Below are 288,358 nucleotides of genomic sequence, written 5' to 3'. Positions count from 1 at the left end.
CCTGAATATATTCAGGAAAAAAGGCATACGCCCTTTTTGGCCAAGTGCATCATTGTGGACGTTCTGCCTCTTTTCCTATGCTTTAAATGCAATTCCAGTCTACCTTCTGAAATCGGTTGCCTGCAATTCTGCCCCACTTTCAAGTCCTCTTGGCAGCCTTACTTCAGTATATTTTTGGACGATAGCTGTCATTTATAACTCTGCAGGTTTGTGAATTACAGTGTCCCTGAGCTCCTTTCTTCAACTCGCTTTCTTGTGAGCTCGCCGCAACACAGCAGGATTGCTTCAGGCCCTAATCTGGTTCCGGCACGGCACGCTGAGCCTTTGGTTAATTCCTCTTCCTGGTGGGAAATGAGAGGTAAATTTCCCCGTCCAGACACCTCCAGTTACTCTCTCATTGGTTCTCCCTATTCCTGTTCATCTTTCGCAGAAATTGCAAACTGAGCCAAACAGGAGGTTAAAGGCACTGACTCTCCAAGTCGGGAGAGTGTTAGTAAAGCATCTGGAATGTTGCACCCGAGTACCAGGGGATGAAAACTGAGACATATTTGAACACGTCTCCCGATCACATGGTTGATCATACTCTGGGTTCCACATGCATGTTTTAGCTGAAGGAAGAATCCCTTAAACCTGGAGAGTTGAGACCCGTGGAATGGGTACCATGCAATATGACTTCAAAGGGTCTTCATTTGCTCACCGAACCTCTCCAATCCTATCACTGCTGCGTTTATGTCCCTGTACACACGCTTGATTCTCTTTCGGAGACATAGCAATCCATAGGTTTTAAGATACTTACTAGTCAGGTACATTCTTAGGCATTTAATATGGGGTGTTTAGTCCATTTCATTGAGCAAGGAGTAGCTCTTGTCTATTCCATATTTGGCTTAAGGAACATTATCTGTGCTCATTTCAATCTCTGGTTTTATGCAGCACCCCAACTCACCTTTCCCCTTAAGCAAGCATAAGTTGGTTTTCTACATTTGAGACCCTGTTCTGTTTTGTAATCCAGTTCCTGTGTAGCCAAGTTTACATTCCGTGTATTAGTGATGTCTTATGATGTTTCTATTTCTGTGTGACTTATTTCAGTTAGAATCATCATACCTGAATCCACTGATTATGCTGCTACGGGCCTGATGACATAGATTTCATTGCTGAGTGATATTGCATTGTACGTAAGTACCACAACTTCTTTATCTATTTTTCACTTTCTGCGATATTGAACTTGTACTGTAAACGAGGTTCTTGTAAACAGAGCCGTCCCAAACATTTGGGTGGCTGTGTCTTTTTGATTTTAATTTCCCTAAGCTATAGGACCATAAGTGGAAGTGCCCTAGGCTCTGTTGCTTTGTTTTTTAGATGTTTCAGGAAACACCATACACTTCTCCCGAGTGGCTGTTGGCAATTTACATCCTGCCCATCAGCATAACAAGGCTCCCAGTTCTCCATGGCCTGTCCTGCCTTTCTGGATTTTACACTTTTTTCAGATGGCCCTTTTGACCGGGGGGAAGTGAGACTTCATTGTAGTGCAGATTTCCTTTGCAAGCTTGCTTGGTTGGCCAAAAAGAGCGTATGCGTTTTTTCCTGAATATATTTAGGAAAAAACGCATACGCTCTTTTTGGCCAAGTATATCATTGTGGACGTTCTGCTTCTTTTCCTATGCTTTCAATGCAATTCCAGTCTACCTCCTGAAATCGGTTGCCTGCAATTCTGCCCCGCTTTCAAGTCCTCTTGGCAGCCTTACTTCAGTATATTTTTGGACGATAGCTGTCATTTATAACTCTGCAGGTTTGTGAATTACAGTGCCCCTGAGCTCCTTTCTTCAACTCGCTTTCTTGTGAGCTGGCCGCAACAGCGCAAGATTGTTTCAGGCCCTAATCTGGTTCCGGCACGGCACGCTGAGCCTTTGGTTAATTCCTCTTCCTAGTGGGAAATGAGAGTTAAATTTGCCCGTCCAGACACCTCCAGCTAGTCTCTCATTGGTTCTCCCTATTTCTGTTCATCTTCCGCAGAAATTGCAAACTGGGCCAAACAGGAGGTTAAAGGCACTGACTCTCCAAGTCGGGAGAGTGTTAGTAAAGCGTCTGGAAGGTTGCACCCGAGTACCAGGCATCGAAAACTGAGGCATATTTGGACACGTCTCCCGATCACACGGTTGATCATACTCTGGGTTCCACATGCATGTTTTAGCTGAAGGAAGAATCCCTTAAACGTGGAGAGTTGAGACCCGTGGAATGGGTACCATGCAATATGACTTCAAAGGGTCTTCATTTGCTCACCGAACCTCTCCAATCCTATCACTGCTGCTTTTATGCCCCTGTACACACGCTTGATTCTCTTCCAGAGACATAGCAATCTATAGGTTTTAAGACACTTACTAGTCAGGTACATTCCTAGGCATTTAATATGGGGTGTTGAGTCCATTTCGTTGAGCAAGGAGTAGCTCTTGTCTATTCCATATTTGGCTTAAGGAACATTATCTGTGCTCATTTCAATCTCTGGTTTTATGCAACACCCCAACTCACCTTTCCCCTTAAGCAAGCATGTTGGTTTTCTAAATTTGAGACCCTCTTCTGTTTTGTAATCCAGTTCCTGTGTAGCCAAGTTTACATTCCGTGTATTAGTGATATATTATGATGTTTCTTTTTCTGTGTGACTTATTTCAGTTAGAATCATCATACCTGAATCCACTCATTATGCTGCTATGGGCCTGATGACATAGATTTCATTGCTGAGTGATATTGCATTGTACATAAGTACCACAACTTCTTTATCCAGTTTTCACTTTCTGCGATATTGAACTTGTACCGTAAACGAGGTTCTTGTAAACAGAGCTGTTCCAAACATTGAGGTGGCTGTGTCTTTTTGATTTTAATTTCCCTAAGGTATAGGACCATAAGTGGAAGTGCCCTAGGCTCTGTTTTTTTTTTTTTTTCGTTTTTTCAGTAAACACCATACACTTCTCCCGAGTGGCTGTTGGCAATTTACATCCCACCCAACAGCATAACAAGGCTCCCAGTTCTCCATGGCCTGTCCTGCCTTTCTGGATTTTACACTTTTTTCAGATGGCCCTTTTGACCAGGGGGAAGTGAGACTTCATTGTAGTGCAGATTTCCTTTGCAAGCTTGCTTGGTTGGCCAAAAAAGGCATATGCGTTTTTTCCTGAATATATTCAGGAAAAAACGCATACGCCCTTTTTGGCCAAGTGCATCATTGTCGACGTTCTGCCTCTTTTCCGATGATTTAAGTGCAATTCCAGTCTACCTCCTGAAATCGGTTTCCTGCAGTTCTGCCCTGCTTTCAAGTCCTCTTGGCAGCCTTACTTCAGTATATTTTTGGACGATAGCTGTCATTTATAACTCTGCAGGTTTGTGAATTACAGTGCCCCAGAGCTCCTTTCTTTAACTCGCTTTCTTTTGAGTGGCCGCAACACCGCAGGATTGCTTCAGGCCCTAATCTGGTTCCGGCACGGAACGCTGAGCCCTTGGTTAATTCCACTTCCTGGTGGGAAATGAGAGTTAAATTTGATGGTCCAGTAACCTTCAGCTAGTCTCTCATTGGTTCTCCCTATTCCTGTCCATTTTCCGCAGAAATTGCAAACTGGGCCAAACAGGAGGTTAAAGGCACTGAGTCTCCAAGTCGGGAGAGTGTTAGTAAAGCGTCTGGAATGTTGCACCCGAGTACCAGGGGACGAAAAGTGAGACATATTGGAACACGTCTCCCGATCACACGGTATATCACACTCTGGGTTAAACATGCATGTTTTAGCTGAAGGAAGAATCCCTTAAACCTGAAGAGTTGAGACCCGTGGAATGGGTACCATGCAATATGACTTCAAAGGGTCTTCATTTGCTCACCGAACCTCTCCAATCCTATCACTGCTGCCTTTATGCCCCTGTAAACATGCTTGTTTCTCTTTCGGTGACACAGCAATCCATAGGTTTTAAGATACTTACTAGTCAGGTACATTCTTAGGCGTTTAATATGGGGTGTTGAGTCCATTTCGTTTAGCAAGAAGTAGCTCTTGTCCATTACATATTTGGCTTAAGGAACATTATCTCTGCTCATTTCAATCTCTGGTTTTATGCAACACCCCAACTCACCTTTCCCCTTAAGCAAGCATAAGTTGGTTTTCTACATTGGAGACCCTCTTCTGATTTGTAATCCAGTTCCTGTGTAGCCAAGTTTACATTCCGTGTATTAGTGATATCTTATGATGTTTCTTTTTCTGTGTGACTTATTTCAGTTAGAATCATCATACCTGAATCCACTCATTATGCTGCTATGGGCCTGATGACGTAGATTACATTGCTGAGTGATATTGCATTGTACGTAAGTACCACAACTTCTTTATCCATTTTTCACTTTCTGCGATATTTAACTTGTACCGTAAAGGAGGTTTTTGTAAACAGAGCCGTCCCAAACTTTGGGGTTGCTGTGTTTTTTTTATTTTAATTTCCCTAAGCTATAGGACCATAAGTGGAAGTGCCCTAGGCTCTGTTGCTTTGTTTTTTAGATGTTTCAGGAAACACCATACACTTCTCCCTAGTGGCTGTTGGCAATTTACATCCCGCCCATCAGCATAACAAGGCTCCCAGTTCTCCATGGCCTGTCCTGCCTTTCTGGATTTTACACTTTTTTCAGATGTCCCTGTTGACCGGGGGATGTGAGACTTCATTGTAGTGCAGATTTCCTTTGCAAACTTGCTTGGTTGGCCAAAAAGGGCGTATGCGTTTTTTCCTGAATATATTCAGGAAAAAACGGATACGCCGTTTTTGGCCAAGTGCATCATTGTCGACGTTCTGCTTCTTTTCCTATGCTTTAAATGCAATTCCAGTCTACCTCCTGAAATCGGTTTCCTGCAATTCTGCCCCGCTTTCAAGTCCTCTTGGCAGCCTTACTTCAGTATATTTTTGGACGATAGCTGTCATTTATAACTCTGCAGGTTTGTGAATTACAGTGCCCCTGAGCTCCTTTCTTCAACTCGCTTTCTTGTGAGCTCGCCGCAACACAGCAGGATTGCTTCAGGCCCTAATCTGGTTCCGGCACGGCACGCTGAGCCTTTGGTTAATTCCTCTTCCTGGTGGGAAATGAGAGGTAAATTTCCCCGTCCAGACACCTCCAGTTACTCTCTCATTGGTTCTCCCTATTCCTGTTCATCTTTCGCAGAAATTGCAAACTGAGCCAAACAGGAGGTTAAAGGCACTGACTCTCCAAGTCGGGAGAGTGTTAGTAAAGCATCTGGAATGTTGCACCCGAGTACCAGGGGATGAAAACTGAGACATATTTGAACACGTCTCCCGATCACATGGTTGATCATACTCTGGGTTCCACATGCATGTTTTAGCTGAAGGAAGAATCCCTTAAACCTGGAGAGTTGAGACCCGTGGAATGGGTACCATGCAATATGACTTCAAAGGGTCTTCATTTGCTCACCGAACCTCTCCAATCCTATCACTGCTGCGTTTATGTCCCTGTACACACGCTTGATTCTCTTTCGGAGACATAGCAATCCATAGGTTTTAAGATACTTACTAGTCAGGTACATTCTTAGGCATTTAATATGGGGTGTTTAGTCCATTTCATTGAGCAAGGAGTAGCTCTTGTCTATTCCATATTTGGCTTAAGGAACATTATCTGTGCTCATTTCAATCTCTGGTTTTATGCAGCACCCCAACTCACCTTTCCCCTTAAGCAAGCATAAGTTGGTTTTCTACATTTGAGACCCTGTTCTGTTTTGTAATCCAGTTCCTGTGTAGCCAAGTTTACATTCCGTGTATTAGTGATGTCTTATGATGTTTCTATTTCTGTGTGACTTATTTCAGTTAGAATCATCATACCTGAATCCACTGATTATGCTGCTACGGGCCTGATGACATAGATTTCATTGCTGAGTGATATTGCATTGTACGTAAGTACCACAACTTCTTTATCTATTTTTCACTTTCTGCGATATTGAACTTGTACTGTAAACGAGGTTCTTGTAAACAGAGCCGTCCCAAACATTTGGGTGGCTGTGTCTTTTTGATTTTAATTTCCCTAAGCTATAGGACCATAAGTGGAAGTGCCCTAGGCTCTGTTGCTTTGTTTTTTAGATGTTTCAGGAAACACCATACACTTCTCCCGAGTGGCTGTTGGCAATTTACATCCTGCCCATCAGCATAACAAGGCTCCCAGTTCTCCATGGCCTGTCCTGCCTTTCTGGATTTTACACTTTTTTCAGATGGCCCTTTTGACCGGGGGGAAGTGAGACTTCATTGTAGTGCAGATTTCCTTTGCAAGCTTGCTTGGTTGGCCAAAAAGAGCGTATGCGTTTTTTCCTGAATATATTTAGGAAAAAACGCATACGCTCTTTTTGGCCAAGTATATCATTGTGGACGTTCTGCTTCTTTTCCTATGCTTTCAATGCAATTCCAGTCTACCTCCTGAAATCGGTTGCCTGCAATTCTGCCCCGCTTTCAAGTCCTCTTGGCAGCCTTACTTCAGTATATTTTTGGACGATAGCTGTCATTTATAACTCTGCAGGTTTGTGAATTACAGTGCCCCTGAGCTCCTTTCTTCAACTCGCTTTCTTGTGAGCTGGCCGCAACAGCGCAAGATTGTTTCAGGCCCTAATCTGGTTCCGGCACGGCACGCTGAGCCTTTGGTTAATTCCTCTTCCTAGTGGGAAATGAGAGTTAAATTTGCCCGTCCAGACACCTCCAGCTAGTCTCTCATTGGTTCTCCCTATTTCTGTTCATCTTCCGCAGAAATTGCAAACTGGGCCAAACAGGAGGTTAAAGGCACTGACTCTCCAAGTCGGGAGAGTGTTAGTAAAGCGTCTGGAAGGTTGCACCCGAGTACCAGGCATCGAAAACTGAGGCATATTTGGACACGTCTCCCGATCACACGGTTGATCATACTCTGGGTTCCACATGCATGTTTTAGCTGAAGGAAGAATCCCTTAAACGTGGAGAGTTGAGACCCGTGGAATGGGTACCATGCAATATGACTTCAAAGGGTCTTCATTTGCTCACCGAACCTCTCCAATCCTATCACTGCTGCTTTTATGCCCCTGTACACACGCTTGATTCTCTTCCAGAGACATAGCAATCTATAGGTTTTAAGACACTTACTAGTCAGGTACATTCCTAGGCATTTAATATGGGGTGTTGAGTCCATTTCGTTGAGCAAGGAGTAGCTCTTGTCTATTCCATATTTGGCTTAAGGAACATTATCTGTGCTCATTTCAATCTCTGGTTTTATGCAACACCCCAACTCACCTTTCCCCTTAAGCAAGCATGTTGGTTTTCTAAATTTGAGACCCTCTTCTGTTTTGTAATCCAGTTCCTGTGTAGCCAAGTTTACATTCCGTGTATTAGTGATATATTATGATGTTTCTTTTTCTGTGTGACTTATTTCAGTTAGAATCATCATACCTGAATCCACTCATTATGCTGCTATGGGCCTGATGACATAGATTTCATTGCTGAGTGATATTGCATTGTACATAAGTACCACAACTTCTTTATCCAGTTTTCACTTTCTGCGATATTGAACTTGTACCGTAAACGAGGTTCTTGTAAACAGAGCTGTTCCAAACATTGAGGTGGCTGTGTCTTTTTGATTTTAATTTCCCTAAGGTATAGGACCATAAGTGGAAGTGCCCTAGGCTCTGTTTTTTTTTTTTTTTCGTTTTTTCAGTAAACACCATACACTTCTCCCGAGTGGCTGTTGGCAATTTACATCCCACCCAACAGCATAACAAGGCTCCCAGTTCTCCATGGCCTGTCCTGCCTTTCTGGATTTTACACTTTTTTCAGATGGCCCTTTTGACCAGGGGGAAGTGAGACTTCATTGTAGTGCAGATTTCCTTTGCAAGCTTGCTTGGTTGGCCAAAAAAGGCATATGCGTTTTTTCCTGAATATATTCAGGAAAAAACGCATACGCCCTTTTTGGCCAAGTGCATCATTGTCGACGTTCTGCCTCTTTTCCGATGATTTAAGTGCAATTCCAGTCTACCTCCTGAAATCGGTTTCCTGCAGTTCTGCCCTGCTTTCAAGTCCTCTTGGCAGCCTTACTTCAGTATATTTTTGGACGATAGCTGTCATTTATAACTCTGCAGGTTTGTGAATTACAGTGCCCCAGAGCTCCTTTCTTTAACTCGCTTTCTTTTGAGTGGCCGCAACACCGCAGGATTGCTTCAGGCCCTAATCTGGTTCCGGCACGGAACGCTGAGCCCTTGGTTAATTCCACTTCCTGGTGGGAAATGAGAGTTAAATTTGATGGTCCAGTAACCTTCAGCTAGTCTCTCATTGGTTCTCCCTATTCCTGTCCATTTTCCGCAGAAATTGCAAACTGGGCCAAACAGGAGGTTAAAGGCACTGAGTCTCCAAGTCGGGAGAGTGTTAGTAAAGCGTCTGGAATGTTGCACCCGAGTACCAGGGGACGAAAAGTGAGACATATTGGAACACGTCTCCCGATCACACGGTATATCACACTCTGGGTTAAACATGCATGTTTTAGCTGAAGGAAGAATCCCTTAAACCTGAAGAGTTGAGACCCGTGGAATGGGTACCATGCAATATGACTTCAAAGGGTCTTCATTTGCTCACCGAACCTCTCCAATCCTATCACTGCTGCCTTTATGCCCCTGTAAACATGCTTGTTTCTCTTTCGGTGACACAGCAATCCATAGGTTTTAAGATACTTACTAGTCAGGTACATTCTTAGGCGTTTAATATGGGGTGTTGAGTCCATTTCGTTTAGCAAGAAGTAGCTCTTGTCCATTACATATTTGGCTTAAGGAACATTATCTCTGCTCATTTCAATCTCTGGTTTTATGCAACACCCCAACTCACCTTTCCCCTTAAGCAAGCATAAGTTGGTTTTCTACATTGGAGACCCTCTTCTGATTTGTAATCCAGTTCCTGTGTAGCCAAGTTTACATTCCGTGTATTAGTGATATCTTATGATGTTTCTTTTTCTGTGTGACTTATTTCAGTTAGAATCATCATACCTGAATCCACTCATTATGCTGCTATGGGCCTGATGACGTAGATTACATTGCTGAGTGATATTGCATTGTACGTAAGTACCACAACTTCTTTATCTATTTTTCACTTTCTGCGATATTGAACTTGTACTGTAAACGAGGTTCTTGTAAACAGAGCCGTCCCAAACATTTGGGTGGCTGTGTCTTTTTGATTTTAATTTCCCTAAGCTATAGGACCATAAGTGGAAGTGCCCTAGGCTCTGTTGCTTTGTTTTTTAGATGTTTCAGGAAACACCATACACTTCTCCCGAGTGGCTGTTGGCAATTTACATCCTGCCCATCAGCATAACAAGGCTCCCAGTTCTCCATGGCCTGTCCTGCCTTTCTGGATTTTACACTTTTTTCAGATGGCCCTTTTGACCGGGGGGAAGTGAGACTTCATTGTAGTGCAGATTTCCTTTGCAAGCTTGCTTGGTTGGCCAAAAAGAGCGTATGCGTTTTTTCCTGAATATATTTAGGAAAAAACGCATACGCTCTTTTTGGCCAAGTATATCATTGTGGACGTTCTGCTTCTTTTCCTATGCTTTCAATGCAATTCCAGTCTACCTCCTGAAATCGGTTGCCTGCAATTCTGCCCCGCTTTCAAGTCCTCTTGGCAGCCTTACTTCAGTATATTTTTGGACGATAGCTGTCATTTATAACTCTGCAGGTTTGTGAATTACAGTGCCCCTGAGCTCCTTTCTTCAACTCGCTTTCTTGTGAGCTGGCCGCAACAGCGCAAGATTGTTTCAGGCCCTAATCTGGTTCCGGCACGGCACGCTGAGCCTTTGGTTAATTCCTCTTCCTAGTGGGAAATGAGAGTTAAATTTGCCCGTCCAGACACCTCCAGCTAGTCTCTCATTGGTTCTCCCTATTTCTGTTCATCTTCCGCAGAAATTGCAAACTGGGCCAAACAGGAGGTTAAAGGCACTGACTCTCCAAGTCGGGAGAGTGTTAGTAAAGCGTCTGGAAGGTTGCACCCGAGTACCAGGCATCGAAAACTGAGGCATATTTGGACACGTCTCCCGATCACACGGTTGATCATACTCTGGGTTCCACATGCATGTTTTAGCTGAAGGAAGAATCCCTTAAACGTGGAGAGTTGAGACCCGTGGAATGGGTACCATGCAATATGACTTCAAAGGGTCTTCATTTGCTCACCGAACCTCTCCAATCCTATCACTGCTGCTTTTATGCCCCTGTACACACGCTTGATTCTCTTCCAGAGACATAGCAATCTATAGGTTTTAAGACACTTACTAGTCAGGTACATTCCTAGGCATTTAATATGGGGTGTTGAGTCCATTTCGTTGAGCAAGGAGTAGCTCTTGTCTATTCCATATTTGGCTTAAGGAACATTATCTGTGCTCATTTCAATCTCTGGTTTTATGCAACACCCCAACTCACCTTTCCCCTTAAGCAAGCATGTTGGTTTTCTAAATTTGAGACCCTCTTCTGTTTTGTAATCCAGTTCCTGTGTAGCCAAGTTTACATTCCGTGTATTAGTGATATATTATGATGTTTCTTTTTCTGTGTGACTTATTTCAGTTAGAATCATCATACCTGAATCCACTCATTATGCTGCTATGGGCCTGATGACATAGATTTCATTGCTGAGTGATATTGCATTGTACATAAGTACCACAACTTCTTTATCCAGTTTTCACTTTCTGCGATATTGAACTTGTACCGTAAACGAGGTTCTTGTAAACAGAGCTGTTCCAAACATTGAGGTGGCTGTGTCTTTTTGATTTTAATTTCCCTAAGGTATAGGACCATAAGTGGAAGTGCCCTAGGCTCTGTTTTTTTTTTTTTTTCGTTTTTTCAGTAAACACCATACACTTCTCCCGAGTGGCTGTTGGCAATTTACATCCCACCCAACAGCATAACAAGGCTCCCAGTTCTCCATGGCCTGTCCTGCCTTTCTGGATTTTACACTTTTTTCAGATGGCCCTTTTGACCAGGGGGAAGTGAGACTTCATTGTAGTGCAGATTTCCTTTGCAAGCTTGCTTGGTTGGCCAAAAAAGGCATATGCGTTTTTTCCTGAATATATTCAGGAAAAAACGCATACGCCCTTTTTGGCCAAGTGCATCATTGTCGACGTTCTGCCTCTTTTCCGATGATTTAAGTGCAATTCCAGTCTACCTCCTGAAATCGGTTTCCTGCAGTTCTGCCCTGCTTTCAAGTCCTCTTGGCAGCCTTACTTCAGTATATTTTTGGACGATAGCTGTCATTTATAACTCTGCAGGTTTGTGAATTACAGTGCCCCAGAGCTCCTTTCTTTAACTCGCTTTCTTTTGAGTGGCCGCAACACCGCAGGATTGCTTCAGGCCCTAATCTGGTTCCGGCACGGAACGCTGAGCCCTTGGTTAATTCCACTTCCTGGTGGGAAATGAGAGTTAAATTTGATGGTCCAGTAACCTTCAGCTAGTCTCTCATTGGTTCTCCCTATTCCTGTCCATTTTCCGCAGAAATTGCAAACTGGGCCAAACAGGAGGTTAAAGGCACTGAGTCTCCAAGTCGGGAGAGTGTTAGTAAAGCGTCTGGAATGTTGCACCCGAGTACCAGGGGACGAAAAGTGAGACATATTGGAACACGTCTCCCGATCACACGGTATATCACACTCTGGGTTAAACATGCATGTTTTAGCTGAAGGAAGAATCCCTTAAACCTGAAGAGTTGAGACCCGTGGAATGGGTACCATGCAATATGACTTCAAAGGGTCTTCATTTGCTCACCGAACCTCTCCAATCCTATCACTGCTGCCTTTATGCCCCTGTAAACATGCTTGTTTCTCTTTCGGTGACACAGCAATCCATAGGTTTTAAGATACTTACTAGTCAGGTACATTCTTAGGCGTTTAATATGGGGTGTTGAGTCCATTTCGTTTAGCAAGAAGTAGCTCTTGTCCATTACATATTTGGCTTAAGGAACATTATCTCTGCTCATTTCAATCTCTGGTTTTATGCAACACCCCAACTCACCTTTCCCCTTAAGCAAGCATAAGTTGGTTTTCTACATTGGAGACCCTCTTCTGATTTGTAATCCAGTTCCTGTGTAGCCAAGTTTACATTCCGTGTATTAGTGATATCTTATGATGTTTCTTTTTCTGTGTGACTTATTTCAGTTAGAATCATCATACCTGAATCCACTCATTATGCTGCTATGGGCCTGATGACGTAGATTACATTGCTGAGTGATATTGCATTGTACGTAAGTACCACAACTTCTTTATCCATTTTTCACTTTCTGCGATATTTAACTTGTACCGTAAACGAGGTTTTTGTAAACAGAGCCGTCCCAAACTTTGGGGTTGCTGTGTTTTTTTTATTTTAATTTCCCTAAGCTATAGGACCATAAGTGGAAGTGCCCTAGGCTCTGTTGCTTTGTTTTTTAGATGTTTCAGGAAACACCATACACTTCTCCCTAGTGGCTGTTGGCAATTTACATCCCGCCCATCAGCATAACAAGGCTCCCAGTTCTCCATGGCCTGTCCTGCCTTTCTGGATTTTACACTTTTTTCAGATGTCCCTGTTGACCGGGGGATGTGAGACTTCATTGTAGTGCAGATTTCCTTTGCAAACTTGCTTGGTTGGCCAAAAAGGGCGTATGCGTTTTTTCCTGAATATATTCAGGAAAAAACGGATACGCCGTTTTTGGCCAAGTGCATCATTGTCGACGTTCTGCTTCTTTTCCTATGCTTTAAATGCAATTCCAGTCTACCTCCTGAAATCGGTTTCCTGCAATTCTGCCCCGCTTTCAAGTCCTCTTGGCAGCCTTACTTCAGTATATTTTTGGACGATAGCTGTCATTTATAACTCTGCAGGTTTGTGAATTACAGTGCCCCTGAGCTCCTTTCTTCAACTCGCTCTCTTGTGAGCTGGCTGCAACACCGCAGGATTGCTTCAGTGACTAAAATGGTTTGGCACGGCACGCTGAGCCTTTGGTTATTTCCTCTTCCTGGTGAGAAATGAGAGTTAAATTTGCCCGTCCAGACACCTGCAGCTAGTCTCTCATTGGTTCTCCCTATTCCTGTTCATCTTCCGCAGAAATTGCAAACTGGGCCAAACAGAAGGTTAAAGACTATGACTCTCCAAGTCGGGAGAGTGTTAGTAAAGCATCTGGAATGTTGCACCCGAGCACCAGTGGACGAGAACTGAGACATATTGGAACACGTCTCCCGATCACAAGGTTGATCATACTCTGGGTTCCACATGCATGTTTTAGCTCAAGGAAGAATCCCTTAAACCTGGACAGTTGAGACCCGTGGAATGGGTACCATGCAATATGACTTCAAAGGGTCTTCATTTGCTCACCGAACCTCTCCAATCCTATCACTGCTGCGTTTATGTCCCTGTACACACGCTTGATTCTCTTTCGGAGACATAGCGATCCATAGGTTTTAAGATACTTACTAGTCAGGTACATTCTTAGGCATTTAATATGGGGTGTTGAGTCCATTTCGTTGAGCAAGGAGTAGCTCTTGTCCATTACATATTTGGCTTAAGGAACATTATCTGTGCTCATTTCAATCTCTGGTTTTATGCAGCACCCCAACTCACCTTTCCCCTTAAGCAAGCATAAGTTGGTTTTCTGCATTTGAGACCCTCTTTTGTTTTGTAATCCAGTTCCTGTGTAGCCAAGTTTACATTCCGTGTATTAGTGATATCTTATGATGTTTCTTTTTCTGTGTGACTTATTTCAGTTAGAATCATCATACCTGAATCCACTCATTATGCTGCTATGGGCCTGATGACATAGATTTCATTGCTGAGTGATATTGCATTGTACGTAAGTACCACAACTTCTTTATCCATTTTTCACTTTCTGCGATATTGAACTTGTACCGTAAAGGAGGTTCTTGTAAACAGAGCCGTCCCAAACATTGGGGTGGCTGTGTCTTTTTGATTTTAATTTCCCTAAGCTATAGGACCATAAGTGGAAGTGCCCTAGGCTCTGTTGCTTTGTTTTTTAGATGTTTCAGGAAACACCATACACTTCTCCCCAGTGGCTGTTGGCAATTTACATCCCGTCCATCAGCATAACTAGGCTCCCAGTTCTCCATGGCCTGTCCTGCCTTTCTGGATTTTACACTTTTTTCAGATGGCCCTTTTGACCGGGGGGAAGTGAGACTTCATTGTAGTGCAGATTTCCTTTGCAAGCTTGCTTGGTTGGCCAAAAAGTGCGTATGCGTTTTTTCCTGAATATATTCAGGAAAAAACGCATACGCCCTTTTTGGTCAAGTGCATCATTGTCGACGTTCCGCCTCTTTTTCTATGCTTTCAATGCAATTCCAGTCTACCTCCTGAAATCGGTTTCCTGCAATTCTGCCCCGCTTTCAAGTCCTCTTGGCAGCCTTACTTCAGTATATTTTTGGACGATAGCTCTCATTTATACCTCTGCAGGTTTGTGAATTAGAGTGCCCCTGAGCTCCGTTCTTCAAATCGCTTTCTTGTGAGCTGGCCGCAACACCGCATGAGTGCTTCAGGCCCTAATCTGGTTCCGGCACGGCACGTTGAGCCTTTGGTTAATTCCTCTTCCTGGTGGGAAATGAGAGTTAAATTTGCCCGTCCAGACACCTCCAGCTAGTCTCTCATTGGTTCTCCCTATTCCTGTTCATCTTCCACAGAAATTGCAAACTGGGCCAAACAGGAAGTTAAAGGCACTGACTCTCCAAGTCGGGAGAGTGTTAGTAAAGCGTCTGGAATGTTGCACCCGAGTACCAGGGGACGAAAAGTGAGACATATTGGAACACGTCTCCCGATCACACGGTTGATCACACTCTGGGTTAAACATGCATGTTTTAGCTGAAGGAAGAATCCCTTAAACCTGAAGAGTTGAGACCCGTGGAATGGGTACCATGCAACATGACTTCAAAGGGTCTTCATTTGCTCACCGAACCTCTCCAATCCTATCACTGCTGCCTTTATGCCCCTGTACACACGCTTGTTTCTCTTTCGGTGACACAGCAATCCATAGGTTTTAAAATACTTACTAGTCAGGTACATTCTTAGGCGTTTAATATGGGGTGTTGAGTCCATTTCGTTGAGCAAGGAGTAGCTCTTGTCCATTACATATTTGGCTTAAGGAACATTATCTCTGCTCATTTTAATCTCTGGTTTTATGCAACACCCCAACTCACCTTTCCCCTTAAGCAAGCATAAGTTGGTTTTCTACATTGGAGACCCTCTTCTGTTTTGTAATCCAGTTCCTGTGTAGCCAAGTTTACATTCCGTGTATTAGTGATATCTTATGATGTTTCTTTTTCTGTGTGACTTATTTCAGTTAGAATCATCATACCTGAATCCACTCATTATGCTGCTACGGGCCTGATGACATAGATTTCATTGCTGAGTGATATTGCATTGTACGTAAGTACCACAACTTCTTTATCCATTTTTCACTTTCTGCGATATTGAACTTGTACCGTAAACGAGGTTCTTGTAAACAGAGCCGTCCCAAACATTTGGGTGGCTGTGTCTTTTTGATTTTAATTTCCCTAAGCTATAGGACCATAAGTGGAAGTGCCCTAGGCTCTGTTGCTTTGTTTTTTAGATGTTTCAGGAAACACCATACACTTCTCCCGAGTGGCTGTTGGCAATTTACATCCTGCCCATCAGCATAACAAGGCTCCCAGTTCTCCATGGCCTGTCCTGCCTTTCTGGATTTTACACTTTTTTCAGATGGCCCTTTTGACCTGGGGAAAGTGAGACTTCATTGTAGTGCAGATTTCCTTTGCAAGCTTGCTTGGTTGGCCAAAAAGGGCGTATTCGTTTTTTCCTGAATATATTCAGGAAAAAACGCATACGCCCTTTTTGGCCAAGTGCATCATTGTTGACGTTCTGCCTCTTTTCCTATGCTTTAAATGCAATTCCAGTCTACCTTCTGAAATCGGTTGCCTGCAATTCTGCCCCGCTTTCAAGTCCTCTTGGCAGCCTTACTTCAGTATATTTTTGGACGATAGCTGTCATTTATAACTCTGCAGGTTTGTGAATTACAGTGTCCCTGAGCTCCTTTCTTCAACTCGCTTTCTTGTGAGCTGGCCGCAACACAGCAGGATTGCTTCAGGCCCTAATCTGGTTCCGGCACGGCACGCTGAGCCTTTGGTTAATTCCTCTTCCTGGTGGGAAATGAGAGGTAAATTTCCCCGTCCAGACACCTCCAGTTACTCTCTCATTGGTTCTCCCTATTCCTGTTCATCTTTCGCAGAAATTGCAAACTGGGCCAAACAGGAGGTTAAAGGCACTGACTCTCCAAGTCGGGAGAGTGTTAGTAAAGCATCTGGAATGTTGCACCCGAGTACCAGGGGATGAAAACTGAGACATATTTGAACACGTCTCCCGATCACATGGTTGATCATACTCTGGGTTCCACATGCATGTTTTAGCTGAAGGAAGAATCCCTTAAACCTGGAGAGTTGAGACCCGTGGAATGGGTACCATGCAATATGACTTCAAAGGGTCTTCATTTGCTCACCGAACCTCTCCAATCCTATCACTGCTGCGTTTATGTCCCTGTACACACGCTTGATTCTCTTTCGGAGACATAGCAATCCATAGGTTTTAAGATACTTACTTGTCAGGTACATGCTTAGGCGTTTAATATGGGGTGTTGAGTCCATTTCGTTGAGCAAGGAGTAGCTCTTGTCTATTCCATATTTGGCTTAAGGAACTTTATCTGTGCTCATTTCAATCTCTGGTTTTATGCAGCACCCCAACTCACCTTTCCCCTTAAGCAAGCATGTTGGTTTTCTAAATTTGAGACCCTCTTCTATTTTGTAATCTACTTCCTGTGTAGCCAAGTTTACATTCCGTGTATTAGTGATATCTTATGATGTTTGTTTTCCTGTGTGACTTAGTTAGAATCATCATACCTGAATCCACTCATTATGCTGCTACGGGCCTGATGACATAGATTTCATTGCTGAGTGATATTGCATTGTACGTAAGTACCACAACTTCTTTATCCATTTTTCACTTTCTGCGATATTGAACTTGTACCGTAAACGAGGTTCTTGTAAACAGAGCTGTCCCAAACTTTGGGGTGGCTGTGTCTTTTGATTTTAATTTCCCTAAGCTATAGGACCATAAGTGGAAGTGTCCTAGGCTCTGTTGCTTTGTTTTTTAGATGTTTCAGGAAACACCATACACTTCTCCCGAGTGGCTGTTGGCAATTTACATCCCGCCCATCAGCATAACAAGTCTCCCAGTTCTCCATGGCCTGTCCTGCCTTTCTGGATTTTACACTTTTTTCAGATGGCCCTTTTGACCGGGGGGAAGTGAGACTTCATTGTAGTGCAGATTTCCTTTCCAAGCTTGCTTGGTTGGCCAAAAAGGGCGTATGCGTTTTTTCCTGAATATATTCAGGAAAAAACGCATACACCCTTTTTAGCCAAGTGCATCATTGTCGACGTTCTGCCTCTTTTCCTATGCTTTAAATGCAATTCCAGTCTACCTCCTGAAATCGGTTTCCTGCAATTCTGCCCCACTTTCAAGTCCTCTTGGCAGCCTTACTTCAGTACATTTTTGGACGATAGCTGTCATTTATAACTCTGCAGGTTTGTGAATTACAGTGCCCCTTAGCTCCTTTCTTCAACTCTCTTTCTTGTGAGCTGGCCGCAACACCGCAGGATTGCTTCAGGCCCTAATCTGGTTCCGGCACGGCACGCTGAGCCTTGGTTAATTCCTCTTCCTGTTGGGAAATTAGAGTTAAATTTGCCCGTCCAGACACCTCCAGCTAGTCTCTCATTGGTTCTCCCTATTCCTGTTCATCTTCCGCAGAAATTGCAAACTGGGCCAAACAGGAGGTTAAAGGCACTGACTCTCCAAGTCGGGAGAGTGTTAGTTAAGCATCTGGAATGTTGCACCCGAGTACCAGGGGACGAAAACTGAGACATATTTGAACACGTCTCCCGATCACACGGTTGATCATACTCTGGGTTCCACATGCATGTTTTAGCTGAAGGAAGAATCCCTTAAACCTTGAGAGTTGAGACCCGTGGAATGGGTACCATGCAATATGACTTCAAAGGGTATTCATTTGCTCACCGAACCTCTCCAATCCTATCACTGCTGCGTTTTTTCCCCGTACACACGCTTGATTCTCTTTTGGAGACATAGCAATCCATAGTTTTTAAGATACTTATTAGTCAGGTACATTCTTAGGCGTTTAATATGGGGTGTTGAGTCCATTTCGTTGAGCTAGGAGTAGCTCTTGTCTATTCCATATTTGGCTTAAGGAACTTTATCTGTGCTCATTTCATTCTCTGGTTTTATGCAGCACCCCAACTCACCTTTCCCTTTAAGCCAGCATAAGTTGGTTTTCTAAATTTGAGACCCTCTTCTGTTTTGTAATACAGTTCCTGTGTAGCCAAGTTTACATTCCCTGTATTAGTGATATCTTATGATGTTACTTTTTCTGTGTGACTTATTTCAGTTAGAATCATCATACCTGAATCCACTCATTATGCTGCTACGGGCCTGATGACATAGATTTCATTGCTGAGTGATATTGTATTGTATGTAAGTACCACGACTTCTTTATCCATTTTTCACTTTCTGCGATATTGAACTTTTCCTGTAAACGAGGTTCTTGTAAACAGAGCCGTCCCAAACTTTGGGGTGGCTGTGTCTTTTTTTTTTTTTTAACATCTTTATTGGGGTATAATTGCTTTACAATGGTGTGTTAGTTTCTGCTTTATAACAAAGTGAATCAGTCATACATAAACATATGTTCCCATATGTCTTCCCTGTTGCGTCTCCCTCCCTCCCACCCTCCCTATCCCACCCCTCCAGGCTGTCACAAAGCACCGAGCCAATATCCCTGTGCCATGTGCCTGCTTCCCACTAGCTATCTACCTTACTGCCTTTGTTAGTGTGTATATGCCCATGACTCTCTCTCGCCCTGTCACAGCTCACCCTTCCCCCTCCCCATAACCTCAAGTCCATTCTCTAAGAGGTCTGTGTCTTTATTCCTGCTTTACCCCTAGGTTCTTAATGACATTTTTTTCTTAAATTCCATATATATGTGTTAGCATACGGTATTTGTCTTTTTCTTTCTGACTTACTTCACTCTGTATGACAGACTCTAGGTCTATCCACCTCATCACAAATAGCTCAATTTCGTTTCTTTTTATGGCTGAGTAATATTCCATTGTATATATGTGCCACATCTTCTTTATCCATTCATCCGATGACGGGCACTTAGGTTGTTTCCATCTCCGGGCTATTGTAAATAGAGCTGCAATGAACATTTTGGTACATGACTCTTTTTGAATTTTGGTTTTCTCAGGGTATATGCCCAGTAGTGGGATTGCTGTGTCATATGGTAGTTCTATTTGTAGTTTTTTAAGGAACCTCCATACTGTTCTCCATAGTGGCTGAACCAATTCACATTCCCACCAGCAGTGCAAGAGTGTTCCCTTTTCTCCACACCCTCTCCAGCATTTATTTTTTCTAGATTTTTTCATGATGGCCATTCTGACTGGTGTGAGATGATATCTCATTGTAGTTTTGATTTGCATTTCTCTAATGATTAATGATGTTGAGCATTCTTTCATGTGTTTGTTGGCAGTCTGTATATCTTCTTTGGAGAAATGTCTATTTAGGTCTTTTGCCCATTTTTGGATTGGGTTGTTTGTTTTCTTGTTATTGAGCTGCATGAGCTGCTTGTAAATTTTGGAGATTAATCCTTTGTCGGTTGCTTCATTTGCAAATATTTTCTCCCATTCTGAGGGTTGTCTTTTGGTCTTGTTTATGGTTTCCTTTGCTGTGCAAAAGCTTTGAAGTTTCATTAGGTCTCATTTGTTTATTTTTGTTTTTATTTCCATTACTCTAGGAGGTGGGTCAGAAAGGATCTTGCTTTGATTTATGTCATAGAGTGTTCTGTCTATGTTTTCCTCTAAGAGTTTTACAGTGTCTGGCCTTACATTTAGGTCTTTAATCCATTTTGAGCTTATTTTTGTGTATGGTGTTAGGGAGTGATCTAATCTCATACTTTTACATGTACCTGTCCAGTTTTCCCAGCACCACTTATTGAAGAGGCTGTCCTTTCTCCATTGTACATTACTGCCACCTTTATCAAAGATAAGGTGTCCATATGTGCATGGGTTTATCTCTGGGCTTTCTATCCTGTTCCATTGATCTATCTTTCTGTTTTTGTGCCAGTACCATACCGTCTTGATGACTGTAGCTTTGTAGTATAGTCTGAAGTCAGGGAGCCTGATTCCTCCAGTTCCTTCTTTCGTTCTCAAGATTGCTTTGGCTATTCGGGGTCTTTTGTGTTTCCATACAAATTGTGAAATTTTTTGTTCTAGTTCTGTGAAAAATGCCAGTGGTAGTTTGATAGGGATTGCATTGAATCTATAGATTGCTTTGGGTAGTAGAGTCATTTTCACAATGTTGATTCTTCCAATCCAAGAACATGGTATATCTCTCCATCTATTTATATCATCTTTAATTTCTTTCATCAGTGTCTTATAATTTTCTGCATACAGGTCTTTTGTCTCCTTAGGTAGGTTTATTCCTAGATATTTTATTCTTTTTGTTGCAATGGTAAATGGGAGTGTTTTCTTGATTTCACTTTCAGATTTTTCATCATTAGTATATAGGAATGCCAGAGATTTCTGTGCATTAATTTTGTATCCTGCCACTTTACCAAATTCATTGATTAGCTCTAGTAGTTTTCTGGTAGCATCTTTAGGGTTCTCTATGTATAGGATCATGTCATCTGCAAACAGTGACAGCTTTACTTCTTCTTTTCCAATTTGGATTCCTTTTATTTCCTTTTCTTCTCTGATTGCTGTGGCTAAAACTTCCAAAACAATGTTGAATAATAGTGGTGAGAGTGGGCAACCTTGTCTTGTTCCTGATCTTAGTGGAAATGCTTTCAGTTTTTCACCATTGAGGATGATGTTTGCTGTGGGCTTGTCATATATGGCCTTTATTATGTTGAGGAAAGTTCCCTCTATGCCTACTTTCTGCAGGGATTTTATCATAAATGGGTGTTGAATTTTGTCAAAAGCTTTCTCTGCATCTATTGAGATGATCATATGGTTTTTCTCCTTCAATTTGTTAATATGGTTTATCACATTGATAGATTTGCGTATATTGAAGAATCCTTGCATTCCTGGAATAAACCCCACTTGATCATGGTGTATGATCCTTTTAATGTGCTGTTGGATTCTGTTTGCTAGTATTTTGTTGAGGATTTTTGCATCTATGTTCATCAGTGATATTGGCCTGTAGTTTTCTTTCTTTGTGACATCCTTGTCTGGTTTTGGTATCAAGGTGATGGTGGCCTCGTAGAAGGAGTTAGGGAGTGGTCCTCCCTCTGCTATATTTTGGAAGAGTTTGAGAAGGATAGGTGTTAGCTCTTCTCTAAATGTTTGATAGAATTCGCCTGTGAAGCCATCTGGTCCTGGGCTTTTCTTTGTTGGAAGATTTTTAATCACAGTTTCAATTTCAGTGCTTGTGATTGGTCTGTTCATATTTTCTATTTCTTCCTGATTCAGTCTTGGCAGGTTGTGCATTTCTAAGAATTTGTCCATTTCTTCCAGATTGTCCATTTTATTGGCATAGAGTTGCTTGTAGTAATCTCTCATGATCTCTTTTATCTCTGCAGTGTCAGTTGTTACCTCTCCTTTTTCATTTCTAATTCTATTGATTTGAGTCTTCTCCCTTTTTTTCTTGATGAGTCTGGCTAGTGGTTTGTCTATTTTGTTTATCTTCTCAAAGAACCAGCTTTTAGTTTTATTGATCTTTGCTATTGTTTCCTTCATTTCTTTTTCATTTATTTCTGATCTGATTTTTATGATTTCTTTCCTTCTGCTAGCTTTGGGGTTTTTTGGTTCTTCTTTCTCTAATTGCTTGAGGTGCAAGGTTAGGTTGTTTATTTGAGATGTTTCCTGCTTCTTAAGGTGGGCTTGTATTGCTATAAACTTCCCCCTTAGAACTGCTTTTGCTGCATCCCACAGGTTTTGGGTCGTTGTGTCTCCATTGTCATTTGTTTCTAGGTATTTTTTGATTTCCTCTTTGATTTCTTCAGTGATCTCTTCATTATTAAGTAGTGTATTGTTTAGCCTCCATGTGTTTGTATTTTTTACAGATCTTTTCCTGTAATTGATATCTAGTCTCATGGCGTTGTGGTCAGAAAAGATACTTGATACAATTTCAATTTTCTTAAATTTACCAAGGCTTGATTTGTGACCTAAGATATGATCTATCCTGGAGAATGTTCCATGAGCACTTGAGAAAAATGTGTATTCTGTTGTTTTTGGATGGAGTGTCCTATAAATATCAATTAAGTCCATCTTGTTTAATGTATCATTTAAAGCTTGTGTTTCCTTATTTATTTTCATTTTGGATGATCTGTCCATGGGTGAAAGTGGGGTGTTTAAGTCCCCTACTATGAATGTGTTACTGTCGATTTCCCCTTTTATGGCTGTTAGTATTTGCCTTATGTATTGAGGTGCTCCTATGTTGGGTGCATAAATATTTACAATTGTTATATCTTCTTCTTGGATCGATCCCTTGATCATTATGTAGTGTCCTTCTTTGTCTCTTTTAATAGTCCTTATTTTAAAGTCTATTTTGTCTGATATGAGAATTGCTACTCCAGCTTTCTTTTGGTTTCCATTTGCATGGAATATCTTTTTCCATCCCCTTACTTTCAGTCTGTATGTGTCTCTAGGTCTGAAGTGGGTCTCTTGTAGACAGCATATATAAGGGTCTTGTTTTTGTATCCATTCAGCTAATCTGTGTCTTTTGGTGGGAGCATTTAGTCCATTTACATTTAAGGTAATTATCGATATGTATGTTCCTATTCCCATTTTCTAAATTGTTTTGGGTTCGTTATTATAGGTCTTTTCCTTCTCTTGTGTTTCTTGCCTAGAGAAGATCCTTTAGCATTTGTTGTAAAGCTGGTTTGGTGGTGCTGAACTCTCTCAGCTTTTGCTTGTCTGTAAAGGTTTTAATTTCTCCATCAAATCTGAATGAGATCCTTGCTGGGTAGAGTAGTCTTGGCTGCAGGTTTTTCTCCTTCATCACTTTCAGTATGTCCTGCCACTCCCTTCTGGCTTGTAGGGTTTCTGCTGAGAGATCAGCTGTTAACCTTATGGGGATTCCCTTATGTGTTATTTGTTGTTTTTCCCTTGCTGCTTTTAATATGCTTTCTTTGTATTTAATTTTTGACAGTTTGATTAATATGTGTCTTGGCGTATTTCTCCTTGTATTTATCTTGTATGGGACTCTCTGTGCTTCCTGGACTTGATTAACTATTTCCTTTCCTATATTAGGGAAGTTTTCAACTATAATCTCTTCAAATATTTTCTCAGTCCCTTTCTTTTTCTCTTCTTCTTCTGGAACCCCTATAATTCGAATGTTGGTGCATTTAATGTTGTCCCAGAGGTCTCTGAGACTGTCCTCAGTTCTTTTCATTCTTTTTTCTTTATTCTGCTCTGCTGTAGTTATTTCCACTATTTTATCTTCCAGGTCACTTATCCGTTCTTCTGCCTCAGTTACTCTGCTATTGATCCCATCTAGAGTACTTTTAATTTCATTTATTGTGTTGTTCATCGTTGCTTGTTTCATCTTTAGTTCTTCTAGGTCCTTGTTAACTGATTCTTGCATTTTGTCCAATCTATTGTCCATTCTATCTCCAAGATTTCGGATCAACCTTACTATCATTATTCTGAATTCTCTTTCAGGTAGACTGCCTATTTCCTCTTCATTTGTTAGGTCTGGTGCATTTTTATCTTGCTCCTTTATCTGCTGTGTGTTTTTCTGTCTTCTCATTTTGCTTATCTTACTGTGGGGTCTCCTTTTTGCAGGCTGCAGGTTTGTAGTTCCTCCTGTTTTTGATGTCTGTCTCCAGTGGCTAAGGTTGGTTCAGTGGGTTGTGTAGGCTTCCTGGTGGAGGGGACTAGTGCCTGTGTTGTGGTGGATGAGGCTGGATCTTGTCTCTCTAGTGGGCAGGTTCACGTCTGGTGGTGTGTTTGGGGGTGTCTGTGGCCTTATTATGATTTTAGGCAGCCTCTCTGCTAATGGGTGGTGTTGTGTTCCTGTTTTGCTAGTTGTTTGGCATAGGTTTTCCAGCACTGTGGCTTGCTGGTCGTTGAGTGAAGCTGGGTGCTGGTGTTAAGATGGAGGTCTCTGGGAGATTTTCACCATTTCATATTATGTGGAGCTGAGAGGTCTCTTGTTGATCAGTGTCCTGAAGTTGGCTGTCCTACCTCAGAGGCAGAGCCCTGCCTCCTGGCTGGAGCACCAAAAGCTTTTCATCCACAGGCTCAGGATAAAAGGGAGAAAAAGTAGAGGGAATTAGTAGAAGTATGAGGAAAGAAAGAAGGAAAGGAGGGTAGGAAGGAAGGAAGAAAGAAAGAAAGAAGCAAAGAAGGAAAGAAGGCAAGAAGGAAAGAAAGGAGGGAGGGAGGGAGGGAGGGAGGAAGGAAGGAGGGAAAGAAGGAAAAAAGAAAGAAAGAAGATACAGTAAAAATAAAATAAAGTATAATAAAGTTATTGAATTAAAAAATTCTTATTTAGAAAAAAAAAGGGACGGAAAGAACCTTAGGACAAATGTTGGAAGCAAAGCTATACAGACAAAATCTTACACAGAAGCATACACATACACCCTCACTAAAAGAGGTAAATGGGGAAAAATCCTAAATCTTGCTGTCAGAGACCACCTCCTCAATTTGGGATGATTCATTGTCTAAAGGAGGGAAGGAAGGACGGAAAGAAAGAAAGAAAGAACGAAGGTAAAGTATAATAAGGTTATTAAAATTAATTATTAAGAAAAAAAAAATTAAAAAAAAAACATGGACGGATAGAACCCTAGGACAAATGGTGGAAGCAAGACTATACAGACAAGCTCTCACATAGAAACATACACATACACATTCACAAAAAGAGGAAAGGGGAAAAAAATCATAGATCTTGCTCCTAAAGTCCACTTCCTTAATTTGGGATGATTGGTTGTCTATTCAGGTATTCCACAGATGCAGGGTACATCAAGTTGATTGTGGAGCTTTAATCCGCTGCTTCTGAGGCTGCTGGGAGAGATTTCCCTTTCTCTTCTTTGTTCTCACAGCTCCCAGGGCTAAGCTTTGGATTTGGCCCTGCCACTGCGTGTAGATCGCTGGAGGGCGTCTGTTTTTTGCTCAGACAGGATGGGGTTAAAAGAGCCGCTGACTGGGGGCTCTGGTGCACTCAGGCCGGCGGGGACGGAGGGGCACAGAGTGCGGGGCGGGCCTGCGGTGGCAAAGGCCAGCGTGACTTTGCACCAGCCTGAGGCGCGCTGTGCGCTCTCCCGGGGAAGTTGTCCCTGGATCCCGGGAACCCGGCAGTGGCGGGCTGCACAGGCTCCGCGGAAGAGGGGTGTGGAGAGTGACCTGTGCTCGCACACAGGCCCCTCGGTGGCGGCAGCAGCAGCCTTAACGTCTCCCGCCCGCCTCTGGGGTCCGCGCTTTTAGCCGCGGCTCGCGCCCGTCTCTGGATTCCGCGCTTTCAGCCGCGGCTCGCGCCCGTCTCTGGATTCCGCGCTTTCAGCTGCGGCTCGCGCCCGTCTCTGGATTCCGCGCTTTCAGCCGCGGCTCGCGCCCGTCTCTGGATTCCGCGCTTTCAGCCGCGGCTCGCGCCCGTCTCTGGATTCCGCGCTTTCAGCCGCGGCTCGCGCCCGTCTCTGGGGTCCACGCTTTCAGCCGCGGCTCGCACCCGTCTCTGGGGTTCGCGCTTTTAGCCGCGGCTCGCGCCCGTCTCTGGAGTTCCTTTAAGCAGCGTTCTTAAACCCCTCTCCTCACGCCCCAGGAAACAAAGAGGGAAGGAAAATTCTCCTGCCTCTTCTGCAGGTGCAGGCTTTTCCCCGGACTCCCTCCCGGCTAGCTGTGGTGCACTAACCCCTTCAGGCTATGTTCAAGCCGCCAACACCAGTCCTCTCCCTGCGCTCCGGCCTCAGCTCGCAGCTCCGCCCACCCCGGCGGGTGAGCAGACAAGCCTCTTGGGCTGGTGAGTGCCGGTCGGCACCGATCCTCTGTGCGGGAATCTCCCCGCTTTGCCCTCCGCACCCGTTGCTGTGCACTCCTCCGCGGCTTCGAAGCTCCCCCCTCCACCTCCCGCAGTCTCCGCCCGCGAAGGGGCTTCCTAGAGTGTGGAAACTTTTCCTCCTTCACAGCTCCCTCCCACTGGTGCAGGTGCCGTCCCTATTCTTTTGTCTCTGTTTTTTCTTTTGCCCTACCCAGGTACGTGGGGAGTTTCTTGCCTTTTGGGAGGTCTGAGGTCTTCTGCCAGCCTTCAGTAGGTGTTCTGTAGGAGTTGTTCCACGTGTAGATGTATTTCTGGTGTATCTGTGGGGAGGAAGGTGATCTCCGCGTCTTACACTTCCGCCATCTTCCGCCTTCTCTGGCTGTGTCTTTTTGACTTTAATTTCCCTAAGCTATAGGACTATATGTGGAAGTGCCCTAGGCTCTGTTGCTTTGTTTCTTAGATGTTTCAGGAAACACCATACACTTCTCCTGAGTGGCTGTTGGCAATTTACATCCCACCCATCAGCATAACAAGGCTCCCAGTTCTCCATGGCCTGTACTGCCTTTCTGGATTTTACACTTTTTTCAGATGGCCCTTTTGACCAGGGAGAAGTGAGACTTCATTGTAGTGCAGATTTCGTTTGCAAGCTTGCTTGGTTGGCCAAAAAGGGCGTATGCGTTTTTTCCTGAATATATTCAGGAAAAAACGCATACGCCCTTTTTGGCCAAGTGCATCATTTTGGACGATCTACCTCTTTTCCTATGCTTTAAATGCAATTTCAGTTTACCTCCTGAAATCGGTTTCCTGTAATTCTGCCCCGCTTTCAAGTCCTCTTGGCAGCCTTACTTCAGTATATTTTTGGACGATAGCTGTCATTTATAACTCTGCAGGTTTGTGAATTACAGTGCCCCTGGGCTCCTTTCTTCAACTCGCTTTCTTGTGAGCTGGACGCAACACCGCAGGATTGCTTCAGGCCCTAATCTGGTTCCGGCACGGCACGCTGAGCCTTTGGTTAATTCCTCTTCCTGGTGGGAAATGAGAGTTAAATTTGCCCCTCCAGACACCTACAGCTAGTCTCTCATTGGTTCTCCCTATTCCTGTTCATCTTCCGCAGAAATTGCAAACTGGGCCAAACAGGAGGTTAAAGGCACTGACTCTCCAAGTCGGGAGAGTGTTAGTAAAGCGTCTGGAATGTTGCACCCGAGTACCAGGGGATGAAAACTGAGACATATATGAACACGTCTCCCGATCACACGGTTGATCATACTCTGGGTTCCACATGCATGTTTTAGCTGAAGGAAGAATCCCTTAAACCTGGAGAGTTGAGACCCGTGGAATGGGTACCATGCAATATGACTTCAAAGGGTCTTCATTTGCTCACCGAACCTCTCCAATCCTATCACTGCTGCGTTTATGCCCCTGTACACACGCTTGATTCTCTTTTGGAGACATAGCAATCCATAGGTTTTAACATAATTACTAGTCAGGTACATTCTTAGGCGTTTAATATGGGGTGTTGAGTCCATTTCGTTGAGCAAGGAGTAGCTCTTGTCTATTCCATATTTGGCTTAAGGAACTTTATCTGTGCTCATTTCAATCTCTGGTTTTATGCAGCACCCCAACTCACCTTTCCCCTTAAGCAAGCATAAGTTGGTTTTCTACATTTGAGACCCTGTTCTGTTTTGTAATCCAGTTCCTGTGTAGCCAAGTTTACATTCCGTGTATTAGTGATGTCTTATGATGTTTCTATTTCTGTGTGACTTATTTCAGTTAGAATCATCATACCTGAATCCACTGATTATGCTGCTACGGGCCTGATGACATAGATTTCATTGCTGAGTGATATTGCATTGTACGTAAGTACCACAACTTCTTTATCCATTTTTCACTTTCTGCGATATTGAACTTGTACCGTAAACGTGGTTCTTGCCAACAGAGCCGTCCCAAACTTTGGGGTGGCTGTGTCTTTTTGATTTTAATTTCCCTAAGCTATAGGACCATAAGTGGAAGTGCCCTAGGCTCTGTTGCTTTGTTTTTTAGATGTTTCAGGAAACACCATACACTTCTCCCGAGTGGCTGTTGGCAATTTACATCCTGCCCATCAGCATAACAAGGCTCCCAGTTCTCCATGGCCTGTCCTGCCTTTCTGGATTTTACACTTTTTTCAGATGGCCCTTTTGACCAGGGGGAAGTGAGACTTCATTGTAGTGCAGATTTCCTTTGCAAGCTTGCTTGGTTGGCCAAAAAGGGCGTATGCGTGTTTTCCTGAATATATTCAGGAAAACACGCATACGCCCTTTTTGGCCAAGTGCATCATTGTCGACGTTCTGCCTCTTTTCCTATGCTTTAAATGCAATTCCAGTCTACCTCCTGAAATCGGTATCCTGCAATTCTGCCCCGCTTTCAATTCCTCTTGGCAGCCTTACTTCAGAATATTTTTGGACGATAGCTGTCATTTATAACTCTGCAGGTTTGTGAATTACAGTGCCCTTGAGCTCCTTTCTTCAACTCGCTTTCTTGTGAGCTGGCTGCAAAACCGCAAGATTGCTTCAGGCCCTAATCTGGTTCTGGCATGGCACGCTGAGCCTTTGGTTAATTCCTCTTCCTGGTGGGAAATGAGAGTTAAATTTGCCCGTCCACAAACCTCCAGCTAGTCTCTCATTGGTTCTCCCTATTCCTGTTCATCTTCCGCAGAAATTGCAAACTGGGCCAAACAGGAGGTTAAAGGCACTGACTCTCCAAGTCGGGAGAGTGTTAGTAAAACATCTGGAATGTTGCACCCGAGTACCAGGGGACGAAAACTGAGACATATTTGAACACATCTCCCGATCACACGGTTGATCATACTCTGGGTTCCACATGCATGTTTTAGCTGCAGGAAGAATCCCTTAAACCTGGAGAGTTGAGACCCGTGGAATGGGTACCATGCAATATGACTTCAAAGGGTCTTCATTTGCTCACCGAACCTCTCCAATCCTATCACTGCTGCGTTTATGCCCCTGTACGCACGCTTGATTCTCTTTCGGAGACATAGTAATCCATAGGTTTTAAGATAATTACTAGTCAGGTACATTCTTAGGCGTTTAATATGGGGTGTTGAGTCCATTTCATTGAGCAAGGAGTAGCTCTTGTCTATTCCATATTTGGCTTAAGGAACTTTATCTGTGCTCATTTCAATCTCTGGTTTTATGCAGCACCCCAACTCACCTTTCCCCTTAAGCAAGCATAAGTTGGTTTTCTACATTTGAGACCCTGTTCTGTTTTGTAATCCAGTTCCTGTGTAGCCAAGTTTACATTCCGTGTATTAGTGATGTCTTATGATGTTTCTATTTCTGTGTGACTTATTTCAGTTAGAATCATCATACCTGAATCCACTGATTATGCTGCTACGGGCCTGATGACATAGATTTCATTGCTGAGTGATATTGCATTGTACGTAAGTACCACAACTTCTTTATCCATTTTTCACTTTCTGCGATATTGAACTTGTACTGTAAACGAGGTTCTTGTAAACAGAGCCGTCCCAAACATTTGGGTGGCTGTGTCTTTTTGATTTTAATTTCCCTAAGCTATAGGACCATAAGTGGAAGTGCCCTAGGCTCTGTTGCTTTGTTTTTTAGATGTTTCAGGAAACACCATACACTTCTCCCGAGTGGCTGTTGGCAATTTACATCCTGCCCATCAGCATAACAAGGCTCCCAGTTCTCCATGGCCTGTCCTGCCTTTCTGGATTTTACACTTTTTTCAGATGGCCCTTTTGACTGGGGGGAAGTGAGACTTCATTGTAGTGCAGATTTCCTTTGTAAACTTGCTTGGTTGGCCAAAAAGGGCGTATTCGTTTTCTCCTGAATATATTCAGGAGAAAACGCATACGCCCTTTTTGGCCAAGTGCATCATTGTCGACGTTCTGCCTCTTTTCCTATGCTTTAAATGCAATTCCAGTCTACCTCCTGAAATCGGTATCCTGCAATTCTGCCCCGCTTTCAAGTCCTCTTGGCAGCCTTACTTCAGTATATTTTTGGACGATAGCTGTCATTTATAACTCTGCAGGTTTGTGAATTACAGTGCCCCTGAGCTCCTTTCTTCAACTCGCTTTCTTGTGAGCTGGCCGCAACACCGCAGGATTGCTTCAGGCCCTAATCTGGTTCCGGCACGGCACGCTGAGCGTTTGGTTAATTCCTCTTCCTGGTGGGAAATGAGAGTTAAATTTGCCCGTCCACACACCTCCAGCTAGTCTCTCATTGGTTCTCCCTATTCCTGTTCATCTTCCGCAGAAATTGCAAACTGGGCCAAACAGGAGGTTAAAGGCACTGACTCTCCAAGTCGGGAGAGTGTTAGTAAAGCATCTGGAATGTTGCACCCGAGTACCAGGGGACGAAAACTGAGACATATTTGAACACATCTCCCGATCACACGGTTGATCATACTCTGGGTTCCACATGCATGTTTTAGCTGAAGGAAGAATCCCTTAAACCTGGAGAGTTGAGACCCGTGGAATGGGTACCATGCAATATGACTTCAAAGGGTTTTCATTTGCTCACCGAACCTCTCCAATCCTATCACTGCTGCGTTTATGCCCCTGTACACACTCTTGATTCTCTTTCGGAGACATAGCAATCCATAGGTTTTAAGATAATTACTAGTCAGGTACATTCTTAGGCGTTTAATATGGGGTGTTGAGTCCATTTCATTGAGCAAGGAGTAGCTCTTGTCTATTCCTTATTTGGCTTAAGGAACTTTATCTGTGCTCGTTTCAGTCTCTGGTTTTATGCAGCACCCCAACTTACCTTTCCCCTTAAACAAGCATAAGTTGGTTTTCTACATTTGAGACCCTGTTCTGTTTTGTAATCCAGTTCCTGTGTAGCCAAGTTTACATTCCGTATATTAGTGATGTCTTATGATGTTTCTATTTCTGTGTGACTTATTTCAGTTAGAATCATCATACCTGAATCCACTCATTATGCTGCTATGGGCCTGATGACATAGATTTCATTGCTGAGTGATATTTCATTGTACATAAGTACCACAACTTCTTTATCCATTTTTCACTTTCTGCGATATTGAACTTGTACTGTAAACGAGGTTCTTGTAAACAGAGCCGTCCCAAACTTTGGGGTGGCTGTGTCTTTTTGATTTTAATTTCCCTAAGCTATAGGACCATAAGTGGAAGTGCCCTAGGCTCTCTTGCTTTGTTTTTTAGATGTTTCAGGATACACCATAGACTTCTCCTGAGTGGCTGTTGGCAATTTACATCCCGCCCATCAGCATAACAAGGCTCCCAGGTCTCCATGGCCTGTCCTGCCTTTCTGGATTTTACACTTTATTCAGATGTCCCTTTTGACCGGGGGGAAGTGAGACTTCATTGTAGTGCAGATTTCCTTTGCAAGCTTGCTTGGTTGGCCAAAAAGAGCGTATGCGTTTTTTCCTGAATATATTTAGGAAAAAACGCATACGCTCTTTTTGGCCAAGTACATCATTGTGGACGTTCTGCTTCTTTTCCTATGCTTTCAATGCAATTCCAGTCTACCTCCTGAAATCGGTTGCCTGCAATTCTGCCCCGCTTTCAAGTCCTCTTGGCAGCCTTACTTCAGTATATTTTTGGACGATAGCTGTCATTTATAACTCTGCAGGTTTGTGAATTACAGTGCCCCTGAGGTCCTTTCTTCAACTCGCTTTCTTGTGAGCTGGCCGCAACACCGCAGGATTGCTTCTGGCCCTAATCTGGTTCCGGCATGGCATGCTGAGCCTTTGGTTAATTCCTCATCCTGGTGGGAAATGAGAGGTAAATTTGCCCGTCCAGACACCTCCACCTAGTCTCTCATTAGTTCTCCCTATTCGTGTTCATCTTCCGCAGAAATTGCAAACTGGGCCAAACAGGAGGTTAAAGGCACTGACTCTCCAAGTCGGGAGAGTATTAGTTAAGCATCTGGAATGTTGCACCCGAGTACCAGGGGACGAAAACTGAGGCATATTTGGACACGTCTCCCGATCACACGGTTGATCATACTCTGGGTTCCACATGCATGTTTTAGCTGAAGGAAGAATCCCTTAAACCTGGAGAGTTGAGACCCGTGGAATGGGTACCATGCAATATGACTTCAAAGGGTCTTCATTTGCTCACCGAACCTCTCCAATCCTATCACTGCTGCGTTTATGCCCCTGTACACACGCTTGATTCTGTTTCAGAGACATAGCAATCCATAGGTTTTAAGATACTTACTAGTCAGGTACATTCTTAGGCGTTTAATATGGGGTGTTGAGTCCATTTCGTTGAGCAAGGAGTAGCTCTTGTCTATTCTATATTTGGCTTAAGGAACTTTATCTGTGCTCATTTCAATCTCTGGTTTTATGCAGCACCCCAACTCACCTTTCCCCTTAAGCCAGCATAAGTTGGTTTTCTACATTTGAGACCCTGTTCTGTTTTGTAATCCAGTTCCTGTGTAGCCAAGTTTACATTCCGTGTATTAGTGATATCTTAAGATTTTTTTTTCTGTGTGACTTATTTTAGTTAGAATCATCATACCTGAATCCACTCTTTATGCTGCTACATGCCTGATGACATAGATTTCATTGCTGAGTGATATTGCATTGTACGTATGTACCACAACTTCTTTATCCATTTTTCACTTTCTGCGATATTGAACTTGTACCGTAAACGTGGTTCTTGCCAACAGAGCCGTCCCAAACTTTGGGGTGGCTGTGTCTTTTTGATTTTAATTTCCCTAAGCTATAGGACCATAAGTGGAAGTGCCCTAGGCTCTCTTGCTTTGTTTTTTAGATGTTTCAGGAAACACCATACACTTCTCCCGAGTGGCTGTTGGCAATTTACATCCCGCCCATCAGCATAACAAGGCTCCCAGTTCTCCATGGCCTTTCCTGCCTTTCTGGATTTTACACTTTTTTCAGATGGCCCTTTTGACCGGGGGGAAGTGAGACTTCATTGTAGTGCAGATTTCCTTTGCAAGCTTGCTTGGTTGGCCAAAAAGGGCGTATGCGTGTTTTCCTGAATATATTCAGGAAAAAACGCATACGCCCTTTTTGGCCAAGTGCATCATTGTCGACGTTCTGCCTCTTTTCCTATGCTTAAAATGTAATTCCAGTCTACCTCCTGAAATCGGTTTCCTTTAATTCTGCCCCGCTTTCAAGTCCTCTTGGCAGCCTTACTTCAGTATATTTTTGGACGATAGCTGTCATTTATAACTCTGCAGGTTTGTGAATTACAGTGCCCCTGAGCTCCTTTCTTCAACTCGCTTTCTTGTGAGCTGGCCGCAACACCGCAGGATTGCTTCAGGCCCTAATCTGTTTCCGGCACGGCACGCTGAGCCTTTGGTTAATTCCTCTTCCTGGTGGGAAATGAGAGTTAAATTTGCCCGTCCAGACACCTCCAGCTAGTCTCTCATTGGTTCTCCCTATTCCTGTTCATCTTCCGCAGAAATTGCAAACTGGGCCAAACAAGAGGTTAAAGGCACTGACTCTCAAAGTCGGGAGAGCGTTAGTAAAGTGTCTGGAATGTTGCACCCGAGTACCAGGGGTCGAAAACTGAGACATATTTGAACACATCTCCCGATCACACGGTTGATCATACTCTGGGTTCCACATGCATGTTTTAGCTGAAGGAAGAATCCCTTAAACCTGGAGAGTTGAGACCCGTGGAAGGGGTACCATGCAATATGACTTCAAAGGGTCTTCATTTGCTCACCGAACCTCTCCAATCCTATCACTGCTGCCTTTTTGCCCCTGTACACACGCTTGATTATCTTTCGGAGACATAGCAATCCATAGGTTTTAAGATACTTACTTGTCAGATACATGCTTAGGCGTTTAATATGGGGTGTTGAGTCCATTTCGTTGAGCAAGGAGTAGCTCTTGTCTATTCCATATTTGGCTTAAGGAACTTTATCTGTGCTCATTTCAATCTCTGGTTTTATGCAGCACCCCAACTCACCTTTCCCCTTAAGCAAGCATGTTGGTTTTCTAAATTTGAGACCCTCTTCTATTTTGTAATCTAGTTCCTGTGTAGCCAAGTTTACATTCCGTGTATTAGTGATATCTTATGATGTTTCTTTTCCTGTGTGACTTAGTTAGAATCATCATACCTGAATCCACTCATTATGCTGCTACGGGCCTGATGACATAGATTTCATTGCTGAGTGATATTGCATTGTACGTAAGTACCACAACTTCTTTATCCATTTTTCACTTTCTGCGATATTGAACTTGTACCGTAAACGAGGTTCTTGTAAACAGAGCTGTCCCAAACTTTGGGGTGGCTGTGTCTTTTGATTTTAATTTCCCTAAGCTATAGGACCATAAGTGGAAGTGTCCTAGGCTCTGTTGCTTTGTTTTTTAGATGTTTCAGGAAACACCATACACTTCTCCCGAGTGGCTGTTGGCAATTTACATCCCGCCCATCAGCATAACAAGTCTCCCAGTTCTCCATGGCCTGTCCTGCCTTTCTGGATTTTACACTTTTTTCAGATGGCCCTTTTGACCGGGGGGAAGTGAGACTTCATTGTAGTGCAGATTTCCTTTCCAAGCTTGCTTGGTTGGCCAAAAAGGGCGTATGCGTTTTTTCCTGAATATATTCAGGAAAAAACGCATACGCCCTTTTTAGCCAAGTGCATCATTGTCGACGTTCTGCCTCTTTTCCTATGCTTTAAATGCAATTCCAGTCTACCTCCTGAAATCGGTTTCCTGCAATTCTGCCCCACTTTCAAGTCCTCTTGGCAGCCTTACTTCAGTACATTTTTGGACGATAGCTGTCATTTATAACTCTGCAGGTTTGTGAATTACAGTGCCCCTGAGCTCCTTTCTTCAACTCTCTTTCTTGTGAGCTGGCCGCAACACCGCAGGATTGCTTCAGGCCCTAATCTGGTTGCGGCACGGCACGCTGAGCCTTGGTTAATTCCTCTTCCTGTTGGGAAATTAGAGTTAAATTTGCCCGTCCAGACACCTCCAGCTAGTCTCTCATTGGTTCTCCCTATTCCTGTTCATCTTCCGCAGAATTTGCAAACTGGGCCAAACAGGAGGTTAAAGGCACTGACTCTCCAAGTCGGGAGAGTGTTAGTTAAGCATCTGGAATGTTGCACCCGAGTACCAGGGGACGAAAACTGAGACATATTTGAACACGTCTCCCGATCACACGGTTGATCATACTCTGGGTTCCACATGCATGTTTTAGCTGAAGGAAGAATCCCTTAAACCTGGAGAGTTGAGACCCGTGGAATGGGTACCATGCAATATGACTTCAAAGGGTCTTCATTTGCTCACCGAACCTCTCCAATCCTATCACTGCTGCGTTTATGCCCCTGTACACACGCTTGATTCTCTTTCGGAGACATAGCAATCCATAGGTTTTAAGATACTTACTAGTCAGGTACATTCTTAGGCGTTTAATATGGGCTGTTGAGTCCATTTCGTTGAGCAAGAAGTAGCTCTTGTCTATTCCATATTTGGCTTAAGGAACTTTATCTGTGCTCGTTTCAGTCTCTGGTTTTATGCAGCACCCCAACTCACCTTTCCCCTTAAGCAAGCATAAGTTGGTTTTCTACATTTGAGACCCTGTTCTGTTTTGTAATCCAGTTCCTGTGTAGCCAAGTTTACATTCCGTGTATTAGTGATGTCTTATGATGTTTCTATTTCTGTGTGACTTATTTCAGTTAGAATCATCATACCTGAGTCCACTCATTATGCTGCTACGGGCCTGATGACATAGATTTCATTGCTGAGTGATATTGCATTGTACGTAAGTACCACAACTTCTTTATCCATTTTTCACTTTCTGCGATATTGAACTTGTACCGTAAACGAGGTTCTTGTAAACAGAGCCGTCCCAAACATTTGGGTGGCTGTGTCTTTTTGATTTTAATTTCCCTAAGCTATAGGACCATAAGTGGAAGTGCCCTAGGCTCTGTTGCTTTGTTTTTTAGATGTTTCAGGAAACACCATACACTTCTCCCGAGTGGCTGTTGGCAATTTACATCCCGCCCATCAGCATAACAAGGCTCCCAGTTCTCCATGGCCTGTCCTGCCTTTCTGGATTTTACACTTTTCTCAGATGGCCCTTTTGACTGGGGGGAAGTGAGACTTCATTGTAGTGCAGATTTCCTTTGCAAGGTTGCTTGGTTGGCCAAAAAGGGCGTATGCGTTTTTTCCTGAATATATTCAGGAAAAAACGCATACGCCCTTTTTGGCCAAGTGCATCATTGTTGACGTTCTGCCTCTTTTCCTATGCTTTAAATGCAATTCCAGTCTACCTTCTGAAATCGGTTGCCTGCAATTCTGCCCCGCTTTCAAGTCCTCTTGGCAGCCTTACTTCAGTATATTTTTGGACGATAGCTGTCATTTATAACTCTGCAGGTTTGTGAATTACAGTGTCCCTGAGCTCCTTTCTTCAACTCGCTTTCTTGTGAGCTGGCCGCAACACAGCAGGATTGCTTCAGGCCCTAATCTGGTTCCGGCACGGCACGCTGAGCCTTTGGTTAATTCCTCTTCCTGGTGGGAAATGAGAGGTAAATTTCCCCGTCCAGACACCTCCAGTTACTCTCTCATTGGTTCTCCCTATTCCTGTTCATCTTTCGCAGAAATTGCAAACTGAGCCAAACAGGAGGTTAAAGGCACTGACTCTCCAAGTCGGGAGAGTGTTAGTAAAGCATCTGGAATGTTGCACCCGAGTACCAGGGGACGAAAACTGAGACATATTTGAACACGTCTCCCGATCACACGGTTGATCATACTCTGGGTTCCACATGCATGTTTTAGCTGAAGGAAGAATCCCTTAAACCTGGAGAGTTGAGACCCGTGGAATGGGTACCATGCAATATGACTTCAAAGGGTCTTCATTTGCTCACCGAACCTCTCCAATCCTATCACTGCTGCGTTTATGTCCCTGTACACACGCTTGATTCTCTTTCGGAGACATAGCAATCCATAGGTTTTAAGATACTTACTAGTCAGGTACATTCTTAGGCATTTAATATGGGGTGTTTAGTCCATTTCATTGAGCAAGGAGTAGCTCTTGTCTATTCCATATTTGGCTTAAGGAACTTTATCTGTGCTCATTTCAATCTCTGGTTTTATGCAGCACCCCAACTCACCTTTCCCCTTAAGCAAGCATAAGTTGGTTTTCTACATTTGAGACCCTGTTCTGTTTTGTAATCCAGTTCCTGTGTAGCCAAGTTTACATTCCGTGTATTAGTGATGTCTTATGATGTTTCTATTTCTGTGTGACTTATTTCAGTTAGAATCATCATACCTGAATCCACTGATTATGCTGCTACGGGCCTGATGACATAGATTTCATTGCTGAGTGATATTGCATTGTACGTAAGTACCACAACTTCTTTATCCATTTTTCACTTTCTGCGATATTGAACTTGTACTGTAAACGAGGTTCTTGTAAACAGAGCCGTCCCAAACATTTGGGTGGCTGTGTCTTTTTGATTTTAATTTTCCTAAGCTATAGGACCATAAGTGGAAGTGCCCTAGGCTCTGTTGCTTTCTTTTTTAGATGTTTCAGGAAACACCATACACTTCTCCCCTGTGGCTGTTGGCAATTTACATCCTGCCCATCAGCATAACAAGGCTCCCAGTTCTCCATGGCCTGTCCTGCCTTTCTGGATTTTACACTTTTTTCAGATGGCCCTTTTGACCGGGGGGAAGTGAGACTTCATTGTAGTGCAGATTTCCTTTGTAAACTTGCTTGGTTGGCCAAAAAGGGCGTATTGGTTTTCTCCTGAATATATTCAGGAGAAAACGCATACGCCCTTTTTGGCCAAGTGCATCATTGTCGACGTTCTGCCTCTTTTCCTATGCTTTAAATGCAATTCCAGTCTACCTCCTGAAATCGGTATCCTGCAATTCTGCCCCGCTTTCAAGTCCTCTTGGCAGCCTTACTTCAGTATATTTTTGGACGATAGCTGTCATTTATAACTCTGCAGGTTTGTGAATTACAGTGCCCCTGAGCTCCTTTCTTCAACTCGCTTTCTTGTGAGCTGGCCGTAACACCGCAGGATTGCTTCAGGCCCTAATCTGGTTCCGGCACGACACGCTGAGCGTTTGGTTAATTCCTCTTCCTGGTGGGAAATGAGAGTTAAATTTGCCCGTCCACACACCTCCAGCTAGTCTCTCATTGGTTCTCCCTATTCCTGTTCATCTTCCGCAGAAATTGCAAACTGGGCCAAACAGGAGGTTAAAGGCACTGACTCTCCAAGTCAGGAGAGTGTTAGTAAAGCATCTGGAATGTTGCACCCGAGTACCAGGGGACGAAAACTGAGACATATTTGAACACGTCTCCCGATCACACGGTTGATCATACTCTGGGTTCCACATGCATGTTTTAGCTGAAGGAAGAATCCCTTAAACCTGGAGAGTTGAGACCCGTGGAATGGGTACCATGCAATATGACTTCAAAGGGTCTTCATTTGCTCACCGAACCTCTCCAATCCTATCACTGCTGCGTTTATGCCCCTGTACACACGCTTGATTCTCTTTCGGAGACATAGCAATCCATAGGTTTTAAGATAATTACTAGTCAGGTACATTCTTAGGCGTTTAATATGGGGTGTTGAGTCCATTTCATTGAGCAAGGAGTAGCTCTTGTCTATTCCTTATTTGGCTTAAGGAACTTTATCTGTGCTCGTTTCAGTCTCTGGTTTTATGCAGCACCCCAACTCACCTTTCCCCTTAAACAAGCATAAGTTGGTTTTCTACATTTGAGACCCTGTTCTGTTTTGTAATCCAGTTCCTGTGTAGCCAAGTTTACATTCCGTATATTAGTGATGTCTTATGATGTTTCTATTTCTGTGTGACTTATTTCAGTTAGAATCATCATACCTGAATCCACTCATTATGCTGCTATGGGCCTGATGACATATATTTCATTGCTGAGTGATATTTCATTGTACATAAGTACCACAACTTCTTTATCCATTTTTCACTTTCTGCGATATTGAACTTGTACTGTAAACGAGGTTCTTGTAAACAGAGCCGTCCCAAACTTTGGGGTGGCTGTGTCTTTTTGATTTTAATTTCCCTAAGCTATAGGACCATAAGTGGAAGTGCCCTAGGCTCTCTTGCTTTGTTTTTTAGATGTTTCAGGATACACCATAGACTTCTCCTGAGTGGTTGTTGGCAATTTACATCCCGCCCATCAGCATAACAAGGCTCCCAGTTCTCCATGGCCTGTCCTGCCTTTCTGGATTTTACACTTTATTCAGATGGCCCTTTTGACCGGGGGGAAGTGAGACTTCATTGTAGTGCAGATTTCCTTTGCAAGCTTGCTTGGTTGGCCAAAAAGAGCGTATGCGTTTTTTCCTGAATATATTTAGGAAAAAACGCATACGCTCTTTTTGGCCAAGTACATCATTGTGGACGTTCTGCTTCTTTTCCTATGCTTTCAATGCAATTCCAGTCTACCTCCTGAAATCGGTTGCCTGCAATTCTGCTCCGCTTTCAAGTCCTCTTGGCAGCCTTACTTCAGTATATTTTTGGACGATAGCTGTCATTTATAACTCTGCAGGTTTGTGAATTACAGTGCCCCTGAGGTCCTTTCTTCAACTCGCTTTCTTGTGAGCTGGCCGCAACACCGCAGGATTGCTTCAGGCCCTAATCTGGTTCCGGCACGGCATGCTGAGCCTTTGGTTAATTCCTCATCCTGGTGGGAAATGAGAGGTAAATTTGCCCGTCCAGACACCTCCACCTAGTCTCTCATTAGTTCTCCCTATTCCTGTTCATCTTCCGCAGAAATTGCAAACTGGGCCAAACAGGAGGTTAAAGGCACTGACTCTCCAAGTCGGGAGAGTATTAGTTAAGCATCTGGAATGTTGCACCCGAGTACCAGGGGACGAAAACTGAGACATATTTGAACACGTCTCCCGATCACACGGTTGATCATACTCTGGGTTCCACATGCATGTTTTAGCTGAAGGAAGAATCCCTTAAACCTGGAGAGTTGAGACCTGTGGAATGGGTACCATGCAATATGACTTCAAAGGGTCTTCATTTGCTCACCGAACCTCTCCAATCCTATCACTGCTGCGTTTATGCCCCTGTACACACGCTTGATTCTCTTTCAGAGACATAGCAATCCATAGGTTTTAAGATACTTACTAGTCAGGTACATTCTTAGGCGTTTAATATGGGGTGTTGAGTCCATTTCGTTGAGCAAGGAGTAGCTCTTGTCTATTCCATATTTGGCTTAAGGAACTTTATCTGTGCTCATTTCAATCTCTGGTTTTATGCAGCACCCCAACTCACCTTTCCCCTTAAGCCAGCATAAGTTGGTTTTCTACATTTGAGACCCTGTTCTGTTTTGTAATCCAGTTCCTGTGTAGCCAAGTTTACATTCCGTGTATTAGTGATATCTTAAGATTTTTTTTTCTGTGTGACTTATTTTAGTTAGAAGCATCATACCTGAATCCACTCTTTATGCTGCTACGTGCCTGATGACATAGATTTCATTGCTGAGTGATATTGCATTGTACGTATGTACCACAACTTCTTTATCCATTTTTCACTTTCTGCGATATTGAACTTGTACCGTAAACGTGGTTCTTGCCAACAGAGCCGTCCCAAACTTTGGGGTGGCTGTGTCTTTTTGATTTTAATTTCCCTAAGCTATAGGACCATAAGTGGAAGTGCCCTAGGCTCTGTTGCTTTGTTTTTTAGATGTTTCAGGAAACACCATACACTTCTCCCGAGTGGCTGTTGGCAATTTACATCCCGCCCATCAGCATAACAAGGCTCCCAGTTCTCCATGGCCTGTCCTGCCTTTCTGGATTTTACACTTTTTTCAGATGGCCCTTTTGACCGGGGGGAAGTGAGACTTCATTGTAGTGCAGATTTCCTTTGCAAGCTTGCTTGGTTGGCCAAAAAGGGCGTATGCGTGTTTTCCTGAATATATTCAGGAAAAAACGCATACGCCCTTTTTGGCCAAGTGCATCATTTTCGACGTTCTGCCTCTTTTCCTATGCTTAAAATGTAATTCCAGTCTACCTCCTGAAATCGGTTTCCTGTAATTCTGCCCCGCTTTCAAGTCCTCTTGGCAGCCTTACTTCAGTATATTTTTGGACGATAGCTGTCATTTATAACTCTGCAGGTTTGTGAATTACAGTGCCCCTGAGCTCCTTTCTTCAACTCGCTTTCTTGTGAGCTGGCCGCAACACCGCAGGATTGCTTCAGGCCCTAATCTGTTTCCGGCACGGCACGCTGAGCCTTTGGTTAATTCCTCTTCCTGGTGGGAAATGAGAGTTAAATTTGCCCGTCCAGACACCTCCAGCTAGTCTCTCATTGGTTCTCCCTATTCCTGTTCATCTTCCGCAGACATTGCAAACTGGGCCAAACAAGAGGTTAAAGGCACTGACTCTCAAAGTCGGGAGAGCGTTAGTAAAGTGTCTGGAATGTTGCACCCGAGTACCAGGGGTCGAAAACTGAGACATATTTGAACACATCTCCCGATCACACGGTTGATCATACTCTGGGTTCCACATGCATGTTTTAGCTGAAGGAAGAATCCCTTAAACCTGGAGAGTTGAGACCCGTGGAAGGGGTACCATGCAATATGACTTCAAAGGGTCTTCATTTGCTCACCGAACCTCTCCAATCCTATCACTGCTGCCTTTTTGCCCCTGTACACACGCTTGATTATCTTTCGGAGACATAGCAATACATAGGTTTTAAGATACTTACTTGTCAGATACATGCTTAGGCGTTTAATATGGGGTGTTGAGTCCATTTCGTTGAGCAAGGAGTAGCTCTTGTCTATTCCATATTTGGCTTAAGGAACTTTATCTGTGCTCATTTCAATCTCTGGTTTTATGCAGCACCCCAACTCACCTTTCCCCTTAAGCAAGCATGTTGGTTTTCTAAATTTGAGACCCTCTTCTATTTTGTAATCTAGTTCCTGTGTAGCCAAGTTTACATTCCGTGTATTAGTGATGTCTTATGATGTTTCTATTTCTGTGTGACTTATTTCAGTTAGAATCATCATACCTGAGTCCACTCATTATGCTGCTACGGGCCTGATGACATAGATTTCATTGCTGAGTGATATTGCATTGTACGTAAGTACCACAACTTCTTTATCCATTTTTCACTTTCTGCGATATTGAACTTGTACCGTAAACGAGGTTCTTGTAAACAGAGCCGTCCCAAACATTTGGGTGGCTGTGTCTTTTTGATTTTAATTTCCCTAAGCTATAGGACCATAAGTGGAAGTGCCCTAGGCTCTGTTGCTTTGTTTTTTAGATGTTTCAGGAAACACCATACACTTCTCCCGAGTGGCTGTTGGCAATTTACATCCCGCCCATCAGCATAACAAGGCTCCCAGTTCTCCATGGCCTGTCCTGCCTTTCTGGATTTTACACTTTTTTCAGATGGCCCTTTTGACTGGGGGGAAGTGAGACTTCATTGTAGTGCAGATTTCCTTTGCAAGCTTGCTTGGTTGGCCAAAAAGGGCGTATGCGTTTTTTCCTGAATATATTCAGGAAAAAACGCATACGCCCTTTTTGGCCAAGTGCATCATTGTTGACGTTCTGCCTCTTTTCCTATGCTTTAAATGCAATTCCAGTCTACCTTCTGAAATCGGTTGCCTGCAATTCTGCCCCGCTTTCAAGTCCTCTTGGCAGCCTTACTTCAGTATATTTTTGGACGATAGCTGTCATTTATAACTCTGCAGGTTTGTGAATTACAGTGTCCCTGAGCTCCTTTCTTCAACTCGCTTTCTTGTGAGCTGGCCGCAACACAGCAGGATTGCTTCAGGCCCTAATCTGGTTCCGGCACGGCACGCTGAGCCTTTGGTTAATTCCTCTTCCTGGTGGGAAATGAGAGGTAAATTTCCCCGTCCAGACACCTCCAGTTACTCTCTCATTGGTTCTCCCTATTCCTGTTCATCTTTCGCAGAAATTGCAAACTGAGCCAAACAGGAGGTTAAAGGCACTGACTCTCCAAGTCGGGAGAGTGTTAGTAAAGCATCTGGAATGTTGCACCCGAGTACCAGGGGATGAAAACTGAGACATATTTGAACACGTCTCCCGATCACACGGTTGATCATACTCTGGGTTCCACATGCATGTTTTAGCTGAAGGAAGAATCCCTTAAACCTGGAGAGTTGAGACCCGTGGAATGGGTACCATGCAATATGACTTCAAAGGGTCTTCATTTGCTCACCGAACCTCTCCAATCCTATCACTGCTGCGTTTATGTCCCTGTACACACGCTTGATTCTCTTTCGGAGACATAGCAATCCATAGGTTTTAAGATACTTACTAGTCAGGTACATTCTTAGGCATTTAATATGGGGTGTTTAGTCCATTTCATTGAGCAAGGAGTAGCTCTTGTCTATTCCATATTTGGCTTAAGGAACTTTATCTGTGCTCATTTCAATCTCTGGTTTTATGCAGCACCCCAACTCACCTTTCCCCTTAAGCAAGCATAAGTTGGTTTTCTACATTTGAGACCCTGTTCTGTTTTGTAATCCAGTTCCTGTGTAGCCAAGTTTACATTCCGTGTATTAGTGATGTCTTATGATGTTTCTATTTCTGTGTGACTTATTTCAGTTAGAATCATCATACCTGAATCCACTGATTATGCTGCTACGGGCCTGATGACATAGATTTCATTGCTGAGTGATATTGCATTGTACGTAAGTACCACAACTTCTTTATCCATTTTTCACTTTCTGCGATATTGAACTTGTACTGTAAACGAGGTTCTTGTAAACAGAGCCGTCCCAAACATTTGGGTGGCTGTGTCTTTTCGATTTTAATTTCCCTAAGCTATAGGACCATAAGTGGAAGTGCCCTAGGCTCTGTTGCTTTGTTTTTTAGATGTTTCAGGATACACCATAGACTTCTCCTGAGTGGCTGTTGGCAATTTACATCCCGCCCATCAGCATAACAAGGCTCCCAGTTCTCCATGGCCTGTCCTGCCTTTCTGGATTTTACACTTTATTCAGATGGCCCTTTTGACCGGGGGGAAGTGAGACTTCATTGTAGTGCAGATTTCCTTTGCAAGCTTGCTTGGTTGGCCAAAAAGAGCGTATGCGTTTTTTCCTGAATATATTTAGGAAAAAACGCATACGCTCTTTTAGGCCAAGTACATCATTGTGGACGTTCTGCTTCTTTTCCTATGCTTTCAATGCAATTCCAGTCTACCTCCTGAAATCGGTTGCCTGCAATTCTGCCCCGCTTTCAAGTCCTCTTGGCAGCCTTACTTCAGTATATTTTTGGACGATAGCTGTCATTTATAACTCTGCAGGTTTGTGAATTACAGTGCCCCTGAGGTCCTTTCTTCAACTCGCTTTCTTGTGAGCTGGCCGCAACACCGCAGGATTGCTTCAGGCCCTAATCTGGTTCCGGCACGGCATGCTGAGCCTTTGGTTAATTCCTCATCCTGGTGGGAAATGAGAGGTAAATTTGCCCGTCCAGACACCTCCACCTAGTCTCTCATTAGTTCTCCCTATTCCTGTTCATCTTCCGCAGAAATTGCAAACTGGGCCAAACAGGAGGTTAAAGGCACTGACTCTCCAAGTCGGGAGAGTATTAGTTAAGCATCTGGAATGTTGCACCCGAGTACCAGGGGACGAAAACTGAGACATATTTGAACACGTCTCCCGATCACACGGTTGATCATACTCTGGGTTCCACATGCATGTTTTAGCTGAAGGAAGAATCCCTTAAACCTGGAGAGTTGAGACCTGTGGAATGGGTACCATGCAATATGACTTCAAAGGGTCTTCATTTGCTCACCGAACCTCTCCAATCCTATCACTGCTGCGTTTATGCCCCTGTACACACGCTTGATTCTCTTTCAGAGACATAGCAATCCATAGGTTTTAAGATACTTACTAGTCAGGTACATTCTTAGGCGTTTAATATGGGGTGTTGAGTCCATTTCGTTGAGCAAGGAGTAGCTCTTGTCTATTCCATATTTGGCTTAAGGAACTTTATCTGTGCTCATTTCAATCTCTGGTTTTATGCAGCACCCCAACTCACCTTTCCCCTTAAGCCAGCATAAGTTGGTTTTCTTCATTTGAGACCCTGTTCTGTTTTGTAATCCAGTTCCTGTGTAGCCAAGTTTACATTCCGTGTATTAGTGATATCTTAAGATTTTTTTTTCTGTGTGACTTATTTTAGTTAGAATCATCATACCTGAATCCACTCTTTATGCTGCTACGTGCCTGATGACATAGATTTCATTGCAGAGTGATATTGCCTTGTACGTATGTACCACAACTTCTTTATCCATTTTTCACTTTCTGCGATATTGAACTTGTACCGTAAACGTGGTTCTTGCCAACAGAGCCGTCCCAAACTTTGGGGTGGCTGTGTCTTTTTGATTTTAATTTCCCTAAGCTATAGGACCATAAGTGGAAGTGCCCTAGGCTCTGTTGCTTTGTTTTTTAGATGTTTCAGGAAACACCATACACTTCTCCCGAGTGGCTGTTGGCAATTTACATCCCGCCCATCAGCATAACAAGGCTCCCAGTTCTCCATGGCCTGTCCTGCCTTTCTGGATTTTACACTTTTTTCAGATGGCCCTTTTGACCGGGGGGAAGTGAGACTTCATTGTAGTGCAGATTTCCTTTGCAAGCTTGCTTGGTTGGCCAAAAAGGGCGTATGCGTGTTTTCCTGAATATATTCAGGAAAAAACGCATACGCCCTTTTTGGCCAAGTGCATCATTTTCGACGTTCTGCCTCTTTTCCTATGCTTAAAATGTAATTCCAGTCTACCTCCTGAAATCGGTTTCCTGTAATTCTGCCCCGCTTTCAAGTCCTCTTGGCAGCCTTACTTCAGTATATTTTTGGACGATAGCTGTCATTTATAACTCTGCAGGTTTGTGAATTACAGTGCCCCTGAGCTCCTTTCTTCAACTCGCTTTCTTGTGAGCTGGCCGCAACACCGCAGGATTGCTTCAGGCCCTAATCTCTTTCCGGCACGGCACGCTGAGCCTTTGGTTAATTCCTCTTCCTGGTGGGAAATGAGAGTTAAATTTGCCCGTCCAGACACCTCCAGCTAGTCTCTCATTGGTTCTCCCTATTCCTGTTCATCTTCCGCAGAAATTGCAAACTGGGCCAAACAAGAGGTTAAAGGCACTGACTCTCAAAGTCGGGAGAGCGTTAGTAAAGTGTCTGGAATGTTGCACCCGAGTACCAGGGGTCGAAAACTGAGACATTTTTGAACACATCTCCCGATCACAAGGTTGATCATACTCTGGGTTCCACATGCATGTTTTAGCTGAAGGAAGAATCCCTTAAACCTGGAGAGTTGAGACCCGTGGAAGGGGTACCATGCAATATGACTTCAAAGGGTCTTCATTTGCTCACCGAACCTCTCCAATCCTATCACTGCTGCCTTTTTGCCCCTGTACACACGCTTGATTATCTTTCGGAGACATAGCAATACATAGGTTTTAAGATACTTACTTGTCAGATACATGCTTAGGCGTTTAATATGGGGTGTTGAGTCCATTTCGTTGAGCAAGGAGTAGCTCTTGTCTATTCCATATTTGGCTTAAGGAACTTTATCTGTGCTCATTTCAATCTCTGGTTTTATGCAGCACCCCAACTCACCTTTCCCCTTAAGCAAGCATGTTGGTTTTCTAAATTTGAGACCCTCTTCTATTTTGTAATCTAGTTCCTGTGTAGCCAAGTTTACATTCCGTGTATTAGTGATATCTTATGATGTTTCTTTTCCTGTGTGACTTAGTTAGAATCATCATACCTGAATCCACTCATTATGCTGCTACTGGCCTGATGACATAGATTTCATTGCTGAGTGATATTGCATTGTACGTAAGTACCACAACTTCTTTATCCATTTTTCACTTTCTGCGATATTGAACTTGTACCGTAAACGTGGTTCTTGTAAACAGAGCTGTCCCAAACTTTGGGGTGGCTGTGTCTTTTGATTTTAATTTCCCTAAGCTATAGGACCATAAGTGGAAGTGTCCTAGGCTCTGTTGCTTTGTTTTTTAGATGTTTCAGGAAACACCATACACTTCTCCCGAGTGGCTGTTGGCAATTTACATCCCGCCCATCAGCATAACAAGTCTCCCAGTTCTCCATGGCCTGTCCTGCCTTTCTGGATTTTACACTTTTTTCAGATGGCCCTTTTGACCGGGGGGAAGTGAGACTTCATTGTAGTGCAGATTTCCTTTCCAAGCTTGCTTGGTTGGCCAAAAAGGGCGTATGCGTTTTTTCCTGAATATATTCAGGAAAAAACGCATACACCCTTTTTAGCCAAGTGCATCATTGTCGACGTTCTGCCTCTTTTCCTATGCTTTAAATGCAATTCCAGTCTACCTCCTGAAATCGGTTTCCTGCAATTCTGCCCCACTTTCAAGTCCTCTTGGCAGCCTTACTTCAGTACATTTTTGGACGATAGCTGTCATTTATAACTCTGCAGGTTTGTGAATTACAGTGCCCCTGAGCTCCTTTCTTCAACTCGCTTTCTTGTGAGCTGGCCGCAACACCGCAGGATTGCTTCAGGCCCTAATCTGGTTGCGGCACGGCACGCTGAGCCTTGGTTAATTCCTCTTCCTGTTGGGAAATAAGAGTTAAATTTGCCCGTCCAGACACCTCCAGCTAGTCTCTCATTGGTTCTCCCTATTCCTGTTCATCTTCCGCAGAAATTGCAAACTGGGCCAAACAGGAGGTTAAAGGCACTGACTCTCCAAGTCGGGAGAGTGTTAGTTAAGCATCTGGAATGTTGCACCCGAGTACCAGGGGACGAAAACTGAGACATATTTGAACACGTCTCCCGATCACACGGTTGATCATACTCTGGGTTCCACATGCATGTTTTAGCTGAAGGAAGAATCCCTTAAACCTGGAGAGTTGAGACCCGTGGAATGGGTACCATGCAATATGACTTCAAAGGGTCTTCATTTGCTCACCGAACTTCTCCAATCCTATCACTGCTGCGTTTATGCCCGTGTACACACGCTTGATTCTCTTTCAGAGAGATAGCAATCCATAGGTTTTAAGATACTTACTAGTCAGGTACATTCTTATGCGTTTAATATGGGGTGTTGAGTCCATTTCGTTGAGCAAGGAGTAGCTCTTGTCTATTCCATATTTGGCTTAAGGAACTTTATCTGTGCTTATTTCAATCTCTGGTTTTATGCAGCACCCCAACTCACCTTTCCCCTTAAGCAAGCATAAGTTTGTTTTCTAAATTTGAGACCCTCTTCTGTTTTGTAATCCAGTTCCTGTGTAGCCAAGTTTACATTCCGTGTATTAGTGATATCTTATGATGTTTCTTTTTCTGTGTGACTTAGTTAGAATCATCATACCTGAATCCACTCATTATGCTGCTATGGGCCTGATGACATAGATTTCATTGCTGAGTGATATTGCATTGTACGTAAGTACCACAACTTCTTTATCCATTTTTCACTTTCTGCGATATTGAACTTGTACCGTAAACGTGGTTCTTGTCAACAGAGACGTCCCAAACATTGGGGTGGCTGTGTCTTTTTGATTCTAATTTCCCTAAGCTATAGGACCATAAGTGGAAGTGCCCTAGGCTCTGTTGCTTTGTTTTTTAGATGTTTCAGGAAACACCATACACTTCTCCCGAGTGGCTGTTGGCAACTTACATCCCGCCCATCAGCATAACAAGGCTCCCAGTTCTCCATGGCCTGTCCTGCCTTTCTGGATATTACACTTTTTTCAGATGACCCTTTTGACCGGGGGGAAGTGAGAGTTCATTGTAGTGCAGATTTCCTTTGCAAGCTTGCTTGGTTGGCCAAAAAGTGCGTATGCGTTTTTTCCTGAATATATTCAGCAAAAAACGCATACGCCCTTTTTGGCCAAGTGCATCATTGTCGACGTTCTGCCTCTTTTCCTATGCTTTAAATGCAATTCCAGTCTACCTCCTGAAATTGGTTTCCTACAATTCTGCCCCGCTTTCAAGTCCTCTTGGCAGCCTTACTTCAGTATATTTTTGGACGATAGCTGTCATTTATAACTCTGCAGGTTTGTGAATTACAGTGCCCCTGAGCTCCTTTCTTCAACTCGCTTTCTTGTGAGCTGGCTGCAACACCGCAGGATTACTTCAGGCCCTAATCTGGTTCCGAAACGGCACGCTGAGCCTTTGGTTAATTCCTCTTCCTGGTGGGAAATGAGAGTTAAATTTGCCCGTCCAGACACCTCCAGCTAGTCTCTCATTGGTTCTCCCTATTCCTGTTCATCTTCCGCAGAAATTGCAAACTGGGCCAAACAGGAGGTTAAAGGCACTGACTCTCCAAGTCAGGAGAGCGTTAGTAAAGCGTCTGGAATGTTGCACCCGATTACCAGTGGTCAAAACCTGAGACATATTTGAACACGTCTCCCGATCACACCGTTGATCATACTCTGGGTTCCACATGCATGTTTTAGCTGAAGGAAGAATCCGTTAACCCTGGAGAGTTGAGACCCGTGGAATGGGTACCATGCAATATGACTTCAAAGCGTCTTCATTTGCTCACCGAACTTCTCCAATCCTATCACTGCTGCGTTTATGACCCTGTACACACGCTTGATTCTCTTTCGGAGTCATAGCAAACCATAGGTTTTAAGATACTTACTAGTCAGGTACATTCTTAGGCGTTTAATATGGGGTGTTGAGTCCACTTCGTTGAGCAAGGAGTAGCTCTTGTCTATTCCATATTTGGCTTAAGGATCTTTATCTGTGCTCATTTCAATCTCTGGTTTTATGCAGCACCCCAGCTCACCTTTCCCCTTAAGGAAGCATATGTTATTTTTCTACATTTGAGACCCTCTTCTGTTTTGTAATCCAGTTCCTGTGTAGCCAAGTTTACATTCCGTGTATTAGTGATAACTTATGATGTTTCTTTTTCTGTGTGATTTATTTCAGTTAGAATCTTCATACCTGAGTCCACTCATTATGCTGCTACGGGCCTGATGACATAGATTTCATTGCTGAGTGATATTGCATTGTACGTAAGTACAACAACTTCTTTATCCATTTTTCACTTTCTGCAATATTGAACTTGTACCGTAAACGAGGTTCTTGTAAACAGAGCCGTCCCAAACTTTGGGGTGGCTGTGTCTTTTTGATTTTAATTTCCCTAAGCTACAGGACCATAAGTGGAAGTGTCCTAGGCTCTGTTGCTTTGTATTTTAGATGTTTCAGGAAACACCATACACTTCTCCCGAGTGGCTGTTGGCAATTTACATCCCAGCCATCAGCATAACAAGGCTCCCAGTTCTCCATGGCCTGTCGTGCCTTTCTGGATTTTACACTTTTTTCAGATGGCCCTTTTGACCGGGGGGAAGTGAGACTTCATTGTAGTGCAGATTTCCTTTGCAAGCTTGCTTGGTTGTCCAAAAAGGGCGTATGCGTTTTTTCCTGAATATATTCAGGAAAAAACGCATACGCCCTTTTTGGCCAAGTGCATCATTGTCGACGTTCTGCCTCTTTTCCTATGCTTTAAATGCAATTCCAGTCTACCTCCTGAAATCGGTTTCCTGCAATTCTGCCCCACTTTCAAGTCCTCTTGTCAGCCTTACTTCAGTATATTTTTCGACGATAGCTGTCATTTATAACTCTGCATGTTTGTGAATTACAGTGCCCCTGAGCTCCTTTCTTCAACTCGCTTTCTTGTGAGCTGGCCGCAACACCGCAGCCTTGCTTCAGGCCCTAATCTGCTTCCGGCACGGCACGCTGAGCCTTTGGTTAATTCCTCTTCCTGGTGGGAAATGAGAGTTAAATTTGCCCGTCCAGACACCTCCAGCTAGTCTCTCATTGGTTCTCCCTATTCCTGTTCATCTTCCGCAGAATTTGCAAACTGGGCCAAAGAGGAGGTTAAAGGCACTGACTCTCCAAGTTGGGCGAGTGGTTGTAACGCGTCTGGAATGTTGCACCCGAGTACCAGTGGACGAAAACTGAGACATATTTGAACACGTCTCTCGATCACACGGTTGATCATACTCTGGGTCCAACATGCATGTTTCAGCTGAAGGAAGAATCCCTTAAAGCTGGAGAGTTGAGACCCGTGGAATGGGTACCATGCAATATGACTTCAAAGGGTCTTCATTTGCTCACCGAACCTCTCCAATCCTATCACTCCTGCGTTTATGCCCTGTACTCACGCTTGATTCTCTTTCAGAGACATAGCAATCCATAGGTTTTAAGATACTTACTAGTCAGGTCCATTCTTAGGCGTTTAATATGGGGTGTTGAGTCCATTTCGTTGAGCAAGGAGTAGCTCTTGTCTATTCCATATTTGGCTTAAGGAACTTTATCTGTGCTCATTTCAATCTCTGGTTTTATGCAGCACCCCAACTCACCTTTCCCCTTAAGCAAGCATAAGTTGGTTTTCTCAATTTGAGACCCTGTTCTGTTTTGTAATCCAGTTCCTGTGTAGCCAAGTTTACATTCCGTGTATTAGTGATATCTTCTGATGTTTCTTTTTCTGTGTGACTTATTTCAGTTAGAATCATCATACCTGAATCCACTCTATGCTGCTACGGGCCTGATGACATAGATTTCATTGCTGAGTGATATTGCATTGTACGTAAGTACCACAACTTCTTTATCCATTTTTCACTTTCTGTGATATTGAACTTGTACCATAAATGAGGTTCTTGTAAACAGAGCCGTCCCAAATTTTGGGTGGCTGTGTCTTTTTGATTTTAATTTCCCTAAGCTATAGGACCATAAGTGGAAGTGCCCTAGGCTCTGTTGCTTTGTTTTTTAGATGTTTCAGGAAACACCATACACTTCTCCCGAGTGGCTGTTGGCAATTTACATCCCGCCCATCAGCATAACAAGGCTCCCAGTTCTCCATGGCCTGTCCTGCCTTTCTGGATTTTACACTTTTTTCAGATGGCCCTTTTGACTGGGGGGATGTGAGACTTCATTGTAGTGCAGATTTCCTTTGCAAGCTTGCTTGGTTGGCCAAAAAGTGCGTATGCGTTTTTTCCAGAATATATTCAGGAAAAAACGCATACGCCCTTTTTGGCCAAGTGCATCATTGTCGACGTTCTGCCTCTTTTCCTATGGTTTAAATGCAATTCCAGTCTACCTCCTGAAATCGGTTTCCTGCAATTCTGCCCCGCTTTCAAGTCCTCTTGGCAGCCTTACTTCAGTATATTTTTGGACGATAGCTGTCATTTATAACTCTGCAGGTTTGTGAATTACAGTGCCCCTGAGCTCCTTTCTTCAACTCGCTTTCTTGTGAGCTGGCCGCAACACCGCAGGATTGTTTCAGGCCCTAATCTGGTTCCCGCAAGGCACGCTGAGCCTTTGGTTAATTCCTCTTCCTGATGGGAAGTGAGAGTTAAATTTGCCCGTCCAGACACCTCCAGCTAGTCTCTCATTGGTTCTCCCTATTCTTGTTCATCTTCCGCAGAAATTGCAAACTGGGCCAAACAGGAGGTTAAAGGCACTGACTCTCCAAGTCGGGCGAGTGGTAGTAAAGCGTCTGGAAGGTTGCACCCGAGTACCAGCGGACGAAAACTGAGACATATTTGAACACGTCTCCCGATCACACGGTTGATCATACTCTGGGTTCCACATGCATGTTTCAGCTGAAGGAAGAATCCCTTAAAGCTGGAGAGTTGAGACCCGTGGAATGGGTACCATGCAATATGACTTCAAAGGGTCTTCATTTGCTCACTGAACCCTTCCAATCCTATCACTGCTGCGTTTATGCCCCTGTACTCACGCTTGAATCTCTTTCAGAGACATAGCAATCCATAGGTTTTAAGATACTTACTAGCCAGGTAGATTATTAGGCGTTTAATATGGGGTTTTGAGTCCATTTCGTTGAGCAAGCAGTAGCTCTTGTCTATTCCATATTTGGCTTAAGGAACTTTATCTGTGCTCATTTCAATCTCTGGTTTTATGCAGCACCCCAACTCACCTTTCCCCTTAAGCAAGCATAAGTTGGTTTTCTGAATTTGAGACCCTGTTCTGTTTTGTAATCCAGTTACTGTGTAGCCAAGTTTACATTCCGTGTATTAGTGATATCTTATGATGTTTCTTTTTCTGTGTGACTTATTTCAGTTAGAATCATCATACCTGAATCCACTCATTATGCTGCTACGGGCCTGATGACATAGATTTCATTGCTGAGGGATATTGCATTATACGTAAGTACCACAACTTCTTTATCCATTTTTCACTTTCTGCGATGTTGAATTTGTACCGTAAACGAGGTTCTTGTAAACAGAGCCGTCCCAAATTTTGGGTGGCTGTGTCTTTTTGATTTTAATTTCCCTAAGCTATAGGACCATAAGTGGAAGTGCCCTAGGCTCTGTTGCTTTGTTTTTTAGATGTTTCAGGAAACACCATACACTTCTCCCGAGTGGCTGTTGGCAATTTACATCCCGCCCATCAGCATAACAAGGCTCCCAGTTCTCCATGGCCTGTCCTGCCTTTCTGGATTTTACACTTTTTTCACATGGCCCTTTTGACCGGGGGGAAGTGAGACTTCATTGTAGTGCAGATTTCCTTTGCAAGCTTGCTTGGTTGGCCAAAAAGGGCGTATGCGTTTTTCCCTGAATATATTCAGGAAAAAACGCATATGCCCTTTTTGGCCAAGTGCATCATTGTCGACATTCTGCCTCTTTTCCTATGCTTTAAATGCAATTCCAGTCTACCTCCTGAAATCGGTTTCCTGCAATTCTGCTCCGCTTTCAAGTCCTCTTGGCAGCCTTACTTCAGTATATTTTTGGACGATAGCTGTCATTTATAACTCTGCAGGTTTGTGAATTACAGTGCCCCTGAGCTCCTTTCTTCAACTCGCTTTCTTGTGAGCTGGCCGCAACACCGCAGGATTGCTTCAGGCCCTAATCTGGTTCCGGCACGGCACGCTGAGCCTTTGGTTAATTCCTCTTCCTGGTGGGAAATGAGAGTTAAATTTGCCCGTCCAGACACCTCCAGCTAGTCTCTCATTGGTCCTCCCTATCCCTGTACATCTTCCGCAGAAATTGCAAACTGGGCCAAACAGGAGGTTAAAGGCACTGACTCTCCAAGTCGTGCGAGTGGTAGTAAAGCGTCTGGAAGGTTGCACCCTAGTACCAGCGGACGAAAACTGAGACATATTGGAACACGTCTCCCAATCACACGGTTGATCATACTCTGGGTTCCACATGCATGTTTCAGCTGAAGGAAGAATCCCTTAAAGCTGGAGAGTTGAGACCCGTGGAATGGGTACCATGCAATATGACTTCAAAGGGTCTTCATTTGCTCACTGAACCTCTCCAATCCTATCACTGGTGCGTTTATGCCCCTGTACTCACGCTTGAATCTCTTTCACAGACATAGCAATCCATAGGTTTTAAGATACTTACTAGCCAGGTAGATTATTAGGCGTTTAATATGGGGTGTTGAGTCCATTTCGTTGAGCAAGGAGTAGCTCTTGTCTATTCCATATTTGGCTTAAGGAACTTTATCTGTGCTCATTTCAATCTCTGGTTTTATGCAGCACCCCAACTCACCTTTCCCCTTAAGCAAGCATAAGTTGGTTTTCTCAATTTGAGACCCTGTTCTGTTTTGTAATCCAGTTCCTGTGTAGCCAAGTTTACATTCCGTGTATTAGTGATATCTTATGATGTTTCTTTTTCTGTGTGACTTATTTCAGTTAGAATCATCATACCTGAATCCACTCTATGCTGCTACGGGCCTGATGACATAGATTTCATTGCTGAGTGATATTGCATTGTACGTAAGTACCACAACTTCTTTATCCATTTTTCAATTTCTGTGATATTGAACTTGTACCGTGAACGAGGTTCTTGTAAACAGAGCCGTCCCAAACTTTGGGGTGGCTGTGTCTTTTTGATTTTAATTTCCCTAAGCTATAGGACCATAAGTGGAAGTGCCCTAGGCTCTGTTGCTTTGTTTTTTAGATGTTTCAGGAAACACCATACACTTCTCCCTAGTGGCTGTTGGCAATTTACATCCCGCCCATCAGCATAACAAGGCTCCCAGTTCTCCATGGCCTGTCCTGCCTTTCTGGATTTTACACTTTTTTCACATGGCCCTTTTGACTGGGGGGAAGTGAGACTTCATTGTAGTGCAGATTTCCTTTGCAAGCTTGCTTGGTTGGCCAAAAAGGGCGTATGCTTTTTTTCCAGAATATATTCAGGAAAAGACGCATACGCCCTTTTTGGCCAAGGGCATCATTGTCGACGTTCTGCCTCTTTTCCTATGCTTTAAATGCAATTCCAGTCTACCTACTGAAATCGGTTTCCTGCAATTCTGCCCCACTTTCAAGTCCTCTTGGCAGCCTTACTTCAGTATATTTTTGGATGATAGCTGTCATTTATAACTCTGCAGGTTGTGAATTACAGTGCCCCTGAGCTCCTTTCTTCAACTCGCTTTCTTGTGAGCTGGCCGCAACACCGCAGGATTGCTTCAGGCCCTAATCTGGTTCCGGCACGGCACGCTGAGCCTTTGGTTAATTCCTCTTCCTGGTGGGAAATGAGAGTTAAACTTGCCCGTCCAGACACCTCCAGCTAGTCTCTCATTGGTCCTCCCTATTCCTGTTCATCTTCCGCAGAAATTGCAAACTGGGCCAAACAGGAGGTTAAAGGCACTGACTCTCCATGTCGGGAGAGTGTTAGTAAAGCGTCTGGAATGTTGCACCCGAGTACCAGGGGACGTGAACTGAGACATATTTCAACACGTCTCCCGATCACACGGTTGATCATACTCTGGGTTGCACATGCATGTTTTAGCTGAAGGAAGAATCACTTAAACCTGGAGAGTTGAGACCCGTGGAATGGGTACCATGCAATATGTCTTCAAAGGGTCTTCATTTGCTCACCGAACCTCTCCAATCCTATCACTCCTGCGTTTATGCCCCTGTACTCACGCTTGATTCTCTTTCACAGACATAGCAATCCATAGGTTTTAAGATACTTACTAGTCAGATACATTCTTAGGCGTTTAATATGGGGTGTTGAGCCCATTTCGTTGAGCAAGGAGTAGCTCTTGTCTATTCCATATTTGGCTTAAGGAACTTTATCTGTGCTCATTTCAATCTCTGGTTTTATGCAGCACCCCAGCTCACCTTTCCCCTTAAGCAAGCATAAGTGGGTTTTCTAAATTTGAGACCCTGTTCTGTTTTGTAATTCAGTTCCTGTGTAGCCAAGTTTACATTCCGTGTATTAGTGTTATCTTATCATGTTTCTTTTTCTGTGTATTTCAGTAGAATCATCATACCTGAATCCACTCATTATGCTGCTACAGGCCTGATGACATAGATTTCATTGCTGAGTGATATTGCATTGTATGTAAGTACCACAACTTCTTTATCCATTTTTCACTTTCTGCGAAATTGAACTTGTACCGTAAATGAGGTTCTTGTATACAGAGCCGTCCCGAACTTTGGGGTTGCTGTGTCTTTTTGATTTTAATTTCCCTAAGCTATAGGACCATAAGCGGAAGTGCCCTAGGCTCTGTTGCTTTGTTTTTTATATGTTTCAGGAAACACCATACACTTCTCCCAAGTGGCTGTTGGCAATTTACATCCCGCCCATCAGCATAACAAGGCTCCCAGTTCTCCATGGCCTGTCCTGCCTTTCTGGATTTTACACGTTGTTCAGATGGCCCTTTTGACCGGTGGGAAGTGAGACTTCACTGTAGTGCAGATTTCCTTTGCAAGCTTGCTTGGTTGGCCAAAAAGGGCGTATGCGGTTTTTCCTGAATATATTCAGGAAAAAACGCATACGCCCTTTTTGGCCAAGTGCATCATTGTGGACGTTCTGCCTCTTTTCCTATGCTTTAAATGCAATTCCAGTCTACCTCCTGAAATCGGTTTCCTGCAATTCTGGCCCGCTTTCAAGTCCTCTTGGCAGCCTTACTTCAGTATATTTTTGGACGATAGCTGTCATTTATAACTCTACATGGTTGTGAATTACAGTGCCCCTGAGCTCCTTTCTTCAACTCGCTTTCTTGTGAGCTGGCCGCAACACCGCAGGATTGCTTCAGGCCCTAATCTGGTTCCGGCACGGCACGCTGAGCCTTTGGTTAATTCCTCTTCCTGGTGGGAAATGAGAGTTAAATTTGCCCATCCAGACACCTCCAGCCAGTCTCTCATTGGTTCTCCCTATTCCTGTTCATCTTCCACAGAAATTGCAAACTGGGCCAAACAGGAGGTTAAAGGCACTGACTCTCCAAGTCGGGAGAGTGTTAGTAAAGCGTCTGGAATGTTGCACCCGAGTACCAGGAGACAAGAACTGAGACATATTGGAACACGTCTCCCGATCACACGGTTGATCATACTCTGGGTTCCACATGCATGCTTTAGCTGAAGGAAGAATCCCTTAAACGTGGAGAGTTGAGACCCGTGGAATGGGTACCATGCAATATGACTTCAAAGGGTCTTCATTTGCTCACCGAACCTCTCCAATCCTATCACTGCTGCGTTTATGCCCTTGTACACACGCTTGATTCTCTTTTGGAGACATAGCAATCCATAGGTTTTAAGATACTTACTAGTCAGGTACATTCTTAGGCTTTTAATATGGGGTGTTGAGTCCATTTCGTTGAGCAAGGAGTAGCTCTTGTCTATTACATATTTGGCTTAAGGAACTTTATCTGTGCTCATTTCAATCTCTGGTTTTATGCAGCACCCCAACTCACCTTTCCCCTTAAGCAAGCATAAGTTGGTTTTGTAAATTTGAGACCCTGTTCTGTTTTGTAATCCAGTTCCTGTGTAGCCAAGTTTACATTCCGTGTATTAATGATATCTTATGATGTTTCTTTTTCTTGTGACTTATTTCAGTTATAATCATCATACCTGAATCCACTCATTATGCTGCTACGGGCCTGATGACATAGATTTCATTGCTGAGAGATATTGCATTGTACGTAAGTACCAAAACTTCTTTATCCATTTTTCACTATCTGCGATATTGAACTTGCCCCGTAAACGAGGTTCTTGTAAACAGAGCCGTCCCAAAATTTGGGGTGGCTGTGTCTTTTTGATTTTAATTTCCCTAAGCTATAGGACTATAAGTGGAAGTGCCCTAGGCTCTGTTGCTTTGTTTTTTAGATGTTTCTGGAAACACCATACACTTCTCCCGAGTGTCTGTTGGCAATTTACATCCCGCCCATCAGCATAACAAGGCTCCCAGTTCTCCATGGCCTGTCCTGCCTTTCTGGATTTTACACTTTTTTCACATGGCCCTTTTGACCGGGGGGATGTGACACTTCATGGTAGTGCAGATTTCCTTTGCAAGCTTGCTTGGTTGGCCAAAAAGTGCGTATGCGTTTTTTCCTGAATATATTCAGGAAAAAACGCATATGCCCTTTTTGGCCAAGTGCATCATTGTCGACGTTCTGCCTCTTTTCCTATGCTTTAAATGCAATTCCAGTCTACCTCCTGAAATCGGTTTCCTGCAATTCTGCCCCGCTTTCAAGTCTTCTTGGCAGCCTTACTTCAGTATATTTTTGGACGATAGCTGTCATTTATAACTCTGCAGGTTTGTGAATTACAGTGCCCCTGAGCTCCTTTCTTCAACTCGCTTTCTTGTGAGCTGGCCGCAACACCGCAGGATTGCTTCAGGCCCTAATCTGGTTCTGGCACGGCACGCTGAGCCTTTGGTTAATTCCTCTTCCTGATGGGAAATGAGAGTTAAATTTTCCCGTCCAGAAACCTCCAGCTAGTGTCTCTTTGGTCCTCCCTATTCCTGTTCATCTACCACAGAAATTGCAAACTGGGCCAATCAGGAGGTTAAAGGCACTGACTCTCCAAGTCGGGAGAGTGTTAGTAAAGCGTCTGGAAGGTTGCACCCGAGTACCAGGGGACGAAAACTGAGACATATTTGAACACGTCTCCCGATCACACGGTTGATCATACTCTGGGTTCCACATGCATGTTTCAGCTGAAGGAAGAATCCCTTAAAGCTGGAGAGTTGAGACCCGTGGAATGGGTACCATGCAATATGACTTCAAAGGGTCTTCATTTGCTCACTGAACCCTTCCAATCCTATCACTGCTGCGTTTATGCCCCTGTACTCACGCTTGAATCTCTTTCAGAGACATAGCAATCCATAGGTTTTAAGATACTTACTAGCCAGGTAGATTATTAGGCGTTTAATATGGGGTTTTGAGTCCATTTCGTTGAGCAAGCAGTAGCTCTTGTCTATTCCATATTTGGCTTAAGGAACTTTATCTGTGCTCATTTCAATCTCTGGTTTTATGCAGCACCCCAACTCACCTTTCCCCTTAAGCAAGCATAAGTTGGTTTTCTGAATTTGAGACCCTGTTCTGTTTTGTAATCCAGTTACTGTGTAGCCAAGTTTACATCCCGTGTATTAGTGATATCTTATGATGTTTCTTTTTCTGTGTGACTTATTTCAGTTAGAATCATCATACCTGAATCCACTCATTATGCTGCTACGGGCCTGATGACATAGATGTCATTGCTGAGGGATATTGCATTGTACGTAAGTACCACAACTTCTTTATCCATTTTTCACTTTCTGTGATATTGAACTTGTACCATAAATGAGGTTCTTGTAAACAGAGCCGTCCCAAATTTTGGGTGGCTGTGTCTTTTTGATTTTAATTTCCCTAAGCTATAGGACCATAAGTGGAAGTGCCCTAGGCTCTGTTGCTTTGTTTTTTAGATGTTTCCGGAAACACCATACACTTCTCCCGAGTGGCTGTTGGCAATTTACATCCCGCCCATCAGCATAACAAGGCTCCCAGTTCTCCATGGCCTGTCCTGCCTTTCTGGATTTTACACTTTTTTCAGATGGCCCTTTTGACTGGGGGGATGTGAGACTTCATTGTAGTGCAGATTTCCTTTGCAAGCTTGCTTGGTTGGCCAAAAAGGGCATATGCGTTTTTTCCTGAATATATTCAGGAAAAAACGCATATGCCCTTTTTGGCCAAGTGCATCATTGTCGACGTTCTGCCTCTTTTCCTATGCTTTAAATGCAATTCCAGTCTACCTCCTGAAAGCGGTTTCCTGCAATTCTGCCCCGCTTTCAAGTCCTCTTGGCAGCCTTACTTCAGTATATTTTTGGACGATAGCTGTCATTTATAACTCTGCAGGATTGTGAATTACAGTGCCCCTGAGCTCCTTTCTTCAACTCGCTTTCTTGTGAGCTGGCCGCAACACCGCAGGATTGCTTCAGGCCCTAATCTGGTTCCGGCACGGCACGCTGAGCCTTTGGTTAATTCCTCTTCCTGGTGGGAAATGAGAGTTAAATTTCCCCATCCATACACCTCCAGCTAGTCTCTCATTGGTCCTCCCTATCCCTCTACATCTTCCGCAGAAATTGCAAACTGGGCCAAACAGGAGGTTAAAGGCACTGACTCTCCAAGTCATGCGAGTGGTAGTAAAGCGTCTGGAAGGTTGCACCCTAGTACCAGCGGACGAAAACTGAGACATATTGGAACACGTCTCCCGATCACACGGTTGATCATACTCTGGGTTCCACATGCATGTTTCAGCTGAAGGAAGAATCCCTTAAAGCTGGAGAGTTGAGACCCGTGGAATGGGTACCATGCAATATGACTTCAAAGGGTCTTCATTTGCTCACTGAACTTCTCCAATCCTATCACTGGTGCGTTTTTGCCCCTGTACTCACGCTTGAATCTCTTTCAGAGACATAGCAATCCATAGGTTTTAAGATACTTACTAGCCAGGTAGATTATTAGGCGTTTAATATGGGGTTTTGAGTCCATTTCGTTGAGCAAGCAGTAGCTCTTGTCTATTCCATATTTGGCTTAAGGAACTTTATCTGTGCTCATTTCAATCTCTGGTTTTATGCAGCACCCCAACTCACCTTTCCCCTTAAGCAAGCATAAGTTGGTTTTCTGAATTTGAGACCCTGTTCTGTTTTGTAATCCAGTTACTGTGTAGCCAAGTTTACATTCCGTGTATTAGTGATATCTTATGATGTTTCTTTTTCTGTGTGACTTATTTCAGTTAGAATCATCATACCTGAATCCACTCTATGCTGCTACGGGCCTGATGACATAGATTTCATTGCTGAGTGATATTGCATTGTACGTAAGTACCACAACTACTTTATCCATTTTTCACTTTCTGCGATATTGAACTTGTACCGTAAACGAGGTTCTTGTAAACAGAGCCGTCCCAAACTTTGCGGTGGCTGTGTCTTTTTGATTTTAATTTCCCTAAGCTATAGGACCATAAGTGGAAGTGCCCTAGGCTCTGTTGCTTTGTTTTTTAGATGTTTCCAGAAACACCATACACTTCTCCGGAGTGGCTGTTGGCAGTTTACATCCCGCCCATCAGCATAACAAGGCTCCCAGTTCTCCATGGCCTGTCCTGCCTTTCTGGATTTTACAATTTTTTCAGATGGCCCTTTTGACCAGGGGGAAGTGAGACTTCATTGTAGTGCAGATTTCCTTTGCAAGCTTGCTTGGTTGGCCAAAAAGGGCGTATGCGTTTTTTCTTGAATATATTCAGGAAAAAACACATACGCCCTTTTTGGCCAAGTGCATCATTGTCAACGTTCTGCCTCTTTTCCTATGCTTTAAATGCAATTCCACTCTACCTCCTGAAATCGGTTTCCTGCAATTCTGGCCCGCTTTCAAGTCCTCTTGGCAGCCTTACTTCAGTATATTTTTGGACGATAGCTGTCATTTATAACTCTACATGGTTGTGAATTACAGTGCCCCTGAGCTCCTTTCTTCAACTCGCTTTCTTGTGAGCTGGCCGCAACACCGCAGGATTGCTTCAGGCCCTAATCTGGTTCCGGCACGGCACGCTGAGCCTTTGGTTAATTCCTCTTCCTGGTGGGAAATGAGAGTTAAATTTGCCCATCCAGACACCTCCAGCCAGTCTCTCATTGGTTCTCCCTATTCCTGTTCATCTTCCACAGAAATTGCAAACTGGGCCAAACAGGAGGTTAAAGGCACTGACTCTCCAAGTCGGGAGAGTGTTAGTAAAGCATCTGGAATGTTGCACCCGAGTACCAGGAGACAAGAACTGAGACATATTGGAACACGTCTCCCGATCACACGGTTGATCATACTCTGGGTTCCACATGCATGCTTTAGCTGAAGGAAGAATCCCTTAAACGTGGAGAGTTGAGACCCGTGGAATGGGTACCATGCAATATGACTTCAAAGGGTCTTCATTTGCTCACCGAACCTCTCCAATCCTATCACTGCTGCGTTTATGCCCTTGTACACACGCTTGATTCTCTTTTGGAGACATAGCAATCCATAGGTTTTAAGATACTTACTAGTCAGGTACATTCTTAGGCTTTTAATATGGGGTGTTGAGTCCATTTCGTTGAGCAAGGAGTAGCTCTTGTCTATTACATATTTGGCTTAAGGAACTTTATCTGTGCTCATTTCAATCTCTGGTTTTATGCAGCACCCCAACTCACCTTTCCCCTTAAGCAAGCATAAGTTGGTTTTGTAAATTTGAGACCCTGTTCTGTTTTGTAATCCAGTTCCTGTGTAGCCAAGTTTACATTCCGTGTATTAATGATATCTTATGATGTTTCTTTTTCTTGTGACTTATTTCAGTTATAATCATCATACCTGAATCCACTCATTATGCTGCTACGGGCCTGATGACATAGATTTCATTGCTGAGAGATATTGCATTGTACGTAAGTACCAAAACTTCTTTATCCATTTTTCACTATCTGCGATATTGAACTTGCCCCGTAAACGAGGTTCTTGTAAACAGAGCCGTCCCAAAATTTGGGGTGGCTGTGTCTTTTTGATTTTAATTTCCCTAAGCTATAGGACTATAAGTGGAAGTGCCCTAGGCTCTGTTGCTTTGTTTTTTAGATGTTTCTGGAAACACCATACACTTCTCCCGAGTGTCTGTTGGCAATTTACATCCCGCCCATCAGCATAACAAGGCTCCCAGTTCTCCATGGCCTGTCCTGCCTTTCTGGATTTTACACTTTTTTCACATGGCCCTTTTGACCGGGGGGATGTGACACTTCATGGTAGTGCAGATTTCCTTTGCAAGCTTGCTTGGTTGGCCAAAAAGTGCGTATGCGTTTTTTCCTGAATATATTCAGGAAAAAACGCATATGCCCTTTTTGGCCAAGTGCATCATTGTCGACGTTCTGCCTCTTTTCCTATGCTTTAAATGCAATTCCAGTCTACCTCCTGAAATCGGTTTCCTGCAATTCTGCCCCGCTTTCAAGTCTTCTTGGCAGCCTTACTTCAGTATATTTTTGGACGATAGCTGTCATTTATAACTCTGCAGGTTTGTGAATTACAGTGCCCCTGAGCTCCTTTCTTCAACTCGCTTTCTTGTGAGCTGGCCGCAACACCGCAGGATTGCTTCAGGCCCTAATCTGGTTCTGGCACGGCACGCTGAGCCTTTGGTTAATTCCTCTTCCTGATGGGAAATGAGAGTTAAATTTTCCCGTCCAGAAACCTCCAGCTAGTGTCTCTTTGGTCCTCCCTATTCCTGTTCATCTACCACAGAAATTGCAAACTGGGCCAATCAGGAGGTTAAAGGCACTGACTCTCCAAGTCGGGAGAGTGTTAGTAAAGCGTCTGGAAGGTTGCACCCGAGTACCAGGGGACGAAAACTGAGACATATTTGAACACGTCTCCCGATCACACGGTTGATCATACTCTGGGTTCCACATGCATGTTTCAGCTGAAGGAAGAATCCCTTAAAGCTGGAGAGTTGAGACCCGTGGAATGGGTACCATGCAATATGACTTCAAAGGGTCTTCATTTGCTCACTGAACCCTTCCAATCCTATCACTGCTGCGTTTATGCCCCTGTACTCACGCTTGAATCTCTTTCAGAGACATAGCAATCCATAGGTTTTAAGATACTTACTAGCCAGGTAGATTATTAGGCGTTTAATATGGGGTTTTGAGTCCATTTCGTTGAGCAAGCAGTAGCTCTTGTCTATTCCATATTTGGCTTAAGGAACTTTATCTGTGCTCATTTCAATCTCTGGTTTTATGCAGCACCCCAACTCACCTTTCCCCTTAAGCAAGCATAAGTTGGTTTTCTGAATTTGAGACCCTGTTCTGTTTTGTAATCCAGTTACTGTGTAGCCAAGTTTACATCCCGTGTATTAGTGATATCTTATGATGTTTCTTTTTCTGTGTGACTTATTTCAGTTAGAATCATCATACCTGAATCCACTCATTATGCTGCTACGGGCCTGATGACATAGATGTCATTGCTGAGGGATATTGCATTGTACGTAAGTACCACAACTTCTTTATCCATTTTTCACTTTCTGTGATATTGAACTTGTACCATAAATGAGGTTCTTGTAAACAGAGCCGTCCCAAATTTTGGGTGGCTGTGTCTTTTTGATTTTAATTTCCCTAAGCTATAGGACCATAAGTGGAAGTGCCCTAGGCTCTGTTGCTTTGTTTTTTAGATGTTTCCGGAAACACCATACACTTCTCCCGAGTGGCTGTTGGCAATTTACATCCCGCCCATCAGCATAACAAGGCTCCCAGTTCTCCATGGCCTGTCCTGCCTTTCTGGATTTTACACTTTTTTCAGATGGCCCTTTTGACTGGGGGGATGTGAGACTTCATTGTAGTGCAGATTTCCTTTGCAAGCTTGCTTGGTTGGCCAAAAAGGGCATATGCGTTTTTTCCTGAATATATTCAGGAAAAAACGCATATGCCCTTTTTGGCCAAGTGCATCATTGTCGACGTTCTGCCTCTTTTCCTATGCTTTAAATGCAATTCCAGTCTACCTCCTGAAAGCGGTTTCCTGCAATTCTGCCCCGCTTTCAAGTCCTCTTGGCAGCCTTACTTCAGTATATTTTTGGACGATAGCTGTCATTTATAACTCTGCAGGATTGTGAATTACAGTGCCCCTGAGCTCCTTTCTTCAACTCGCTTTCTTGTGAGCTGGCCGCAACACCGCAGGATTGCTTCAGGCCCTAATCTGGTTCCGGCACGGCACGCTGAGCCTTTGGTTAATTCCTCTTCCTGGTGGGAAATGAGAGTTAAATTTCCCCATCCATACACCTCCAGCTAGTCTCTCATTGGTCCTCCCTATCCCTCTACATCTTCCGCAGAAATTGCAAACTGGGCCAAACAGGAGGTTAAAGGCACTGACTCTCCAAGTCATGCGAGTGGTAGTAAAGCGTCTGGAAGGTTGCACCCTAGTACCAGCGGACGAAAACTGAGACATATTGGAACACGTCTCCCGATCACACGGTTGATCATACTCTGGGTTCCACATGCATGTTTCAGCTGAAGGAAGAATCCCTTAAAGCTGGAGAGTTGAGACCCGTGGAATGGGTACCATGCAATATGACTTCAAAGGGTCTTCATTTGCTCACTGAACTTCTCCAATCCTATCACTGGTGCGTTTTTGCCCCTGTACTCACGCTTGAATCTCTTTCAGAGACATAGCAATCCATAGGTTTTAAGATACTTACTAGCCAGGTAGATTATTAGGCGTTTAATATGGGGTTTTGAGTCCATTTCGTTGAGCAAGCAGTAGCTCTTGTCTATTCCATATTTGGCTTAAGGAACTTTATCTGTGCTCATTTCAATCTCTGGTTTTATGCAGCACCCCAACTCACCTTTCCCCTTAAGCAAGCATAAGTTGGTTTTCTGAATTTGAGACCCTGTTCTGTTTTGTAATCCAGTTACTGTGTAGCCAAGTTTACATTCCGTGTATTAGTGATATCTTATGATGTTTCTTTTTCTGTGTGACTTATTTCAGTTAGAATCATCATACCTGAATCCACTCTATGCTGCTACGGGCCTGATGACATAGATTTCATTGCTGAGTGATATTGCATTGTACGTAAGTACCACAACTTCTTTATCCATTTTTCACTTTCTGCGATATTGAACTTGTACCGTAAACGAGGTTCTTGTAAACAGAGCCGTCCCAAACTTTGCGGTGGCTGTGTCTTTTTGATTTTAATTTCCCTAAGCTATAGGACCATAAGTGGAAGTGCCCTAGGCTCTGTTGCTTTGTTTTTTAGATGTTTCCAGAAACACCATACACTTCTCCGGAGTGGCTGTTGGCAGTTTACATCCCGCCCATCAGCATAACAAGGCTCCCAGTTCTCCATGGCCTGTCCTGCCTTTCTGGATTTTACAATTTTTTCAGATGGCCCTTTTGACCAGGGGGAAGTGAGACTTCATTGTAGTGCAGATTTCCTTTGCAAGCTTGCTTGGTTGGCCAAAAAGGGCGTATGCGTTTTTTCTTGAATATATTCAGGAAAAAACACATACGCCCTTTTTGGCCAAGTGCATCATTGTCAACGTTCTGCCTCTTTTCCTATGCTTTAAATGCAATTCCACTCTACCTCCTGAAATCGGTTACCTGCAATTCTGCCCCGCTTTCAAGTCCTCTTGGCAGCCTTACTTCAGTATATTTTTGGACGATAGCTGTCATTTATAACTCTGCAGGTTTGTGAATTACAGTGCCCCTGAGCTCCTTTCTTCAACTCGCTTTCTTGTGAGCTGGCCGTAACACCGCAGGATTGCTTCAGGCCCTAATCTGTTTCCAGCATGGCACGCTGAGCCTTTGGTTAATTCCTCTTCCTGGTGGGAAATGAGAGTTAAATTTGCCCGTCCAGACACCTCCAGCTAGTCTCTCATTGGTCCTCCCTATCCCTGTACATCTTCCACAGAAATTGCAAACTGGGCCAAACAGGAGGTTAAAGGCACTGACTCTCCAAGTTGGGCGAGTGGTTGTAACGCGTCTGGAATGTTGCACCCGAGTACCAGCGGACGAAAACTGAGACATATTTGAACACGTCTCCCGATCACACGGTTGATCATACTCTGGGTTCCACATGCATGTTTCAGCTGAAGGAAGAATCCCTTAAAGCTGGAGAGTTGAGACCCGTGGAATGGGTACCATGCAATATGACTTCAAAGGGTCTTCATTTGCTCACCGAACCTCTCCAATCCTATCACTCCTGCGTTTATGCCCTCTACTCACGCTTGATTCTCTTTCAGAGACATAGCAATCCATAGGTTTTAAGATACTTACTAGTCAGGTACATTCTTAGGCGTTTAATATGGGGTGTTGAGTCCATTTCGTTGAGCAAGGAGTAGCTCTTGTCTATTCCATATTTGGCTTAAGGAACATTATCTGTGCTCATTTCAATCTCTGGTTTTATGCAGCACCCCAACTCACCTTTCCCCTTAAGCAAGCATAAGTTGGTTTTCTCAATTTGAGACCCTGTTCTGTTTTGTAATCCAGTTACTGTGTAGCCAAGTTTACATTCCGTGTATTAGTGATATCTTATGATGTTTCTTTTTCTGTGTGACTTATTTCAGTTAGAATCATCATACCTGAATCCACTCTATGCTGCTACGGGCCTGATGACATAGATTTCATTGCTGAGTGATATTGCATTGTACGTAAGTACCACAACTTCTTTATCCATTTTTCACTTTCTGCGATATTGTACTTGTACCGTAAACGAGGTTCTTGTAAACAGAGCCGTCCCAAACTTTGGGGTGGCTGTGTCTTTTTGATTTTAATTTCCCTAAGCTATAGGACCATAAGTGGAAGTGCCCTAGGCTGTGTTGCTTTGTTTTTTATATGTTTCCGGAAACACCATACACTTCTCCCTAGTGGCTGTTCGCAATTTACATCCCGCCCATCAGCATAACAAGGCTCCCAGTTCTCCATGGCCTGTCCTGCCTTTCTGGATTTTACACTTTTTTCACATGGCCCTTTTGACTGGGGGGAAGTGAGACTTCATTGTAGTGCAGATTTCCTTTGCAAGCTTGCTTGGTTGGCCAAAAAGGGCGTATGCTTTTTTTCCAGAATATATTCAGGAAAAGACGCATACGCCCTTTTTGGCCAAGGGCATCATTGTCGACGTTCTGCCTCTTTTCCTATGCTTTCAATGCAATTCCAGTCTACCTCCTGAAATCGGTTTCCTGCAATTCTGCCCCACTTTCAAGTCCTCTTGGCAGCCTTACTTCAGTATATTTTTGGATGATAGCTGTCATTTATAACTCTGCAGGTTGTTAATTACAGTGCCCCTGAGCTCCTTTCTTCAACTCGCTTTCTTGTGAGCTGGCCGCAACACCGCAGGATTGCTTCAGGCCCTAATCTGGTTCCGGCACGGCACGCTGAGCCTTTGGTTAATTCCTCTTCCTGGTGGGAAATGAGAGTTAAATTTGCCCGTCCAGACACCTCCAGCTAGTGTCTCATTGGTCCTCCCTATTCCTGTTCATCTTCCGCAGAAATTGCAAACTGGGCCAATCAGGAGGTTAAAGGCACTGACTCTCCAAGTCGGGAGAGTGTTAGTAAAGCGTCTGGAATGTTGCACCCGAGTACCAGGGGACGTGAACTGAGACATATTTCAACACGTCTCCCAATCACACGGTTGATCATACTCTGGGTTGCACATGCATGTTTTAGCTGAAGGAAGAATCACTTAAACCTGGAGAGTTGAGACCCGTGGAATGGGTACCATGCAATATGACTTCAAAGGGTCTTCATTTGCTCACCGAACCTCTCCAATCCTATCACTCCTTCGTTTATGCCCCTGTACTCACGCTTGATTCTCTTTCACAGACATAGCAATCCATAGGTTTTAAGATACTTACTAGTCAGATACATTCTTAGGCGTTTAATATGGGGTGTTGAGCCCATTTCGTTGAGCAAGGAGTAGCTCTTGTCTATTCCATATTTGGCTTAAGGAACTTTATCTGTGCTCATTTCAATCTCTGGTTTTATGCAGCACCCCAGCTCACCTTTCCCCTTAAGCAAGCATAAGTGGGTTTTCTAAATTTGAGACCCTGTTCTGTTTTGTAATTCAGTTCCTGTGTAGCCAAGTTTACATTCCGTGTATTAGTGTTATCTTATCATGTTTCTTTTTCTGTGTATTTCAGTAGAATCATCATACCTGAATCCACTCATTATGCTGCTACAGGCCTGATGACATAGATTTCATTGCTGAGTGATATTGCATTGTATGTAAGTACCACAACTTCTTTATCCATTTTTCACTTTCTGCGAAATTGAACTTGTACCGTAAATGAGGTTCTTGTATACAGAGCCGTCCCGAACTTTGGGGTTGCTGTGTCTTTTTGATTTTAATTTCCCTAAGCTATAGGACCATAAGTGGAAGTGCCCTAGGCTCTGTTGCTTTGTTTTTTATATGTTTCAGGAAACACCATACACTTCTCCCAAGTGGCTGTTGGCAATTTACATCCCGCCCATCAGCATAACAAGGCTCCCAGTTCTCCATGGCCTGTCCTGCCTTTCTGGATTTTACACGTTGTTCAGATGGCCCTTTTGACCGGTGGGAAGTGAGACTTCACTGTAGTGCAGATTTCCTTTGCAAGCTTGCTTGGTTGGCCAAAAAGGGCGTATGCGTTTTTTCCTGAATATATTCAGGAAAAAACGCATACACCCTTTTTGGCCAAGTGCATCATTGTGGACGTTCTGCCTCTTTTCCTATGCTTTAAATGCAATTCCAGTCTACCTCCTGAAATCGGTTTCCTGCAATTCTGGCCCGCTTTCAAGTCCTCTTGGCAGCCTTACTTCAGTATATTTTTGGACGATAGCTGTCATTTATAACTCTACATGGTTGTGAATTACAGTGCCCCTGAGCTCCTTTCTTCAACTCGCTTTCTTGTGAGCTGGCCGCAACACCGCAGGATTGCTTCAGGCCCTAATCTGGTTCTGGCACGGCACGCTGAGCCTTTGGTTAATTCCTCTTCCTGGTGGGAAATGAGAGTTAAATTTGCCCATCCAGACACCTCCAGCCAGTCTCTCATTGGTTCTCCCTATTCCTGTTCATCTTCCACAGAAATTGCAAACTGGGCCAAACAGGAGGTTAAAGGCACTGACTCTCCAAGTCGGGAGAGTGTTAGTAAAGCATCTGGAATGTTGCACCCGAGTACCAGGAGACAAGAACTGAGACATATTGGAACACGTCTCCCGATCACACGGTTGATCATACTCTGGGTTCCACATGCATGCTTTAGCTGAAGGAAGAATCCCTTAAACCTGGAGAGTTGAGACCCGTGGAATGGGTACCATGCAATATGACTTCAAAGGGTCTTCATTTGCTCACCGAACCTCTCCAATCCTATCACTGCTGCGTTTATACCCTTGTACACACGCTTGATTCTCTTTTGGAGACATAGCAATCCATAGGTTTTAAGATACTTACTAGTCAGGTACATTCTTAGGCATTTAATATGGGGTGTTGAGTCCATTTCGTTGAGCAAGGAGTAGCTCTTGTCTATTACATATTTGGCTTAAGGAACTTTATCTGTGCTCATTTCAATCTCTGGTTTTATGCAGCACCCCAACTCACCTTTCCCCTTAAGCAAGCATAAGTTGGTTTTGTAAATTTGAGACCCTGTTCTCTTTTGTAATAAAGTTCCTGTGTAGCCAAGTTTACATTCCATGTATTAGTGATATCTTATGATGTTTCTTTTTCTGTGTGACTTATTTCAGATAGAATCATCATACGTGAATCCACTCATTATGCTGCTACGGGCCTGATGACATAGATTTCATTGCTGAGTGATATTGCATTGTACGTAAGTGCCACAACTGCTTTATCCATTTTTCACTTTCTGCGATATTGAACTTGTACGATAAACGAGGCTTTTGTAAACAGAGCCGTCCCAAACTTTGGGGTGGCTGTGTCTTTTTGATTTTAATTTCCCTAAGCTATAGGAGCATAAGTGGAAGTGCCCTAGGCTCTGTTGCTTTGTTTTTTAGATGTTTCAGGAAACACCATACACTTCTCCCGAGTGGCTGTTGGCAAATTACATCCCGCCCATCAGCATAACAAGGCTCCCAGTTCTCCATGGCCTGTCCTGCCTTTGTGGATTTTACACTTTTTTCAGATGGCCCTTTTGACTGGGGGGAAGTGAGACTTCATTGTAGTGCAGATTTCCTTTGCAAGCTTGCTTGGTTGGCCAAAAAGGGCGTATGCGTTTTTTCCTGAATATATTCAGGAAAAAACGCATACGCCGTTTTTGGCCAAGTGGATCATTGTCGACGTTCTGCCTCTTTTCCTATGCTTTAAATGCAATTCCAGTCTACCTCCTGAAATTGGTTTCCTGCAATTCTGCCCCGCATTCAAGTCCTCTTGGCAGCCTTACTTCAGTATATTTTTGGACGATAGCTGTCATTTATAACTCTGCAGGTTTGTGAATTACAGTGCCCCTGAGCTCCTTTCTTCAACTCGCTTTCTTGTGAGCTGGCCGCAACAGCGCAAGATTGTTTCAGGCCCTAATCTGGTTCCGGCACGGCACGCTGAGCCTTTGGTTAATTCCTCTTCCTAGTGGGAAATGAGAGTTAAATTTGCCCGTCCAGACACCTCCAGCTAGTCTCTCATTGGTTCTCCCTATTCCTGTTCATCTTCCGCAGAAATTGCAAACTGGGCCAAACAGGAGGTTAAAGGCACTGACTCTCCAAGTCGGGAGAGTGTTAGTAAAGCGTCTGGAATGTTGCACCCGAGTACCAGGTGTCGAAAACTGAGGCATATTTGGACACGTCTCCCGATCACACGGTTGATCATACTCTGGGTTCCACATGCATGTTTTAGCTGAAGGAAGAATCCCTTAAACGTGGAGAGTTGAGACCCGTGGAATGGGTACCATGCAATATGACTTCAAAGGGTCTTCATTTGCTCACCGAACCTCTCCAATCCTATCACTGCTGCTTTTATGCCCCTGTACACACGCTTGATTCTCTTCCAGAGACATAGCAATCTATAGGTTTTAAGACACTTACTAGTCAGGTACATTCCTAGGCATTTAATATGGGGTGTTGAGTCCATTTCGTTGAGCAAGGAGTAGCTCTTGTCTATTCCATATTTGGCTTAAGGAACATTATCTGTGCTCATTTCAATCTCTGGTTTTATGCAACACCCCAACTCACCTTTCCCCTTAAGCAAGCATGTTGGTTTTCTAAATTTGAGACCCTCTTCTGTTTTGTAATCCAGTTCCTGTGTAGCCAAGTTTACATTCCGTGTATTAGTGATATATTATGATGTTTCTTTTTCTGTGTGACTTATTTCAGTTAGAATCATCATACCTGAATCCACTCATTATGCTGCTATGGGCCTGATGACATAGATTTCATTGCTGAGTGATATTGCATTGTACATAAGTACCACAACTTCTTTATCCAGTTTTCACTTTCTGCGATATTGAACTTGTACCGTAAACGAGGTTCTTGTAAACAGAGCTGTTCCAAACATTGAGGTGGCTGTGTCTTTTTGATTTTAATTTCCCTAAGGTATAGGACCATAAGTGGAAGTGCCCTAAGCTCTGTTGTTTTTTTTTTTTCGTTTTTTCAGTAAACACCATACACTTCTCCCGAGTGGCTGTTGGCAATTTACATCCCACCCAACAGCATAACAAGGCTCCCAGTTCTCCATGGCCTGTCCTGCCTTTCTGGATTTTACACTTTTTTCAGATGGCCCTTTTGACCAGGGGGAAGTGAGACTTCATTGTAGTGCAGATTTCCTTTGCAAGCTTGCTTGGTTGGCCAAAAAAGGCATATGCGTTTTTTCCTGAATATATTCAGGAAAAAACGCATACGCCCTTTTTGGCCAAGTGCATCATTGTCGACGTTCTGCCTCTTTTCCGATGATTTAAGTGCAATTCCAGTCTACCACCTGAAATCGGTTTCCTGCAATTCTGCCCTGCTTTCAAGTCCTCTTGGCAGCCTTACTTCAGTATATTTTTGGACGATAGCTGTCATTTATAACTCTGCAGGTTTGTGAATTACAGTGCCCCAGAGCTCCTTTCTTTAACTCGCTTTCTTGTGAGTGGCCGCAACACCGCAGGATTGCTTCAGGCCCTAATCTGGTTCCGGCACGGAACGCTGAGCCTTTGGTTAATTCCACTTCCTGGTGGGAAATGAGAGTTAAATTTGATGGTCCAGTAACCTTCAGCTAGTCTCTCATTGGTTCTCCCTATTCCTGTCCATTTTCCGCAGAAATTGCAAACTGGGCCAAACAGGAGGTTAAAGGCACTGACTCTCCAAGTCGGGAGAGTGTTAGTAAAGCGTCTGGAAGGTTGCACCCGAGTACCAGCGGACGAAAACTGAGACATATTTGAACACGTCTCCCGATCACACGGTTGATCATACTCTGGGTTCCACATGCATGTTTCAGCTGAAGGAAGAATCCCTTAAAGCTGGAGAGTTGAGACCCGTGGAATGGGTACCATGCAATATGACTTCAAAGGGTCTTCATTTGCTCACTGAACCCTTCCAATCCTATCACTGCTGCGTTTATGCCCCTGTACTCACGCTTGAATCTCTTTCAGAGACATAGCAATCCATAGGTTTTAAGATACTTACTAGCCAGGTAGATTATTAGGCGTTTAATATGGGGTTTTGAGTCCATTTCGTTGAGCAAGCAGTAGCTCTTGTCTATTCCATATTTGGCTTAAGGAACTTTATCTGTGCTCATTTCAATCTCTGGTTTTATGCAGCACCCCAACTCACCTTTCCCCTTAAGCAAGCATAAGTTGGTTTTCTGAATTTGAGACCCTGTTCTGTTTTGTAATCCAGTTACTGTGTAGCCAAGTTTACATTCCGTGTATTAGTGATATCTTATGATGTTTCTTTTTCTGTGTGACTTATTTCAGTTAGAATCATCATACCTGAATCCACTCATTATGCTGCTACGGGCCTGATGACATAGATGTCATTGCTGAGGGATATTGCATTGTACGTAAGTACCACAACTTCTTTATCCATTTTTCACTTTCTGTGATATTGAACTTGTACCATAAATGAGGTTCTTGTAAACAGAGCCGTCCCAAATTTTGGGTGGCTGTGTCTTTTTGATTTTAATTTCCCTAAGCTATAGGACCATAAGTGGAAGTGCCCTAGGCTCTGTTGCTTTGTTTTTTAGATGTTTCCGGAAACACCATACACTTCTCCCGAGTGGCTGTTGGCAATTTACATCCCGCCCATCAGCATAACAAGGCTCCCAGTTCTCCATGGCCTGTCCTGCCTTTCTGGATTTTACACTTTTTTCAGATGGCCCTTTTGACTGGGGGGATGTGAGACTTCATTGTAGTGCAGATTTCCTTTGCAAGCTTGCTTGGTTGGCCAAAAAGGGCATATGCGTTTTTTCCTGAATATATTCAGGAAAAAACGCATATGCCCTTTTTGGCCAAGTGCATCATTGTCGACGTTCTGCCTCTTTTCCTATGCTTTAAATGCAATTCCAGTCTACCTCCTGAAAGCGGTTTCCTGCAATTCTGCCCCGCTTTCAAGTCCTCTTGGCAGCCTTACTTCAGTATATTTTTGGATGATAGCTGTCATTTATAACTCTGCAGGATTGTGAATTACAGTGCCCCTGAGCTCCTTTCTTCAACTCGCTTTCTTGTGAGCTGGCCGCAACACCGCAGGATTGCTTCAGGCCCTAATCTGGTTCCGGCACGGCACGCTGAGCCTTTGGTTAATTCCTCTTCCTGGTGGGAAATGAGAGTTAAATTTCCCCATCCATACACCTCCAGCTAGTCTCTCATTGGTCCTCCCTATCCCTCTACATCTTCCGCAGAAATTGCAAACTGGGCCAAACAGGAGGTTAAAGGCACTGACTCTCCAAGTCATGCGAGTGGTAGTAAAGCGTCTGGAAGGTTGCACCCTAGTACCAGCGGACGAAAACTGAGACATATTGGAACACGTCTCCCGATCACACGGTTGATCATACTCTGGGTTCCACATGCATGTTTCAGCTGAAGGAAGAATCCCTTAAAGCTGGAGAGTTGAGACCCGTGGAATGGGTACCATGCAATATGACTTCAAAGGGTCTTCATTTGCTCACTGAACTTCTCCAATCCTATCACTGGTGCGTTTTTGCCCCTGTACTCACGCTTGAATCTCTTTCAGAGACATAGCAATCCATAGGTTTTAAGATACTTACTAGCCAGGTAGATTATTAGGCGTTTAATATGGGGTTTTGAGTCCATTTCGTTGAGCAAGCAGTAGCTCTTGTCTATTCCATATTTGGCTTAAGGAACTTTATCTGTGCTCATTTCAATCTCTGGTTTTATGCAGCACCCCAACTCACCTTTCCCCTTAAGCAAGCATAAGTTGGTTTTCTGAATTTGAGACCCTGTTCTGTTTTGTAATCCAGTTACTGTGTAGCCAAGTTTACATTCCGTGTATTAGTGATATCTTATGATGTTTCTTTTTCTGTGTGACTTATTTCAGTTAGAATCATCATACCTGAATCCACTCTATGCTGCTACGGGCCTGATGACATAGATTTCATTGCTGAGTGATATTGCATTGTACGTAAGTACCACAACTTCTTTATCCATTTTTCACTTTCTGCGATATTGAACTTGTACCGTAAACGAGGTTCTTGTAAACAGAGCCGTCCCAAACTTTGCGGTGGCTGTGTCTTTTTGATTTTAATTTCCCTAAGCTATAGGACCATAAGTGGAAGTGCCCTAGGCTCTGTTGCTTTGTTTTTTAGATGTTTCCAGAAACACCATACACTTCTCCGGAGTGGCTGTTGGCAGTTTACATCCCGCCCATCAGCATAACAAGGCTCCCAGTTCTCCATGGCCTGTCCTGCCTTTCTGGATTTTACACTTTTTTCAGATGGCCCTTTTGACCAGGGGGAAGTGAGACTTCATTGTAGTGCAGATTTCCTTTGCAAGCTTGCTTGGTTGGCCAAAAAGGGCGTATGCGTTTTTTCTTGAATATATTCAGGAAAAAACACATACGCCCTTTTTGGCCAAGTGCATCATTGTCAACGTTCTGCCTCTTTTCCTATGCTTTAAATGCAATTCCACTCTACCTCCTGAAATCGGTTACCTGCAATTCTGCCCCGCTTTCAAGTCCTCTTGGCAGCCTTACTTCAGTATATTTTTGGACGATAGCTGTCATTTATAACTCTGCAGGTTTGTGAATTACAGTGCCCCTGAGCTCCTTTCTTCAACTCGCTTTCTTGTGAGCTGGCCGTAACACCGCAGGATTGCTTCAGGCCCTAAACTGTTTCCAGCATGGCACGCTGAGCCTTTGGTTAATTCCTCTTCCTGGTGGGAAATGAGAGTTAAATTTGCCCGTCCAGACACCTCCAGCTAGTCTCTCATTGGTCCTCCCTATCCCTGTACATCTTCCACAGAAATTGCAAACTGGGCCAAACAGGAGGTTAAAGGCACTGACTCTCCAAGTTGGGCGAGTGGTTGTAACGCGTCTGGAATGTTGCACCCGAGTACCAGCGGACGAAAACTGAGACATATTTGAACACGTCTCCCGATCACACGGTTGATCATACTCTGGGTTCCACATGCATGTTTCAGCTGAAGGAAGAATCCCTTAAAGCTGGAGAGTTGAGACCCGTGGAATGGGTACCATGCAATATGACTTCAAAGGGTCTTCATTTGCTCACCGAACCTCTCCAATCCTATCACTCCTGCGTTTATGCCCTCTACTCACGCTTGATTCTCTTTCAGAGACATAGCAATCCATAGGTTTTAAGATACTTACTAGTCAGGTACATTCTTAGGCGTTTAATATGGGGTGTTGAGTCCATTTCGTTGAGCAAGGAGTAGCTCTTGTCTATTCCATATTTGGCTTAAGGAACATTATCTGTGCTCATTTCAATCTCTGGTTTTATGCAGCACCCCAACTCACCTTTCCCCTTAAGCAAGCATAAGTTGGTTTTCTCAATTTGAGACCCTGTTCTGTTTTGTAATCCAGTTACTGTGTAGCCAAGTTTACATTCCGTGTATTAGTGATATCTTATGATGTTTCTTTTTCTGTGTGACTTATTTCAGTTAGAATCATCATACCTGAATCCACTCTATGCTGCTACGGGCCTGATGACATAGATTTCATTGCTGAGTGATATTGCATTGTACGTAAGTACCACAACTTCTTTATCCATTTTTCACTTTCTGCGATATTGTACTTGTACCGTAAACGAGGTTCTTGTAAACAGAGCCGTCCCAAACTTTGGGGTGGCTGTGTCTTTTTGATTTTAATTTCCCTAAGCTATAGGACCATAAGTGGAAGTGCCCTAGGCTGTGTTGCTTTGTTTTTTATATGTTTCCGGAAACACCATACACTTCTCCCTAGTGGCTGTTCGCAATTTACATCCCGCCCATCAGCATAACAAGGCTCCCAGTTCTCCATGGCCTGTCCTGCCTTTCTGGATTTTACACTTTTTTCACATGGCCCTTTTGACTGGGGGGAAGTGAGACTTCATTGTAGTGCAGATTTCCTTTGCAAGCTTGCTTGGTTGGCCAAAAAGGGCGTATGCTTTTTTTCCAGAATATATTCAGGAAAAGACGCATACGCCCTTTTTGGCCAAGGGCATCATTGTCGACGTTCTGCCTCTTTTCCTATGCTTTCAATGCAATTCCAGTCTACCTCCTGAAATCGGTTTCCTGCAATTCTGCCCCACTTTCAAGTCCTCTTGGCAGCCTTACTTCAGTATATTTTTGGATGATAGCTGTCATTTATAACTCTGCAGGTTGTTAATTACAGTGCCCCTGAGCTCCTTTCTTCAACTCGCTTTCTTGTGAGCTGGCCGCAACACCGCAGGATTGCTTCAGGCCCTAATCTGGTTCCGGCACGGCACGCTGAGCCTTTGGTTAATTCCTCTTCCTGGTGGGAAATGAGAGTTAAATTTGCCCGTCCAGACACCTCCAGCTAGTGTCTCATTGGTCCTCCCTATTCCTGTTCATCTTCCGCAGAAATTGCAAACTGGGCCAATCAGGAGGTTAAAGGCACTGACTCTCCAAGTCGGGAGAGTGTTAGTAAAGCGTCTGGAATGTTGCACCCGAGTACCAGGGGACGTGAACTGAGACATATTTCAACACGTCTCCCAATCACACGGTTGATCATACTCTGGGTTGCACATGCATGTTTTAGCTGAAGGAAGAATCACTTAAACCTGGAGAGTTGAGACCCGTGGAATGGGTACCATGCAATATGACTTCAAAGGGTCTTCATTTGCTCACCGAACCTCTCCAATCCTATCACTCCTTCGTTTATGCCCCTGTACTCACGCTTGATTCTCTTTCACAGACATAGCAATCCATAGGTTTTAAGATACTTACTAGTCAGATACATTCTTAGGCGTTTAATATGGGGTGTTGAGCCCATTTCGTTGAGCAAGGAGTAGCTCTTGTCTATTCCATATTTGGCTTAAGGAACTTTATCTGTGCTCATTTCAATCTCTGGTTTTATGCAGCACCCCAGCTCACCTTTCCCCTTAAGCAAGCATAAGTGGGTTTTCTAAATTTGAGACCCTGTTCTGTTTTGTAATTCAGTTCCTGTGTAGCCAAGTTTACATTCCGTGTATTAGTGTTATCTTATCATGTTTCTTTTTCTGTGTATTTCAGTAGAATCATCATACCTGAATCCACTCATTATGCTGCTACAGGCCTGATGACATAGATTTCATTGCTGAGTGATATTGCATTGTATGTAAGTACCACAACTTCTTTATCCATTTTTCACTTTCTGCGAAATTGAACTTGTACCGTAAATGAGGTTCTTGTATACAGAGCCGTCCCGAACTTTGGGGTTGCTGTGTCTTTTTGATTTTAATTTCCCTAAGCTATAGGACCATAAGTGGAAGTGCCCTAGGCTCTGTTGCTTTGTTTTTTATATGTTTCAGGAAACACCATACACTTCTCCCAAGTGGCTGTTGGCAATTTACATCCCGCCCATCAGCATAACAAGGCTCCCAGTTCTCCATGGCCTGTCCTGCCTTTCTGGATTTTACACGTTGTTCAGATGGCCCTTTTGACCGGTGGGAAGTGAGACTTCACTGTAGTGCAGATTTCCTTTGCAAGCTTGCTTGGTTGGCCAAAAAGGGCGTATGCGTTTTTTCCTGAATATATTCAGGAAAAAACGCATACACCCTTTTTGGCCAAGTGCATCATTGTGGACGTTCTGCCTCTTTTCCTATGCTTTAAATGCAATTCCAGTCTACCTCCTGAAATCGGTTTCCTGCAATTCTGGCCCGCTTTCAAGTCCTCTTGGCAGCCTTACTTCAGTATATTTTTGGACGATAGCTGTCATTTATAACTCTACATGGTTGTGAATTACAGTGCCCCTGAGCTCCTTTCTTCAACTCGCTTTCTTGTGAGCTGGCCGCAACACCGCAGGATTGCTTCAGGCCCTAATCTGGTTCTGGCACGGCACGCTGAGCCTTTGGTTAATTCCTCTTCCTGGTGGGAAATGAGAGTTAAATTTGCCCATCCAGACACCTCCAGCCAGTCTCTCATTGGTTCTCCCTATTCCTGTTCATCTTCCACAGAAATTGCAAACTGGGCCAAACAGGAGGTTAAAGGCACTGACTCTCCAAGTCGGGAGAGTGTTAGTAAAGCGTCTGGAATGTTGCACCCGAGTACCAGGAGACAAGAACTGAGACATATTGGAACACGTCTCCCGATCACACGGTTGATCATACTCTGGGTTCCACATGCATGCTTTAGCTGAAGGAAGAATCCCTTAAACGTGGAGAGTTGAGACCCGTGGAATGGGTACCATGCAATATGACTTCAAAGGGTCTTCATTTGCTCACCGAACCTCTCCAATCCTATCACTGCTGCGTTTATACCCTTGTACACACGCTTGATTCTCTTTTGGAGACATAGCAATCCATAGGTTTTAAGATACTTACTAGTCAGGTACATTCTTAGGCATTTAATATGGGGTGTTGAGTCCATTTCGTTGAGCAAGGAGTAGCTCTTGTCTATTACATATTTGGCTTAAGGAACTTTATCTGTGCTCATTTCAATCTCTGGTTTTATGCAGCACCCCAACTCACCTTTCCCCTTAAGCAAGCATAAGTTGGTTTTGTAAATTTGAGACCCTGTTCTCTTTTGTAATAAAGTTCCTGTGTAGCCAAGTTTACATTCCATGTATTAGTGATATCTTATGATGTTTCTTTTTCTGTGTGACTTATTTCAGATAGAATCATCATACGTGAATCCACTCATTATGCTGCTACGGGCCTGATGACATAGATTTCATTGCTGAGTGATATTGCATTGTACGTAAGTGCCACAACTGCTTTATCCATTTTTCACTTTCTGCGATATTGAACTTGTACGATAAACGAGGCTTTTGTAAACAGAGCCGTCCCAAACTTTGGGGTGGCTGTGTCTTTTTGATTTTAATTTCCCTAAGCTATAGGAGCATAAGTGGAAGTGCCCTAGGCTCTGTTGCTTTGTTTTTTAGATGTTTCAGGAAACACCATACACTTCTCCCGAGTGGCTGTTGGCAAATTACATCCCGCCCATCAGCATAACAAGGCTCCCAGTTCTCCATGGCCTGTCCTGCCTTTGTGGATTTTACACTTTTTTCAGATGGCCCTTTTGACCGGGAAGAAGTGAGACTTCATTGTAGTGCAGATTTCCTTTGCAAGCTTGCTTGGTTGGCCAAAAAGGGCGTATGCGTTTTTTCCTGAATATATTCAGGAAAAAACGCATACGCCGTTTTTGGCCAAGTGGATCATTGTCGACGTTCTGCCTCTTTTCCTATGCTTTAAATGCAATTCCAGTCTACCTCCTGAAATTGGTTTCCTGCAATTCTGCCCCGCATTCAAGTCCTCTTGGCAGCCTTACTTCAGTATATTTTTGGACGATAGCTGTCATTTATAACTCTGCAGGTTTGTGAATTACAGTGCCCCTGAGCTCCTTTCTTCAACTCGCTTTCTTGTGAGCTGGCCGCAACAGCGCAAGATTGTTTCAGGCCCTAATCTGGTTCCGGCACGGCACGCTGAGCCTTTGGTTAATTCCTCTTCCTAGTGGGAAATGAGAGTTAAATTTGCCCGTCCAGACACCTCCAGCTAGTCTCTCATTGGTTCTCCCTATTCCTGTTCATCTTCCGCAGAAATTGCAAACTGGGCCAAACAGGAGGTTAAAGGCACTGACTCTCCAAGTCGGGAGAGTGTTAGTAAAGCGTCTGGAATGTTGCACCCGAGTACCAGGCGTCGAAAACTGAGGCATATTTGGACACGTCTCCCGATCACACGGTTGATCATACTCTGGGTTCCACATGCATGTTTTAGCTGAAGGAAGAATCCCTTAAACGTGGAGAGTTGAGACCCGTGGAATGGGTACCATGCAATATGACTTCAAAGGGTCTTCATTTGCTCACCGAACCTCTCCAATCCTATCACTGCTGCTTTTATGCCCCTGTACACACGCTTGATTCTCTTCCAGAGACATAGCAATCTATAGGTTTTAAGACACTTACTAGTCAGGTACATTCCTAGGCATTTAATATGGGGTGTTGAGTCCATTTCGTTGAGCAAGGAGTAGCTCTTGTCTATTCCATATTTGGCTTAAGGAACATTATCTGTGCTCATTTCAATCTCTGGTTTTATGCAACACCCCAACTCACCTTTCCCCTTAAGCAAGCATGTTGGTTTTCTAAATTTGAGACCCTCTTCTGTTTTGTAATCCAGTTCCTGTGTAGCCAAGTTTACATTCCGTGTATTAGTGATATATTATGATGTTTCTTTTTCTGTGTGACTTATTTCAGTTAGAATCATCATACCTGAATCCACTCATTATGCTGCTATGGGCCTGATGACATAGATTTCATTGCTGAGTGATATTGCATTGTACATAAGTACCACAACTTCTTTATCCAGTTTTCACTTTCTGCGATATTGAACTTGTACCGTAAACGAGGTTCTTGTAAACAGAGCTGTTCCAAACATTGAGGTGGCTGTGTCTTTTTGATTTTAATTTCCCTAAGGTATAGGACCATAAGTGGAAGTGCCCTAAGCTCTGTTGTTTTTTTTTTTTCGTTTTTTCAGTAAACACCATACACTTCTCCCGAGTGGCTGTTGGCAATTTACATCCCACCCAACAGCATAACAAGGCTCCCAGTTCTCCATGGCCTGTCCTGCCTTTCTGGATTTTACACTTTTTTCAGATGGCCCTTTTGACCAGGGGGAAGTGAGACTTCATTGTAGTGCAGATTTCCTTTGCAAGCTTGCTTGGTTGGCCAAAAAAGGCATATGCGTTTTTTCCTGAATATATTCAGGAAAAAACGCATACGCCCTTTTTGGCCAAGTGCATCATTGTCGACGTTCTGCCTCTTTTCCGATGATTTAAGTGCAATTCCAGTCTACCTCCTGAAATCGGTTTCCTGCAATTCTGCCCTGCTTTCAAGTCCTCTTGGCAGCCTTACTTCAGTATATTTTTGGACGATAGCTGTCATTTATAACTCTGCAGGTTTGTGAATTACAGTGCCCCAGAGCTCCTTTCTTTAACTCGCTTTCTTGTGAGTGGCCGCAACACCGCAGGATTGCTTCAGGCCCTAATCTGGTTCCGGCACGGAACGCTGAGCCTTTGGTTAATTCCACTTCCTGGTGGGAAATGAGAGTTAAATTTGATGGTCCAGTAACCTTCAGCTAGTCTCTCATTGGTTCTCCCTATTCCTGTCCATTTTCCGCAGAAATTGCAAACTGGGCCAAACAGGAGGTTAAAGGCACTGAGTCTCCAAGTCGGGAGAGTGTTAGTAAAGCGTCTGGAATGTTGCACCCGAGTACCAGGGGACGAAAAGTGAGACATATTGGAACACGTCTCCCGATCACACGGTTGATCACACTCTGGGTTAAACATGCATGTTTTAGCTGAAGGAAGAATCCCTTAAACCTGAAGAGTTGAGACCCGTGGAATGGGTACCATGCAATATGACTTCAAAGGGTCTTCATTTGCTCACCGAACCTCTCCAATCCTATCACTGCTGCCTTTATGCCCCTGTACACATGCTTGTTTCTCTTTCGGTGACACAGCAATCCATAGGTTTTAAGATACTTACTAGTCAGGTACATTCTTAGGCGTTTAATATGGGGTGTTGAGTCCATTTCGTTGAGCAAGAAGTAGCTCTTGTCCATTACATATTTGGCTTAAGGAACATTATCTCTGCTCATTTCAATCTCTGGTTTTATGCAGCACCCCAACTCACCTTTCCCCTTAAGCAAGCATAAGTTGGTTTTCTACATTGGAGACCCTCTTCTGATTTGTAATCCAGTTCCTGTGTAGCCAAGTTTACATTCCGTGTATTAGTGATATCTTATGATGTTTCTTTTTCTGTGTGACTTATTTCAGTTAGAATCATCATACCTGAATCCACTCATTATGCTGCTATGGGCCTGATGACGTAGATTACATTGCTGAGTGATATTGCATTGTACGTAAGTACCACAACTTCTTTATCCATTTTTCACTTTCTGCGATATTGAACTTGTACCGTAAACGAGGTTTTTGTAAACAGAGCCGTCCCAAACTTTGGGGTTGCTGTGTTTTTTTTATTTTAATTTCCCTAAGCTATAGGACCATAAGTGATAGTGCCCTAGGCTCTGTTGCTTTGTTTTTTAGATGTTTCAGGAAACACCATACACTTCTCCCGAGTGGCTGTTGGCAATTTACATCCCGCCCATCAGCATAACAAGGCTCCCAGTTCTCCATGGCCTGTCCTGCCTTTCTGGATTTTACACTTTTTTCAGATGGCCCTGTTGACCGGGGGATGTGAGACTTCATTGTAGTGCAGATTTCCTTTGCAAACTTGCTTGGTTGGCCAAAAAGGGCGTATGCGTTTTTTCCTGAATATATTCAGGAAAAAACGGATACGCCGTTTTTGGCCAAGTGCATCATTGTCGACGTTCTGCTTCTTTTCCTATGCTTTAAATGCAATTCCAGTCTACCTCCTGAAATCGGTTTCCTGCAATTCTGCCCCGCTTTCAAGTCCTCTTGGCAGCCTTACTTCAGTATATTTTTGGACGATAGCTGTCATTTATAACTCTGCAGGTTTGTGAATTACAGTGCCCCTGAGCTCCTTTCTTCAACTCGCTCTCTTGTGAGCTGGCTGCAACACCGCAGGATTGCTTCAGTGACTAAAATGGTTTGGCACGGCACGCTGAGCCTTTGGTTATTTCCTCTTCCTGGTGAGAAATGAGAGTTAAATTTGCCCGTCCAGACACCTGCAGCTAGTCTCTCATTGGTTCTCCCTATTCCTGTTCATCTTCCGCAGAAATTGCAAACTGGGCCAAACAGAAGGTTAAAGACTATGACTCTCCAAGTCGGGAGAGTGTTAGTAAAGCATCTGGAATGTTGCACCCGAGCACCAGTGGACGAGAACTGAGACATATTGGAACACGTCTCCCGATCACAAGGTTGATCATACTCTGGGTTCCACATGCATGTTTTAGCTGAAGGAAGAATCCCTTAAACCTGGACAGTTGAGACCCGTGGAATGGGTACCATGCAATATGAATTCAAAGGGTATTCATTTGCTCACCGAACCTCTCCAATCCTATCACTGCTGCGTTTATGTCCCTGTACACACGCTTGATTCTCTTTCGGAGACATAGCAATCCATAGGTTTTAAGATACTTACTAGTCAGGTACATTCTTAGGCATTTAATATGGGGTGTTGAGTCCATTTCGTTGAGCAAGGAGTAGCTCTTGTCCATTACATATTTGGCTTAAGGAACATTATCTGTGCTCATTTCAATCTCTGGTTTTATGCAGCACCCCAACTCACCTTTCCCCTTAAGCAAGCATAAGTTGGTTTTCTGCATTTGAGACCCTCTTTTGTTTTGTAATCCAGTTCCTGTGTAGCCAAGTTTACATTCCGTGTATTAGTGATATCTTATGATGTTTCTTTTTCTGTGTGACTTATTTCAGTTAGAATCATCATACCTGAATCCACTCATTATGCTGCTATGGGCCTGATGACATAGATTTCATTGCTGAGTGATATTGCATTGTACGTAAGTACCACAACTTCTTTATCCATTTTTCACTTTCTGCGATATTGAACTTGTACCGTAAAGGAGGTTCTTGTAAACAGAGCCGTCCCAAACATTGGGGTGGCTGTGTCTTTTTTATTTTAATTTCCCTAAGCTATAGGACCATAAGTGGAAGTGCCCTAGGCTCTGTTGCTTTGTTTTTTAGATGTTTCAGGAAACACCATACACTTCTCCCCAGTGGCTGTTGGCAATTTACATCCCGCCCATCAGCATAACAAGGCTCCCAGTTCTCCATGGCCTGTCCTGCCTTTCTGGATTTTACACTTTTTTCAGATGGCCCTTTTGACCGGGGGGAAGTGAGACTTCATTGTAGTGCAGATTTCCTTTGCAAGCTTGCTTGGTTGGCCAAAAAGTGCGTATGCGTTTTTTCCTGAATATATTCAGGAAAAAACGCATACGCCCTTTTTGGTCAAGTGCATCATTGTCGACGTTCTGCCTCTTTTTCTATGCTTTCAATGCAATTCCAGTCTACCTCCTGAAATCGGTTTCCTGCAATTCTGCCCCGCTTTCAAGTCCTCTTGGCAGCCTTACTTCAGTATATTTTTGGACGATAGCTCTCATTTATACCTCTGCAGGTTTGTGAATTAGAGTGCCCCTGAGCTCCTTTCTTCAACTCGCTTTCTTGTGAGCTGGCCGCAACACAGCAGGATTGCTTCAGGCCCTAATCTGGTTCCGGCACGGCACGCTGAGCCTTTGGTTAATTCCTCTTCCTGGTGGGAAATGAGAGGTAAATTTCCCCGTCCAGACACCTCCAGTTACTCTCTCATTGGTTCTCCCTATTCCTGTTCATCTTTCGCAGAAATTGCAAACTGAGCCAAACAGGAGGTTAAAGGCACTGACTCTCCAAGTCGGGAGAGTGTTAGTAAAGCATCTGGAATGTTGCACCCGAGTACCAGGGGATGAAAACTGAGACATATTTGAACACGTCTCCCGATCACATGGTTGATCATACTCTGGGTTCCACATGCATGTTTTAGCTGAAGGAAGAATCCCTTAAACCTGGAGAGTTGAGACCCGTGGAATGGGTACCATGCAATATGACTTCAAAGGGTCTTCATTTGCTCACCGAACCTCTCCAATCCTATCACTGCTGCGTTTATGTCCCTGTACACACGCTTGATTCTCTTTCGGAGACATAGCAATCCATAGGTTTTAAGATATTTACTAGTCAGGTACATTCTTAGGCATTTAATATGGGGTGTTTAGTCCATTTCATTGAGCAAGGAGTAGCTCTTGTCTATTCCATATTTGGCTTAAGGAACTTTATCTGTGCTCATTTCAATCTCTGGTTTTATGCAGCACCCCAACTCACCTTTCCCCTTAAGCAAGCATAAGTTGGTTTTCTACATTTGAGACCCTGTTCTGTTTTGTAATCCAGTTCCTGTGTAGCCAAGTTTACATTCCGTGTATTAGTGATGTCTTATGATGTTTCTATTTCTGTGTGACTTATTTCAGTTAGAATCATCATACCTGAATCCACTCATTATGCTGCTACGGGCCTGATGACATAGATTTCATTGCTGAGTGATATTGCATTGTACGTAAGTACCACAACTTCTTTATCCATTTTTCACTTTCTGCGATATTGAACTTGTACCGTAAACGAGGTTCTTGTAAACAGAGCTGTCCCAAACTTTGGGGTGGCTGTGTCTTTTGATTTTAATTTCCCTAAGCTATAGGACCATAAGTGGAAGTGTCCTAGGCTCTGTTGCTTTGTTTTTTAGATGTTTCAGGAAACACCATACACTTCTCCCGAGTGGCTGTTGGCAATTTACATCCCGCCCATCAGCATAACAAGTCTCCCAGTTCTCCATGGCCTGTCCTGCCTTTCTGGATTTTACACTTTTTTCAGATGGCCCTTTTGACCGGGGGGAAGTGAGACTTCATTGTAGTGCAGATTTCCTTTCCAAGCTTGCTTGGTTGGCCAAAAAGGGCGTATGCGTTTTTTCCTGAATATATTCAGGAAAAAACGCATACACCCTTTTTAGCCAAGTGCATCATTGTCGACGTTCTGCCTCTTTTCCTATGCTTTAAATGCAATTCCAGTCTACCTCCTGAAATCGGTTTCCTGCATTTCTGCCCCACTTTCAAGTCCTCTTGGCAGCCTTACTTCAGTACATTTTTGGACGATAGCTGTCATTTATAACTCTGCAGGTTTGTGAATTACAGTGCCCCTGAGCTCCTTTCTTCAACTCGCTTTCTTGTGAGCTGGCCGCAACACCGCAGGATTGCTTCAGGCCCTAATCTGGTTCCGGCACGGCACGCTGAGCCTTGGTTAATTCCTCTTCCTGTTGGGAAATGAGAGTTAAATTTGCCCGTCCAGACACCTCCAGCTAGTCTCTCATTGGTTCTTCCTATTCCTGTTCATCTTCCGCAGAAATTGCAAACTGGGCCAAACAGGAGGTTAAAGGCACTGACTCTCCAAGTCGGGAGAGTGTTAGTAAAGCGTCTGGAATGTTGCACCCGAGTACCAGGGGACGAGAACTGAGACATATTTGAACACGTCTCCCAATCACACAGGTGATCATACTCTGGGATCCACATGCATGTTTTAGCTGAAGGAAGAATCCCTTAAACCTGGAGAGTTGAGACCCGTGGCATGAGTAACATGCAATATGACTTCAAAGGGTCTTCATTTGCTCACCGAACCTCTCCAATCCTATCACTGCTGCATTTATGCCCCTGTACACACGCTTGATACTCTTTCGGAGAAATAGCGATCCAAAGGTTTTAAAATACTTACTAGTCAGGTACATTCTTAGGCGTTTAATATGGGGTGTTGAGTCCATCTCGTTGAGCAAGGAGTAGCTCTTGTCTATTCCATATTTGGCTTAAGGAATTTTATCTGTGCTCATTTCAATCTCTGGTTTTATGCAGCACCCCAACTCACCTTTCCCCTTAAGAAAGCATAAGTTGGTTTTTTAAATTTGAGACCCTGTTCTGTTTTGTAATTCAGTTCCTGTGTAGCCGAGTTTACATTCCGTGTATTAGTGATATCTTATGATGTTTCTTTTTCTGTGTGACTTATTTCAGTTAGAATCATCATACCTGAATCCACTCATTATGCTGCTACGGGCCTGATGACATAGATTTCATTGCTGAGTGATATTGCATTGTACGTAAGTACCACAACTTCTTTATCCATTTTTCACTTTCTGCGATATTGAACTTGTACCGTAAACGAGGTTCTTGTAAACAGAGCCATCCCAAACTTTGGGGTGGCTGTGTCTTTTTGAAATTTAATTTCCCTAAGCTATAGGACCTTAAGTGGAAGTGCCCTAGGCTCTGTTGCTTTGTTTTTTAGATGTTTCAGGAAACACCATACACTTCTCCAGAGTGGCTGTTGGCAATTTACATCCCGCCCATCAGCATAACAAGGCTACCAGTTCTCCATGGCCTGTCCTGCCTTTCTGGATTTTACACTTTTTTCAGATGGCCCTTTTTCCCGGGAGGAAGTGAGACTTCATTGTAGTGCAGATTTCCTTTGCAAGCTTGCTTGGTTGGCCAAAAAGGGCGTATGCATTTTTTCCTGAATATATTCAGGAAAAAACGCATACGCCCTTTTTGGCCAAGTGCATCATTGTCGACGTTCTGCCTCTTTTCCTATGCTTTCAATGCAATTCCAGTCTACCTCCTGAAATCGGTTTCCTGCAATTCTGCCCCACTTTCAAGTCCTCTTGGCAGCCTTACTTCAGTATATTTTTGGACGATAGCTGTCATTTATAACTCTGCAGGTTTGTGAATTACAGTGCCCCTGAGCTCCTTTCTTCAACTCGCTTTCTTGTGAGTGGCCGCAACACCGCAGGATTGCTTCAGGCCCTAATCTGGTTCCGACACGGCACGCTGAGCCTTTGGTTAATTCCTCTTCCTGGTGGGAAATGAGAGTTAAATTTGCCCGTCCAGACACCTCCAGCTAGTCTCTCATTGGTTCTTCCTATTCCTGTTCATCTTCTGCAGAAATTGCAAACTGGGCCAAACAGGAGTTTAAAGGCACTGACTCTTCAAGTCGGGAGAGCGTTAGTAAAGCATCTGGAATGTTGCACCTGAGTACCAGGGGACGAGAAGTGAGACATATTTGAACACGTCTTCCAAACACACGGTTGATCATACTCTGGGTTCCACATGCAGGTTTTAGCTGAAGGAAGAATCACTTAAACCTGGAGAGTTGAGACCCGTGGTATGGGTATCATGCAATATGACTTCAAAGGGTCTTCATTTGCTCACCGAACCTCTCCAATCCTATCACTGCTGCGTTTATGCCCCTGGACACTCGCTTGATTCTCTTTCGGAGACATAGCAATCCATAGGTTTTAAGATACTTACTAGTCAGGTACATTCTTAGGCGTTTAATATGGGGTGTTGAGTCCATTTCGTTGAGCAAGGTGTAGCTCTTGTCTATTACATATTTGGCTTAAGTAACTTTATCTGTGCTCATTTCAATCTCTGGTTTTATGCAGCACCCCAACTCACCTTTCCCCTTAAGCAAGCATAAGTTGGTTTTCTAAATTTGAGACCCTGTTCTGTTTTGTAATACAGTTCCTGTGTAGCCAAGTTTACATTCCCTGTATTAGTGATATCTTATGATGTTACTTTTTCTGTGTGACTTATTTCAGTTAGAATCATCATACCTGAATCCACTCATTATGCTGTTATGGGCCTGATGACATAGATTTCATTGCTGAGTGATATTGTATTGTATGTAAGTACCACGACTTCTTTATCCATTTTTCACTTTCTGCGATATTGAACTTTTCCTGTAAACGAGGTTCTTGTAAACAGAGCCGTCCCAAACTTTGGGGTGGCTGTGTCTTTTTTTTTTTTTTAACATCTTTATTGGGGTATAATTGCTTTACAATGGTGTGTTAGTTTCTGCTTTATAACAAAGTGAATCAGTCATACATAAACATATGTTCCCATATGTCTTCCCTGTTGCGTCTCCCTCCCTCCCACCCTCCCTATCCCACCCCTCCAGGCTGTCACAAAGCACCGAGCCAATATCCCTGTGCCATGTGCCTGCTTCCCACTAGCTATCTACCTTACTGCCTTTGTTAGTGTGTATATGCCCATGACTCTCTCTCGCCCTGTCACAGCTCACCCTTCCCCCTCCCCATAACCTCAAGTCCATTCTCTAAGAGGTCTGTGTCTTTATTCCTGCTTTACCCCTAGGTTCTTAATGACATTTTTTTCTTAAATTCCATATATATGTGTTAGCATACGGTATTTGTCTTTTTCTTTCTGACTTACTTCACTCTGTATGACAGACTCTAGGTCTATCCACCTCATCACAAATAGCTCAATTTCGTTTCTTTTTATGGCTGAGTAATATTCCATTGTATATATGTGCCACATCTTCTTTATCCATTCATCCGATGATGGGCACTTAGGTTGTTTCCATCTCCGGGCTATTGTAAATAGAGCTGCAATGAACATTTTGGTACATGACTCTTTTTGAATTTTGGTTTTCTCAGGGTATATGCCCAGTAGTGGGATTGCTGTGTCATATGGTAGTTCTATTTGTAGTTTTTTAAGGAACCTCCATACTGTTCTCCATAGTGGCTGAACCAATTCACATTCCCACCAGCAGTGCAAGAGTGTTCCCTTTTCTCCACACCCTCTCCAGCATTTATTTTTTCTAGATTTTTTCATGATGGCCATTCTGACTGGTGTGAGATGATATCTCATTGTAGTTTTGATTTGCATTTCTCTAATGATTAATGATGTTGAGCATTCTTTCATGTGTTTGTTGGCAGTCTGTATATCTTCTTTGGAGAAATGTCTATTTAGGTCTTTTGCCCATTTTTGGATTGGGTTGTTTGTTTTCTTGTTATTGAGCTGCATGAGCTGCTTGTAAATTTTGGAGATTAATCCTTTGTCGGTTGCTTCATTTGCAAATATTTTCTCCCATTCTGAGGGTTGTCTTTTGGTCTTGTTTATGGTTTCCTTTGCTGTGCAAAAGCTTTGAAGTTTCATTAGGTCTCATTTGTTTATTTTTGTTTTTATTTCCATTACTCTAGGAGGTGGGTCAGAAAGGATCTTGCTTTGATTTATGTCATAGAGTGTTCTGTCTATGTTTTCCTCTAAGAGTTTTACAGTGTCTGGCCTTACATTTAGGTCTTTAATCCATTTTGAGCTTATTTTTGTGTATGGTGTTAGGGAGTGATCTAATCTCATACTTTTACATGTACCTGTCCAGTTTTCCCAGCACCACTTATTGAAGAGGCTGTCCTTTCTCCATTGTACATTACTGCCACCTTTATCAAAGATAAGGTGTCCATATGTGCATGGGTTTATCTCTGGGCTTTCTATCCTGTTCCATTGATCTATCTTTCTGTTTTTGTGCCAGTACCATACCGTCTTGATGACTGTAGCTTTGTAGTATAGTCTGAAGTCAGGGAGCCTGATTCCTCCAGTTCCTTCTTTCGTTCTCAAGATTGCTTTGGCTATTCGGGGTCTTTTGTGTTTCCATACAAATTGTGAAATTTTTTGTTCTAGTTCTGTGAAAAATGCCAGTGGTAGTTTGATAGGGATTGCATTGAATCTATAGATTGCTTTGGGTAGTAGAGTCATTTTCACAATGTTGATTCTTCCAATCCAAGAACATGGTATATCTCTCCATCTATTTATATCATCTTTAATTTCTTTCATCAGTGTCTTATAATTTTCTGCATACAGGTCTTTTGTCTCCTTAGGTAGGTTTATTCCTAGATATTTTATTCTTTTTGTTGCAATGGTAAATGGGAGTGTTTTCTTGATTTCACTTTCAGATTTTTCATCATTAGTATATAGGAATGCCAGAGATTTCTGTGCATTAATTTTGTATCCTGCCACTTTACCAAATTCATTGATTAGCTCTAGTAGTTTTCTGGTAGCATCTTTAGGGTTCTCTATGTATAGGATCATGTCATCTGCAAACAGTGACAGCTTTACTTCTTCTTTTCCAATTTGGATTCCTTTTATTTCCTTTTCTTCTCTGATTGCTGTGGCTAAAACTTCCAAAACAATGTTGAATAATAGTGGTGAGAGTGGGCAACCTTGTCTTGTTCCTGATCTTAGTGGAAATGCTTTCAGTTTTTCACCATTGAGGATGATGTTTGCTGTGGGCTTGTCATATATGGCCTTTATTATGTTGAGGAAAGTTCCCTCTATGCCTACTTTCTGCAGGGATTTTATCATAAATGGGTGTTGAATTTTGTCAAAAGCTTTCTCTGCATCTATTGAGATGATCATATGGTTTTTCTCCTTCAATTTGTTAATATGGTTTATCACATTGATAGATTTGCGTATATTGAAGAATCCTTGCATTCCTGGAATAAACCCCACTTGATCATGGTGTATGATCCTTTTAATGTGCTGTTGGATTCTGTTTGCTAGTATTTTGTTGAGGATTTTTGCATCTATGTTCATCAGTGATATTGGCCTGTAGTTTTCTTTCTTTGTGACATCCTTGTCTGGTTTTGGTATCAAGGTGATGGTGGCCTCGTAGAAGGAGTTAGGGAGTGGTCCTCCCTCTGCTATATTTTGGAAGAGTTTGAGAAGGATAGGTGTTAGCTCTTCTCTAAATGTTTGATAGAATTCGCCTGTGAAGCCATCTGGTCCTGGGCTTTTCTTTGTTGGAAGATTTTTAATCACAGTTTCAATTTCAGTGCTTGTGATTGGTCTGTTCATATTTTCTATTTCTTCCTGATTCAGTCTTGGCAGGTTGTGCATTTCTAAGAATTTGTCCATTTCTTCCAGATTGTCCATTTTATTGGCATAGAGTTGCTTGTAGTAATCTCTCATGATCTCTTTTATCTCTGCAGTGTCAGTTGTTACCTCTCCTTTTTCATTTCTAATTCTATTGATTTGAGTCTTCTCCCTTTTTTTCTTGATGAGTCTGGCTAGGGGTTTGTCTATTTTGTTTATCTTCTCAAAGAACCAGCTTTTAGTTTTATTGATCTTTGCTATTGTTTCCTTCATTTCTTTTTCATTTATTTCTGATCTGATTTTTATGATTTCTTTCCTTCTGCTAGCTTTGGGGTTTTTTGGTTCTTCTTTCTCTAATTGCTTGAGGTGCAAGGTTAGGTTGTTTATTCGAGATGTTTCCTGCTTCTTAAGGTGGGCTTGTATTGCTATAAACTTCCCCCTTAGAACTGCTTTTGCTGCATCCCACAGGTTTTGGGTCGTTGTGTCTCCATTGTCATTTGTTTCTAGGTATTTTTTGATTTCCTCTTTGATTTCTTCAGTGATCTCTTCATTATTAAGTAGTGTATTGTTTAGCCTCCATGTGTTTGTATTTTTTACAGATCTTTTCCTGTAATTGATATCTAGTCTCATGGCGTTGTGGTCAGAAAAGATACTTGATACAATTTCAATTTTCTTAAATTTACCAAGGCTTGATTTGTGACCTAAGATATGATCTATCCTGGAGAATGTTCCATGAGCACTTGAGAAAAATGTGTATTCTGTTGTTTTTGGATGGAGTGTCCTATAAATATCAATTAAGTCCATCTTGTTTAATGTATCATTTAAAGCTTGTGTTTCCTTATTTATTTTCATTTTGGATGATCTGTCCATGGGTGAAAGTGGGGTGTTTAAGTCCCCTACTATGAATGTGTTACTGTCGATTTCCCCTTTTATGGCTGTTAGTATTTGCCTTATGTATTGAGGTGCTCCTATGTTGGGTGCATAAATATTTACAATTGTTATATCTTCTTCTTGGATCGATCCCTTGATCATTATGTAGTGTCCTTCTTTGTCTCTTTTAATAGTCCTTATTTTAAAGTCTATTTTGTCTGATATGAGAATTGCTACTCCAGCTTTCTTTTGGTTTCCATTTGCATGGAATATCTTTTTCCATCCCCTTACTTTCAGTCTGTATGTGTCTCTAGGTCTGAAGTGGGTCTCTTGTAGACAGCATATATAAGGGTCTTGTTTTTGTATCCATTCAGCTAATCTGTGTCTTTTGGTGGGAGCATTTAGTCCATTTACATTTAAGGTAATTATCGATATGTATGTTCCTATTCCCATTTTCTAAATTGTTTTGGGTTCGTTATTATAGGTCTTTTCCTTCTCTTGTGTTTCTTGCCTAGAGAAGATCCTTTAGCATTTGTTGTAAAGCTGGTTTGGTGGTGCTGAACTCTCTCAGCTTTTGCTTGTCTGTAAAGGTTTTAATTTCTCCATCAAATCTGAATGAGATCCTTGCTGGGTAGAGTAGTCTTGGCTGCAGGTTTTTCTCCTTCATCACTTTCAGTATGTCCTGCCACTCCCTTCTGGCTTGTAGGGTTTCTGCTGAGAGATCAGCTGTTAACCTTATGGGGATTCCCTTATGTGTTATTTGTTGTTTTTCCCTTGCTGCTTTTAATATGCTTTCTTTGTATTTAATTTTTGACAGTTTGATTAATATGTGTCTTGGCGTATTTCTCCTTGTATTTATCTTGTATGGGACTCTCTGTGCTTCCTGGACTTGATTAACTATTTCCTTTCCTATATTAGGGAAGTTTTCAACTATAATCTCTTCAAATATTTTCTCAGTCCCTTTCTTTTTCTCTTCTTCTTCTGGAACCCCTATAATTCGAATGTTGGTGCATTTAATGTTGTCCCAGAGGTCTCTGAGACTGTCCTCAGTTCTTTTCATTCTTTTTTCTTTATTCTGCTCTGCTGTAGTTATTTCCACTATTTTATCTTCCAGGTCACTTATCCGTTCTTCTGCCTCAGTTACTCTGCTATTGATCCCATCTAGAGTACTTTTAATTTCATTTATTGTGTTGTTCATCGTTGCTTGTTTCATCTTTAGTTCTTCTAGGTCCTTGTTAACTGATTCTTGCATTTTGTCCAATCTATTGTCCATTCTATCTCCAAGATTTCGGATCAACCTTACTATCATTATTCTGAATTCTCTTTCAGGTAGACTGCCTATTTCCTCTTCATTTGTTAGGTCTGGTGCATTTTTATCTTGCTCCTTTATCTGCTGTGTGTTTTTCTGTCTTCTCATTTTGCTTATCTTACTGTGGGGTCTCCTTTTTGCAGGCTGCAGGTTTGTAGTTCCTCCTGTTTTTGATGTCTGTCTCCAGTGGCTAAGGTTGGTTCAGTGGGTTGTGTAGGCTTCCTGGTGGAGGGGACTAGTGCCTGTGTTGTGGTGGATGAGGCTGGATCTTGTCTCTCTAGTGGGCAGGTTCACGTCTGGTGGTGTGTTTGGGGGTGTCTGTGGCCTTATTATGATTTTAGGCAGCCTCTCTGCTAATGGGTGGTGTTGTGTTCCTGTTTTGCTAGTTGTTTGGCATAGGTTTTCCAGCACTGTGGCTTGCTGGTCGTTGAGTGAAGCTGGGTGCTGGTGTTAAGATGGAGGTCTCTGGGAGATTTTCACCATTTCATATTATGTGGAGCTGAGAGGTCTCTTGTTGATCAGTGTCCTGAAGTTGGCTGTCCTACCTCAGAGGCAGAGCCCTGCCTCCTGGCTGGAGCACCAAAAGCTTTTCATCCACAGGCTCAGGATAAAAGGGAGAAAAAGTAGAGGGAATTAGTAGAAGTATGAGGAAAGAAAGAAGGAAAGGAGGGTAGGAAGGAAGGAAGAAAGAAAGAAAGAAGCAAAGAAGGAAAGAAGGCAAGAAGGAAAGAAAGGAGGGAGGGAGGGAGGGAGGGAGGAAGGAAGGAGGGAAAGAAGGAAAAAAGAAAGAAAGAAGATACAGTAAAAATAAAATAAAGTATAATAAAGTTATTGAATTAAAAAATTCTTATTTAGAAAAAAAAAGGGACGGAAAGAACCTTAGGACAAATGTTGGAAGCAAAGCTATACAGACAAAATCTTACACAGAAGCATACACATACACCCTCACTAAAAGAGGTAAATGGGGAAAAATCCTAAATCTTGCTGTCAGAGACCACCTCCTCAATTTGGGATGATTCGTTGTCTAAAGGAGGGAAGGAAGGACGGAAAGAAAGAAAGAAAGAACGAAGGTAAAGTATAATAAGGTTATTAAAATTAATTATTAAGAAAAAAAAATTAAAAAAAAAACATGGACGGATAGAACCCTAGGACAAATGGTGGAAGCAAGACTATACAGACAAGCTCTCACATAGAAACATACACATACACATTCACAAAAAGAGGAAAGGGGAAAAAAATCATAGATCTTGCTCCTAAAGTCCACTTCCTTAATTTGGGATGATTGGTTGTCTATTCAGGTATTCCACAGATGCAGGGTACATCAAGTTGATTGTGGAGCTTTAATCCGCTGCTTCTGAGGCTGCTGGGAGAGATTTCCCTTTCTCTTCTTTGTTCTCACAGCTCCCAGGGCTAAGCTTTGGATTTGGCCCTGCCACTGCGTGTAGATCGCTGGAGGGCGTCTGTTTTTTGCTCAGACAGGATGGGGTTAAAAGAGCCGCTGACTGGGGGCTCTGGTGCACTCAGGCCGGCGGGGACGGAGGGGCACAGAGTGCGGGGCGGGCCTGCGGTGGCAAAGGCCAGCGTGACTTTGCACCAGCCTGAGGCGCGCTGTGCGCTCTCCCGGGGAAGTTGTCCCTGGATCCCGGGAACCCGGCAGTGGCGGGCTGCACAGGCTCCGCGGAAGAGGGGTGTGGAGAGTGACCTGTGCTCGCACACAGGCCCCTCGGTGGCAGCAGCAGCAGCCTTAACGTCTCCCGCCCGCCTCTGGGGTCCGCGCTTTTAGCCGCGGCTCGCGCCCGTCTCTGGATTCCACGCTTTCAGCCGCGGCTCGCGCCCGTCTCTGGATTCCGCGCTTTCAGCCGCGGCTCGCGCCCGTCTCTGGATTCCGCGCTTTCAGCCGCGGCTCGCGCCCGTCTCTGGATTCCGCGCTTTCAGCCACGGCTCGCGCCCGTCTCTGGATTCCGCGCTTTCAGCCGCGGCTCGCGCCCGTCTCTGGGGTCCACGCTTTCAGCCGCGGCTCGCACCCGTCTCTGGGGTTCGCGCTTTTAGCCGCGGCTCGCGCCCGTCTCTGGAGTTCCTTTAAGCAGCGTTCTTAAACCCCTCTCCTCACGCCCCAGGAAACAAAGAGGGAAGGAAAATTCTCCTGCCTCTTCTGCAGGTGCAGGCTTTTCCCCGGACTCCCTCCCGGCTAGCTGTGGTGCACTAACCCCTTCAGGCTATGTTCAAGCCGCCAACACCAGTCCTCTCCCTGCGCTCCGGCCTCAGCTCGCAGCTCCGCCCACCCCGGCGGGTGAGCAGACAAGCCTCTTGGGCTGGTGAGTGCCGGTCGGCACCGATCCTCTGTGCGGGAATCTCCCCGCTTTGCCCTCCGCACCCGTTGCTGTGCACTCCTCCGCGGCTTCGAAGCTCCCCCCTCCACCTCCCGCAGTCTCCGCCCGCGAAGGGGCTTCCTAGAGTGTGGAAACTTTTCCTCCTTCACAGCTCCCTCCCACTGGTGCAGGTGCCGTCCCTATTCTTTTGTCTCTGTTTTTTCTTTTGCCCTACCCAGGTACGTGGGGGGTTTCTTGCCTTTTGGGAGGTCTGAGGTCTTCTGCCAGCCTTCAGTAGGTGTTCTGTAGGAGTTGTTCCACGTGTAGATGTATTTCTGGTGTATCTGTGGGGAGGAAGGTGATCTCCGCGTCTTACACTTACGCCATCTTCCGCCTTCTCTGGCTGTGTCTTTTTGACTTTAATTTCCCTAAGCTATAGGACCATATGTGGAAGTGCCCTAGGCTCTGTTGCTTTGTTTCTTAGATGTTTCAGGAAACACCATACACTTCTCCTGAGTGGCTGTTGGCAATTTACATCCCACCCATCAGCATAACAAGGCTCCCAGTTCTCCATGGCCTGTACTGCCTTTCTGGATTTTACACTTTTTTCAGATGGCCCTTTTGACCAGGGAGAAGTGAGACTTCATTGTAGTGCAGATTTCGTTTGCAAGCTTGCTTGGTTGGCCAAAAAGGGCGTATGCGTTTTTTCCTGAATATATTCAGGAAAAAACGCATACGCCCTTTTTGGCCAAGTGCATCATTTTGGACGATCTACCTCTTTTCCTATGCTTTAAATGCAATTTCAGTTTACCTCCTGAAATCGGTTTCCTGTAATTCTGCCCCGCTTTCAAGTCCTCTTGGCAGCCTTACTTCAGTATATTTTTGGACGATAGCTGTCATTTATAACTCTGCAGGTTTGTGAATTACAGTGCCCCTGGGCTCCTTTCTTCAACTCGCTTTCTTGTGAGCTGGCCGCAACACCGCAGGATTGCTTCAGGCCCTAATCTGGTTCCGGCACGGCACGCTGAGCCTTTGGTTAATTCCTCTTCCTGGTGGGAAATGAGAGTTAAATTTGCCCCTCAAGACACCTACAGCTAGTCTCTCATTGGTTCTCCCTATTCCTGTTCATCTTCCGCAGAAATTGCAAACTGGGCCAAACAGGAGGTTAAAGGCACTGACTCTCCAAGTCGGGAGAGTGTTAGTAAAGCGTCTGGAATGTTGCACCCGAGTACCAGGGGATGAAAACTGAGACATATTTGAACACGTCTCCCGATCACACGGTTGATCATACTCTGGGTTCCACATGCATGTTTTAGCTGAAGGAAGAATCCCTTAAACCTGGAGAGTTGAGACCCGTGGAATGGGTACCATGCAATATGACTTCAAAGGGTCTTCATTTGCTCACCGAACCTCTCCAATCCTATCACTGCTGCGTTTATGCCCCTGTACACACGCTTGATTCTCTTTTGGAGACATAGCAATCCATAGGTTTTAAGATAATTACTAGTCAGGTACATTCTTAGGCGTTTAATATGGGGTGTTGAGTCCATTTCGTTGAGCAAGGAGTAGCTCTTGTCTATTCCATATTTGGCTTAAGGAACTTTATCTGTGCTCGTTTCAGTCTTTGGTTTTATGCAGCACCCCAACTCACCTTTCGCTTAAGCAAGCATAAGTTGGTTTTCTACATTTGAGACCCCGTTCTGTTTTGTAATCCAGTTCCTGTGTAGCCAAGTTTACATTCCGTGTATTAGTGATGTCTTATGATGTTTCTTTTTCTGTGTGACTTATTTCAGTTAGAATCATCATACCTGAATCCACTGATTATGCTGCTACGGGCCTGATGACATAGATTTCATTGCTGAGTGATATTGCATTGTACGTAAGTACCACAACTTCTTTATTCATTTTTCACTTTCTGCGATATTGAACTTGTACCGTAAACGAGGTTCTTGTAAACAGAGCCGTCCCAAACTTTTGGGTGGCTGTGTCTTTTTGATTTTAATTTCCCTAAGCTATAGGACCATAAGTGGAAGTGCCCTAGGCTCTGTTGCTTTGTTTTTTAGATGTTTCAGGAAACACCATACACTTCTCCGGAGTGGCTGTTGGCAATATACATCCCGCCCATCAGCATAACAAGGCTCCCAGTACTCCATGGCCTGTCCTGCCTTTCTGGATTTTACACTTTTTTCAGATGGCCCTTTTGACCAGGGGGAAGTGAGACTTCATTGTAGTGCAGATTTCCTTTGCAAGCTTGCTTGGTTGGCCAAAAAGTGCGTATTCGTTTTTTCCTGAATATATTCAGGAAAAAACGCATACGCCCTTTTTGGCCAAGTGCATCATTGTCGACGTTCTGCCTCTTTTCCTATGCTTTAAATGCAATTCCAGTCTACCTCCTGAAATCGGTATCCTGCAATTCTGCCCTGCTTTGAAGTCCTCTTGGCAGCCTTACTTCAGTATATTTTTGGACGATAGCTGTCATTTATAACTCTGCAGGTTTGTGAATTACAGTGCCCCTGAGCTCCTTTCTTCAACTCGCTTTCTTGTGAGCTGGCCGCAACACCGCAGGATTGCTTCAGGCCCTAATCTGGTTCCGGCACGGCACGCTGAGCCTTTGGTTAATTCCTCTTCCTGGTGGGAAATGAGAGTTAAATTTGCCCGTCCACACACCTCCAGCTAGTCTCTCATTAGTTCTCCCTATTCCTGTTCATCTTCCGCAGAAATTGCAAACTGGGCCAAACAGGAGGTTAAAGGCACTGACTCTCCAAGTCGGGAGAGTGTTAGTAAAGCGTCTGGAATGTTGCACCCGAGTACCAGGGGACGAAAACTGAGACATATTTGAACACGTTTCCCGATCACACGGTTGATCATACTCTGGGTTCCACATGCATGTTTTAGCTGAAGGAAGAATCCCTTAAACCTGGAGAGTTGAGACCCGTGGAATGGGTACCATGCAATATGACTTCAAAGGGTCTTCATTTGCTCACCGAACCTCTCCAATCCTATCACTGCTGCGTTTATGCCCCTGTACACATGCTTGATTCTCTTTCGGAGACATAGCAATCCATAGGTTTTAAGATAATTACTAGTCAGGTACATTCTTAGGCGTTTAATATGGGGTGTTGAGTCCATTTCGTTGAGCAAGGAGTAGCTCTTGTCTATTCCATATTTGGCTTAAGGAACTTTATCTGTGCTCGTTTCAGTCTCTGGTTTTATGCAGCACCCCAACTCACCTTTCCCCTTAAGCAAGCATAAGTTGGTTTTCTACATTTGAGACCCTGTTCTGTTTTGTAATCCAGTTCCTGTGTAGCCAAGTTTACATTCTGTGTATTAGTGATGTCTTATGATGTTTCTATTTCTGTGTGACTTATTTCAGTTAGAATCATCATACCTGAATCCACTGATTATGCTGCTACGGGCCTGATGACATAGATTTCATTGCTGAGTGATATTGCATTGTACGTAAGTACCACAACTTCTTTATCCATTTTTCACTTTCTGTGATATTGAACTTGTACCGTAAACGAGGTTCTTGTAAACAGAGCCGTCCCAAACATTTGGGTGGCTGTGTCTTTTTGATTTTAATTTCCCTAAGCTATAGGACCATAAGTGGAAGTGCCCTAGGCTCTGTTGCTTTGTTTTTTAGATGTTTCAGGAAACACCATACACTTCTCCCGAGTGGCTGTTGGCAATTTACATCCTGCCCATCAGCATAACAAGGCTCCCAGTTCTCCATGGCCTGTCCTGCCTTTCTGGATTTTACACTTTTTTCAGATGGCCCTTTTGACCAGGGGGAAGTGAGACTTCATTGTAGTGCAGATTTCCTTTGCAAGCTTGCTTGGTTGGCCAAAAAGGGCGTATGCGTGTTTTCCTGAATATATTCAGGAAAAAACGCATACGCCCTTTTTGGCCAAGTGCATCATTGTCGACGTTCTGCCTCTTTTCCTATGCTTTAAATGCAATTCCAGTCTACCTCCTGAAATCGGTATCCTGCAATTCTGCCCCGCTTTCAAGTCCTCTTGGCAGCCTTACTTCAGAATATTTTTGGACGATAGCTGTCATTTATAACTCTGCAGGTTTGTGAATTACAGTGCCCTTGAGCTCCTTTCTTCAACTCGCTTTCTTGTGAGCTGGCTGCAAAACCGCAAGATTGCTTCAGGCCCTAATCTGGTTCCGGCATGGCACGCTGAGCCTTTGGTTAATTCCTCTTCCTGGTGGGAAATGAGAGTTAAATTTGCCCGTCCACACACCTCCAGCTAGTCTCTCATTGGTTCTCCCTATTCCTGTTCATCTTCCGCAGAAATTGCAAACTGGGCCAAACAGGAGGTTAAAGGCACTGACTCTCCAAGTCGGGAGAGTGTTAGTAAAACATCTGGAATGTTGCACCCGAGTACCAGGGGACGAAAACTGAGACATATTTGAACACATCTCCCGATCACACGGTTGATCATACTCTGGGTTCCACATGCATGTTTTAGCTGCAGGAAGAATCCCTTAAACCTGGAGAGTTGAGACCCGTGGAATGGGTACCATGCAATATGACTTCAAAGGGTCTTCATTTGCTCACCGAACCTCTCCAATCCTATCACTGCTGCGTTTATGCCCCTGTACGCACGCTTGATTCTCTTTCGGAGACATAGCAATCCATAGGTTTTAAGATAATTACTAGTCAGGTACATTCTTAGGCGTTTAATATGGGGTGTTGAGTCCATTTCATTGAGCAAGGAGTTGCTCTTGTCTATTCCATATTTGGCTTAAGGAACTTTATCTGTGCTCATTTCAATCTCTGGTTTTATGCAGCACCCCAACTCACCTTTCCCCTTAAGCAAGCATAAGTTGGTTTTCTACATTTGAGACCCTGTTCTGTTTTGTAATCCAGTTCCTGTGTAGCCAAGTTTACATTCCGTGTATTAGTGATGTCTTATGATGTTTCTATTTCTGTGTGACTTATTTCAGTTAGAATCATCATACCTGAATCCACTGATTATGCTGCTACGGGCCTGATGACATAGATTTCATTGCTGAGTGATATTGCATTGTACGTAAGTACCACAACTTCTTTATCCATTTTTCACTTTCTGCGATATTGAACTTGTACCGTAAACGAGGTTCTTGTAAACAGAGCCGTCCCAAACATTTGGGTGGCTGTGTCTTTTTGATTTTAATTTCCCTAAGCTATAGGACCATAAGTGGAAGTGTCCTAGGCTCTGTTGCTTTGTTTTTTAGATGTTTCAGGAAACACCATACACTTCTCCCGAGTGGCTGTTGGCAATTTACATCCTGCCCATCAGCATAACAAGGCTCCCAGTTCTCCATGGCCTGTCCTGCCTTTCTGGATTTTACACTTTCTTCAGATGGCCCTTTTGACCTGGGGAAAGTGAGACTTCATTGTAGTGCAGATTTCCTTTGCAAGCTTGCTTGGTTGGCCAAAAAGGGCGTATTCGTTTTTTCCTGAATATATTCAGGAAAAAAGGCATACGCCCTTTTTGGCCAAGTGCATCATTGTTGACGTTCTGCCTCTTTTCCTATGCTTTAAATGCAATTCCAGTCTACCTTCTGAAATCGGTTGCCTGCAATTCTGCCCCGCTTTCAAGTCCTCTTGGCAGCCTTACTTCAGTATATTTTTGGACGATAGCTGTCATTTATAACTCTGCAGGTTTGTGATTACAGTGTCCCTGAGCTCCTTTCTTCAACTCGCTTTCTTGTGAGCTGGCCGCAACACAGCAGGATTGCTTCAGGCCCTAATCTGGTTCCGGCATGGCACGCTGAGCCTTTGGTTAATTCCTCTTCCTGGTGGGAAATGAGAGGTAAATTTCCCCGTCCAGACACCTCCAGTTACTCTCTCATTGGTTCTCCCTATTCCTGTTCATCTTTCGCAGAAATTTCAAACTGAGCCAAACAGGAGGTTAAAGGCACTGACTCTCCAAGTCGGGAGAGTGTTAGTAAAGCATCTGGAATGTTGCACCCGAGTACCAGGGGATGAAAACTGAGACATATTTGAACTCGTCTCCCGATCACACGGTTGATCATACTCTGGGTTCCACATGCATGTTTTAGCTGAAGGAAGAATCCCTTAAACCTGGAGAGTTGAGACCCGTGGAATGGGTACCATGCAATATGACTTCAAAGGGTCTTCATTTGCTCACCGAACCTCTCCAATCCTATCACTGCTGCGTTTATGTCCCTGTACACACGCTTGATTCTCTTTCGGAGACATAGCAATCCATTGGTTTTAAGATACTTACTAGTCCGGTACATTCTTAGGCATTTAATATGGGGTGTTTAGTCCATTTCATTGAGCAAGGAGTAGCTCTTGTCTATTCCATATTTGGCTTAAGGAACTTTATCTGTGCTCATTTCAATCTCTGGTTTTATGCAGCACCCCAACTCACCTTTCCCCTTAAGCAAGCATAAGTTGGTTTTCTACATTTGAGACCCTGTTCTGTTTTGTAATCCAGTTCCTGTGTAGCCAAGTTTACATTCCGTGTATTAGTGATGTCTTATGATGTTTCTATTTCTGTGTGACTTATTTCAGTTAGAATCATCATACCTGAATCCACTGATTATGCTGCTACGGGCCTGATGACATAGATTTCATTGCTGAGTGATATTGCATTGTACGTAAGTACCACAACTTCTTTATCCATTTTTCACTTTCTGCGATATTGAACTTGTACTGTAAACGAGGTTCTTGTAAACAGAGCCGTCCCAAACATTTGGGTGGCTGTGTCTTTTTGATTTTAATTTCCCTAAGCTATAGGACCATAAGTGGAAGTGCCCTAGGCTGTGTTGCTTTGTTTTTTATATGTTTCAGGAAACACCATACACTTCTCCCGAGTGGCTGTTGGCAATTTACATCCTGCCCATCAGCATAACAAGGCTCCCAGTTCTCCATGGCCTGTCCTGCCTTTCTGGATTTTACACTTTTTTCAGATGGCCCTTTTGACCAGGGGGAAGTGAGACTTCATTGTAGTGCAGATTTCCTTTGTAAACTTGCTTGGTTGGCCAAAAAGGGCGTATTCGTTTTCTCCTGAATATATTCAGGAGAAAACGCATACGCCCTTTTTGGCCAAGTGCATCATTGTCGACGTTCTGCCTCTTTTCCTATGCTTTAAATGCAATTCCAGTCTACCTCCTGAAATCGGTATCCTGCAATTCTGCCCCGCTTTCAAGTCCTCTTGGCAGCCTTACTTCAGTATATTTTTGGACGATAGCTGTCATTTATAACTCTGCAGGTTTGTGAATTACAGTGCCCCTGAGCTCCTTTCTTCAACTCGCTTTCTTGTGAGCTGGCCGCAACACCGCAGGATTGCTTCAGGCCCTAATCTGGTTCCGGCACGGCACGCTGAGCGTTTGGTTAATTCCTCTTCCTGGTGGGAAATGAGAGTTAAATTTGCCCGTCCACACACCTCCAGCTAGTCTCTCATTGGTTCTCCCTATTCCTGTTCATCTTCCGCAGAAATTGCAAACTGGGCCAAACAGGAGGTTAAAGGCACTGACTCTCCAAGTCGGGAGAGTGTTAGTAAAGCATCTGGAATGTTGCACCCGAGTACCAGGGGACGAAAACTGAGACATATTTGAACACATCTCCCGATCACACGGTTGATCATACTCTGGGTTCCACATGCATGTTTTAGCTGAAGGAAGAATCCCTTAAACCTGGAGAGTTGAGACCCGTGGAATGGGTACCATGCAATATGACTTCAAAGGGTCTTCATTTGCTCACCGAACCTCTCCAATCCTATCACTGCTGCGTTTATGCCCCTGTACACACGCTTGATTCTCTTTCGGAGACATAGCAATCCATAGGTTTTAAGATAATTACTAGTCAGGTACATTCTTAGGCGTTTAATATGGGGTGTTGAGTCCATTTCATTGAGCAAGGAGTAGCTCTTGTCTATTCCTTATTTGGCTTAAGGAACTTTATCTGTGCTCGTTTCAGTCTCTGGTTTTATGCAGCACCCCAACTCACCTTTCCCCTTAAACAAGCATAAGTTGGTTTTCTACATTTGAGACCCTGTTCTGTTTTGTAATCCAGTTCCTGTGTAGCCAAGTTTACATTCCGTATATTAGTGATGTCTTATGATGTTTCTATTTCTGTGTGACTTATTTCAGTTAGAATCATCATACCTGAATCCACTCATTATGCTGCTATGGGCCTGATGACATAGATTTCATTGCTGAGTGATATTTCATTGTACATACGTACCACAACTTCTTTATCCATTTTTCACTTTCTGCGATATTGAACTTGTACTGTAAACGAGGTTCTTGTAAACAGAGCCGTCCCAAACTTTGGGGTGGCTGTGTCTTTTTGATTTTAATTTCCCTAAGCTATAGCACCATAAGTGGAAGTGCCCTAGGCTCTCTTGCTTTGTTTTTTAGATGTTTCAGGATACACCATAGACTTCTCCTGAGTGGCTGTTGGCAATTTACATCCCGCCCATCAGCATAACAAGGCTCCCAGTTCTCCATGGCCTGTCCTGCCTTTCTGGATTTTACACTTTATTCAGATGGCCCTTTTGACCGGGGGGAAGTGAGACTTCATTGTAGTGCAGATTTCCTTTGCAAGCTTGCTTGGTTGGCCAAAAAGAGCGTATGCGTTTTTTCCTGAATATATTTAGGAAAAAACGCATACGCACTTTTTGGCCAAGTACATCATTGTGGACGTTCTGCTTCTTTTCCTATGCTTTCAATGCAATTCCAGTCTACCTCCTGAAATCGGTTGCCTGCAATTCTGCCCCGCTTTCAAGTCCTCTTGGCAGCCTTACTTCAGTATATTTTTGGACGATAGCTGTCATTTATAACTCTGCAGGTTTGTGAATTACAGTGCCCCTGAGGTCCTTTCTTCAACTCGCTTTCTTGTGAGCTGGCCGCAACACCGCAGGATTGCTTCAGGCCCTAATCTGGTTCCGGCACGGCATGCTGAGCCTTTGGTTAATTCCTCATCCTGGTGGGAAATGAGAGGTAAATTTGCCCGTCCAGACACCTCCACCTAGTCTCTCATTAGTTCTCCCTATTCCTGTTCATCTTCCGCAGAAATTGCAAACTGGGCCAAACAGGAGGTTAAAGGCACTGACTCTCCAAGTCGGGAGAGTATTAGTTAAGCATCTGGAATGTTGCACCCGAGTACCAGGGGACGAAAACTGAGACATATTTGAACACGTCTCCCGATCACACGGTTGATCATACTCTGGGTTCCACATGCATGTTTTAGCTGAAGGAAGAATCCCTTAAACCTGGAGAGTTGAGACCTGTGGAATGGGTACCATGCAATATGACTTCAAAGGGTCTTCATTTGCTCACCGAACCTCTCCAATCCTATCACTGCTGCGTTTATGCCCCTGTACACACGCTTGATTCTCTTTCAGAGACATAGCAATCCATAGGTTTTAAGATACTTACTAGTCAGGTACATTCTTAGGCGTTTAATATGGGGTGTTGAGTCCATTTCGTTGAGCAAGGAGTAGCTCTTGTCTATTCCATATTTGGCTTAAGGAACTTTATCTGTGCTCATTTCAATCTCTGGTTTTATGCAGCACCCCAACTCACCTTTCCCCTTAAGCCAGCATAAGTTGGTTTTCTACATTTGAGACCCTGTTCTGTTTTGTAATCCAGTTCCTGTGTAGCCAAGTTTACATTCCGTGTATTAGTGATATCTTAAGATTTTTTTTTTCTGTGTGACTTATTTTAGTTAGAATCATCATACCTGAATCCACTCTTTATGCTGCTACATGCCTGATGACATAGATTTCATTGCTGAGTGATATTGCATTGTACGTATGTACCACAACTTCTTTATCCATTTTTCACTTTCTGCGATATTGAACTTGTACCGTAAACGTGGTTCTTGCCAACAGAGCCGTCCCAAACTTTGGGGTGGCTGTGTCTTTTTGATTTTAATTTCCCTAAGCTATAGGACCATAAGTGGAAGTGCCCTAGGCTTTGTTGCTTTGTTTTTTAGATGTTTCAGGAAACACCATACACTTCTCCCGAGTGGCTGTTGGCAATTTACATCCCGCCCATCAGCATAACAAGGCTCCCAGTTCTCCATGGCCTGTCCTGCCTTTCTGGATTTTACACTTTTTTCAGATGGCCCTTTTGACCGGGGGGAAGTGAGACTTCATTGTAGTGCAGATTTCCTTTGCAAGCTTGCTTGGTTGGCCAAAAAGGGCGTATGCGTGTTTTCCTGAATATATTCAGGAGAAAACGCATACGCCCTTTTTGGCCAAGTGCATCATTTTCGACGTTCTGCCTCTTTTCCTATGCTTAAAATGTAATTCCAGTCTACCTCCTGAAATCGGTTTCCTGTAATTCTGCCCCGCTTTCAAGTCCTCTTGGCAGCCTTACTTCAGTATATTTTTGGACGATAGCTGTCATTTATAACTCTGCAGGTTTGTGAATTACAGTGCCCCTGAGCTCCTTTCTTCAACTCGCTTTCTTGTGAGCTGGCCGCAACACCGCAGGATTGCTTCAGGCCCTAATCTGTTTCCGGCACGGCACGCTGAGCCTTTGGTTAATTCCTCTTCCTGGTGGGAAATGAGAGTTAAATTTGCCCGTCCAGACACCTCCAGCTAGTCTCTCATTGGTTTTCCCTATTCCTGTTCATCTTCCGCAGAAATTGCAAACTGGGCCAAACAAGAGGTTAAAGGCACTGACTCTCAAAGTCGGGAGAGCGTTAGTAAAGTGTCTGGAATGTTGCACCCGAGTACCAGGGGTCGAAAACTGAGACATATTTGAACACATCTCCCGATCACACGGTTGATCATACTCTGGGTTCCACATGCATGTTTTAGCTGAAGGAAGAATCCCTTAAACCTGGAGAGTTGAGACCCGTGGAAGGGGTACCATGCAATATGACTTCAAAGGGTCTTCATTTGCTCACCGAACCTCTCCAATCCTATCACTGCTGCCTTTTTGCCCCTGTACACACACTTGATTATCTTTCGGAGACATAGCAATCCATAGGTTTTAAGATACTTACTTGTCAGATACATGCTTAGGCGTTTAATATGGGGTGTTGAGTCCATTTCGTTGAGCAAGGAGTAGCTCTTGTCTATTCCATATTTGGCTTAAGGAACTTTATCTGTGCTCATTTTAATCTCTGGTTTTATGCAGCACCCCAACTCACCTTTCCCCTTAAGCAAGCATGTTGGTTTTCTAAATTTGAGACCCTCTTCTATTTTGTAATCTAGTTCCTGTGTAGCCAAGTTTACATTCCGTGTATTAGTGATATCTTATGATGTTTCTTTTCCTGTGTGACTTAGTTAGAATCATCATACCTGAATCCACTCATTATGCTGCTACGGGCCTGATGACATAGATTTCATTGCTGAGTGATATTGCATTGTACGTAAGTACCACAACTTCTTTATCCATTTTTCACTTTCTGCGATATTGAACTTGTACCGTAAACGAGGTTCTTGTAAACAGAGCTGTCCCAAACTTTGGGGTGGCTGTGTCTTTTGATTTTAATTTCCCTAAGCTATAGGACCATAAGTGGAAGTGTCCTAGGCTCTGTTGCTTTGTTTTTTAGATGTTTCAGGAAACACCATACACTTCTCCCGAGTGGCTGTTGGCAATTTACATCCCGCCCATCAGCATAACAAGTCTCCCAGTTCTCCATGGCCTGTCCTGCCTTTCTGGATTTTACACTTTTTTCAGATGGCCCTTTTGACCGGGGGGAAGTGAGACTTCATTGTAGTGCAGATTTCCTTTCCAAGCTTGCTTGGTTGGCCAAAAAGGGCGTATGCGTTTTTTCCTGAATATATTCAGGAAAAAACGCATACGCCCTTTTTAGCCAAGTGCATCATTGTCGACGTTCTGCCTCTTTTCCTATGCTTTAAATGCAATTCCAGTCTACCTCCTGAAATCGGTTGCCTGCAATTCTGCCCCGCTTTCAAGTCCTCTTGGCAGCCTTACTTCAGTATATTTTTGGACGATAGCTGTCATTTATAACTCTGCAGGTTTGTGAATTACAGTGTCCCTGAGCTCCTTTCTTCAACTCGCTTTCTTGTGAGCTGGCCGCAACACAGCAGGATTGCTTCAGGCCCTAATCTGGTTCCGGCACGGCACGCTGAGCCTTTGGTTAATTCCTCTTCCTGGTGGGAAATGAGAGGTAAATTTCCCCGTCCAGACACCTCCAGTTACTCTCTCATTGGTTCTCCCTATTCCTGTTCATCTTTTGCAGAAATTGCAAACTGAGCCAAACAGGAGGTTAAAGGCACTGACTCTCCAAGTCGGGAGAGTGTTAGTAAAGCATCTGGAATGTTGCACCCGAGTACCAGGGGATGAAAACTGAGACATATTTGAACACGTCTCCCGATCACACGGTTGATCATACTCTGGGTTCCACATGCATGTTTTAGCTGAAGGAAGAATCCCTTAAACCTGGAGAGTTGAGACCTGTGGAATGGGTACCATGCAATATGACTTCAAAGGGTCTTCATTTGCTCACCGAACCTCTCCAATCCTATCACTGCTGCGTTTATGCCCCTGTACACACGCTTGATTCTCTTTCAGAGACATAGCAATCCATAGGTTTTAAGATACTTACTAGTCAGGTACATTCTTAGGCGTTTAATATGGGGTGTTGAGTCCATTTCGTTGAGCAAGGAGTAGCTCTTGTCTATTCCATATTTGGCTTAAGGAACTTTATCTGTGCTCATTTCAATCTCTGGTTTTATGCAGCACCCCAACTCACCTTTCCCCTTAAGCCAGCATAAGTTGGTTTTCTACATTTGAGACCCTGTTCTGTTTTGTAATCCAGTTCCTGTGTAGCCAAGTTTACATTCCGTGTATTAGTGATATCTTAAGATTTTTTTTTCTGTGTGACTTATTTTAGTTAGAATCATCATACCTGAATCCACTCTTTATGCTGCTACATGCCTGATGACATAGATTTCATTGCTGAGTGATATTGCATTGTACGTATGTACCACAACTTCTTTATCCATTTTTCACTTTCTGCGATATTGAACTTGTACCGTAAACGTGGTTCTTGCCAACAGAGCCGTCCCAAACTTTGGGGTGGCTGTGTCTTTTTGATTTTAATTTCCCTAAGCTATAGGACCATAAGTGGAAGTGCCCTAGGCTTTGTTGCTTTGTTTTTTAGATGTTTCAGGAAACACCATACACTTCTCCCGAGTGGCTGTTGGCAATTTACATCCCGCCCATCAGCATAACAAGGCTCCCAGTTCTCCATGGCCTGTCCTGCCTTTCTGGATTTTACACTTTTTTCAGATGGCCCTTTTGACCGGGGGGAAGTGAGACTTCATTGTAGTGCAGATTTCCTTTGCAAGCTTGCTTGGTTGGCCAAAAAGGGCGTATGCGTGTTTTCCTGAATATATTCAGGAGAAAACGCATACGCCCTTTTTGGCCAAGTGCATCATTTTCGACGTTCTGCCTCTTTTCCTATGCTTAAAATGTAATTCCAGTCTACCTCCTGAAATCGGTTTCCTGTAATTCTGCCCCGCTTTCAAGTCCTCTTGGCAGCCTTACTTCAGTATATTTTTGGACGATAGCTGTCATTTATAACTCTGCAGGTTTGTGAATTACAGTGCCCCTGAGCTCCTTTCTTCAACTCGCTTTCTTGTGAGCTGGCCGCAACACCGCAGGATTGCTTCAGGCCCTAATCTGTTTCCGGCACGGCACGCTGAGCCTTTGGTTAATTCCTCTTCCTGGTGGGAAATGAGAGTTAAATTTGCCCGTCCAGACACCTCCAGCTAGTCTCTCATTGGTTTTCCCTATTCCTGTTCATCTTCCGCAGAAATTGCAAACTGGGCCAAACAAGAGGTTAAAGGCACTGACTCTCAAAGTCGGGAGAGCGTTAGTAAAGTGTCTGGAATGTTGCACCCGAGTACCAGGGGTCGAAAACTGAGACATATTTGAACACATCTCCCGATCACACGGTTGATCATACTCTGGGTTCCACATGCATGTTTTAGCTGAAGGAAGAATCCCTTAAACCTGGAGAGTTGAGACCCGTGGAAGGGGTACCATGCAATATGACTTCAAAGGGTCTTCATTTGCTCACCGAACCTCTCCAATCCTATCACTGCTGCCTTTTTGCCCCTGTACACACACTTGATTATCTTTCGGAGACATAGCAATCCATAGGTTTTAAGATACTTACTTGTCAGATACATGCTTAGGCGTTTAATATGGGGTGTTGAGTCCATTTCGTTGAGCAAGGAGTAGCTCTTGTCTATTCCATATTTGGCTTAAGGAACTTTATCTGTGCTCATTTTAATCTCTGGTTTTATGCAGCACCCCAACTCACCTTTCCCCTTAAGCAAGCATGTTGGTTTTCTAAATTTGAGACCCTCTTCTATTTTGTAATCTAGTTCCTGTGTAGCCAAGTTTACATTCCGTGTATTAGTGATATCTTATGATGTTTCTTTTCCTGTGTGACTTAGTTAGAATCATCATACCTGAATCCACTCATTATGCTGCTACGGGCCTGATGACATAGATTTCATTGCTGAGTGATATTGCATTGTACGTAAGTACCACAACTTCTTTATCCATTTTTCACTTTCTGCGATATTGAACTTGTACCGTAAACGAGGTTCTTGTAAACAGAGCTGTCCCAAACTTTGGGGTGGCTGTGTCTTTTGATTTTAATTTCCCTAAGCTATAGGACCATAAGTGGAAGTGTCCTAGGCTCTGTTGCTTTGTTTTTTAGATGTTTCAGGAAACACCATACACTTCTCCCGAGTGGCTGTTGGCAATTTACATCCCGCCCATCAGCATAACAAGTCTCCCAGTTCTCCATGGCCTGTCCTGCCTTTCTGGATTTTACACTTTTTTCAGATGGCCCTTTTGACCGGGGGGAAGTGAGACTTCATTGTAGTGCAGATTTCCTTTCCAAGCTTGCTTGGTTGGCCAAAAAGGGCGTATGCGTTTTTTCCTGAATATATTCAGGAAAAAACGCATACGCCCTTTTTAGCCAAGTGCATCATTGTCGACGTTCTGCCTCTTTTCCTATGCTTTAAATGCAATTCCAGTCTACCTCCTGAAATCGGTTGCCTGCAATTCTGCCCCGCTTTCAAGTCCTCTTGGCAGCCTTACTTCAGTATATTTTTGGACGATAGCTGTCATTTATAACTCTGCAGGTTTGTGAATTACAGTGTCCCTGAGCTCCTTTCTTCAACTCGCTTTCTTGTGAGCTGGCCGCAACACAGCAGGATTGCTTCAGGCCCTAATCTGGTTCCGGCACGGCACGCTGAGCCTTTGGTTAATTCCTCTTCCTGGTGGGAAATGAGAGGTAAATTTCCCCGTCCAGACACCTCCAGTTACTCTCTCATTGGTTCTCCCTATTCCTGTTCATCTTTTGCAGAAATTGCAAACTGAGCCAAACAGGAGGTTAAAGGCACTGACTCTCCAAGTCGGGAGAGTGTTAGTAAAGCATCTGGAATGTTGCACCCGAGTACCAGGGGATGAAAACTGAGACATATTTGAACACGTCTCCCGATCACACGGTTGATCATACTCTGGGTTCCACATGCATGTTTTAGCTGAAGGAAGAATCCCTTAAACCTGGAGAGTTGAGACCCGTGGAATGGGTACCATGCAATATGACTTCAAAGGGTCTTCATTTGCTCACTGAACCTCTCCAATCCTATCACTGCTGCGTTTATGTCCCTGTACACACGCTTGATTCTCTTTCGGAGACATAGCAATCCATAGGTTTTAAGATACTTACTAGTCAGGTACATTCTTAGGCATTTAATATGGGGTGTTTAGTCCATTTCATTGAGCAAGGAGTAGCTCTTGTCTATTCCATATTTGGCTTAAGGAACTTTATCTGTGCTCATTTCAATCTCTGGTTTTATGCAGCACCCCAACTCACCTTTCCCCTTAAGCAAGCATAAGTTGGTTTTCTACATTTGAGACCCTGTTCTGTTTTGTAATCCAGTTCCTGTGTAGCCAAGTTTACATTCCGTGTATTAGTGATGTCTTATGATGTTTCTATTTCTGTGTGACTTATTTCAGTTAGAATCATCATACCTGAATCCACTGATTATGCTGCTACGGGCCTGATGACATAGATTTCATTGCTGAGTGATATTGCATTGTACGTAAGTACCACAACTTCTTTATCCATTTTTCACTTTCTGCGATATTGAACTTGTACTGTAAACGAGGTTCTTGTAAACAGAGCCGTCCCAAACATTTGGGTGGCTGTGTCTTTTTGATTTTAATTTCCCTAAGCTATAGGACCATAAGTGGAAGTGCCCTAGTCTCTGTTGCTTTGTTTTTTAGATGTTTCAGGAAACACCATACACTTCTCCCCAGTGGCTGTTGGCAATTTACATCCTGCCCATCAGCATAACAAGGCTCCCAGTTCTCCATGACCTGTCCTGCCTTTCTGGATTTTACACTTTTTTCAGATGGCCCTTTTGACCAGGGGAAAGTGAGACTTCATTGTAGTGCAGATTTCCTTTGTAAACTTGCTTGGTTGGCCAAAAAGGGCGTATTCGTTTTCTCCTGAATATATTCAGGAGAAAACGCATACGCCCTTTTTGGCCAAGTGCATCATTGTCGACGTTCTGCCTCTTTTCCTATGCTTTAAATGCAATTCCAGTCTACCTCCTGAAATCGGTATCCTGCAATTCTGCCCCGCTTTCAAGTCCTCTTGGCAGCCTTACTTCAGTATATTTTTGGACGATAGCTGTCATTTATAACTCTGCAGGTTTGTGAATTACAGTGCCCCTGAGCTCCTTTCTTCAACTCGCTTTCTTGTGAGCTGGCCGCAACACCGCAGGATTGCTTCAGGCCCTAATCTGGTTCCGGCACGACACGCTGAGCGTTTGGTTAATTCCTCTTCCTGGTGGGAAATGAGAGTTAAATTTGCCCGTCCACACACCTCCAGCTAGTCTCTCATTGGTTCTCCCTATTCCTGTTCATCTTCCGCAGAAATTGCAAACTGGGCCAAACAGGAGGTTAAAGGCACTGACTCTCCAAGTCGGGAGAGTGTTAGTAAAGCATCTGGAATGTTGCACCCGAGTACCAGGGGACGAAAACTGAGACATATTTGAACACGTCTCCCGATCACATGGTTGATCATACTCTGGGTTCCACATGCATGTTTTAGCTGAAGGAAGAATCCCTTAAACCTGGAGAGTTGAGACCCGTGGAATGGGTACCATGCAATATGACTTCAAAGGGTCTTCATTTGCTCACCGAACCTCTCCAATCCTATCACTGCTGCGTTTATGCCCCTGTACACACGCTTGATTCTCTTTCGGAGACATAGCAATCCATAGGTTTTAAGATAATTACTAGTCAGGTACATTCTTAGGCGTTTAATATGGGGTGTTGAGTCCATTTCATTGAGCAAGGAGTAGCTCTTGTCTATTCCTTATTTGGCTTAAGGAACTTTAACTGTGCTCGTTTCAGTCTCTGGTTTTATGCAGCACCCCAACTCACCTTTCCCCTTAAACAAGCATAAGTTGGTTTTCTACATTTGAGACCCTGTTCTGTTTTGTAATCCAGTTCCTGTGTAGCCAAGTTTACATTCCGTATATTAGTGATGTCTTATGATGTTTCTATTTCTGTGTGACTTATTTCAGTTTGAATCATCATACCTGAATCCACTCATTATGCTGCTATGGGCCTGATGACATAGATTTCATTGCTGAGTGATATTTCATTGTACATAAGTACCACAACTTCTTTATCCATTTTTCACTTTCTGCGATATTGAACTTGTACTGTAAACGAGGTTCTTGTAAACAGAGCCGTCCCAAACTTTGGGGTGGCTGTGTCTTTTTGATTTTAATTTCCCTAAGCTATAGGACCATAAGTGGAAGTGCCCTAGGCTCTCTTGCTTTGTTTTTTAGATGTTTCAGGATACACCATAGACTTCTCCTGAGTGGCTGTTGGCAATTTACATCCCGCCCATCAGCATAACAAGGCTCCCAGTTCTCCATGGCCTGTCCTGCCTTTCTGGATTTTACACTTTATTCAGATGGCCCTTTTGACCGGGGGGAAGTGAGACTTCATTGTAGTGCAGATTTCCTTTGCAAGCTTGCTTGGTTGGCCAAAAAGAGCGTATGCGTTTTTTCCTGAATATATTTAGGAAAAAACGCATACGCTCTTTTAGGCCAAGTACATCATTGTGGACGTTCTGCTTCTTTTCCTATGCTTTCAATGCAATTCCAGTCTACCTCCTGAAATCGGTTGCCTGCAATTCTGCCCCGCTTTCAAGTCCTCTTGGCAGCCTTACTTCAGTATATTTTTGGACGATAGCTGTCATTTATAACTCTGCAGGTTTGTGAATTACAGTGCCCCTGAGGTCCTTTCTTCAACTCGCTGTCTTGTGAGCTGGCCGCAACACCGCAGGATTGCTTCAGGCCCTAATCTGGTTCCGGCACGGCATGCTGAGCCTTTGGTTAATTCCTCATCCTGGTGGGAAATGAGAGGTAAATTTGCCCGTCCAGACACCTCCACCTAGTCTCTCATTAGTTCTCCCTATTCCTGTTCATCTTCCGCAGAAATTGCAAACTGGGCCAAACAGGAGGTTAAAGGCACTGACTCTCCAAGTCCGGAGAGTATTAGTTAAGCATCTGGAATGTTGCACCCGAGTACCAGGGGACGAAAACTGAGACATATTTGAACACGTCTCCCGATCACACGGTTGATCATACTCTGGGTTCCACATGCATGTTTTAGCTGAAGGAAGAATCCCTTAAACCTGGAGAGTTGAGACCTGTGGAATGGGTACCATGCAATATGACTTCAAAGGGTCTTCATTTGCTCACCGAACCTCTCCAATCCTATCACTGCTGCGTTTATGCCCCTGTACACACGCTTGATTCTCTTTCAGAGACATAGCAATCCATAGGTTTTAAGATACTTACTAGTCAGGTACATTCTTAGGCGTTTAATATGGGGTGTTGAGTCCATTTCGTTGAGCAAGGAGTAGCTCTTGTCTATTCCATATTTGGCTTAAGGAACTTTATCTGTGCTCATTTCAATCTCTGGTTTTATGCAGCACCCCAACTCACCTTTCCCCTTAAGCCAGCATAAGTTGGTTTTCTTCATTTGAGACCCTGTTCTGTTTTGTAATCCAGTTCCTGTGTAGCCAAGTTTACATTCCGTGTATTAGTGATATCTTAAGATTTTTTTTTCTGTGTGACTTATTTTAGTTAGAATCATCATACCTGAATCCACTCTTTATGCTGCTACGTGCCTGATGACATAGATTTCATTGCTGAGTGATATTGCATTGTACGTATGTACCACAACTTCTTTATCCATTTTTCACTTTCTGCGATATTGAACTTGTACCGTAAACGTGGTTCTTGCCAACAGAGCCGTCCCAAACTTTGGGGTGGCTGTGTCTTTTTGATTTTAATTTCCCTAAGCTATAGGACCATAAGTGGAAGTGCCCTAGGCTCTGTTGCTTTGTTTTTTAGATGTTTCAGGAAACACCATACACTTCTCCCGAGTGGCTGTTGGCAATTTACATCCCGCCCATCAGCATAACAAGGCTCCCAGTTCTCCATGGCCTGTCCTGCCTTTCTGGATTTTACACTTTTTTCAGATGGCCCTTTTGACCGGGGGGAAGTGAGACTTCATTGTAGTGCAGATTTCCTTTGCAAGCTTGCTTGGTTGGCCAAAAAGGGCGTATGCGTGTTTTCCTGAATATATTCAGGAAAAAACGCATACGCCCTTTTTGGCCAAGTGCATCATTTTCGACGTTCTGCCTCTTTTCCTATGCTTAAAATGTAATTCCAGTCTACCTCCTGAAATCGGTTTCCTGTAATTCTGCCCCGCTTTCAAGTCCTCTTGGCAGCCTTACTTCAGTATATTTTTGGACGATAGCTGTCATTTATAACTCTGCAGGTTTGTGAATTACAGTGCCCCTGAGCTCCTTTCTTCAACTCGCTTTCTTGTGAGCTGGCCGCAACACCACAGGATTGCTTCAGGCCCTAATCTGTTTCCGGCACGGCACGCTGAGCCTTTGGTTAATTCCTCTTCCTGGTGGGAAATGAGAGTTAAATTTGCCCGTCCAGACACCTCCAGCTAGTCTCTCATTGGTTCTCCCTATTCCTGTTCATCTTCCGCAGAAATTGCAAACTGGGCCAAACAAGAGGTTAAAGGCACTGACTCTCAAAGTCGGGAGAGCGTTAGTAAAGTGTCTGGAATGTTGCACCCGAGTACCAGGGGTCGAAAACTGAGACATATTTGAACACATCTCCCGATCACACGGTTGATCATACTCTGGGTTCCACATGCATGTTTTAGCTGAAGGAAGAATCCCTTAAACCTGGAGAGTTGAGACCCGTGGAAGGGGTACCATGCAATATGACTTCAAAGGGTCTTCATTTGCTCACCGAACCTCTCCAATCCTATCACTGCTCCCTTTTTGCCCCTGTACACACGCTTGATTATCTTTCGGAGACATAGCAATACATAGGTTTTAAGATACTTACTTGTCAGATACATGCTTAGGCGTTTAATATGGGGTGTTGAGTCCATTTCGTTGAGCAAGGAGTAGCTCTTGTCTATTCCATATTTGGCTTAAGGAACTTTATCTGTGCTCATTTCAATCTCTGGTTTTATGCAGCACCCCAACTCACCTTTCCCCTTAAGCAAGCATGTTGGTTTTCTAAATTTGAGACCCTCTTCTATTTTGTAATCTAGTTCCTGTGTAGCCAAGTTTACATTCCGTGTATTAGTGATATCTTATGATGTTTCTTTTCCTGTGTGACTTAGTTAGAATCATCATACCTGAATCCACTCATTATGCTGCTACTGGCCTGATGACATAGATTTCATTGCTGAGTGATATTGCATTGTACGTAAGTACCACAACTTCTTTATCCATTTTTCACTTTCTGCGATATTGAACTTGTACCGTAAACGAGGTTCTTGTAAACAGAGCTGTCCCAAACTTTGGGGTGGCTGTGTCTTTTGATTTTAATTTCCCTAAGCTATAGGACCATAAGTGGAAGTGTCCTAGGCTCTGTTGCTTTGTTTTTTAGATGTTTCAGGAAACACCATACACTTCTCCCGAGTGGCTGTTGGCAATTTACATCCCGCCCATCAGCAAAACAAGGCTCCCAGTTCTCCATGGCCTGTCCTGCCTTTCTGGATTTTACACTTTTTTCAGATGGCCCTTTTGACCGGGGGGAAGTGAGACTTCATTGTAGTGCAGATTTCCTTTCCAAGCTTGCTTGGTTGGCCAAAAAGGGCGTATGCGTTTTTTCCTGAATATATTCAGGAAAAAACGCATACACCCTTTTTAGCCAAGTGCATCATTGTCGACGTTCTGCCTCTTTTCCTATGCTTTAAATGCAATTCCAGTCTACCTCCTGAAATCGGTTTCCTGCAATTCTGCCCCACTTTCAAGTCCTCTTGGCAGCCTTACTTCAGTACATTTTTGGACGATAGCTGTCATTTATAACTCTGCAGGTTTGTGAATTACAGTGCCCCTGAGCTCCTTTCTTCAACTCTCTTTCTTGTGAGCTGGCCGCAACACCGCAGGATTGCTTCAGGCCCTAATCTGGTTGCGGCACGGCACGCTGAGCCTTGGTTAATTCCTCTTCCTGTTGGGAAATTAGAGTTAAATTTGCCCGTCCAGACACCTCCAGCTAGTCTCTCATTGGTTCTCCCTATTCCTGTTCATCTTCCGCAGAAATTGCAAACTGGGCCAAACAGGAGGTTAAAGGCACTGACTCTCCAAGTCGGGAGAGTGTTAGTTAAGCATCTGGAATGTTGCACCCGAGTACCAGGGGACGAAAACTGAGACATATTTGAACACGTCTCCCGATCACACGGTTGATCATACTCTGGGTTCCACATGCATGTTTTAGCTGAAGGAAGAATCCCTTAAACCTGGAGAGTTGAGACCCGTGGAATGGGTACCATGCAATATGACTTCAAAGGGTCTTCATTTGCTCACCGAACCTCTCCAATCCTATCACTGCTGCGTTTATGCCCCTGTACACACGCTTGATTCTCTTTCGGAGACATAGCAATCCATAGGTTTTAAGATACTTACTAGTCAGGTACATTCTTAGGCGTTTAATATGGGCTGTTGAGTCCATTTCGTAGAGCAAGGAGTAGCACTTGTCTATTCCATATTTGGCTTAAGGAACTTTATCTGTGCTCGTTTCAGTCTCTGGTTTTATGCAGCACCCTAACTCACCTTTCCCCTTAAGCAAGCATAAGTTGGTTTTCTACATTTGAGACCCTGTTCTGTTTTGTAATCCAGTTCCTGTGTAGCCAAGTTTACATTCCGTGTATTAGTGATAACTTATGATGTTTCTTTTTCTCTGTGACTTATTTCAGTTAGAATCTTCATACCTGAGTCCACTCATTATGCTGCTACGGGCCTGATGACATAGATTTCATTGCTGAGTGATATTGCATTGTACGTAAGTACCACAACTTCTTTATCCATTTTTCGCTTTCTGCGATATTGAACTTGTACTGTAAACGAGGTTTTTGTAAACAGAGCCGTCCAAACTTTGGGGTGGCTGTGTCTTTTTGATTTTAATTTCACTAATCTATAGGACAATAAGTGGAAGTGCCCTAGGCTCTGTTGCTTTGTTTCTTAGATGTTTCAGGAAACACCATACACTTCTCCCGAGTGGCTGTTGGCAATTTACATCCCACCCATCAGCATAACAAGGCTCCCAGTTCTCCATGGCCTGTCCTGCCTCTCTGGATTTTACACTTTTTTCAGATGGCCCTTTTGACTGGGGGGAAGTGAGACTTCATTGTAGTGCAGATTTCCTTTGCAAGCTTGCTTGGTTGGCCAAAAAGGGCGTATGCGTTTTTTCCTGAATATATTCAGGAAAAAACGCATACGCCCTTTTCGGCCAAGTGCATCATTGTCGACGTTCTGCCTCTTTTCCTATGCTTTAAATGCAATTCCAGTCTACCTCCTGAAATCGGTTTCCTGCAATTCTGCCCCGCTTTCAAGTCCTCTTGGCAGCCTTACTTCAGTATATTTTTGGACGATAGCTGTCATTTATAACTCTGCAGGTTTGTGAATTACAGTGCCCCTGAGCTCCTTTCTTCAACTCGCTTTCTTGTGAGCTGGCCGCAACACCGCAGGATTGCTTCAGGCCCTAATCTGGTTCCGGCACGGCACGCTGAGCCTTTGGTTAATTCCTCTTCCTGGTGGGAAATGAGAGTTAAATTTGCCCGTCCAGACACCTCCAGCTAGTCTCTCATTGGTTCTCCCTATTCCTGTTCATCTTCCGCAGAAATTGCAAACTGGGCCAAACAGGAGGTTAAAGGCACTGACTCTCCAAGTCGGGAGAGTGTTAGTAAAGCATCTGGAATGTTGCACCCGAGTACCAGGGGACGAGAACTGAGACATATTGGAACATGTCTCCCGATCACATGGTTGATCATACTCTGGGTTCCACATGCATGTTTTAGCTGAAGGAAGAATCCCTTAAACCTGGAGAGTTGAGACCCGTGGAATGGGTACCATGCAATATGACTTCAAAGGGTCTTCATTTGCTCATCGAACCTCTCCAATCCTATCACTGCTGCGTTTATGCCCCTGTACACACGCTTGATTCTCTTTCGGAGACATAGCGATCCATAGGTTTTAAGATACTTACTAGTCAGGTACATTCTTAGGCGTTTACTATGGGGTGTTGAGTGCATTTCGTTGAGCAAGGAGTAGCTCTTGTCTATTACATATTTGGCTTAAGGAACTTTATCTGTGCTCATTTCAATCTCTGCTTTTATGCAGCACCCCAACTCACCTTTCCCATTAAGCAAGCATAAGTTGGTTTTCTAAATTTGAGACCCTGTTCTCTTTTGTAATCCAGTTCCTGTGTAGCCAAGTTTACATTCCGTGTATTAGTGATATCTTATGATGTTTCTTTTTCTGTGTGACTTATTTCAGTTAGAATCTTCATTCCTGAATCCACTCATTATGCTGCTACGGGCCTGATGACATAGATTTCATGGCTGAGCCATATTGCATTTTACGTAAGTACCACAACTTCTTTATCCATTTTTCACTTTCTGCGATATTGAACTTGTACCGTAAACGAGGTTCTTGTAAACAGAGCCGTCCCCAAACTTTGGGGTGTCTGTGTCTTTTTGATTTTAATTTCCCTAAGCTATAGGACCATAAGTGGAAGTGCCCTAGGCTCTGTTGCTTTGTTTTTTAGATGTTTCAGGAAACAACATACACTTCTCCCCAGTGGCTGTTGGCAAATTACATCCCGCCCATCAGCATAACAAGGCTCCAAGTTCTCCATGGCCTGTCCTGCCTTTCTGGATTTTACACTTTTTTCAGATGGGCCCTTTTGACCGGGGGGAAGTGAGACTTCATTGTAGTGCAGATTTCCTTTGCAAGCTTGCTTGGTTGGCCAAAATGTTCATATGCGTTTTTTCCTGAATATATTCAGGAAAAAACGCATACGCCCTTTTTGGCCAAGTGCATCATTGTCGACGTTCTGCCTCTTTTCCTATGCTTTAAATGCAATTCCAGTCTACCTCCTGAAATTGGTTTCCTACCAATTCTGCCCCGCTTTCAAGTCCTCTTGGCAGCCTTACTTCAGTATATTTTTGGACGATAGCTGTCATTTATAACTCTGCAGGTTTGTGAATTACAGTGCCCCTGAGCTCCTTTCTTCAACTCGCTTTTCTTGTGAGCTGGCCGCAACACCGCAGGATTACTTCAGGCCCTAATCTTGTTCCGAAACGGCACGCTGAGCCTTTGGTTAATTCCTCTTCCTGGTGGGAAATGAGAGTTAAATTTGCCCGTCCAGACACCTCCAGCTAGTCTCTCATTGGTTCTCCCTATTCCTGTTCATCTTCCGCAGAAATTGCAAACTGGGCCAAACAGGAGGTTAAAGGCACTGACTCTCCAAGTCAGGAGAGCGTTAGTAAGCGTCTGGAATGTTGCACCCGATTACCAGTGGTCAAAAACTGAGACATATTTGAACACGTCTCCCGATCACACCGTTGATCATACTCTGGGTTCCACATGCATGTTTTAGCTGAAGGAAGAATCCGTTAACCCTGGAGAGTTGAGACCCGTGGAATGGGTACCATGCAATATGACTTCAAAGCGTCTTCATTTGCTCACCGAACTTCTCCAATCCTATCACTGCTGCGTTTATGACCCTGTACACACGCTTGATTCTCTTTCGGAGTCATAGCAAACCATAGGTTTTAAGATACTTACTAGTCCAGGTACATTCTTAGGCGTTATATGGGGTGTTGAGTCCACTTCGTTGAGCAAGGAGTAGCTCTTGTCTATTCCATATTTGGCTTAAGGATCTTTATCTGTGCTCATTTCAATCTCTGGTTTTATGCAGCACCCCAGCTCACCTTTCCCCTTAAGGAAGCATAAGTTATTTTTCTACATTTGAGACCCTCTTCTGTTTTGTAATCCAGTTCCTGTGTAGCCAAGTTTACATTCCGTGTATTAGTGATAACTTATGCTGTTTCTTTTTCTGTGTGACTTATTTCAGTTAGAATCTTCATACCTGAGTCCACTCATTATGCTGCTACGGGCCTGATGACATAGATTTCATTGCTGAGTGATATTGCATTGTACGTAAGTACAACAACTTCTTTATCCATTTTTCACTTTCTGCAATATTGAACTTGTACCGTAAACGAGGTTCTTGTAAACAGAGCCGTCCCCAAACTTTGGGGTGGCTGTGCCTTTTTGATTTTAATTTCCCTAAGCTACAGGACCATAAGTGGAAGTGCCCTAGGCTCTGTTGCTTTGTTTTTTAGATGTTTCAGGAAACACCATACACTTCTCCCGAGTGGCTGTTGGCAACTTACATCCCGCCCATCAGCATAACAAGGCTCCCAGTTCTCCATGGCCTGTCCTGCCTTTCTGGATTTTACACTTTTTTCAGATGGCCCTTTTGACCGGGGGGAAGTGAGAGTTCATTGTAGTGCAGATTTCCTTTGCAAGCTTGCTTGGTTGGCCAAAAAGTGCGTATGCGTTTTTTCCTGAATATATTCAGCAAAAAACGCATACACCCTTTTTGGCCAAGTGCATCATTGTCGACGTTCTGCCTCTTTTCCTATGCTTTCAATGCAATTCCAGTCTACGTCCTGACATCGGTTTCCTACAATTCTACCCCACTTTCAAGTCCTCTTGGCAGCCTTACTTCAGTATATTTTTGGACGATAGCTGTCATTTATAACTCTGCAGGTTTGTGAATTACAGTGCCCCTGAGCTCCTTTCTTCAACTCGCTTTCTTGTGAGCTGGCGCAACACCGCAGGATTGCTTCAGGCCCTAATCTAGTTCTGGAATGGCACGCTGAGCCTTTGGTTAATTCCTCTTCCTTGTGGGAAATGAGAGTTAAATTTGCCCGTCCAGACACCTCCAGCTAGTCTCTCATTTGGTTCTCCCTATTCCTGTTCATCTTCCGCAGAAATTGCAAACTGGGCCAAACAGGAGGTTAAAGGCACTGACTCTCCAAGTCGGGAGAGTGTTAGTAAAGCATCTGGAATGTTGCACCCGAGTACCAGGGGACGAGAACTGAGACATATTGGAACATGTCTCCCGATCACATGGTTGATCATACTCTGGGTTCCACATGCATGTTTTAGCTGAAGGAAGAATCCCTTAAACCTGGAGAGTTGAGACCCGTGGAATGGGTACCATGCAATATGACTTCAAAGGGTCTTCATTTGCTCATCGAACCTCTCCAATCCTATCACTGCTGCGTTTATGCCCCTGTACACACGCTTGATTCTCTTTCGGAGACATAGCGATCCATAGGTTTTAAGATACTTACTAGTCAGGTACATTCTTAGGCGTTTACTATGGGGTGTTGAGTGCATTTCGTTGAGCAAGGAGTAGCTCTTGTCTATTACATATTTGGCTTAAGGAACTTTATCTGTGCTCATTTCAATCTCTGCTTTTATGCAGCACCCCAACTCACCTTTCCCATTAAGCAAGCATAAGTTGGTTTTCTAAATTTGAGACCCTGTTCTCTTTTGTAATCCAGTTCCTGTGTAGCCAAGTTTACATTCCGTGTATTAGTGATATCTTATGATGTTTCTTTTTCTGTGTGACTTATTTCAGTTAGAATCTTCATTCCTGAATCCACTCATTATGCTGCTACGGGCCTGATGACATAGATTTCATGGCTGAGCCATATTGCATTTTACGTAAGTACCACAACTTCTTTATCCATTTTTCACTTTCTGCGATATTGAACTTGTACCGTAAACGAGGTTCTTGTAAACAGAGCCGTCCCAAACTTTGGGGTGTCTGTGTCTTTTTGATTTTAATTTCCCTAAGCTATAGGACCATAAGTGGAAGTGCCCTAGGCTCTGTTGCTTTGTTTTTTAGATGTTTCAGGAAACAACATACACTTCTCCCCAGTGGCTGTTGGCAAATTACATCCCGCCCATCAGCATAACAAGGCTCCAAGTTCTCCATGGCCTGTCCTGCCTTTCTGGATTTTACACTTTTTTCAGATGGCCCTTTTGACCGGGGGGAAGTGAGACTTCATTGTAGTGCAGATTTCCTTTGCAAGCTTGCTTGGTTGGCCAAAATGTTCATATGCGTTTTTTCCTGAATATATTCAGGAAAAAACGCATACGCCCTTTTTGGCCAAGTGCATCATTGTCGACGTTCTGCCTCTTTTCCTATGCTTTAAATGCAATTCCAGTCTACCTCCTGAAATTGGTTTCCTACAATTCTGCCCCGCTTTCAAGTCCTCTTGGCAGCCTTACTTCAGTATATTTTTGGACGATAGCTGTCATTTATAACTCTGCAGGTTTGTGAATTACAGTGCCCCTGAGCTCCTTTCTTCAACTCGCTTTCTTGTGAGCTGGCCGCAACACCGCAGGATTACTTCAGGCCCTAATCTTGTTCCGAAACGGCACGCTGAGCCTTTGGTTAATTCCTCTTCCTGGTGGGAAATGAGAGTTAAATTTGCCCGTCCAGACACCTCCAGCTAGTCTCTCATTGGTTCTCCCTATTCCTGTTCATCTTCCGCAGAAATTGCAAACTGGGCCAAACAGGAGGTTAAAGGCACTGACTCTCCAAGTCAGGAGAGCGTTAGTAAAGCGTCTGGAATGTTGCACCCGATTACCAGTGGTCAAAAACTGAGACATATTTGAACACGTCTCCCGATCACACCGTTGATCATACTCTGGGTTCCACATGCATGTTTTAGCTGAAGGAAGAATCCGTTAACCCTGGAGAGTTGAGACCCGTGGAATGGGTACCATGCAATATGACTTCAAAGCGTCTTCATTTGCTCACCGAACTTCTCCAATCCTATCACTGCTGCGTTTATGACCCTGTACACACGCTTGATTCTCTTTCGGAGTCATAGCAAACCATAGGTTTTAAGATACTTACTAGTCAGGTACATTCTTAGGCGTTTAATATGGGGTGTTGAGTCCACTTCGTTGAGCAAGGAGTAGCTCTTGTCTATTCCATATTTGGCTTAAGGATCTTTATCTGTGCTCATTTCAATCTCTGGTTTTATGCAGCACCCCAGCTCACCTTTCCCCTTAAGGAAGCATAAGTTATTTTTCTACATTTGAGACCCTCTTCTGTTTTGTAATCCAGTTCCTGTGTAGCCAAGTTTACATTCCGTGTATTAGTGATAACTTATGATGTTTCTTTTTCTGTGTGACTTATTTCAGTTAGAATCTTCATACCTGAGTCCACTCATTATGCTGCTACGGGCCTGATGACATAGATTTCATTGCTGAGTGATATTGCATTGTACGTAAGTACAACAACTTCTTTATCCATTTTTCACTTTCTGCAATATTGAACTTGTACCGTAAACGAGGTTCTTGTAAACAGAGCCGTCCCAAACTTTGGGGTGGCTGTGCCTTTTTGATTTTAATTTCCCTAAGCTACAGGACCATAAGTGGAAGTGCCCTAGGCTCTGTTGCTTTGTTTTTTAGATGTTTCAGGAAACACCATACACTTCTCCCGAGTGGCTGTTGGCAACTTACATCCCGCCCATCAGCATAACAAGGCTCCCAGTTCTCCATGGCCTGTCCTGCCTTTCTGGATTTTACACTTTTTTCAGATGGCCCTTTTGACCGGGGGGAAGTGAGAGTTCATTGTAGTGCAGATTTCCTTTGCAAGCTTGCTTGGTTGGCCAAAAAGTGCGTATGCGTTTTTTCCTGAATATATTCAGCAAAAAACGCATACACCCTTTTTGGCCAAGTGCATCATTGTCGACGTTCTGCCTCTTTTCCTATGCTTTCAATGCAATTCCAGTCTACGTCCTGACATCGGTTTCCTACAATTCTACCCCACTTTCAAGTCCTCTTGGCAGCCTTACTTCAGTATATTTTTGGACGATAGCTGTCATTTATAACTCTGCAGGTTTGTGAATTACAGTGCCCCTGAGCTCCTTTCTTCAACTCGCTTTCTTGTGAGCTGGCCGCAACACCGCAGGATTGCTTCAGGCCCTAATCTAGTTCTGGAATGGCACGCTGAGCCTTTGGTTAATTCCTCTTCCTTGTGGGAAATGAGAGTTAAATTTGCCCGTCCAGACACCTCCAGCTAGTCTCTCATTGGTTCTCCCTATTCCTGTTCATCTTCCGCAGAAATTGCAAACTGGGCCAAAGAGGAGGTTAAAGGCACTGACTCTCCAAGTCAGGAGAGCGTTAGTAAAGCGTCTGGAATGTTGCACCTGACTACCAGTGGTCAAAAACTGAGACATATTTGAACACGTCTTCTGATCACACGGTTGATCATACTCTGGGTTCCACAGGCATGTTTTAGCTGAAGGAAGAATCCCTTAAACCTGGAGAGTTGAGACCCGTGGAATGGGTACCATGCAATATGACTTCAAAGGGTCTTCATTTGCTCACCGAACCTCTCCAATCCTATCACTGCTGCGTTTATGCCCCTGTACACACGCTTGATTCTCTTTCGGGTTATAGCAAACCATAGGTTTTAAGATACTTACTAGTCAGGTACATTCTTAGGCATTTAATATGGGGTGTTGAGTCCATTTCGTTGAGCAAGGAGTAGCTCTTGTCTATTCCATATATGGCTTAAGGAACTTTATCTGTGCTCATTTCAATCTCTGGTTTTATGCAGCACCCCAACTCACCTTTCCGCTTAAGAAAGCATAAGTTATTTTTCTAAATTTGAGACACTCTTCTGTTTTGTAATCCAGTTCCTGTGTAGCCAAGTTTACATTCCGTGTATTAGTGATATCTTATGATGTTTCTTTTTCTGTGTGACTTATTTCAGTTAGAATCTTCATTCCTGAATTAACTCATTATGCTGCTACGGGCCTGATGACATAGATTTCATTGCTGAGTGATATTGCATTGTACGTAAGTACCACAACTTCTTTATCCATTTTTCACTTTCTGCGATATTGAACTTGTACCGTAAACGAGGTTCTTGTAAACAGAGCCGTCCCAAACTTTGGGGTGGCCGTGTCTTTTTGATTTTAATTTCCCTAAGCTATAGGACCATAAGTGGAAGTGCCCTAGGCTCTGTTGCTTTGTTTTTTAGATGTTTCAGGAAACAGCATACAGTTCTCCCCAGTGGCTGTTGGCAATTTCCATCCCACCCATCAGCATAACAAGGCTCCCAGTTCTCCATGGCCTGTCCTGCCTTTCTGGATTTTACACTTTTTTCAGATGGCCCTTTTGACCGGGGGGAAGTGAGACTTCATTGTAGTGCAGATTTCCTTTGCAAGCTTGCTTGGTTGGCCAAAAAGGGCGTATGCGTTTTTTCCTGAATATATTCAGGAAAAAACGCATACGCCCTTTTCGGCCAAGTGGATCATTGTCGACGTTCTGCCTCTTTTCCTATGCTTTCAATGCAATTCCAGTCTACCTCCTGAAATCGGTTTCCTGCAATTCTGCCCCACTTTCAAGTCCTCTTGGCAGCCTTACTTCAGTATATTTTTGGACGATAGCTGTCATTTATAACTCTGCAGGTTTGTGAATTACAGTGCCCCTGAGCTCCTTTCTTCAACTCGCTTTCTTGTGAGCTGGCCGCAACACCGCAGGATTGCTTCAGGCCCTAATCTGGTTCCGGCACGGCACGCTGAGCCTTTGGTTAATTCCTCTTCCTGGTGGGAAATGAGAGTTAAATTTGCCGGTCCACACACCTCCAGCTACTCTCTCATTGGTTCTCCGTATTCCTGATCTTCTTCCGAAGAAACTGCAAACTGGGCCAAACAGGAGGTTAAAGGCACTGACTCTCCAAGTCGGGAGAGTGTTAGTAAAGCGTCTGGAATGTTGCACCCGAGTACCAGGGGACGAGAACTGAGACATATTGGAACACATCTCCCGATCACACGGTTAATCATACTCAGGGTACCACATGCATGTTTTAGCTGAAGGAAGAATCCCTTAAACCTGGAGAGTTGAGACCCGTGGAATGGGTACCATGCAATATGACTTCAAAGGGTCTTCATTTGCTCACCGAACCTCTCCAATCCTATTACTGCTGACTTTATGCCCCTGTACACACGCTTGATTCTCTTTCGGAGACATAGCAATCCATAGGTTTTAAGATACTTACTAGTCAGGTACATTCTTAGACGTTTAATATGCGGTGTTGAGTCCATTTCGTTGAGCAAGTAGTAGCTCTTGTCTATTCCATATTTGGCTTAAGGAACTTTATCTGTGCTCATTTCAATCTCTGGTTTTATGCAGCACCCCAACTCACCTTTCCCCTTAAGCAAGCATAAGTTGGTTTTCTAAATTTGAGACCCTCTTCTGTTATGTAATCCAGTTCCTGTGTAGCCAAGTTTACATTCCGTGTATTAGTGATATGTTATGTTGTTTCATTTTCTGTGTGACTTATTTCAGTTAGAATCATCATACCTTAATCCACTCATTATGCTGCTACGGGCCTGATGACATAGATTTCATTGCGGAGTGATCTTGCATTGTACGTAAGTACCACAAGTTCTTTATCCATTTTTTGCTTTCTGCGATATTGAACTTGTACCGTAAACGAGGTTCTTGTAAACAGAGCCGTCGCAAAGTTTGGGGTGGCTGTGTCTTTTTGATTTTAATTTCCCTAAGCTATAGGACCATAAGTGGAAGTGCCCTAGGCTCTGTTGCTTTGTTTTTTAGATGTTTCAGGAAACACCATACACTTCTCCCGAGTGGCTGTTGGCAATTTACATCCCGCCCATCAGCATAACAAGGCTCCCAGTTCTCCATGGCCTGTCCTGCCTTTCTGGATTTTACACTTTTTTCAGATGGCCCTTTTGACCAGGGGGAAGTGAGACTTCATTGTAGTGCAGTTTTCCTTTGCAAGCTTGCTTGGTTGGCCAAAAAGGGCGTATGCGTTTTTTCCTGAATATATTCAGCAAAAAACGCATACGCCCTTTTTGGCCAAGTGCATCATTGTCGACGTTCTGCCTCTTTTCCTATGCTTTAAATGCAATTCCAGTCTACCTCCTGAAATCGCTTTCCTGCAATTCTGCCTTGCTTTCAATGCCTCTTCATAGCCTTACCTCAATATATTTTTTGAAAATAGTTGGCCTTTATAACTCTGCAGGTTTTTGAATTGCAGTGGCCCTTAGCTCCATTTTTCAGCTCTTATTTTTGTGATCTTGCCTCATAACCACAGGATTCCTTCAGGCCCTATTCTTCTTCTGGGGCACCTTGCTGTGCCTTTGGTTTATTCTTCTTACTGATGTCAAGTTAGAGTGACATGTGCCCATTGAAACCGCTACAGCTAGTTTCTCACTGGTTCCCCCTATTCCCATTCATCCTCCGCACAAACTGCAGACTGTGCGATACCAGAACTTAAAGGCATTGACTCTCCATGTGGGGATATTGTTAGTAACGTGGCTGGAATGTTGATCCGGAGCCCCAGGAGTGGAAAAATGAGGTGTGTTTTAGAAACCTTTCCCGATCATATGGTATACCAGTCACTGGGTTTCCCAAGCATGGTTTAGCTGCAGGAAGATTCCCTTCAACCTGGGGTGTTGGGACCCTTGGAATGAGTAGCATGAAGTATTGCATTAAACTTTTGGCAGTTGCTCACCAAAGCTCACCAATCCTCTCAGCCCCAAGTGTCCAGTCTTATGTCTTATCCAGCTGTGGGTTTATATGTGTTCAATCCAGGTTGCATCACAGCCCCTGAGCAAATTTTGTAAGAATTTTTCTCTCTTTCATTGTTTCTGCGTTTTGTTTTTAAAATTTATTTCTATAATGGGGTTTAGCTCATTTTCACTGCTGTGTTTGTGCCGCTCTGCACACACTTGATTCCCTTATGGAGATATATCAATACATGGGTTTTAAGATTCTTATTACTCAGATATATTTCTCTGCGGTGTATAGGGTGTGTTGAGGCCAGTTCATTGAGCAAGGTGTAGATCTTGTCTAATATCTATTTGGTTTATTGAACAGTATCTGCGCTAATTTCAAACTCTGGTTTTATGCATCTCCCCACCTCTCCTTTCCCCTTAAGCTGACATAAGTGTGTTTTCTAAATGTGAGACACTGTTCTGTTCTGTAATTCATTTCTTGTGCAGCCATATTTACCCTCCCTCTATAAGTGATATCTTATGATATGTTTCTTTTTCTGTTTGACTTATTTCAAGTAGTATTATCGGACCTAAATCCACTCTGTATCCTTCTACTAACCTTATTACATTGATTTCATGGTGAAGAGATATTCCATTGTACATAAGTACCACATCTTCTTTATCCATTGTTCTCTTTCCTGGGATATTTAAGGTGTACTGAAGTTGAGGTTCTTGTAAACAGAGTAGCCCTAAACTGTGGTGTGCTTGTGTCTTGTTGATTTTTAGACTTCCCTAGATATACTCCCATGATTGGAAGTATCCTATGCTCTGTAGCTCTGTTTTTTAGATGATTTAGGAACCACCATACACTTCTCCAGAGTGGCTCTCGGCAGTTCACACACTGCCCATCAGCGTATAAAGGCTCCCTGTTCTCCATGGCCTGTCCTGCATTTCTGGTTTTTACAATTTTTTAGGATGGCCCTTTTGACCGGTGGGAAATGAGACTTCTTTGTTGTGCACATTTGCATTGCTTGCTTGCTTCATTGCCCATAAAGTGCGTATGCGTTTTTTCCTGGATATAATCAGGAAAAAACGCATACGCCCTTTTGGGCCAACTGCATCATTGTCGAAATTCTGCCGCTTTTCATGTGCTTTAAAGACGAGTCCAATCTATCTCTTGAAATCTGTTTCTTGCAATTCTGTCTTGCATTCAGATCCTCTTCTTTGCCTTACCTCAACATATTTTTGGACATTAGTTTTCATTTATAACTCTGCAGGTTTGTGAATTTCAGTGACCCTGAGCTCCATTTTTTAAGTTGCTCTTTTGTGAGCTGGCCTCAAACCCGCAGGATTGCTTCAGGCCCTATTTTGGCTCCGGTGAGGCGGGCTGAGCCTTTTTTCAATTCTTATTCTTAATGGGAAATTAGAGTGATATGTGCCCGTCCAAACCCCTACAACTATTCTCTCATTGGTTCCCCCTCTTCCCGTTCATCCTCCTCACAATTTGCAAAATGTGTGAAACAGAAGTTGAAATGTGCTGATTCTCCAAGTGGGGAGATTCTAAGTAACGTGGCTGGAATGGTGAACAAGAGCACCAGGAGAGGATAAATGAGCTGCATTTTAGACACATCTCCCGATCACATGGTGTACAGTCCTCTGGGTTTTCCATGCATGTTTTAGCTGTAGGAAGATCCCTTGAACCTGCAGATTTGGGACCCATTGAATGGGTACCAGGTAGTATTACTTTAAAGGGTGTGCATTTCCTCACCCAACCTCACATTTCTCTTAGTGCAAACAGTTTCCAGCCTTATGTCTCATCCTGCTGTGGGTCTAGATGTGTTCAATCCATGTTGCATCACCGTCCCTGAGGAAAAGTTGTAAGAGGTTTTCTCTGTCTCTCTGTCGTTTATTTTTTTCAATTTATTACTATATTGGTTACAGCTGATTTTCAAAGCTCTGTTTCTTGCTGCTGTACATCCACTTGATTCACGTACAGAGAGACATCAGTAAATTCTTTTTCAGATTCTTACCAGTCGTATATATTCTTTTCCAGTGACTTGAGTGTGCTGAGTGCAGTTCTTTTAGCTACCGTGTAGGCCTTGTTGATTATCAGTTTGGTATTTGGAATGGTATCTTTGCTAATTTCAAGCTCCTGGATGATGCCTCACCCCTCCCCACCTTTCCCGTTTAGCAGCCTTATGCGTGTTTTCTACATATTTGACTATGTTTTTGTTTTGTAATTTATTTCATGTGTAGCCATTTTGGATTCCACCTTTAAGTGATATCTTATGATATGTGTCTTTTTCTTTTTGAATTATGTCACTTAGAAAGATCATACGTAACTCCTCCGGAGTTGTTACAACTGGCCATATTTCATTGATTTCCAGGCTGAATAATATTCCACTCTACCTAAGTACCACATCTCTATCCATTTTTTCCCTCCAGAGACATTTAAGTTATATCCTAGTCGAGGATCTTTTAAACAGAGAGGGGGTAAACATTGGGGTGCCTGTGTCCTCTCGATTTTTGTTTTTCCCAAGATATACGCCCATGAGTGCAAGTGCCCTATGCTCTGTAGCTCATTTTTTAGATGCTTTAGTAAACACAATACACTTCTCCAGAATGGCCGTTGGCAATATACATTTCCACTATAAGTCTCACAGGGCTCCCTCTTCTCCTTGCCCTGTCCTGCATTTCTGTTATTTACGCTTTATGAGGATGGCTCTTCTGACTGATGCGAAGTGATATCTTTTGTAGTATTGACTTCCAGTGCCCACCTGTTTGGTTGGCTAAAAAAGTGTATGCCCTTTTCTTGAATATATACAGAAAAAAACGCATACACCCTTTTTGGCCAACTGCAATGTTGGCAATGTTCAGCTCCTTTTCTTGTGCTTAATGGTGAGTCCTTTCTACCTCCTCAAATCCCTTTCCTGCCATTCTCCCTTGCTTACAAGTCCTTTTCTCTGACTTTCCTCAAGACATTTTTCAGTGATGGATATTTTCAACTCTGCAGTTTCGTGAATTTTACTGCCCCTGAGTTCCATTGTTCAACTTGTGTTTATGGGAACTGGCCACAAAGCAGCGGGATTTCCTCAAGCCCTATACTGTTTCCATGGGCAACCCTAGCCTTTGGTCAGTTCGTCTTCCTGATTGGAAATTAGAGTGACATGTGCCTGTCTGAACATCTAGGACTTGTCTCTCATTGTTCCTCATCCTTCCGCTTCATCCTCTGGACAAATTCCAAACTGTACGCAACAGGATGTTGACAGTGCTGACATCTCCAAGTGGGGAGACTGTTAGTAAAGACGCTGGAGGGGTGAACCCGAGCACCAGGAGATGAGGAGATGAGATGCCTTTTCCAAACTCTTCCCGATCACACGGTATACCATCCTCTGGGTGTGACAGACATGTTTTAGCAGTAGGAAGAGTCCCATTATGTAAGGAGAACACCAGGGCTTTTTCAAAATCAGTGTCTCCCCGAAACCCAAACTGGGGAATTTTTTAAGCTACGGCTACACATATGTTCATTAAGGGCCTTGGGAAGTAGGCAGAGTCCAAACTTTAGATGATTGAAGTCTTCAGGGTCAGAAGCACTCACCACCAGCTTCCCTTAGGTTACACTTTAACTGTCATTGATAGATGATGTCAATAAAAATATCTATTCTTTTTCAGATTATTTCCCCTTATAGGTTATTGCAAAATGTTGAGTGTAGTTCTCTGTGCTATACAGTAGTTCCTTGTTGATGATCTATTTTATACATAGCAGTGTGTATGTGTTAATCCCAAACTGTTAATTTATCCCTCCTCCCACCTTTCCCCTTTGGTAATAATAAATTATAAGATTTTATACTTCTCAGAAATGGGGGAGCTGAAAGAGAGGTATCATTTTCAATGGAAAAGCATTTAAAACAAGATTGAAGCTTTAACCAAGATTATTAGATGTACATCCTTGGAAAGAAATCACTTCGTTTCTCTAATATTGACCTGACAAATAAGACAAACCTTTTCACTGAACTTGCTTATAATAAAGTGATGGAAATATCAAATGGAAGTGTTAGAAACATCTTATTTTACCTGAGCCTTATACACTGTTCTATGTTAACTACAGTTTGGCTCACATATCTGTTCATTGAGGTTACAATAGTCTCAATTTCTCTTACTGATCCTCCAGAGTGGACCCCAACAAGTGTCACCCTGCCCAGTGTCATTGGGGCCAACAGATCGAGACTGAGTTTGGTTCACAAGCAAAGGAAACTTTATATTTTGATCAGAGAATGGAGAGGTGAGAGCATGCACTACCCCGTGGGCTGTGGGCTGGGCTGCTGTGTAGAGATCCTGTCAGAGTTAGTGGGAGGGAGGGGGCGGAGCTCTCGAGGGCCGGGTTGGCTGCAGCTCAGGCTCTATATCGCGGAGTCTGCACTGGGCCCCAGGAGCTGAAGTGTCGACCCAGCCATTCTGCACTAGGAAATCTGGTCTGAAGTGCCGGGTGTGGAACCTCTGCATGCGGGACCCTAGGAGCACATGAAATTAGACAAAGCACAAAGGATAAAAAAGGTTAGACTTGACTTTATTGCCCAGATTCTATTTTTATCTCCCAGGGATTTTTAATGGGCTTTGCTGGGGACAAACCCCTCCTCTGCCTTTTGTCCTGTTCCTCATTTTTGGAGTTCTGAGGGTGCAGACCCTTCTTCTGTAACTGCTGAGTGCTGAGTTGGGAGCCCTCATACCCGGGGGCGAGGGTCAGAGCTTCTCCCCAGCAGCCTCCAGGTGACGTTGATTGTCCCCAGGCCCCCTGCCTCCCTGCTCGTCCACCTGAGCACCAGCATTGGAAGTGTTATAGATTCTAATGACCTTTAAGGGTCCAGGAAAGAGATGTGCAGAGACGCTGTGGGGGCCGGTTTCACCCCGCCCCACATTTGTTCGGCCACCTTAGGCTGACCGTTTCTGCCAGCCTAGATGCTCTGACCAGTAGTCTGCGCTTTCTTCAATTAGGCCCCTGAATTAACGTACAAACAGCACCAGGTGTCAGAGCCCTGCCCGCTCAACTCCCAGGCAGTCCAGGGTCAGTGGTGATCAAGGACCATGATGGCCACTGAGTCAACAGCCTTTTGAAGTAAACAGGAGTCCAGCCGGTCTTATTGGCCACCATCATCACGGTGTCTGTAGGCTTTTCTATGGTGACAGTGTGATATATGGTTCCCCCGCCAAGATTATTAGCTCCCCTCTGGGTGCAGTAAGTCCTGCAAGCAGTAGTCTACTCTTTTGGGACACACTCTTGTTGTTTTATGAGAGAAACTCCAGGTCAAGTGATGTTCACACGAGTCGTCATGGTGCCCTGTTGCCCCCGGTTATCTCTCTGGATGTTGGAGTTGGAGGGCCTCCTCACTCGAGGTTGGTGTGCCCACGGAGCGAACCCTGCAACTTCAGGGCATGGTTGGTGGTTAGGATCACCACGTGGGGTCCTTTTCCCTTAGGAGGGAGGTGGCCTTTTGGGCTGCTGATTTCCAGATTTTTAGATACCGCCAGTATCTTGGCCAGATGTGGCAGTGGGCCAAGCCCCTTGGTGACCGTAGTTTATCCTACCTGGATGGCATTCTTGCATTGTTCCATTTCAAGTGGTCCCAGTTTTTGCACTAATTCTCCAGTGGCGATTCACCTTTCACCGGGAATGTAAAGGTCAAAGGGTTTAGCTAAATTAGGAAGTTCCAGGACAAGGGTCTGAATTGACTGCTCTTTCCATTCTTGAAAGGCCACTTCTGGATTCTATTCAAAAGGATCATCATCTTTTCCTTTCAGTGTTTCATATAGAGGCCCAGCTAGTAGACTGTAGTTAGGGATCCAGAAGCAGCAAACCCTGGCCTCCCCAGGAACCCCTAAGCTGTCTTCTAGTTTTAGAAAGGGGTAAGGCTGAAAATGGTTTCTTCCCTTTCCTGGGATGGGCTTCTCCGACCTTCTGTGAGAATGAAGCCCAGGCAGGTCACCGCAGTCTGTGATATTTGAGCTTTTTCTTGGACAACTTCTATCCTTTATTGGCTTGGTAGTTCAGAGGCCTCCTTAGTAGGGCTGGCGATCAGAATGTCGTCTGCGTACTGAAGGAGGATTTCCTTTTCCAGAGGTAGAACTTTTAGGTCTTTAGCTAAGCTTTCCCCAAAGATGGTGTGGGAATTTTTGCACCCTTGGGGCAAGACGGCCCGGAAGTATTGTTTTAGTTGTATGTTGAGTCCTGCCACTCACAAGCCAAAATTTCTTGTGACTCTGGGACTAATGGAATACAAAAGAAGGCATCATAGAAGACTAATACGGAATACCATATCCTGGTGGTTGGTAGAATGACCAGCAGGGTGTAGGAATTAGGAGCAGCTGGAGGTATATCCTCGGTGGCTTCACTGACTGTCCTGACATCCTTTACCAGGTCCCCAGCAGCCCATGGGGCTCTCGTGGTCAGACCAATCCCAGAATATGGAGCTCACCTGGGCAGGTACCCCACCCCCACCCCAGCTTACGGGGCTCTCATGGTCAGGCCCCTCCCAGGATACAGAGCTACCCTTGCAGGTACCGTGGCAGGGCTGGGCACACAGGAACTGTGCACATAGCCCTCATTGCAGAGCACCCCCAGCTCACCTGTCGCTCAGAGCTGACACAGAGCACCTCAGAGCAGGACTTGAACTAACAAACAGCAGCTGCGACAGGTCTGTGACCCTGGGCATCACTCTGTGCGGCCTCCCTCCACCTGGTCTTCCAGAGACTTCCACTGCACCCGGGACACCAGGCCTCTGTCTCCAACCACCACCCACCCCTCCTCTCCCTGACTCCTGGGTTCCTCTCATTAGGAGAGGGTTTTCTTGAAGTTGTCTCCCACTCATGGGCCAGATAAAATGATTAGAAAACAAGCCAAAGCTGCAGCCCCTTGTCTATCCTGACTCTCAGGAGCCCACACCTGTTCCTTGGACCTGGCCGGTTCAGCAAGTTCCATTTTCTGCAACTGTGAGCCACTGAGGGGTGATGATTGGCTGACCTGGGCAGCCTTACCGTGCCGGCCAGCCCTCCCCAGGTGTGCCTGGGTTGAGATCAATATAAATACCACTCCAGGCAGCAAGAGCCCCTGCAGCCGTGCCTGACGCCATTTTCTCTGCCCTGTCAGCAGTCTCGGGGCTGGGCTGGTGGGAGGGAGTGAGAGGCCACGGCTTTGTGGGTGGCCCAGTGTGAGTGGGGCTCTGCTGGACTTTCTGCAGCAGTTGCCAGGCTGCCACCTGCTAAAGAAGAGGATGTGTCACCCATACCTGCTGCTGGAATTTCTCCCTGGGCAGAGGTGAGGAAGGAAAAAAGCAGTGGGGGCAGGGACAGGACGGGTATCTCAGGCAGGGAAATGGAAATCTTCCAGAAGAGCACCCAGGGCCAGGACCATCCTGGCTGGCCTGCAGGCACCAAGTCGGCCGGCATGCTGTCACTCGTGTGGCTCTATGGCCCTTCCTCTAGGCCTTCAAGTCCTTGTATATATTCAGGTGTTTTACCTGGGACGGGTGGGAATAGTTCAGCAGCAACTGGCCTGGGGCTCAGCTCACGTTTACTCACAGATGCCTCGGCACGGTGCCCCAGCTTTGCAATGAGGACGCTTGTTGCGTGGGGGCTGCTGGCTGAATGGGAGACGATTCCCCACCACTGACCAACTTCAGCATTGTTTACAACTGGAGCAAGTGCCCTGATACGGTTTTCCTCTGTGGAACTGGTGGGTTCTGTGTTTTTTTTCTCTTTTTCGTTTTTGGTTCAAGGTAGATTTTATTCCTCTTTTTTGTATTTACAGATATAAACATGGAAATAATTTATTCATATAAATACATGTATGTGAAGGGAATAATTGTTTTTTCTGTTTTATTTTTTAAATTTTATTTCTTTTTAATTTTGAATTTTATTTTATATTTTTATACAGCAGGTTCTTATTGGTTATCTATTTTATACATATAAATGTATACATGCCAATCCCAGTCTCTCAACTCCTCCCACTACCACCCCCCCAACAGCTTTCCCCTCTTGTTGTCCATACGTTTGTTGTCTACATCTGTTGCTCTATTTATGCCTTGCAAAATGGTTAATCTGTACAGTTTTTCTAGGTTCCACATATATGCATGAATATACAAGATTTGTTTTTCTCTTTCTGACTTACTTCACTCTGTATGACAGTCTCTAGATCCATCGACGTCTCTACAAATGACCCAATTTCATTCCTCTTCATGGCTTAGTAATATTCCATTTTATATATGTACCACGGCTTTATGCATTCGTCTGTCTGTGGGCATTTAGGTTGCTTCCATTACCTCGATATTGTAAAGAGTGAGGCAATGAACATTGCGGTGAATGTCTCTTTTTGATTTATGGTTTTGTCTGGGTATATGTCCAGAACTGGGATTGCTGTATCCTATGGTAATTCTACTGTTAGTTTCTTAAGAAACTCCATATTGTTCTCCATAGTGAATGTATCAATTTATATTCCCAACAATAGTGGAAGAGGGTTCCTTTTCTCCACACCCTTTCCAGCATTTTTTGTTTGTATATTTTCTGATGATGCCCATTCTACCAGGTGTGAGGTGATACCTCATTGTTGAGTCCATTTCCTTGAGCAAGGGGTAGGTCTTGTCTATTACATATTTAGCTTATGGAACGCTATCTGTGCTAATTTCAAACTCTGGTTTTATGCAGCACCCCAACTCACCTTCCCCCTTAAGCAAGCATAAGTTGGTTTTCTAAACATGAGACCCTGTTCTGTTTTGTAATTCAGTTCATGTGTAGCCAAGTTCACATTCCATGTATTAGTGATACCTTATGATGTTTCTTTTTCTGTGTGACTTTTTTCACTTAGAATCACCGTGACTCAATCCACTCATTATGCTGGTACAGGCCTGGTGACATAGGTTTCATTGCTGAGAGGTATTCTATTGTACGTAAGTACCGCAACTTCTTTATCCATTATTTGCTCTCTGGCATATTTAACTTGTGCTACAGAAGAGGTTCCTGTAAACAGAGCCGTCCCAAATTTTGGGGTGGCTGTGTCTTTTTGATTTTAATTTCCCTAAGCTATAGGACCATAAGTGGAAGTGCCCTAGGCTCTGTTGCTTTGTTTTTTAGATGTTTCAGGAAACACCATACACTTCTCCCGAGTGGCTGTTGGCAATTTACATTCCGCCCATCAGCATAACAAGGCTCCCAGTTCTCCATGGCCTGTCCTGCCTTTCTGGATTTTACACTTTTTTCGATGGCCCTTTTGACCGGGGGGAAGTGAGACTTCATTGTAGTGCAGATTTCTTTGCAAGCTTGCTTGGTTGGCAAAAAACGGCCTATGGGTTTTTTCCTGAATATATTCAGGAAAAAACGCATACGCCCTTTTTGGCCAAGTGCATCATTGTCGACGTTCTGCCTCTTTTCCTATGCTTTAAATGCAATTCCAGTCTACCTGCTGAAATCGGTTTCCTGCAATTCTGCCCCGCTTTCAAGTCCTCTTGGCAGCCTTACTTCAGTATATTTTTGGACGATAGCTGTCATTTATAACTCTGCAGGTTTGTGAATTACAGTGCCCCTGAGCTCCTTTATTCAACTCGCTTTCTTGTGAGCTGGCCGCAACACCACAGGATTGCTTCAGGCCCTAATCTGGTTCCGGCACGGCACGCTGTGCCTTTGGTTAACTCCTCTTCCTGGTGGGAAATGAGAGTTAAATTTGCCTGTCCAGACACCTCCAGTTAGTCTCTCATTGGTTCTCCCTATTCCTGTTCATCTTCCGCAGAAATTGCAAACTGGGCCAAACAGGAGGTTAAAGGCACTGACTCTCCAAGTCGGGAGAGTGTTAGTAAAGCGTCTGGAATGTTGCACCCGAGTACCAGGGGTCGAAAACTGAGACATATTGGAACACGTCTCCTGATCACACGGTTGATCATACTCTGGGTTCCACATGCATGTTTTAGCTGGAGGAAGAATCCCTTAAACCTGGAGAGTTGAGACCCGTGGAATGGGTACCATGCAATATGACTTCAAAGGGTCTTCATTTGCTCACTGAACCTCTCCAATCCTATCACTGCTGCGTTTATGCCCCTGTATACACGCTTGATTCTCTTTTGGAGACATAGCAATCCATAGGTTTTAAGATACTTACTAGTCAGGTACATTCTTAGGCGTTTAATATGGGGTGTTGAGTGCATTTCGTTGAGCAAGGAGTAGCTCTTGTCTATTCCATATTTGGCTTAAGGAACTTTATCTGTGCTCATTTCAATCTCTGGTTTTATGCAGCACCCCAACTCACCTTTCCCCTTAAGCAAGCATAAGTTGGTTTTCTACATTTGAGACCCTGTTCTGTTTGTAATCCAGTTCCTGTGTAGCCACGTTTACATTCCGTGTATTAGTGATATCTTATGATGTTTCTTTTCCTGTGTGACTTATTTCAGTTAGAATCATCATACCTGAATCCACTCATCATGCTGCTACGGGCCTGATGACGTAGATTTCATTGCTGAGTGATATTGCATTGTACGTAAGTACCACAACTTCTTTATCCATTTTTCGCTTTCTGCGATATTGAACTTGTACCGTAAACGAGGTTCTTGTAAACAGAGCCGTCCCAAACTTTGGGGTTGCTGTGTCTTTTTGATTTTAATTTCCCTAAGCTATAGGACCATAAGTGGAAGTGCCCTAGGCTCTGTTGCTTTGTTTTTTAGATGTTTCAGGAAACACCATACACTTCTCCTGAGTGGCTGTTGGCAATTTACATCCCGCCCATCAGCATAACAAGGCTCCCAGTTCTCCATGGCCTGTCCTGCCTTTCTGGATTTTACACTTTTTTCAGATGGCCCTTTTGACCGGGGGGAAGTGAGACTTCATTGTAGTGCAGATTTCCTTTGCAAGCTTGCTTGGTTGGCCAAAAAGGGCGTATGCGTTTTTTCCTGAATATATTCAGCAAAAAACGCATACGCCCTTTTTGGCCAAGTGCATCATTGTCGACGTTCTGCCTCTTTTCCTATGCTTTAAATGCAATTCCAGTCTACCTCCTGAAATCGGTTTCCTGCAATTCTGCCTTGCTCTCAATGCCTCTTCATAGCCTTACCTCAATATATTTTTTGAAAATAGTTGGCCTTTATAACTCTGCAGGTTTTTGAATTGCAGTGGCCCGTAGCTCCATTTTTCAGCTCTTATTTTTGTGATCTTGCCTCATAACCACAGGATTCCTTCAGGCCCTCTTCTTCTTCTGGGGCACCTTGCTGTGCCTTTGGTTTATTCTTCTTACTGATGTCAAATTAGAGTGACATGTGCCCATTGAAACCGCTACAGCTAGTTTCTCACTGGTTCCCCCTATTCCCATTCATCCTCCGCACTAACTGCAGACTGTGCGATACCAGAACTTAAAGGCATTGACTCTCCATGTGGGGATGTTGTTAGTAAAGTGGCTGTAATGTCGATCCGGAGTCCCAGGAGAGGAAAAATGAGGTGCATTTTAGAAACCTTTCCCGATCATATGGTATACCAGTCGCTGGGTTTCCCAAGCATGGTTTAGCTGTAGGAAGATTCCCTTCAACCTGGAGTGTTGGGACCCTTGGAATGAGTAGCATGAAGTATTGCATTAAACTTTTGGCAGTTGCTCACCAAAGCTCACCAATCCTCTCATCCCCAAGTGTCCAGCCTTATGTCTTATCCAGCTGTGGGTTTATATGTGGTCAATCCAGGTTGCATCACAGCCCCTGAGCGAATTTTGTAAGAATTTTTCTCTCTTTCATTGTTTCTGCGTTTTGTTTTTAAAATTTATTTCTATAATGGGGTTTAGCTCATTTTCACTGCTGTGTTTGTGCCGCTCTGCACACACTTGATTCCCTTATGGAGATATATCAATACATGGGTTTTAAGATTCTTATTACTCAGATATATTTCTCTGCGGTGTATAGGGTGTGTTGAGGCCAGTTCATTGAGCAAGGTGTAGATCTTGTCTAATATCTATTTTTTTTATTGAACAGTATCTGTGCTAATTTCAAACTCTGGTTTTATGCATCACCCCACCTCTCCTTTCCCCTTAAGCTGACATAAGTGTGTTTTCTAAATGTGAGACACTGTTCTGTTCTGTAATTCATTTCTTGTGCAGCCATATTTACCCTCCCTCTATAAGTGATATCTTATGATATGTTTCTTTTTCTGTTTGACTTATTTCAAGTAGTATTATCGGACCTAAATCCACTCTGTATCCTTCTACTAACCTTATTACATTGATTTCATGGTGAAGAGATATTCCATTGTACATAAGTACCACATCTTCTTTATCCATTGTTCTCTTTCCTGGGATATTTAAGGTGTACTGAAGTTGAGGTTCTTGTAAACAGAGTAGCCCTAAACTGTGGTGTGCTTGTGTCTTGTTGATTTTTAGACTTCCCTAGATATACTCCCATGATTGGAAGTGTCCTATGCTCTGTAGCTCTGTTTTTTAGATGATTTAGGAACCACCATACACTTCTCCAGAGTGGCTCTCGGCAGTTCACACACTGCCCATCAGCGTATAAAGGCTCCCTGTTCTCCATGGCCTGTCCTGCATTTCTGGTTTTTACAATTTTTTAGGATGGCCCTTTTGACCGGTGGGAAATGAGACTTCTTTGTTGTGCACATTTGCATTGCTTGCTTGCTTCATTGCCCATAAAGTGCGTATGCGTTTTTTCCTGGATATAATCAGGAAAAAACGCATACGCCCTTTTGGGCCAACTGCATCATTGTCGAAATTCTGCCGCTTTTCATGTGCTTTAAAGACGAGTCCAATCTATCTCTTGAAATCTGTTTCTTGCAATTCTGTCTTGCATTCAGATCCTCTTCTTTGCCTTACCTCAACATATTTTTGGACGTTAGTTTTCATTTATAACTCTGCAGGTTTGTGAATTGCAGTGACCCTGAGCTCCATTTTTTAAGTTGCTCTTTTGTGAGCTGGCCTCAAACCCGCAGGATTGCTTCAGGCCCTATTTTGGCTCCGGCGAGGCGGGCTGAGCCTTTTTTCAATTCTTATTCTTAATGGGAAATTAGAGTGATATGTGCCCGTCCAAACCCCTACAACTATTCTCTCATTGGTTCCCCCTCTTCCCGTTCATCCTCCTCACAATTTGCAAAATGTGTGAAACAGAAGTTGAAATGTGCTGATTCTCCAAGTGGGGAGATTCTAAGTAACGTGGCTGGAATGGTGAACAGGAGCACCAGGAGAGGATAAATGAGCTGCATTTTAGACACATCTCCCGATCACATGGTGTACAGTCCTCTGGGTTTTCCATGCATGTTTTAGCTGTAGGAAGATCCCTTGAACCTGCAGATTTGGGACCCATTGAATGGGTACCAGGTAGTATTACTTTAAAGGGTGTGCATTTCCTCACCCAACCTCACATTTCTCTTAGTGCAAACAGTTTCCAGCCTTATGTCTCATCCTGCTGTGGGTCTAGATGTGTTCAATCCATGTTGCATCACCGTCCCTGAGGAAAAGTTGTAAGAGGTTTTCTCTGTCTCTCTGTCGTTTATTTTTTTCAATTTATTACTATATTGGTTACAGCTGATTTTCAAAGCTCTGTTTCTTGCTGCTGTACATCCACTTGATTCACGTACAGAGAGACATCAGTAAATTCTTTTTCAGATTCTTACCAGTCGTATATATTCTTTTCCGGTGACTTGAGTGTGCTGAGTGCAGTTCTTTTAGTTACCGTGTAGGCCTTGTTGATTATCAGTTTGGTATTTGGAATGGTATCTTTGCTAATTTCAAGCTCCTGGATGATGCCTCACCCCTCCCCACCTTTCCCGTTTAGCAGCCTTATGCGTGTTTTCTACATATTTGACTATGTTTTTGTTTTGTAATTTATTTCATGTGTAGCCATTTTGGATTCCACCTTTAAGTGATATCTTATGATATGTGTCTTTTTCTTTTTGAATTATGTCACTTAGAAAGATCATACGTAACTCCTCCGGAGTTGTTACAACTGGCCATATTTCATTGATTTCCAGGCTGAATAATATTCCACTCTACCTAAGTACCACATCTCTATCCATTTTTTCCCTCCAGAGACATTTAAGTTATATCCTAGTCGAGGATCTTTTAAACAGAGAGGGGGTAAATATTGGGGTGCCTGTGTCCTCTCGATTTTTGTTTTTCCCAAGATATACGCCCATGAGTGCAAGTGCCCTATGCTCTGTAGCTCATTTTTTAGATGCTTTAGTAAACACAATACACTTCTCCAGAATGGCCGTTGGCAATATACATTTCCACTATAAGTCTCACAGGGCTCCCTCTTCTCCTTGCCCTGTCCTGCATTTCTGTTATTTACGCTTTATGAGGATGGCTCTTCTGACTGATGCGAAGTGATATCTTTTGTAGTATTGACTTCCAGTGCCCACCTGTTTGCTTGGCTAAAAAAGTGTATGCCCTTTTCTTGAATATATACAGAAAAAAACGCATACACCCTTTTTGGCCAACTGCAATGTTGGCAATGTTCAGCTCCTTTTCTTGTGCTTAATGGTGAGTCCTTTCTACCTCCTCAAATCCCTTTCCTGCCATTCTCCCTTGCTTACAAGTCCTTTTCTCTGACTTTCCTCAAGACATTTTTCAGTGATGGATATTTTCAACTCTGCAGTTTCGTGAATTTTACTGCCCCTGAGTTCCATTGTTCAACTTGTGTTTATGGGAACTGGCCACAAAGCAGCGGGATTTCCTCAAGCCCTATACTGTTTCCATGGGCAACCCTAGCCTTTGGTCAGTTCGTCTTCCTGATTGGAAATTAGAGTGACATGTGCCTGTCTGAACATCTAGGACTTGTCTCTCATTGTTCCTCATCCTTCCGCTTCATCCTCTGGACAAATTCCAAACTGTACGCAACAGGATGTTGACAGTGCTGACATCTCCAAGTGGGGAGACTGTTAGTAAAGACGCTGGAGGGGTGAACCCGAGCACCAGGAGATGAGGAGATGAGATGCCTTTTCCAAACTCTTCCCGATCACACGGTATACCATCCTCTGGGTGTGACAGACATGTTTTAGCAGTAGGAAGAGTCCCATTATGTAAGGAGAACACCAGGGCTTTTTCAAAATCAGTGTCTCCCCGAAACCCAAACTGGGGAATTTTTTAAGCTACGGCTACACATATGTTCATTAAGGGCCTTGGGAAGTAGGCAGAGTCCAAACTTTAGATGATTGAAGTCTTCAGGGTCAGAAGCACTCACCACCAGCTTCCCTTAGGTTACACTTTAACTGTCATTGATAGATGATGTCAATAAAAATATCTATTCTTTTTCAGATTATTTCCCCTTATAGGTTATTGCAAAATGTTGAGTGTAGTTCTCTGTGCTATACAGTAGTTCCTTGTTGATGATCTATTTTATACATAGCAGTGTGTATGTGTTAATCCCAAACTGTTAATTTATCCCTCCTCCCACCTTTCCCCTTTGGTAATAATAAATTATAAGATTTTATACTTCTCAGAAATGGGGGAGCTGAAAGAGAGGTATCATTTTCAATGGAAAAGCATTTAAAACAAGATTGAAGCTTTAACCAAGATTATTAGATGTACATCCTTGGAAAGAAATCACTTCGTTTCTCTAATATTGACCTGACAAATAAGACAAACCTTTTCACTGAACTTGCTTATAATAAAGTGATGGAAATATCAAATGGAAGTGTTAGAAACATCTTATTTTACCCGAGCCTTATACACTGTTCTATGATAACTACAGTTTGGCTCACACCTCTGTTCATTGAGGTTACAATAGTCTCAATTTCTCTTACTGATCCTCCAGAGTGGACCCCAACAAGTGTCCCCCTGCCCAGTGTCATTGGGGCCAACAGATCGAGACTGAGTTTGGTTCACAAGCAAAGGAAACTTTATATTTTGATCAGAGAATGGAGAGGTGAGAGCATGCACTACCCTGTGGGCTGTGGGCTGGGCTGCTCTGTAGAGATCCTGTCAGAGTTAGTGGGAGGGAGGGGGCGGAGCTCTCGAGGGCCGGGTTGGCTGCAGCTCAGGCTCTATATCGCAGAGTCTGCACTGGGCCCCAGGAGCTGAGGTGTCGACCCAGCCATTCTGCACTAGGAAATCTGGTCTGAAGTGCCGGGTGTGGAACCTCTGCATGTGGGACCCTAGGAGCACATGAAATTAGACAAAGCACAAAGGATAAAAAAGGTTAGACTTGACTTTATTGCCCAGATTCTATTTTTATCTCCCAGGGATTTTTAATGGGCTTTGCTGGGGACAAACCCCTCCTCTGCCTTTTGTCCTGTTCCTCATTTTTGGAGTGCTGAGGGTGCAGACCCTTCTTCTGTAACTGCTGAGTGCTGAGTTGGGAGCCCTCATACCCGGGGGCGAGTGTCAGAGCTTCTCCCCAGCAGCCTCCAGGTGACGTTGATTGTCCCCAGGCCCCCTGCCTCCCTGCTCGTCCACCTGAGCACCAGCATTAGAAGTGTTATAGATTCTAATGACCTTTAAGGGTCCAGGAAAGAGATGTGCAGAGACGCTGTGGGGGCCGGTTTCACCCTGCCCCACATTTGTTCGGCCACCTTAGGCTGACCGTTTCTGCCAGCCTAGATGCTCTGACCAGTAGTCTGCGCTTTCTTCAATTAGGCCCCTGAATTAACGTACAAACAGCACCAGGTGTCAGAGCCCTGCCCGCTCAACTCCCAGGCAGTCCAGGGTCAGTGGTGATCAAGGACCATGATGGCCACTGAGTCAACAGCCTTTTGACGTAAACAGGAGTCCAGCCAGTCTTATTGGCCACCATCATCACGGTGTCTGTAGGTTTTTCTATGGTGACAGTGTGATATATGGTTCCCCCGCCAAGATTATTAGCTCCCCTCTGGGTGCAGTAAGTCCTGCAAGCAGTAGTCTACTCTTTTGGGACACACTCTTGTTGTTTTATGAGAGAAACTCCAGGTCAAGTGATGTTTACACGAGTCGTCATGGTGCCCTGTTGCCCCCGGTTATCTCTCTGGATGTTGGAGTTGGAGGGCCTCCTCACTCGAGGTTGGTGTGCCCACGGAGCGAACCCTGCAACTTCAGGGCATGGTTGGTGGTTAGGATCACCACGTGGGGTCCTTTTCCCTTAGGAGGGAGGTGGCCTTTTGGGCTGCTGATTTCCAGGTTTTTAGATACCGCCAGTATCTTGGCCAGATGTGGCAGTGGGCCAAGCCCCTTGGTGACCGTAGTTTATCCTACCTGGATGGCATTCTTGCATTGTTCCATTTCAAGTGGTCCCAGTTTTTGCACTAATTCTCCAGTGGCGATTCACCTTTCACCGGGAATGTAAAGGTCAAAGGGTTTAGCTAAATTAGGGAGTTCCAGGACAAGGGTCTGAATTGACTGCTCTTTCCATTCTTGAAAGGCCACTTCTGGATTCTATTCAAAAGGATCATCATCTTTTCCTTTCAGTGTTTCATATAGAGGCCCAGCTAGTAGACTGTAGTTAGGGATCCAGAAGCAGCAAACCCTGGCCTCCCCAGGAACCCCTAAGCTGTCTTCTAGTTTTAGAAAGGGGTAAGGCTGAAAATGGTTTCTTCCCTTTCCTGGGATGGGCTTCTCCGACCTTCTGTGAGAATGAAGCCCAGGCAGGTCACCGCAGTCTGTGATATTTGAGCTTTTTCTTGGACAACTTCTATCCTTTATTGGCTTGGTAGTTCAGAGGCCTCCTTAGTAGGGCTGGCAATCAGAATGTCGTCTGCGTACTGAAGGAGGATTTCCTTTTCCAGAGGTAGAACTTTTAGGTCTTTAGCTAAGCTTTCCCCAAAGATGGTGTGGGAATTTTTGCACCCTTGGGGCAAGACGGCCCGGAAGTATTGTTTTAGTTGTATGTTGAGTCCTGCCACTCACAAGCCAAAATTTCTTGTGACTCTGGGACTAATGGAATACAAAAGAAGGCATCATTGAAGACTAATATGGAATACCATATCCTGGTGGTTGGTAGAATGACCAGCAGGGTGTAGGAATTAGGAACAGCTGGAGGTATATCCTCGGTGGCTTCACTGACTGTCCTGACATCCTTTACCAGGTCCCCAGCAGCCCATGGGGCTCTCGTGGTCAGACCAATCCCAGAATATGGAGCTCACCTGGGCAGGTACCCCACCCCCACCCCAGCCCACGGGGCTCTCATGGTCAGGCCCCTCCCAGGATACAGAGCTACCCTTGCAGGTACCGTGGCAGGGCTGGGCACACAGGAACTGTGCACATAGCCCTCATTGCAGAGCACCCCCAGCTCACCTGTCGCTCAGAGCTGACACAGAGCACCTCAGAGCAGGACTTGAACTAACAAACAGGAGCTGTGACAGGTCTGTGACCCTGGGCATCACTCTGTGCGGCCTCCCTCCACCTGGTCTTCCAGAGACTTCCACTGCACCCGGGACACCAGGCCTCTGTCTCCAACCACCACCCACCCCTCCTCTCCCTGACTCCTGGGTTCCTCTCATTAGGAGAGGGTTTTCTTGAAGTTGTCTCCCACTCATGGGCCAGATAAAATGATTAGAAAACAAGCCAAAGCTGCAGCCCCTTGTCTATCCTGACTCTCAGGAGCCCACACCTGTTCCTTGGACCTGGCCGGTTCAGCAAGTTCCATTTTCTGCAACTGTGAGCCCCTGAGGGGTGATGATTGGCTGACCTGGGCAGCCTTACCGTGCCGGCCAGCCCTCCCCAGGTGTGCCTGGGTTGAGATCAATATAAATACCACTCCAGGCAGCAAGAGCCCCTGCAGCCGTGCCTGACGCCATTTTCTCTGCCCTGTCAGCAGTCTCGGGGCTGGGCTGGTGGGAGGGAGTGAGAGGCCACGGCTTTGTGGGTGGCCCAGTGTGAGTGGGGCTCTGCTGGACTTTCTGCAGCAGTTGCCAGGCTGCCACCTGCTAAAGAAGAGGATGTGTCACCCATACCTGCTGCTGGAATTTCTCCCTGGGCAGAGGTGAGGAAGGAAAAAAGCAGTGGGGGCAGGGACAGGACGGGTATCTCAGGCAGGGAAATGGAAATCTTCCAGAAGAGCACCCAGGGCCAGGACCATCCTGGCTGGCCTGCAGGCACTAAGTCGGCCGGCATGCTGTCACTCGTGTGGCTCTATGGCCCTTCCTCTAGGCCTTCAAGTCCTTGTATATATTCAGGTGTTTTACCTGGGACGGGTGGGAATAGTTCAGCAGCAACTGGCCTGGGGCTCAGCTCACGTTTACTCACAGATGCCTCGGCAGGGTGCCCCAGCTTTGCAATGAGGACGCTTGTTGCGTGGGGGCTGCTGGCTGAATGGGAGACGATTCCCCACCACTGACCAACTTCAGCATTGTTTACAACTGGAGCAAGTGCCCTGATACGGTTTTCCTCTGTGGAACTGGTGGGTTCTGTGTTTTTTTTCTCTTTTTCGTTTTTGGTTCAAGGTAGATTTTATTCCTCTTTTTTGTATTTACAGATATAAACATGGAAATAATTTATTCATATAAATACATGTATGTGAAGGGAATAATTGTTTTTTCTGTTTTATTTTTTAAATTTTATTTCTTTTTAATTTTGAATTTTATATTTTTATACAGCAGGTTCTTATTGGTTATCTATTTTATACATATAAATGTATACATGCCAATCCCAGTCTCTCAACTCCTCCCACCACCACCCCCCCAACAGCTTTCCCCCCTTGTTGTCCATACGTTTGTTGTCTACATCTGTTGCTCTATTTATGCCTTGCAAAATGGCTAATCTGTACAGTTTTACTAGGTTCCACATATATGCATGAATATTCAAGATTTGTTTTTCTCTTTCTGACTTACTTCACTCTGTATGACAGTCTCTAGATCCATCGACTTCTCTACAAAACCCAATTTCATTCCTTTTCATGGCTTAGTAATATTCCATTTTATATATGTACCACAGTTTTATGCATTCATCTGTCTGTGGGCATTTAGGTTGCTTCCATTACCTCGATATTGTAAAGAGTGAGGCAATGAACATTGCGGTGAATGTCTCTTTTTGATTTATGGTTTTGTCTGGGTATATGTCCAGAACTGGGATTGCTGTATCCTATGGTAATTCTACTGTTAGTTTCTTAAGAAACTCCATATTGTTCTCCATAGTGAATGTATCAATTTATATTCCCAACAATAGTGGAAGAGGGTTCCTTTTCTCCACACCCTTTCCAGCATTTTTTGTTTGTATATTTTCTGATGATGCCCATTCTACCAGGTGTGAGGTGATACCTCATTGTTGAGTCCATTTCCTTGAGCAAGGGGTAGGTCTTGTCTATTACATGTTTAGCTTATGGAACGCTATCTGTGCTAATTTCAAACTCTGGTTTTATGCAGCACCCCAACTCACCTTCCCCCTTAAGCAAGGATAAGTTGGTTTTCTAAACATGAGAACCTGTTCTGTTTTGTAATTCAGTTCATGTGTAGCCAAGTTCACATTCCATGCATTAGTGATACCTTATGATGTTTCTTTTTCTGTGTGACTTTTTTCACTTAGAATCACCGTGCCTCAATCCACTCATTATGCTGGTACAGGCCTGGTGACATAGTTTTCATTGCTGAGAGGTATTCTGTTGTACGTAAGTACCGCAACTTCTTTATCCATTATTTGTTCTCTGGCATATTTATCTTGTGCTACAGAAGAGGTTCCTGTAAACAGAGCCGTCCCAAACTTTGGGGTGGCTGTGTCTTTCTGATTTTAATTTCCCTAAGCTATAGGACCATAAGTGGAAGTGCCCTAGGCTCTGTTGCTTTGTTTCTTAGATGTTTCAGGAAGCACCATACACTTCTCCCAAGTGGCTGTTGGCAATTTACATCCTGCCCATCAGCATAACAAGGCTCCCAGTTCTCCATGGCCTGTCCTGCCTCTCTGGATTTTACACTTTTTTCAGATGGCCCTTTTGACCGGGGGGAAGTGAGACTTCATTGTAGTGCAGATTTCCTTTGGAAGCTTGCTTGGTTGGCCAAAAAGGGCGTATGCGTTTTTTCCTGAATATATTCAGGAAAAAACGCATACGCCCTTTTTGGCCAAGTGCATCATTGTCGACGTTCTGCCTCTTTTCCTATGCTTTAAATGCAATTCCAGTCTACCTCCTGAAATCGGTTTCCTGCAATTCTGCCCCGCTTTCAAGTCCTCTTGGCAGCCCTACTTCAGTATATTTTTGGACGATAGCTGTCATTTATAACTCTGCAGGTTTGTGAATTACAGTGCCCCTGAGCTCCTTTCTTCAACTCGCTTTCTTGTGAGCTGGCCGCAACACCGCAGGATTGCTTCAGGCCCTAATCTGGTTCTGGCACGGCACGCTGAGCCTTTGGTTAATTCCTCTTCCTGGTGGGAAATGAGAGTTAAATTTGCCCGTCCAGACACCTCCAGCTAGTCTCTCATTGGTTCTCCCTATTCCTGTTCATCTTCCGCAGAAATTGCAAACTGGGCCAAACAGGAGGTTAAAGGCACTGACTCTCCAAGTCGGGAGAGTGTTAGTAAAGCATCTGGAATGTTGCACCCGAGTACCAGGGGACGAGAACTGAGACATATTGGAACATGTCTCCCGATCACATGGTTGATCATACTCTGGGTTCCACATGCATGTTTTAGCTGAAGGAAGAATCCCTTAAACCTGGAGAGTTGAGACCCGTGGAATGGGTACCATGCAATATGACTTCAAAGGGTCTTCATTTGCTCATCGAACCTCTCCAATCCTATCACTGCTGCGTTTATGCCCCTGTACACACGCTTGATTCTCTTTCGGAGACATAGCGATCCATAGGTTTTAAGATACTTACTAGTCAGGTACATTCTTAGGCATTTACTATGGGGTGTTGAGTGCATTTCGTTGAGCAAGGAGTAGCTCTTGTCTATTACATATTTGGCTTAAGGAACTTTATCTGTGCTCATTTCAATCTCTGCTTTTATGCAGCACCCCAACTCACCTTTCCCATTAAGCAAGCATAAGTTGGTTTTCTAAATTTGAGACCCTGTTCTCTTTTGTAATCCAGTTCCTGTGTAGCCAAGTTTACATTCCGTGTATTAGTGATATCTTATGATGTTTCTTTTTCTGTGTGACTTATTTCAGTTAGAATCATCATACCTGAATCCACTCATTATGCTGCTATGGGCCTGATGACATAGATTTCATTGCTGAGTGATATTGCATTGTACGTAAGTACCACAACTTCTTTATCCATTTTTCACTTTCTGCGATATTGAACTTGTCCCATAAACGAGTTTCTTGTAAACAGAGCTGTCCCAAACTTAGCGGTGGCTGTGTCTTTTTGATTTTAATTTCCCTAAGCTATAGGACCATAAGTGGAAGTGCCCTAGGCTCTGTTGCTTTGTTTTTTAGATGTTTCAGGATACACCATACACTTCTCCCGAGTGGCTGTTGGCAATATACATCCTGCCCATCAGCATAACAAGGCTCCCAGTTCTCCATGGCCTGTCCTGCCTTTCTGGATTTTACACTTTTTTCAGATGGCCCTTTTGACCGGGGGCAAGTGAGACTTCATTGTAGTGCAGATTTCCTTTGCAAGCTTGCTTGGTTGGCCAAAAAGGGCGTATGTGTTTTTTCCTGAATATATTCAGGAATAAACGCATACGCCCTTTTTGGCCAAGTGCATCATTGTCGACGTTCTGCCTCTTTTCCTATGCTTTAAATGGAATTCCAGTCTACCTCCTGAAATCGGTTTCCTGCAATTCTGCCCCGCTTTCAAGTCCTCTTGGCAGCCTTACTTCAGTATATTTTTGGACGATAGCTGTCATTTATAACTCTGCAGGTTTGTGAATTACAGTGCCCCTGAGCTCCTTTCTTCAACTCGCTTTCTTGTGAGCTGGCTGCAACACCGCAGGATTGCTTCAGGCCCTAATCTGGTTCCGGCATGGCACGCTGAGCCTTTGGATAATTCTTCTTCCTGGTGGGAAATGAGAGTTAAATTTGCCCGTCCAGACACCTCCAGTTAGTCTCTCATTGGTTCTCCCTATTCCTGTACATCTTTCTCGGAATTTGCAAACTGGGCCAAACAGGAGGTTAAAGGCACTGACTCTCCAAGTCGGTAGAGTGTTAGTAAAGCGTCTAGAATGTTGCACCCGAGTACAAGGGTATGAGAACTGAGAAATATTTGAACATGACTCCCGATCACACGGTTGATCATACTCTGGGTTCCACATGCATGTTTCAGCTGAAGGAAGAATCCCTTAAACCTGGAGAGTTGAGACCCGTGGAATGGGTACCATGCAATATGACTTCAAAGGGTCTTCATTTGCTCACCGAACCTCTCCAATCCTATCACTGCTGCGTTTACGCCCCTGTACACATGCTTGATTCTCTTCGGAGACAATGTGATCCATAGGTTTTAAGATACTTACTAGTCAGGTACATTCTTAGGCGTTTAATATGGAGTGTTGAGTCCATTTCGTTGAGCAAGGAGTAGCTCTTGTCTATTACATATTTGGCTTAAGGAACTTTATCTGTGCTCATTCCAATGTCTGGTTTTATCCAGCACCCCAACTCACCTTTCCCCTTAAGCAAGCATAAGTTGGTTTTCTAAATTTGAGACCCTGTTCTCTTTTGTAATCCAGTTCCTGTGTAGCCAAGTTTACATTCCGTGTATTAGTGATATCTTATGATGTTTCTTTTTCTGTGTGACTTATTTCAGATAGAATCATCATACCTGAATCCACTCATTATGCTGCCACGGGCCTGATGACATAGATTTCATTGCTGAGTGATATTGCATTGTACGTAAGTACCACAAAGTCTTTATCCATTTTTCGCTTTCTGCGATATTGAACTTGTACTGTAAACGAGGTTCTTGTAAACACAGCCGTGCCAAACTTATGGGTGGCTGTGTCTTTGTGATTTTAATTTCCCTAAGCTATAGGACCATAAGTGGAAGTGCCCTAGGCTCTGTTGCTTTGTTTCTTAGATGTTTCAGGAAGCACCATACACTTCTCCCAAGTGGCTGTTGGCAATTTACATCCCGCCCATCAGCATAACAAGGCTCCCAGTTCTCCATGGCCTGTCCTGCCTCTCTGGATTTTACACTTTTTTCAGATGGCCCTTTTGACCGGGGGGAAGTGAGACTTCATTGTAGTGCAGATTTCCTTTGGAAGCTTGCTTGGTTGGCCAAAAAGGGCGTATGCGTTTTTTCCTGAATATATTCAGGAAAAAACGCATACGCCCTTTTCGGCCAAGTGCATCATTGTCGACGTTCTGCCTCTTTTCCTATGCTTTAAATGCAATTCCAGTCTACCTCCTGAAATCGGTTTCCTGCAATTCTGCCCCGCTTTCAAGTCCTCTTGGCAGCCCTACTTCAGTATATTTTTGGACGATAGCTGTCATTTATAACTCTGCAGGTTTGTGAATTACAGTGCCCCTGAGCTCCTTTCTTCAACTCGCTTTCTTGTGAGCTGGCCGCAACACCGCAGGATTGCTTCAGGCCCTAATCTGGTTCCGGCACGGCACGTTGAGCCTTTGGTTAATTCCTCTTCCTGGTGGGAAATGAGAGTTAAATTTGCCCGTCCAGACACCTCCAGCTAGTCTCTCATTGGTTCTCCCTATTCCTGTTCATCTTCCGCAGAAATTGCAAACTGGGCCAAACAGGAGGTTAAAGGCACTGACTCTCCAAGTCGGGAGAGTGTTAGTAAAGCATCTGGAATGTTGCACCCGAGTACCAGGGGACGAGAACTGAGACATATTGGAACATGTCTCCCGATCACATGGTTGATCATACTCTGGGTTCCACATGCATGTTTTAGCTGAAGGAAGAATCCGTTAACCCTGGAGAGTTGAGACCCGTGGAATGGGTACCATGCAATATGACTTCAAAGGGTCTTCATTTGCTCATCGAACCTCTCCAATCCTATCACTGCTTCGTTTATGCCCCTGTACACACGCTTGATTCTCTTTCGGAGACATAGCGATCCATAGGTTTTAAGATACTTACTAGTCAGGTACATTCTTAGGCATTTACTATGGGGTGTTGAGTGCATTTCGTTGAGCAAGGAGTAGCTCTTGTCTATTACATATTTGGCTTAAGGAACTTTATCTGTGCTCATTTCAATCTCTGGTTTTATGCAGCACCCCAACTCACCTTTCCCATTAAGCAAGCATAAGTTGGTTTTCTAAATTTGAGACCCTGTTCTCTTTTGTAATCCAGTTCCTGTGTAGCCAAGTTTACATTCCGTGTATTAGTGATATCTTATGATGTTTCTTTTTCTGTGTGACTTATTTCAGTTAGAATCATCATACCTGAATCCACTCATTATGCTGCTATGGGCCTGATGACATAGATTTCATTGCTGAGTGATATTGCATTGTACGTAAGTACCACAACTTCTTTATCCATTTTTCACTTTCTGCGATATTGAACTTGTCCCATAAACGAGTTTCTTGTAAACAGAGCTGTCCCAAACTTAGCGGTGGCTGTGTCTTTTTGATTTTAATTTCCCTAAGCTATAGGACCATAAGTGGAAGTGCCCTAGGCTCTGTTGCTTTGTTTTTTAGATGTTTCAGGATACACCATACACTTCTCCCGAGTGGCTGTTGGCAATATACATCCTGCCCATCAGCATAACAAGGCTCCCAGTTCTCCATGGCCTGTCCTGCCTTTCTGGATTTTACACTTTTTTCAGATGGCCCTTTTGACCGGGGGCAAGTGAGACTTCATTGTAGTGCAGATTTCCTTTGGAAGCTTGCTTGGTTGGCCAAAAAGGGCGTATGTGTTTTTTCCTGAATATATTCAGGAATAAACGCATACGCCCTTTTTGGCCAAGTGCATCATTGTCGACGTTCTGCCTCTTTTCCTATGCTTTAAATGGAATTCCAGTCTACCTCCTGAAATCGGTTTCCTGCAATTCTGCCCCGCTTTCAAGTCCTCTTGGCAGCCTTACTTCAGTATATTTTTGGACGATAGCTGTCATTTATAACTCTGCAGGTTTGTGAATTACAGTGCCCCTGAGCTCCTTTCTTCAACTCGCTTTCTTGTGAGCTGGCTGCAACACCGCAGGATTGCTTCAGGCCCTAATCTTTTTCCGGTACGGCACGCTGAGCCTTTGGTTAATTCCTCATCCTGGTGGGAAATGAGAGTTAAATTTGCCCGTCCAGACACCTCCAGCTAGTCTCTCATTGGTTCTCCCTATTCCTGTTCATCTTCCGCAGAAATTGCAAACTGGGCCAAACAGGAGGTTAAAGGCATTGACTCTCCAAGTCGGGAGAGTGATAGTAAAGCGTCTGGAATGTTGCACCCGAGTACCAGGGGACGAGAACTGAGACATATTGGAACACGTCTCCCGATCACATGGTTGATCATACTCTGGGTTCCACATGCATGATTTAGCTTAAACCTGGAGAGTTGAGACCCGTGGAATGGGTACCATGCAATATGACTTCAAAGGGTCTTCATTTGCTCACCGAACCTCTCCAATCCTATCGCTGCTGCGTTTATGCCCCTGTACACACGCTTGATTCTCTTCGGAGACAATGTGATCCATAGGTTTTAAGATACTTACTAGTCAGGTACATTCTTAGGCTTTTAATATGGGGTGTTGAGTCCATTTCGTTGAGCAAGGAGTAGCTCTTGTCTATTCCATATTTGGCTTAAGGAACTTTATCTGTGCTGATTTCAATCTCTGGTTTTATGCAGCACCCCAACTCACCTTTCCCCTTAAGCAAGCATAAGTTGGTTTTCTAAATTTGAGACCCTGTTCTCTTTTGTAATCCAGTTCCTGTGTAGCCAAGTTTACATTCCGTGTATTAGTGATATCTTATGATGTTTCTTTTTCTGTGTGACTTATTTCAGTTAGAATCATCATACCTGAATCCACTCATTATGCTGCTCTGGGCCTGATGACATAGATTTCATTGCTGAGTGATATTGCATTGTACATAAGTACCACAACTTCTTTATCCATTTTTCACTTTCTGCGATATTGAACTAGTCCCGTAAATGAGTTTCTTGTAAACAGAGCTGTCCCAAGCTTTGGGGTGGCTGTGTCTTTTTGATTTTAATTTCCCTAAGCTATAGGGCCATAAGTGGCAGTGCCCTAGGCTCTGTTGCTTTGATTTTAGATGTTTCAGGAAACACCATACACTTCTCCCGAGTGGCTGTTGGCAATATACATCCCGCCCATCAGCATAACAAGTCTCCCAGTTCTCCATGGCCTGTCCTGCCTTTCTGGATTTTACACTTTTTTCAGTTGGCCCTTTTTCCCGGGGGGAAGTGAGACTTCATTGTAGTGCAGATTTCCTTTGCAAGCTTGCTTGGTTGGCCAAAAAGGGCGTATGCGTTTTTTCCTGAATATATTCAGGAAAAAATGCATACGCTCTTTTTGGCCAAGTGCATCATTGTCGACGTTCTGCCTCTTTTCCTATGCTTTAAATGCAATTCCAGTGTACCTCCTGAAATTGGTTTCCTGCAATTCTGCCCCGCTTTCAAGTCCTCTTGGCAGCCTTACTTCAGTATATTTTTGGACGATAGCTGTCATTTATAACTCTGCAGGTTTGTGAATTCAGTGCCACTGAGTTCCTTTCTTTAACTCGCTTTCTTGTCAGCTGGCCGCAACACCGCAGGATTGCTTCAGGCCCTAATCTGGTTCCGGCACGGCACGCTGAGCCTTTGGTTAATTCCTCTTCCTGGTGGGAAATGAGAGTTAAATTTGCCCATCCAGACACCTCCAGCTAGTCTCTCATTGGTCCTCCCTATCCCTGTACATCTTCCACAGAAATTGCAAACTGGGCCAAACAGGAGGTTAAAGGCACTGACTCTCCAAGTCGGGAGAGTGTTAGTAAAGCGTCTGGAATGTTGCACCCGAGTACCAGGGGACGAGAACTGAGACATATTGGAACACGTCTCCCGATCACACGGTTGATCATACTCTGGGTTCCACATGCATGATTTAGCTGAAGGAAGAATCCCTTAAACCTGGAGAGTTGAGACCCGTGGAATGGGTACCATGCAATATGACTTCAAAGGGTCTTCATTTGCTCACCGAACCTCTCCAATCCTATCACTGCTGTGTTTATGCCCCTGTACACACGCTTGATTCTCTTTCGGGGACATAGTGATCCATAGATTTTAAGATACTTACTAGTCAGGTACATTCTTAGGCGTTTAATATGGGGTGTTGAGTCCATTTCGTTGAGCAAGGAGTAGCTCTTGTCTATTACATATTTGGCTTAAGGAAATTTATCTGTGCTCATTTCAATCTCTGGTTTTATGCAGCACCCCAACTCACCTTTCCCCTTAAGCAAGAATAAGTTGGTTTTCTAAATTTGAGACCCTGTTCTGTTTTGTAATCCAGTTCCTGTGTAGCCAAGTTTACATTCCGTGTATTAGTGATATCTTATGATGTTTCTTTTTCTCTGTGACTTATTTCAGTTAGAATCATCATACCTGAATCCACTCATTATGCTGCTATGGGCCTGATGACATAGATTTCATTGCTGAGTGATACTGCATTGTACGTAAGTACCACAACTTCTTTATCCATTTTTCACTTTCTGTGATATTGAACTTGTCCCGTAAACGATTTTCTTGTAAACAGAGCCGTCCCAAACTTTGGGGTGGCTGTGTCTTTTTGATTTTAATTTCCTAAGCTATAGGGCCATAAGTGGAAGTGCCCTAGGCTCTGTTGCTTTGTTTGTTAGATGTTTCAGGAAAGACCATACACTTCTCCCGAGTGGCTGTTGGCAATATACATCCCGCCCCTCAGCATAACAAGGCTCCCAGTTCTCCATGGCCTGTCCTGCCTTTCTGGATTTTACACTTTTTTCAGTTGGCCCTTTTGACCGGGGGGATGTGAGACTTCATTGTAGTGCAGATTTCCTTTGCAAGCTTGCTTGGTTGGCCAAAAAGGGCGTATGCGTTTTGTCCTGAATATATTCAGGAAAAAACGCATACGCCCTTTTTGGCCAAGTGCATCATTGTCGACGTTTTGCCTCGTTTCCTATGCTTTAAATGCAATTCCAGTGTACCTCCTGAAATTGGATTCCTGCAATTCTGCCCCGCTTTCAAGTCCTCTTGGCAGCATTACTTCAGTATATTTTTGGACGATAGCTGTCATTTATAACTCTGCAGGTTTGTGAATTACAGTGCCCCTGAGCTCCTTTCTTCAACTCGCTTTCTTGTGAGCTGGCCGCAACACCGCAGGATTGCTTCAGGCCCTAATCTGGTTCCGGCACGGCACGTTGAGCCTTTGGTTAATTCCTCTTCCTGGTGGGAAATGAGAGTTAAATTTGCCCGTCCAGACACCTCCAGCTAGTCTCTCATTGGTTCTCCCTATTCCTGTTCATCTTCCGCAGAAATTGCAAACTGGGCCAAACAGGAGGTTAAAGGCACTGACTCTCCAAGTCGGGAGAGTGTTAGTAAAGCATCTGGAATGTTGCACCCGAGTACCAGGGGACGAAAACTGAGACATATTGGAACATGTCTCCCGATCACATGGTTGATCATACTCTGGGTTCCACATGCATGATTTAGCTGAAGGAAGAATCCCTTAAACCTGGAGAGTTGAGACCCGTGGAATGGGTACCATGCAATATGACTTCAAAGGGTCTTCATTTGCTCATCGAACCTCTCCAATCCTATCACTGCTGCGTTTATGCCCCTGTGCACACGCTTGATTCTCTTTCGGAGACATAGCGATCCATAGGTTTTAAGATACTTACTAGTCAGGTACATTCTTAGGCGTTTACTATGGTGTGTTGAGTGCATTTCGTTGAGCAAGGAGTAGCTATTGTCTATTACATATTTGGCTTAAGGAACTTTATCTGTGCTCATTTCAATCTCTGGTTTTATGCAGCACCCCAACTCACCTTTCCCATTAAGCAAGCATAAGTTGGTTTTCTAAATTTGAGACCCTGTTCTCTTTTGTAATCCAGTTCCTGTGTAGCCAAGTTTACATTCCGTGTATTAGTGATATCTTATGATGTTTCTTTTTCTGTGTGACTTATTTCAGTTAGAATCGTCATACCTGAATCCACTCATTATGCTGCTACGGGCCTGATGACATAGATTTCATTGCTGAGTGATATTGCATTGTACATAAGTACCACAACTTCTTTATCCATTTTTCACTTTCTGCGATATTGAACTAGTCCCGTAAACGAGTTTCTTGTAAACAGAGCCGTCCCAAACTTTGGGGTGGCTGTGTCTTTTTGATTTTAATTTCCCTAAGCTATAGGACCATAAGTGGAAGTGCCCTAGGCTCTGTTGCTTTGTTTTTTAGATGTTTCAGGAAACACCATACACTTCTCTCCAGTGGCTGTTGGCAATTTACATCCCGCCCATCAGCATAACAAGGCTCCCAGTTCTCCATGGCCTGTCCTGCCTTTCTGGATTTTACACTTTATTCAGATGGCCCTTTTGACCGGGGGGAAGTGACACTTCATTGTAGTGCATATATCCTTTGCAAGCTTGCTTGGTTGGCCAAAAAGTGCGTATGCGTTTTTTCCTGAATATATTCAGGAAAAAACGCATACGCACTTTTTGGTCAAGTGCATCATTGTCGACGTTCTGCCTCTTTTCCTATGCTTTAAATGCAATTCCAGTCTACCTCCTGAAATCGGTTTCCTGCAATTCTGCCCCGCTTTCAAGTCCTCTTGGCAGCCTTACTTCAGTATATTTTTGGACGATAGCTGTCATTTATAACTCTGCAGGTTTGTGAATTACAGTGCCCCTGAGCTCCTTTCTTCAACTCGCATTCTTGTGAGCTGGCCGCAACACCGCAGGATTGTTTCAGGCCCTAATTTGTTCTGGCACGGCCCGCTGAGCCTTCGGTGAATTCCTCTTCCTGTTGGGAAATGAGAGTTAAATTTACCCTTCCAGACACCTCCAGCTAGTCTCTCATTGGTTCTCCCTATTCCTGTTCATCTTCCGCAGAAATTGCAAACTGGGCCAAACAGGAGGTTAAAGACACTGACTCTCCAAGTCGGGAGAGTGTTAGTAAAGCGTCTGGAATGTTGCACCCGAGTACCAGGGGATGAGAACTGAGACATATTGGAACACGTCTCCCGATCACACGGTTGATCATACTCTGGGTTCCACATGCATGCTTTAGCTGAAGGAAGAATCCCTTAAACGTGGAGAGTTGAGACCTGTGGAATGGGTACCATGCAATATGACTTCAAAGGGTCTTCATTTGCTCACCGAACCTCTCCAATCCTATCACTGCTGCGTTTATGCCCCTGTACACACGCTTGATTCTCTTTTGGAGACATAGCAATCCATAGGTTTTAAGATACTTTCTAGTCAGCTACATTCTTAGGCGTTTAATATGGCGTGTTGAGTCCATTTCGTTGAGCAAGGAGTAGCTCTTGTCTATTCCATATTTGGCTTAAGGAACTTTATCTGTGCTCATTTCAATCTCTGGTTTTATCCAGCACCCCAACTCACCTTTCCCCTTAAGCAAGCATAAGTTGGTTTTCTAAATTTGAGACCCTGTTCTCTTTTGTAATCCAGATCCTGTGTAGCCAAGTTTACATTCCGTGTATTAGTGATATCTTATGATGTTTCTTTTTCTTGTGACTTATTTCAGATAGAATCATCATACCTGAATCCACTCATTATGCTGCTCTGGTCCTGATGACATAGATTTCATTGCTGAGTGATACTGCATTGTACGTAAGTACAACAACTGCTTTATCCATTTTTCACTTTCTGTGATATTGAACTTGTCCCGTAAACGAGTTTCTTGTAAACAGAGCTGTCCCAAAGTTTGGGGTGGCTGTGTCTTTTTGATTTTAATTTCCCTAAGCTATAGGGCCATAAGTGGAAGTGCCCTAGGCTCTGTTGCTTTGATTTTAGATATTTCAGGAAACACCATACACTTCTCCTGAGTGGCTGTTGGCAATATACATCCCGCCCATCAGCATAACAAGGCTCCCAGTTCTCCATGGCCTGTCCTGCCTTTCTGGATTTTACACTTTTTTCAGATGGCCCTTTTTACCGTGGGGAAGTGAGACTTCATTGTAGTGCAGATTTCCTTTGCAAGCTTGCTTGGTTGGCCAAAAAGGGCGTATGCGTTTTTTCCTGAATATATTCAGGAAAAAACGCATACGCCCTTTTTGGCTAAGTGCATCATTGTGCACGTTCTGCCTCTTTTCCTATGCTTTAAATGCAATTCCAGTCTACCTCATGAAATCGGTTGCCTGCAATTCTGCCCTGCTTTCAAGTCCTCTTGGCAGCCTTACTTCAGTATATTTTTCGACGATAGCTGTCATTTATAACTCTGCAGGTTTGTGAATTACAGTGCCCCTGAGCTCCTTTCTTCAACTCGCTTTCTTGTGAGCTGGCCGCAACACCGCAGGATTGCTTCAGGCCCTAATCTGGTTACGGCACGGCACGTTGAGCCTTTGGTTAATTCCTCTTCCTGGTGGGAAATGAGAGTTAAATTTGCCCGTCCAGACACCTCCAGCTAGTCTCTCATTGGTTCTCCCTATTCCTGTTCATCTTCCGCAGAAATTGCAAACTGGGCCAAACAGGAGGTTAAAGGCACTGACTCTCCAAGTCGGTAGAGCGTTAGTAAAGCGTCTGGAATGTTGCACCCAAGTACCAGGGGACGAAAACAGACATATTTGAACACGACTCCCGATCACACGGTTGATCATACTCTGGGTTCCACATGCATGTTTTAGCTGAAGGAAGAATCCCTTAAACCTGGAGAATTGAGACCCGTGGAATGGGTACCATGCAATATGACTTCAAAGGGTCTTCATTTGCTCACCGAACCTCTCCAATCCTATCACTGCTTCGTTTATGCCCCTGTGCACACGCTTGATTCTCTTTTGGAGACATAGCAATCCATAGGTTTTAAGATACTTACTAGTCAGGTACATTCTTAGGCGTTTAATATGGGGTGTTGAGTCCATTTCGTTGAGCAAGGAGTAGCTCTTGTCTATTCCATATTTGGCTTAAGGAACTTTATCTGTGCTCATTTCAATCTCTGGTTTTATGCTGCACCCCAACTCACCTTTCCCCTTAAGCAAGCATAAGTTGGTTTTCTAAATTTGAGACCCTGTTCTCTTTTGTAATCCAGTTTCTGTGTAGCCAAGTTTACATTCCATGTATTAGTGATATCTTCTGATGTTTCTTTTTCTGTGTGACTTATTTCAGTTAGAATCATCGTACCTGAATCCACTCATTATGCTGCTACGTGCCTGATGACATAGATTTCATTGCTGAGTGATATTGCATTGTACGTAAGTACCACAACTTCTTTATCCATTTTCCACTATCTGCGATATTGAACTTGTACCATAAATGCGGTTCTTGTAAAGAGAGACGTCCCAAACTTTGGGGTGGCTGTGTCTTTTTGATTTTAATTTCCCTAAGCTATAGGACCATAAGTGGAAGTGCCCTAGGCTCTGTTGCTTTGTTTTTTAGATGTTTCAGGAAACACCATACACTTCTCTCCAGTGGCTGTTGGCAATTTACATCCCGCCCATCAGCATAACAAGGCTCCCAGTTCTCCATGGCCTGTCCTGCCTTTCTGGATTTTACACTTTTTTCAGATGGCCCTTTTGACCGGGGGGAAGTGAGACTTCATTGTAGTGCAGATTTCCTTTGCAAGCTTGCTTGGTTGGCCAAAAAGGGCGTATGCGTTTTTTCCTGAATATATTCAGGAAAAAACGCATACGCCCTTTTTGACCAAGTTTATCATTGTCCACGTTCTGCCTCTTTTCCTATGCTTTAAATGCAATTGCAGTCTACTTCCTGAAATCGGTTTCCTGCAATTCTGCCCCGCTTTCAAGTCCTCTTGGCAGCCTTACTTCAGTATATTTTTGGACGATAGCTGTCATTTATAATTCTGCAGGTTTGTGAATTGCAGTGCCCCTGAGCTCCTTTCTTCAACTCGCTTTCTTGTGAGCTGGCCACAACACCGCAGGATTGCTTCAGGCCCTAATCTGGTTCCGGCATGGCATGCTGAGCCTTTGGTTAATTCCTCTTCCTGGTGGGAAATGAGAGTTAACTTTGCCCGTCCAGACACCTTCAGCTAGTCTCTCATTGGTTCTCCCTATTCCTGTTCATCTTCCACAGAAATTGCAAACTGGGCCAAACAGGAGGTTAAAGGCACTGACTCTCCAAGTCGGGAGAGTGTTAGTAAAGCGTCTGGAATGTTGCACCCGAGTACCAGGGGACAAAAACAGACATATTTGAACACGTCTCCCGATCACACGGTTGATCATACTCTGGGTTCCACATGCATGTTTCAGCTGAAGGAAGAATCCCTTACCTGGAGAGTTGAGACCCGTGGAATGGGTACCATGCAATATGACTTCAACAGGTCTTCATTTGCTCACCGAACCTCCCCAATCTTATCACTGCTGCGTTTATGCCCCTTTACTCACGCTAGATTCTCTTTTGGAGACATAGCAATCCATAAGTTTTAAGATACTTACTAGTCAGGTACATTCTTAGGCGTTTAATATGGGGTTTTGAGTCCATTTCGTTGAGCAAGGAGTAGCTCTTGTCTACTACATATTTGGCTTAAGGAACATTATCTGTGCTCATTTCAATTTCTGGTTTTATGCAGCACCCCAACTCACCTTTCCCCTTAAGCAAGCATAAGTTGGTTTTCTAAATTTGAGACCCTGTTCTCTTTTGTAATCCAGTTCCTGTGTAGCCAAGTTTACATTCCGTGTATTAGTGATATCTTATGATGTTTCTTTTTCTGTGTGACTTATTTCAGTTAGAATCATCTTACCTGAATCCACTCATTATGCTGCTATGTGCCTGATGACATAGATTTCATTGCTGAGTGATATTGCATTGTACGTAAGTACCACAACTTCTTTATCCATTTGTCACTTTCTGTGATATTGAACTTGTACCGTAAACGAGGTTCCTGTAAACAGAGCCTTCCCAAACTTTGGGGTAGCTGTGTCTTTTTGATTTTAATTTCCCTAAGCTATAGGACCATAAGTGGAAGTGCCCTAGGCTCTGTTGCTTTGCTTTTTAGATGTTTCAGGAAACACCATACACTTCTCCCAGTGGCTGTTGGCAATTTACATCCCGCCCATCAGCATAACAAGGCTCCCAGTTCTCCATGGCCTGTCCTGCCTTTCTGGATTTTACACTTTTTTCAGATGGCCCTTTTGACCGGGGGGAAGTGAGACTTCATTGTAGTGCAGATTTCCTTTGCAAGCTTGCTTGGTTGGTCAAAAAGGGCGTATGCGTTTTTTCCTGAATATATTCAGGAAAAAACGCATACGCCCTTTTTGGCCAAGTGCATCATTGTCCACGTTCTGCCTCTTTTCCTATGCTTCAAATGCAATTCCAGTCTACCTCCTGCAATCGGTTGCCTGCAATTCTGCCCTGCTTTCAAGTCCTCTTGGCAGCCTTACTTCAGTATATTTTTACACGATAGCTATCATTTATAACTCTGCAGGTTTGTGAATTACAGTGCCCCTGATCTCCTTTCTTCAACTCGATTTCTTGTGAGCTGGCCGCAACACCGTAGGATTGCTTCAGGCCCTAATCTGGTTCTGGCACGGCACGCTGAGCTTTTGGTTAATTCCTCTTCCTGGTGGGAAATGAGAGTTAAATTTGCCCGTCCAGACACCTCCAGCTGGTCTCTCATTGGTCCTCCCTATTCCTGTTCATCTTCCGCAGAAATTGCAAACTGGGCCAAACAGGAGGTTAAAGGCACTGACTCTCCAAGTCGGGAGATTGTTAGTAAAGCGTCTGAAATATTGCACCCGAGTACCAGGGGACGAAAAGTGAGACATATTGGAACACGTCTCCCAATCACACGGTTGATCATACTCTGGGTTTCACATGCATGTTTAGCTGAAGGAAGAATCCCTTAAACCTGGAGAGTTGAGACCCGTGGAATGGGTACCATGCAATATGACTTCAAAGGGTCTTCATTGGCTCAACGAACCTCTCCAATCCTTTCACTGCTGCGTTTATTCCCCTGTACACATGGTTGATTCTCTTTCGGAGACATAGCAATCCATAGGTTTTAAGACACTTACTAGTCAGGTACATTCTTAGGCGTTTAATATGGGGTGTTGAGTCCATTTCGTTGAACAAGGAGTAGCTCTTGTGTATTACACATTTGGCTTAAGGAACTTTATCTGTGCTCATTTCAATCTCTGGTTTTATGCAGCACCCCAACTCACCTTTCCCCTTAAGCAAGCATAAGTTGGTTTTCTAAATTTGAGACACTGTTCTGTTTTGGAATTCAGTTCCTGTGTAGCCAAGTTTACATTCCGTGTATTAGTGATATCTTATGATGTTTCTTTTTCTGTGTGACTTATTTCAGTTAGAATCATCATACCTGAATCCACTCATTATCGTGCTCTGGGCCTGATGACATAGATTTCTTTGCTGAGTGATATTGCATTGTATGTAAGTACCACAACTTCTTTATCCATTTTTCGCTTTCTGCGCTATTGAACTTGTACCGTAAACGAGGTTCTTGTAAAAAGAGCCGTCCCAAACTTTGGGGTGGCTGTGTCTTTTTGATTTTAATTTCCCTAAGCTATAGGACCATAAGTGGAAGTGCCCTAGGCTGTGTTGCTTTGTTTTTTAGATGTTTCAGGAAACACCATACACTTCACCCGAGTGGCTGTTGTCAATTTACATCCCGCCCATCAGCATAAATAGGCTCCCAGTTCTCCATGCCTGTCCTGCCTTTCTGGATTTTACACTTTTTTCAGATGGCCCTTTTGTCCCCGGGGGAAGTGAGACTTCATTGTAGTGCAGATTACCTTTGCAAGCTTCCTTGGTTGGCCAAAAAGTACGTATGCGTGTTTTACTTAATATATTCAGGAAAAAACGCATACGCCCTTTTTGGCGAAGTGCATCATTGTCGACGTTCTGCCTCTTTTCCTATGCTTTAAATGCAATTCCAGTCTACCTCCTGAAATCGGTTTCCTGCATTTCTGCCCCACATTCAAGACCTCTTGGCAGCCTTACTTCAGTATATTTTTGGACGATAGCTGTCATTTATAACTCTGCAGGTTTGTGAATTACAGTGTCCCTGAGCTCCTTTCTTGAACTCGCTTTCTTGTGAGCTGGCCGCAACACCGCAGGATTGCTTCAGGCCCTAATCTGGTTCCGGCACGGCATGGTGAGCGTTTGGTTAATTCCTCTTCCTGGTGGGAAATGAGAGTTAAATTTGCCCGTCCAGACACCTCCAGCTAGTCTCTCATTGGTTCTCCCGATTCCTGTTCATCTTCCACAGAAATTGCAAACTGGGCCAAACAGGAGGTTAAAGGCACTGACTCTCCAAGTCGGGAGAGTGTTATTAAAGCGTCTGGAATGTTGCACCCGAGTACCAGGCGACGAGTACTGAGACATATTGGAACACGTCTACCGATCACACGGTTGATCATACTCCGGGTTCCGCATGCATGTTTTAGCTGAAGGAAGAATCCCTTAAACCTGGAGAGTTGAGACCCGTGGAATGGGTACCATGCAATATGATTTCAAAGGGTCTTCATTTGCTCACCGAACCTCTCCAATCCTATCACTGCTGCGTTTATGCCCCTGTACACATGCTTGATTCTCTTTCGGAGACATAGCGATCCATAGGTTTTAAGATACTTCCTAGTCAGGTACATTCTTAGGCGTTTAATATGGGGTGTTGAGTCCATTACGTTGAGCAAGGAGTAGCATTTGTCTATTACATATTTGGCTTAAGGAACTTTATCTGTGCTCATTTCAATCTCTGGTTTTATGCAGCACCGGAACTCACCTTTCCCCTTAAGCAAGAATAAATTGGTTTTCTAAATTTGAGACCCTGTTCTGTTTTGTAATTCAGTGCCTGTGTAGCCAAGTTTACATTCCATGTATTAGAGATATCTTATGATGTTTCTTTTTCTGCATGACTTATTTCAGTTAGAATCATCATACCTGAATCCACTCTTTAGGCTGCTACGGGCCTGATGACATAGATTTCATTGCTGAGTGATATTGCATTGTACGTAAGTACTACAACTTCTTTATCCATTTTTCACTTTCTGCGATATTGAACTTGTACCCTAAATGAGGTTCTTGTAAACAGAGCCGTCCCAAACTTTGGGGTGGCTGTGTCTTTTTGATTTTAATTTCCCTAAGCTCTAGGACCATAAGTGGAAGTGCCCTAGGCTGTGTTGCTTTGTGTTTTTTATGTTTCAGGAAACAACATACACTTCTCCCGAGGGGCTGTTGGCAATTTACATCCCACCCATCCGCATAACAGGGCTCCCAGTTCTCCATGGACTGTCCTGCCTTTCTGGATTTTACACTTTATTCAGATGGCCCTTTTGACCGGGGGGAAGTGAGACTTTATTGTAGTGCAGATTTCCTTTGCAAGCTTGCTTGGTTGACCAAAAAGGGCGTATGCGTTTTGTCCTGAATATATTCAGGAAAAAACTCATACGCCCTTTTTGGCCAAGTGCATCATTGTCGACGTTCTGCCTCTTTTCCTATGCTTTAAATGCAATTCCAGTCCTCCTCCTGAAATCGGTTTCCTGCAATTCTGCCCCGCTTTCAATTCCTCTTGGCAGCCTTCCTTCAGTATATTTTTGGACGATAGCTGTCATTTATAACTCTGCAGGTTTGTGAATTACAGTGCCCCTGAGCTCCTTTCTTCAACTCGCTTTCTTGTGAGCTGGCCGCAACACCGCAGGATTGCTTCAGGCCTAATCTGGTTCCGGCACGGCACGCTGAGCCTTTGGTTAATTCCTCTTCCTTGTGGGAAATGAGAGTTAAATTTGCCCATCCAGACACCTCCAGCTAGTCTCTCATTGGTTCTCCTTATTCCTGTTCACCTTCCGCAGATATTGCAAACTGGGCCAAGCAGGAGGTTAAAGGCACTGACTCTCCAAGTCGGGAGAGTGTTAGTAAAGCGTCTGGAACGTTGCACCCGAGTACCAGGGGACGAGAACTGAGACATATTGGAACACGTCTCCCGATCACCCGGTTGATCATCCTCTGGGTTCCACATGCATGATTTAGCTGAAGGAAGAATCCCTTAAACCTGGATAGTTGAGACCCGTGGAATGGGTACCATGCAATATGACTTCAAAGGGTCTTCATTTGCTCACCGAACTTCTCCAATCCTATCACTGCTGCGTTTATGCCCCTGTACACACGCTTGATTCTCTTTCAGAGACAGAGCGATCCATAGGTTTTAAGATACTTACTAGTCAGGTACATTCTTATGCGTTTAATATGGGGTTTCAGTCCATTTCGTTGAGCAAGGAGTAGCTCTTGTGTATTACGTATTTGTCTTAAGGAACTTTATCTGTGCTTATTTCAATCTCTGGTTTTATGCAGCACCCCAATTCACCTTTCCCCATAAGCAAGCATAAGTTGGTTTTCTAAGTTTGAGACCCTGTTGTGTTTTGTAATCCAGTTCCTGTGTAGCCAAGTTTACATTCCGTGTATTAGTGATATCTTATGATGTTTCTTTTTCTGTGTGACTTATTTCAGTTAGAATCATCATACCTGAATCCACTCATTATGCTGCTACGGGCCTGATGACATAGATTTTATTGCTGAGTGATATTGCATTGTACGTAAGTACCACAACTTCTTTATCCATTTTTCACTTTCCGCGATATTGAACTTGTCCCGTAAACGAGTTTCTTGTAAACAGAGCCGCCCCAAACTTTGGGGTGGCTGTGTCTTTTTGATTTTAATTTCCCTAAACTATAGGACCATAAGTGGAAGTGCCCTAGGCTCTGTTGCTTTGTTTTTTATATGTTTCAGGAAACACCATACACTTCTCCCGAGTGGCTGTTGGCAATTTACATCCCGCCCATCAGCATAACAAGTCTCACAGTTCTCCATGGCCTGTCCTGCCTTTCTGGATTTTACACTTTTTTCAGATGGCCCTTTTGACCGGGGGGTAGTGAGACTTCATGGTAGTGCAGATTTCCTTTGCAAGCTTGCTTGGTTGGCCAAAAAGGGCGTATGCGTTTTTTCCTGAATATATTCAGGAAAAAACGCATACGCCCTTTTTGGCCAAGTGCATCATTGTCGACGTTCTGCCTCTTTTCCTATGCTTTAAATGCAATTCCAGTCTACCTCCTGAAATCGGTTTCCTGCAATTCTGCCCCGCTTTCAAGTCCTCTTGGCAGCCTTACTTCAGTATATTTTTGGAAGATAGCTGTCATTTATAACTCTGCAGGTTTGTGAATTACAGTGCCCCTGAGGTCCTTTCTTCAACTCGATTTCTTGTGAGCTGGCTGCAACACCGCAGGATTGCTTCAGGCCCTAATCTGGTTCCGGCACGGCACGCTGAGCCTTTGGTTAATTCCTCTAACTGGTGGGAAATGAGAGTTAAATTTGCCCATCCAGACACCTCCAGCTAGTCTCTCGTTGGTTCTCCCTATTCCTGTTCATCTTCCGCAGAAATTGCAAACTGGGCCAAACAGGAGGTTAAAGGCACTGACTCTCCAAGTCGGGAGAGTGTTAATAAAGTGTCTGGAATGTTGCACCCGAGTACCAGGGGACGAGAACTGAGACATATTGGAACACGTCTCCCGATCACACGGTTGATCATACTCTGGGTCCCACATGCATGATTTAGCTGAAGGAGGAATCCCTTAAACCTGGAGAGTTGAGACCCGTGGAATGGGTACCATGCAATACGACTTCAAAGGGTCTTCATTTGCTCACCGAACCTCTCCAGTCCTATCACTGCTGCGTTTATGCCCCTGTACACATGCTTGATTCTCTTTCGGAGACATAGCAATTCATAGCTTTTAAGATACTTTCTAGTCAGGTACATTCTTAGGCGTTTAATATGGGGTGTTGTGTCCATTTCGTTGAGCAAGGAGTAGCTCTTGTCTATTCCATATTTGGCTTAAGGAACTTTATCTGTGCTCATTTCAATCTCTGGTTTTATGCAGCACCCCAACTCACCTTTCCCCTTAAGCAAGCATAAGTTGGTTTTCTAAATTTGAGACCCTCTTCTCTTTTGTAATCCAGTTCCTGTGTAGCCAAGTTTACATTCCGTGTATTTGTGATATCTTATGATGTTTTTTTTCTGTGTGACTTATTTCAGTTAGAATCATCATACCTGAATCCACTCATTATGCTGCTACAGGCCTGATGACATAGATTTCATTGCTGAGTGATATTGCATTGTACGTAAGTACCACAACTTCTTTATCCATTTTGCACTTTCTGCGATATTGAACTAGTCCCTTAACGAGTTTCTTCTAAACAGAGCCGTCCCAAACATAGGGGTGGCTGTGTCTTTTTGATTTTAATTTCCCTAAGCTATAGGACTATAAGTGGAAGTGCCCTAGGCTCTGTTGCTTTGTTTCTTAGATGTTTCAGGAAACACCATACACTTCTCCCGAGTGGCTGTTGGCAATTTACATCCTGCCCATCAGCATAACAAGGCTCCCAGTTCTCCATGGCCTGTCCTGCCTTTCTGGATTTTACACTTTTTTCACATGACCCTTTTCACTGGGGGGAAGTGAGACTTCATTGTAGTGCAGATTTCCTTTGCAAGCTTGCTTGGTTGGCCAAAAAGGGCGTATGCGTTTTTTCCTGAATATATTCAGGAAAAAACACATACGCCCTTTGTGGCCAAGTGCATCATTGTTGACGTTCTGCCTCTTTTCTAATGCTTTAAATGCAATTCCAGTCTACCTCCTGAAATCGGTTTACTGCAATTCTGCCCCGCTTTCAAGTCCTCTTGGCAGCCTTACTTCAGTATATTTTTGGACGATAGCTGTCATTTATAACTCTGCAGGTTTGTGAATTACAGTGCCCCTGAGCTCCTTTCTTCAACTCGATTTCTTGTGAGCTGGCCGCAACACCGCAGGATTGCTTCAGGCCCTAATCTGGTTCCGGCACCGCACGCTGAGCCTTTGGTTAATTCCTCTTCCTGGTGGGAAATGAGAGTTAAATTTGCCCGTCCAGACACCTCCAGCTAACCTCTCATTGGTCCACCCTATTCCTGTTCATCTTCCGCAGAAATTGCAAACTGGGCCAAACAGGAGGTTAAAGGCAGTGACTCTCCAAGTCGGGAGAGTGTTAGTAAAGCGTCTGGAATGTTGCACCCGAGTACCAGGGGACGAGAACTGAGACATATTGGAACACGTCTCCCGATCACATGGTTGATCATAGTCTGGGTTCCACATGCATATTTTAGCTGAAGGAAGAATCCCTTAAACCTGGAGAGTTGAGACCCGTGGAATGGGTACCATGCAATATGACTTCAAAGGGTCCTCATTTGCTCACCGAACCTCTCCAATCCTATCACTGCTGCGTTTATGCCCCTGTACACACGCTGGATTCTCTTTCGGAGACATAGCAATCCATAGGTTTTAAGATACTTACTAGTCAGGTACATTCTTAGGCGTTTAATATGGGGTGTTGAGTCCATTTCGTTGAGCAAGGAGAAGCTCTTGTGTATTACATATTTGGCTTAAGGAACTTTATCTGTGCTCATTTCAATCTCTGCTTTTATGCAGCACCCCAACTCACCTTTCCCCTTAAGCAAGCATAAGTTGGTTTTCTAAATTTGAGACCCTGTTCTGTTTTGTAATCCAGTTCCTGTGTAGCCAAGTTTACATTCCGTGTATTAGTGATATCTTATGATGTTTCTTTTTCTTGTGACTTATTTCAGTTAGAATCATCATACCTGAATCCACTCATTATGCTGCTACGGGCCTGATGACATAGATTTCATTGCTGAGTGATATTGCATTGTACGTAAGTACCACAACTTCTTTATCCATTTTGCACTCTCTGCGATATTGAACTTGTACCGTAAACGAGGTTCTTGTAAACAGAGCCGTCCCAAACTTTGGGGTTGCTGTGTCTTTTTGATTTTAATTTCCCTAAACTATAGGACCATAAGTGGAAGTGCCCTAGGCTCTATTGCTTTGTTTCTTAGATGTTTCAGGAAACAGCATAAACTTCTCGCAAGTGGCTGTTGGCAATTTACATCCCGCCCATCAGCATAACAAGGCTCCAAGTTCTCCATGCCCTGTCTTGCCTTTCTGGATTTTACACTTTTTTCAGATGGCCCTTTTGACCGGGGGGAAGTGGGAGTTCATTGTAGTGCAGATTTCCTTTGCAAGCTTGCTTGGTTGGCCAAAAAGTGCGTATGCGTTTTTCCGGAAATAACTCATACACACTTTTTGGCCAAGTGCATCATTTTCAATGGTCTGCCTCTTTTCCTATGCTTTAAATGCAATTCCAGTCTACCTCCTGAAATCGGTTTCCTGCAATTCTGCCCCGCTTTCAAGTCCTCTTGGCAGCCTTACTTCAGTATATTTTTGGACGATAGCTGTCATTTATAACTCTGCAGGTTTGTGAATTACAGTGCCCCTGAGCTCCTTTCTTCAACTCGCTTTCTTGTGAGCTGGCCGCAACACCGCAGGATTGCTTCAGGCCCTAATCTGGTTCCGGCACGGCAGGCTGAGCCTTTGGTTAATTCCTCTTCCTGGTGGGAAATGAGAGTTAAATTTGCCCGTCCAGACACCTCCAGCTAGTCTCTCATTGGTTCTCCCTATTCCTGTTCATCTTCCGCAGAAATTGCAAACTGGGCCAAACAGGAGGTTAAAGGCACTGACTCTCCAAGTCGGGAGAGTGTTAGTAAAGTGTCTGGAATGTTGCACCCGAGTACCAGGGGATGAGAACTGAGACATATTGGAACACGTCTCCCGATCACACGGTTGATCATACTCTGGGTCCCACATGCATGTTTTAGCTGAAGGAAGAATCCATTAAACCTGGAGAGTTGAGACCCGTGGAATGGGTACCATGCAATATGACTTCAAAAGGTCTTCATTTGCTCACCGAACCTCTTCAATCCTATCACTGCTGCGTTTATGCCCCTGTACTCAATCTTGATTCTCTTTCGGAGACATAGCAATCCATAGGTTTTAAGATACTTACTAGTCAGGTACATTCTTAGGCGTTTAATATGGGGTGTTGAGTCCATTTCGTTGAGCAAGGAGTAGCTCTTGTCTATTACATATTTGGCTTAAGGAACTTTATCTGTGCTCATTTCAATCTCTGGTTTTATGCAGCACCCAAACTCACGTTTCCCCTTAAGCAAGCATAAGTTGGTTTTCTACATTTGAGACCCTGTTCTGTTTTGTAATCCAGTTCCTGTGTAGCCAAGTTTACATTCCGTGTATTAGTGATATCTTATGATGTTTCTTTTGCTGTGTGACTTATTTCAGTTAGAATCATCATACCTGAATCCACTCATTATGCTGCTACAGGCCTGATGACATAGATTTCATTGCTGAGTGATATTGCATTGTACGTAAGTACCACAACTTCTTTATCCATTTTTCACTCTCTGTGATATTGAACTTGTACTGTAAACGAGTTTCTTGTAAACAGAGCCGTCCCAAACTTTGGGGTGGCTGTGTCTTTTTGATTTTAATTTCCCTAAGCTATAGGACTATAAGTGGAAGTGCCCTAGGCTCAGTTGCTTTGTTTTTTAGATGTTTCAGGAAACACCATACACTTCTCCTGAGTGGCTGTTGGCAATTTACATCCCGCCCATCAGCATAACAAGGCTCCCAGTTCTCCATGGCCTGTCCTGCCTTTCTGGATTTTACACTTTTTTCACATGGCCCTTTTGACTGGGGGGAAGTGAGACTTCATTGTAGTGCAGATTTCCTTTGCAAGCTTGCTTGGTTGGCCAAAAAGGGCGTATGCGTTTTTTCCTGAATATATTCAGGAAAAAACGCATACGCCCTTTTTGGCCAAGTGCATCATTGTCGACGTTCTGCCTCTTTTCTAATGCTTTAAATGCAATTCCAGTCTACCTCCTGAAATCGGTTTACTGCAATTCTGCCCCGCTTTCAAGTCCTCTTGGCAGCCTTACTTCAGTATATTTTTGGACGATAGGTGTCATTTATAACTCTGCAGGTTTGTGAATTACAGTGCCCCTGAGGTCCTTTCTTCAACTCCCTTTCTTGTGAGCAGGCCGCAACACCGCAGGATTGCTTCAGGCCCTAATCTGGTTCCGGCACGGCACGCTGAGCCTTTGGTTAATTCCTCTTCCTGGTGGGAAATGAGAGTTAAATTTGCCCGTCCAGACACCTCCAGCTAATCTCTCATTGGTCCACCCTATTCCTGTTCATCTTCCGCAGAAATTGCAAACTGGGCCAAACAGGAGGTTAAAGGCACTGACTCTCCAAGTCGGGAGAGTGTTAGTAAAGCGTCTGGAATGTTGCACCCGAGTACCAGGGGACGAGAACTGAGACATATTGGAACACGTCTCCCGATCACATGGTTGATCATAGTGTGGGTTCCACATGCATGTTTTAGCTGAAGGAAGAATCCCTTAAACCTGGAGAGTTGAGACCCGTGGAATGGGTACCATGCAATATGACTTCAAAGGGTCCTCATTTGCTCACCGAACCTCTCCAATCCTATCACTGCTGCGTTTATGCCCCTGTACACACGCTGGATTCTCTTTCAGAGACATAGCAATCCATAGGTTTTAAGATACTTACTAGCCAGGTACATTCTTAGGCGTTTAATATGGGGTGTTGAGTCCATTTCATTGAGCAAGGAGTAGCTCTTGTGTATTATATATTTGGCTTAAGGAACTTTATCTGTGCTCATTTCAATCTCTGGTTTTATGCAGCAACCCAACTCACCTTTCCCCTTAAGCAAGCATAAGTTGGTTTTCTAAATTTGAGACCCTGTTCTGTTTTGTAATCCAGTTCCTGTGTAGCCAAGTTTACATTCCGTGTATTAGTGATATCTTATGATGTTTCTTTTGCTGTGTGACTTATTTCAGTTAGAATCATCATACCTGAATCCACTCATTATGCTGCTACAGGCCTGATGACATAGATTTCATTGCTGAGTGATATTGCATTGTACGTAAGTACCACAACTTCTTTATCCATTTTTCACTCTCTGTGATATTGAACTTGTACTGTAAACGAGGTTCTTGTAAACAGAGCCGTCCCAAACTTTGGGGTGGCTGTGTCTTTTTGATTTTAATTTCCCTAAGCTATAGGACTATAAGTGGAAGTGCCCTAGGCTCAGTTGCTTTGTTTTTTAGATGTTTCAGGAAACACCATACACTTCTCCTGAGTGGCTGTTGGCAATTTACATCCCGCCCATCAGCATAACAAGGCTCCCAGTTCTCCATGGCCTGTCCTGCCTTTCTGGATTTTACACTTTTTTCACATGGCCCTTTTGACTGGGGGGAAGTGAGACTTCATTGTAGTGCAGATTTCCTTTGCAAGCTTGCTTGGTTGGCCAAAAAGGGCGTATGCGTTTTTTCCTGAATATATTCAGGAAAAAACGCATACGCCCTTTTTGGCCAAGTGCATCATTGTCGACGTTCTGCCTCTTTTCTAATGCTTTAAATGCAATTCCAGTCTACCTCCTGAAATCGGTTTCCTGCAATTCTGCCCCGCTTTCAAGTCCTCTTGGCAGCCTTACTTCAGTATATTTTTGGACGATAGGTGTCATTTATAACTCTGCAGGTTTGTGAATTACAGTGCCCCTGAGGTCCTTTCTTCAACTCCCTTTCTTGTGAGCAGGCCGCAACACCGCAGGATTGCTTCAGGCCCTAATCTGGTTCCGGCACGGCACGCTGAGCCTTTGGTTAATTCCTCTTCCTGGTGGGAAATGAGAGTTAAATTTGCCCGTCCAGACACCTCCAGCTAATCTCTCATTGGTCCACCCTATTACTGTTCATCTTCCGCAGAAATTGCAAACTGGGCCAAACAGGAGGTTAAAGGCACTGACTCTCCAAGTCGGGAGAGTGTTAGTAAAGCGTCTGGAATGTTGCACCCGAGTACCAGGGGACGAGAACTGAGACATATTGGAACACGTCTCCCGATCACATGGTTGATCATAGTCTGGGTTCCACATGCATGTTTTAGCTGAAGGAAGAATCCCTTAAACCTGGAGAGTTGAGACCCGTGGAATGGGTACCATGCAATATGACTTCAAAGGGTCCTCATTTGCTCACCGAACCTCTCCAATCCTATCACTGCTGCGTTTATGCCCCTGTACACACGCTGGATTCTCTTTCGGAGACATAGCAATCCATAGGTTTTAAGATACTTACTAGCCAGGTACATTCTTAGGCGTTTAATATGGGGTGTTGAGTCCATTTCATTGAGGAAGGAGTAGCTCTTGTGTATTATATATTTGGCTTAAGGAACTTTATCTGTGCTCATTTCAATCTCTGGTTTTATGCAGCACCCCAACTCACCTTTCCCCTTAAGCAAGCATAAGTTGGTTTTCTAAATTTGAGACCCTGTTCTCTTTTGTAATCCAGTTCCTGTGTAGCCAAGTTTACATTCCGTGTATTAGTGATATCTTATGATGTTTCTTTTTCTTGTGACTTATTTCAGTTACAATCATCATACCTGAATCCACTCTATGCTGCTATGGGTCTGATGACATAGATTTCATTGCTGAGTGATATAGCATTGTACGTAAGTACCACAACTTCTTTATCCATTTTTCACTTTCTGCGAAATTAAACTTGTACTGTAAACGAGGGTCTCGTAAACCGAGCCGTCCCAAACTTTGGGGTGGCTGTGTGTTTTTGATTTTAATTTCCCTAAGCTATAGGACCATAAGTGGAAGTGCCCTAGGCTCTGTTGCTTTGTTTTTTAGATGTTTCAGGAAACACCATACACTTCTCCCGAGTGGCTGTTGGCAATTCACATCCTGCCCATCAGCATAACAAGGCTCTCAGTTCTCCATGGCCTGTCCTGACTTTCTGGATTTTACACTTTTTTCAGATGGCCCTTTTGACCGGGGGAAAGTGAGACTACATTGTAGGGCAGATTTCCTTTGCAAGTTTGCTTGGTTGGCCCAAAAGGGTGTATGCGTTTTTTCCGGAAAAAACTCATACGCCCTTTTTGGCCAAGTGCATCATTGTCAACGTTCTGCCTCTTTTCCTATGCTTTAAATGCAATTCCAGTCTACCTCCTGAAAGCGGTTTCCTGTAATTCTGCCCCGCTTTCAAGTCCTCTTGGCAGCCTTACTTCAGTATATTTTTGGACGATAGCTGTCATTTATAACTCTGCAGGTTTGTGAATTACAGTGCCCCTGAGCTCCTTTCTTCAACTCGCTTTCTTGTGAGCTGGCCGCAACACCGCAGGATTGCTTCAGGCCCTAATCTGGTTCCGGCACGGCACGCTGAGCCTTTGGTTAATTCCTCTTCCTGGTGGGAAATGAGAGTTAAATTTGCCCGTCCAGACACCTCCAGCTAGTCTCTCATTGGTTCTCCCTATTCCTGTTCATCTTCCGCAGAAATTGCAAACTGGGCCAAACAGGAGGTTAAAGGCACTGACTCTCCAAGTCAGGAGAGTGTTAGTAAAGCATCTGGAATTTTACACCCAAGTACCAGGGGCCGAGAACTGAGACATACTGGAACACGTCTCCCGATCACATGGTTGATCATACTCTGGGTTCCACATGCATGCTTTAGCTGAAGGAAGAATCCCTTAAACCTGGAGAGTTGAGACCCGTGGAATGGGTACCATGCAATATGACTTCAAAGGGTCTTCATTTGCTCACCGAACCTCTCCAATCCTATCACTGCTGCGTTTATGCCCCTGTACACACGCTTGATTCTCTTTCGGAGACATAGCGATCGATAGGTTTTAAGATACTTACTAGTCAGGTACATTCTTAGGCGTTTAATATGGGGTGTTGAGTCCATTTCGTTGAGCAAGGAGTAGCTCTTGTCTATTCCATATTTGGCTTAAGGAACTTTATCTGTGCTCATTTCAATCTCTGGTTTTATGCAGCACCCCAACTCACCTTTCCCCTTAAGCAAGCATAAGTTGGTTTTCTAAATTTGAGACCCTGTTCTGTTTTGTAATCCAGTTCCCGTGTAGCCAAGTTTACATTCCGTGTATTAGTGATATCTTATGATGTTTCTTTTTCTGTGTGACTTATTTCAGTTAGAATCATCATACCTGAATCCACTCATTATGCTGCTTCGGGCCTGATGACATAGATTTCATTGCTGAGTGATATTGCATTGTACGTAAGTTCCACAACTTCTTTATCCATTTTTCACTTTCTGCGATATTGAACCTGTCACATAATAGAGTTTCTTGTAAACAGAGCCGTCCCAAACTTTGGGGTGGCTGTGTCTTTTTGATTTTAATTTCTGTAAGCTATAGGACCATAAGTGGAAGTGCCCTAGGCTCTGTTGCTTTGTTTTTTAGATGTTTCAGGAAACACCATACACTTCTCCAGAGTGGCTGTTGGCAATTTACATCCCGCCCATCAGCATAACAAGGCTCCCAGTTCTCCATGGGCTCCCAGTGCCCCTGAATATATTCAGGAAAAAACGCATACGCCCTTTTTGGCCAAGGGCATCATTGTCGACGTTCTGCCTCTTTTCGTGTGCTTTAAATGCAATTCCAGTCTACCTCCTGAAATCGGTTTCCTGCAATTCTGCCCCGCTTTCAAGTCCTCTTGGCAGCCTTACTTCAGTATATTTTTGGACGATAGCTGTCATTTATAACTCTGCAGGTTTGTGAATTACAGTGCCCCTGAGCTCCTTTCTTCAACTCGCTTTCTTGTGAGCTGGCCGCAACACCGCAGGATTGCTTCAGGCCGTAATCTGGTTCCGGCATGGCACGCTGAGCCTTTGGTTAATTCCTCTTCCTTGTGGGAAATGACAGTTAAATTTGCCCGTCCAGACACCTCCAGCTAGTCTCTCATTGGTTCTCCCTATTCCTGTTCATCTTCCGCAGAAATTGCAAACTGGGCCAAACAGGAGGTTAAAGGCACTGACTCTCCAAGGCGGGAGAGTGTTATTAAAGTGTCTGGAATGTTGCACCCGAGTACCAGGGGTTGAGAACTGAGACATATTGGAACACGTCTCCCGATCACACGGTTGATCATACTCTGGGTTCCAAATGCATGATTTAGCTGAAGGAAGAATCCCTTAAACCTGGAGAGTTGAGACCCGTGGAAGGGGTACCATTCAATATGACTTCAAAGTGTCTTCATTTGCTCACCGAACCTCTCCAATCCTATCACTGCTGCGTTTATGCCCCTGTACACACGCTTGATTCTCTTTTGGAGACATAGAAATCCATAGGTTTTAAGATACTTACTAGTCAGGTACATTCTTAGGCGTTTAATATGGGGTGTTGAGTCCATTTCGTTGAGCAAGGAGTAGCTCTTGTCTATTCCATATTTGGCTTAAGGAACTTTATCTGTGCTCATTTCAATCTCTGGTTTTATGCAGCACCCCAACTCACCTTTCCCCTTAAGCAAGCATAAGTTGGTTTTCTAAATTTGAGACCCTGTTCTCTTTTGTAATCCAGTTCCTGTGTATCCAAGTTTACACTCCGTGTATTAGTGTTATATTATGATGTTTCTTTTTCTGTGTGACTTATTTCAGTTAGAATCATCATACCTGAATCCAGTCTATGCTTTACATGCCTGATGACATAGATTTCATTGCTGAGTGATATAGCATTGTACGTAAGTACCACAACTTCTTTATCCATTTTTCACTTTCTGCGAAATTAAACTTGTACTGTAAACGAGGGTCTCGTAAACCGAGCCGTCCCAAACTTTGGGGTGGCTGTGTGTTTTTGATTTTAATTTCCCTAAGCTATAGGACCATAAGTGGAAGTGCCCTAGGCTCTGTTGCTTTGTTTTTTAGATGTTTCAGGAAACACCATACACTTCTCCCGAGTGGCTGTTGGCAATTCACATCCTGCCCATCAGCATAACAAGGCTCTCAGTTCTCCATGGCCTGTCCTGACTTTCTGGATTTTACACTTTTTTCAGATGGCCCTTTTGACCGGGGGAAAGTGAGACTACATTGTAGGGCAGATTTCCTTTGCAAGTTTGCTTGGTTGGCCCAAAAGGGTGTATGCGTTTTTTCCGGAAAAAACTCATACGCCCTTTTTGGCCAAGTGCATCATTGTCAACGTTCTGCCTCTTTTCCTATGCTTTAAATGCAATTCCAGTCTACCTCCTGAAAGCGGTTTCCTGTAATTCTGCCCCGCTTTCAAGTCCTCTTGGCAGCCTTACTTCAGTATATTTTTGGACGATAGCTGTCATTTATAACTCTGCAGGTTTGTGAATTACAGTGCCCCTGAGCTCCTTTCTTCAACTCGCTTTCTTGTGAGCTGGCCGCAACACCGCAGGATTGCTTCAGGCCCTAATCTGGTTCCGGCACGGCACGCTGAGCCTTTGGTTAATTCCTCTTCCTGGTGGGAAATGAGAGTTAAATTTGCCCGTCCAGACACCTCCAGCTAGTCTCTCATTGGTTCTCCCTATTCCTGTTCATCTTCCGCAGAAATTGCAAACTGGGCCAAACAGGAGGTTAAAGGCACTGACTCTCCAAGTCAGGAGAGTGTTAGTAAAGCATCTGGAATTTTACACCCAAGTACCAGGGGCCGAGAACTGAGACATACTGGAACACGTCTCCCGATCACATGGTTGATCATACTCTGGGTTCCACATGCATGCTTTAGCTGAAGGAAGAATCCCTTAAACCTGGAGAGTTGAGACCCGTGGAATGGGTACCATGCAATATGACTTCAAAGGGTCTTCATTTGCTCACCGAACCTCTCCAATCCTATCACTGCTGCGTTTATGCCCCTGTACACACGCTTGATTCTCTTTCGGAGACATAGCGATCGATAGGTTTTAAGATACTTACTAGTCAGGTACATTCTTAGGCGTTTAATATGGGGTGTTGAGTCCATTTCGTTGAGCAAGGAGTAGCTCTTGTCTATTCCATATTTGGCTTAAGGAACTTTATCTGTGCTCATTTCAATCTCTGGTTTTATGCAGCACCCCAACTCACCTTTCCCCTTAAACAAGCATAAGTTGGTTTTCTAAATTTGAGACCCTGTTCTGTTTTGTAATCCAGTTCCCGTGTAGCCAAGTTTACATTCCGTGTATTAGTGATATCTTATGATGTTTCTTTTTCTGTGTGACTTATTTCAGTTAGAATCATCATACCTGAATCCACTCATTATGCTGCTACGGGCCTGATGACATAGATTTCATTGCTGAGTGATATTGCATTGTACGTAAGTTCCACAACTTCTTTATCCATTTTTCACTTTCTGCGATATTGAACCTGTCACATAATAGAGTTTCTTGTAAACAGAGCCGTCCCAAACTTTGGGGTGGCTGTGTCTTTTTGATTTTAATTTCTGTAAGCTATAGGACCATAAGTGGAAGTGCCCTAGGCTCTGTTGCTTTGTTTTTTAGATGTTTCAGGAAACACCATACACTTCTCCTGAGTGGCTGTTGGCAATTTACATCCCGCCCATCAGCATAACAAGGCTCCCAGTTCTCCATGGGCTGTCCTGCCTTTCTGGATTTTACACTTTTTTCAGATGGCCCTTTTGACCGGGGGGAAGTGAGACTTCATTGTAGTGCACATTTCGTTTGCAAGCTTGCTTGGTTGGCCAAAAAGTGCGTATGCGTTTTTTCCTGAATATATTCAGGAAAAAACGCATACGCCCTTTTTGGCCAAGGGCATCATTGTCGACGTTCTGCCTCTTTTCGTGTGCTTTAAATGCAATTCCAGTCTACCTCCTGAAATCGGTTTCCTGCAATTCTGCCCCGCTTTCAAGTCCTCTTGGCAGCCTTACTTCAGTATATTTTTGGACGATAGCTGTCATTTATAACTCTGCAGGTTTGTGAATTACAGTGCCCCTGAGCTCCTTTCTTCAACTCGCTTTCTTGTGAGCTGGCCGCAACACCGCAGGATTGCTTCAGGCCGTAATCTGGTTCCGGCATGGCACGCTGAGCCTTTGGTTAATTCCTCTTCCTTGTGGGAAATGACAGTTAAATTTGCCCGTCCAGACACCTCCAGCTAGTCTCTCATTGGTTCTCCCTATTCCTGTTCATCTTCCGCAGAAATTGCAAACTGGGCCAAACAGGAGGTTAAAGGCACTGACTCTCCAAGGCGGGAGAGTGTTATTAAAGTGTCTGGAATGTTGCACCCGAGTACCAGGGGTTGAGAACTGAGACATATTGGAACACGTCTCCCGATCACACGGTTGATCATACTCTGGGTTCCAAATGCATGATTTAGCTGAAGGAAGAATCCCTTAAACCTGGAGAGTTGAGACCCGTGGAAGGGGTACCATTCAATATGACTTCAAAGTGTCTTCATTTGCTCACCGAACCTCTCCAATCCTATCACTGCTGCGTTTATGCCCCTGTACACACGCTTGATTCTCTTTTGGAGACATAGCAATCCATAGGTTTTAAGATACTTACTAGTCAGGTACATTCTTAGGCGTTTAATATGGGGTGTTGAGTCCATTTCGTTGAGCAAGGAGTAGCTCTTGTCTATTCCATATTTGGCTTAAGGAACTTTATCTGTGCTCATTTCAATCTCTGGTTTTATGCAGCACCCCAACTCACCTTTCCCCTTAAGCAAGCATAAGTTGGTTTTCTAAATTTGAGACCCTGTTCTCTTTTGTAATCCAGTTCCTGTGTATCCAAGTTTACACTCCGTGTATTAGTGTTATATTATGATGTTTCTTTTTCTGTGTGACTTATTTCAGTTAGAATCATCATACCTGAATCCAGTCTATGCTTTACATGCCTGATGACATAGATTTCATTGCTGAGTGATATAGCATTGTACGTAAGTACCACAACTTCTTTATCCATTTTTCACTTTCTGCGAAATTAAACTTGTACTGTAAACGAGGGTCTCGTAAACCGAGCCGTCCCAAACTTTGGGGTGGCTGTGTGTTTTTGATTTTAATTTCCCTAAGCTATAGGACCATAAGTGGAAGTGCCCTAGGCTCTGTTGCTTTGTTTTTTAGATGTTTCAGGAAACACCATACACTTCTCCCGAGTGGCTGTTGGCAATTCACATCCTGCCCATCAGCATAACAAGGCTCTCAGTTCTCCATGGCCTGTCCTGACTTTCTGGATTTTACACTTTTTTCAGATGGCCCTTTTGACCGGGGGAAAGTGAGACTACATTGTAGGGCAGATTTCCTTTGCAAGTTTGCTTGGTTGGCCCAAAAGGGTGTATGCGTTTTTTCCGGAAAAAACTCATACGCCCTTTTTGGCCAAGTGCATCATTGTCAACGTTCTGCCTCTTTTCCTATGCTTTAAATGCAATTCCAGTCTACCTCCTGAAAGCGGTTTCCTGTAATTCTGCCCCGCTTTCAAGTCCTCTTGGCAGCCTTACTTCAGTATATTTTTGGACGATAGCTGTCATTTATAACTCTGCAGGTTTGTGAATTACAGTGCCCCTGAGCTCCTTTCTTCAACTCGCTTTCTTGTGAGCTGGCCGCAACACCGCAGGATTGCTTCAGGCCCTAATCTGGTTCCGGCACGGCACGCTGAGCCTTTGGTTAATTCCTCTTCCTGGTGGGAAATGAGAGTTAAATTTGCCCGTCCAGACACCTCCAGCTAGTCTCTCATTGGTTCTCCCTATTCCTGTTCATCTTCCGCAGAAATTGCAAACTGGGCCAAATAGGAGGTTAAAGGCACTGACTCTCCAAGTCAGGAGAGTGTTAGTAAAGTATCTGGAATGTTACACCCGAGTACCAGGGGCCGAGAACTGAGACATACTGGAACACGTCTCCCGATCACATGGTTGATCATACTCTGGGTTCCACATGCATGCTTTAGCTGAAGGAAGAATCCCTTAAACCTGGAGAGTTGAGACCCGTGGAATGGGTACCATGCAATATGACTTCAAAGGGTCTTCATTTGCTCACCGAACCTCTCCAATCCTATCACTGCTGCGTTTATGCCCCTGTACACACGCTTGATTCTCTTTCGGAGACATAGCGATCCATAGGTTTTAAGATACTTACTAGTCAGGTACATTCTTAGGCGTTTAATATGGGGTGTTGAGTCCATTTCGTTGAGCAAGGAGTAGCTCTTGTCTATTCCATATTTGGCTTAAGGAACTTTATCTGTGCTCATTTCAATCTCTGGTTTTATGCAGCACCCCAACTCACCTTTCCCCTTAAGCAAGCATAAGTTGGTTTTCTAAATTTGAGACCCTGTTCTGTTTTGTAATCCAGTTCCTGTGTAGCCAAGTTTACATTCCGTGTATTAGTGATATCTTATGATGTTTCTTTTTCTGTGTGACTTATTTCAGTTAGAATCATCATACCTGAATCCACTCATTATGCTGCTACGGGCCTGATGACATAGATTTCATTGCTGAGTGATATTGCATTGTACGTAAGTTCCACAACTTCTTTATCCATTTTTCACTTTCTGCGATATTGAACCTGTCCCATAATAGAGTTTCTTGTAAACAGAGCCGTCCCAAACTTTGGGGTGGCTGTGTCTTTTTGATTTTAATTTCTGTAAGCTATAGGACCATAAGTGGAAGTGCCCTAGGCTCTGTTGCTTTGTTTTTTAGATGTTTCAGGAAACACCATACACTTCTCCAGAGTGGCTGTTGGCCATTTACATCCCGCCCATCAGCATAACAAGGCTCACAGTTCTCCATGGCCTGTCCTGCCTATCTGGATTTTACACTTTTTTCAGATGGCCCTTTTGACCGGGGGGAAGTGAGACTTCATTGTAGTGCAGATTTCCTTTGCAAGCTTGCTTGGTTGGCCAAAAAGGGCGTATGCGTTTTTTCCTGAATATATTCAGGAAAAAACGCATACGCCCTTTTTGGCCAAGTGCATCATTGTCGACGTTCTGCCTCTTTTCCTATGCTTTAAATGCAATTCCAGTCTACCTCCTGAAATCGGTTTCCTGCAATTCTGCCCCGCTTTCAAGTCCTCTTGTCAGGCTTACTTCAGTATATTTTTGGACGATAGCTGTCATTTATAACTCTGTAGGTTTGTGAATTACAGTGCCCCTGAGCTCCTTTCTTCAACTCGCTTTCTTGTGAGCTGCCCGCAACACCGCAGGATTGCTTCAGGCCCTAATCTTGTTCTGGCACGGCACGCTGAGCCTTTGGTTAATTCCTCTTCCTGGTGGGAAATGAGAGTTAAATTTGCCCGTCCAGACACCTCCAGCTAGTCTCTCATTGGTTCTCCCTATTCCTGTTCATCTTCCGCAGAAATTGCAAACTGGGCCAAACAGGAGCTTAAAGGCACTGACTCTCCAAGGCGGGAGAGTGTTAGTAAAGTGTCTGGAATGTTGCACCCGAGTACCAGGGGTTGAGAACTGAGACTTATTGAAACACGTCTCCCAATCACACGGTTGATCATACCCTGGGTACCACATGCATGATTTAGCTGAAGGAAGAATCCCTTAAACCTGGAGAGTTAAGTCCCGTGGAAGGGGTACCATTCAATATGACTTCAAAGGGTCTTCATTTGCTCACCGAACCTCTCCAATCCTATCACTGCTGCGTTTATGCCCCTGTACACACGCTTGATTCTCTTTCGGAGACATAGCAATCCATAGGTTTTAAGATACTTACTAGTCAGGTACATTCTTAGGCGTTTAATATGGGGTGTTGAGTCCATTTCGTTGAGCAAGGAGTAGCTCTTGTCTATTCCATATTTGGCTTAAGGAACTTTATCTGTGCTCATTTCAATCTCTGGTTTTATGCAGCACCCCAACTCACCTTTCCCCTTAAGCAAGCATAGGTTGGTTTTCTAAATTTGAGACCCTGTTCTGTTTTGTAATTCAGTTTCTGTGTAGCCAAGGTTACATTCCATGTATTAGTGATATCTTATGATGTTTCTTTTTCTGCGTGACTTATTTCAGTTAGAATCATCATACATGAATCCACTCATTAGGCTGCTACGGGCCTCATGACATAGATTTCATTGCTGAGTGATATTGCATTGTACGTAAGTACCACAACTTCCTTATCCATTTTTCACTTTCTGCGAAATTGAACTTGTACCGTAAACGAAGTTCTTGTAAACAGAGCCGTCCCATACTTTGGGGTGGCTGTGTCTTTTTGATTTTAATTTCCCTAATCTATAGGACCATAAGTGGAAGTGCCCTAGGCTGTGTTGCTTTGTTTTTTATATGTTTCAGGAAACACCATACACTTCTCCCGAGTGGCTGTTGGCAATTTACATCCCACCCATCAGCATAACAGGGCTCCCAGTTCTCCATGGACTGTCCTGCCTTTCTGGATTTTACACTTTATTCAGATGGCCCTTTTGACCGGGGGGAAGTGAGACTTCATTGTAGTGCAGATTTCCTTTGCAAGCTTGCTTGGTTGGCCAAAAAGGGCGTATGGGTTTTGTCCTGAATATATTCAGGAAAAAACGCATACGCCCTTTTTGGCCAAGTGCATCATTGTCGACGTTCTGCCTCTTTTCCTATGCTTTAAATGCAATTCCAGTCTACCTCCTGAAATCGGTTTCCTGCAATTCTGCCCCTCTTTCAACTCCTCTTGGCAGCCTTACTTCAGTATATTTTTGGACGATAGCTGTCATTTATAACTCTGCAGGTTTGTGAATTACAGTGCCCCTGAGCTCCTTTCTTCAACTCGCTTTTTTGTGAGCTGGCCGCAACACCGCAGGATTGCTTCAGGCCCTAATCTGGTTCCGGCACGGCACGCTGAGCCTTTGGTTAACTCCTCTTCCTGGTGGGAAATGAGAGTTAAATTTGCCCGTCCAGACACCTCCAGCTAGTCTCTCATTGGTTCTCCCTATTCCTGTTCATCTTCCGCAGAAATTGCAAACTGGGCCAAACAGGAGGTTAAAGGCACTGACTCTCCAAGTCGGGAGAGTGTTAGTAAAGCATCTGGAATGTTGCACCCGAGTACCAGGGGACGAGAACTGAGACATATTGGAACACGTCTCCCGATCACACGGTTGATCATACTCTGGGTTCCACATGCATGCGTTAGCTGAAGGAAGAATCCCTTAAACCTGGAGAGTTGAGACCCGTGGAATGGGTACCATGCAATATGACTTCAAAGGGTCTTCATTTGCTCACCGAACCTCTCCAATCCTATCACTGCTGCGTTTATGCCCCTGTACTCACGCTTGATTCTCTTTCAGAGACATAACAATCCATAAGTTTTAAGATACTTACAAGTCCGGTACATTATTAGGCGTTTAATATGGGGTTTTGAGTCCATTTCGTTGAGCCAGGAGTAGTCCTTGCCTACTACATATTTAGCTTAAGGAACTTTATCTGTGCTCATTTCAATGTCTGGTTTTATGCAGCACCCCAACTCACCTTTCCACTTAAGCAAGCATAAGTTGGTTTTCTAAATTTGAGACCGTGTTCTCTTTTGTAATCCAGTTCCTGTGTATCCAAGTTTACACTCCGTGTATTAGTGTTATCTTATGATGTTTCTTTTTCTGTGTGACTTATTTCAGTTAGAATCATCATACCTGAATCCAGTCTATTTGACAGGCCTGATGACATAGATTTAATTGCTGTGTGATATTGCATTGTACGTAAGTACCACAACTTCTTTATCCATTTTTCACTTTCTGCGATATTGATCTTGTCCCGTAAAAGAGTTTCTTGTAAACAGAGCCGTCCCAAACTTTGGGGTGGCTGTGTCTTTTTGATTTTAATTTTCCTAACCTATAGGACCATAAGTGGAAGTGCCCTAGGCTCTCTTGCTTTGTTTTTTAGATGTTTCAGGAAACACCATACACTTCTCCCGAGTGGCTGTTGGCAATTTACATCCCGCCCATCAGCATAAAAAGGCTCCCAGTTCTCCATGGCCTGTCCTGCCTTTCTGGATTTTACACTTTTTTCAGATGGCCCTTTTGACCGGGGGGAAGTGAGACTTCATTGTAGTGCAGATTTCCTTTGCAAGCTTGCTTGGTTGGCCAAAAAGGGCGTATGCGTTTTGTCCTGAATATATTCAGGAAAAAACGCATACGCCCTTTTTGGCCAAGTGCATCATTGTCCACGTTCTGCCTCTTTTCCTATGCTTTAAATGCAATTCCAGTGTACCTCCTGAAATTGGTTTCCTGCAATTCTGCCCCGCTTTCAAGTCCTCTTGTCAGGCTTCCTTCAGTATATTTTTGGACTATAGCTGTCATTTATAACTCTGCAGGTTTGTGAATTACAGTGCCCCTGAGCTCCTTTCTTCAACTCGCTTTCTTGTGAGCTGGCCGCAACACCGCACGATTGCTTCAGGCCCTAATCTTGTTCTGGAACAGCACGCTGAGCGTTTGGTTAATTCCTCTTCCTGGTGGGAAATGAGAGTTAAATTTGCCCGTCCAGACACCTCCAGCTAGTCTCTCATTGGTTCTCCCTATTCCTGTTCATCTTCCGCAGAAATTGCAAACTGGGCCAAACAGGAGGTTAAAGGCACTGACTCTCCAAGTCGGGAGAGTGTTAGTAAAGCATCTGGAATGTTGCACCCGAGTACCAGGTGACGAGAACTGAGACATATTGGAACACGTCTCCCGATCACACGGTTGATCATACTCTGGGTTCCACATGCATGCTTTAGCTGAAGGAAGAATCCCTTAAACCTGGAGAGTTGAGACCCGTGGAATGGGTACCATGCAATATGACTTCAAAGGGTCTTCATTTGCTCACCGAACCTCTCCAATTCTATCACTGCTTCGTTTATGCCCCTGTACACACGCTTGATTCTCTTTCGGAGACATAGCGATCGATAGGTTTAAAGATACTTACAAGTCAGGTACATTCTTAGGCGTTTAATATGGGGTGTTGAGTAGATTTCGTTGAGCAAGGAGTAGCTCTTGTCTATTCCATATTTGGCTTAAGGAACTTTATCTGTGCTCATTTCAATCTCTGGTTTTATGCAGCACCCCAACTCACCTTTCCCCTTAAGCAAGCATAAGTTGGTTTTCTAAATTTGAGACCCTGTTCTCTTTTGTAATCCAGTTCCTGTGTAGCCAAGTTTACATTCCGTGTATTAGTGATATCTTATGATGTTTCTTTTTCTGTGTGACTTATTTCAGTTAGAATCGTCATACCTGAATCCACTCATTATGCTGCTACGGGCCTGATGACATAGATTTCATTGCTGAGTGATATTGCGTTGTACGTAAGTACCACAACTTCTTTATCCATTTTTCACTTTCTGCGATATTGAACCTGTCCCGTAAAAGAGTTTCTTGTAAACAGAGCCGTCCCAAACTTTGGGGTGGCTGTGTCTTTTTCATTTTAATTTCCCTAAGCTATAGGACCATAAGTGGAAGTGCCCTAGGCTCTGTTGCTTTGTTTTTTAGATGTTTCAGGAAACACCATACACTTCTCCAGAGTGGCTGTTGGCAATATACATCCCGCCCATCAGCATAACAAGACTCCCAGTTCTCCATGGCCTGTCCTGCCTTTCTGGATTTTACACTTTTTTCAGATGGCCCTTTTGACCGGGGGGAAGTGAGACTTCATTGTAGTGCAGATTTCCTTTGCAAGCTTGCTTGGTTGGCCAAAAAGGGCGTATGCGTTTTTTCCGGAAAAAACTCATACGCCCTTTTTGGCCAAGTGCATCATTGTGGATGTTCTGCCTCTTTTCCTGTGCTTTAAATGCAATTCCAGTCTACCTCCTGAAATCGGTTTCCTGCAATTCTGCCCCGCTTTCAAGTCCTCTTGTCAGGCTTCCTTCAGTATATTTTTGGACGATAGCTGTCATTTATAACTCTGCAGGTTTGTGAATTACAGTGCCCCTGAGATCCTTTCTTCAACTCGCTTTCTTGTGAGCTGGCCGCAACACCGCAGGATTGCTTCAGGCCCTAATCTTGTTCCGGCACGGCACGCTGAGCCTTTGGTTAATTCCTCTTCCTGGTGGGAAATGAGAGTAAAATTTGCCCGTCCAGACACCTCCAGCTAGTCTCTCATTGGTTCTCCCTATTCTTGTTCATCTTCCGCAGAAATTGCAAACTGGGCCAAACAGGAGGTTAAAGGCACTGACTCTCCAAGTCGGGAGAGTGTTAGTAAAGCATCTGGAATGTTGCACCCGAGTACCAGGGGACGAGAACTGAGACATATTGGAACACGTCTCCCGATCACACGGTTGATCATACTCTGGGTTCCACATACATGCTTTAGCTGAAGGAAGAATCCCTTAAACCTGGAGAGTTGAGACCCGTGGAATGGGTACCATGCAATATGACTTCAAAGGGTCTTCATTTGCTCACCGAACCTCTCCAATCCTATCACTGCTGCGTTTATGCCCCTGTACACACGCTTGATTCTCTTTCAGAGACATAGCAATCCATAGGCTTTAAGATACTTACTAGTCAGGTACATTCTTAGGCTTTTAATATGGGGTGTTGAGTCCATTTCGTTGAGCAAGGAGTAGCTCTTGTCTATTCCATATTTGGCTTAAGGAACTTTATCTGTGCTGATTTCAATCTCTGGTTTTATGCAGCACCCCAACTCACCTTTCCCCTTAAGCAAGCATAAGTTGGTTTTCTAAATTTGAGACCCTGTTCTGTTTTGTAATCCAGTTCCAGTGTAGCCAAGTTTATATTGCATGTATTAGTGATATCTTATGATGTTTCTTTTTCTGTGTGACTTATTTCAGTTAGAATCATCATACCTGAATCCACTCATTATGCTGCTACGGGCCTGATGACATAGATTTCATTGCTGAGTGATATTGCATTGTACGTAAGTACCACAACTTCTTTATCCATTTTTCAGTTTCTGCGAAATTGAACTTGTACCGTAAACGAGGTTCTTGTAAACAGAGCCGTCCCAAACTTTGGGGTGGCTGTGTCTTTTTGATTTTAATTTCCCTAAGCTATAGGACCATAAGTGGAAGTGCCCTAGGCTCTGTTGCTTTGTTTTTTATATGTTTCAGGAAACACCATACACTTCTCCCAAGTGGCTGTTGGCAATTTACATCCTGCCCTTCAGCATAACAAGGCTCCCAGTTCTCCATGGCCTGTCCTGCCTTTCTGGATTTTACACTTTTTTCAGACGGCCCTCTTGACCAGGGGGAAGTGAGACTTCATTGTAGTGCAGATTTCCTTTGCAAGCTTGCTTGGTTGGCCAAGAAGTGTGTATGCGTTTTTTCCTAAATATATTCAGGAAAAAACGCATACGCCGTTTTTGGCCAAGTGCATCATTGTGGACGTTCTGCCTCTTTTCCTATGCTTTAAATGCAATTCCAGTCCACCTCCTGAAATCGGTTTCCTGCAATTCTGCCTTGCTTTCAATGCCTCTTCATAGCCTTACCTCAATATATTTTTTGAAAATAGTTGGCCTTTATAACTCTGCACGTTTTTGAATTGCAGTGGCCCTTAGCTCCATTTTTCATCTATTTTTGTGATCTTGCCTCATAACCACTGGATTCCTTCAGGCCCTATTCTTTTCTGGGGCACCTTGCTGTGCCTTTGGTTTATTCTTCTTACTGATGTGAAATTAGAGTGACATGTGCCCATTGAAACCGCTACAGCTAGTTTCTCACTGGTTCCCCCTATTCCCATTCATCCTGCACACTAACTGCAGCCTGTGCGATACCAGAACTTAAAGGCATTGACTCTCCATGTGGGGATGTTGTTAGTAAAGCAGCTGGAATGTCGATCCGGAGTCCCAGGAGAGGAAAAATGAGGTGCATTTTAGAAACCTTTCCCGATCATATGGTATACCCGTTGCTGGGTTTCCCAAGCATGGTTTAGCTGTAGGAAGATTTCCCTCAACCTGGAGTGTTGGGACCCTTGGAATGAGTAGCATGAAGTATTGCATTAAACTTTTGGCAGTTGCTCACCAAAGCTCACCAATCCTCTCATCCCCAAGTGTCCTGCCTTATGTCTTATCCAGCTGTGGGTTTATATGTGGTCAATCCAGGTTGCATCACAGCCCCTGAGCGAATTTTGTAAGAATTTTTCTCTCTTTCATTGTTTCTGCGTTTTGTTTTTAAAATTTATTTCTATAATGGGGTCTAGCTCATTTTCACTGCTGTGTTTGTGCCGCTCTGCACACACTTGATTCCCTTATGGAGATATATCAATACATGGGTTTTAAGATTCTTATTACTCAGATATATTTCTCTGCGGTGTATAGGGTGTGTTGAGGCCAGTTCATTGAGCAAGGTGTAGATCTTGTCTAATATCTATTTGGTTTATTGAACGGTATCTGTGCTAATTTCAAACTCTGGTTATGCATCACCCCACCTCTCCTTTCCCCTTAAGCTGACATAAGTGTGTTTTCTAAATGTGAGACACTGTTCTGTTCTGTAATTCATTTCTTGTGCAGCCATATTTACCCTCCCTCTATAAGTGATATCTTATGATATGTTTCTTTTTCTGTTTGACTTATTTCAAGTAGTATTATCAGACCTAAATCCACTCTTTATCCTTCTACTAGCCTTATTACATTGATTTCATGGTGAAGAGATATTCCATTGTACATAAGTACCACATCTTCTTTATCCATTGTTCTCTTTCCTGGGATATTTAAGGTGTACTGAAGTTGAGGTTCTTGTAAACAGAGTAGCCCTAAACTGTGGTGTGCTTGGGTCTTGTTGATTTTTAGACTTCCCTAGATATATTCCCATGATTGGAAGTGTCCTATGCTCTGTAGCTCTGTTTTTTAGATGATTTAGGAACCACCATACACTTCTCCAGAGTGGCTCTCGGCACTTCACACACTGCCCATCAGCATATAAAGGCTCCCTGTTCTCCATGGCCTGTCCTGCATTTCTGGTTTTTACAATTTTTTAGGATGGCCCTTTTGACCGGTGGGAAATGAGACTTCTTTGTTGTGCACATTTGCATTGCTTGCTTGCTTCGTTGCCCATAAGGGCGTATGCGGTTTTTCCTGGATATAATCAGGAAAAAACGCATACGCCCTTTTGGGCCAACTGCATCATTGTCGAAATTCTGCCGCTTTTCATGTGCTTTAAAGACGAGTCCAATCTATCTCTTGAAATCTGTTTCTTGCAATTCTGTCTTGCATTCAGATCCTCTTCTTTGCCTTACCTCAACATAGTTTTGGACGTTAGTTTTCATTTATAACTCTGCAGGTTTGTGAATTGCAGTGACCCTGAGCTCCATTTTTTAAGTTGCTCTTTTGTGAGCTGGCCTCAAACCCGCAGGATTGCTTCAGGCCCTATTTTGGCTCCGGCGAGGCGGGTGAGCCTTTTTTCAATTCTTATTCTTAATGGGAAATTAGAGTGATATGTGCCCGTCCAAACCCCTACAACTATTCTCTCATTGGTTCCCCCTCTTCCCGTTCATCCTCCTCACAATTTGCAAAATGTGTGAAACAGAAGTTGAAATGTGCTGATTCTCCAAGTGGGGAGATTCTAAGTAACGTGGCTGGAATGGTGAACAGGAGCACCAGGAGAGGATAAATGAGCTGCATTTTAGACACATCTCCCGATCACATGGTGTACAGTCCTCTGGGTTTTCCATGCATGTTTTAGCTGTAGGAAGATCCCTTGAACCTGCAGATTTGGGACCCATTGAATGGGTACCAGGTAGTATTACTTTAAAGGGTGTGCATTTCCTCACCCAACCTCACATTTCTCTTAGTGCAAACAGTTTCCAGCCTTATGTCTCATCCTGCTGTGGGTCTAGATGTGTTCAATCCATGTTGCATCACCATCCCTGAGGAAAAATTGTAAGAGGTTTTCTCTGTCTCTCTGTCGTTTATTTTTTTCAATTTATTACTATATTGGTTACAGCTGATTTTCAAAGCTCTGTTTCTTGCTGCTGTACATCCACTTGATTCACGTACAGAGAGACATCAGTAAATTCTTTTTCAGATTCTTACCAGTCGTATATATTCTTTTCCGGTGACTTGAGTGTGCTGAGTGCAGTTCTTTTAGCTACCGTGTAGGCCTTGTTGATTATCAGTTTGGTATTTGGAATGGTATCTTTGCTAATTTCAACCTCCTGGATGATGCCTCACCCCTCCCCACCTTTCCCGTTTAGCAGCCTTATGCGTGTTTCCTACATATTTGACTATGTTTTTGTTTTGTAATTTATTTCATGTGTAGCCATTTTGGATTCCACCTTTAAGTGATATCTTATGATATGTGTCTTTTTCTTTTTGAATTATGTCACTTAGAATGATCATACGTAACTCCTCCGGAGTTGTTACAACTGGCCATATTTCATTGATTTCCAGGCTGAATAATATTCCACTCTACCTAAGTACCACATCTCTATCCATTTTTTCTCTCCAGAGACATTTAAGTTATATCCTAGTCGAGGATCTTTTAAACAGAGAGGGGGTAAACATTGGGGTGCCTGTGTCCTCTCGATTTTTGTTTTTCCCAAGATATACGCCCATGAGTGCAAGTGCCCTATGCTCTGTAGCTCATTTTTTAGATGCTTTAGTAAACACAATACACTTCTCCAGAATGGCCGTTGGCAATGTACATTTCCACTATAAGTCTCACAGGGCTCCCTCTTCTCCTTGCCCTGTCCTGCATTTCTGTTGTTTACGCTTTATGAGGATGGCTCTTCTGACTGATGCGAAGTGATATCTTTTGTAGTATTGACTTCCAGTGCCCACCTGTTTGGTTGGCTAAAAAAGTGTATGCCCTTTTCTTGAATATATACAGAAAAAAACGCATACACCTTTTTTGGCCAACTGCAATGTTGGCAATGTTCAGCTCCTTTTCTTGTGCTTAATGGCGAGTCCTTTCTACCTCCTCAAATCCCTTTCCTGCCATTCTCCCTTGCTTACAAGTCCTTTTCTCTGACTTTCCTCAAGACATTTTTCAGTGATGGATATTTTCAACTCTGCAGTTTCGTGAATTTTACTGCCCCTGAGTTCCATTGTTCAACTTGCGTTTATGGGAACTGGCCACAAAGCAGCGGGATTTCCTCAAGCCCTATACTGTTTCCATGGGCAATCCTAGCCTTTGGTCAATTCGTCTTCCTGATTGGAAATTAGAGTGACATGTGTCGGTCTGAAAACCTAGGACTTGTCTCTCATTGTTCCTCATCCTTCCGCTTCATCCTCTGGACAAATTCCAAACTGTACGCAACAGGATGTTGACAGTGCTGACATCTCCAAGTGGGGAGACTGTTAGTAAAGGCGCTGGAGGGGTGAACCCGAGCACCAGGAGATGAGGAGATGAGATGCCTTTTCCAAACTCTTCCCAATCAGATGCTATACCATCCTCTGAGTGTGACAGACATGTTTTAGCAGTAGGAAGAGTCCCATTCATGTAAGGAGAACACCAGGGCTTTTTCAAAATCAGTGTCTGCCCGAAACCCAAACTGGGGAATTTTTTAAGCTACGGCTACACATATGTTCATTAAGGGCCTTGGGAAGTAGGCAGAGTCCAAACTTTAGATGATTGAAGTCTTCAGGGTCAGAAGCACTCACCACCAGCTTCCCTTAGGTTACACTTTAACTGTCATTGATAGATGATGTCAATAAAAATATCTATTCTTTTTCAGATTATTTCCCCTTATAGCTTATTGCAAAATGTTGAGTGTAGTTCCCTGTGCTATACAGTAGTTCCTTGTTGATGATCTATTTTATACATAGCAGTGTGTATGTGTTAATCCCAAACTGTTAATTTATCCCTCCTCCCACCTTTCCCCTTTGGTAATAATAAATTATAAGATTTTATCCTTCTCAGAAATGGGGGAGCTGAAAGAGAGGTATCATTTTCAATGGAAAAGCATTTAAAACAAGATTGAAGCTTTAACCAAGATTATTAGATGTACATCCTTGGAAAGAAATCACTTCGTTTCTCTAATATTGACCTGACAAATAAGACAAACCTTTTCACTGAACTTGCTTATAATAAAGTGATGGAAATATCGAATGGAAGTGTTAGAAACATCGTATTTTACCCGAGCCTTATACACTGTTCTATGTTAACTACAGTTTGGCTCACACATCTGTTCATTGAGGTTACAATAGTCTCAATTTCTGTTACTGATCCTCCAGAGTGGACCCCAACAAGTGTCCCCCTGCCCAGTGTCATTGGGGCCAACAGATCGAGACTGAGTTTGGTTCACAAGCAAAGGAAACTTTATATTTTGATCAGAGAATGGAGAGGTGAGAGCATGCACTACCCCGTGGGCTGTGGGCTGGGCTGTTGTGTAGAGATCCTGTCAGAGTCAGTGGGAGGGAGGGGGCGGAGCTCTCGAGGGCCGGGTTGGCTGCAGCTCAGGCTCTGTATCGCGGAGTCTGCACTGGGCCCCAGGAGCTGAGGTGTCGTCCCAGCCATTCTGCACTAGGAAATCTGGTCTGAAGTGCCGGGTGTGGAACCTCTGCATGCAGGACCCTAGGAGCACATGAAATTAGACAAAGCACAAAGGATAAAAACGGTTAGACTTGACTTTATTGCCCAGATTCTATTTTTATCTCCCAGGGATTTTTAATGGGCTTTGCTGGGGACAAACCCCTCCTCTGCCTTTTGTCCCGTTCCTCATTCTTGGAGTGCTGAGGGTGCAGACCCTTCTTCTGTAACTGCTGAGTGCTGAGTTGGGAGCCCTCATACCCGGGGGCGAGGGTCAGAGCTTCTCCCCAGCAGCCTCCAGGTGACATTGATTGTCCCCAGGCTCCCTGCCTCCCTGCTCGTCCACCTGAGCACCAGCATTGGAAGTGTTATAGATTCTAATGACCTTTAAGGGTCCAGTAAAGAGATGTGCAGAGACGCTGTGGGGGCCGGTTTCACCCCTCCCCACATTTGTTCGGCCACCTTAGGCTGACCGTTTCTGCCAGCCTAGATGCTCTGACCAGTAGTCTGCGCTTTCTTCAATTAGGCCCCTGAATTAACGTACAAACAGCACCAGGTGTCAGAGCCCTGCCCGCTCAACTCCCAGACAGTCCAGGGTCAGTGGTGATCAAGGACCATGATGGCCACTGAGTCAACAGCCTTTTGAAGTAAACAGGAGTCCAGCCTGTCTCATTGGCCACCATCATCATGGTGTCTGTAGGCTTTTCTATGGTGACAGTGTGATATACGGTTCCCCCGCCAAGATTATTAGCTCCCCTCTGGGTGCAGTAAGTCCTGCAAGCAGTAGTCTACTCTTTTGGGACACACTCTTGTTGTTTTATGAGAGAAACTCCAGGTCAAGTGATGTTCACACGAGTCGTCATGGTGCCCTGTTGCCCCCGGTTATCTCTCTGGATGTTGGAGTTGGAGGGCCTCCTCACTCGAGGTTGGTGTGCCCACGGAGCGAACCCTGCAACTTCAGGGCATGGTTGGTGGTTAGGATCACCACGTGGGGTCTTTTTCCTTAGGAGGGAGGTGGCCTTTTGGGCTGCTGATTTCCAGGTTTTTAGATACCGCCAGTATCTTGGCCAGATGTGGCAGTGGGCCAAGCCCCTTGGTGACTGTAGTTTATCCTACCTGGATGGCATTCTTGCATTGTTCCATTTCAAGTGGTCCCAGTTTTTGCACTAATTCTCCAATGGCGATTCACCTTTCACCGGGAATGTAAAGGTCAAAGGGTTTAGCTAAATTAGGGAGTTCCAGGGCAAGGGTCTGAATTGACTGCTCTTTCCATTCTTGAAAGGCCACTTCTGGATTCTATTCAAAAGGATCATCATCTTTTCCTTTCAGTGTTTCATATAGAGGCCCAGCTAGTAGACTGTAGTTAGGGATCCAGAAGCAGCAAACCCTGGCCTCCCCAGGAACCCCTAAGCTGTCTTCTAGTTTTAGAAAAGGGTAAGGCTGAAAATGGTTTCTTCCCTTTCCTGGGATGGGCTTCTCCGACCTTCTGTGAGAACGAAGCCCAGGCAGGTCACCGCAGTCTGTGATATTTGAGCTTTTTCTTGGACAACTTCTATCCTTTATTGGCTTGGTAGTTCAGAGGCCTCCTTAGTAGGGCTGGCGATCAGAATGTCATCTGCGTACTGAAGGAGGGTTTCCTTTTCCAGAGGTAGAACTTTTAGGTCTTTAGCTAAGCTTTCCCCAAAGATGGTGTGGGAATTTTTGCACCCTTGGGGCAAGACGGCCCGGAAGTATTGTTTTAGTTGTATGTTGAGTCCTGCCACTCACAATCCAAAATTTCTTGTGACTCTGGGACTAATGGAATACAAAAGAAGGCATCATTGAAGACTAATACAGAATACCATGTCCTGGTGGTTGGTAGAATGACCAGCAGGGTGTAGGAATTAGGAGCAGCTGGAGGTATATCCTCGGTGGCTTCACTGACTGTCCTGACATCCTTTACCAGGTCCCCAGCAGCCCATGGGGCTCTCGTGGTCAGACCAATCCCAGAATATGGAGCTCACCTGGGCAGGTACCCCACCCCCACCCCAGCCCACGGGGCTCTCGTGGTCAGGCCCCTCCCAGGATACAGAGCTACCCTTGCAGGTACCGTGGCAGGGCTGGGCACACAGGAACTGTGCACATAGCCCTCATTGCAGAGCACCCCCAGCTCACCTGTCGCTCAGAGCTGACACAGAGCACCTCAGAGCAGGACTTGAACTAACAAACAGCAGCTGCGACAGGTCTGTGACCCTGGGCATCACTCTGTGCGGCCTCCCTCCACCTGGTCTTCCAGAGACTTCCACTGCACCCGGGGCACCAGGCCTCTGTCTCCAACCACCACCCACCCCTCCTCTCCCTGACTCCTGGGTTCCTCTCATTAGGAGAGGGTTTTCTTGAAGTTGTCTCCCACTCATGGGCCAGATAAAATGATTAGAAAACAAGCCAAAGCTGCAGCCCCTTGTCTATCTTGACTCTCAGGAGCCCACACCTGTTCCTTGGACCTGGCCGGTTCAGCAAGTTCCATTTTCTGCAACTGTGAGTCCCTGATGGGTGATGATTGGCTGACCTGGGCAGCCTTACCGTGCCGGCCAGCCCTCCCCAGGTGTGCCTGGGTTGAGATCAATATAAATACCACTCCAGGCAGCAAGAGGCCCTGCAGCCGTGCCTGACGCCATTTTCTCTGCCCTGTCAGCAGTCTCGGGGCTGGGCTGGTGGGAGGGAGTGAGAGGCCACGGCTTTGTGGGTGGCCCAGTGTGAGTGGGGCTCTGCTGGACTTTCTGCAGCAGTTGCCAGGCTGCCACCTGCTAAAGAAGAGGATGTGTCACCCATACCTGCTGCTGGAATTTCTCCCTGGGCAGAGGTGAGGAAGGAAAAATGCAGTGGGGGCAGGGACAGGACGGGTGTCTCAGGCAGGGAAATGGAAATCTTCCAGAAGAGCACCCAGGGCCAGGACCATCCTGGCTGGCCTGCAGGCACCAAGTCGGCCGGTATGCTGTCACTTGTGTGGCTCTATGGCCCTTCCTCTAGGCTTTCAAGTCCTTGTATATATTCAGGTGTTTTACCTGGGACGGGTGGGAATAGTTCAGCAACAACTGGCCTGGGGCTCAGCTCACGTTTACTCACAGATGCCTCGGCACGGTGCCCCAGCTTTGCAATGAGGACGCTTGTTGCGTGGGGGCTGCTGGCTGAATGGGAGATGATTCCCCACCACTGACCAACTTCAGAATTGTTTACAACTGGAGCAAGTGCCCTGATACGGTTTTCCTCTGTGGAACTGGTGGGTTCTGTGTTTTTTTTCTCTTTTTCGTTTTTGGTTCAAGGTAGATTTTATTCCTCTTTTTTGTATTTACAGATATAAGCATGGAAATAATTTATTCATATAAATACATGTATGTGAAGGGAATAATTGTTTTTTTCTGTTTTATTTTTTAAATTTTATTTCTTTTTAATTTTGAATTTTATTTTATATTTTTATACAGCAGGTTCTTATTGGTTATCTATTTTATACATATAAATGTATACATGCCAATCCCAGTCTCTCAACTCCTCCCACCACCAACCCCCCCAACAGCTTTCCCCCCTTGTTGTCCATACGTTTGTTGTCTACATCTGTTGCTCTATTTATGCCTTGCAAAATGGTTAATCTGTACAGTTTTTCTAGGTTCCACATATATGCATGAATATACAAGATTTGTTTTTCTCTTTCTGACTTACTTCACTCTGTATGACAGTCTCTAGATCCATCGACGTCTCTAGAAATGACCTAATTTCATTCCTTTTCATGGCTTAGTAATGTTCCATTTTATATATGTACCACAGCTTTATGCATTCGTCTGTCTGTGGGCATTTAGGTTGCTTCCATTACCTCGATATTGTAAAGAGTGATACAATGAACATTGCGGTGAATGTCTCTTTTTGATTTATGGTTTTGTCTGGGTATATGTCCAGAACTGGGATTGCTGTATCATATGGTAATTCTACTGTTGGTTTCTTAAGAAACTCCATATTGTTCTCCATAGTGACTGTATCAATTTATATTCCCAACAATAGTGGAAGAGGGTTCCTTTTCTCCACACATTTCCAGCATTTTTTGTTTGTAGATTTTCTGATGATGCCCATTCTACCAGGTGTGAGGTGATACCTCATTGTTGAGTCCATTTTGTTGAGCAAGGGGTAGGTCTTGTCTATTACATATTTAGCTTATGGAACGGTATCTGTGCTAATTTCAAACTCTGCTTTTATGCAGCACCACAACTCACCTTCCCCCTTAAGCAAGCATAAGTTGGTTTTCTAAACATGAGACCCTGTTCTGTTTTGTAATTCAGTTCATGTGTAACCAAGTTCTCATTCCATGTATTAGTGATACCTTATGATGTTTCTCTTTCTGTGTGACTTTTTTCACTTAGAATCACCGTGCCTCAATCCACTCATTATGCTGGTACGGGCCTGGTGACATAGTTTACATTGCTGAGAGGTATTCTGTTGTACGTAAGTACCGCAACTTCTTTATCCATTATTTGCTCTCTGGCATATTTAACTTGTGCTGAAGAAGAGGTTCCTGTAAAAGAGCCGTCCCAAATTTTGGGGTGGCTGTGTCTTTTTGATTTTAATTTCCCTAAGCTATAGGACCATAAGTGGAAGTGCCCTAGGCTCTGTTGCTTTGTTTTTTAGATGTTTCAGGAAACACCATACACTTCTCCCAAGTGGCTGATGGCAATTTACATCCCGCCCATCAGCATAACAAGGCTCCCAGTTCTCCAAGGCCTGTCCTGCCTTTCTGGATTTTACACTTTTTTCAGATGGCCCTTTTGACCGGGGGGAAGTGAAACTTCATTGTAGTGCAGATTTCCTTTGTAAGCTTGCTTGGTTGGCCAAAAAGGACGTATGCGTTTTTTCCTAAATATATTCAGGAAAAAACGCATACGTCCTTTTTGGCCAAGTGTATCATTGTGGACGTTCTGCCTCTTTTCCTATGCTTTAAATGCAATTCCAGTCTACCTCCTGAAATCGGTTTCCTGCAATTCTGCCCCGCTTTCAAGTCCTCTTGGCAGCCTTACTTCAGTATATTTTTGGACGATAGCTGTCATTTATAACTCTGCAGGTTTGTGAATTACAGTGCCCCTGAGCTCCTTTCTTCAACTCGCTTTCTTGTGAGCTGGCCGCAACACCGCAGGATTGCTTGAGGCCCTAATCTGGTTCCGGCACGGCACGCTGAGCCTTTGGTTAATTCCTCTTCCTGGTGGAAAATGAGAGTTAAATTTGCCCGTCCAGACACCTCCAGCTAGTCTCTCATTGGTTCTCCCTATTCCTGTTCATCTTCCGCAGAAATTGCAAACTGGGCCAAACAGGAGGTTAAAGGCACTGACTCTCCAAGTCGGGAGAGTGTTACTAAAGCGTCTGGAATGTTGCACCCGAGTATCAGGGGACAAGAACTGAGACATACTGGAACACGTCTCCTGATCACACAGTTGATCATACTCTGGGTTCCACATGCATGCTTTAGCTGAAGGAAGAATCCCTTAAACCTTGAGAGTTGAGACCCGTGGAATGGGTACCATGCAATATGACTTCAAAGGGTCTTCATTTGCTCACCGAACCTCTCCAATCCTATCACTGCTGCGTTTATGCCCCTGTACACACGCTTGATTCTCTTTTGGAGACATAGCAGTCCATAGGTTTTAAGATATTTACTAGTCAGGTACATTCTTAGTCGTTTAATATGGGGTGTTGAGTCCATTTCATTGAGCAAGGAGTAGCTCTTGTCTATTACATATTTGGCTTAAGGAACTTTATCTGTGCTCATTTCAACCTGTGCTTTTATGCAGCACCCCAGCTCTCCTTTCCCCTTAATCAAGCATAAGTTGCTTTTCTAAATTTGAGACGCTCTTCTGTTTTGTAATCCAGTTCCTGTGTAACCAAGTTTACATTCCGTGTATCAGTGATATCTTATGATGTTTCTTTTTCTGTGTGACTTATTTCAGTTAGAATCGTCTTACCTGAATCCACTCATTCTGCTGCTACGGGCCTGATGACATAGATTTCATTGCTGAGTGATATTGCATTGTACGTAAGTACCACAACTTCTTTATCCATTTTTCACTTTCTGCGATATTGATCTTGTCCCGTAAAAGAGTTTCTTGTAAACAGAGCCGTCCGAAACTTTGGGGTGGCTGTGTCTTTTTGATTTTAATTTCCCTAAGCTATAGGACCATAAGTGGAAGTGCCCTAGGCTCTGTTGCTTTGTTTTTTAGATGTTTCAGGAAACACCATACACTTCTCCCAAGTGGCTGTTGGCAATTTACATCCCGCCCATCAGCATAACAAGGCTCCCAGTTCTCCATGGCCTGTCCTGCCTTTCTGGATTTTACACTTTTTTCAGGTGGCCCTTTTGACCGGGGGGAAGTGAGACTTCATTGTAGTGAAGATTTCCTTTGCCAGCTTGCTTGGTTGGCCAAAAAGGGCGTATGCATTTTATCCTGAATATATTCAGGAAAAAACGCATACGCCCTTTTTGGCCAAGTGCATCATTGTTGACGTTCTGCCTCTTTTCCTATGCTTTAAATGCAATTCCAGTCTACCTCCTGAAATCGGTGTCCTGCAATTCTGCCCCGCTTTCAAGTCCTCTTGGCAGCCTTACTTCAGTATATTTTTGGACGATAGCTGTCATTTATAACTCTGCAGGTTTGTGAATTACAGTACCCCTGAGCTCCTTTCTTCAACTCGCTTTCTTGTGAGCTGGCCGCAACACCGCAGGATTGCTTCAGGCCCTAATCTTGTTCTGGCATGGCCCGCTGAGCCTTTGGTTAATTCCTCTTCCTGGTGGGAAATGAGAGTTAAATTTGCCCGTCCAGACACCTCCAGCTAGTCTCTCATTGGTTCTCCCTATTCCTGTTCATCTTCCGCAGAAATTGCAAACTGGGCCAAACAGGAGGTTAAAGGCACTGACTCTCCAAGTCGGGAGAGTGTTAGTAAAGCATCTGGAATGTTGCACCCGAGTACCAGGGGACGAGAACTGAGACATATTGGAACACGTCTCCCGATCACACGGTTGATCATACTCTGGGTTCCACATGCATGCTTTAGCTGAATGAAGAATCCCTTAAACCTGGAGAGTTGAGACCCGTGGAATGGGTACCATGCAGTATGATTTCAAAGGGTCTTCATTTGCTCACCGAACCTCTCCAATCCTATCACTGCTGCGTTTATGCCCCTCTACACACGCTTGATTCTCTTTTGGAGACATAGCAATCCATAGGTTTTAAGATACTTACTAGTCAGGTACATTCTTAGGCGTTTAATATGGGGTGTTGAGTCCATTTCGTTGAGGAAGGAGTAGCTCTTGTCTATTCCATATTTGGCTTAAGGAACTTTATCTGTGCTCATTTCAATCTCTGGTTTTATGCAGCACCCCAACTCACCTTTCCCCTTAAGCAAGCATAAGTTGGTTTTCTAAATTTGAGACCCTGTTCTGTTTTGTAATCCAGTTCCTGTGTAGCCAAGTTTACATTCCGTGTATTAGTGATATCTTATGATGTTTCTTTTTCTTGTGACTTATTTCAGTTAGAATCATCATACCTGAATCCACTCATTATGCTGCTACGGGCCTGATGACATAGATTTCATTGCTGAGTTATATTGCATTGTACGTAAGTACCACAACTTCTTTATACATTTTTCAATTTCTGTGATATTGAACTTGTCCCGTAAACGAGGTTCTTGTAAACAGAGCCGTCCCAAATTTTGGGGGGCTGTGTCTTTTTGATTTTAATTTCCCTAAGCTATAGGACCATAAGTGGAAGTGCCCTAGGCTCTGTTGCTTTGTTTCTTAGATGTTTCAGGAAACACCATACACTTCTCCCGAGTGGCTGTTGGCAATTTACATCCCACCCATCAGCATAACAAGGCTCCCAGTTCTCCATGGCCTGTCCTGCCTTTCTGGATTTTACACTTTTTTCAGACGGCCCTTTTGACCGGGGGGAAGTGAGACTTCATTGTAGTGCAGATTTCCTTTGCAAGCTTGCTTGGTTGGCCAAAAAGGGCGTATGCGTTTTTTCCTGAATATATTCAGGAAAAAACGCATACGCCCTTTTTGGCCAAGTGCATCATTGTCGACGTTCTGCCTCTTTTCCTATGCTTTAAATGCAATTCCAGTCTACCTCCTGAAATCGGTTTCCTGCAATTCTGCCCCGCTTTCAAGTCCTCTTGGCAGCCTTACTTCAGTATATTTTTGGATGATAGCTGTCATTTATAACTCTGCAGGTTTGTGAATTACAGTGCCCCTGAGCTCCTTTCTTCAACTCGCTTTCTTGTGAGCTGGCCGCAACACCGCAGGACTGCTTCAGGCCCTAATCTGGTTCCGGCACGGCATGCTGAGCCTTTGGTTAATTCCTCTTCCTGGTGGGAAATGAGAGTTAAATTTGCCCTTCCAGGCACCTCCAGCTAGTCTCTCATTGGTCCTCCCTATTCCTGTTCATCTTCCGCAGAAATTGCAAACTGGGCCAAACAGGAGGTTAAAGGCACTGACTCTCCAAGTCGGGAGAGTGTTAGTAAGGCGTCTGGAATGTTGCACCCGAGTACGAGGGGACAAGAACTGAGACATATTGGAACACGTCTCCCAATCACATGGTTGATCATACTCTGGGTTCCACATGTATGCTTTAGCTGAAGGAAGAATCCCTTAAACCTGGAGAGTTGAGACCCGTGGAATGGGTACCATGCAATATGACTTCTAAGGGTCTTCGTTTGCTCACCGAACCTCTCCAATCCTATCACTGCTGCGTTTATGCCCCTGTACACACGCTTGATTCTCTTTCGTAGACATAGCAATCCATAGGTTTTAAGATACTTACTAGTCAGGTACATTCTTAGGCGTTTAATATGGGGTGTTGGGTGCATTTCATTGAGCAAGGAGTAGCTCATGTCTATTACATATTTGGCTTAAGGAACTTTATCTGTGCTCATTTCAATCTCTGGTTTTATGCAGCACCCCAACTCACCTTTCCCCTTAAGCAAGCATAAGTTGGTTTTCTACATTTGAGACCCTGTTCTGTTTTGTAATCCAGTTCCTGTGTAGCCAAATTTACATTCCGTGTATTAGTGATATCTTATGATGTTTCTTTTTCTGTGTGACTTATTTCAGTTAGAATCATCATACCTGAATCCACTCATTATGCTGCTACGGGCCTGATGACATAGATTTCATTGCTGAGTGATATTGCATTGTACGTAAGTACCACAAATTCTTTATCCATTTTTCACTTTCTGCGATATTGAACTTGTCCGGAAAACGAGGTTCTTGTAAACAGAGCCGTCCCAAACTTTGGGGTGGCTGTGTCTTTTTGAATTTAATTTCCCTAAGCTATAGGACCATAAGTGGAAGTGCCCTAGGCTCTGTTGCTTTGTTTTTTAGATGTTTCAGGAAACACCATACACTTCTCCCGAGTGGCTGTTGGCAATTTACATCCCGCCCATCAGCATAACAAGGCTCCCAGTTCTCCATGGCCTGTCCTGCCTTTCTGGATTTTACACTTTTTTCAGATGGCCCTTTTGACCGTGGGGAAGTGAGACTTCATTGTAGTGCAGATTTCCTTTGCAAGCTTGCTTGGTTGGCCAAAAAGGGCGTATGCGTTTTTTCCTGAATATATTCAGGAAAAAACGCATACGCCCTTTTTGGCCAAGTGCATCATTGTCCACGTTCTGCCTCTTTTCCTATGCTTTAAATGCAATTCCAGTCTACCTCCTGAAATCGGTGTCCTGCAATTCTGCCCCGCTTTCAAGTCCTCTTGGCAGCCTTACTTCAGTATATTTTTGGACGATAGCTGTCATTTATAACTTTGCATCTTTGTGAATTACAGTGCCCCTGAGCTCCTTTCTTCAACTCGCTTTCTTGTGAGCTGGCCGCAACACCGCAGGATTGCTTCAGGCCCTAATGTTGTTCTGGCACGGCCCGCTGAGCCTTTGGTTAATTCCTCTTCCTGGTGGGAAATGAGAGTTAAATTTGCCCGTCCAGACACCTCCAGCTAGTCTCACATTGGTTCTCCCTATTCCTGTTCATCTTCTGCAGAAATTGCAAACTGGGCCAAACTGGGTCAAACAGGAGGTTAAAGGCACTGAGTCTCCAAGTCAGGAGAATGTTAGTAAAGCATCTGGAATGTTGCACCCAAGTACCAGGGGACGAGAACTGAGACATTAGAACACGTCTCCCAATCACACGGTTGATCATACTGTGGGTTCCACATGCATGTTTTAGCTGAAGGAAGAATCCCTTAAACCTGGAGAGTTGAGACCCGTGGAAAGGGTACCATGCAATATGACTTCAAAGGGTCTTCATTTGCTCACCGAACTTCTCCAACCCTATCACTGCTGCGTTTATGCCCCTGTACACACGCTTGATTCTCGTTCGGAGACATAGCAAGCCATAGCTTTTAAGATGCTTACTAGTCACGTACATTCTTAGACGTTTAATATGGGGTGTTGAGTCCATTTCATTGAGCAAGGAGTAGCTCTTGTCTGTTACATATTTGGCTTAAGGAACATTATCTGTGCTCATTTCAATCTCTGGTTTTATGCAGCACCCCAACTCACCTTTCCCCTTAAGCAAGCATAAGTTGGTTTTCTAAATTTGAGACCCTCTTCTGTTTTGTAATTCAGTTCCTGTGTAGCCAAGTTTACATTCCGTGTATTAGTGATATCTTATGATGTTTCTTTTTCTGTGTGACTTATTTCAGTTAGAATCATCATACCTGAATCCACTCATTATGCTGCTACGGGCCTGATGACATAGATTTCATTGCTGAGTGATACTGCATTGTACGTAAGTACCACAACTTCTTTATCCATTTTTTGCTTTCTGCGATATTGAACTTGTACTGTAAACGAGGTTCTTGTAAAGAGAGCCATCACAAACTTTGGGGTGGCTGTGTCTTTTTGATTTTAATTTCCCTAAGCTATAGGACCATAAGTGGAAGTGCCCTAGGCTCTGTAACTCTGTTTTTTAGATGTTTCAGGAAGCACCATACACTTCTCTCCAGTGACTGTTGGCAATTTACATCCCGCCCATCAGCATAACAAGGCTCCCTGTTCTCCATGTCCTGTCCTGCCATTCTGGATTTTACACTTTTTTCAGATGGCCCTTTTGACCGGGGGGAAGTGAGACTTCATTGTAGTGCAGATTTCCTTTGCAAGCTTGCTTGGTTGGCCAAAAAGTGCGTATGCGTTTTTTCCTGAATATATTCAGGAAAAAACGCATACGCCCTTTTGGCCAAGTACATCATTGTGGACGTTCTGCCTCTTTTCCTATGCTTTAAATGCAATTCCAGTCTACCTCCTGAAATCGGTTTCCTGTAATTCTGCCCCGCTTTCAAGTCCTCTTGGCAGCCTTACTTCAGTATATTTTTGGACGATAGCTGTCATTTATAACTCTGCAGGTTTGTGAATTACAGTGCCCCTGAGCTCCTTTCTTCAACTCGCATTCTTGTGAGCTGGCCGCAACACCGCAGGATTGCTTCAGGCCCTAATCTGGTTCCGGCACGGCACGCTGAGCCTTTGGTTAATTCCTCTTCCTGGTGGGAAATGAGAGTTAAATTTGCCCGTCCAGACACCTCCAGCTAGTCTCTCATTGGTTCTCCCTATTCCTGTTCATCTTCCGCAGAAATTGCAAACTGGGCCAAACAGGAGGTTAAAGGTACTGACTCTCCAAGTCGGCAGAGTGTTAGTAAACCGTCTGGAATGTTGCACCCGAGTACCAGGGGACGAAAACTGAGACATATTTGAACCCGTCCCCCGATCACACGGTTGATCATACTGTGGGTTCCACATGAATATTTTAGCTGAAGGAAGAATCCCTTAAACCTGGAGAGTTGAGACCCGTGGAATGGGTACCATGCAATATGACTTCAAAGGGTCTTCATTTGCTCACCGAACTTCTCCAATCCTATCACTGCTGCATTTATGCCCCTGTACACACGCTTGATTCTCTTTTGGAGACATAGCAATCCATAAGCTTTAAGATACTTACTAGTCAGCCACATTGTTAGGCATTTAATATGGGGTGTTGAGCCCATTTCGTTGAGCAAGGAGTAGCTCTTGTCTATTACATATTTGGCTTAAGGAACTTTATCTGTGCTCATTTCAATCTCTGGTTTTATGTAGCACCCCAACTCACCTTTACCCTTAAGCAAGCATAAGTTGGTTTTCTAAATTTGAGACCCTGTTCTGTTTTGTAATTCAGTTCCTGTGTAGCCAAGTTTACATTCCATGTATTAGTGATATCTTATTATGTTTCTTTTTCTGTGTAGCTTATTTCAGTTAGAATCATCATACCTGAATCCACTCAGTATGCTGCTACGGGCCTGATGACATAGATTTCATTGCTGAGTGATATTGTATTGTACGTAAGTACCACAACTTCTTTATCCATTTTTCACTTTCTGCAATATTGAACTTGTACCATAAACGAGGTTCTTGTAAACAGAGCCAACCGAAACTTTTGGGTGGCTGTGTCTTTCTGATTTTAATTTCCCTAAGCTATAGGACCATAAGTGGAAGTGCCCTAGGCTCTGTTCATCTGTTTTTTAGATGTTTCAGGAAGCACCATACACTTCTCCCGAGTGGCTCTTGGCAATTTACATCCCGCCCATCAGCATAACAAGGCTCCCAGTTCTCCATGGCCTGTCCTGCCTTTCTGGATTTTACACATTTTTCAGATGGCCCTTTTGACCGGGGAGAAGTGAGACTTCATTGTAGTGCAGATTTCCTTTGCAAGCTTGCTTGGTTGACCAAAAAGGACGTATGCCTGTTTTCCTGAATATATTCAGGAAAAAACGCATACGCCCTTTTTGGCCAAGTGCATCATTGTCGACGTTCTGCCTCTTTTCCTATGCTTTCAATGCAATTCCAGTCTACCTCCTGAAATCGGTTTCCCTGCAATTCTGCCCCGCTTTCAAGTCCTCTTGGCAGCCTTACTTCAGTATATTTTTGGACGATAGCTGTCATTTATAACTCTGCAGGTTTGTGAATTACAGTGCCCCTGAGCTCCTTTCTTCAACTCGCTTTCTTGTGAGCTGGCTGCAACACCGCAGGATTGTTTCAGGCCCTAATCTGTTTCCGGCACGGCACGCTGAGCCTTTGGTTAATTCCTCTTCCTGGTGGGAAATGAGAGTTAAATTTGCCCGTCCAGACACCTCCAGCTAGTCTCTCATTGGTCCTCCCTATTCCTGTTCATCTTCCGCAGAAATTGCAAACTGGGCCAAACAGGAGTTTAAAGGCACTGACTCTCCAAGTCGGGAGAGTGTTAGTTAAGCGTCTGGAATGTTGCACCCGAGTACCAGGGGACGAGAACTGAGACATTTTGGAACACATCTCCTGATCACACGGTTGATCATACTCTGGGTTACACATGCATGTTTTAGCTGAGGGAAGAATCCCTTAAACCTGGAGAGTTGAGACCCGTGGAATGGGTACCATGCAATATGACTTCAAAGGGTCTTCGTTTGCTCAGTGAACCTCTCCAGTCCTATCACTGCTGCATTTATGCCCCTGTACACACGCTTGATTCTCTTTTGGAGACATAGCAATCCATAGCTTTTAAGATAATTACTAGTCAGGTACATTCTTAGGCATTTAATATGGGGTGTTGAGTCCATTTCGTTGAGCAAGGAGTAGCTCTTGTCTGTTACATATTTGGCTTAAGGAACTTTATCTGTGCTCATTTCAATCTCTGGTTTTATGCAGCACCCCAACTCACCTTTCCCCTTAAGCAAGCATAAGTTGGTTTTCTAAATTTGAGACACTGTTCTGTTTTGGAATTCAGTTCCTGTGTAGCCAAGTTTACATTCCGTGTATTAGTGATATGTTATGATGTTTCTTTTTCTGTGTGACTTATTTCAGTTAGAATCATCATACCTGAATCCACTCATTATGCTGCTACGGGCCTGATGACATAGATTTCATTGCTGAGTGATATTGCATTGTACGTAAGTACCACAACTTCTTTATCCGTTTTTCACTTTCTGCGATATTGAACTTGTACCGAAAACGAGGTTCTTGTAAACAGAGCCGTCCCAAACATTGGGGTGGCTGTGTCTTTTTGATTTTAATTTCCCTAAGCTATAGGACCATAAGTGGAAGTGCCCTAGGCTCTGTTGCTTTGTTTTTTAGATGTTTCAGGAAACACCATACACTTCTCCTGAGTGGCTGTTGGCAATTTACATCCCGCCCATCAGCATAACAAGGCTCCCAGTTCTCCATGGCCTGTCCTGCCTTTCTGGATTTTACACTTTTTTCAGATGGCCCTTTTGACCGGGGGGAAGTGAGACTTCATTGTAGTGCAGATTTCCTTTGCAAGCTTGCTTGGTTGGCCAAAAAGGGCGTATGCGTTTTTTCCTGAATATATTCAGGGAAAAACGCATACGCCCTTTTAGGCCAAGTGCATCATTGTCGACGTTCTGCCTCTTTTCCTATGCTTTAAATGCAATTCCAGTCTACCTCCTGAAATCGGTGTCCTGCAATTCTGCCCCGCTTTCAAGTCCTCTTGGCAGCCTTACTTCAGTATATTTTTGGACGATAGCTGTCATTTATAACTCTGCAGGTTTGTGAATTACAGTGCCCCTGAGCTCCTTTCTTCAACTCGCTTTCTTGTGAGCTGGCCGCAACACCGCAGGATTGCTTCAAGTTCTAATCTGGTTCCGGCACGGCACGCTGAGCCTTTGGTTAATTCCTCATCCTGGTGGGAAATGAGAGTTAAATTTGCCCGTCCAGACACCTCCAGCTAGTCTCTCATTGGTTCTCCCTATTCCTGTTCATCTTCCGCAGAAATTGCAAACTGGGCCAAACAGGAGGTTAAAGGCACTGACTCTCCAAGTCGAGAGAGTGTTAGTTAAGTGTTTGGAATGTTGCACCCGAGTACCAGGGGACGAGAACTGAGACATTTTGGAACACATCTCCTGATCACACGGTTGATCATACTCTGGGTTACACATGCATGTTTTAGCTGAGGGAAGAATCCCTTAAACCTGGAGAGTTGAGACCCGTGGAATGGGTACTATGCAATATGACTTCAAAGGGTCTTCGTTTGCTCAGTGAACCTCTCCAATCCTATCACTGCTGCATTTATGCCCCTGTACACACGCTTGATTCTCTTTCGGAGACATAGCAATCCATAGCTTTTAAGATAATAACTAGTCAGGTACATTCTTAGGCTTATAATATGGGGTTTTGAGTCCATTTCGTTGAGCAAGGAGTAGCTCTTGTCTATTCCATATTTGGCTTAAGGAACTTTATCTGTGCTCATTTCAATCTCTGGTTTTATGCAGCACCCCAACTTACCTTTCCCCTTAAGCAAGCATAAGTTGGTTTTCTAAATTTGAGACCCTGTTCTCTTTTCTAAACCAGTTCCTGTGTAGCTAAGTTTACATTCCGTTTATTAGTGATATCTTACGATGTTTCTTTTTCTGTGTGACTTATATCAGTTAGAATTATCATACCTGAATCCACTCATTATGCTGCTACGGGCCTGATGACATAGATTTCATTCCTGAGTGATATTGCATTGTACGTAAGTACCACAACTTCTTTATCTGTTTTTTGCTTTCTGCGATATTGAACTTGTACCGTAAACAAGGTTCTTGTAAACAGAGCCGTCCCAAACTTTGGGGTGGCTGTGTCTTTTTTATTTCAATTTCCCTAAGCTATAGGACCATAAGTGGAAGTGCTCTAGGCTCTGTTGCTTTGTTTTTTAGATGTTTCAGGAAACACCATACACTTCTCCCGAGTGGCTGTTGGCAATTTACATCCCGCCCATCAGCATAACAAGGTTCCCAGTTCTCCATGGCCTGTCCTGCCTTTCTGGATTTTACACTTTTTTCAGATGTCCCTTTTGTCCGGGGGGAAGTGAGACTTCATTGTAGTGAAGATTTCCTTTGCAAGCTTGCTTGGTTTGCCAAAAAGGGCGTATGCGTTTTTTCCTGAATATATTCAGGAAAAAACGCATACGCCCTTTTTGGCCAAGTGCATCATTGTCGACGTTCTGCCTCTTTTCCTATGCTTTAAATGCAATTCCAGTCTACCTCCTGAAATCAGTTTCCTGCAATTCTGCCCCACTTTCAAGTCCTCTTGGCAGCCTTAGTTCAGTATATTTTTGGACGATAGCTGTCATTTATAACTCTTCAGGTTTGTGAATTACAGTGCCCCTGAGCTCCTTTCTTCAACTCGCTTTCTTGTGAGCTGGCCGCAACACTGCATGATTGCTTCAGGCCCTAATCTGGTTCCGGCACAGCACGCTGAGCCTTTGGTTAATTCCTCTTCCTGGTGGGAAATGAGAGTTAAATTTGCCCTTCCAGACACCTCCAGCTAGTCTCTCATTGGTTCTCCCTATTCCTGTTTATCTTCCACAGAAATTGCAAACTGTGCCAAATCGGAGGTTAAAGGCACTGAATCTCCAAGTCGGGAGAGTGTTAGTAAAGCGTCTGGAATGTTGCACCCGAGTACCAGGGGACGAGAACTGAGACATATTTGAACACGTCTCCCAATCACACGGTTGATCATACTCTGAGTTTCACATGCATGTTTCAGCTGAACGAAGAATCCCTTAAACCTAGAGAGTTGAGACCCGTGGAAAGGGTACCATGCAATATGACTTCAAAGGGTCTTCATTTGCTCACCGAACCTCTCCAATCCTATCACTGCTGCGTTTATGCCCCTGTCCTCACGCTTGATTCTCTTTCGGAGACATAGCAATCCATAGGTTTTAAGATACTTACTACTCAGGTACATTCTTAGGCGTTTAATATGGGGTGTTGAGTCCATTTCGTTGAGCAAGGAGTAGCTCTTGTCTATTACATATTTGGCTTAAGGAACTTTATCTGTGCTCATTTCAATCTCTGGTTTTATGCAGCACCCCAACTCACCTTTCCCCTTACGCAAGCATAAGTTGGTTTTCTAAATTTGAGACCCTGTTCTGTTTTGTAATCCAGTTCCTGTGTAGCCAAGTTTACATTCTGTGTATTAGTGATATCTTATGATGTTTCTTTTTCTGTGTGACTTATTTCAGTTAGAATCATCATACCTGAATCCACTCATTATGCTGCTACGGGCCTGATGACATAGATTTCATTGCTGAGTGATATTGCATTGTACGTAAGTACCAGAACTTCTTTATCCATTTTTCGCTTTCTGCGATATTGAACTTGTACCGTAAACGAGGTTCTTGTAAACTGAGCCGACCCAAAGTTTGGGGTGGCTGTGTCTTTTTGATTTTAATTTCCCTAAGCTATAGGACCATAAGTGGAAGTGCCCTAGGCTCTGTTGCTTTGTTTTTTAGATGTTTCAGGAAACACCATACACTTCTCCAGAGTGGCTGTTGGCAATTTACATCCTGTCCATCAGCATAACAAGGCTTCCAGTTCTCCATGGCCTGTCCTGCCTTTCTGGATTTTACAATTTTTTCAGATGGCCCTTTTGACTGGGGGGAAGTGAGACTTCATTGTAGTGCAGATTTCCATTGCAAGCTTGCTTGGTTTGCCAAAAATCGCGTATGGGTTTTTTCCTGAATATATTCAGGAAAAAACGCATACGCCCTTTTTGGCCAAGTGCATCATTGTGGACGTTCTGCCTCTTTTCCTATGCTTTAAATGCAAGTCCAGTCTACCTCCTGAAATCGGTTTCCAGCTATTCTGACCCGCTTTCAAGTCCTCTTGGTAGCCTTACTTCAGTATATTTTTGGATGATAGCTGTCATTTATAACTCTCCAGGTTTGTGAATTACAGTGCCCCTGAGCTCCTTTCTTCAACTCGCTTTCTTGTGAGCTGGCCGTAACACCGCAGGATTGCTTAAGGCCCTAATCTGGTTCCGGCATGGCACGCTGAGCCTTTGGTTAATTCCTGTTCCTGGTGGGAAATGAGAGTTAAATTTGCCTGTCCAGACACCTCCAGCTAGTCTCTCATTGGTTCTCCCTATTCCTGTTCATCTTCCGCAGAAATTGCAAACTGGGCCAAACAGGAGGTTGAAGGCACTGACTCTCCAAGTCGGGAGAGTGTTAGTAAAGCGTCTGGAATGTTGCACCAGAGTACCAGGGGATGAGAACTGAGACATATGTGAACTCGTCTCCCGATCACATGGTTGATCATCCTCTGGGTTCCACATGCATGTTTTAGCTGAAGGAAGAATCCCTTAAACCTTGAGAGTTGAGACCCATGGAATGGGTACCATGCAATATGACTTCAAAGGGTCTTCATTTGCTCACTGAACCTCTCCAATCCTATCACTGCTGCGTTTATGCACCTGTACTCACGCTTGATTCTCTTTCGGAGACATAGCAATCCATAGGTTTTAAGATACTTACTAGTCAGATACATTATTAGGTGTTTAATATGGGGTTTTGAGTCCATTTAGTTGAGCAAGGAGTAGCTCTTGTCTACTACATATTTGGCTTAAGGAACTTTATCTGTGCTCATTTCAACCTCTGGTTTTATGCAGCACCCCAACTCACCTTTCCCCTTAAGCAAGCATAAGTTGGTTTTCTAAATTTGAGACCCTCTTCTGTTTTGTAATCCAGTTCCTGTGTAGCCAAGTTTACATTCCGTGTATTAGTGATATCTTATTATGTTTCTTTTTCTGTGTGACTTATTTCAGTTAGAATCATCATACCTGAATCCACTCTATGCTGCTACGGGCCTGATGACATAGATTTCATTGCTGAGTGATATTGCATTGTACGTAAGTACCACAACTTCTTTATCCATTTTTCACTTTCTGCGATATTGAACTTGTACCGTAAAGGAGGTTCTTGTAAACAGAGCCGTCCCAAACTTTGGGGTGGCTGTGTCTTTTTGACTTTAATTTCCCTAAGCTATAGGACCATAAGTGGAAGTGCCCTAGGCTCTGTTGCTTTGTTTTTTAGATGTTTCAGGAAACACCATACACTTCTCCGGAGTGGCTGTTGGCAATATACATCCCGCCCATCAGCATAACAAGGCTCCCAGTACTCCATGGCCTGTCCTGCCTTTCTGGATTTTACACTTTTTTCAGATGGCCCTTTTTACCGGGGGGAAGTGAGACTTCATTGTAGTGCAGATTGCCTTTGCAAGCTTGCTTGGTTGACCAAAAAGGGCGTATGCGTTTTTTCCTGAATATATTCAGGAAAAAACGCATACGCCCTTTTTGGCCAAGTGCATCATTGTCGACGTTCCGCCTCTTTTCCTATGCTTTAAATGCAATTCCAGTCTACCTCCTGAAATCGGATTTCTGCAATTCTGCCCTGCTTTCAAGTCCTCTTGGCATCCTTACTTCAGTATATTTTTGGACGATAGCTGTCATTTATAACTCTGCAGGTTTGTGAATTACAGTGCCCCTGAGCTCCTTTCTTCCACTCGCTTTCTTGTGAGCTGGCAGTAACACCGCAGGATTGCTTCAGGCCCTAATCTGGTTCCGGCACGGCACGCTGAGCCTTTGGTTAATTCCTCTTCTTGGTGGGAAATGAGAGTTAAATTTGCCCGTCCAGACACCTCCAGCTAGTCTCTCATTGGTTCTCCCTATTCCTGTTCATCTTCCGCAGAAATTGCAAACTGGGCCAAACAGGAGGTTAAAGGCACTGACTCTCCAAGTCGGCAGAGTATTAGTAAAGCTTCTGGAATGTTACACCCGAGTACCAGGGTACGAGAAATGAGACATATTTGAACACGTCTCCCTATTACGCGGTTGATCATACTCTGGGTTCCACATGCATGTTTTAGCTGAAGGAAGAATCCCTTAAACCTGGAGAGTTGAGACCCGTGGAATGGGTACCATGCAATATGAGTTCAAAGGGTCTTCAATTGATCTCTGAACCTCTCCAATCCTATCACTGCTGCGTTTATGCCCCTGTACACACGCTTGATTTTCTTTCGGAGACATAGCGATCCATAGGTTTTAAGATACTTACTAGTCACGTACATTGTTTGGCGTTTAATATGGGGTGTTGAGTCCATTTCGTTCAGCAAGGAGTAGCTCTTGTCTATTCCATATTTGGCTTAAGGAACTTTATCTGTGCTCATTTCAATCTCTGGTTTTATGCAGCACCCCAACTCATCTTTTCCCTTGAGCAAGCATAAGTTGGTTTTCTAAATTTGAGACCCTGTTCTGTTTTGTAATCCAGTTCCTGTATAGCCAAGTTTACATTCCGTGTATTAGTGATATCTTATGATGTTTCTTTTTCTGTGTGACTTATTTCAGTTAGAATCATCATACCTAAATCCACTCATTATGCTGCTACGGGCCTGATGACATAGATTTCATTGCTGAGTGATATTGCATTGTACGTAAGTACCACAACTTCTTTATCCATTTTTCGCTTTCTGCGATATTGAACTTGTATCATAAACGAGGTTCTTGTAAACAGAGCCGTCCCAAACTTTGGGGTGGCTGTGTCTTTTTGATTTTAATTTCCGTAAGCTATAGGACCATAAGTGGAAGTGCCCTAGGCTATGTTGCTTTGTTTTTTAGATGTTTCAGGAAACACCATACACTTCTCCCCAGTGGCTGTTTGCAATTTACATCCCGCCCATCAGCATAACAAGGCTCCCAGTTCTCCATGGCCTGTCCTCCCTTTGTGGATTTTACACTTTTTTCAGATGGCCCTTTTGACCGTGGGGAAGTGAGACTTCATTGTAGTGCAGATTTCCTTTGCAAGCTTGCTTGGTTGGCCAAAAAGGGCGTTTGCATTTTTTCCTGAATATATTCAGGAAAAAACGCATACGCCCTTTTTGGCCAAGTGCATCATTGTCGACGTTCTGCCTCTTTTCCTATGCTTTAAATGCAATTCCAGTCTACCTCCTGAAATCGGTTTCCTGCAATTCTGCCCCGCTTTCAAGTCCTCTTGGCAGCCTTACTTCAGTATATTTTTGGACGATAGCTGTCATTTATAACTCTGCAGCTTTGTGAATTACCGTGCCCCTGAGCTCCTTTCTTCAACTCGTTTTCTTGTGAGCTGGCCGCAACACCGCAGGATTGCTTCAGGCCCTAATCTAGTTCCGGAGCGGCACGCTGAGCCTTTGGTTAATTCCTCTTCCTGGTGGGAAATGAGAGTTAAATTTGCCCGTCCAGACACCTCCAGCTAGTCTCTCATTGGTTCTCCCTATTCCTGTTCATCTTCCGCAGAAATTGCAAACTGGGCCAAACAGGAGGTTAAAAGCACTGACCATCCAAGTCGGGAGAGTGTTAGTAAAGCATCTGGAATGTTGCACCCGAGTACCAGGGGACGGGAACTGAGACATATTTGAACACATCTCCCGATCACACGGTTGATTATACTCTGGGTTCCACATGCGTGTTTTAGCTGAAGGAAGAATCCCATAAACCTGGAGAGTTGAGACCCGTCGAGAAGGTACCATGCAATATGACTTCAAAGGGTCTTCATTTGCTCACCGAACCTCTCCAATCCTATCACTGCTGCGTTTATGCCCCTGTACACACGCTTGATTCTCTTTTGGAGACATAGCAATCCATAGGTTTTAAGATACTTACTAGTCAGGTATATACTTAGGCGTTTAATATGGGGTGTTGTGTCCATCTCGTTGAGCAAGGAGTAGCTCTTGTCTATTCCATATTTGGCTTAAGGAACTTTATCTGTGCTCATTTCAATCTCTGGTTTTATGCAGCACCCCAACTCACCTTTCCCGTTAAGCAAGCATAAGTTGGTTTTCTAAATTTGAAACCTTATTCTGTTTTGTAACTCTGTTCCTGTGTAGCAAGTTTACATTCCGTGTATTAGTGATATCTTATGATGTTTCCTTTTCTGTGTGACTTATTTCAGTTAGAATCATCATACCTGAATCCACTCATTATGCTGCTACGGGCCTCATGACATAGATTTCATTGCTGAGTGATATTGCATTGTACGTAAGTACCACAACTTCTTTATCCATTTTTCACTTTCTGCGATATTGAACTTGTACCATAAACGAGGTTCTTGTAAACAGAGCCATCCAAAACTTTGGGGTGGCTGTGTCTTTTTGATTTTAATTTCCCTAAGCTATAGGACCATAAGTGGAAGTGCCCTAGGCTCTGTTGCTTTGTTTTTTAGATGTTTCTGGAAACACCATACATTTCTCCCTAGTGGCTGTTGGCAAATTACATCCCGCCCATCAGCATAACAAGGGTCCCAGTTCTCCATGGCCTGTCCTGCCTTTCTGGATTTTACACTTTTTTCAGATGGCCCTTTTGACCGGGGGGAAGTGAGACTTCATTGTAGTGCAGATTTCCTTTGCAATCTTGCTTGGTCGGCCAAAAAGCGCGTATGCGTTTTTTTTTCTGAATATATTCAGGAAAAAACGCATACGCCCTTTTTGGCCAAGTGCATCATTGAGGACGTTCTGCCTCTTTTCCTATGCTTTAAATGCAATTCCAGTCTACCTCCTGAAATCGTTTTCCTGCAATTCTGCCTTGCTTTCAATGCCTCTTCGTAGCCTTACCTCAATATAATTTTTGAAAATAGTTGGCCTTTATAACTCTGCACGTTTTTGAATTTCAGTGGCCCTTAGCTCCATTTTTCAGCTCATATTTTTGTGATCTTGCCTCATAACCACAGGATTCCTTCAGGCCCTATTCTTCTTCTGGGACACCTTGCTGTGCCTTTGGTTTATTCTTCTTACTGATGTGAAATTAGAGTGACATGTGCCCATTGAAACCGCTACAGCTTTTTTCTCACTGGTTCCCCCTATTCTCATTCATCCTCCGCACTAACTGCAGACTGTGCGATACCAGAACTTAAAGGCATTGACTCTCCATGTGGGGATGTTGTTAGTAAAGCGGCTGGAATGTCGATCCGGAGCCCCAGGAGAGGAAAAATGAGGTGCGTTTTAGAAACCTTTCCCGATCATATGGTATACCAGTCGCTGGGTTTCCCAAGCATGGTTTAGCTGTAGGAAGATTCCCTTCAACCTAGATTGTTGGGACCCTTGGAATGAGTAGCATGAAGTATTGCATTAAACTTTTGGCAGTTGCTCACCAAACCTCACCAATCCTCTCAGCCCCAAGTGTCCAGCCTTATGTCTTATCCAGCTGTGGGTTTATATGTGGTCAATCCAGGTTGCATCACAGCCCCTGAGCAAATTTTGTAAGAATTTTTCTCTCTTTCATTGTTTCTGCGTTTTGTTTTTAAAATTTATTTCTATAATGGGGTTTAGCTCATTTTCACTGCTGTGTTTGTGCCGCTCTGCACACACTTGATTCCCTTATGGAGATATATCAATACATGGGTTTTAAGATTCTTATTACTCAGATATATTTCTCTGTGGTTTATAAGATGTGTTGAGGCCAGTTCATTGAGCAAGGTGTAGATCTTGTCTAATATCTATTTGGTTTATTGAACGGTATCTGTGCTAATTTCAAACTCTGGTTTTATGCATCACCCCACCTCTCCTTTCCCCTTAAGCTGACATAAGTGTGTTTTCTAAATGTGAGACACTGTTCTGTTCTGTAATTCATTTCTTGTGCAGCCATATTTACCCTCCCTCTATAAGTGATATCTTATGATATGTTTCTTTTTCTGTTTGACTTATTTCAAGTAGTATTATCGGACCTAAATCCACTCTTTATCCTTCTACTAGCCTTATTACATTGATTTCATGGTGAAGAGATATTCCATTGTACATAAGTACCACATCTTCTTTATCCATTGTTCTCTTTCCTGGGATATTTAAGGTGTACTGAAGTTGAGGTTCTTGTAAACAGAGTAGCCCTAAACTGTGGTGTGCTTGTGTCTTGTTGATTTTTAGACTTCCCTAGATATATTCCCATGATTGGAAGTGTCCTATGCTCTGTAGCTCTGTTTTTTAGATGATTTAGGAACCACCATACACTTCTCCAGAGTGGCTCTCGGCAGTTCACACACTGCCCATCAGCATATAAAGGCTCCCTGTTCTCCATGGCCTGTCCTGCATTTCTGGTTTTTACAATTTTTTAGGATGGCCCTTTTGACCGGTGGGAAATGAGACTTCTTTGTTGTGCACATTTGCATTGCTTGCTTGCTTCCTTGCCCATAAAGTGCGTATGCGTTTTTTCCTGGATATAATCAGGAAAAACGCATACGCCCTTTTGGGCCAACTGCATCATTGTCGAAATTCTGCCGCTTTTCATGTGCTTTAAAGACGAGTCCAATCTATCTCTTGAAATCTGTTTCTTGCAATTCTGTCTTGCATTCAGATCCTCTTCTTTGCCTTACCTCAACATAGTTTTGGACGTTAGTTTTCATTTATAACTCTGCAGGTTTGTGAATTGCAGTGACCCTGAGCTCCATTTTTTAAGTTGCTCTTTTGTGAGCTGGCCTCAAACCCGCAGGATTGCTTCAGGCCCTATTTTGGCTCCGGCGAGGCGGGCTGAGCCTTTTTTCAATTCTTATTCTTAATGGGAAATTAGAGTGATATGTGCCCGTCCAAACCCCTACAACTATTCTCTCATTGGTTCCCCCTCTTCCCGTTCATCCTCCTCACAATTTGCAAAATGTGTGAAACAGAAGTTTAAATGTGCTGATTCTCCAAGTGGGGAGATTCTAAGTAACGTGGCTGGAATGGTGAACAGGAGCACCAGGAGAGGATAAATGAGCTGCATTTTAGACACATCTCCCGATCACATGGTGTACAGTCCTCTGGGTTTTCCATGCATGTTTTAGCTGTAGGAAGATCCCTTGAACCTGCAGATTTGGGACCCATTGAATGGGTACCAGGTAGTATTACTTTAAAGGGTGTGCATTTCCTCACCCAACCTCACATTTCTCTTAGTGCAAACAGTTTCCAGCCTTATGTCTCATCCTGCTGTGGGTCTAGATGTGTTCAATCCATGTTGCATCACCGTCCCTGAGGAAAAGTTGTAAGAGGTTTTCTCTGTCTCTCTGTCGTTTATTTTTTTCAATTTATTACTATATTGGTTACAGCTGATTTTCAAAGCTCTGTTTCTTGCTGCTATACATCCACTTGATTCACGTACAGAGAGACATCAGTAAATTCTTTTTCAGATTCTTACCAGTCGTATATATTCTTTTCCGGTGACTTGAGTGTGCTGAGTACAGTTCTTTTAGCTACCGTGTAGGCCTTGTTGATTATCAGTTTGGTATTTGGAATGGTATCTTTGCTAATTTCAACCTCCTGGATGATGCCTCACCCCTCCCCACCTTTCCCGTTTAGCAGCCTTATGTGTGTTTCCTACATATTTGACTATGTTTTTGTTTTGTAATTTATTTCATGTGTAGCCATTTTGGATTCCACCTTTAAGTGATATCTTATGATATGTGTCTTTTTCTTTTTGAATTATGTCACTTAGAATGATCATACGTAACTCCTCCGGAGTTGTTACAACTGGCCATATTTCATTGATTTCCAGGCTGAATAATATTCCACTCTACCTAAGTACCACATCTCTATCCATTTTTTCTCTCCAGAGACATTTAAGTTATATCCTAGTCGAGGATCTTTTAAACAGAGAGGGGGTAAACATTGGGGTGCCTGTGTCCTCTCAATTTTTGTTTTTCCCAAGATATACGCCCATGAGTGCAAGTGCCCTATGCTCTGTAGCTCATTTTTTAGATGCTTTAGTAAACACAATACACTTCTCCAGAATGGCCGTTGGCAATATACATTTCCACTATAAGTCTCACAGGGCTCCCTCTTCTCCTTGCCCTGTCCTGCATTTCTGTTGTTTACGCTTTATGAGGATGGCTCTTCTGACTGATGCGAAGTGATATCTTTTGTAGTATTGACTTCCAGTGCCCACCTGTTTGGTTGGCTAAAAAAGTGTATGCCCTTTTCTTGAATATATACAGAAAAAAACGCATACACCCTTTTTGGCCAACTGCAATGTTGGCAATGTTCAGCTCCTTTTCTCGTGCTTAATGGCGAGTCCTTTCTACCTCCTCAGATCCCTTTCCTGCCATTCTCCCTTGCTTACAAGTCCTTTTCTCTGACTTTCCTCAAGACATTTTTCAGTGATGGATATTTTCAACTCTGCAGTTTCGTGAATTTTACTGCCCCTGAGTTCCATTGTTCAACTTGTGTTTATGGGAACTGGCCACAAAGCAGCGGGATTTCCTCAAGCCCTATACTGTTTCCATGGGCAACCCTAGCCTTTGGTCAATTCGTCTTCCTGGTTGGAAATTAGAGTGACATGTGCCTGTCTGAACACCTAGGAGTTGTCTCTCATTGTTCCTCATCCTTCCGCTTCATCCTCTGGACAAATTCCAAACTGTACGCAACAGGATGTTGACAGTGCTGACATCTCCAAGTGGGGAGACTGTTAGTAAAGACGCTGGAGGGGTGAACCCGAGCACCAGGAGATGAGGAGATGAGATGCCTTTTCCAAACTCTTCCCGATCAGACGGTATACCATCCTCTGGGTGTGACAGACATGTTTTAGCAGTAGGAAGAGTCCCATTCATGTAAGGAGAACACCAGGGCTTTTTCAAAATCAGTGTCTGCCCAAAACCCAAACTGGGGAATTTTTTAAGCTACGGCTACACATATGTTCATTAAGGGCCTTGGGAAGTAGGCAGAGTCCAAACTTTAGATGATTGAAGTCTTCAGGGTCAGAAGCACTCACCACCAGCTTCCCTTAGGTTACACTTTAACTGTCATTGATAGATGACAATGACAATAAAAATATCTATTCTTTTCCAGATTATTTCCCCTTATAGGTTATTGCAAAATGTTGAGTGTAGTTCCCTGTGCTATACAGTAGTTCCTTGTTGATGATCTATTTTATACATAGCAGTGTGTATGTGTTAATCCCAAACTGTTAATTTATCCCTCCTCCCAACTTTCCCCTTTGGTAATAATAAATTATAAGATTTTATACTTCTCAGAAATGGGGGAGCTGAAAGAGAGGTATCATTTTCAATGGAAAAGCATTTAAAACAAGATTGAAGCTTTAACCAAGATTATTAGATGTACATCCTTGGAAAGAAATCACTTCGTTTCTCTAATATTGACCTGACAAATAAGACAAACCTTTTCACTGAACTTGCTTATAATAAAGTGATGGAAATATCAAATGGAAGTGTTAGAAACATCTTATTTTACCCGAGCCTTATACACTGTTCTATGTTAACTACAGTTTGGCTCACACATCTGTTCATTGAGGTTACAATAGTCTCAATTTCTGTTACTGATCCTCCAGAGTGGACCCCAACAAGTGTCCCCCTGCCCAGTGTCATTGGGGCCAACAGATCGAGACTGAGTTTGGTTCACAAGCAAAGGAAACTTTATATTTTGATCAGAGAATGGAGAGGTGAGAGCATGCACTACCCCGTGGGCTGTGGGCTGGGCTGTTGTGTAGAGATCCTGTCAGAGTCAGTGGGAGGGAGGGGGCAGAGCTCTCGAGGGCCAGGTTGGCTGCAGCTCAGGCTCTATATCGCGGAGTCTGCACTGGGCCCCAGGAGCTGAGGTGTCGTCCCAGCCATTCTGCACTAGGAAATCTGGTCTGAAGTGCCGGGTGTGGAACCTCTGCATGCGGGACCCTAGGAGCACATGAAATTAGACAAAGCACAAAGGATAAAAAAGGTTAGACTTGACTTTATTGCCCAGATTCTATTTTTATCTCCCAGGGATTTTTAATGGGCTTTGCTGGGGACAAACCCCTCCTCTGCCTCTTGTCCCGTTCCTCATTCTTGGAGTGCTGAGGGTGCAGACCCTTCTTCTGTAACTGCTGAGTGCTGAGTTGGGAGCCCTCATACCCGGGGGCGAGGGTCAGAGCTTCTCCCCAGCAGCCTCCAGGTGACGTTGATTGTCCCCAGGCCCCCTGCCTCCCTGCTTGTCCACCTGAGCACCAGCATTGGAAGTGTTATAGATTCTAATGACCTTTAAGGGTCCAGGAAAGAGATGTGCAGAGACGCTGTGGGGACCGGTATCACCCCGCCCCACATTTGTTCGGCCACCTTAGGCTGACCGTTTCTGCCAGCCTAGATGCTCTGACCAGTAGTCTGCACTTTCTTCAATTAGGTCCCTGAATTAATGTACAAACAGCACCGCGTGTCAGAGCCCTGCCCGCTCAACTCCCAGACAGTCCAGGGTCAGTGGTGATCAAGGACCATGATGGCCACTGAGTCAACAGCCTTTTGAAGTAAACAGGAGTCCAGCCAGTCTCATTGGCCACCATCATCACGGTGTCTGTAGGCTTTTCTATGGTGACAGTGTGATATACGGTTCCCCCGCCAAGATTATTAGCTCCCCTCTGGGTGCAGTATGTCCTGCAAGCAGTAGTCTACTCTTTTGGGACACACTCTTGTTGTTTTATGAGAGAAACTCCAGGTCAAGTGAAGTTCACATGAGTCGTCATGGTGCCCTGTTGCCCCGGTTATCTCTCTGGATGTTGGAGTTGGAGGGCCTCCTCACTCGAGGTTGGTGTGCCCACAGAGCGAACCCTGCAACTTCAGGGCATGGTTGGTGGTTAGGATCACCACGTGGGGTCCTTTTCCCTTAGGAGGGAGGTGGCCTTTTGGGCTGCTGATTTCCAGGTTTTTAGATACCGCCAGTATCTTGGCCAGATGTGGCAGTGGGCCAAGCCCCTTGGTGCCCGTAGTTTATCCTACCTGGATGGCATTCTTGCATTGTTCCATTTCAAGTGGTCCCAGTTTTTGCACTAATTCTCCAATGGCGATTCACCTTTCACCGGGAATGTAAAGGTCAAAGGGTTTAGCTAAATTAGGGAGTTCCAGGGCAAGGGTCTGAATTGACTGCTCTTTCCATTCTTGAAAGGCCACTTCTGGATTCTATTCAAAAGGATCATCATCTTTTCCTTTCAGTGTTTCATATAGAGGCCCAGCTAGTAGACTGTAGTTAGGGATCCAGAAGCAGCAAACCCTGGCCTCCCCAGGAACCCCTAAGCTGTCTTCTAGTTTTAGAAAGGGGTAAGGCTGAAAATGGTTTCTTCCCTTTCCTGGGATGGGCTTCTCCGACCTTCTGTGAGAACGAAGCCTTGGCAGGTCACCGCAGTCTGTGATATTTGAGCTTTTTCTTGGACAACTTCTATCCTTTATTGGCTTGGTAGTTCAGAGGCCTCCTTAGTAGGGCTGGCGATCAGAATGTCGTCTGCGTACTGAAGGAGGGTTTCCTTTTCCAGAGGTAGAACTTTTAGGTCTTTAGCTAAGCTTTCCCCAAAGATGGTGTGGGAATTTTTGCACCCTTGGGGCAAGACGGCCCGGAAGTATTGTTTTAGTTGTATGTTGAGTCCTGCCACTCACAAGCCAAAATTTCTTGTGAGTCTGGGACTAATGGAATACAAAAGAAGGCATCATTGAAGACTAATACAGAATACCATGTCCTGGTGGTTGGTAGAATGACCAGCAGGGTGTAGGAATTAGGAGCAGCTGGAGGTATATCCTCGGTGGCTTCACTGACTGTCCTGACATCCTTTACCAGGTCCCCAGCAGCCCATGGGGCTCTCGTGGTCAGACCAATCCCAGAATATGGAGCTCACCTGGGCAGGTACCCCACCCCCACCCCAGCCCACGGGGCTCTCGTGGTCAGGCCCCTCCCAGGATACAGAGCTACCCTTGCAGGTACCGTGGCAGGGCTGGGCACACAGGAACCGTGCACATAGCCCTCATTGCAGAGCACCCCCAGCTCACCTGTCGCTCAGAGCTGACACAGAGCACCTCAGAGCAGGACTTGAACTAACAAACAGCAGCTGCGACAGGTCTGTGACCCTGGGCATCACTCTGTGTGGCCTCCCTCCACCTGGTCTTCCAGAGACTTCCACTGCACCCGGGACACCAGGCCTCTGTCTCCAACCACCACCCACCCCTCCTCTCCCTGACTCCTGGGTTCCTCTCATTAGGAGAGGGTTTTCTTGAAGTTGTCTCCCACTCATGGGCCAGATAAAATGATTAGAAAACAAGCCAAAGCTGCAGCCCCTTGTCTATCCTGACTCTCAGGAGCCCACACCTGTTCCTTGGACCTGGCTGGTTCAGCAAGTTCCATTTTCTGCAACTGTGAGCCCCTGAGGGGTGATGATTGGCTGACCTGGGCAGCCTTACCGTGCCGGCCAGCCCTCCCCAGGTGTGCCTGGGTTGAGATCAATATAAATACCACTCCAGGCAGCAAGAGGCCCTGCAGCCGTGCCTGACGCCATTTTCTCTGCCCTGTCAGCAGTCTCGGGGCTGGGCTGGTGGGAGGGAGTGAGAGGCCACGGCTTTGTGGGTGGCCCAGTGTGAGTGGGGCTCTGCTGGACTTTCTGCAGCAGTTGCCAGGCTGCCACCTGCTAAAGAAGAGGATGTGTCACCCATACCTGCTGCTGGAATTTCTCCCTGGGCAGAGGTGAGGAAGGAAAAAAAGCAGTGGGGGCAGGGACAGGACGGGTATCTCAGGCAGGGAAATGGAAATCTTCCAGAAGAGCACCCAGGGCCAGGACCATCCTGGCTGGCCTGCAGGCACCAAGTCGGCCGGTATGCTCTCACTCGTGTGGCTCGCCCTTCCTCTAGGCTTTCAAGTCCTTGTATATATTCAGGTGTTTTACCTGGGACAGGTGGGAATAGTTCAGCAGCAACTGGCCTGGGGCTCAGCTCACGTTTACTCACAGATGCCTCGGCACGGTGCCCCAGCTTTGCAATGAGGACGCTTGTTGCATGGGGGCTGCTGGCTGAATGGGAGACGATTCCCCACCACTGACCAACTTCAGAATTGTTTACAACTGGAGCAAGTGCCCTGATACGGTTTTCCTCTGTGGAACTGGTGGGTTCTGTGTTTTTTTTCTCTTTTTCGTTTTTGGTTCAAGGTAGATTTTATTCCTCTTTTTTGTATTTACAGATATAAGCATGGAAATAATTTATTCATATAAATACATGTATGTGAAGGGAATAATTGTTTTTTCTGTTTTATTTTTTAAATTTTATTTCTTTTTAATTTTGAATTTTATTTTATATTTTTATACAGCAGGTTCTTATTGGTTATCTATTTTATACATATAAATGTATACATGCCAATCCCAGTCTCTCAAATCCTCCCACCACCAACCCCGCCAACAGCTTTCCCCCTTGTTGTCCATACGTTTGTTGTCTACATCTGTTGCTCTATTTATGCCTTGCAAAATGGTTAATCTGTACAGTTTTTCTAGGTTCCACATATATGCATGAATATACAAGATTTGTTTTTCTCTTTCTGACTTACTTCACTCTGTATGACAGTCTCTAGATCCATCGACGTCTCTACAAATGACCTAATTTCATTCCTTTTTATGGCTTAGTAATATTCCATTTTATATATGTACCACAGCTTTATGCATTTGTCTGTCTGTGGGCATTTAGGTTGCTTCCATTACCTCGATATTGTAAAGAGTGAGGCAATGAACATTGCGGTGAATGTCTCTTTTTGATTTATGGTTTTGTCTGGGTATATGTCCAGAACTGGGATTGCTGTATCATATGGTAATTCTACTGTTAGTTTCTTAAGAAACTCCATATTGTTCTCCATAGTGACTGTATCAATTTATATTCCCAACAATAGTGGAAGAGGGTTCCTTTTCTCCACACATTTCCAGCATTTTTTGTTTGTAGATTTTCTGATGATGCCCATTCTACCAGGTGTGAGGTGATACCTCATTGTTGAGTCCATTTTGTTGAGCAAGGGGTAGGTCTTGTCTATTACATATTTAGCTTATGGAACGGTATCTGTGCTCATTTCAAACTCTGCTTTTATGCAGCACCACAACTCACCTTCCCCCTTAAGCAAGCATAAGTTGGTTTTCTAAACATGAGACCCTGTTCTGTTTTGTAATTCAGTTCATGTGTAACCAAGTTCTCATTCCATGTATTAGTGATACCTTATGATGTTTCTCTTTCTGTGTGACTTTTTTCACTTAGAATCACCGTGCCTCAATCCACTCATTATGCTGGTACGGGCCTGGTGACATAGTTTTCATTGCTGAGAGGTATTCTGTTGTACGTAAGTACCGCAACTTCTTTATCCATTATTTGCTCTCTGGCATATTTAACTTGTGCTGAAGAAGAGGTTCCTGTAAAAGAGCCGTCCCAAATTTTGGGGTGGCTGTGTCTTTTTGATTTTAATTTCCCTAAGCTATAGGACCATAAGTCGAAGTGCCCTAGGCTCTGTTGCTTTGTTTTGTAGATGTTTCAGGAAACACCATACACTTCTCCCGAGTGGCTGTTGGCAATTTACATCCCACCCATCAGCATAACAAGGCTCCCAGTTCTCCATGGCCTGTCCTGCCTTTCTGGATTTTACACTTTTTTCAGATGGCCCTTTTGACCGGGGGGAAGTGAGACTTCATTGTAGTGCAGATTTCCTTTGCAAGCTTGCTTGGTTGGCCAAAAAGGGCGTATGCGTTTTTTCCTGAATATATTCAGGAAAAAACGCATACGCCCTTTTTGGCCAAGTGCATCATTGTCGACGTTCTGCCTCTTTTCCTATGCTTTAAATGCAATTCCAGTCTAACTCCTGAAATCGGTTGCCTGCAATTCGGCCCCGCTTTCAAGTCCTCTTGGCAGCCTTACTTCAGTATATTTTTGGACGATAGCTGTCATTTATAACTCTGCAGGTTTGTGAATTACAGTGCCCCTGAGCTCCTTTCTTCAACTCGCTTTCTTGTGAGCTGGCCGCAACACCACAGGATTGCTTCAGGCCCTAATCTGGTTCCGGCACGGCACGCTGAGCCTTTGGTTAATTCCTCTTCCTGGTGGGAAATGAGAGTTAAATTTGCCCGTCCAGACACCTCCAGCTAGTCTCTCATTGGTTCTCCCTATTCCTGTTCATCTTCCGCAGAAATTGCAAACTGGGCCAAACAGGAGGTTAAAGGCACTGACTCTCCAAGTCGGGAGAGTGTTAGTAAAGCCTCTATAATGTTGCACCCGAGTACCAGGGGACAAGAACGGAGACATCTTTGAACACGTCTCCCGATCACACGGTTGATCATACTCTGGGTTCCACATGCATGTTTTAGCTGAAGGAAGAAACCCTTAAACCTGGAGAGTTGAGACCCGTGGAATGGGTACCAGGCAATATGATTTCAAAGGGTCTTCATTTGCTCACTGAACCTCTCCAATCCTATCACTGCTGCGTTTATGCCCCTGTACACACGCTTGATTCTCTTTCGGAGCCATAGCGATCCATAGGTTTTAAGATACTTACTAGTCAGTTACATACTTTGTCGTTTAATATGGGGTGTTGAGTCCATTTCGTTGAGCAAGGAGTAGCTCTTGTCTATTCCATATTTGGCTTAAGGAACTTTATCTGTGCTCATTTCAATCTCTGGTTTTATGCAGCACCCCAACTCACCTTTGCCTTAAGCAAGCATAAGTTGGTTTTCTCAATTTGAGACCCTGTTCTGTTTTGTAATCTACTTCCTGTGTAGCCAAGTTTACATTCCGTGTATTAGTGATATCTTATGATGTTTCTTTTCCTGTGTGACTTATTTCAGTTAGAATCATCATACCTGAATCCACTCATTATGCTGCTACGGGCCTGATGACATAGATTTCATTGCTGAGTGATATTGCATTGTACGTAAGTACCACAACTTCTTTATCCATTTTGCACTTTCTGCGATATTGAACTTGTACTGTAAATGAGGTTCTTGTAAACAGAGCCGTCCCAAACATTGGGGTGGCTGTGTCTTTTTGATTTTAATTTCCCTAAACTATAGGACCATAAGTGGAAGTGCCCTAGGCTCTGTTGCTTTGTTTTTTAGATGTTTCAGGAAACACCATACATTTCTCCCTAGTGGCTGTTGGCAATTTACATCCCGCCCATCAGCATAACAAGGCTCCCAGTTCTCCATGGCCTGTCCTGCCTTTCTGGATTTTACACATTTTTCAGATGGCCCTTTTGACCGGGGGGAAGTGAGACTTCATTGTAGTGCAGATTTCCTTTGCAAGCTTGTTTGGTTGGCCAAAAAGGGCATATGTGTTTTTTCCTGAATATATTCAGGAAAAAACGTATACGCCCTTTTTGTCCAAGTGCATCATTGTGGACGTTCTGCCTCTTTTCCTAAGCTTTAAATGCAATTCCAGTCTACCTCCTGAAATCGGTTGCCTGCAATTCTGCCCCGCTTTCAAGTCCTCTTGGCAGCCTTACTTCAGTATATTTTTGGACGATAGCTGTCATTTATAACTCTGCAGGTTTGTGAATTACAGTGCCCCTGAGCTCCTTTCTTCAACTCGCTTTCTTGTGAGCTGGCCGCAACACCGCAGGATTGCTCCAGGCCCTAATCTGTTTCCGGCATGGCATGCTGAGCCTTTGGTTAATTCCTCGTCCTGGCGGGAAATGAGAGTTAAACTTGCCCGTCCAGACACCTCCAGCTAGTCTCTCATTGGTCCTCCCTATTCCTGTTCATCTTCCCCAGAAATTGCAAACTGGGCCAAACAGGAGGTTAAAGGCACTGACTCTCCATGTCGGGAGAGTGTTAGTAAAGCGTCTGGAATGTTGCACCCGAGTACCAGGGGACGAAAACTGAGACATATTTGAACACGTCTCCTGATCACACGGTTCATCATACTCTGGGTTCCACATGCATGTTTCAGCTGAAGGAAGAATCCCTTAAACCTGGAGAGTTGAGACCCGTGGAATGGGTACCACGCAATATGACTTCAAAGGGTCTTCATTTGCTCACCGAACCTCTCCAATCCTATCACTGCTGCGTTTATGCCCCTGTACACACGCTTGATTCTCTTTCGGAGACATAGCAATCCATTGGTTTTAAGATACTTACTAGTCAGGTACATTCTTAGGCGTTTAATATGGGGTGTTGAGTCCATTTCGTTGAGCAAGGAGTAGCTCTTGTCTATTACATATTTGGCTTAAGGAACTTTATCTGTGCTCATTTCAATCTCTGGTTTTATGCAGCACCCCAACTCACCTTTCCCCTTACGCAAGCATAGGTTGGTTTTCTAAATTTGAGACCCTGTTCTGTTTTGTAATTCAGTTCCTGTGTAGCCAAGTTTAAATTCCGTGTATTAGTGATATCTTATGATGTTTCTTTTTCTGTGTGACTTATTTCAGTTAGAATCATCATACCTGAATCCACTCATTATGCTGCTACGGGCCTGATGAAATAGATTTCTTTGCTGAGTGATATTGCATTGTACGTAAGTACCACAACTTCTTTATCCATTTTTCGCTTTCTGCGATATTGAACTTGTACCGTAAACGAGGTTCTTGTAAACAGAGCCGTCCCAAACTTTGGGGTGGCTGTGTCTTTTTGATTTTAATTTCCCTAAGCTATAGGACCATAAGTGGAATTGACCTAGGCTCTGTTGCTTTGTTTTTTAGATGTTCCAGGAAACAGCATACACTTCTCCCCAGTGGCTGTTGGCAATTTACATCCCGCCCATCTGCATAACAAGGCTCCCAGTTCTCCATGGCCTGTCCTGCCTTTCTGGATTTTACACATTTTTCAGATGGCCCTTTTGACCGGGGGGAAGTGAGACTTCATTGTAGTGCAGATTTCCTTTGCAAGCTTGCTTGGTTGGCCAAAAAGGGCGTATGCGTTTTTTCCTGAATATATTCAGGAAAAAACGCATACGCCCTTTTTGGCCAAGTGCATCATTGTGGACGTTCTGCCTCTTTTCCTATGCTTTAAATGCAATTCCAGTCTACCTCCCGATATCGGTTTCCTGCAATTCTGCACAACTTTCCAGTCCTCTTGGCAGCCTTAATTCAGTATATTTTTGGACGATAGCTGTCATTTATAACTCTGCAGGTTTGTGAATTACAGTGCCCCTGAGCTCCTTTCTTCAACTCGCTTTCTTGTGAGCTGGCCGCAACACCGCAGGATGGCTTCAGGCCCTAATCTGGTTCCGGCATGGCACGCTGAGCCTTTGGTTAATTCCTCTTCCTGGTGGGAAATGAGAGTTAAACTTGCCCGTCCAGACACCTCCAGCTAGTCTCTCATTGGTCCTCCCTATTCCTGTTCATCTTCCGCAGAAATTGCAAACTGGGCCAAACAGGAGGTTAAAGGCACTGACTCTCCAAGTCGGGAGAGTTTTAGTAAAGCGTCTGGAATGATGCACCCGAGAACCAGGGGATGAAAACTGAGACATATTTGAACACGTCTCCTGATCACACGGTTGATCATACTCTGGGTTCCACATGCATGTTTCAGCTGAAGGAAGAATCCCTTAAACCTGGAGAGTTGAGACCCGTGGAATGGGTACCATGCAATATGACTTCAAAGGGTCTTCATTTGCTCACCGAACCTCTCCAATCCTATCACTGCTGCGTTTATGCCCCTGTACACACACTTGATTCTCTTTCGGAGACATAGCAATCCATTGGTTTTAAGATACTTACTAGTCAGGTACATTCTTAGGCGTTTAATATGGGGTGTTGAGTCCATTTCGTTGAGCAAGGAGTAGCTCTTGTCTATTACATATTTGGCTTAAGGAACTTTATCTGTGCTCATTTCAATCTCTCGTTTTATGCAGCACCCCAACTCACCTTTCCCCTTACGCAAGCATAAGTTGGTTTTCTAAATTTGAGACCATGTTCTGTTTTGTAATTCAGTTCCTGTGTAGCCAAGGTTAAATTCCGTGTATTAGTGATATCTTATGATGTTTCTTTTTCTGTGTGACTTATTTCAGTTAGAATCATCATACCTGAATCCACTCATTATGCTGCTACGGGCCTGATGAAATAGATTTCTTTGCTGAGTGATATTGCATTGTACGTAAGTACCACAACTTCTTTATCCATTTTTCGCTTTCTGCGATATTGAACTTGTACCGTAAACGAGGTTCTTGTAAACAGAGCCATCCGAAACTTTGGGGTGGCTGTGTCTTTTTGATTTTAATTTCCCTAAGCTATAGGACCATAAGTGGAATTGACCTAGACTCTGTTGCTTTGTTTTTTGAATGTTTCAGGAAACACCATACACTTCTCCCGAGTGGCTGTTGGCAATTTACATCCCGCCCATCAGCATAACAAGGCTCCCAGTTCTCCATGGCCTGTCCTGCCTTTCTGGATTTTACACTTTTTTCAGATGGCCCTTTTGACCGGGGGGAAGTGAGACTTCATTGTAGTGCAGATTTCCTTTGCAAGCTTGCTTGGTTGGCCAAAAAGGGCGTATGCGTTTTTTCCTGAATATATTCAGGAAAAAACGCATACGCCCTTTTTGGCCAAATGCATCATTGTCGACCTCCTGCCTCTTTTCCTCTGCTTTAAATGCAATTCCAGTCTACCACCTGAAATCGATTTCCTGCAATTCTGCCCCGCTTTCAAGTCCTCTTGGCAGCCTTACTTCAGTATATTTTTGGACGATAGCTGTCATTTATAACTCTGCAGCTTTGTGAATTACAGTGCCCCTGATCTCCTTACTTCAACTCGCTTTCTTTTGAGCTGCCAGCAACACCGCAGGATTGCTTCAGGCACTAATCTGGTTCCGGCATGGCACGCTGAGCCTTTGGTTAATTCCTCTTTCTGGTGGGAAATGAGAGTTAAATTTGCCCATCCAGACACCTCCAGCTAGTCTCTCATTGGTTCTCCCTATTCCTGTACATCTTCCGCGGAATTTGCAAACTGGTCCAAACAGGAGGTTAAAGGCACTGACTCTCCAAGTCAGGAGAGTGTTAGTAAAGCGTCTGGAATGTTGCACCCGAGTACCAGGGGACGAAAACTGAGACATATTTGAACACGTCTCCTGATCACACGGTTGATCATACTCTGGGTTCCACATGCATGTTTCAGCTGAAGGAAGAATCCCTTAAACCTGGAGAGTTGAGACCCGTGGAATGGGTACCATGCAATATGACTTCAAAGGGTCTTCATTTGCTCACCGAACCTCTCCAATCCTATCACTGCTGCGTTTATGCCCCTGTACACCTGCTGGATTCTCTTTTGGAAACATAGCGATCCATAGGTTTTAAGATACTTACTAGTCAGCTACATTCTTAGGCGTTTAATATGGGGTGTTGAGTCCATTTCGTTGAGCAAGGAGTAGCTCTTGTCTATTCCATATTTGGCTTAAGGAACTTTATCTGTGCTCATTTCAGTCTCTGGTTTTATGCAGCACCCCAACTCACCTTTCCCCTTAAGCAAGTATAAGTTGGTTTTCTAAATTTGAGACCCTGTTCTGTTTTGTAATTAAGTTCCTGTGTAGCCAAGTTTATATTCCGTGTATTAGTGATATCTTATGATGTTTCTTTTTCTGTGTGACTTATTTCAGTTAGAATCATCATACCTGAATCCACTCATTATGCTGCTACGGGCCTGATGAAATAGATATCTTTGCTGAGTGATATTGTATTGTACGTAAGTACCACAACTTCTTTATCTATTTTTCGATTTCTGCGATATTGAACTTGTACTGTAAACGAGGTTCTTGTAAACAGAGCCGTCCCAAACTTTGGGGTGGCTGTGTCTTTTTGATTTTAATTTCCCTAAGCTATAGGACCATAAGTGGAAGTGCCCTAGGCTCTGTTGCTTTGTTTTTTAGATGTTTCAGGAAACACCATACACTTCTCCCGAGTGGCTGTTGGCCATTTACATCCCACCCATCAGCATAACAAGGCTTCCAGTTCTCCATGGCCTGTCCTGCCTTTCTGGATTTTACACATTTTTCAGATGGCCCTTTTGACCGGGGGGAAGTGAGACTTCATTGTAGTGCAGATTTCCTTTGCAAGCTTGCTTGGTTGGCCAAAAAGGGCGTATGCGTTTTTTCCTGAATATATTCAGGAAAAAACGCATACGCCCTTTTTGGCCAAGTGCATCATTGTGGACGTTCTGCCTCTTTTCCTATGCTTTAAATGCAATTCCAGTCTACCTCCCGATATCGGTTTCCTGCAATTCTGCACAACTTTCCAGTCCTCTTGGCAGCCTTAATTCAGTATATTTTTGGACGATAGCTGTCATTTATAACTCTGCAGGTTTGTGAATTACAGTGCCCCTGAGCTCCTTTCTTCAACTCGCTTTCTTGTGAGCTGGCCGCAACACCGCAGGATGGCTTCAGGCCCTAATCTTGTTCCGGCATGGCATGCTGAGACTTTGGTTAATTCCTCTTCCTGGTGGGAAATGAGAGTTAAACTTGCCCGTCCAGACACCTCCAGCTAGTCTCTCATTGGTCCTCCCTATTCCTGTTCATCTTCCCCAGAAATTGCAAACTGGGCCAAACAGGAGGTTAAAGGCACTGACTCTCCAAGTCGGGAGAGTGTTAGTAAAGCGTCTGGAATGTTGCACCCGAGTACCAGGGGACGAAAACTGAGACATATTTGAACACGTCTTCTGATCACACGGTTGATCATACTCTGGGTTCCACATGCATGTTTCAGCTGAAGGAAGAATCCCTTAAACCTGGAGAGTTGAGACCCGTGGAATGGGTACCATGCAATATGACTTCAAAGGGTCTTCATTTGCTCACCGAACCTCTCCAATCCTATCACTGCTGCGTTTATGCCCCTGTACACCTGCTGGATTCTCTTTTGGAAACATAGCGATCCAGAGGTTTTAAGATACTTACTAGTCAGGTACATTCTTAGGTATTTAATATGGGGTTTGAGTCCATTTCGTTGAGCAAGGAGTAGCTCTTGTCTATTCCATATTTGGCTTAAGGAACTTTATCTGTGCTCATTTCAATCTCTGGTTTTATGCAGCACCCCAACTCACCTTTCCCCTTAAGCAAGCAAAGGTTGGTTTTCTAAATTTGAGACACTGTTCTCTTTTGTAATCCAGTTCCTGTGTAGCCAAGTTTACATTCCGTGTATTAGTGATATCTTATGATGTTTCTTTTTCTGTGTGACTTATTTCAGTTAGAATCATCATACCTGAATCCACTCATTATGCTGCTATGGGCCTGATGACATAGATTTCATTGCTGAGTGATATTGCATTGTACGTAAGTACCACAACTTCTTTATCCATTTTTCACTTTCTGCGATATTGAACTTGTCCCATAAACGAGTTTCTTGTAAACAGAGCCGTCCCAAACTTAGGGGTGGCTGTGTCTTTTCAATTTTAATTTCCCTAAGCTATAGGACCATAAGTGGAAGTGCCCTAGGCTCTGTTGCTTTGTTTTTTATATGTTTCAGGAAACACCATACACTTCTCCCTAGTGGCTGTTGGCAATATACATCCCGCCCATGAGCAAAACAAGGCTCCCAGTTCTCCATGGCCTCTCCTGCCTTTCGGGATTTTACACTTTTTTCAGATGGCCCTTTTGACCGGGGGGAAGTGAGACTTCATTGTAGTGCAGATTTCTTTGCAAGCTTGCTTGGTTGGCCAAAAAGGGCGTATGCGTTTTTTCCTGAATATATTCAGGAAAAAACGCATACGCCCTTTTTGGCCAAGTGCATCATTGTGGACGTTCTCCCTCTTTTCCTATGCTTTAAATGCAATTCCAGTCTACCTCCCGATATCGGTTTCCTGCAATTCTGCCCAACTTTCCAGTCCTCTTGGCAGCCTTAATTCAGTATATTTTTGGACGATAGCTGTCATTTATAACTCTGCAGGTTTGTGAATTACAGTGCCCCTGAGCTCCTTTCTTCAACTCGCTTTCTTGTGAGCTGGCCGCAACACCGCAGGATTGCTTCAGGCCCTAATCTGGTTCCGGCATGGCACGCTGAGCCTTTGGTTAATTCCTCGTCCTGGCGGGAAATGAGAGTTAAACTTGCCCGTCCAGACACCTCCAGCTAGTCTCTCATTGGTCCTCCCTATTCCTGTTCATCTTCCCCAGAATTTGCAAACTGGGCCAAACAGGAGGTTAAAGGCACTGACTCTCCATGTCGGGAGAGTGTTAGTAAAGCGTCTGGAATGTTGCACCCGAGTACCAGGGGACGAAAACTGAGACATATTTGAACACGTCTCCTGATCACACGGTTCATCATACTCTGGGTTCCACATGCATGTTTCAGCTGAAGGAAGAATCCCTTAAACCTGGAGAGTTGAGACCCGTGGAATGGGTACCATGCAATATGACTTCAAAGGGTCTTCATTTGCTCACCGAACCTCTCCAATCCTATCACTGCTGCGTTTATGCCCCTGTACACACGCTTGATTCTCTTTCGGAGACATAGCAATCCATTGGTTTTAAGATACTTACTAGTCAGGTACATTCTTAGGCGTTTAATATGGGGTGTTGAGTCCATTTCGTTGAGCAAGGAGTAGCTCTTGTCTATTACATATTTGGCTTAAGGAACTTTATCTGTGCTCATTTCAATCTCTGGTTTTATGCAGCACCCCAACTCACCTTTCCCCTTACGCAAGCATAAGTTGGTTTTCTAAATTTGAGACCCTGTTCTGTTTTGTAATTCAGTTTCTGTGTAGCCAAGTTTACATTCCATGTATTAGTGATATCTTATGATGTTTCTTTTTCTGTGTGACTTATTTCAGTTAGAATCATCATACCTGAATCCACTCATTATGCTGCTATGGGCCTGATGAAATAGATTTCTTTGCTGAGTGATATTGCATTGTACGTAAGTACCACAACTTCTTTATCCATTTTTCGCTTTCTGCGATATTGAACTTGTACCGTAAACGAGGTTCTTGTAAACAGAGCCGTCCCAAACTTTGGGGTGGCTGTGTCTTTTTGATTTTAATTTCCTTAAGCTATAGGACCATAAGTGGAATTGACCTAGGCTCTGTTGCTTTGTTTTTTAGATGTTCCAGGAAACAGCATACACTTCTCCCAGGTGGCTGTTGGCAATTTACATCCCGCCCATCAGCATAACAAGGCTCCCAGTTCTCCATGGCCTGTCCTGCCTTTCTGGATTTTACACATTTTTCAGATGGCCCTTTTGACCGGGGGGAAGTGAGACTTCATTGTAGTGCAGATTTCCTTTGCAAGCTTGCTTGGTTGGCCAAAAAGGGCGTATGCGTTTTTTCCTGAATATATTCAGGAAAAAACGCATACGCCCTTTTTGGCCAAGTGCATCATTGTGGACGTCCTGCCTCTTTTCCTATGCTTTAAATGCAATTCCACTCTACGTCCCGATATCGGTTTCCTGCAATTCTGCCCAACTTTCAAGTCCTCTTGGCAGCCTTACTTCAGTATATTTTTGGACGATAGCTGTCATTTATAACTCTGCAGGTTTGTGAATTACAGTGCCCCTGAGCTCCTTTCTTCAACTCGCTTTCTTGTGAGCTGGCCGCAACACTGCAGGATTGCTTCAGGCCCTAATCTGGTTCCGGCATGGCACGCTGAGCCTTTGGTGAATTCCTCGTCCTGGCGGGAAATGAGAGTTAAACTTGCCCGTCCAGACACCTCCAGCTAGTCTGTCATTGGTCCTCCCTATTCCTGTTCATCTTCCCCAGAAATTGCAAACTGGGCCAAACAGGAGGTTAAAGGCACTGACTCTCCATGTCGGGAGAGTGTTAGTAAAGCGTCTGGAATGTTGCACCCGAGTACCAGGGGACGAAAACTGAGACATATTTGAACACGTCTCCTGATCACACGGTTGATCATACTCTGGGTTCCACATGCATGTTTCAGCTGAAGGAAGAATCCCTTAAACCTGGAGAGTTGAGACCCGTGGAATGGGTACCATGCAATATGACTTCAAAGGGTCTTCATTTGCTCACCGGACCTCTCCAATCCTATCACTGCTGCGTTTATGCCCCTGTACACATGCTTGATTCTCTTTCAGAGACATAGCAATCCATAGGTTTTAAGATACTTACTAGTCAGCTACATTCTTAGGCGTTTAATATGGGGTGTTGAGTCCATTTCGTTGAGCAAGGAGTAGCTCTTGCCTATTACATATTTGGCTTAAGGAACTTTATCTGTGCTCATTTCAGTCTCTGGTTTTATGCAGCACCCCAACTCACCTTTCCCCTTAAGCAAGCATAAGTTGGTTTTCTAAATTTGAGACCCTGTTCTGTTTTGTAATTCAGTTCCTGTGTAGCCAAGTTTATATTCCATGTATTAGTGATATCTTATGATGTTTCTTTTTCTGTGTGACTTATTTCAGTTAGAATCATCATACCTGAATCCACTCATTATGCTGCTACGGGCCTGATGAAATAGATTTCTTTGCTGAGTGATATTGCATTGTACGTAAGTACCAAAACTTCTTTATCTATTTTTCGCTTTCTGCGATATTGAACTTGTACTGTAAACGAGGTTCTTGTAAACAGAGCCATCCCAAACTTTGGGGTGGCTGTGTCTTTTTGATTTTAATTTCCCTAAGCTATAGGACCATAAGTGGAATTGACCTAGGCTCAGTTGCCTTGTTTTTTAGATGTTTCAGGAAACACCATACACTTCTCCCAAGTGGCTGTTGGCCATTTACATCCCGCCCATCAGCATAACAAGTCTCCCAGTTCTCCATGGCCTGTCCTGCCTTTCTGGATTTTACACATTTTTCAGATGGCCCTTTTGACCGGGGGGAAGTGAGACTTCATTGTAGTGCAGATTTCCTTTGCAAGCTTGCTTGGTTGGCCAAAAAGGGCGTATGCGTTTTTTCCTGAATATATTCAGGAAAAAACGCATACGCCCTTTTTGGCCAAGTGCATCATTGTGGACGTCCTGCCTCTTTTCCTATGCTTTAAATGCAATTCCACTCTACGTCCCGATATCGGTTTCCTGCAATTCTGCCCAACTTTCAAGTCCTCTTGGCAGCCTTACTTCAGTATATTTTTGGACGATAGCTGTCATTTATAACTCTGCAGGTTTGTGAATTACAGTGCCCCTGAGCTCCTTTCTTCAACTCGCTTTCTTGTGAGCTGGCCGCAACACTGCAGGATTGCTTCAGGCCCTAATCTGGTTCCGGCATGGCACGCTGAGCCTTTGGTGAATTCCTCGTCCTGGCGGGAAATGAGAGTTAAACTTACCCGTCCAGACACCTCCAGCTAGTCTCTCATTGGTCCTCCCTATTCCTGTTCATCTTCCCCAGAAATTGCAAACTGGGCCAAACAGGAGGTTAAAGGCACTGACTCTCCAAGTCGGGAGAGTGTTAGTAAAGCGTCTGGAATGTTGCACACGAGTACCAGGGGACGAAAACTGAGACATATTTGAACACGTCTTCTGATCACACGGTTGATCATACTCTGGGTTCCACATGCATGTTTCAGCTGAAGGAAGAATCCCTTAAACCTGGAGAGTTGAGACCCGTGGAATGGGTACCATGCAATATGACTTCAAAGGGTCTTCATTTGCTCACCGAACCTCTCCAATCCTATCACTGCTGCGTTTATGCCCCTGTACACCTGCTGGATTCTCTTTTGGAAACATAGCGATCCATAGGTTTTAAGATACTTACTAGTCAGGTACATTCTTAGGTGTTTAATATGGGGTTTGAGTCCATTTCGTTGAGCAAGGAGTAGCTCTTGTCTATTCCATATTTGGCTTAAGGAACTTTATCTGTGCTCATTTCAATCTCTGGTTTTATGCAGCACCCCAACTCACCTTTCCCCTTAAGCAAGCATAAGTTGGTTTTCTAAATTTGAGACACTGTTCTCTTTTGTAATCCAGTTCCTGTGTAGCCAAGTTTACATTCCGTGTATTAGTGATATCTTATGATGTTTCTTTTTCTGTGTGACTTATTTCAGATAGAATGATCAAACCGGTATCCACTTTATGCTGCTACGGGCCTGATGACATAGATTTCATTGCTGAGTGATATTGCATTGTACGTAAGTACCAAAACTTCTTTATCCATTTTTCACTTTCTGCAATATTGAACTTGTCCCGTAAATGAGGTTCTTGTAAACAGAGCCGTCCCAAACTTTGGGGTGGCTGTGTCTTTTTGATTTTAATTTCCCTAAGCTATAGGACCATAAGTGGAAGTGCCCTAGGCTCTGTTGCTTTGTTTCTTAGATGTTTCAGGAAACACCATACACTTCTCCCAAGTGGCTGTTGGCAATTTACATCCCGCCCATCAGCATAACAAGGCTCCCAGTTCTACATGGCCTGTCCTGCCTTTCTGGATTTTACACTTTTTTCAGATGGCCCTTTTGACCGGGGGGAAGTGAGACTTCATTGTAGTGCAGATTTCCTTTGCAAGCTTGCTTGGTTGGCCAAAAAGGGCGTATGCGTTTTTTCCTGAATATATTCAGGAAAAAACGCATACGCCCTCTTTGGCCAAGTGCATCATTGTCGACGTTCTGCCTCTTTTCCTATGCTTTAAATGCAATTCCAGTCTACCTCCTGAAATCGGTTTCCTGCAATTCGCCCCGCTTTCAAGTCCTCTTGGCAGCCTTACTTCAGTATATTTTTGGACGATAGCTGTCATTTATAACTCTGCAGGTTTGTGAATCACAGTGCCCCTGAGCTCCTTTCTTCAACTCGCTTTCTTGTGAGCTGGCCGCAACACCACAGGATTGCTTCAGGCCCTAATCTGGTTCTGGCACGGCATGCTGAGCCTTTGGTTAATTCCTCTTCCTGGTGGGAAATGAGAGTTAAATTTGCCCGTCCAGACACCTCCAGCTAGTCTCTCATTGTTTCTCGCTATTCCTGTTCATCTTCCGCAGAAATTGCAAACTGGGCCAAACAGGAGGTTAAAGGCACTGACTCTCCAAGTCGGGAGAGTGTTAGTAAAGCGTCTGGAATGTTGCACCCGAGTACCAGGGGAAGAGAACTGAGACATATTGGAACACGTCTCCCGATCACACGGTTGATCATACTCTGGGTTCCACATGTATGCTTTAGCTGAAGGAAGAATCCCTTAAACCTGGAGAGTTGAAACCCGTGGAATGGGTACCATGCAATATGATTTTAAATGGTCTTCATTTGCTCACCAAACCTCTCCAATCCTATCACTGCTGTGTTTATGCCCCTGTACACACGCTTGATTCTCTTTCGGAGACATAGTGATCCATAGGTTTTAAGATACTTACTAGTCAGCTACATTCTTAGGCGTTTAATATGGGGTGTTGAGTCCATTTCGTTGAGCAAGGAGTAGCTCTTGTCTATTACATATTTGGCTTCAGGAACTTTATCTGTGCTCATTTCAATCTCTGGTTTTATGTAGCACCCCAACTCACCTTTCCCCTTAAGCAAGCATAAGTTGGTTTTCTAAATTTAAGACCATGTTCTGTTTTGTAATCCAGTTCCTGTGTAGCCAAGTTTACATTCCGTGTATTAGTGATATCTTATGATGTTTCTTTTTCTGTGTGACTTATTTCAGTTAGAATCATCATACCTGAATCCACTCATTATGCTGCTACGGGCCTGATGACATAGATTTCATTGTTGAGTGATATTGCATTGTACGTAAGTACCAAAACTTCTTTATCCATTTTTCACTTTCTGCGATATTGAACTAGTCCCGTAAACGAGTTTCTTCTAAACAGAGCTGTCCCAAACTTAGGGGTGGCTGTGTCTTTTTGATTTTAATTTCCCTAAGCTATAGGGCCATAAGTGGAAGTGCCCTAGGCTCTGTTGCTTTGTTTTTTAGATGTTTCAGGAAACACCATACACTTCTCCCTAGTGGCTGTTGGCAATATACATCCCGCCCATCAGCAAAACAAGGCTCCCAGTTCTCCATGGCCTGTCCTGCCTTTCTGGATTTTACACTTTTTTCAGATGGCCCTTTTGGCCGGGGGGAAGTGAGACTTCATTTTAGTGCAGATTTCCTTTGCAAGCTTGCTTGGTTGGCCAAAAAGGGCGTATGCGTTTTTTCCTGAATATATTCAGGAAAAAACGCATACGCCCTTTTTGGCCAAGTGCATCATTGTGGACGTTCTGCCTCTTTTCCTATGCTTTAAATGCAATTCCAGTCTACCTCCCGATATCGGTTTCCTGCAATTCTGCCCAACTTTCAAGTCCTCTTGGCAGCCTTACTTCAGTATATTTTTGGACGATAGCTGTCATTTATAACTCTGCAGGTTTGTGAATTAAAGTGCCCCTGAGCTCCTTTCTTCAACTCGCTTTCTTGTGAGCTGTCCGCAACACTGCAGGATTGCTTCAGGCCCTAATCTGGTTCCGGCATGGCACGCTGAGCCTTTGGTGAATTCCTCGTCCTGGCGGGAAATGAGAGTTAAACTTGCCCGTCCAGACACCTCCAGCTAGTCTCTCATTGGTCCTCCCTATTCCTGTTCATCTTCCCCAGAAATTGCAAACTGGGCCAAACAGGAGGTTAAAGGCACTGACTCTCCAAGTCGGGAGAGTGTTAGTAAAGCGTCTGGAATGTTGCACCCGAGTACCAGGGGACAAAAACTGAGACATATTTGAACACGTCTTCTGATCACACGGTTGATCATACTCTGGGTTCCACATGCATGTTTCAGCTGAAGGAAGAATCCCTTAAACCTGGAGAGTTGAGACCCGTGGAATGGGTACCATGCAATATGACTTCAAAGGGTCTTCATTTGCTCACCGAACCTCTCCAATCCTATCACTGCTGCGTTTATGCCCCTGTACACCTGCTGGATTCTCTTTTGGAAACATAGCGATCCATAGGTTTTAAGATACTTACTAGTCAGGTACATTCTTAGGTGTTTAATATGGGGTTTGAGTCCATTTCGTTGAGCAAGGAGTAGCTCTTGTCTATTCCATATTTGGCTTAAGGAACTTTATCTGTGCTCATTTCAATCTCTGGTTTTATGCAGCACCCCAACTCACCTTTCCCCTTAAGCAAGCATAAGTTGGTTTTCTAAATTTGAGACACTGTTCTCTTTTGTAATCCAGTTCCTGTGTAGCCAAGTTTACATTCCGTGTATTAGTGATATCTTATGATGTTTCTTTTTCTGTGTGACTTATTTCAGATAGAATGATCAAACCGGTATCCACTTTATGCTGCTACGGGCCTGATGACATAGATTTCATTGCTGAGTGATATTGCATTGTACGTAAGTACCAAAACTTCTTTATCCATTTTTCACTTTCTGCGATATTGAACTAGTCCCGTAAACGAGTTTCTTCTAAACAGAGCTTTCCCAAACTTAGGGGTGGCTGTGTCTTTTTGATTTTAATTTCCCTAAGCTATAGGGCCATAAGTGGAAGTGCCCTAGGCTCTGTTGCTTTGTTTTTTAGATGTTTCAGGAAACACCATACACTTCTCCCTAGTGGCTGTTGGCAATATACATCCCGCCCATCAGCAAAACAAGGCTCCCAGTTCTCCATGGCCTGTCCTGCCTTTCTGGATTTTACACTTTCTTCAGATGGCCCTTTTGGCCGGGGGGAAGTGAGACTTCATTTTAGTGCAGATTTCCTTTGCAAGCTTGCTTGGTTGGCCAAAAAGGGCGTATGCGTTTTTTCCTGAATATATTCAGGAAAAAACGCATACGCCCTTTTTGGCCAAGTGCATCATTGTGGACGTTCTGCCTCTTTTCCTATGCTTTAAATGCAATTCCAGTCTACCTCCTGAAATCGGTTTCCTGCAATTCGCCCCGCTTTCAAGTCCTCTTGGCAGCCTTACTTCAGTATATTTTTGGACGATAGCTGTCATTTATAACTCTGCAGGTTTGTGAATCACAGTGCCCCTGAGCTCCTTTCTTCAACTCGCTTTCTTGTGAGCTGGCCGCAACACCGCAGGATTGCTTCAGGCCCTAATCTTGTTCTGGCACGGCATGCTGAGCCTTTGGTTAATTCCTCTTCCTGGTGGGAAATGAGAGTTAAATTTGCCCGTCCAGACACCTCCAGCTAGTCTCTCATTGTTTCTCGCTATTCCTGTTCATCTTCCGCAGAAATTGCAAACTGGGCCAAACAGGAGGTTAAAGGCACTGACTCTCCAAGTCGGGAGAGTGTTAGTAAAGCGTCTGGAATGATGCACCGGAGAACCAGGGGATGAAAACTGAGACATATTTGAACACGTCTCCTGATCACACGGTTCATCATACTCTGGGTTCCACATGCATGTTTCAGCTGAAGGAAGAATCCCTTAAACCTGGAGAGTTGAGACCCGTGGAATGGGTACCATGCAATATGACTTCAAAGGGTCTTCATTTGCTCACCGAACCTCTCCAATCCTATCACTGCTGCGTTTATGCCCCTGTACACACGCTTGATTCTCTTTCGGAGACATAGCGATCCATGGCTTTTAAGATACTTACTAGTCAGGTACATTCTTAGGCGTTTAATATGGGGTGTTGAGTCCATTTCGTTGAGCAAGGAGTAGCTCTTGTCTATTCCATATTTGGCTTAAGGAACTTTATCTGTGCTCATTTCAATCTCTGGTTTTATGCAGCTCCCCAACTCACCTTTCCCCTTAAGCAAGCATAAGTTGGTTTTCTAAATTTGAGACCCTGTTCTGTTTTGTAATTCAGTTCCTGTGTAGCCAAGTTTACATTCCGTGTATTAGTGATATCTTATGATGTTTCTTTTTCTGTGTGACTTATTTCAGTTAGAATCATCATACCTGAATCCACTCATTATGCTGCTACGGGCCTGATGACGTAGATTTCATTGCTGAGTGATATTGCATTTTACGTAAGTACCACAACTTCTTTATCCATATTTTGCTTTCTGCGATATTGAACTTGTACCGTAAACAAGGTTCTTGTAAATAGAGCCGTCCCAAACTTTGGGGTGGCTGTGTCTTTTTGATTTTAATTTCCGTAAGCTATAGGACCATAAGTGGAAGTGCCCTAGGCTCTGTTGCTTTGTTTTTTATATGTTTCAGGAAACACCATACACTTCTCCGCAGTGGCTGTTGGCAATTTACATCCCACCCATCAGCATAACAAGGCTCCCAGTTCTCCATGGCCTGTCCTGCCTTTCTGGATTTTACACTTTTTTCAGATGGCCCTTTTGAACAGGGGGAAGAGAGACTTCATTGTAGTGCAGATTTCCTTTGCAAGCTTGCTTGGTTGGCCAAAAAGGGCGTATGCGTTTTTTCCTGAATATATTCAGGAAAAAACGCATACGCCCTTTTTGGCCAAGTGCATCATTGTTGACGTTCTGCCTCTTTTCTTCTGCTTTAAATGCAATTCCAGTCTAGCTCCCGATATTGGTTTCCTGCAATTCTGCCCCGCTTTCAAGTCCTCTTGGCAGCCTTACTTCAGTATATTTTTGGACGATAGCTGTCATTTATAACTCTGCAGGTTTGTGAATTACAGTGCCCCTGAGCTCCTTTCTTCAACTCGCTTTGTTGTGAGCTGGCCGCAACACCGCAGGATTGCTTCAGGCACTAATTTTGTTCTGGCACGGCCCGCTGAGCCTTTGGTTAATTCCTCTTCCTGATGGGAAATGAGAGTTAAATTTGCCCGTCCAGACACCTCCAGCTAGTCTCTCATCGGTTCTCCCTATTCCTGTTCATCTTCCGCAGAAATTGCAAACTGGACCATACAGGAGGTTAAAGGCACTGACTCTCCAAGTTGGGAGAGTGTTAGTAAAGCGTCTGGAATGTTGCACCCGAGTACCAGGGGACGAAAACTGAGACATATTTGAACACGTCTTCTGATCACACGGTTGATCATACTCTGGGTTCCACATGCATGTTTCAGCTGAAGGAAGAATCCCTTAAACCTGGAGAGTTGAGACCCGTGGAATGGGTACCATGCAATATGACTTCAAAGGGTCTTCATTTGCTCACCGAACCTCTCCAATCCTATCACTGCTGCGTTTATGCCCCTGTACACCTGCTGGATTCTCTTTTGGAAACATAGCGATCCAGAGGTTTTAAGATACTTACTAGTCAGGTACATTCTTAGGTGTTTAATATGGGGTGTTGAGTCCATTTCGTTGAGCAAGGAGTAGCTCTTGTCTATTCCATATTTGGCTTAAGGAACTTTATCTGTGCTCATTTCAATCTCTGGTTTTATGCAGCACCCCAACTCACCTTTCCCCTTAAGCAAGCATAAGTTGGTTTTCTAAATTTGAGACACTGTTCTCTTTTGTAATCCAGTTCCTGTGTAGCCAAGTTTACATTCCGTGTATTAGTGATATCTTATGATGTTTCTTTTTCTGTGTGACTTATTTCAGTTAGAATCATCATACCTGAATCCACTCATTATGCTGCTATGGGCCTGATGACATAGATTTCATTGCTGAGTGATATTGCATTGTACGTAAGTACCACAACTTCTTTATCCATTTTTCACTTTCTGCGATATTGAACTTGTCCCATAAACGAGTTTCTTGTAAACAGAGCCGTCCCAAACTTAGGGGTGGCTGTGTCTTTTCAATTTTCATTTCCCTAAGCTATAGGACCATAAGTGGAAGTGCCCTAGGCTCTGTTGCTTTGTTTTTTAGATGTTTCAGGAAACACCATACACTTCTCCCTAGTGGCTGTTGGCAATATACATCCCGCCCATGAGCAAAACAAGGCTCCCAGTTCTCCATGGCCTGTCCTGCCTTTCTGGATTTTACACTTTTTTCAGATGGCCCTTTTGACCGGGGGGAAGTGAGACTTCATTGTAGTGCAGATTTCTTTGCAAGCTTGCTTGGTTGGCCAAAAAGGGCGTATGCGTTTTTTCCTGAATATATTCAGGAAAAAACGCATACGCCCTTTTTGGCCAAGTGCATCATTGTGGACGTTCTGCCTCTTTTCCTATGCTTTAAATGCAATTCCAGTCTACCTCCCGATATCGGTTTCCTGCAATTCTGCCCAACTTTCCAGTCCTCTTGGCAGCCTTACTTCAGTATATTTTTGGACGATAGCTGTCATTTATAACTCTGCAGGTTTGTGAATTACAGTGCCCCTGAGCTCCTTTCTTCAACTCGCTTTCTTGTGAGCTGGCCGCAACACCGCAGGATTGCTTCAGGCCCTAATCTGGTTCCGGCATGGCACGCTGAGCCTTTGGTTAATTCCTCGTCCTGGCGGGAAATGAGAGTTAAACTTGCCCGTCCAGACACCTCCAGCTAGACTCTCATTGGTCCTCCCTATTCCTGTTCATCTTCCCCAGAATTTGCAAACTGGGCCAAACAGGAGGTTAAAGGCACTGACTCTCCATGTCGGGAGAGTGTTAGTAAAGCGTCTGGAATGTTGCACCCGAGTACCAGGGGACGAAAACTGAGACATATTTGAACACGTCTCCTGATCACACGGTTCATCATACTCTGGGTTCCACATGCATGTTTCAGCTGAAGGAAGAATCCCTTAAACCTGGAGAGTTGAGACCCGTGGAATGGGTACCATGCAATATGACTTCAAAGGGTCTTCATTTGCTCACCGAACCTCTCCAATCCTATCACTGCTGCGTTTATGCCCCTGTACACACGCTTGATTCTCTTTCGGAGACATAGCAATCCATTGGTTTTAAGATACTTACTAGTCAGGTACATTCTTAGGCGTTTAATATGGGGTGTTGAGTCCATTTCGTTGAGCAAGGAGTAGCTCTTGTCTATTACATATTTGGCTTAAGGAACTTTATCTGTGCTCATTTCAATCTCTGGTTTTATGCAGCACCCCAACTCACCTTTCCCCTTACGCAAGCATAAGTTGGTTTTCTAAATTTGAGACCCTGTTCTGTTTTGTAATTCAGTTCCTGTGTAGCCAAGTTTACATTCCGTGTATTAGTGATATCTTATGATGTTTCTTTTTCTGTGTGACTTATTTCAGTTAGAATCATCATACCTGAATCCACTCATTATGCTGCTACGGGCCTGATGAAATAGATTTCTTTGCTGAGTGATATTGCATTGTACGTAAGTACCACAACTTCTTTATCCATTTTTCGCTTTCTGCGATATTGAACTTGTACCGTAAACGAGGTTCTTGTAAACAGAGCCGTCCCAAACTTTGGGGTGGCTGTGTCTTTTGATTTTAATTTCCTTAAGCTATAGGACCATAAGTGGAATTGACCTAGGTTCTGTTGCTTTGTTTTTTAGATGTTCCAGGAAACAGCATACACTTCTCCCAGGTGGCTGTTGGCAATTTACATCCCGCCCATCAGCATAACAAGGCTCCCAGTTCTCCATGGCCTGTCCTGCCTTTCTGGATTTTACACATTTTTCAGATGGCCCTTTTGACCTGGGGGAAGTGAGACTTCATTGTAGTGCAGATTTCCTTTGCAAGCTTGCTTGGTTGGCCAAAAAGGGCGTATGCGTTTTTTCCTGAATATATTCAGGAAAAAACGCATACGCCCTTTTTGGCCAAGTGCATCATTGTGGACGTCCTGCCTCTTTTCCTATGCTTTAAATGCAATTCCACTCTACGTCCCGATATCGGTTTCCTGCAATTCTGCCCAACTTTCAAGTCCTCTTGGCAGCCTTACTTCAGTATATTTTTGGACGATAGCTGTCATTTATAACTCTGCAGGTTTGTGAATTACAGTGCCCCTGAGCTCCTTTCTTCAACTCGCTTTCTTGTGAGCTGGCCGCAACACTGCAGGATTGCTTCAGGCCCTAATCTGGTTCCGGCATGGCACGCTGAGCCTTTGGTGAATTCCTCGTCCTGGCGGGAAATGAGAGTTAAACTTGCCCGTCCAGACACCTCCAGCTAGTCTGTCATTGGTCCTCCCTATTCCTGTTCATCTTCCCCAGAAATTGCAAACTGGGCCAAACAGGAGGTTAAAGGCACTGACTCTCCATGTCGGGAGAGTGTTAGTAAAGCGTCTGGAATGTTGCACCCGAGTACCAGGGGACGAAAACTGAGACATATTTGAACACGTCTCCTGATCACACGGTTGATCATACTCTGGGTTCCACATGCATGTTTCAGCTGAAGGAAGAATACCTTAAACCTGGAGAGTTGAGACCCGTGGAATGGGTACCATGGAATATGACTTCAAAGGGTCTTCATTTGCTCACCGGACCTCTCCAATCCTATCACTGCTGCGTTTATGCCCCTGTACACATGCTTGATTCTCTTTCAGAGACATAGCAATCCATAGGTTTTAAGATACTTACTAGTCAGCTACATTCTTAGGTGTTTAATATGGGGTGTTGAGTCCATTTCGTTGAGCAAGGAGTAGCTCTTGCCTATTACATATTTGGCTTAAGGAACTTTATCTGTGCTCATTTCAGTCTCTGGTTTTATGCAGCACCCCAACTCACCTTTCCCCTTAAGCAAGCATAAGTTGGTTTTCTAAATTTGAGACCCTGTTCTGTTTTGTAATTCAGTTCCTGTGTAGCCAAGTTTATATTCCGTGTATTAGTGATATCTTATGATGTTTCTTTTTCTGTGTGACTTATTTCAGTTAGAATCATCATACCTGAATCCACTCATTATGCTGCTACGGGCCTGATGAAATAGATTTCTTTGCTGAGTGATATTGCATTGTACGTAAGTACCACAACTTCTTTATCTATTTTTCGCTTTCTGCGATATTGAACTTGTACTGTAAACGAGGTTCTTGTAAACAGAGCCGTCCCAAACTTTGGGGTGGCTGTGTCTTTTTGATTTTAATTTCCCTAAGCTATAGGACCATAAGTGGAATTGACCTAGGCTCAGTTGCCTTGTTTTTTAGATGTTTCAGGAAACACCATACACTTCTCCCCAGTGGCTGTTGGCCATTTACATCCCGCCCATCAGCATAACAAGGCTCCCAGTTCTCCATGGCCTGTCCTGCCTTTCTGGATTTTACACATTTTTCAGATGGCCCTTTTGACCGGGGGGAAGTGAGACTTCATTGTAGTGCAGATTTCCTTTGCAAGCTTGCTTGGTTGGCCAAAAAGGGCGTATGCGTTTTTTCCTGAATATATTCAGGAAAAAACGCATACGCCCTTTTTGGCCAAGTGCATCATTGTGGACGTCCTGCCTCTTTTCCTATGCTTTAAATGCAATTCCACTCTACGTCCCGATATCGGTTTCCTGCAATTCTGCCCAACTTTCAAGTCCTCTTGGCAGCCTTACTTCAGTATATTTTTGGACGATAGCTGTCATTTATAACTCTGCAGGTTTGTGAATTACAGTGCCCCTGAGCTCCTTTCTTCAACTCGCTTTCTTGTGAGCTGGCCGCAACACTGCAGGATTGCTTCAGGCCCTAATCTGGTTCCGGCATGGCACGCTGAGCCTTTGGTGAATTCCTCGTCCTGGCGGGAAATGAGAGTTAAACTTGCCCGTCCAGACACCTCCAGCTAGTCTCTCATTGGTCCTCCCTATTCCTGTTCATCTTCCCCAGAAATTGCAAACTGGGCCAAACAGGAGGTTAAAGGCACTGACTCTCCAAGTCGGGAGACTGTTAGTAAAGCGTCTGGAATGTTGCACCCGAGTACCAGGGGACGAAAACTGAGACATATTTGAACACGTCTTCTGATCACACGGTTGATCATACTCTGGGTTCCACATGCATGTTTCAGCTGAAGGAAGAATCCCTTAAACCTGGAGAGTTGAGACCCGTGGAATGGGTACCATGCAATATGACTTCAAAGGGTCTTCATTTGCTCACCGAACCTCTCCAATCCTATCACTGCTGCGTTTATGCCCCTGTACACCTGCTGGATTCTCTTTTGGAAACATAGCGATCCATAGGTTTTAAGATACTTACTAGTCAGGTACATTCTTAGGTGTTTAATATGGGGTTTGAGTCCATTTCGTTGAGCAAGGAGTAGCTCTTGTCTATTCCATATTTGGCTTAAGGAACTTTATCTGTGCTCATTTCAATCTCTGGTTTTATGCAGCACCCCAACTCACCTTTCCCCTTAAGCAAGCATAAGTTGGTTTTCTAAATTTGAGACACTGTTCTCTTTTGTAATCCAGTTCCTGTGTAGCCAAGTTTACATTCCGTGTATTAGTGATATCTTATGATGTTTCTTTTTCTGTGTGACTTATTTCAGTTAGAATCATCATACCTGAATCCACTCATTATGCTGCTACGGGCCTGATGACATAGATTTCATTGTTGAGTGATATTGCATTGTACGTAAGTACCAAAACTTCTTTATCCATTTTTCACTTTCTGCGATATTGAACTAGTCCCGTAAACGAGTTTCTTCTAAACAGAGCTGTCCCAAACTTAGGGGTGGCTGTGTCTTTTTGATTTTAATTTCCCTAAGCTATAGGGCCATAAGTGGAAGTGCCCTAGGCTCTGTTGCTTTGTTTTTTAGATGTTTCAGGAAACACCATACACTTCTCCCTAGTGGCTGTTGGCAATATACATCCCGCCCATCAGCAAAACAAGGCTCCCAGTTCTCCATGGCCTGTCCTGCCTTTCTGGATTTTACACTTTTTTCAGATGGCCCTTTTGGCCGGGGGGAAGTGAGACTTCATTTTAGTGCAGATTTCCTTTGCAAGCTTGCTTGGTTGGCCAAAAAGGGCGTATGCGTTTTTTCCTGAATATATTCAGGAAAAAACGCATACGCCCTTTTTGGCCAAGTGCATCATTGTGGACGTTCTGCCTCTTTTCCTATGCTTTAAATGCAATTCCAGTCTACCTCCCGATATCGCTTTCCTGCAATTCTGCCCAACTTTCAAGTCCTCTTGGCAGCCTTACTTCAGTATATTTTTGGACGATAGCTGTCATTTATAACTCTGCAGGTTTGTGAATTACAGTGCCCCTGAGCTCCTTTCTTCAACTCGCTTTCTTGTGAGCTGCCCGCAAAACCGCAGGATTGCTTCAGACCCTAATCTGGTTCCGGCATGGCACGCTGAGCCTTTGGTTAATTGCTCTTCTTGGTGGGAAATGAGAGTTAAATTTGCCCTTCCAGACACCTCCAGCTAGTCTCTCATTGTTTCTCGCTATTCCTGTTCATCTTCCGCAGAAATTGCAAACTGGGCCAAACAGGAGGTTAAAGGCACTGACTCTCCAAGTCGGGAGAGTGTTAGTAAAGCGTCTGGAATGATGCACCGGAGAACCAGGGGATGAAAACTGAGACATATTTGAACACGTCTCCTGATCACACGGTTGATCATACTCTGGGTTCCACATGCATGTTTCAGCTGAAGGAAGAATCCCTTAAACCTGGAGAGTTGAGACCCGTGGAATGGGTACCATGCAATATGACTTCAAAGGGTCTTCATTTGCTCACCGAACCTCTCCAATCCTATCACTGCTGCGTTTATGCCCCTGTACACACGCTTGATTCTCTTTCGGAGACATAGCGATCCATGGCTTTTAAGATACTTACTAGTCAGGTACATTCTTAGGCGTTTAATATGGGGTGTTGAGTCCATTTCGTTGAGCAAGGAGTAGCTCTTGTCTATTTCATATTTGGCTTAAGGAACTTTATCTGTGCTCATTTCAATCTCTGGTTTTATGCAGCTCCCCAACTCACCTTTCCCCTTAAGCAAGCATAAGTTGGTTTTCTAAATTTGAGACCCTGTTCTGTTTTGTAATTCAGTTCCTGTGTAGCCAAGTTTACATTCCGTGTATTAGTGATATCTTATGATGTTTCTTTTTCTGTGTGACTTATTTCAGTTAGAATCATCATACCTGAATCCACTCATTATGCTGCTACGGGCCTGATGACATAGATTTCATTGTTGAGTGATATTGCATTGTACGTAAGTACCAAAACTTCTTTATCCATTTTTCACTTTCTGCGATATTGAACTAGTCCCGTAAACGAGTTTCTTCTAAACAGAGCTGTCCCAAACTTAGGGGTGGCTGTGTCTTTTTGATTTTAATTTCCCTAAGCTATAGGGCCATAAGTGGAAGTGCCCTAGGCTCTGTTGCTTTGTTTTTTAGATGTTTCAGGAAACACCATACACTTCTCCCTAGTGGCTGTTGGTAATATACATCCCGCCCATCAGCAAAACAAGGCTCCCAGTTCTCCATGGCCTGTCCTGCCTTTCTGGATTTTACACTTTTTTCAGATGGCCCTTTTGGCCGGGGGGAAGTGAGACTTCATTGTAGTGCAGATTTCCTTTGCAAGCTTGCTTGGTTGGCCAAAAAGGGCGTATGCGTTTTTTCCTGAATATATTCAGGAAAAAACGCATACGCCCTTTTTGGCCAAGTGCATCATTGTGGACGTTCTGCCTCTTTTCCTATGCTTTAAATGCAATTCCAGTCTACCTCCCCATATCGGTTTCCTGCAATTCTGCCCAACTTTCAAGTCCTCTTGGCAGCCTTACTTCAGTATATTTTTGGACGATAGCTGTCATTTATAACTCTGCAGGTTTGTGAATTACAGTGCCCCTGAGCTCCTTTCTTCAACTCGCTTTCTTGTGAGCTGGCCGCAACACTGCAGGATTGCTTCAGGCCCTAATCTGGTTCCGGCATGGCACGCTGAGCCTTTGGTTAATTCCTCTTCCTGATGGGAAATGAGAGTTAAATTTGCCCGTCCAGACACCTCCAGCTAGTCTCTCATCGGTTCTCCCTATTCCTGTTCGTCTTACGCAGAAATTGCAAACTGGACCATACAGGAGGTTAAAGGCACTGACTCTCCAAGTTGGGAGAGTGTTAGTAAAGCGTCTGGAATGTTGCACCCGAGTACCAGGGGACGAGAACTGAGACATATTGGAACACGTCTCCCGATCACACAGTTGATCATACTCTGGGTTCCACATGCATGATTTAGCTGAAGGAAGAATCCCTTAAACCTGGAGAGTTGAGACCCGTGGAATGGGTACCATGCAATATGACTTCAAAGGGTCTTCATTTGCTCACCGAACCTCTGCAATCCTATCACTGCTGCGTTTATGCCCCTGTACACATGCTTGATTCTCTTTCGGAGACATAGTGATCCATAGGTTTTAAGATACTTACTAGTCAGGTACATTCTTAGGCGTTTAATATGGGGTGTTGAGTCCATTTCGTTGAGCAAGGAGTAGCTCTTGTCTATTCCATATTTGGCTTAAGGAACTTTATCTGTGCTCATTTCAATCTCTGGTTTTATGCAGCACCCCAACTCACGTTTCCCCTTAAGCAAGCATAAGTTGGTTTTCTAAATTTGAGACCCTGTTCTGTTTTGTAATCCAGTTCCTGTGTAGCCAAGTTTACATTCCGTGTATTAGTGATATCTTATAATGTTTCTTTTTCTGTGTGACTTATTTCAGTTAGAATCATCATACCTGAATCCACTCATTATGCTGCTACGGGCCTGATGACATAGATTTCATTGCTGAGTGATATTGCATTGTACGTAAGTACCACAACTTCTTTATCCATTTTTCACTTTCTGCGATATTGAACTTGTCCCGTAAATGAGGTTCTTGTAAACAGAGCCGTCCCAAACTTTGGGGTGGCTGTGTCTTTTTGATTTTAATTTCCCTAAGCTATAGGACCATAAGTGGAAGTGCCCTAGGCTCTGTTGCTTTGTTTCTTAGATGTTTCAGGAAACACCATACACTTCTCCCAAGTGGCTGTTGTCAATTTACATCCCGCCCATCAGCATAACAAGGCTCCCAGTTCTACATGGCCTGTCCTGCCTTTCTGGATTTTACACTTTTTTCAAATGGCCCTTTTGACCGGGGGGAAGTGAGACTTCATTGTAGTGCAGATTTCCTTTGCAAGCTTGCTTGGTTGGCCAAAAAGGGCGTATGCGTTTTTTCCTGAATATATTCAGGAAAAAACGCATACGCCGTTTTTGGCCAAGTGCATCATTGTCGACGTTCTGCCTCTTTTCCTATGCTTTAAATGCAATTCCAGTCTACCTCCTGAAATCGGTTTCCTGCAATTCTGCCCCGCTTTCAAGTCCTCTTGGCAGCCTTACTTCAGTATATTTTTGGACGATAGCTGTCATTTATAACTCTGCACTTTAGTGAATTACAGTGCCCCTGAGCTCCTTTCTTCAACTCGCTTTCTTGTGAGCTGGCCGCAACACCGCAGGATTGCTTCAGGCCCTAATCTGGTTCCGGCACGGCACACTGAGCCTTTGGCTAATTCCTCTTCCTGGTGGGAAATGAGAGTTAAATTTGCCCATCCAGACCCCTCCAGCTAGTCTCTCATTGTTTCTCGCTATTCCTGTTCATCTTCCGAAGAAATTGCAAACTGGGCCAAACAGGAGGTTAAAGGCACTGACTCTCCAAGTCGGGAGAGTGTTAGTAAAGCGTCTGGAATGTTGCACCCGAGTACCAGGGGATGAGAACTGAGACATATTGGAACACGTCTCCCGATCACACGGTTGATCATACTCTGGGTTCCACATGAATGCTTTAGCTGAAGGAAGAATCCCTTAAATCTGGAGAGTTGAAACCCGTGGAATGGGTACCATGCAATATGATTTCAAATGGTCTTCATTTGCTCACCAAACCTCTCCAATCCTATCACTGCTGCGTTTATGCCCCTGTACACATGCTTGATTCTCTTTTGGAGACATAGCAATCCATAGGTTTTAAGATACTTACTAGTCAGCTACATTCTTAGGCGTTTAATATGGGGTGATGAGTCCATTTCGTTGAGCAAGGAGTAGCTCTTGTCTATTACATATTTGGCTTCAGGAACTTTATCTGTGCTCATTTCAATCTCTGGTTTTATGCAGCACCCCAACTCACCTTTCCCCTTAAGCAAGCAGAAGTTGGTTTTCTAAATTTAAGACCATGTTCTGTTTTGTAATCCAGTTCCCGTGTAGCCAAGTTTACATTCCGTGTATTAGTGATATCTTATGATGTTTCTTTTTCTGTGTGACTTATTTCAGTTAGAATCATCATACCTGAATCCACTCATTATGCTGCTACGGGCCTGATGACAGAGATTTCATTGTTGAGTGATATTGCATTGTACGTAAGTACCAAAACTTCTTTATCCATTTTTCACTTTCAGCGATATTGAACTTGTCCCGTAAACGAGGTTCTTGTAAGCAGAGCCGTCCCAAACTTTGGGGTGGCTGTGTCTTTTTGATTTTAATTTCCCTAAGCTATAGGACCATAAGTGGAAGTGCCTTAGGCTCTGTTGCTTTGTTTCTTAGATGTTTCAGGAAACACCATACACTTCTCCCAAGTGGCTGTTGGCAATTTACATCCCGCCCATCAGCATAACAAGGCTCCCAGTTCTTCATGGCCTGTCCTGCCTTTCTGGATTTTACACTTTTTTCAAATGGCCCTTTTGACCGGGGGGAAGTGAGACTTCATTGTAGTGCAGATTTCCTTTGCAAGCTTGCTTGGATGGCCAAAAAGGGCGTATGCGTTTTTTCCTGAATATATTCAGGAAAAAACGCATACGCCCTTTTTGGCCAAGTGCATCATTGTGGACGTTCTGCCTCTTTTCCTATGCTTTAAATGCAATTCCAGTCTACCTCCTGAAATCGGTTTCCTGCAATTCTGCCCCGCTTTCAAGTCCTCTTGGCAGCCTTACTTCAGTATATTTTTGGACGATAGCTGTCATTTATAACTCTGCAGGTTTGTGAATTACAGTGCCCCTGAGCTCCTTTCTTCAACTCGCTTTCTTGTGAGCTGGCCGCAACACCGCAGGATTGCTTCAGGCCCTAATCTGGTTCCGGCACGGCACGCTGAGCCTTTGGTTAATTCCTCTTCCTGGTGGGAAATGAGAGTTAAATTTGCCCATCCAGACACCTCCAGCTAGTCTCTCATTGTTTCTCGCTATTCCTGTTCATCTTCCGCAGAAATTGCAAACTGGGCCAAACAGGAGGTTAAAGGCACTGACTCTCCAAGTCGGGAGAGTGTTAGTAAAGCGTCTGGAATGTTGCACCCGAGTACCAGGGGACGAGAACTGAGACATATTGGAACACGTCTCCCGATCACACGGTTGATCATACTCTGGGTTCCACATGCATGATTTAGCTGAAGGAAGAACCCCTTAAACCTGGAGAGTTGAGACCCGTGGAATGGGTACCATGCAATATGACTTCAAAGGGTCTTCATTTGCTCACCGAACTCCTCCAATCCTATCACTGCTGTGTTTATGCCCCTGTACACATGCTTGATTCTCTTTCGGAGACATAGCGATCCATAGGTTTTAAGATACTTACTAGTCAGGTACATTCTTAGATGTTTAGTATGGGGTGTTTTGTCCATTTCATTGAGCAAGGAGTAGCTCTTGTCTATTACATATTTGGCTTCAGGAACTTTATCTGTGCTCATTTCAATCTCTGGTTTTATGCAGCACCCCAACTCACCTTTCCCCTTAAGCAAGCATAAGTTGGTTTTCTAAATTTGAGACCCTGGTCTCTTTTGTAATCCAGTTCCTGTGTAGCCAAGTTTACATTCCGTGTATTAATGATATCTTATGATGTTTCTTTTTCTTGTGACTTATTTCAGTTAGAATCATCATACTTGAATCCACTCATTATGCTGCTACGGGCCTGATGACATAGATTTCATTGCTGAGTGATATTGCATTGTACGTAAGTACCAAAACTTCTTTATCCATTTTTCACTTTCTGCGATATTGAACTTGTCCCGTAAACGAGGTTCTTGTAAGCAGAGCCGTCCCAAACTTTGGGGTGGCTGTGTCTTTTTGATTTTAATTTCCCTAAGCTATAGGACCATAAGTGGAAGTGCCCTAGGCTCTGTTGCTTTGTTTCTCAAATGTTTCAGGAAACACCATACACTTCTCCCAAGTGGCTGTTGGCAATTTACATCCCGCCCATCAGCATAACAAGGCTCCCAGTTCTCCATGGCCTGTCCTGCCTTTCTGGATTTTACACTTTTTTCAGATGGCCCTTTTGACCAGGGGGAAGTGAGACTTCATTGTAGTGCAGATTTCCTTTGCAAGCTTGCTTGGTTGGCCAAAAAGGGCGTATGCGTTTTTTCCTGAATATATTCAGGAAAAAACACATACGCACTTTTTGGCCAAGTGCATCATTGTGGACGTTCTGCCTCTTTTCCTATGCTTTAAATGCAATTCCAGTCTACCTCCTGAAATCGGTTTCCTGCAATTCTGCCCCGCTTTCAAGTCCTCTTGGCAGCCTTACTTCAGTATATTTTTGGACGATAGCTGTCATTTATAACTCTGCAGGATTGTGAATTACAGTGCCCCTGAGCTCCTTTCTTCAACTCGCTTTCTTGTGAGCTGGCCGCAACACCGCAGGATTGCTTCAGGCCATAATCTGATTCCGGCATGGCACGCTGAGCCTTTGGTTAATTCCTGTTTCTGGTGGGAAATGAGAGTTAATTTTGCCCGTCCAGACACCTCCAGCTAGTCTCTCATTGGTTCTGTCTATTCCTGTTCATCTTCCACGGAATTTGCAAACTGGGCCAAACAGGAGGTTAAAGGCACTGATTCTCCAAGTCGGGAGTGTGTTAGTAAAGCGTCTGGAATGTTGCACCCGAGTACCAGGGGAGGAAAACTGAGACATATTGGAACACGTCTCCCGATCACACGGTTGATCATACTGTGGGTTCCGCAAGCATGTTTTAGCTGAAGGAAGAATCCCTTAAACCTGGAGTGTTGAGACATGTGGAATGGGTACCATGCAATATGACTACAAAGGGTCTTCATTTGCTCACCGAACCACTCCAATCCTATCACTGCTGCGCTTATGCCCCTGTACACACGCTTGATTCTCTTTCAGAGATATAGCAATCCATAGGTTTTAGATACTTACTAGTCAGGTACATTCTTAGGCGTTTAATATGGGTTGTTGAGTCCATTTCATTGAGCAAGGAGTAGCTCTTGTCTATTACATGTTTGGCTTAAGGAAATTTATCTGTGCTCATTTCAATCTCTGGTTTTATGCAGTACCCCAACTCACCTTTCCTCTTAAGCAAGCATAAGTTGGTTTTCTAAATTTGAGACCCTGTTCTGTTTTGTAATCCAGTTCCTGTGTAGCCAAGTTTACATTCCCTGTATTAGTGATATCTTATGATGTTTCTTTTTCTGTGTGACTTATTTCAGTTAGAATCATCATAGCTGAATACACTCATTATGCTGCTATGGGCCTGATGACATAGATTTCATTGCTGAGTGATATTGCATTGTACGTAAGTACCACAACTTCTTTATCCATTTTTCGCTTTCTGCGATATTGAACTTGTACCATAAACGAGGTTCTTGTAAACAGAGCCGTCCCAAACTTTGGGGTGGCTGTGTCTTTTTATTTTAATTTCCCTAAGCTATAGGACCATAAGTGGAAGTGCCCTAGGCTCTGTTGCTTTGTTTTTTAGATGTTTCAGGAAACACCATACACTTCTCCCGAGTGGCTGTTGGCAATTTACATCCCGCCCATCAGCATAACAAGGCTCCCAGTTCTCCATGGCCTGTCCTGCCTTTCTGGATTTTACTCTTATTTCAGATGGCCCTTTTGACCGGGGGGAAGTGAGACTTCATTGTAGTGCAGATTTCCTTTTCAAGCTTGCTTGGTTGGCCAAAAAGGGCGTATGCGTTTCTTCCTGAATATATTCAGGAAAAAACGCATACGCCCTTTTTGACCAAGTGCATCATTGTCGACGTTCTGCCTCTTTTCTTATGCTTTAAATGCAATTCCAGTGTACCTCCTGAAATCGGTTTCCTGCAATTCTGCCCCACTTTCAAGTCCTCTTGGCAGCCTTACTTCAGTATATTTTTGGACGATAGCTATCATTTATAACTCTGCAGGTTTGTGAATTGCAGTGCCCCTGAGCTCCATTCTTCAACTCGCTTTCTTGTGAGCTGGCCGCAACACGCAGGATTGCTTCAGGCCCTAATCTGGTTCCGGCACGGCATGCTGAGCCTTTGGTTAATTCCTCTTCCTCGTGGGAAATGAGAGTTAAATTTGCCCGTCCACACACCTCCAGCTAGTCTCTCATTGGTTCTCGCTATTCCTGTTCATCTTCCGCAGAAATTGCAAACTGGGCCAAACAGGAGTTTAAAGGCACTGACTCTCCAAGTCGGGAGAGTGTTAGTAAAGCGTCTGGAATGTTGCACCCGAGTACCAGGGGACGAGAACTGAGACATATTTGAACACGTCTCCCGATCACACGGTTGATCATACTGTGGGTTCCACATGCATGTTTTAGCTGAAGGAAGAATCCCTTAAACCTGGAGAGTTGAGACCCGTGGAATGGGTACCATGCAATATGACTTCATAGGGTCTTCATTTGCTCACCGAACCTCTCCAATCCTATCACTGCTGCATTTATGCCCCAGTACTCACGCTTGATTTTCTTTCAGTGACATAGCAATCCTTAGGTTTTAAGATACTTACTAGTCAAGTACATTATTAGGCGTTTAATATGGGGTTTTGAGTCCATTTCGTTGAGCAAGGAGTAGCTCTTGTCTATTCCATATTTGGCTTAAGGAACTTTATCTGTGCTCATTTCAATCTCTGGTTTTATGCAGCACCCCAACTCACCTTTCCCCTTAAGCAAGCATAAGTTGGTTTTCTAAATTTGAGACCCTGTTCTGTTTTGTAATCCAGTTCCTGTGTAGCCAAGTTTACATTCCCTGTATTAGTGATAACTTATGATGTTTCTTTTTCTCTGTGACTTATTTCAGTTAGAATCATCATACCTGAATCCACTCATTATGCTGCTACGGGCCTGATGACATAGATTTCATTGCTGAGTGATATTGCATTGTACTTAAGTACCACAACTTTTTATCCATTTTTGGCTTTCTGCGATATTGAACTTGTCCCGTAAACGAGGTTCTTGTAAACAGAGCCGTCCCAAACTTTGGGGTGGCTGTGTCTTTTTGATTTTAATTTCCCTAAGCTATAGGACCATAAGTGGAAGTGCCCTAGGCTCTGTTGCTTTGTTTTTTAGATGTTTCAGGAAACACCATACACTTCTCCCTAGTGGCTGTTGGCAATTTACATCCCACCCATCAGCATAACAAGGCTCCCAGTTCTCCATGGCCTGTCCTGCCTTTCTGGATTTTACACTTTTTTCAGATGGCCCTTTTGACCGGGGGGAAGTGAGACTTCATTGTAGTGCAGATTTCCTTTGCAAGCTTGCTTGGTTGGCCAAAAAGGGCGTATACATCTTTTCCTGAATATATTCAGGAAAAAACGCATACACCCTTTTTGGCCAAGTGCATCATTGTTGACGTTCTGCCTCTTTTCCTATGCTTTAAATGCAATTCCAGTGTACCTCCTGAAATCGGTTTCCTGCAATTCTGCCCCACTTTCAAGTCCTCTTGGCAGCCTTACTTCAGTATATTTTTGGACGATAGCTATCATTTATAACTCTGCAGCTTTGTGAATTTCAGTGCCCCTGAGCTCCATTCTTCAACTCGCTTTCTTGTGAGCTGGCCGCAACACGGAGGATTGCTTCAGGCCCTAATCTGGTTCCGGCACGGCATGCTGAGCCTTTGGTTAATTCCTCTTCCTGGTGGGAAATGAGAGTTAAATTTGCCCGTCCAGACACCTCTAGCTAGTCTCTCAACGGTTGTCCCTATTCCTGTTCATCTTCTGCAGAAATTTCAAACTGGGCCAAACTGGAGGTTAAAGGCACTGTCTCTCCAACTCGGGAGAGTGTTAATAAAGCGTCTGGAATGTTGCACCCGAGTACCAGGGGAGGAAAACTGAGACATATTGGAACACGTCTCCCGATCACACGGTTGATCATACTGTGGGTTCCGCAAGCATGTTTTAGCTGAAGGAAGAATCCCTTAAACCTGGAGTGTTGAGACCCGTGGAATGTGTACCATGCAATATGACTTCAAAGGGTCTTCATTTGCTCACCGAACCACTCCAATCCTATCACTGCTGCGCTTATGCCCCTGTAAGCATGCTTGATTCTCTTTCAGAGACATAGCAATCCATAGGTTTTAGATAATTACTAGTCAGGTACATTCTTAGGCGTTTAATATGGGGTGTTGAGTCCATTTCGTTGAGCAAGGAGTAGCTCTTGTCTATTACATGTTTGGCTTAAGGAACTTTATCTGTGCTCATTTCAATCTCTGGTTTTATGCAGTACCCCAACTCACCTTTCCTCTTAAGCAAGCATAAGTTGGTTTTCTAAATTTGAGACCCTGTTCTGTTTTGTAATCCAGTTCCTGTGTAGCCAAGTTTACATTCCCTGTATTAGTGATATCTTATGATGTTTCTTTTTCTGTGTGACTTATTTCAGTTAGAATCATCATAGCTGAATCCACTCATTATGCTGCTATGGGCCTGATGACATAGATTTCATTGCTGAGTGATATTGCATTGTACGTAAGTACCACAACTTCTTTATCCATTTTTCGCTTTCTGCGATATTGAACTTGTACCGTAAACGAGGTTCTTGTAAACAGAGCCATCCCAAACTTTGGGGTGGCTGTGTCTTTTTATTTTAATTTCCCTAAGCTATAGGACCATAAGTGGAAGTGCCCTAGGCTCTGTTGCTTTGTTTTTTAGATGTTTCAGGAAACACCATACACTTCTCCCGAGTGGCTGTTGTCAATTTACATCCCGCCCATCAGCATAACAAGGCTCCCAGTTCTCCATGGCCTGTCCTGCCTTTCTGGATTTTACACTTTTTTCAGATGGCCCTTTTGACCGGGGGGAAGTGAGACTTCATTGTAGTGCAGATTTCCTTTGCAAGCTTGCTTGGTTGGCCAAAAAGGGCGTATGCGTTTTTTCCTGAATATATTCAGGAAAAAACGCATACGCCCTTTTTGGCCAAGTGCATCATTGTGGACGTTCTGCCTCTTTTCCTATGCTTTAAATGCAATTCCAGTCTACCTCCTGAAATAGGTTTCCTGCAATTCTGCCCAGCTTTTAGGTCCTCTTGGCAGCATTACTTCAGTATATTTTTGGATGATAGCTGTCATTTATAACTCTGCAGGTTTGTGAATTACAGTGCCCCTGAGCTCCTTTCTTCAACTCGCTTTCTTGTGAGCTGGCCGCAACACAGCACTATTGCTTAAGGCCCTAATCTGGTTCCGGCACGGCACGCTCAGCCTTTGGTTAATTCCTCTTCCTGGTGGGAAATGAGAGTTAAATTTGCCCGGCCAGACACCTCCAGCTAGTCTCTCATTGGTCCTCCCTATTCCTGTTCATCTTCCGCAGAAATTGCAAACTGGGCCAAACAGGAAGTTAAAGGCACTGACTCTCCAAGTCGGGAGAGGGTTAGTAAAGCGTCTGTAATGTTGCACCCGAGTACCAGGTGATGAAAACTGACACATATTTTAACACGTCTCCACATCACATGGTTGATCATACTCTGGGTTCCACATGCATGTTTCAGCTGAAGGAAAAATCCCTTAAACCTGGAGAGTTGAGACCCCTGGAATGGGTACCATGCAATATGACTTCAAAGGGTCTGCATTTGCTCACCGAACCTCTCCAGTCCTATCACTGCTGCGTTTATGCCCCTGTACACACGCTTGATTCTCTTTTGGAGGCATAGCAATCTTTAGGTTTTAAGATACTTACTTGTCAGGTACATTATAAGGTGTTTAACATGGGGTTTTGAGTCCATTTCGTTGAGCAAGGAGTAGCTCTTGTCTATTACATATTGGGCTTAAGGAACTTTATCTGTGCTCATTTCAATCTCTGGTTTTATGCAGCACCCCAACTCACCTTTCCCCTTAAGCAAGCATAAGTTGGTTTTCTAAATTTGAGACCCTCTTCTGTTTTGTAATCCAGTTCCTGTGTAGCCAAGTTTACATTCCGTGTATTAGTTATATCTTATGATGTTTCTTTTTCTGTGTGACTTATTTCAGTTAGAATCATCATACCTGAACCCACTCATTTTCTTCTACAGGCCTGTTGACAGAGATTTCATTGCTGAGTGATATTGCATTGTACTTAAGTAGCACAAATTCTTTATCCATTTTTCACTTTCTGCGATATTGAACTTGTCCCGTAAACGAGGTTCTTGTAAACAGAGCTGTCCCAAACTTTGGGGTGGCTTTGTCTTTTTGATTTTAATTTCCCTAAGCTTAGGACCATAAGTGGAAGTGCCGTAGGCTCTGTTGCTTTGTTTTTTAGATGTTTCAGGAAACACCATACACTTCTCCCTAGTGGCTGTTGGCAATTTACATCCCGCCCATCAGCATAACAAGGCTCCCAGTTCTCCATGGCCTGTCCTGCCTTTCTGGATTTTACACTTTTTTCAGATGGCCCTTTTGACCGGGGGGAAGTGAGACTTCATTGTAGTGCAGATTTCCTTTGCAAGCTTGCTTGATTGGCCAAAAAGGGCGTATGCGTTTTTTCCTGAATATATTCAGGAAAAAACGCATACGCCCTTTTTGGCCAAGTGCATCATTGTCGACGTTCTGCCTCTTTTCCTATGCTTTAAATGCAATTCCAGTCTACCTCCTGAAATCGGTTTCCTGCAATTCTGCCTTGCTTTCGATGCCTCTTCATAGCCTTACCTCAATATATTTTTTGAAAATAGTTGGTCTTTATAACTCTGCACGTTTTTGAATTGCAGTGACCCTTAGCTCCATTTTTCAGCTCATATTTTTGTGATCTTGCCTCATAACCACAGGATTCCTTCAGGCCCTATTCTTCTTCTGGGGCACCTTGCTGTGCCTTTGGTTTATTCTTCTTACTGATGTGAAATTAGAGTGACATGTGCCCATTGAAACCGCTACAGCTAGTTTCTCACTGGTTCCCCCTATTCCCATTCATCCTCCACACTAACTGCAGACTTTGCGATACCAGAACTTAAAGACATTGACTCTCCATGTGGGGATGTTGTTAGTAAAGCGGCTGGAATGTCGATCCGGAGCCCCAGGAGAGGAAAAATGAGGTGCGTTTTAGAAACCTTTCCTGATCATATGGTATACCAGTCGCTGGGTTTCCCAAGCATGGTTTAGCTGTAGGAAGATTCCCTTCAACCTGGATTGTTGGGACCCTTGGAATGAGTAGCATGAAGTATTGCATTAAACTTTTGGCAGTTGCTCACCAAAACTCACCAATCCTCTCAGCCCCAAGTGTCCAGCCTTATGTCTTATCCAGCTGTGGGTTTATATGTGGTCAATCCAGGTTGCATCACAGCCCCTGAGCAAATTTTGTAAGAATTTTTCTCTCTTTCATTGTTTCTGCGTTTTGTTTTTAAAATTTATTTCTATAATGGGGTTTAGCTCATTTTCACTGCTGTGTTTGTGCCGCTCTGCACACACTTGATTCCCTTATGGAGATATATCAATACATGGGTTTTAAGATTCTTATTACTCAGATATATTTCTCTGTGGTTTATAAGATGTGTTGAGGCCAGTTCATTGAGCAAGGTGTAGATCTTGTCTAATATCTATTTGGTTTATTGAACGGTATCTGTGCTAATTTCAAACTCTGGTTTTATGCATCACCCCACCTCTCCTTTCCCCTTAAGCTGACATAAGTGTGTTTTCTAAATGTGAGACACTGTTCTGTTCTGTAATTCATTTCTTGTGCAGCCATATTTACCCTCCCTCTATAAGTGATATCTTATGATATGTTTCTTTTTCTGTTTGACTTATTTCAAGTAGTATTATCGGACCTAAATCCACTCTTTATCCTTCTACTAGCCTTATTACATTGATTTCATGGTGAAGAGATATTCCATTGTACATAAGTACCACATCTTCTTTATCCATTGTTCTCTTTCCTGGGATATTTAAGGTGTACTGAAGTTGAGGTTCTTGTAAACAGAGTAGCCCTAAACTGTGGTGTGCTTGTGTCTTGTTGATTTTTAGACTTCCCTAGATATACTCCCATGATTGGAAGTGTCCTATGCTCTGTAGCTCTGTTTTTTAGATGATTTAGGAACCACCATACACTTCTCTAGAGTGGCTCTCGGCAGTTCACACACTGCCCATCAGCGTATAAAGGCTCCCTGTTCTCCATGGCCTGTCCTGCATTTCTGGTTTTTACAATTTTTTAGGATGGCCCTTTTGACCAGTGGGAAATGAGACTTCTTTGTTGTGCACATTTGCATTGCTTGCTTGCTTCGTTGCCCATAAAGTGCGTATGCGTTTTTTCCTGGATATAATCAGGAAAAAACGCATACGCCCTTTTGGGCCAACTGCATCATTGTCGAAATTCTGCCGCTTTTCATGTGCTTTAAAGACGAGTCCAATCTATCTCTTGAAATCTGTTTCTTGCAATTCTGTCTTGCATTCAGATCCTCTTCTTTGCCTTACCTCAACATATTTTTGGACGTTAGTTTTCATTTATAACTCTGCAGGTTTGTGAATTGCAGTGACCCTGAGCTCCATTTTTTAAGTTGCTCTTTTGTGAGCTGGCCTCAAACCCACAGGATTGCTTCAGGCCCTATTTTGGCTCCGGCGAGGCGGGCTGAGCCTTTTTTCAATTCTTATTCTTAATGGGAAATTAGAGTGATATGTGCCCGTCCAAACCCCTACAACTATTCTCTCATTGGTTCCCCCTCTTCCCGTTCATCCTCCTCACAATTTGCAAAATGTGTGAAACAGAAGTTGAAATGTGCTGATTCTCCAAGTGGGGAGATTCTAAGTAACGTGGCTGGAATGGTGAACAGGAGCACCAGGAGAGGATAAATGAGCTGCATTTTAGACACATCTCCCGATCACATGGTGTACAGTCCTCTGGGTTTTCCATGCATGTTTTAGCTGTAGGAAGATCCCTTGAACCTGCAGATTTGGGACCCATTGAATGGGTACCAGGTAGTATTACTTTAAAGGGTGTGCATTTCCTCACCCAACCTCACATTTCTCTTAGTGCAAACAGTTTCCAGCCTTATGTCTCATCCTGCTGTGGGTCTAGATGTGTTCAATCCATGTTGCATCACTGTCCCTGAGGAAAAGTTGTAAGAGGTTTTCTCTGTCTCTCTGTCGTTTATTTTTTTCAATTTATTACTATATTGGTTACAGCTGATTTTCAAAGCTCTGTTTCTTGCTGCTGTACATCCACTTGATTCACGTACAGAGAGACATCAGTAAATTCTTTTTCAGATTCTTACCAGTCGTATATATTCTTTTCCGGTGACTTGAGTGTGCTGAGTGCAGTTCTTTTAGCTACCGTGTAGGCCTTGTTGATTATCAGTTTGGTATTTGGAATGGTATCTTTGCTAATTTCAACCTCCTGGATGATGCCTCACCCCTCCAAAGAGTTTCCAAACTCTTCCCGATCAGACGGTATACCATCCTCTGGGTGTGACAGACATGTTTTAGCAGTAGGAAGAGTCCCATTCATGTAAGGAGAACACCAGGGCTTTTTCAAAATCAGTGTCTCCCCGAAACCCAAACTGGGGAATTTTTTAAGCTACGGCTACACATATGTTCATTAAGGGCCTTGGGAAGTAGGCAGAGTCCAAACTTTAGATGATTGAAGTCTTCAGGGTCAGAAGCACTCACCACCAGCTTCCCTTAGGTTACACTTTAACTGTCATTGATAGATGATGTCAATAAAAATATCTATTCTTTTCCAGATTATTTCCCCTTATAGGTTATTGCAAAATGTTGAGTGTAGTTCCCTGTGCTATACAGTAGTTCCTTGTTGATGATCTATTTTATACATAGCAGTGTGTATGTGTTAATCCCAAACTGTTAATTTATCCCTCCTCCCACCTTTCCCCTTTGGTAATAATAAATTATAAGATTTTATACTTCTCAGAAATGGGGGAGCTGAAAGAGAGGTATCATTTTCAATGGAAAAGCATTTAAAACAAGATTGAAGTTTTAACCAAGATTATTAGATGTACATCCTTGGAAAGAAATCACTTCATTTCTCTAATATTGACCTGACAAATAAGACAAACCTTTTCACTGAACTTGCTTATAATAAAGTGATGGAAATATCAAATGGAAGTGTTAGAAACATCTTATTTTACCTGAGCCTTATACTCTGTTCTATGTTAACTACAGTTTGGCTCACACATCTGTTCATTGAGGTTACAATAGTCTCAATTTCTGTTACTGATCCTCCAGAGTGGACCCCAACAAGTGTCCCCTGCCCAGTGTCATTGGGGCCAAGAGATCGAGACTGAGTTTGGTTCACAAGCAAAGGAAATTTTATATTTTGATCAGAGAATGGAGAAGTGAGAGCATGCACTACCCCGTGGGCTGTGGGCTGGGCTGCTGTGTAGAGATCCTGTCAGAGTCAGTGGGAGGGAGGGGGCGGAGCTCTAGAGGGCCGGGTTAGCTGCAGCTCAGGCTCTATATCGCGGAGTCTGCACTGGGCCCCAGGAGCTGAGGTGTCGTCCCAGCCATTCTGCACTAGGAAATCTGGTCTGAAGTGCCGGGTGTGGAACCTCTGCATGCGGGACCCTAGGAGCACATGAAATTAGACAAAGCACAAAGGATAAAAAAGGTTAGACTTGACTTTATTGCCCAGATTCTATTTTTATCTCCCAGGGATTTTTAATGGGCTTTGCTGGGGACAAACCCCTCCTCTGCCTTTTGTCCCGTTCCTCATTCTTGGAGTGCTGAGGGTGCAGACCCTTCTTCTGTAACTGCTGAGTGCTGAGTTGGGAGCCCTCATACCCGGGGGCGAGGGTCAGAGCTTCTCCCCAGCAGCCTCCAGGTGACGTTGATTGTCCCCAGGCCCGCTGCCTCCCTGCACGTCCACCTGAGCACCAGCATTGGAAGTGTTATAGATTCTAATGACCTTTAAGGGTCCAGGAAAGAGATGTGCAGAGACGCTGTGGGGGCCGGTTTCACCCCGCCCCACATTTGTTCGGCCACCTTAGGCTGACCGTTTCTGCCAGCCTAGATGCTCTGACCAGTAGTCTGCGCTTTCTTCAATTAGGCCCCTGAATTAACGTACAAACAGCACCAGGTGTCAGAGCCCTGCCTGCTCAACTCCCAGACAGTCCAGGGTCAGTGGTGATCAAGGACCATGATGGCCACTGAGTCAACAGCCTTTTGAAGTAAACAGGAGTCCAGCCGGTCTTATTGGCCACCATCATCACGGTGTCTGTAGGGTTTTCTATAGTGACAGTGTGATATACGGTTCCCCTGCCAAGATTATTAGCTCCCCTCTGGGTGCAGTAAGTCCTGCAAGCAGTAGTCTACTCTTTTGGGACACACTCTTGTTGTTTTATGAGAGAAACTCCAGGTCAAGTGATGTTCACACGAGTCGTCATGGTGCCCTGTTGCCCCTGGTTATCTCTCTGGATGTTGGAGTTGGAGGGCCTCCTCACTCGAGGTTGGTGTGCCCACGGAGCGAACCCTGAAACTTCAGGGCATGGTTGGTGGTTAGGATCACCACGTGGGGTCCTTTTCCCTTAGGAGGGAGGTGGCCTTTTGGGCTGCTGATTTCCAGGTTTTTAGATACCGCCAGTATCTTGGCCAGATGTGGCAGTGGGCCAAGCCCCTTGGTGCCCGTAGTTTATCCTACCTGGATGGCATTCTTGCATTGTTCCATTTCAAGTGGTCCCAGTTTTTGCACTAATTCTCCAATGGCGATTCACCTTTCACCGGGAATGTAAAGGTCAAAGGGTTTAGCTAAATTAGGGAGTTCCAGGGCAAGGGTCTGAATTGACTGCTCTTTCCATTCTTGAAAGGCCACTTCTGGATTCTATTCAAAAGGATCATCATCTTTTCCTTTCAGTGTTTCATATAGAGGCCCAGCTAGTAGACTGTAGTTAGGGATCCAGAAGCAGCAAACCCTGGCCTCCCCAGGAACCCCTAAGCTGTCTTCTAGTTTTAGAACGGGGTAAGGCTGAAAATGGTTACTTTCCTTTCCTGGGATGGGCTTCTCCGACCTTCTGTGAGAATGAAGCCCAGGCAGGTCACCGCAGTCTGTGATATTTGAGCTTTTTCTTGGACAACTTCTATCCTTTATTGGCTTGGTAGTTCAGAGGCCTCCTTAGTAGGGCTGGCGATCCGAATGTGGTCTGTGTACTGAAGGAGGGTTTCCTTTTCCAGAGGTAGAACTTTTAGGTCTTTAGCTAAGCTTTCCCCAAAGATGGTGTGGGAATTTTTGCACCCTTGGGGCAAGACGGCCCGGAAGTATTGTTTTAGTTGTATGTTGAGTCCTGCCACTCACAAGCCAAAATTTCTTGTGACTCTGGGACTAATGGAATACAAAAGAAGGCATCATTGAAGACTAATACAGAATACCATGTCCTGGTGGTTGGTAGAATGACCAGCAGGGTGTAGGAATTAGGAGCAGCTGGAGGTATATCCTCGGTGGCTTCACTGACTGTCCTGACATCCTTTACCAGGTCCCCAGCAGCCCATGGGGCTCTCGTGGTCAGACCAATCCCAGAATATGGAGCTCACCTGGGCAGGTACCCCACCCCCACCCCAGCCCACGGGGCTCTCGTGGTCAGGCCCCTCCCAGGATACAGATCTACCCTTGCAGGTACCGTGGCAGGGCTGGGCACACAGGAACCGTGCACATAGCCCTCATTGCAGAGCACCCCCAGCTCACTTGTCGCTCAGAGCTGACACAGAGCACCTCAGAGCAGGACTTGAACTAACAAACAGCAGCTGCGACAGGTCTGTGACCCTGGGCATCACTCTGTGTGGCCTCCCTCCACCTGGTCTTCCAGAGACTTCCACTGCACCCGGGGCACCAGGCCTCTGTCTCCAACCACCACCCACCCCTCCTCTCCCTGACTCCTGGGTTCCTCTCATTAGGAGAGGGTTTTCTTGAAGTTGTCTCCCACTCATGGGCCAGATAAAATGATTAGGAAACAAGCCAAAGCTGCAGCCCCTTGTCTATCCTGACTCTCAGGAGCCCACACCTGTTCCTTGGACCTGGCCGGTTCAGCAAGTTCCATTTTCTGCAACTGTGAGCCCCTGAGGGGTGATGATTGGCTGACCTGGGCAGCCTTACCGTGCCAGCCAGCCCTCCCCAGGTGTGCCTGGGTTGAGATCAATATAAATACCACTCCAGGCAGCAAGAGGCCCTGCAGCCATGCCTGACGCCATTTTCTCTGCCCTGTCAGCAGTCTCGGGGCTGGGCTGGTGGGAGGGAGTGAGAGGCCACGGCTTTGTGGGTGGCCCAGTGTGAGTGGGGCTCTGCTGGACTTTCTGCAGCAGTTGCCAGGCTGCCACCTGCTAAAGAAGAGTATGTGTCACCTATACCTGCTGCTGGAATTTCTCCCTGGGCAGAGGTGAGGAAGGAAAAAAGCAGTGGGGGCAGGGACAGGACGGGTATCTCAGGCAGGGAAATGGAAATCTTCCAGAAGAGCACCCAGGGCCAGGACCATCCTGGCTGGCCTGCAGGCACCAAGTCGGCCGGCATGCTGTCACTCGTGTGGCTCTATGGCCCTTCCTGTAGGCTTTCAAGTCCTTGTATATATTCAGGTGTTTTACCTGGGACGGGTGGGAATAGTTCAGCAGCAACTGGCCTGGGGCTCAGCTCACATTTACTCACAGATGCCTCGGCATGGTGCCCCAGCTTTGCAATGAGGACGCTTGTTGCGTGGGGGCTGCTGGCTGAATGGGAGACGATTCCCCACCACTGACCAACTTCAGAATTGTTTACAACTGGAGCAAGTGCCCTGATACGGTTTTCCTCTGTGGAACTGGTGGGTTCTGTGTTTTTTTTCTCTTTTTCGTTTTTGGTTCAAGGTAGATTTTATTCCTCTTTTCTGTATTTACAGATATAAGCATGGAAATAATTTATTCATATAAATACATGTATGTGAAGGGAATAATTGTTTTTTCTGTTTTTTTTTTAAATTTTATTTCTTTTTAATTTTGAATTTTATTTTATATTTTTATACAGCAGGTTCTTATTGGTTATCTATTTTATACATATAAATGTATACATGCCAATCCCAGTCTCTCAACTCCTCCCACCACCACCCCCCCAACAGCTTTCCCCCCTTGTTGTCCATACGTTTGTTGTCTACATCTGTTGCTCTATTTATGCCTTGCAAAATGGTTAACCTGTACAGTTTTTCTATGTTCCACATATATGCATGAATATACAAGATTTGTTTTTCTCTTTCTGACTTACTTCACTCTGTATGACACTCTCTAGATCCATCGACGTCTCTACAAATGACCCAATTTCATTCCTTTTCATGGCTTAGTAATATTCCATTTTATATATATACCACAGCTTTATGCATTCGTCTGTCTGTGGGCATTCAGGTTGCTTCCATTACCTCGATATTGTAAAGAGTGAGGCAATGAACATTGCGGTGAATGTCTCTTTTTGATTTATGGTTTTGTCTGGGTATATGTCCAGAACTGGGATTGCTGTATCATATGGTGATTCTACTGTTAGTTTCTTAAGAAACTCCATATTGTTCTCCATAGTGACTGTATCAATTTATATTCCCAACAATAGTGGAAGAGGGTTCCATTTCTCCACATGCTTTCCAGCATTTTTTGTTTGTAGATTTTCTGATGATGCCCATTCTACCAGGTGTGAGGTGATATCTCATTGTTGAGTCCATTTCCTTGAGAAAGGGGTAGGTCTTGTCTATTACATATTTAGCTTATGGAACGGTATCTGTGCTAATTTCAAACACAGGTTTTATGCAGCACCCCAACTAACCTTCCCCCTTAAGCAAGCATAAGTTGGTTTTCTAAACATGAGACCCTGTTCTGTTTTGTAATTCAGTTCATGTGTAGCCAAGTTCGCATTCCATGTATTAGTGGTACCTTATGAGGTTTCTTTTTCTGTGTGACTTTTTTCACTTAGAATCACCGTGCCTCATCCACTCATTATGCTGGTACGGGCCTGGTGACATAGTTTTCATTGCTGAGAGGTATTCTGTTGTACGTAAGTACCGCAACTTCTTTATCCATTATTTGCTCTCTGGCATATTTAACTTGTGCTGCAGAAGAGGTTCCTGTAAACAGAGCCGTACCAAATTTTGGGGTGGCTGTGTCTTTTTGATTTTAATTTCCCTAAGCTATAGGACCATAAGTGGAAGTGCCCTAGGCTCTGTTGCTTTGTTTCTTAGATGTTTCAGGAAACACCATACACTTCTCCCGAGTGGCTGTTGGCAATTTACATCCCGCCCATCAGCATAACAAGGCTCCCTGTTCTCCATGGCCTGTCCTGCCTTTCTGGATTTTACACTTTTTTCAGATGGCCCTTTTGACCGAGGGGAAGTGAGACTTCATTGTACTGCAGATTTCTTTTGCAAGCTTGCTTGGTTGGCCAAAAAGGGCGTATGCGTTTTTTCCTAAATATATTCAGGAAAAAACGCATACGCCCTTTTTGGCCAAGTGCATTATTGTGGACGTTCTGCCTCTTTTCCTATGCTTTAAATGCAATTCCAGTCTACCTCCTGAAATCGGTTTCCTGCAATTCTGCCCCGCTTTCAAGTCCTCTTGGCAGCCTTACTTCAGTATATTTTTGGACGATAGGTGTGATTTATAACTCTGCAGGTTTGTGAATTACAGTGCCCCTGAGCTCCTTTCTTCAACTCGCTTTCTTGTGAACTGGCCGCAACACCGCAGCATTGCTTCAGGCACTAATCTGGTTCCAGCACGGCACGCTGAGCCTTTGGTTAATTCCTCTTCCTGGTGGGAAATGAGAGTTAAATTTGCCCGTCCAGACACCTCCAGCTAGTCTCTCATTGGTTCCCCTATTCCTGTTCATCTTCCGCAGAAATTGCAAACTGGGCCAAACAGGAGGTTAAAGGCACTGACTCTCCAAGTCGGGAGAGTGTTAGTAAAGCATCTGGAATGTTGCACCCGAGTACCAGGGGACGAGAACTGAGACATATTTGAACACGTCTCCCGATCACACGGTTGATCATACTGTGGGATCCACATGCATGTTTTAGCTGAAGGAAGAATCCCTTAAACCTGGAGAGTTGAGACCCGTGGAATGGGTACCATGCAATATGACTTCAAAGGGTCTTCATTCGCTCACTGAACCTCTCCAATCCTATCACTGCTGCGTTTATGCCCCTGTACACATATTTGATTCCCTTTCGGAGACATAGCAATCCATAGGTTTTAAGATACTTACTAGTTAGGTACATTCTTAGGTGTTTAATATGGGGTGTTGAGTCCATTTCGTTGAGCAAGGAGTAGCTCTTGTCTATACCATATTTGGCTTAAGGAACTTTATCTGTGCTCATTTCAATCTCTGGTTTTATGCAGCACCCCAACTCACCTTTCCCCTTAAGCAAGCATAAGTTGGTTTTCTAAATTTGAGACCCTGTTGTGTTTTGGAATTCAGTTCCAGTATAGCCAAGTTTATATTCCGTGTATTAGTGATATCTTATGATGTTTCTTTTTCTGTGTGACTTATTTCAGTTAGAATCATCATACCTGAATCCACTCATTATGCTGCTATGGGCCTGATGACATAGATTTCATTGCTGAGTGATATTGCATTGTACGTAAGTACCAAAACTTCTTTATCCATTTTTCACTTTCTGTGAAATTGAACTTGTACCGTAAATGAGGTTCTTGTAAACAGAGCCATCCCAAATTTTGGGGTGGCTGTGTCTTTTTGATTTTATTTTCCCTAAGCTATAGGAGAATAAGTGGAAGTGCCCTAGGCTCTGTTGCTTTGTTTTTTAGATGTTTCAGGAAACACCATACACTTGTCCCTAGTGTCTGTTGGCAATTTACATCCCGCCCATCAGCATAACAAGGCTCCCATTTCTCCATGGCCTGTCCTGCCTTTCTGGATTTTACACTTTATTCAGATGGCCCCTTTGACCAGGGTGAAGTGAGACTTCATTGTAGTGCAGGTTTCCTTTGCAAGCTTGCTTGGTTGGCCGAAAAGGACGTATGCGTTTATTCCTGAATATATTCAGGAAAAAACGCATACGCCCTTTTTGGCCAAGTGCATCATTGTGGACGTTCTGCCTCTTTTCCTATGCTTTAAGTGCAATTCCAGTCTACCTCCTGAAATCGTCTTCCTGCAATTCTGCCCCGCTTTCAAGTCCTCTTGGCAGCCTTACTTCAGTATATTTTTGGATGGTAGCTGTCATTTATAACTCTGCAGGTTTGAGAATTACACTGCCCCTGAGCTCCTTTCTTCAACTCGCTTTCTTGTGAGCTGGCCGCAACACTGCAGGATTGCTTCAGGCCCTAATCTTGTTCCGGCATGGCACGCTGAGCCTTTGGTTAATTCCTCTTCCTGGTGGGAAATGAGAGTTAAATTTGCCCGTCCAGACACCTCCAGCTAGTCTCTCATTGGTTCTCCCTATTCCTGTTCATCTTCCCTAGAAATTGCAAACTGGGCCAAACAGGAGGTAAAAGGCACTGACTCTCCAAGTTGGGAGAGTGTTAGTAAAGCATCTTGAATGTTGCACCCGAGTACCAGGGGAGGAAAACTGAGATATATTTGAACACGTGTCCTGATCACACGGCTGATCATACTCTGGGTTCCACATGCATGTTTTAGCTGAAGGAAGAATCCCTTAAACCTGGAGAGTTGAGACCCGTGGAATGGGTACCATGCAATATGACTTAAAAGGGTCTTCATTTGCTCACCGAACCTCTCCAATCCTATCACTGCTGCGTTTATGCCCCTGTACACACGCTTGATTCTCTTTCGGAGACATAGCGATCCATAGGTTTTAAGATACTTACTAGTCAGGTACATTCTTAGGCGTTTAATATGTGGTGTTGAGTCCATTTCGTTGAGCAAGGAGTAGATCTTGTGTATTACATATTTGGCTTAAGGAAATTTATCTGTGCTCATTTCAATCTCTGGTTTTATGCAGCACCCCAACTCCCCTTTCCCCTTAAGCAAGCATAAGTTGGTTTTCTAAATTTGAGACCCTCTTCTGTTTCGTAATCCAGTTCCTGTGTAGCCAAGTTTACATTCCGTGTATTACTGAAATCTTATGATGTTTCTTTTTCTGTGTGACTTATTTCAGTTAGAATCATCATACCTGAATCCACTCATTATGCTGCTACGGGCCTGATGACATAGATTTCATTGCTGAGTGATATTGCTTTGTACGTAAGTACCACAACTTCTTTATCCATTTTTCGCTTTCTGCGATATTGAACTTGTACCATAAACGAGGTTCTTGTAAACAGAGCCGTCCCAAACTTTTGGGTGGCTGTGTCTTTTTGATTTTAATTTCCCTCAGCTATAGGACCATAAGTGGACGTGCCCTAGGCTCTGTTGCTTTGTTTTTTAGATGTTTCAGGAAACACCATACACTTCTCCCCAGTGGCTGTTGGCAATTTACATCCCGCCCATCAGCATAACAAGGCTCCCAGTTCTCCATGTCCTGTCCTGCCTTTCTGGATTTTACACTTTTATCAGATGGCCCTTTTGACCGGGGTGAAGTGAGATTTCATTGTAGTGCAGATTTCCTTTGCAAGCTTGCTTGGTTGGCCAAAAAGGGCGTATGCGTCTTTTCCTGAATATATTCAGGAGAAAACGCATACGCCCTTTTTGGCCAAGTGCATCATTGTGGACGTTCTGCGTCTTTTCCTATGTTTTAAATGCAATTCCAGTGTACCTCCTGAAATCGGTTTCCTGCAATTCTGCCCCGCTTTCAAGTCCTCTTGGCAGCCTTACTTCAGTATATTTTTGGACGATAGCTGTCATTTATAACTCTGCAGCTTTGTGAATTACAGTGCCCCTGAGGTCCTTTCTTCAACTCGCTTTCTTGTGAGCTGGCCGCAACACCGCAGGATTGCTTCAGGCCCTAATCTTGTTCCAGCATGGCACGCTGAGCCTTTGGTTAATTCCTCTTCCTGGTGGGAAATGGGAGTTAAATTTGCCCGTCCAGACACCTCCAGCTAGTCTCTCATTGGTTCTCCCTATTCCTGTTCATCTTCCGCGGAATTTGCAAACTGGGCCAAACAGGAGGTTAAAGGCACTGACTCTCCAAGTCGGGAGAGTGTTAGTAAAGCGTCTGGAATGTTGCACCCGAGTACCAGGGGACGAGAACTGAGACATATTTCAACACGTCTCCCGATCACACGGTTAATCATACTCTGGGTTCCACATGCATGTTTTAGCTGAAGGAAGAATCCCTTAAACCTGGAGCGTTGAGACCCGTGGAATGGGTACCATGCAATATGACTTCAAAGGGTCTTCATTTGCTCACCGAACCTCTCCAATCCTATCACTGCTGCGTTTATGCCCCTGTACTCACGCTTGATTCTCTTTCAGAGACATAGCAATCTTTAGGTTTTAAGATACTTACTTGTCAGGTACATTATAAGGTGTTTAACATGGGGTTTTGAGTCCATTTCGTTGAGCAAGGAGTAGCTCTTGTCTATTACATATTGGGCTTAAGGAACTTTATCTGTGCTCATTTCAATCTCTGGTTTTATGCAGCACCCCAACTCACCTTTCCCCTTAAGAAAGCATAAGATGGTTTTCTAAATTTGAGACCCTGTTCTGTTTTGTAATTCAGTTCCTGTGTATCCAAGTTTACATTCCGTGTATTAGTGATATCTTATGATGTTTCTTTTTCTGTGTGACTTATTTCAGTTAGAATCATCATACCTGAACCCACTCATTTTCTGCTACAGGCCTGTTGACAGAGATTTCATTGCTGAGTGATATTGCATTGTACGTAAGTAGCACAAATTCTTTATCCATTTTTCACTTTCTGCGATATTGAACTTGTACCGTAAAGGAGGTTCTTGAAAACAGAGCCGTCCCAAACTTTGGGGTGGCTGTGTCTTTTTGATTTTAATTTCCCTAAGCTATAGGACCATAAGTGGAAGTGCCCTAGGCTCTGTTGCTTTGTTTTTTAGATGTTTCAGGAAACACCATACACTTCTCCTGAGTGGCTGTTGGCAATTTACATCCCGCCCTTCAGCATAACAAGGCTCCCAGTTCTCCATGGCCTGTCCTGCCTTTCTGGATTTTACACTTTTTTCAGATGGCCCTTTTGACCGGGGGGAAGTGAGACTTCATTGTAGTGCAGATTTCCTTTGCAAGCTTGCTTGGTTGGCCAAAAAGGGCGTATGCGTTTTTTCCTGAATATATTCAGGAAAAAACGCATACGCCCTTTGTGGCCAAGTGCGTCATTGTCGACGTTCTGCCTCTTTTCCTATGCTTTAAATGCAATTCCAGTCTACCTCCTGAAATCGGTTTCCTGCAATTGTGCCTTGCTTTCAATGCCTCTTCATAGCCTTATCTCAATATATTTTTTGAAAATAGTTGGCCTTTATAACCCTGCAGGTTTTTGAATTGCAGTGGCCCTTAGCTCCATTTTTCAGCTCTTATTTTTGTGATCTTGCCTCATAACCACAGGATTCCTTCAGGCCCTATTCTTCTTCTGGGGCACCTTGCTGTGCCTTTGGTTTATTCTTCTTACTGATGTGAAATTAGAGTGACATGTGCCCATTGAAACCGCTACAGCTAGTTTCTCACTGGTTCCCCCTATTCCCATTCATCCTCCGCACTAACTGCAGACTGTGCGATACCAGAACTTAAAGGCATTGACTCTCCATGTGGGGATGTTGTTAGTAAAGCGGCTGGAATGTCGATCCGGAGCCCCAGGAGAGGAAAAATGAGGTGCATTTTAGAAACCTTTCCCGATCATATGGTATACCAGTCGCTGGGTTTCCCAAGCATGGTTTAGCTGTAGGAAGATTCCCTTCAACCTGGAGTTTTGGGACCCTTGGAATGAGTAGCATGAAGTATTGCATTAAACTTTTGGCAGTTGCTCACCAAAGCTCACCAATCCTCTCAGCCCCAAGTGTCCAGCCTTATGTCTTATCCAGCTGTGGGTTTATATGTGGTCAATCCAGGTTGCATCACAGCCCCTGAGCAAATTTTGTAAGAATTTTTCTCTCTTTCATTGTTTCTGCGTTTTGTTTTTAAAATTTATTTCTATAATGGGGTTTAGCTCATTTTCACTGCTGTGTTTGTGCCGCTCTGCACACACTTGATTCCCTTATGGAGATATATCAATACATGGGTTTTAAGATTCTTATTACTCAGATATATTTCTCTGCAGTGTATAAGGTGTGTTGAGGCCAGTTCATTAAGCAAGGTGTAGATTTTGTCTAATATCTATTTGGTTTATTGAACGGTATCTGTGCTAATTTCAAACTCTGGTTTTATGCATCACCCCACCTCTCCTTTCCCCTTAAGCTGACATAAGTGTGTTTTCTAAATGTGAGACACTGTTCTGTTCTGTAATTCATTTCTTGTGCAGCCATATTTACCCTCCCTCTATAAGTGATATCTTATGATATGTTTCTTTTTCTGTTTGACTTATTTCAAGTAGTATTATCGGACCTAAATCCACTCTTTATCCTTCTACTAGCCTTATTACATTGATTTCATGGTGAAGAGATATTGCATTGTACATAAGTACCACATCTTCTTTATCCATTGTTCTCTTTCCTGGGATATTTAAGGTGTACTGAAGTTGAGGTTCTTGTAAACAGAGTAGCCCTAAACTGTGGTGTGCTTGTGTCTTGTTGATTTTTATACTTCCCTAGATATACTCCCATGATTGGAAGTGTCCTATGCTCTGTAGCTCTGTTTTCTAGATGATTTAGGAACCACCATACACTTCTCCAGAGTGGCTCTCGGCAGTTCACACACTGCCCATCAGCGTATAAAAGCTCCCTGTTCTCCATGGCCTGTCCTGCATTTCTGGTTTTTACAAATTTTTAGGATGGCCCTTTTGACCAGTGGGAAATGAGACTTCTTTGTTGTGCACATTTGCATTGCTTGCTTGCTTCGTTGCCCATAAAGTGCGTATGCGTTTTTTCCTGGATATAATCAGGAAAAAATGCATACACCCTTTTGGGCCAACTGCATCATTGTCGAAATTCTGCCACTTTTCATGTGCTTTAAAGACGAGTCCAATCTATCTCTTGAAATCTGTTTCTTGCAATTCTGTCTTGCATTCAGATCCTCTTCTTTGCCTTACCTCAACATAGTTTTGGACGTTAGTTTTCATTTATAACTCTGCAGGTTTGTGAATTGCAGTGACCCTGAGCTCCATTTTTTAAGTTGCTCTTTTGTGAGCTGGCCTCAAACCCACAGGATTGCTTCAGGCCCTATTTTAGCTCCGGCGAGGCGGGCTGAGCCTTTTTTCAATTCTTATTCTTAATGGGAAATTAGAGTGATATGTGCCCGTCCAAACCCTTACAACTATTCTCTCATTGGTTCCCCCTCTTCCCGTTCATCCTCCTCACAATTTGCAAAATGTGTGAAACAGAAGTTGAAATGTGCTGATTCTCCAAGTGGAGAGATTCTAAGTAACGTGGCTGGAATGGTGAACAGGAGCACCAGGAGAGGATAAATGAGCTGCATTTTAGACACATCTCCCGATCACATGGTGTACAGTCCTCTGGGTTTTCCATGCATGTTTTAGCTGTAGGAAGATCCCTTGAACCTGCAGATTTGGGACCCATTGAATGGGTACCAGGTAGTATTACTTTAAAGGGTGTGCATTTCCTCACCCAACCTCACATTTCTCTTAGTGCAAACAGTTTCCAGCCTTATGTCTCATCCTGCTGTGGGTCTAGATGTGTTCAATCCATGTTGCATCACCGTCCCTGAGGAAAAGTTGTAAGAGGTTTTCTCTGTCTCTCTGTCGTTTATTTTTTTCAATTTATTACTATATTGGTTACAGCTGATTTTCAAAGCTCTGTTTCTTGCTGCTGTACATCCACTTGATTCACGTACAGAGAGACATCAGTAAATTCTTTTTCAGATTCTTACCAGTCGTATATATTCTTTTCCGGTGACTTGAGTGTGCTGAGTGCAGTTCTTTTAGCTACCGTGTAGGCCTTGTTGATTATCAGTTTGGTATTTGGAATGGTATCTTTGCTAATTTCAACCTCCTGGATGATGCCTCACCCCTCCCCACCTTTCCCGTTTAGCAGCCTTATGCGTGTTTTCTACATATTTGACTATGTTTTTGTTTTGTAATTTATTTCATGTGTAGCCATTTTGGATTCCACCTTTAAGTGATATCTTATGATATGTGTCTTTTTCTTTTTGAATTATGTCACTTAGAAAGATCATACGTAACTCCTCCGGAGTTGTTACAACTGGCCATAGTTCATTGATTTCCAGGCTGAATAATATTCCACTCTACCTAAGTACCACATCTCTATCCATTTTTTCTCTCCAGAGGCATTTAAGTTATATCCTAGTCGAGGATCTTTTAAACAGAGAGGGGGTAAACATTGGGGTGCCTGTGTCCTCTCGATTTTTGTTTTTCCCAAGATATACGCCCATGAGTGCAAGTGCCCTATGCTCTGTAGCTCATTTTTAGATGCTTTAGTAAACACAATACACTTCTCCAGAATGGCCGTTGGCAATATACATTTCCACTATAAGTCTCACAGGGCTCCCTCTTCTCCTTGCCCTGTCCTGCATTTCTGTTGTTTACGCTTTATGAGGATGGCTCTTCTGACTGATGCGAAGTGATATCTTTTGTAGTATTGACTTCCAGTGCCCACCTGTTTGCTTGGCTAAAAAAGTGTATGCCCTTTTCTTGAATATATACAGAAAAAAACGCATACACCCTTTTTGGCCAACTGCAATGTTGGCAATGTTCAGCTCCTTTTCTTGTGCTTAATGGCGAGTCCTTTCTACCTCCTCAAATCCCTTTCCTGCCATTCTCCCTTGCTTACAAGTCCTTTTCTCTGACTTTCCTCAAGACATTTTTCAGTGATGGATATTTTCAACTCTGCAGTTTCGTGAATTTTACTGCCCCTGAGTTCCATTGTTCAACTTGCGTTTATGGGAACTGGCCACAAAGCAGCGGGATTTCCTCAAGCCCTATACTGTTTCCATGGGCAACCCTAGCCTTTGGTCAATTCGTCTTCCTGATTGGAAATTAGAGTGACATGTGCCTGTCTGAACACCTAGGACTTGTCTCTCATTGTTCCTCATCCTTCCGCTTCATCCTCTGGACAAATTCCAAACTGTACGCAACAGGATGTTGACAGTGCTGACATCTCCAAGTGGGGAGACTGTTAGTAAAGACGCTGGAGGGGTGAACCCGAGCACCAGGAGATGAGGAGATGAGATGCCTTTTCCAAACTCTTCCCGATCAGACGGTATACCATCCTCTGGGTGTGACAGACATGTTTTAGCAGTAGGAAGAGTCCCATTCATGTAAGGAGAACACCAGGGCTTTTTCAAAATCAGTGTCTGCCCGAAACCCAAACTGGGGAATTTTTTAAGCTACGGCTACACATATGTTCATTAAGGGCCTTGGGAAGTAGGCAGAGTCCAAACTTTAGATGATTGAAGTCTTCAGGGTCAAAAGCACTCACCACCAGCTTCCCTTAGGTTACACTTTAACTGTCATTGATAGATGATGTCAATAAAAATATCTATTCTTTTTCAGATTATTTCCCCTTATAGCTTATTGCAAAATGTTGAGTGTAGTTCCCTGTGCTATACAGTAGTTCCTTGTTGATGATCTATTTTATACATAGCAGTGTGTATGTGTTAATCCCAAACTGTTAATTTATCCCTCCTCCCACCTTTCCCCTTTGGTAATAATAAATTATAAGATTTTATACTTCTCAGAAATGGGGGAGCTGAAAGAGAGGTATCATTTTCAATGGAAAAGCATTTAAAACAAGATTGAAGCTTTAACCAAGATTATTAGATGTAGATTAGATTATTTCTTTCCTTGGAAAGAAATCACTTCGTTTCTCTAATATTGACCTGACAAATAAGACAAACCTTTTCACTGAACTTGCTTATAATAAAGTGATGGAAATATCAAATGGAAGTGTTAGAAACATCTTATTTTACCCGAGCCTTATACACTGTTCTATGTTAACTACAGTTTGGCTCACACATCTGTTCATTGAGGTTACAATAGTCTCAATTTCTGTTACTGATCCTCCAGAGTGGACCCCAACAAGTGTCCCCCTGCCCAGTGTCATTGGGGCCAACAGATCGAGACTGAGTTTGGTTCACAAGAAAAGGAAACTTTATATTTTGATCAGAGAATGGAGAGGTGAGAGCATGCACTACCCCGTGGGCTGTGGGCTGGGCTGTTGTGTAGAGATCCTGTCAGAGTCAGTGGGAGGGAGGGGGCGGAGCTCTCGAGGGCCGGGTTGGCTGCAGCTCAGGCTCTATATCGCGGAGTCTGCACTGGGCCCCAGGAGCTGAGGTGTCGTCCCAGCCATTCTGCACTAGGAAATCTGGTCTGAAGTGCCGGGTGTGGAACCTCTGCATGCGGGACCCTAGGAGCACATGAAATTAGACAAAGCACAAAGGATAAAAAAGGTTAGACTTGACTTTATTGCCCAGATTCTATTTTTATCTCCCAGGGATTTTTAATGGTTTTGCTGGGGACAAACCCCTCCTCTGCCTTTTGTCCCGTTCCTCATTCTTGGAGTGCTGAGGGTGCAGACCCTTCTTCTGTAACTGCTGAGTGCTGAGTTGGGAGCCCTCATACCCGGGGGCGAGGGTCAGAGCTTCTCCCCAGCAGCCTCCAGGTGACGTTGATTGTCCCCAGGCCCCCTGCCTCCCTGCTCGTCCACCTGAGCACCAGCATTGGAAGTGTTATAGATTCTAATGACCTTTAAGGGTCCAGGAAAGAGATGTGCAGAGACGCTGTGGGGGCCGGTTTCACCCCGCCCCACATTTGTTCGGCCACCTTAGGCTGACCGTTTCTGCCAGCCTAGATGCTCTGACCAGTAGTCTGCGCTTTCTTCAATTAGGTCCCTGAATTAACGTACAAACAGCACCAGGTGTCAGAGCCCTGCCCGCTCAACTCCCAGACAGTCCAGGGTCAGTGGTGATCAAGGACCATGATGGCCACTGTGTCAACAGCCTTTTGAAGTAAACAGCAGTCCAGCTGGTCTCATTGGCCACCATCATCACGGTGTCTGTAGGCTTTTCTATGGTGACAGTGTGATATACGGTTCCCCCGCCAAGATTATTAGCTCCCCTCTGGGTGCAGTATGTCCTGCAAGCAGTAGTCTACTCTTTTGGGACACACTCTTGTTGTTTTATGAGAGAAACTCCAGGTCAAGTGATGTTCACATGAGTCGTCATGGTGCCCTGTTGCCCCGGTTATCTCTCTGGATGTTGGAGTTGGAAGGCCTCCTCACTCGAGGTTGGTGTGCCCACAGAGCGAACCCTGCAACTTCAGGGCATGGTTGGTGGTTAGGATCACCACGTGGGGTCCTTTTCCCTTAGGAGGGAGGTGGCCTTTGGGGCTGCTGATTTCCAGGTTTTTAGATACCACCAGTATCTTGGCCAAATGTGGCAGTGGGCCTAGCCCCTTGGTGACCGTAGTTTATCCTACCTGGATGGCATTCTTGCATTGTTCCATTTCAAGTGGTCCCAGTTTTTGCACTAATTCTCCAATGGCGATTCACCTTTCACTGGGAATGTAAAGGTCAAAGGGTTTAGCTAAATTAGGGAGTTCCAGGGCAAGGGTCTGAATTGACTGCTCTTTCCATTCTTGAAAGGCCACTTCTGGATTCTATTCAAAAAGATCATCATCTTTTCCTTTCAGTGTTTCATATAGAGGCCCAGCTAGTAGACTGTAGTTAGGGATCCAGAAGCAGCAAACCCTGGCCTCCCCAGGAACCCCTAAGCTGTCTTCTAGTTTTAGAAAGGGGTAAGGCTGAAAATGGTTTCTTTCCTTTCCTGGGATGGGCTTCTCCGACCTTCTGTGAGAATGAAGCCCAGGCAGGTCACCGCAGTCTGTGATATTTGAGCTTTTTCTTGGAAAACTTCTATCCTTTATTGGCTTGGTAGTTCAGAGGCCTCCTTAGTAGGGCTGGCGATCAGAATGTCGTCTGCGTACTGAAGGAGGGTTTCCTTTTCCAGAGGTAGAACTTTTAGGTCTTTAGCTAAGCTTTCCCCAAAGATGGTGTGGGAATTTTTGCACCCTTGGGGCAAGACGGCCCGGAAGTATTGTTTTAGTTGTATGTTGAGTCCTGCCACTCACAAGCCAAAATTTCTTGTGACTCTGGGACTAATGGAATACAAAAGAAGGCATCATTGAAGACTAATACAGAATACCATGTCCTGGTGGTTGGTAGAATGACCAGCAGGGTGTAGGAATTAGGAGCAGCTGGAGGTATATCCTCGGTGGCTTCACTGACTGTCCTGACATCCTTTACCAGGTCCCCAGCAGCCCATGGGGCTCTCGTGGTCAGACCAATCCCAGAATATGGAGCTCACCTGGGCAGGTACCCCACCCCCACCCCAGCCCACGGGGCTCTCATGGTCAGGCCCCTCCCAGGATACAGAGCTACCCTTGCAGGTACCGTGGCAGGGCTGGGCACACAGGAACTGTGCACATAGCCATCATTGCAGAGCACCCCCAGCTCACCTGTCGCTCAGAGCTGACACAGAGCACCTCAGAGCAGGACTTGAACTAACAAACAGCAGCTGCGACAGGTCTGTGACCCTGGGCATCACTCTGTGCGGCCTCCCTCCACCTGGTCTTCCAGAGACTTCCACTGCACCCGGGGCACCAGGCCTCTGTCTCCAACCACCACCCACCCACCCCTCCTCTCCCTGACTCCTGGGTTCCTCTCATTAGGAGAGGGTTTTCTTGAAGTTGTCTCCCACTCATGGGCCAGATAAAATGATTAGAAAACAAGCCAAAGCTGCAGCCCCTTGTCTATCCTGACTCTCAGGAGCCCACACCTGTTCCTTGGACCTGGCCGGTTCAGCAAGTTCCATTTCCTGCAACTGTGAGCCCCTGAGGGGTGATGATTGGCTGACCTGGGCAGCCTTACCGTGCCGGCCAGCCCTCCCCAGGTGTGCCTGGGTTGAGATCAATATAAATACCACTCCAGGCAGCAAGAGGCCCTGCAGCCGTGCCTGACGCCATTTTCTCTGCCCTGTCAGCAGTCTCGGGGCTGGGATGGTGGGAGGGAGTGAGAGGCCATGGCTTTGTGTGTGGCCCAGTGTGAGTGGGGCTGTGCTGGACTTTCTGCAGCAGTTGCCAGGCTGCCACCTGCTAAAGAAGAGGATGTGTCACCTATACCTGCTGCTGGAATTTCTCCCTGGGCAGAGGTGAGGAAGGAAAAAAGCAGTGGGGGCAGGGACAGGACGGGTATCTCAGGCAGGGAAATGGAAATCTTCCAGAAGAGCACCCAGGGCCAGGACCATCCTGGCTGGCCTGCAGGCACCAAGTCGGCCGGCATGCTGTCACTCGTGTGGCTCTATGGTTCTTCCTCTAGGCTTTCAAGTCCTTGTATATATTCAGGTGTTTTACCTGGGACGGGTGGGAATAGTTCAGCAGCAACTGGCCTGGGGCTCAGCTCACGTTTACTCACAGATGCCTCGGCACGGTGCCCCAGCTTTGCAATGAGGACGCTTGTTGCGTGGGGGCTGCTGGCTGAATGGGAGACGATTCCCCACCACTGACCAACTTCAGAATTGTTTACAACTGGAGCAAGTGCCCTGATACGGTTTTCCTCTGTGGAACTGGTGGGTTCTGTGTTTTTTTTCTCTTTTTCGTTTTTGGTTCAAGGTAGATTTTATTCCTCTTTTTTGTATTTACAGATATAAGCATGGAAATAATTTATTCATATAAATACATGTATGTGAAGGGAATAATTGTTTTTTCTGTTTTTTTTTAAATTTTATTTCTTTTTAATTTTGAATTTTATTTTATATTTTTATACAGCAGGTTCTTATTGGTTATCTATTTTATACATATAAATGTATACATGCCAATCCCAGTCTCTCAACTCCTCCCACCACCACCCCCCCAACAGCTTTCCCCCCTTGTTGTCCATACGTTTGTTGTCTACATCTGTTGCTCTATTTATGCCTTGCAAAATGGTTAACCTGTACAGTTTTTCTAGGTTCCACATATATGCATGAATATACAAGATTTGTTTTTCTCTTTCTGACTTACTTCACCCTGTATGACACTCTCTAGATCCATCGACGTCTCTACAAATGACCCAATTTCATTCCTTTTCATGGCTTAGTAATATTCCATTTTATATATGTACCACAGCTTTATGCATTCGTCTGTCTGTGGGCATTTAGGTTGCTTCCATTACCTCGATATTGTAAAGAGTGAGGCAATGAACATTGCAGTGAATGTCTCTTTTTGATTTATGGCTTTGTCTGGGTATATGTCCAGAACTGGGATTGCTGTATCATATGGTAATTGTACTGTTAGTTTCTTAAGAAACTCCATATTGTTCTCCATAGTGACTGTATCAATTTATATTCCCAACAATAGTGGAAGAGGGTTCCATTTCTCCACACCCTTTCCAGCATTTTTTGTTTGTAGATTTTCTGATGATGCCCATTCTACCAGGTGTGAGGTGATATCTCATTGTTGAGTCCATTTTGTTGAGCAAGGGGTAGGTCTTGTCTATTACATATTTAGCTTATGGAACGGTATTTGTGCTAATTTCAAACACAGGTTTTATGCAGCAC

This window comes from Orcinus orca, unplaced genomic scaffold, assembly GCF_937001465.1.
Source record: "Orcinus orca unplaced genomic scaffold, mOrcOrc1.1 scaffold_34, whole genome shotgun sequence".
Taxonomy (NCBI): Eukaryota; Metazoa; Chordata; class Mammalia; order Artiodactyla; family Delphinidae; genus Orcinus; species Orcinus orca.
The sequence above is the reverse complement of the archived record's forward strand: the minus strand, read 5'-3'. Positions refer to the sequence as shown.